Here is a 288,358-nt window from a genome sequence, read left to right as displayed (position 1 = left end):
GGTGGTGGGCCTGGGCATCAAAGTGTCAGCTCCAGCAATACAGATCCCACACCTCTACCAGGGGGACAGTCCTTGGACCTGAACACAGTCCCCTGAAAATCCCTGTGAAATGCAAATGAGTCCGTCCTCCTCCTGGAAATCCTTGTAAAATGCAAATGAACGAAAATCCTTGTGGAATGCAAATGTGTCACCTGGGAGTTGAGGGACGGGCATTAACTCTTACCTGGGCTGGCAGAATCAGAGCTGTTTTCTGATCCAGCGGGATCTGCATTTCTGCATTCCTGGGCGACTCCTCTGTTTGGTTATTTATCCGGCCTTCCCAGGTGTCGGGCACCGTGTGAATAAAACAGACATGAACTCCCTGCTCTCAAAACATGACGTTCTGGCCGAAATCAGTTTGGCTCAGAGGATAGAGCGTCCACCTGCGGACTGAAAGGTCCGAGGTTCAATTACAGTCAAAGGCATGTACCTTGGTTGCAGGCACATCCCCAGTGGGAAGTGTGCAAGTCAGCTGATCGATGATTCTCTCTCATTGATGTTTTGAGCTCTCTGTCCCTCTCTGTTCCTCTCTGTAAAAAATCGTTAAAATATATATTTTAAAAAACCTTGATGTTCTGGTGAGAGGAAAGAGAGAGAAGCAAACCAAGAAATACTTCCATGATGTGTCAGATAGCGAAAAATCAGGCAGAGTGGAGAGATGGGGTGTGGCATGACTGCTATTAATGGGGGCTCTCAGGAAAGAGCTTAAAAAAAAAAAAGAAATATATATATATATATATATATATATATATATATATATATATATATATATATATTATTGATTTTTCACAGAAAGGAAGGGAGAGAGAGAGTTAGAAACACTGATGAGAGAGAAACATTGATCAGCTGCCTCCTGCACACCCCCTCACCGGGGATATGTCCGCAACCAAGGTACATGCCCTTGACCGGAATCTAACCTGGGACCCTTCAGTCCACAGGCCGACGCTCTATCCACTGAGCCAAACCCGTTTCAGCAGGAAAGAGCTTTTTAATCAGTAAGCATTTGAACGAAGACTGAACAAAATCAAACCAGGAAGTCGTCGGTTCAATTCCCAATCAGGACACATGCCCCGGGTTTCAGACTCAATCCTCGGTAGGGGCATGCAGGAGGCAGACGATCAATGATTCTCTCTCTCTAATTGATGTTTCTCTCTCTCTCTCTCCCTCTCCCTTCTCTGAAACCAATTTAAAATGGGGGGAGGGAGTGTGAGGGAGAGAGAGACAGGCAGCCATCTGTGTGAGGGCAGGAGGACAGGGAGTGCCAAGGCCCTGAGGTGGAAGGAGGCCTCTATTCCTGCTCATTGCCTCTATCCCTGCTCACTTCCTCTATACCTGCTCACTCCCTCTATCCCTGCTCACTCCCTCTATCCCTGCTCACTCCCTCTATCCTGCTCACTCCCTCTATCCCTGCTCACTCCCTCTATCCCTGCTCACTCCCTCTATCCCTGCTCACTCCCTCTATCCCTGCTCACTCCCTCTATCCCTGCTCACTCCCTCTATCCCTGCTCACTTCCTCTATCCCTGCTCACTCCCTCTATCCCTGCTCACTCCCTCTATCCCTGCTCACTCCCTCTATCCCTGCTCACTCCCTCTATCCCTGCTCACTTCCTCTATCCCTGCTCACTTCCTCTATCCTGCTCACTCCCTCTATCCCTGCTCACTCCCTCTATCCCTGCTCACCTCCTCTATCCCTGCTCACTTCCTCTATCCCTGCTCACTCCCTCTATCCTGCTCACTCCCTCTATCCCTGCTCACTCCCTCTATCCCTGCTCACTCCCTCTATCCCTGCTCACTCCCTCTATCCCTGCTCACTCCCTCTATCCCTGCTCACTCCCTCTATCCCTGCTCACTCCCTCTATCCCTGCTCACTCCCTCTCCCTGCTCACTCCCTCTATCCCTGCTCACTCCCTCTATCCCTGCTCACTTCCTCTATCCTGCTCACTCCCTCTATCCCTGCTCACTCCCTCTATCCTGCTCACTCCCTCTATCCCTGCTCACTCCCTCTATCCCTGCTCACTCCCTCTATCCCTGCTCACTTCCTCTATCCTGTTCACTCCTCTATCCCTCTCTCTTCCTCTCTATCCCTGCTCACTCCCCTCTATCCCTGCTCACTCTCTCTATCCCTGCTCACTCCCTCTATCCCTGCTCATTTCCTCTATCCCTGCTCACTCCCTCTATCCCTGCTCACTCCCTCTATCCCTGCTCACTTCCTCTATCCCTGCTCACTCCCTCTATCCTGCTCACTCCCTCTATCCCTGCTCACTCCCTCTATCCCTGCTCACTTCCTCTATACCTGCTCACTCCCTCTATCCCTGCTCACTCCCTCTATCCCTGCTCACTTCCTCTATCCCTGTTCACTTCCTCTATCCCTGCTCACTTCCTCTATCCCTGCTCACTCCCTCTATCCTGCTCACTCTCTCTATCCCTGCTCACTCCCTCTATCCCTGCTCATTTCCTCTATCCCTGCTCACTCCCTCTATCCCTGCTCACTCCCTCTATCCCTGCTCACTCCCTCTATCCCTGCTCACTCCCTCTATCCCTGTTCACTCCCTCTATCCCTGCTCACTCCCTCTATCCCTGCTCACTCTCTCTATCCCTGCTCACTCCCTCTATCCCTGCTCATTTCCTCTATCCCTGCTCACTCCCTCTATCCTGCTCACTCCCTCTATCCCTGCTCACTTCCTCTATCCCTGCTCACTCCCTCTATCCTGCTCACTCCCTCTATCCCTGCTCACCTCCTCTATCCCTGCTCACTTCCTCTATCCTTGCTCACTCCCTCTATCCCTGCTCACTTCCTCTATCCCTGCTCACTTCCTCGTAGCTTCTGGAAGCTGAGCCTGCAGCAAGACACTTAGAAAGCTGGCCAGAAGGAGGCTGCCCTGCAGGGGGAGGGGCCGGGAGAAAAGCAATTACAGCCTTTGATAAGGAAAGCGCATTCGGCTTAAACATTCCAGCCCCGTCTCCCTGTGCCTTTCCCACCGGCAGGTTCTGGATCAATAGCAGAAGTGTGTGGGGCCCGAACCTGTGAGCGGCTGGGCTGTGGGTCAGCACCAGGCCTGGGGGGCGGCCAGGACTCTGCTTTCAGCCTCGCTGAGGTCTGTTAGTCCATTTCAGAGACATTTCCTGCTGATGCCAGAGCTCAGGTCTGCAAGTCGGTTAAGAACATGTAATCTAGCCCAGCTGGTGTGGTTCAGGGGTTGAGCGTAGATCTGTGAACCAGGAGGTCACGGTTCGATTCCCGGTCAGGGCACATGCCCGGGTTGTGGGCTTGATCCCCAGTGGGGGTCATGCAGGAGGCAGCTGATCCATGGTTCTCTCTCATCATTAATGTTCCCATCTCTCCCTCCACCTTCTCCTCTGAAATCAATGGGAAAAAAATATATATTTTTTTTAAAAAGTGACCTAGATTTAACAAGTAGTCCTTCCCTCCCTCCTAGGATTTCATTCCTTTTTTTATTTTTTTATTTTTTTTAAATATATTTTATTGATTTTTTACAGAGAGGAAGGGAGAGGGATAGAGAGCCAGAAACATCGATGAGAGAGAAACATTGACCAGCTGCCTCCTGCACACTCCCTACTGGGGATGTGCCCAAAACTAAGGTCCATGCCCTTGACTGGAATCAAACCTGGGACCCTTCAGTCCGCAGGCTGCCGCTCTATCCACTGAGCCAAACCGGTTTCGGCTAGGATTTCATTCTTGAGAGTGTCCAGGTGCTAATGGCTTGCCAGTCACATGGGTTCCCAGGGCCCTGGGTGGGTGGGGACACAGTGACAGCTCTGACCAGGCGCCTCGGTGCCCTGCTGGGAGCGTTCTGTGTGGGGCAGAAGCAGCGCTGATGGGGAAGGGTGTTGTGACATCTGTGAAGAGCTAATGATCATTATTTCGTGTTCTCTGCGGGGAAAGCTACAATAATGAGCTTGACGCGTGTCATTGTCGTGGACGAGTGTTTTCACTGAAGCAAATGCCGTTTGCTACCTGCGTGTGTTCGTTCAGCAAACATTGCGGGTCTGCTGTGTTCCGCTGCTCAGACACAGACACGGGGCGAGTGGGGCGGAGGCCAGACCCCTGCCCTCAGGGGTCTCACCGGTACAGGAGCAAAGACAGAAATACAAACCAAGAACACGATGCTATTGAGTGCAGTAGCCGAGCTTGTAATCTGCAGTGAGCTAGTCCTCTCTGAACAAGTCTCAAAAAAACCTCCTGATTTTAGCCATAGCCGGTTTGGCTCAGTGGATAAAGCGTCGGCCTGCAGACTGAAGGGTCCCAGGTTTGATTCCGGTCAAGGGCACATGCCTAGGTTGTGGGCTCCATCCCCAGTAGGAGCGTGCAGGAGGCAGCTGACCCATGATTCTTTCTCATCATTGATGTTTCTCTCTCTCTCTCTCCACTCCCTTCCTCTCTGAAAACAATAAAAATACATGAAAAAAACAAAAAACAAAACAAAACATGGTTTTATGCCCAGGAGCCTACTGAGGGCCTAGGGCTGGGGAGGGTGTGTGTGTGTGGGGGGGGCGAGGGGGCTGGAAGGGGTCAATGGGAGAAAAAGGACATCTGTAGTACATTCAACAATAAACATTTTAAAAGTGGATTAAATGGAAAGAATCCAGACATTTTGTATAGTGTAGCATGGAGATAAGACAAAAATGGCACAAAAAGGGAAGACTGATGATGGTGTGAGGAAAGAAGAGATAGAGAAGAGGAGGAGGAAAGGGAAATGGAGAGATGAATTAGGAGCTGGAAGGAATGATTGCCAGAGTCCTACAGTTCCGAGGCGTTTGAGCTCCTGCATCTGATCATTTATTCTCTCTGCCTTCTGGAATATTCATTAGCTCATTAACAATGGCTCACGCTTCTGAGTTACATTGGAGATACTGCTAGGACATGAAAACAGACAATGCTTAGCAGCTGGAAATGCAGAACAAGATAGGAGGTTGGAATAAGGAAGGGACTAGGAGATGATAGACATGGAGGGGAAAGTAAAAACTCAAGAGACAATTTCCCTAAAGCAGAGGGGATGGGGAAAAAGCCAGACTATGAACCTCGGATCACGTGCAAAATTGAGAACCAGGAAGAGAAGGAGGAGAGTGGGCGTGGCCGAGAGGTCCCCAGACACCAAAGCAAAATAGATTACAGGAGAGAAGGAGTGGCTGACCTTGTGGACTATTGTAAAGGTCAGGCAGGATAAGGGCTGTGGACACATAAATCTGTCTTGCTCAGATTGACCTTCAATATTTTAATCATGAGATGATCTTTCTAGAGGGCAGTGTGGCCATATGCATCCAGGGTTTGTGAAATGTCTCTGTCCTCTGATTCTGCACTTTTTTTTTTTTAAATATATTTTATTGATTTTTTACAGAGAGGAGGAGAGAGGGATAGAGAGCTAGAAACGTCAATGAGAGAGAAACATCGACCAGCTGCCTCTTGCACACCCCCTACCGGGGATGTGCCCGCAACCAAGGTACATGCCCTTGACCGGAATCGAACCCGGGACCCTTCAGTCCGCAGACCGACGCTCTACCACTGAGCCAAACCGGTTTTGGCTGATTCTGCACTTCTATTTCCAGGCATGTCTCCTTAGCAAATAGTCAAAGCCGCCGGCGTGGCTCAGTGGTTGAGCAGCAACCTATGAACCAGGAGGTCAGGTTCGATTCTCTGTCAGGACACCTACCTGGGTTGCAGGCTGGACCCCCAGTATTTATTATGTTCTTAATTTCAATCGTTATGTGTTTCTGTGTTTCTATTGTAGAATTTCCACTTGATTCTTTTCCTTCATTTCTAATTATCTTCTGAAGCTCAGTATCTTGCCATCTAGTTTGCTGAATACATGGATCAAAATTAGTTTAAAGTCTCTCTGAAAACGCCATGTGTTTTTCCCATAGTTTTCACTTATTTGGTCCAGTCTTATGATATGTATGGTAATTTTAATTTTAATTTTATTTTTAAAAATATATATTTTATTGATTTTTTACAGAGAGGAAGAGAGAGGGATAGAGAGTTAGAAACACCGATGAGAGAGAATCACCGATCAGCTACCTCCTTCACACCCCCTACTGGGGATGTGCCTGCAACCCAGGTACATGCCCTTGACCAGAATCGAACCTGGGACCTTTCAGTCCACAGGCCTACACTCTATCCACTGACTCAAACCAGTTTCAGCTGTATGGTAATTTTTAAATGTTGTCATATTGTGTGTGAACAAGGACACAGATCCTCCTCCTACTTTCTTCTTGAAATAAGTATTGATTTTCTGCTGGAAGGCGGTTGCAGGAAGGCCAGATTACCTGGCTATAATCAGACATTTGGAAGGTAAGATTGGCTCATAATCTATGTGATGATTGGTCTCTTACTGGTGGTTTTCTTCCTAAAACGTAGTTATTCCTGTGTCTCGGCTGAAGGTCTGTGTTGTCTACTGGGACTCCTCCTCCTCAGGGCGAACTCCAGCTTTTATTTCCAGTCCTCTAAGAACACGCGAGACCCAAATGGACTCAGTCCTTCCCGTTGTTCTTAAGCCACTTCCTGATTGGCCTTTTGGCATCATACTCCTCACAACTTAAGAAATGTCCTAGGGCCCTAGCTGGTTTGGCTCAGTGGATAGAGCGTTGGCCTACAGACTAAAGGGTCCCAGGTTTGATTCCAGTCAAGGGCACATGCCCTGGTTTGTGGGCTCAATCCCCAGTGGGGGATGTGCAGCAGGCAGCCGATCCATTATTCTCTCTCATCATTGATGTTTCTTTCCCTCTCCTCCTTTCCCTTCCTCTCTGACATCAGTAAATGTAGGAAGAGACTGAAGACAGTGTGTTGACTCAAAGGTGAGAGCACAGATTCCCAAGAAGTCATAAACGCTCAAAGATATAAAATACTACTGAAAGGCAGGACGAGGAAAGACAGGTGGCCAGTGGATTTGGCAACATCAGACTCCCTGGAGACTTCCCGAAGCACTATTTTAGTTGAATGGTGGCATCAGAAACCAGACTGGAAGGAGTTGAAGAATGAATAGAAAGTAAATAAATAGAGACTTAGGTTTTTGTCAGCTACTTCAAGAAGTTTTGTTGAGAAGATCAGCAGGAAGTAGGGGTTTGATTTGAAAATGATGAATCTGACCGAAACCAGTTTGGCTCAGTGGATAGAGCGTCAGCCTGCAGACTGAAAGGTCCCAGGTTCGATTCCAGTCAAGGGCATGTACCTTGGTTGTGGGCACATCCCCGGTAGGGGGTGTGCAGGAGGCAACTGATCGATGTCTCTCTCTCATTGATGTTTTCTAACTCTCTATCCCTCTCTCTTCCTCTCTATAAAAAATCAATAAAAATATATTTAAAAAAAAAGAAATAAAATGATGAATCTGGAAGCCAAGTATAAAGACTCGGCGATCTCCTGTCCTTGCATGGGAGCTTCTGGAGTACACGGAGCTGTTGGAAGCTTTTTTGTTTGTTTGTTTGTTTGTTTGTTTGTTTGTTTTTGGACAGAATCCAAGAGCCTATGGATTGGGATTCACTTTTTATGTCTCAGAATCTTTATTTTAAAACCACAGGGAGCAAGCGAATGGCAGTAAAAACCAGGGCTTTCATCTTGATTAAACATGGACAAAAGCAAAAACATGTCATTTAAAAGCATGCTGAGTGTGCAGGAAGATTGCTTTATGGCTAAACTATGTAATGTAACAGACAGTGGGGAATTTAATGTGCTAGTGAGCAAGGTTTCCTGGAAGTAATCTATCATTTACATAGAAATGTGTGACTGTCCATGGCCAGGCTCAGGAAGGGAATTGATGAGCATGAAAAGGATGCTTGTCCCATGGCGGTCACAGCCCCCAGAGGGTCATGGTCACCTGTCAGGTCCGTGTGAAGAAATCCCCCTCCTCTGGATAACGCACATGTCAGCACAAATCTCGGCCTCCCCAGGAAACAGTTTCTGATGCTTTTCACACCAGATGCTTATAGAAACTGGTGTTTCCCACAGAATGTTGTCTTTATCTCCTCGGATCCTTTATCAAACTGTATTGAAATCATATGTCTTCATTTCTGACTCTGCGGTGAGGCCAAATATTGATTCTTGTTTCCTATTTTGTCTTTAGCATTGCATGTGGCAGATATTCAAGAAATATTTGTGGATAAAATAAATGTAGGAATAAAAATGTGTGTGTGTGTGTGTGTGTGTGTGTGTGTGCGCGCGCATGCATATCCATATATACTAGTACACACACAGGTATCAAGAACATATAACATTGAGGGAAGAATCAGATGTGTAATTAAAAATGACTGATGGCCCAGCTAGGTGTGGCTCAGTGGTTGAGTGTTGACCTATGAGCCAGGAGGTCATGGTTCGATTCCAGGTCAGGGCACATGCCCGGGTTGCAGACTCAATCCCCAGTAGGGGGCGTGTGGGAGGCAGCTGATCAGTGATTCTCTCTCATTGTTGATGTTTCTATCTCTCTCTCCCTCTTCCTTCTTTTCTGAAATCAATAAAAATATATTTTTTAAAAAAGGAAAATGAGACTTGTGTAATACTTTACACAATAAAAAATTTAAATTAAAACAAAGAAGAAGGACAGATGCTGTGAGTTGAGATGGAGGTGATGCTACGGAAGGCTGGCTGCTCTGAGAAGCTTCCTGAAAGGAACTGGAGGCATTGCTGGGTCTCCAAGGACGAGTGGTGGGACTTTGACAAAGGGTTCATTAACAGTTTCATGTAATCAGATGTGCTTCTGATTACATATAATCACATATATTACTCTAATGATTAGGCAAGACACAGAAAGGCTCCATTTAGGGTGAGAACCGGGCTAAAAGTCAATCTCGGACCTCTGCCCTTGACTGTGCCTGTCGGGTCATCTCTTGGTAGTGTCACCTTTGACTCTGAGATTTCCTCATCTCCCTGATTGCCTGTCACCCACAGGGACAGCACAGATCCTTGAGTTTTCCTGCAAGCATTTGCCAGGCCATCGCATCCACACCCTTCAGCTGCCTGCGTGTTGTGCTAGCTGCAGCTTTTGCCCAAAAGAGGATTTTATTCATCTCACCACCAGTGTGCTCTATTCTCCCCACTCGGTCATTGTATTGCTCCTGGAAAAAGAAAACCAATCTGATAGCATAGAAAAAAGGCTCTAAATACCGCGTAATTACCGCGTATTCTTTCTGCCTCTCCTTATTACTGAACAGAGAGAAAAGGCATCTCGGAAATAAATGATGATGATGATGCCTGTTAATAAATAACAGTCCCAGCGACGTAACTGCTGCCTGGATCCTGTGGGAGAGGCAGAATGCCTCTGCGGATCCTGTGCACACACCAGATGTGCGCCTGGCTCAGCCGCGGGAGGTGGGAAAGGGAAGCTGGCCAGGGACGTGGTTTTGAACGAAAAGCATTTTGTACACGGCCCTGAGTTGAGGCCAGGGGGGTGGGAGATTTAGACTGGACCCTGCCCCTTGCACTGAGAGAAACCCTTCTTTCTTGGAGGAAATGAATCACATGATAAACAAATGAGGGCAGCTTCCTAGACAATGAGTTGCCAGGACGATCATACAAAGTATATTAATTAGCATGCTTTTTTTCTTCTCCGTTCCTATTGGCCAGGCTTAATATAGCAACGTGATTATGGGAGACCATTAATGAGTACATTCTGGCTAGTATTTTAGCAGCAAGTAGAGGGGGGAAATGCAGAGAGGAAGGCCTGACTATGTCCTGTTTGTGTTCCTGACACACAGCCGGGGTCCCAGAATGAGCCCAGAATGGGGAGGGTTTGGGGATGAACTAAAATCAACTCCCATGGCTGGCCAGTGTGGCTCAGTGGTTGAGCACCAGCCTTATGAACCAGGAGGTCATGGTTTGATTCCCACTCAGGGCACGTGCCCAGGTTGTGGGCTCGATGGATCCCCAGTGTGGGGTGTACAGGAGGCAGCCAATCTATGATTCTCTCTCATCATTGGTGTGTCTCTCTGTCTCCTTTTCCTTCCTCTCTGAAATCAATACAAATCTATTTTTTTAATAAACATACAATAAAAATCAGTGCGCACTTTGTGAACCATCAGTCTAGGGGACACCATGCATGGCAAGGGACAGGAGGAGGAGAGAAGCCGGGTCTAGTTCTGGCCTTACCCCAGAGTGGAGTGCCCGGTAGTCCCCTGTACTTAACTTCTCTACAGATTTGTCTATAATTCTCTCCTGGCTTCAGAGAGGTGCAGGGAAGATAATATTCAGCAAAACTTGAGAAGCCAAAGTATAGCACAAGTCAGGTGGAGCCGCTACTGTGATTGCGTCCACTCAGCAGCCAACCATTTAAGGTCTGAAACAAGGTCAGTTGAGGCAAAATCCAGTCGTTGCATGCGAGCCAACACATCTTGGCAATTAGGGTCAGAAGAAGCAACACTTTGCAAAGTGAAAGCTCATTTATTAATGCATTGATTTAAGACAAAATGCGAATAGTTCCTTGCATGTGTGTGGCCTGAGGTAAAGGAATCTGCCCTGCTTTAAAATTTCCACTCATTCAGTAATGCCTTCCTTCTATGGCTCTCGTTTGGTGCTCACCCTTTGTGCACAAGTCTGTTTCATTCGTTTATTTTATTTTTAAAATATATCTTTATTGATTCCAGATAGGAGGGGAGAGGAAGAGAGAGATAGAAACATCAATGATGACAGAGAGTCATTGATTGGCTGCCTCCTCCATGCCCTACCCTGGGGATCAATCCTGTAACCCGGGCATATGCCCTGACCCAGAATCAAACCACGACTTTCTGGTTCATAGGTCGAAGCTCAACCACAGAGCTATGCCAGCTGACTATTCATTTATCTCCTAGTAAACACAGCTGAGAGGACTTCCCACCAGGGAGGAGAGCAGACCTGGGGCATTTGGTGTATGGAGTGGAGAGACGAGTACTATGGCACTTGCTTTGAATTCTCTGACCTTGACCTTGAGCTTGGACTACTACACAGGCCCCTATCAGCTTTCAAGTGGCCCCTTGGTGATTGATGCCAAACAGTGGCAGTCTCCACCCAACTAAGGCATGCGCGACAGATGGATGGTTTCTGGTTGTGAACGGATGCTGTGGTCCAATGGGGATCAGGTACCGACTTGATGATGCTCAGGTGTGCACCTGGAGCCGCCTCTCTCCTGCTGACCTCCCTAGCTCGGCGTTTTTCTCCGAGGCGGACGCTGTCCAGATGGCAGGTTTTAAAGAACCAAGCCCAGCACCTGAGTCAGCCCTGCTTTAGGCTCCAAATGCGTGGGCCTCTCGCAGATGCTGAGGTGAGGAGCTTAGCAGCTGTCGGCGTGGGTCTATCAAGGTCTGACCTGCTGGGATGTGAAGAAGGACAAAAAAGAGGACATGGCTTCCTGTAACTCGAGGGAAACCTTTCTGCTTGCTCAGACTTGGAAGAAGAGTTAGAGGTTATTTTAGGGGGTCTCCCTGAGCCTCGAGAGTCCAAAATAAATAACTGGTCCCGCAGCTGTTATTTTTGGATAAGCTTTCACTCACAGAAGTGCCTCCTCCTCAGATTGGGCTTGGAGAACATCCTAGATTTGCTTTGAAAAGATTGAAATGGCCGATACCGGTTTGGCTCAGTGGATAGAGCGTCGGCCTGCAGACTGAAGGGTCCCAGGTTCAATTCCGGTCAAGGGCATGTACCTTGGTTGTGGGCACAACGAAAGCATTTCAATCTTTTGTGTGTGTGTGTGTGTGTGTGTGTGTATGTGTGTGTATGTGTGTGTATAAAAGATTGAAATGCTTTGGTTACCACAGAAGTGGGAGGCTTAACCCCACTGCCAATTCCAATTCATGAGTCCAATCAATCCCTCAGCGAGGACACTGGCATTGCTCCATGGCCAGTGCTATGATGGGGGAAGCAAAGGGACTGTCTCAAATTCAAAGGAAGGGGCTTTCATCCAAGCTGGGTCTGCCAAAAGGTTTCCCAAAAAATGTATCCTGTGAGCTGGTGCTGGGAGAAAGGAGGCAATGGAAGGAGAGACAGGCGGGGCAGAGGGAGGAGGCCGGGTGCATGCTCAGGGTTAAGTCTTCGATTTGCACAACAAGCCTCCACTCGCCATGTGATGAGGGTACCTAAGACCTTTCCCTCCCTCTTCCCATCGCCTCTGGAGGCTCAGAGCTTGAGGGTTGACAGCATGCAAGGTGTGTAGTGAGTTGGTTTTCAGACATACTTCTGCCAGCGAGAGGAGGGCTCTTTAGTCTTCTGATTCTACTACCTTTTGTAACCTTGAATATGTCTGCATCTTGGACATATTTGTGTTCCAAAGCCATTTGCGTTCCACTCAAGGAAAATCTGGGCTTCCGGGCAACTCAGAAGAAAGCTTTGGGTATTAGATATGCTGAGTTGGGTGGAAGTGTAGAGAAAAGAGTGCTTCATAAGATGTCAGAAGATTAGAATTTAAATCCTGGCCCAGCCAGCCGGTGTAGCTCAGTGGTGAGTACCAACCTATGAACCAGGAGGTCAAGGTTTGATTCCTGGGGACGTGCAGGAGGCAGCTGATTGATGATTCTCTCTCATCATTGATGTTTTCATCTCTCTCTCCCTCTCCTTTCCTCTCTGAAATCAATAAAAAATATATTTAAAAAAAATGTAAATCCTGCCTCTGACAATTGCTACCATTTAATTTTCCCATGGTGCTTGCTATCTACACTAATAAAAGAAAAATATGCAAATTGGCCATACCTTTGTGACACCCACCGACCAATCAGGAGTGAGTATGCAAATAAACCCAACAAAGCTGGCTGGTTAATTTGCATACATAGGCTCTGAGCGTAGACTGAAGGTTCTAGACTGAGTGAAGCCTGAAGGCGACTGAAGACCAAAGAGGCTTGGCTTCTCTGCTGTGGTCGGAGAGAAGACCTGTGTCCCAGGTGTGGGAGGAAAACCGGTGCCAGGAGCAGGGGAAGGAAGACCTATTGCATGAATGTTTGTGCAACGGGCCTCTAGTCATCTAATAAAATGGGCTTAATAATTCCCAGTTTCTCTTTCTGGAGTTGTTGCAATTGTTCCTATTGCTCCTGTCCTTATATGTCTTGTGCTGCATCACGCCAGCGCCCCCAGTGGAGAGGCCACGGTGGCAGATAAAATGTAAAACCAAAGTGGTCTGGTCACACTGCCCAAGAGCTCAGTGGCCTCACGGAAGTCTCTATGGCAATTCTTCCCCTCTTCGTGTGCTTGGGCTCAGCTGCTGTGGGTAAGGCAGGCGAGGCTCCCTCACAAAGGAGACTCTCTCTTTCTCTCTCTCTCTCTCTCTCTCTCTCTCTCTGTCCCTCCTAGTGGCCTTGACCTGAACTTGGGGGGCAGGGGAGCAAATGCTAGTTTCTTGAGAAGATAGAACACAAGGTGATAGACATCAAACTTCCCTGGTAGCAAAGAGAGAAAAGGCGACACAATTTAAACTTTCCCCTTGATTTGTGCCATCATTCTGTGCGGTCAGTAGTTGCTGTATTGTAAGCTGGAAATGCTATATATATATATATATATATATATATATATATATATATATATGTATATTTATCTTTGTTGGGTTAATTTGCATACACACTCCTGATTGGTCGGTGGGTATCACAAAGGTATGGCCAATTTGCCTATTTCTCTTTTATTAGTGTAGATAACTAGCACCATGGGAAAATTAAATGGTAGTAATTGTCAGGGGCAGGTTTTACATTCTTTTTAAAAATATATTTTTATTGATTTTAGAGGGGAAGGGAGAGGGAGAGATGGAAACATCAATGATGAGAGAGAATAAGTCTTTATTGTTCAGATTATTACAGGTATTCCTCTTTTTTCCCCCCGTAGCTCCCCTCCACCTGATTCCTCACCCCACCCCAGATGCTCTTGAGGCTGCTGCGGATCAGTCTCCCTTGGCCTACAGTGTGGGCCGGCCAGCTAAGCTTTCTTTGTTTTTCTATTTTCCTCTTCATTTCCGGGCTCATCCTTTCCTGCCAGAAAGTGAGATGGCACATCTTGCCGTGAGTCTGCGCTTTTTAAGCAGCCGCATTCTCTTCTCATTTGCTTTGGGCCCATGACCCGCGCGAAACCAGGTTTCTGACGCGAATGAAAAACGAACGCGGGAACCACGCGCTCTCAGCTAATAGACTGGAGCGAGGAGCACGCGGAATGAGACTGTCACTCCACAGGCGCACAGGCTTGGAACATTTATCTTCCTGCGAAGCCGCTTCTGAGGAGACGTTGTTTGAGGTCTGATCTCCAGATACGTGGCTGGCTTATTATAATTAGAGTTTTCTAAATTTGACTTAACTACAGCAGAGTTCATCTCAACGCACACACTCGGTTATAATATTGTGTTTGTAGCTCGATTGCAGAGAACGAAGTCTGCTCTAGTTGGTCTAGCCAGAGAGGAGGGCTCTGCAGCCTAAGAGGTTCAGAGCCACTGAAAGGCCTTGGGGACGCCCTAGCTGGTGTGGCTCAGTGGATAGAGCGTTGGCCTTTGGACTCAAGGGTCCCATGTTCGATTCCGGTCAAGGGCATGTACCTTGGTTGGCAGCTAATGGATGTTTCTCTCTCATCACTGTTTCTAACTCTCTATCCCTCTCCCTTCCTCTCTGTAAAAAATTAATAAGATATATATATATATCTTATTATAATAAATATATACATATATACATAGATAGATAGATAGATAGATAGACATATTTTTTTAAAGGCCTTGGGGAGCAGGTTGTCAGCTGAGCTTCCAAGAACTCTCAGCCCCTGGAACTGCTCTTGTGCCCCCCAAAAGGAGAAGCAGTTACTGCCATGGCAGACTTTCTCCAGCACTGATGTCCAGTTGCCATGTTTCCCTCCATTCACTCTCACACAGCAGGTGAGCAGACCTTGTCTCATCCTGCATCCTCGCCCCGAGGGGTCCTGGGAACTGTAGTTCGACCTCCCAAGCACCAACCTCCCAGGCAACAATGCTAGAAAGGACGTGGAGCAGCGTGTGTGGCCTGTCAATTCAGACAATACCTCTTCAAATTGAATAACCTTATCGTACAGTTCCTTTTAAGATAAGATAATAAGGATTATCTATCACAAAAGAACTGCAAAAAAAAAAAAAAAAAAAAAAAAAGAAAAGAAAATACAGAAGCCGTGCTAAAGCTCTTAGGGCTGATAAAATTTTTATTGTTTGGTAAATTTTATATGTGTCTGTATGAGTGTGTGTATAGGGGTGGGTAGGTATATGTGCATATATAGGCAATGTATATTTGAAATATGTGCATGCAATAAATATATAGGGCGCACTAAAGCAGGGAGCAGAGTCATGTGTTACCAAATATGACTGACTATGATGATCTTTTTTAAAAATATTTTTTTATTGATGTCAGAGAAGGAAAAAAAAAAAAGAGAAACATCAATGACGAGAGAGAATCATTGATTGGCCACTTCTTGCACACCCCACACTGGGGATTGAACTAGCAACCCAGGCATGTGCCCCAACCAGGAATCAAACACGTGGCCTCCTAGTCCATAAGTTGACACTCAACCACTGAGCCACCCCAGCCAGGCTGACTTTGATGCTGTTGAGCAGGGATTAGGGTCAGGACTAAAGCCCTTAGAAGGACTAGAGGGAAATAGACACCTCTTGGGCCGTGTGCTCGGTGATAACGATGCAAAGACAAGCATTTGGGTCCATGTCCCTGAAGGAATTCATGGAAGATTAGATACTCATCCTAACCAATAAAAGAGTAATATGCAGATTGACCATCACTCCAACACACAAGATCAAGATAGCTGCCCCCATGTGGTCAAAGATCCTGCCCCCATGTGGACACAAGATGGCCACCACAAGATGGCCAACAGCGGAGGGCAGTTGGGAGGGACCGGGCCTGCAAGGGAGGGCAGTTGTAGGTGATCAGGCAAGCAAGGGAGGGCAGTTGGGAGGCACTGGCTTGCAATGGCGGGCAGTTAGAAGTGATCAACCCTGCTGGGGAGGGCAGTTAGGGGTGACCAGGCCAGCAGAGGAGGGAAGTTGGGGCAAACAAACTGGCAGGGGAGCAGTTAGACATCAATCAGGTTGGCAGGGGAGTGGTTAGGGGGTGATCAGGCTGGCAGGCCGAAGCGGTTAGGAGCTATCAGGAAGGCAGGCAGGCAAGCAATTAGGAGCCAGTAGTCCTAGATTGTGAGAGGGATGTCTCAGATTGGAGCGGGTGCAGACATCCTCTATCCCCAGTGCACAAATTTTGTGCACCAGGCCTCTAGTAAGTAATTATAAGACAACAGGGCAAATTTGATGCTAAAAAACATGCAGCTTCAGATTTTTCATCAAGATGTTCTCGAACTACAGACAAGGAAAGGATGGACATATCGTTTACAATGTGCCTCCGTAAACAATGAAATTATTTGCTATCTGACATTTTACCTTTAAAATTCATGGGAATTTTGTGGCCTATTTTATATGTTCAATTTAAAGTTTTCTATGTGCTTTCAATAACTTGCCATCATCAACAATGCTATTCATCTTTTTGGCTCATGGACAAAAAATATTGTTACATTGAAATTATCATCATAAAATAGGACTAAATTGAGAGGGGCTGATGTCAGATGAGGAAATCCTTTTGCTCTGTCTTGATTTCAGGAAATTTTGAAAATCTAGGCCCACCCAAGATATGTCTATTTTCCCCCCAATATATTTTTATTGCTTTCAGAAAGGGCGAAAGGAGAGAGAAATAGAAACATCCATGATGAGAGAGATCCTTGATCGGCTGCCTCCTGCACGCCCCCCACTGAGGATCGAGCCTGCAACCCGAGCATGTGTCCTTGGCCAGAATCGAACCCGGGACCCTTCAAACTGCAGGCTGACGCTCTGTCCACTGAACCAAACCAGCCAGGGCCAAGATATGTCTATGAATGGCACCTTTTCTTGGGATTTTTAAGAGCATTCTGCCTTTGCGATATATCTTCTAGTCTTATGACTAACAATGAACTCACTCACCTTATTCAGGTTTTCCCTCTTTGTCCTGTGTTTTGCTCCTGGGGAAGCATAGCAATGCAGGCTTCGGTGCATAGACTACTGGCACCTCCCTGCAGCTCAGGCAACAGTCATGCATGTAACAGTGTGCACCACGCAGAGGTGGGCGGGGAGGGGGTGCAGGGGAGCTGTCCGCACCTGTGGGCAGAATATGCACATTATCACTGCAATTAGCCGCGGTTGCTGGAACATGTGGTCCTAATCGAAAGTGGGCCTGCTTTTTGCAGGCTTTGCGGTTGGTTCTCAATCCCCACAGACAATGCGTCTCTTTACTGCCTGTTCCCGGGTCCCAGAGCACCTGCTGCCTAATGTAAGATGTCACTGCCATAGTACCAGCCAGGCTGCGAGCCACGTCCCACTGTATTGCAGCCTGTCTATAAGATGATGATGGAGTGCACGTTGTTCCTTTAGAAAATGCGTCATTGTGATCGCCTCATTGAACACACACAATCGCTTTATAAGCATCATCTTTATGAACATAGGGAACGAAGGAATCAGTAAGGAAGGCAGCTCATTTCTTGTGCTCATCCAAATGCAATATAAACAACCAGCTAGCCTTGCTTTCGAGCCAACTATTGGTATATATCTGGATTGCAACAAAATAGGTCATGTGAACGTACAGGAGTACCTTTCACATCTTATTAAGACCTTTTTAAAGTCTGAAATAGCTTAAGCCAGCTCCAGTTTCACTATTCTGTTCCTTTTTCATTATTATTATTTAAATTGACCCAAAAGGGTTAGAGGCACTGACCTCCCTCTCCAACTCCCCTCTTCCCCCCTCCCAGTAAAAATCCACCTATAACTTTTGACTCCCCAAAAGCTTAACTCCCAAAAACTCAACTACTCATACTGTTGACCAAAAGCCTTACCAGTAATGTAAGCAAATGAGTAACACATATTTTGTGTGATACACACACACACACACACACACACACACACTCTAGAGGCCCAGTGCACGAATTTGTGCACCAGTGGGGTCCCTCTGCCTAGCTGACATTTGGGGCCAATTGAGCCGTCTCATTGATGGGGGCCAGCTGTCCAGAGAGGGAGTGCAGGAGAGCTCCAAGTATGTCTGGCCCTTTCACCCAGTCCTGATCAGCCAGACCCCAGCAACAAGCTAACCTACTGGTCGAAGCATCTGTCCCGTGGAGGCCAGTGCACATCATAAGCAACTGGTCAAGTAAATGGTCAACTGATCAGTTGGACACTTAACATATTACACTTTTATTATATAGGATAGTGTACTTTTACAATAAAGTAAGCTAAAGAAAAAAAATGATATTAAGACAATCATAAGAAGAGGAAATACATTTACAGTGACTATTGGAAACAATCCACAGGCCCTGCCCCCAATGGGGGGGTGGATCAGGGGCTAGGCCACTTGCGGGGAGGGGCCGAAGGAGGTTGAGGATGCTGACTGGGGCTCAGGCCAGTTGGCTGCCACAATGTGCATCATAGCGACCGGTCATTCTCATCATTCCAGTCATTCCAGCATTCCAGTTGCTTGGCTTTTATATATATAGATATTTAATGATTTCAGAGTGGAAGGGAGAGGGAGATAGAAACATCAGTGATGAAAGAGAATCATTAACTGGTTGCCTCCTGCACTCAAGCCCACAATCCGGGCATGTGCTCTGACCAGGAATTGAACCACAACCTCCTGGTTCATAGGTTGACACTGAATCACTGAGCCACACTGGCTGGGCTCTTGAGGGTTTGTTTTTTTTTAAGACTCTTAAAAGTTTTCTAGTGCAAAATAACTCTGGCTGGCTGCCTCGCAGATCATTAAATGTGTCTGGACACTATTCATGGATACAACTTAGACATGAACCAACACCTTACTGCACATGGGCCCCTTGTACTTCCGTGTGTGTGTGTGTATTGTGTGTGTGTGTGTGTGTGTGTGTGTGTGTGAAACAGAGAGTGTGTGTGTGTGTGTGTGTGTGTGTGCGCATCACAGATTGAGCTTATTTAGAACCAAAATCACTTATTGAAGCTTAATTTTTAAGACAGCATCAATTTCCATTTTGATAGGATATTTATTTAGTGTGATTCTTCCCAAAATCAAATACTCAAGCTTACTTTCTAGGATAGCTCACAAAGCAAAAAGTATGTTTATTTAGTGATCCCACAACCCACTCACATATCATTTTAAATAAGATTATTTCACTTGCTGGCAACTGGATCTTCCCTGTGGATGAAGTGATTGAAAAAATTATATTGTAAATTATCTACCAGAGTTCATATTCCCTGCAGGAACTTGAGGAAGGATCATTTTAATGTGGCCTCAGGTGTTGGATTTTGAAATGCAATTAGGCACAGCAGCTGTGGCTGCTGGTACCCAACCATGCTGCAGGTTAAAGAAGAATTGATCCATTCGTGTCTGTACTTGGGATAAACTTGGGTAGCTTAGTGTTCTGGCCTCGGTATTCTATCTGTTCCCGACTTTTTGAACCGAAAGGATTCTCACATAGAGCCTTGATTATGCATTCATGCATTTTAAAAATCCTTTTCTCATTGAATCCGATTTGGCTCAGTGGATAGAGTGTCGGCCTGCAGACTAAAGGGTCCCAGGTTCGATTCCGGGCAAGGGCATGTACTTTGGTTGCGGGCATGTCCCCAGTGAGGGGTGTATGCAGGAGGCAGCTGGTCTATGTTTCTCTCTCATTGATGTTTCAAGCTTTCTATCCCTCTCTCTTCCTCTCTGTAAAAAGTCAATAATATATATATATATATATATATATATATATATATATATATATATATATATATATATATTAATCCTTTTCTTTTATGAGAGCAAACTTGCTTTGTACAATTTATCTCCATCTTCATCTAACACATGGTCTGGAACAAGGTTTACACTCATTTAATATTTGCTAGTAAATACATAAATAACTTAAATGCTAATTTCTGGCAGGTCAAAAAATTTGGCTAACTTGTGCCTATAATGCCTTTTATAAAATTGCCTTTTTTTAAAAAAAAAATATGTTTTGGTTGATTTCAGAGAGAGGGAGAGAGAGTGAGAGAGAAATAGAAACATTAGTGGTGAGAGAGTCACCTATTGGTTGCCTCCTCCATGCCCCCTACTGGGAATCGAGCCTAAAACCTGGGCATGTACCCTGACCTGCTGGTTCATGGGTTAACACGCAACCACTGAGCCATGCTGGCCTGGCTAAAATTACTTTTTGTTCTGCAAGGGAACTATTTTCTATATTCTTGCTAAGATATCGTTACATATTTGGTAGGGTTATTGAATGGCACTGGGCCAACAGCCCTGGTACCTCCATTTTATTTTTTTATTTTTATTTTTAAATATATTTATTTTTAATTTAAATATATTTTATTGATTTTATACAGAGAGGAAGGGAGAGAGAGAGTTAGAAACATCGATGAGAGAGAGTCATCGATCAGCTGCCTCTTGCACACCCCCTACTGGGAATATGCCCGCAACCAAGGTATATGCCCTTGACCGGAATTGAACCCGGGACCTTTCAGTCTGCAGGCTGACGCTCTATCCACTGAGCCAAACCGGTTTTGGCTGGTACCTCCATTTTATAGGTGAGAATGCCAAAGCTCAGGTTTTTCAATGACTTGTCCACATGGCCAAATCAGTGATGGGAAGCTCCAGAATCTGTTTTTCCCTTAGCTTTGGGACACTTAAGACAAATTGTAGGCAATACTGCTTAATCAGTAAACATCTACCAGCTAGGAGTAAATGGAAGAGGAGAACCTAAGGCAATTTAAAAGCTGTCAGGGAAATCAGTGATTGGAAAAAGTAGCCACGGACTGTTCTGGGGAGCAGACTCATTCCTTTATTTTCCATATCCCGCTTTTGCAGAAAATGTTTACACCTGCTAGGGGCAGGGCCTGCGGGGTTTCTGAAAGGGATTTCAGTGATTGACAACAGGTCGGTCTACCTGAGTCCGTTCACCTGTGTGGCTCAAGCACAGCCTGTTCCAAACTTCTGGGCATTTAGGGTCATAGATCTTTGTCTTTCAACAACCTGAAGCAGACCTTCTACTAATGACCTTTTTAGGTGATGGGATTCCTACTAGAAACAGCTCTAAACCAGTTTGGCCATTCCCCACCCCTCAACCCCCAGACCAGCAGATTGGAACCCAAGAAAGCTTTGTGGCACATGAGCTACCGACCTGCCCTGTGAAGAGAGCTCCCACTGCCAAAACCGGTGTTGTTCAGTGGATAGAGCGTCGGCCTGTGGACTGAAAGGTCCCAGGTTCGATTCCGGTCAAGGGCATGTACCTTGGTTGCGGGCACGTCCCCAGTAGGGGGTGTGCAGGAGGCAGCTGATAGATGATTCTCTCTCATCGATGTTTCTAACTCTCTATCCCTCTCTCTTCCTCTTTGTAAAAAATCAATAAAATATGTTTTTAAGAGAGAGAGAGAGAGAGAGAGAGAGAGAGAGAGAGAGAGAGCTCCCACCTTTCTCCACCCCACATACAACTTTTTCCTAATATGCTCCTCTGTGTCCCACTTGGTCAAAGAAGCTTGCTCATTTGCAACCAAAGTCAGTGTTATGGCAAAAACTGGTTTGGCTCAGTGGATAGAGCATCGGCCTGCGGACTGAAAAGTCCCAGGTTTAATTCCGGTCAAGGGCATGTACCTTGGTTGCGGGCACATCCCCAGTAGGGGGTGTGCAAGAGGCAGCTGATAGATGTTTCTGACTCTCTGTCCCTCTCTCTTCCTCTGTAAAAATTCAACAAAATATATATATTTTTAAAAGCCAGTATTAGGTATGTGGCTTAGAAAGAGATTAGAGGTGCAATACCGGGGCTGACACTTAGTTTGGCCATTACACCTTCAAGTGGCTCTGAGCCCCTCTGCAGAAGCAATGACAGTGGGCAACCCTGTGCCCTCCTTTGCCACACAGGGTATGGAACTCCATCGGACATCCATCTGTGACTTAGAGTGCTGTCTGTTCCAACAAGAGGGCCCTCTGACCCCTTATCTGGGGAGCAAGGGCCGTGGAGGTGACTCCATGACTCCAACCAGCAGGATCCAAATTGGCTTGAGATCCAGAAACATCAGGAGCATCACCCTGAAGGAAGTTATCCTTGCTCTTTCTAGAAGGGCAGGACTATCCAGGTGGTCAAAGATTATCAAAGATTATCTAAAGTAATGATTCAATGTGCTTTAAAAGCAACATTTTCTTGGGATCGGGGGGGGGGGGGGGGGGGGTCTTGGAAGCTTCTAGAAAGAGAGAACGTGTTATAAGATACTGCCCACAAGGGCTCTTGCACAGAAAAGCATGAGTTATGGACAAGTAGAATATTTAACAAATATTCTACTTTTAAGATAGAGAATTAGGGATATATATATATATATATATATATATATATATACTAAACAATTACTTATCTACTTATATTAACTGTGTTATCTTTAAAATTTGGAATGCATTGTTTTATTAAATACTAGTATTTCATTGCACGATATTGCATGCAGTAGGCCGCCTGCCTCTTCCATGGGAGACATATGGCTTCCATGGGAGGTGGAAGCAAACTGCTGGCGCCCACTGGAGCTGGGAGGGAGCCACGCCACTTCCTCAGGAGCTAGGAAGGACCCGCGCCGATTCCAAATCCATGGGAGGTGGGAGGTGGGTCTGCCGTCTCCTCTTTGGGCCTGTGCTCAGCTACAGAGGCTGAGGGCCAGCCCCCCTGTCTGTGTCCACTCCAGCTCCAGGGGGCCAGCCCGAGCTGGGGCATGGTGGCTCACCGGCCCCCCTGATCTCTATCTCCATCTCCATTCCAGGCCTCACTTGCACATCCAGCCTCCTTCTATCTGGTTGTGACCCATTATGTAGTCCCAGCCTAATTTGCATATTTTATATATATATATATATATATATATATATATATATATATATATATATGTATTTCCAATTAGGTCTAAGTGTGATTTTATTAAGGATTTAAAAGAAAGTTTTCATTTACAGAAAAATCACATTTAAATGCAATGGGGTAGCTGAAACTGGTTTGGCTCAGTGGATAGAGCGTCGGCCTGCAGACTGAAAGGTCCCAGGTTCGATTCCAGTCAAGGGCATGTACCTTGGTTGTGGGCACATCCCGGTGGGGAGGGTTGCTGAGGGCAGCTGGTCGATGTTTCTGTCTCATTGATGTTTCTAGCTCTCTATCCTTCTCCCTTCCTCTCTGTAATAAATCAATAAAATATATTTTAAAGAAATAAAAAAAATAAATGCAATGGGTTTATTTATTTCCTAAATTATCTATGCTATGGACGATGGACTTTATGGAGTGTGTAACCCTGTCACACAGAGTACATTTTATCCAAATTTTGTCTGCATGGAAAGCAAGGGACAATAGGACTGCTCTTTGTATTCTGACCTTGCAAACACAGATTTGTGAAGTGCAATGAAACTTCCAGAACTGGAATTCCAGACCCAACACGTGCCATGTGTGTCTGACTTCGTAGTAAATTGAAAGTAAATTGAAAAGTATGAAAAAGAACAGTGTTATCCTGTGAAATTTTGAAGCGCAGCTCTCGATAAATATTTCTCAGTTATTTACCAAGTTGAGCATGTCGGTGCAAACATAGTCTGACGTGGTAATGCTTTAAATGGCCCATCGGCTCAGATCCACCCTGCAAAATGCCACTAAATCACGGGCATGTAATTAAAGTTCAAGATGTTACAGGAATCCGGCCAAGATTCATTAACTCCCCAAACCACCTCCGGTGTTCATTTGGTAAGAAAACAATGACAGGCAAAACTCAGGAGACACCCTGAGTGGCTTTGAAATCCCAGGTTGGAAACTGGAGATAGAAAACCCAAGAGTGTTTTTTCCCCCATTTATTTGAATCAATGGCTCTGGTGATAACAGAGACAGGACAGCGCCTGTGTTTATCTGCCTGTGCGCCTGCCAGAATGTCATTTCCAGACCCACAACCTTCTGCTGGATCCGTGGGTTCTCCTGGCATCAGTCAGGATGACTAAGCTTTGTGCTGCGGTAACAAACAGCCTCCAAACATGAGGGATTATTTGTCCCCTGGAATGTGCAGGCAGCTCTGCTTCTTGTCTCCGCATGCGGGAGTAACCCTGTTGGAGCAGCTGTCCCCTCCAATATTTTCTTTAAAGTATATTTTATTGACTTTTCACACAGAGGAAAGAAGAGAGATAAAGAGTTAGAAACATCGATGAGAGAGAAACATCGATCAACTGCCTCCTGCGCGCCCCCTACTGGGGATGTGCCCACAACCAAGGTACATGCCCTTGACCGGAATCCATCCACTGAGCCACACCGGTTTCGGTCGTCCCCTCCAATGTTATTGCTTTGACAAAGGGAGCGGGTTTCAGAGGACCTGATGCTACTCTGAGATGCTCTATTGCAGTGGTCGGCAAACTGAGGCTCTTTGGCCCCTTGAGTGTGGCTCTTCCACAAAATACCACGGCCTGGGCGAGTCTATTTGAAGAAGTGGGTTTGAAGAAGTTTAAGAAATTTGGCTCTCAAAAGAAATTTCAGTCGCTGTCCTGTTGATATTTGGCTCTGGTGACTAATGAGTTTGCGGAAGACTGGTCTATTCTAACAGTAACAGTCCTACTCACACTTGACGCTCATCACAGGCAGTCCCTTGAGAGGGTCTCTCTTCCCAAAGGTAGAATGCAATTTCACCCAAGCAGACACAGCCATCACATACGTGGTTTTCTTATTTTTTAAAATATATTTTTATTGACTTCAGAGAGAAGGAGAGAGAGGGAGAGGGAGAGGGAGAAGGAGAAGGAGAGGGAGAGGGAGAGGGAGAGGGAGAGGGAGAGGGAGAGGGAGAGGGAGAGGGAGAGGGAGAGGAGAGGGAGAGGGAGAGGGAGAGGGAGAGGGAGAGGGAGAGGAGAGGGAGAGGAGAGAGAGGGAGAGGAGAGAGAGAGAGAGAGGGAGAGAGAGAGAGAGAGAGAGAGAGAGAGAGAGAGAGAGAGAGAGAGAGAAATAGCAATGATGAGAGAGAATCATTGATTGGCTGCCTCCTGCACGCCCCATACTGAAAATCGAGCCCGCAACTCAAGTATGTGCCCTGACCAGGAATTGAACCATGACCTCCTGGATCATAGGTCAACACTCAATCACTGAGCCACACTGACCAGGCACATACATGTTTTCAAGAAATAATAACTAGTCCTCAAGTATGAGGACTTGGCCACACCATTTGCCCCAAACAGTCCATCCCCACTTGAGCTGGTAGTTGGCTGGCCATCTGTGTCAGCTAACTGGCTTTACTAGCAATGCAGAGGAGAAAGCGAACTTCTCACTTCCATTCCCTGAAACTGGGGTACATACAGCGTCCTGGCTCCTCTGCTGTTTACATTTGAAGTGATGGCATTTGGGGGCCTGAGAGCTGAGAAAAGGCTTATCTGCTCTTCAAAAGGATTTACATACATTTCAAGAAAGAGAAAAATACCAGGACAAGCTTCCTAAGATAAATGCTCTACGAATAGCAGGCAGGGTTTCCACGTCCTTATTTTTAACTTGTCTTTATCCTTTCGAAATGAAGGAAGATATTTCTGCCAGAAGGCAAGCATACCTGTTGCCTCAATTACTGTTGTCAGTGTCTCTAAGTTTTACTTACTATTGGGGTTTAACTGTAAAAGCATGATTGGAAAAAGTCCAAAGACAATATCATTTACTTTTAGTGAAAACAGACAAAACAATTTGCCCTGATATCACATGTATAAACAGGACCTTGATTTGTAAGCATGTTAGTTGTTCTTTCTGATCATGAACAGCACGTGTGTGTGTGTGTGTGTGTGTGTGTGTGTGAGACAGTATATAAATAACGATCTAAACATTCATTACTGAACCTGTAGTGCCCTGTCACCATCAAGCCAGGATTTTCAAAGCAACTAAAATAGTATTTTGAAGACATCAACTAAATGAGGGGAGGCCTGTGAAGATCGCTCTCATTTTCTTTCATGATTAGATTAATCACAGGTACTAAAATGCTATCTTAATTGAGCTAAAGAAATTTCTGTGATTAAAGTTATCTCAGTGATGATCCAGCTCACTTTTCATATGTAAATCCAACCCTAGGGTGCTCTGGAGATACTAATTGGCCAGGAGATGAATGAATCATTCCTTTGGGTTCAATTCGCTGGGTACTTAACCCCTCCCTCCCACCAAGACAGTGAAGCTTAAGCCCACGGAGCTCCATCAAGTGGAAAATCACGATGTAATAAAGATTGCATTGCCCTATAATGGAGAATTGCTCTCTGTCCCATTATTTATCTTTGCAGATGTAAAAAATGGCTTAGAGGGCACTATGTTTGAGTTCCTTGGGTACAAATGACATGTACGTGGGGCGTAGGAGGATGGGCAGGATTTCTGGTTTCTAAATTTAAGGATTTTATCCAAAACCAGTTTGGCTCAGTGGATAGAGCGTCGGCCTGCGGACTGAAAGGTACCAGGTTCGATTCCAGTCAAGAGCATGTGCCTTGGTTGCAGGCACATCCCCAGTTGGGGGTGTGCAGGAGGCAGCTGATCGATAATTTTTCTCTCATTGATGTTTCTAACTCTCTCTCCCTTTCTCTTCCTCTCTGTAAAAATAAATAAATAAATAAATAAATAAATAAATAAATAAATAAAATATGTTTTTAAAATAAATAAATAAACTCAAGAATTTTAGCAACCTGGGTCCATCCGTCCACAGATCTCATCTATCATTTGGCCAAAAGATTCAAGTCCTCCCATAGGAATGCCTGTCACTGAATGCCATAGGTGCCAGCCATGGTGCCCAGCTCATTTATATTCATTATCTTAAGTAATGAGTGCAGTTTTGCAGATGAGACATTGAGGCTCAGGTGTTAAGTCATGGGCCCTGAGTCACACAGCTTGCAAACAGCAGGGTGAAACTTGAACACAGATCAGCCCAACATCAAAACACAGGCTGGGTCTGGCATCTCTCTTCCACAGCAAGCCATGGCCATGAAAAATCAGCCCATTTGCCAAAACTGGTTTGGCTTAGTGGATAGAGCATCGGCCTGCGGACTGAAAGGTCCCAGGTTCGATTCCGGTCAAGGGCAGGTACTTGGTTGCAGGCACATCCCCAGTAGGGGGTGTGCAGGAGGCAGCTGATCAATGATTCTCTCACATCAATGTTTCTAACTCTCTATTCCTCTCTCTTCCTCTCTGTAAAAAATCAATAAAATATTAATAAATAAAAAAAGAAAAAGAAAAGAAAAATCAGCCCATTTGCATCCCTTCGCTGGGGCCACTTAAGGAAATCTCAAGTCATGAAATATTAGCAACAGCATCAAAGAACCAGCTCCCTGGGGCCAGAGGAGAGCTGTCGATAATTGGAGGTGATTGGGGTGTCTGCCTCCGCTTTCTACGTTTTCTTCAGGCAATTTTGGGGGCCACCTTCTCAGTGGGCAGCATCTCTCAGTCACCCCCACAACTTTCCTGGCTCCCAGTTCACAGCCAGCTTTGGAAATATTAAAGAATTGAGAGTGAGGGCATATTTCACTTTTCTGAACAGACATCTGGATAATGGAATGTTGTAGGGGTTTCTTAAAAAGAAATTATATATATATATATATATATATATATATATATATATATATATATATATATATTTTACTGAAAAGAGACGGATAGAGAGTTAGAAACATCGATGAGAGAGAAACATCGATTCAGCTGTCTCCTGCACACTCCCCACTGGGGATGTGCCTGCAACCAATGTACATGCCCCCACCCCCACCCCTGACTGGAATCGAACCTGGGACCCTTAAGTCTGCAGGCTGACACTCTATCCATTGAGCCAAATCGGTTTCGGCTATTGTAGGAGTTTCTATTGTCGTTGTTAATCCTCAGCCGAGGATATTTTTCCATTGATTTTTAGAGAGAGTGGAAGTGAGAGGGAAAGACAGAGAGAAACATCGATGTCAGAGAAACACATCAATTGGTTGCTCCTTAGCCCTGACCAGGGCCCAAGCCAGGGAGGAGCCTGCCACCAAGGTAGGTGCTCTTGACCAGAATCGAACCCGGGACCCTTTGGTCTGCAGGCTGATGCTCTATCCACTGAGCCTAACTGGCTAGAGCTGTTGTGGATTTTATTTTTTAAGTGACAGTAAAAGCTGATAGGTACATTCTTGTGCTTCACTATGCCCTACTTGGGGCTCTTGATTCTCCCGGTGATTTTCCTGTTATTTTCATCATTATAGGTCTCATGATCAATGACACCTGGCCCCACCTGCACCTAGTCTGATGGTTACTCTGACTGATCTTTATAGGAGACATCATTACCCTAACCCCCATACCCTTCTTCCCCTCCCCTCCATGCCATTTTGACCTCAGTCCTTCTGCTAGCAGATGTAACAATCCTATATAATAAAAGGCTAATATGCAAATCGACCCAATGGCAGAATGGCCGGTCATTTTGACACACACTGACCACCAGGGGGCAGACGCCTAATGCAGGAGTGCCACTAGGTAAAAGCGAGGCTCACAGCTGGTGGTAGGAGCCTCTCCCACCTGTGAGGCAGAGCTAAGGAGCAGCGGGCCTAAGCTGGCAAGCAGACACTCTGACATTCCCTGAGGGGTACCAGACTGTGAGAGGGCACAGGCTGAGCTGAGGGACTTCCTCCCCCCAGTGCATAAATGTGCACCTGGCCTCTAGTAAATTTATATTTCTTTGCCCCTTTTGGCCCTGTATGTTCCTCCTTTGGTGATCCTAGCAAAAACCTGTTAGTTTGTCTAACTTTCCACCAAGTGAGCTTAAAAAGAAATGAAAAAAGAAGGTGCTCCCCTCCCCCTCCCACCCCAGTATTAAGTTAAGCAGACCCAAACTGCCTGGCCGGCATGGCTCAGTGATTGAGTGTCAACCCATGAACCAGTTCCATTCCAGATCAGGGCATATGCCTGGGTTGCAGGCTCCATCCCAGTGTGGGGCCTGCAGGAGGCAGGCAATCGATGTTTCTCTCTCCCTTCCTCTCAGAAATCAATAAAAAATATTTGAAAATATAAATGCATATCTCAGATAAATATGTATTTATTTGAAACCTGTCACATCACTATTCTAGGTCCTGAAACCAAAAACCCAACAGATCCTAGGATCTCTCAGAGGAGATTCATGGCAAAGGTTCTGCGTCTGAGTCGGGCACCTGTAAAATCTAGCTGAGCTTCACAGAGAGTGAAGAAACTCCTCAGAGTCTATGCAGAGTTGTGTGCGAATGTGCGGATTTGTATAATGTCATGTGAGAGAATTTCCTAGGAAGTAGGCTATAGTCTTCATCTTTTTCTAAAATAATTTATGACTTACTAAGTTTAAAAGTCACATTGTATGGATTTTTTTTTTTGGTATGTAAATCTAGAAAATTAATTAAAACAAAGGACAAGGAAGGCCCCCAACTTATTGAGCGGTTGGAGTCATGAACTGAGAGGAAATACTTGGTGTTTGGGATTACAATTTTCATTCTTTAGTCTCAGACACTATTGCTCACAACACCAGAAGGAGTGATGAATAATTAGAGAAACTATAAAGAAAATAGAGTGGCAAGTAAAAAATAAGTGTTTGTAGAAAGTAATAACTTAATCCCAAATTAAAAAAGCACGCGGAATCCCTACGTCATGGTGAAATCTCGGGGACTCCACATAAATATTTGACTCATACCCTCTTCGATCCCTAAAAACAGCCATTAATTGGAAATGAAGCAACAATATTACATCTTAGCTGAGCCAGTTTGCACTAAAAATCTAAAATCCCCTCGCATGACTCATTCTGCATAAAATCGTCTGGCTTTTGCTTGCTGCAAATAATTGATTCTTGGCAACAGAACTTTCAACTCCTTACCATCCAGTCTGTTAAGATGACATTGTGATTTAGCTTAAACAAGCAGAATCCAAGTCAAGGGTGTGTTTGCTTCACCCTGTTGGTTGCACCTGTTATAATGAGATCTTAAAATGTCCAAAAGGATCTGTACCAGAAATGGCAATGAGAATCCCCAGATTCTAATCTGATGATACATATGATGTGGTTTGTGTTCGGGTTGCCAAGGGAGGAACACATGAGGCCCAAGTGGTGAGGGATTATACATTTACTAGAGGCATGACGCATGAAGATTTGTGCGAGAATAGGCCTTCCTTCCCCTGACTGCTGGCCCTGCCTTCACTCAAGAGCCACCTTCCACCTCTCGCCTTGTCCCACCAATTTGCATATTCTCTCCTTATTGGCTGTGAGTGCGGCCATATTTTGTTGTGGAGTTACAGTCAATTTTCATATTTCATCTTTATTAGGTCATCATGAGGAGACCAGATGAGCTGCGCCCCAAAATGGCACCAGCACCCAAAGATGGGGAGTTAGAGGCTTTTAAAGGATCTAGGTGGGCTTTTTTCTGGGCAGAGAATTCTCTGTGCAGGTCTGAATTCTGGGAAGGTCCAGAGGGGAGAGCTACTGGTCTTTGCAAGTGGAATGTGGTCTTAGGAAATGGAGTGTGGTCTTAGCAAATGGAGTGTAGTCTAAGGGAATGTCTGTTGAGAAGTGGCCTAAAGGTCACTTCCCAGGGGAGGGGTTATCAATTAAATTATTTGACCAGACCTAACTGTCTATACAGGAAGAAGGGAGAAACTCGGGGCCAGGAGGAGTCTGTCTTGGGGAGGCATCAAAAAAACTGAATCTTTCTATGAGTCAGTGGCACAGGGTGTAATTTGAGGGGCCATCAAACCACACTTCTTCAGACATTCCGATGTCATAGACACCTATAAAAATGAAAACCTATTTGGGGAGCAACCTATGAAGCAGTTATATTATACCACCGTAGCCTATTTTATTGACGTAAATAACTGAATAAAGAGCTCTAGCGAATTCTGGGAGCCTAGTACCTTGGACAGCGGCTTTATGATCCTGGAGGGCAGAAGTGAACACATTTTCAGCTGAGAAGTGAGTGTAAAAATAACTATAATAATTAGCATGTATTGAATGTATAACATTCCTGCCTCACCCCTCACAACATGTTGGGTACCAGGCATGATGGAGGGCTGACCTCATGTAGACAGGAGATGGAAGCAAATAAAAGCATGAGTTTGGGGAAGAAGGACTCTGAGAAGGATGCATGGAGGGTGGAAGGACAGCAGCAGGAACACTAAGACATGCTGTTCTTTGCTGTTCTTAGTGTCACTGGGATCATTCTGGAAGAGCGAATCAGGCCACCTCCAGGGTCCTCATTCGCCACAGTATGGCTTCATCTTTAAGTGCTTTAGAACTATGACTCTACAACAGTAACTCAACCTTTGCCTCATCTATTGCTTTTCTCAGTGGGAATTGGGATGCGTTTTAACCCCATTCACTGTCGGTAGACTGGGCAGTTGAAAACTATTCAACTTTTTAGCCCTTGCCTTAGCTAAGCCTAATGAAAACGACTTCTGCTCTATTTCAGAATCAATAGGAAATACACTGAGTGGCCAGATGATGATGATCTCTGAACACATAATAATCTGGCTACTCAGTGTATACCCTATGTAATAAAAGGCTAATATGTAAATTGTCCCCTCGACCAAATGATCGACCAGCAGGCAGGCCAGCCAACCACCCATGTCCCCTCTCCCTGGCCAGGCTGGCTGGACCCCACCCATGCATGAATTCATGCACTGGGCTTCTAATACACACACACACACACACACACACACACACACTCATAATAAGTGGCCAGATTATTATGTGTTCAGAGATCATAATAATCTGACCACTCAGTGCATTTCAAATCATTTCATTGAATGTATTTCTTTTTCTCAGTCCACATCAGAGACAGATCTCTGCACCACTCCCACAGGGTAGGGAGTTTCTTTATTAAAAAAAATATATTTTATTATTTTTTACAGAGAGGAAGGGAGAGGGATAGAGAGCTAGAAACATCAATGAGAGAAACATTGGCCAGCTGCCTCCTGCACACCCCCTACCGGGGATGTGCCCATAACCAATATACGTGCCCTTGACCAGAATCGAACCTGGGACCTTTCAGTCCGCAGACCGACGCTCTATCCACTGAGCCAAACTGGTTTCGGCAGTGTAGGGAGTTTCAGAAGGTCTCCAGATGTGCCCAGGCCCATGGCTGTTAGCACTTGGTAATTTCTGCCTCCAACAGGGTGAGCCGGCCTCTGTGGGCCCCCTCGGTGGGCTCCTGGGGAAACGCTGCCTCATTTTCTAAGATCCTACAAAGGACCATAGATGCCCGCTGATACTAGCCATGAACTTTTAAAATATTCAATGCAATATAAATGTCACATTAATAAAATAATGTTAACCTTTACCATTGTATAAGTGACGTAAATTCTGAATCCACCGGACTGGTGGTGAATCCATACATTTTCTCCACTCTTCACCACAGATTCTTTAAGCTCACGTTCTGTGGTGGACATCATTTATATGGTTTGTTTAGAATGTGTATCCTCCCACCCCTCCATACAAACACACACACACACACACACACTTGTCTCTTTCATGCAGCTATTTCCGGCTGTTTCAATGACATTAAATGTCAGGACAGCACAGAGGGACTGGTTGGAAACTCCCGGAAGCAGTGGCCACAACACCACCCCTCAGTACAGCTTTGTTGCCCACAGTTTGTCCTGGTGGAGTGATAGAGGGAGCTTCCCTTCCTTGATTGCCCATGCTCAGTTCAAGGTCTTTTGCATTTCACCTGCATTTGACATCCTTTGACCACAGGATCATAAACCTGTGTGTGCCTTCGGGTTTACAAATCAGGAACTTCTACTCATTACCTTTCCTGCTCATGGTGTTGCTTGACTCACCTCACCCCCAACCTCCTACTCTCAGCTTTTCTAATGTAATTTCTAAAAAAAAAAAAAAAAAAAAAAAAAAAAAGAAAAAAAGGTTTAATTTTATTTTTTCATTTTTTAAATATTTTTATTGATTTCAGAGAAGGGAGAGGAACAGAGAAATAGAAGCATCAATGATGAGAGAGAATCTTTGATCTGTTGCCTCCTGTACACCCCCTACTGGGGATTGAGCTCACAACCTGGGCATGTGCCCTTGACTGGGACCCTTTAGTCTGCAGGCTGACACTCTATCCACTGAGCAAAACCAGCTAGGATGAAAAAAAAAAAATAGGTTTAATTTTAATTATGCAGTAAGATACACAGATAAAAACATCTTACATTCTAATCTATTGCAAGTAGAAGATAGAAAACCCTTGATTCTGAAGACATAATGCAATTGGATGTCTCTTGTTTAGTTCTAGGGGAGGAATCAAATGTGTATTTAAGAATAACCAATTGCCCGGCTGAGTATGGCTCAGTGGTTGAGCATTGACCTGTTAGCCAGGAAGTTGTGGCTCAATTCCCAGTCAGGGCACAAGCCCGAGTTGTGGGCTCGATCCCCAGTGTGGGATCCATGATTCTCTCTCATCATTGATGTTTCTCTCTCTCTCTCCCTCTCCCTTCCTCTCTGAAATCAATAAAAATATAGTCTAAAAAGAAAGAAAAGAAATGGCGATGGAAACCAGAGTGATGATGTGCAATAAAGCAGTAGCATCTCTGAACTGGGAGGCAGAAGAGACCCAGAAACTTTTAAAAACTGTGATTAAAGTAAGATCTTAGCCAGTCAGCCGACCTGCCCACAGGTCTGCCAACAGAAGCTCAAGCACTCCTCGGAAGGGCCTAACGGTTTCTGCCCCCTCAGACATACGGACCCCAGGCCGGGGTCCAGGAGCCAAGGGCAGGCTCCCTGGGGGGCGTTGGGGTGCTGGGCTCCAGCTCCAGGGGGTAAAGGTCACGGACACCCAGTACATGAAAGCTTTCTTTCTCTTGCTGGGACATGAGTAGTAAAGGAATACTCACTCCCTGGAGACATTGTCCATTCCTTGGTGGAGACCAGAGCCCGTGGAAATTTCTTACATCGGGACAAAAATCTACTATTTACTGTACCTTCTAGCCACTAGATCTGATGTTCTCTGCTATGTGGGTGTCAGGCTTTTAAAGAAAAACACGATACCCCTGCTACGCATTTGAAATCACTAATCCTGAAAAGGGAGACAAAGAAACGACTCTAAATTCAGTGAAAAACATTTCTGAGTAAGTCATTCTATCCATTTCTACTCCCGTACAAAAAAAATAGAAGTGGCATAACTACTAGTAAAAGGAATGAGATTACTTAACTTTTCCCTGGGTAAGTGAGTGGCAGGCAGGTCTGACCAGTTTGCATCAGTTCCCCTCTCGATGTTCTAAGTCAGTGTTTTTTTTTACATATGTGTACCCCTTCTATAATTTTTGTAACGCTGAGTACCCCTCCTACTCATGAGAACATAGAATTAGGCGCAGCTAAGCACCGTGCAGTGCATATCCCCACCAAACTCCGGTGCCATGGGTACCCCCACCAAAGTCTTCCCGTACCTCTGGGGGTAAACGTACCGCACTTTGGGAAACACTGTTCTAAGTGAAGTTCAAATTGAATAGAAGTGACCGAGAGCTGTTATGGAATGCTTCTCCAGAGACGGCACGCAAGCCTTGCTGGCCATCGAAGCTGCCAGGTCATCTGCCTACAGACTCCCTGTGCCTCCCATCCTCCCCGTCCCACTCCTCCTTGACGAGGACACTCAGCACCTTGATTTAGAACTCCTTGTGTACGTCCATTCTTCCCCCACAGGATTCTGGCTCCCCAAGAGTGAAAACTGTCTTCTTCAGACTTCTGGTCAACCTCCTGCCTCTGGCCCCCGCGATAAAGCCAGCAGCCGTCCTCAGCACAGTCGCCTCAGACGTGTGAGGCCTGGATTAATTACTATTCCTGGGTCCTCGTATCTAAGCTGCAGAATATGCGTGTGGGTGGGCCCACCTCTCTGTCACGTCAGAGCGACTGCGGTTGAATGACTGAGATACAACATCTGACACGTGAACGAGTTTTTCTAGACAAGTAAAAGGAACTTGAGCGTATAAATATTTTGACATTCCCAGTCGCATTTTCCCCTAAGCGGGGTGAACTAGATTTGTGGAAAGAATGGTGCTTCTTCATGCTCTCCTTTGACGTTTTAGTTCTGTGCCTCTTCAGTTTCCTTCAAACAGAGCTCGCTGATCCTATCCCTCCCTGAGCAGGGAAAGCAGCCTGGCGAGCCAGGCACCTGGATACCCTGATGTTCAGTGTGGCTGATTTTGACCTATTTCCCAGAACTCATGTTTGGCATGTGTATCACTTTCTCTTTGTTTTCTGCAAACATCATATGTGTTCACATATGAAGATGATGCCTCTGACTGTGCACAGCGGAGCTGCAAGTCCATGTTCTCTCAGTGGGGATGGATGTGTGCCTCTTCGTCCGCCTCTTTCATTCCTCTCTCTTTTTCTTATTGATTTTGAGGGGGGGAGAGAGAGGGAGAGAGGGAGAGAGGGAGAGAGGGAGAGGGAGAGGGAGAGGGAGAGAAAGAGAGAGAGAGAGAGAAAGAGAGAGGGAAACATTGACCAGTGGCCTCCCGTATGCACTCCCATCACATATCAAACCTACAACCTAGGCAGCGCCCTGGCCGGAAATTGAACCTACAACCTTTTGGTGTATGGGATGCTGCTGCAACCAGCTGAGCCACCCGGCCAGGACTGTCACTCCTCCCCCTTTGTGGGGAGCGATGGGCATCTGTCAGAAAGCCAGCTTCATGTAAAGCTGTGCTCTGTGGCCTTGGGGTCATGCTGAGGTGTTGACCTCCTCCGGGACACCGGTCACCTGGCTGGTGTGAGGACACCCCCTTGGTCTGATGGGACAAAGACTCAGTCTCCCTGAGGACAGTGCACGCTTCCGTGTCCAGAATCACATTTTGGGGAGCTCACTTTCCTCACTTCTCAAAGCGACAAGCATTCTGTAAGAATTACACGAGAGGGCGGGTCTAGATATGTAAATCCAATAATGCTAGAGCCTAGTTAAGAATGCAAATAAACCTGCTGCGTGGCTTGGAAGGGGGTCGTCTTGCTCCCTCTCCATCAGAGAGATGGCGCCCACCTAGCGCCCAGCTTGATGAATCTAAAAATAAAAATAAAAATAAAAATAAGAATTACACGAGAAGGTGCATTAGGTCACTCCTGGCCATTAAGACGTCTGTTCTATTTGCTTGATCAAACTGATTAGCCTGCGGTGCCCGGGTCCGTAGGGGAAGGCGTGACTGAGTCAGCGACCCACAGGTTGAGAACCGCTAGCAGGGTCGCCTAAGACCATCGGAAAATACAGATATTTACATTATGATTCATAACAGTAGCAAAATTATAGTTATGAAGTAGCAACGAAAATAATTTATGGTTGGGAGTTGGTGACTCAACATGAGGAACTGTATTAAAGGGTTTGCAGCATTAGGAAGGTTGAGAACCACTGCCCTAGATGAATTAGTCTTCAACAGCCAATTTATATACCTTTTATAGCAATGTCCTTATCAGCCCACTCTCTCTGGGGCCCTGGGTAATGTTAAGGGAGCAAAGTCCCACAGGCCTCTGCGATTATGGTTGTAGCAGCACGGAAGGGAGTGGGATCCGGGGCCTGCCATGGGAAGCACAGGGTCTCCGAAGGAATTTTACAGGAGCACTGAGCTTGCTGCACAGTTTTACCCAGAGCCAGTCCTGCCTGCAAACACAGCAGCTGCCCCACCGCCTCGCTTACTAAGTGCAAACATCAGGAAGCTCGCACTGAGAGCTGCGCGCAGTATCGATCTGGCTGGAACCAGCCCAGCTCTGTTCATCAGATGGGCTGTTTGTTAGAGCTGCCTGGGATGTAGGCCTTGGAAACCAAACAAACACTGCCACACACAGACACACGCACACCCTCGCACATACTCGCCACCTGGAAAAGAACCCACTTGAGTCGAGTCTTTACTCTTTAGTGGCTATGCGGTGGATGCGCCGGTTCACTCTGGAGCTGGCCGGATTAAAGCGGTGCCTCTCAGGTTTGCATAGATCATGGAGAGCACCATCTCTTTGTCCATGATGTCATAGTAAGCAGAGTTCTTAGAATTAAAAAAAATATATATATATATATATTATTGATTTCAGAGAGGAAGGGAGAGGGTGAGATAGATAGAAACATCAATGATGAGAGAGAATCATGGATCAGCTGCCTCCTGCACGCCCCCTACTGGGGATCAAGCCTGCAACCCCTGACCGGAAATCGAACTGTGACCTCCTGGGTCATAGGTCGGCTGAGCCACACCAGTGAGGCTTGGAGTAGTAATATGAATGCCATGGGCTGGTAAGAAGGCACGCTGGCTTGGTCTGTGTTTATTTTGCAGCCATTGGAAGAGGAGCAGGAAAAATGCTTTTCTCCCTGTTAGCTAGAAAAGCTGGAGCTGTGCTTTGCGGCAGGACCTGGGCCAAGTCACAAAGTGGTGGGCCGTGGGGGTGGCAGCTGTGGCCGCTTCCCTCCTCTCACCACAAGGCCTGTGTCTGGTGCAAATCTGTGTGTGCAAAGCCAGAGGGGGATCATGGGAGGCAGGGGACGTAGTCACCACATGAAAGCCTAACTTGGCCCTCCACTTAATAGTTAATTCCTGGTTAAGTCTTACTCAATCTAAAATCCTGAAAAAACCTGGAAGTGAAAATGCCTTTTTTTAAAATATATATATTTTATTGATTTTTTAGAAAGGAAGAGAGAGTTAGAAACATCGATGAGAGAGAATCATTGATCAGCTGCCTCTTGCACGCCCCCTACTGGGGATGTGCCCGCAACCAAGGTAAGTGCCCTGGACGGGAATCGAACCTGAGACCCTTCAGTCCGCAGGCTGATACTCTATCCACTGAGCCAAACCGGTTTCGGCAACCTTTTCTATTCTGCCTCCTACAGCTAGGTACCTGAGTCCCTGCGAATAAAATGCCTGTGGAACTACATCAAAGCTAACACAACGTCCTAGGGCTGTATTCATCCCCTATGTCTACTAATTAACCTCTTTCGGTGACACACGATGACATTATCTACGGCTAGAGATTTGGTTTAGAGGCTCAGCTGCCCATTGCTTGGCTGTTTAATAACCAAGCTCCTTTCTCTGAGAGCAGCTTTGGGAGCGTGCAGATCAGTCAGCGACGTCATGGGGAGCCCTTGTGACCGTTATTATTGAACCCCAGGTAGCCACGCTGTGAAGTGGGAACAGTCACGCTGCGAAAGCTCTGGAACAAAACACTGACCAATTAACTTGGAAAGCTGGAACAGGTCTCCGCACACAGAACCCTCCTGGGGGCTGCTACTCTGTAATGTGCTGAGACATAAAACACAGATGTGCAGAGACAAATCAACCACTGTCTTGGTTAGAACTCCAGATGCTGTCTTTATGCACGTGAAGTATTACTGACATTTAAAAATATATATATAGATATTTTATTGATTTTTTTTTTTTTTTTACAGAGAGGAAGGGAGAGAAATACAGAGTTAGAAACATTGATGAGAGAGAAACATGGATCAGCTGCCTCCAGCACACCCCCTACTGGGAATATGCCTGCAACCAAGGTACATGCCCTTGACTGGAATCGAACCTGGGATGTGTCAGTCCACAGGCCAGTGCTCTATCCACTGAGCCAAACCAGTCAGGGCTTCCGGACTTCTATTCGTCTGAAACTCTATGGTGGACCTTGAGATGTGTTTACTGCTCATTTTATTTTCCTCCACAAATGTGTCCGAGCAGTAAGGGGGTGAACTGAGGATAGAAGACCATGGACCTGCCTCCTTCTCTCCATCAGAATGATCATAGCAAGGACATTTGAACTCCCTAAGCTTCAGCCATCTTGTTGTAAAATAAGAGTATAAATTCTGCCAGTGTTATTTGGACTAGAGACACAGCACCCTCTAAATGCTGCCAAGATTGACCCCCCCATGACACCTCCTTGACCCCAAGGTTGACCCCACCCATGATACCTTCTCCTTGACCCCAAGGTTGACCCCACCCATGACACCTTCTCCTTGACCCCAAGGTTGACCCCATTCATCACACCTTCTCCTTGACCCCAAGGTTGATCCCACCCATGACACTTTCTCCTTGATCCCAAGGTTGACCCCATCCATGATGCCTTCTCTTTGACCCCACCTATGACACCTTCTCCTTGACCCCAAGGTTGACCCCACTCATGACACCTTCTCCTTGACCCCAAGGTTGACCCCACTCATGACACCTTCTCCTTGACCCCAAAGTTGACCCCATCCATGATGCCTTCTCCTTGACCCTGCCTTATTACCTTTTAGAGAAGGAGAGACAGTGAAGGGGATTGGCGAGAAGTGGGAGGTGAAGTGAAACTTAAGCAGGTTAAAATCAGCAAGAAAAATGGGAGCAGCAGGTGGCTTTGCTTCTTCTTTGTCCTCTCCCACCCCAGGTCATATTCAGATCTATGAAAAACACAGAACAAAGTGTCAAGGACAGCAGTCATTCTCTCCCCACCGCCAGATGTCCTCCCGAGTACAGTATGAAGTGGAGAGAGAAACCGGGAGAGGTGAGGATGGTGGGAAGGAAGCCCGCTGGAAGCCTTGCAGGTACATCCCTGCAACAGATGCCTAGTTTTAAAATAATCAGCTCCCCTTTGGTAGGGAAGGGCTTCTGGATGAAGGGAGAAAAACAGGTGGAAAAGTGATTTTTAAAACTTCTTGGCTAATTCCATTTAATCCAGTACTTTTAACCTCAAAGTTATCTTTAATGCGTAATCTAAATTGCCCTCCCTCTATCAAAAAATGTTACCACTCTGCTGTCCTCCGTGGAAAAGGGGGCAGGCTTTGAGAGGTTCTTGTCTGTTACCATGGCCTTTAGTAAAAGTATAGGGTTTACATTTAATCAGCCTGGACCTGAGTGACAGGTCTGCCATTAACATCGGCCACTCTCTCTGTGTGTACCCCTGCCCCCTTTTGTATGCCAGTCTTCATCTATCAAATGAGGATGATAATCTTGCCTATTTCATAGTGTGATTATGAGGCATTAAGGAGAGGATCCATTTAAAACACTCAGAGTGGTACCTGGTACGTAGAAAGCACTTAGCAATGTAACTGTTGTCATTAATGTTCTCTTCCTGTGCTCTCACATTCACAGGAGCACCTTGTCTCTGCTTTGTTAGAGGATCCAGATCGTTACCCTCAAAAAAAAAAAAAAGTGTGCTCTTAAACTGTGGGCTTTGGGAGCATTTAAAGCATAATAATATCTATTGGATAACATTTTCTGCTGCATGATTTTGGGCTTAATCTTGTTAAGCCCAAATTTCTTTTTTCTACAACGTGGGGATAATATCTACTCTAGATGTTGGGAAGATTAAGTGAGCTAATGTATGCAAGTTCCCTAGCAAGATACTTAAATAAATTCACCAATCATGGTTCCCTTTTGGCTAAGGGAAGTGATTCCTTTTATGGTCCCTCTAAGAGCAGTGGTTCTCAACCTTTCTAATGCCGCAACCCTTTAATGCCGTTGTTTTATTCAATTTTCATTGCTACTTCATGTATCTGTGTTTTCCGATGGTCTTAGACTCCACAGCAGCGACCCACAGGTTGAGAACCCCGCTAGCAGGGTCGCCTAAGACCATCAGAAAACACAGATATTTACATTATGATTCATAACAGTAGCAAAATTATAGTTATGAAGTAGCAACGAAAATAATTTTATGGTTGGGAGTTGGTGACTCAACATGAGGAACTGTATTAAAGGGTTTGCAGCATTAGAAAGGTTGAGAACCACTGCCCTAGATGAATTAGTCTTCAACAGCCAATTTATATACCTTTTATAGCAATGTCCTTATCAGCTGGGGCTCATGGGGTTGTGAGTAGCATCTGACTTAAGCTGTACTAGTAAAAAGGAACTTGCCTAAAAAAGATGAGTTGGACCAATGAAATACTTGCTTTTGGAAATTTTATTGGAATGAAATATCCAGAGAATTAACTGTGTGCCGTGGAAAAACAAAACCAGGAGAGATAATGAGACAGAGTCTAGACTAGGGGTATCGAACTCAATCAGAGAAGGGGCCAAAATCTAAAATCCAGCCTAAATCGCGGGCCGAATGGTTTACTGAACAGTCATAAACTGTCATAGTGATGCCAGCGCGGTTCGGGCCACATTGCAAGGCCTGGCGGGACGGATTTTGCCCGCGGGCCTTGTGTTTGACACATGTGGTCTAGACCATTAACATTTAAATTATGAATAAGCAAGAATGATGATCAAAAGGAAAGATTTACAGACCAGAAGCCAAGGAGGCCAGCAAGAAGATACTGGAAGAAATAATTGAAAGTATTTGAGTTCCTTTATTAATTAGCTAATATTAACAATGAGCTAATTAGCTGCTGTAATTAGCTAGTTGTTAATGTTAGAAAAGGAGCAAAAGGAAGGCCAGGAGAACCACCGGCCCATTCCCTGCAGATCCTTGCGGGAATGAGTCCAGCAGAGGGGAGACAGACACATACCCAGTGAGGTGGGTGGCATTGGGAAGGTACTTGTGTGTCAGTCAAACCTGGGAACAGAGATCATTGGCCAGATGAGCGAGGCCACAGCAAATGAGCCAACATTTGTGAAGGCATAATTCCCTCATTAAAGAGATTCTCTCTCTATGAGCTCTTGGCTCTGGACTCGTGTAAGGCAGGGAGGATACAGGCAGAGTCTGCTCTGTGTCCCATTGGCCCCGTGAGAGTTTATTTAGTATATTAGAGGCCCAGTGCACGAATTCATGCACCAGTTGGGTCCCTCAGCCTGGCCTGCAGGATGAGGCCAAAACTGGCTCTCCAACATCTCCCTAAAAGTCCTGGATTGCAAGAGGGTGCAGGACAGGCCGAGGGACCCCACCAGTGCATGACCAAGGCTGGGGAGGGACACGGAAGGTTAGCCAGCTGGGGAGGGACTGCAGGAGGGTTCCAGGGAGTGCCCGGCCCATCTTGCTCAGTCCCAACCAGCCAGACCCCAGCAGCAAGCTAACCTACCCATTGGTGCGTCTGTCCCCTGGTGGCCAGTGCATATCATAGCAAGTGGTTGAATGACCTTAGCGTATCATTAGCATATTACACTTTGATTGGTTGAACAGACAACAGGACACTTAGCATATTAGGCTTTTATTATATAGGAAGTGTGCTCTTCCTCATCTACCTGTGAATTGCCTACTTTCCCTTCAAAATCCCAACCCCCTGCCTTCCTCCCCTTACTCCAGAATGGCATGTAACCCTCAACTGCCCAATGCTTCCTAAGCTCTCATATTCTTAGGGGTACCCCCCTCCCCCTCCTTGTACATATGTAATTAAATTTGGTTTTCTTCTATTAATCTATCTTATGTGAATTTGACTATTAGACCAGCCAGAAAAACTTAGAAGGGTAGAAAGACAATTGTTTTCCTCTCCTACAATTTTAGTGAGCCAACTAGGAAGAGGAAATATAATTTCCCCCAAAATGCATATTTTGAGGTGGCGAATTGCTTCCCCCGAGTAGCTATTGAATCTGAATTTGGACCGCACTTGACTGCTACCCGCTGCTATTCCTTCGGTAGCTAATGGGGTAACAAGTGCCTGGGGGGTGATCAAGAAAGAATTAACCTATTAAAGTTAAAAATTTTAATAATGCCACCAGGCACTTGTGTGCTGTTCCCTGACGTAGAAAGAGCTTTCGCGTGCACTCGTTTTACTGTCACGACTCTTGTGAATTAAGCCCCTATTAGCGTGGGGAAACGAGAGTGGAGGTCATAAAAAGCTCACAAACTGTGGATCCAGCATTCAAGCCCGTTTCTTTTCACGTCAGCTCCAATATTTCCTTCCAGTGGGTGACCGTCAACGCCAAATTCCCATGAGTCAGAGTAGACCAAAAGAGGGACGTCATCCGTGCCTGAGTGTTAGAGGCACGTATCAGGGCATGAGTGGGTGGCATTGTGTCAGGGAAGGACCTCATTCTAAGGCAGAATCCAGGACAGAATAGGGCCCAACATCAGAGTGTAAAACATAAACAGTAGGGTTGCTGTCCACATGTTATGTATATTTTATTGATTTCAGAGAGGAAGGGAGAAGGAGATGAGAAAGAATCATGGATCGGCTGCCTCCTGCATGCCCTGCACTGGGGATCGAGCCCAAAAGCCGGGCATGTGCCCTGACCAGGAATCCAATTGTGACCTCCTGCTTCATAGGTCGTCGCTAACCACTCAGCACATTGCCCAGGTGCTATCCACTTTTGTAATCAATGCGCCCTGCGCTGTCCACAGTGGTGTAGGAATGGGGATGACTGAGGAGGGAGAATGCTGATCAGGAAATGTCTGCAGAGCATGAGGCAAGAGAGATTCCCACCGAAAAGCTGGGCCTGTGGGAGAGACTTCGGTCAGTTACACGTGCTTTTTATTGTGGGGGTGGACAGGGTGTTGGGAGAAGCTGTGTCCCATCCCTCGCTATGCTTATGGCCAAAGTAATGATCTGCCTATAGAGAAAGAAGCCACCCGGCTAGCATGGGTTGACCCGTGCAGGGTCCTGGGCCCTTCCCAGGTTCAGGCTCAACAAACGGGATTGCCATCCATGCTGGTGAGGAACCGGGAGGAGCTGGTAATGAGTGCCAGCGTTGAACTTGTAGGGGGGCATTCCAAAGATCTAGGATTAAAGACGGGGGTGGTGGAGATTGAATTGGAGGTACCTCAGTGAGCTCCTTAGGATTTAAAACTACACCTACTGGGTGGCTATTGAGCAGCGTTACCCAGGAAAAGACGAACGAAGGAAATGAGTCCTCAATATTTTTGAGCAAACACACATGAGGAATAGCACCTTATCTTTACATTTATTTTTTTTTCTCTGTTCTCTACTTCCAAAATGAAAATGCTCTCTGCTGACTTTGGGGTTATAGTCTTGTGATATATGAGCTTATTTGCTGGTCCTTTTTGCTCCTTCATAGGCATGCATCTTCCTAATTCTGAGGGGGGTCAAAGCAGGTTCCCGTGTCCATCCATTGATGCTCGGACGGCATCAAGGCCAGAGGCATCAGGAGGAGATGGTACCCTGGGCCACGGAGCAGCGGGCACAGCCCGGCTCAGCGCGCGGGCCCATTGGGCATTGCGGTCACATCCCGGCCGCCGGCTGTGTGGGGCAGAGATTCCGCTCCCCACGTCACTGGGTCCGCAGAATCGTGTTTCCATTTGTCGGGGCTGCCCCTGCGGCATCTGGCAGCTCTCGGTCCATTAGGCATTCTCATCACACCAGCGCTGCTCGCCATTCTCCATGCCTGCCCAGGTCGCCTTCTGCACGTGGTCCGGGGCCGAGGCATGGGCGCTGAGGGGGATGGCTCAGGACAGATGCTCCCAGTCACACACGAGTGTTGGGAGGGGCTGTCATTCCGGATTCCCATTTCCTTGGGAGCTCCTTTTAGGGAGACCTGGAGGGAAAACATGAAAAGCACTTTATGACTCAAGATTCCAGAGGCAGGCAGGAGCACTGAATGTTTTACCCCAAGGGAGAGAGTAAAGGGAATCTTGCAAAATGCCACTGTCTCACATGCAAATGAGGCTCACTCCCTGAGGGAGTGGAAGGTACTGTGCGCTGTGGATATAAGAATTACAAGGCTCTTGCCTTGAGTTAACAACCAGGACCTGCCGTCCTCCACCATCTCTCCCCCATCTCTCCCGTCCTCTTAAGCGTTTGAATTTGCCTCAAGCAGCTCCCCTTGCAAGCAGCTGAGAATCCACATAAAAGCACTTTGGGCAAATGCTCCTCTGACACCTTTTTATCTTCAAAACATTAGGCCCTCCCGGTTTCCTTATGCTGAATGAAGACTTCCTTCCCCACAGAAAACTCGGGGTACCATTTCCTCCCAAAGCCCTGATGCCATCTGAGCACCAATGGATGGACACGGGAAAGCTGTTTGGCCCCTCTCAGAATTAGCAAGGTGCATGCCTATGTATGAATGAGCAAACGACAGGCTAATAGCCGAAACTGGTTTGGCTCAGTGGTAGAGCGTCGATCTGCGGACTGAAAGATCCTGGGTTCAATTCCGATCAAGGGCATGTACCTTGGTTGCGGGCACATCCCCAGTAGGGGGTGTGCAAGAGGCAGCTGATCAATGATTCTCTCTCATCGATGTTTCTAACTCTCTATTCCTCTCTCTTCCTCGCTGTAAAAAATCAATAAAATATATTTTTTTAAAAATAAAGACAGGCAAATAAGCACGGATGTCACAAAACCGGAACCACAGTCAGTAGGTATCATTTTTATTTTTATTTTTTTCCAAAATATATTTTTATTTATTTTTACAGAGAGGAAAGGAGAGGGATAGAAAGTCAGAAACACCGATGAGAGAGAATCATTGATCAGCTGCCTCTTGCACACCTCCCACTGGGGATGTGCCTGCAACCCAGGTACATGCCCTTGACCGGAATCGAACCCGGGACCTTCCAGTCCGCAGGCCGACGCTCTATCCACCAAGCCAAACCAGTTTCAGCAGTATCATTTTCATTTTTTGAAGTAGAGAACAGCGAAATCCCGAACAGGCAGAAGTAAAAGATTAGGTGCTATTTCTCAGGTGTGTTTGCTAAAAAAAAATTAAGAAGTCATTTCCTCTGCCATTAACAGCCTTGTGCATACATTCTTTCTTTCCTGTCTTTCTTTTCGCCAGGGTGACTGGGAAAGATTCCTAGAAATGGGATTACTGGGTTGAAGAATAAATGGATATAATTTTTGCTAGATATTGCCTAATTCCCATACATAAAGAGAGTATGTGTTTAAACATTAAACTCAATAACTCAGTGACTTAACATAAAGATGTTTCTTTGTTGTTGTTCAAGCTTCTGTTTCAAACCAGATTAGGAAGAGCTGTGTAGGGACTCAGGGACTAACTCAGGGACTTCAGACCTTAGTACAGACACCATCTCTGCACTCAACCTTCACCAGGTGGAAGGTTTCATAGAGAACTCTGCCAGGCTCCTGTGCTTTGTCCACAAAGTGACATAGGTCATGTCTACTCATAGTCCTTGGACCAGAACTTGTCACATGAAACTGTTGGACAGCGAAGGGTCAGAATTTAGAGGACCACCACTCATGGCCACGTGAGCAAGCAGTTGTCCCTCCCAGCCATTGGATCTTCGAGGTCACGTGACAAGATTTTGGTGCACAGATGCTCATCAAAGAGTTGTTTCTATAAGAAGGAAGGAGGATGGTAGGAAGGAGAAAGAGGGAAAGAAGGATGGAGGGAGAGAAGAAGGAAGGGAGGAAAGGAGGAAAGAAAAAATAGAGAATACCAGCTAAAACTGGTTTGGCTCAGTGGATTGAATATTGGCCTGTGGACTGAAAGGTCCCGGGTTCGATTCCGGTCAAGGGCATGTACCTTGGTTGCGGGCACATCCCCAGTAGGGTGTGTGCAAGAGGCAACTGATCAATGATTCTCTCTCATCGATGTTTCTAACTCTCTCTCCCTCTCTCTTCCTCTCTGTAAAAAATCAATAAAATATATTAATAATAATAATAATAATAAAAAATAATAAATATATATTAAAAAAATAGAGAGTACCAATATGGAAGAGTTAGATATTGTTCATGGTATACACAAAAGAAATGCTGAGTGATGTAACTCAGGGCATAAACTCTTGCAGATTTATATTCTGTTTCACTCTAGATATGTGTCCTTGGATATATTACTTATGCAAAATTTTGAGTTCTTTGGATATGAAATTAGGATAGTAGCAACTTACCGAGTTTTTAGGAAGGTTAAATTTAATAAAAATATGGCTGGTTCTATAAGGCACATTGTTATTATTTTTTTCAGCTACTAAATTATGCATAAAATAATAATAGTGATCTGAAAATGCTCACATTATGATTCTGGAAGAAACAGAAGCCTCAAAACTCTTTTTTTTTAGTATAATAGATGTTTGTTACTTTAAATCACAATATATACATAGAAAAATCTGGAAGGTACACCACAATGTAGATGATGGTAACCTGCAGTGTGTGCTTTTTGGGGATTTTTGTGTAATAAAATGGAATCTGTCAAGAAAAGAAAGGGATTAGATGTAGATTCTATCACAGCCTGAGCCAAATTGCTTCTACATTATGAAACCCTTTTTCTCTTACAGTTTCATGGTCTTATAGCTCATTGGGGAGACTGAAAATATGTCTTGAGTTGCACTTAGAAAAAAATGTAATGTTTTCTGTTCTAAGAAACTAGCCTTGTATGAAATCAAATACAGTATACATATTAGCCATGCCCAGAGGCCTTTGGCAAGTCTTGTGGATTATTTTGTGGGGTGAGAAGTGTGTATCTGTAGGAAAGAATTGCATCAATTTTTCTATTTTATATATGTATATATTGCAAAATGATCTTTATTTTTAAATATATTTTATTGATTTTTTACAGAGAGGAAGGGAGAGAGATAGAGAGCTAGAAATGTCGATGAGAGAGAAACATCGACCAGCTGCCTCCTGCACACCCCCCACCAGGGATGTGCCCGCAACCAATGTACATGCCCTTGACCGGAATCGAACCTGGGACCTTTCAGTCTGCAGACCGATGCTCTACCACTGAGCCAAACCGGTTTCAGCTGATCTTTATTTTTAATCAATATCTTAAAAGGTGCTTTTTTAAAAAAATATATTTTTATTGATCTCTGAGAGGAAGGGAGAGAGAGATAGAAACATCAATGATGAGAGAGAATCATTGATTGGCTGCCTCCTGCACGCCCCCTACTGGGGATCAAACCTGCAGCCTGGGCATGTGCCCTGACGGAATCAAACTGTGACCTCCTGGTTCATAGGTCGATGTTCAACCACTGAGCCACACTGGCTGGGCCCTCTAAGGGATCTAAAAGAAACACATGTCTGCAGTCTACACAGCACTGTATTTTAATCATCCTTTGATAGCCACGACTAATTAAGAAGTTACCACCCCATGTTCATGCCGTTAAATCTGATTTCATGTTTAACTTTAAATTCTTTCCCTGTAGAATGGAGGGTTCTGAAACTGTATACGTACATTGAGATGTACTTCTCTCTTTATAGAAACATGCTCTAACTGCCCTAGAGGCAACTTAAATATTTCCGTAGAATGAATATGATCTAGTATTTGATATACTTCTACTAACATAACTTGGTTCCCAATAGCTAGAGTATATGTGAGTCAATTGTACACATTTTTCAGAATATGATTTGTTATATAAAATCCTATATAATGAAAGCCTAATAGGCTAAGTGTCCCATCATGGGGTCAGCCATTCAACCAATCAAAGCATAATATGCTAATGATATGCTAAGGCCGTTCAATTGCTCGCTATAATGTGCATTGACCACCAGGGAGCAGGCAGTTGACCAGTTGAATTCGTGCACCAGGCCTCTAATAAGGAATAATAAACTGAAAGTCCCCTTTTTTAAAAGGGGGTAGTTATCCATAGAATTCTATAGATATCTTGATTTGATAACTCTAGCCTTTTTAGTAGCTCACTGTCATCTTTTTTTGTGTATGTTTTCTTCACTGTCTTGAAGCACCTTGATGCATTTCTCTCCTTATTATCACCGTTTTCTAAGAAACTCGTACTTTCAGGCGATCAGAAAAATAATTCATTGATCATGAGAAAGTCAGGCCACGTTTAACAATTTCAAGATTGAAAGGCTTCCCAAGAAAGATCCTTTAGTTCTAGTTTTCAAGTCTGAAATAACATCAGCTTGTATTTTTCGTATTGTGGTATAACCAGTCTCCAGCATGATGGAAAGCTAGCTGTGTAATCTGGGAAGGTTGTCTGATATCTGTGCATCTGAGTTATTCTAATCATTAAAATTGGAGAAGTTGTAAAAAAAAAAAAATTGAAAAAGACCATTAGGATTCTTCCCAGTTCGAAACTTCTCTGGGTCTACCTGCCTTTAAGATCTCATTGATCAGCTCCAAAAGCCAAGGTTTTCAAGTTTGCATAGTGAAACGTGATCTGAACTGACATAGTCCATTTATATTCTAATGATCCCACTTACAGTTAGTCTTTCTATGTTTCTCTGTGGACTCATCATCCACACCCCTTAGGACTGTGATAGCATGTGGTATCCATACCACACCACTTTCCTACCACAGAAGGAATTCAGAATTATACAACATATCTGGCCACAGGATTTAGATAGGGACAAAGACTTGATTCTCACTCTTCTAAATATGAGAAACCTGAGATGCAGAAAAAATTAGTTAACCTATCCACGATCATATAGGTCATAGGACATTGGCCAAGTCGGATTCAAACTCAGGGTGGCTGCTTTTCACTGCCGTGCCATTATTGTTAACTGCCAACAGCCTACTGCGAATACTACTGCTATGATGACAAAAACAGTAATTTTCCAATATATTCTCAGTACTCAATATAAGCTCCACTCATTAAATTTCTGTTTATGTTTTTTGCTTGTGTGCAGGTTTTTGCTTGCTCCTGGAAAAGCAGGCCAGTTCTCAAAGTATACAGTCCCATAGTAGGTGAAGGATATTAAATAAGAAAAAAATAATAATCAATTCACTACCAATTTTGCCCCAGCCAGTGTTGTGTAGTGGTTAGAGTGTTGGCCCTCAGACTGAAGGGTCATGAGTTCAATTCCAAGCAAAGGCACGTACTTCGTTTGCAGGCTCAATCCTAGCCCAGTCAGGGCATGAGCAGGAGGCAGCCAATAGATGTGTCTCTCTCACATTTATGTTTCTCTCTGTGTGTGTCTCCTCCTCCCTTCTACTCTCTCTAAAAATCATTGGGGAAAAAATATCCTCAGGTGAGGATTAATAAATAATAATAATTACCAAGTTCAGTACATGTTATCAAGGAAGTTAGCAGAGTGACTAGTAAGTTAGATTTAGGTGAGCTGGTTTAGTTAAGTCAGATTTCAAATAATGCCAACAATGCACACACTCATCCAGGAGATTTAAAAAAGGAACTCTCGCCAAAACCTGTTTGGCTCAGTGGATAGAGCGTTGGCCTGCGGACTGAAAGGTTTGATTCCAGTCAAGGGCATGTACCTTGGTTGTGGGCACATCCCCAGTGGGGGATGTGCAAGAGGCAGCTGATTGATGTTTCTCTCTCATCGATGTTTCTAACTCTCTACCCCCTCTCTTTCTCTCTGTAAAAAAAATCAATAAAATATATTTATAATAATAATAATAATAATAATAATTAAATAAATAAAAAGGGAACTCTTCAAACTTGCATTTTGAAGCCAGCATCACTTTGATTCTAAAATCCAACAGGAACATTATCTGAATAACAGAGAATGTTCAGCACGATTTTCTTCCTGAATGAAGTGGGGAAAACAGCGAACAGGATTTAGTAATATATAAGAAGCAACACATAAGAGGGATCAGTCCACCTTGGCTGGTGTCGGCCCACGAACTGAGGGGTCTCGGGTTCGATTTCTGGTCAAGGGCACGTACCTGGGTTGCAGGTTCAATCCCTGGTGCTGGAGGCAACCAATTATTATAATCTATCTCTCTCTCTCTCTCTCTCTCTCTCTCTCTCTCTCTCTCTCTCTCCCTCGCTCTCTCTCTCCTCTCCCTCTCCCTCTCCCTCTCTCTCCCTCTCCTCTCTCTCTCTCTCTCTCTCTCTCTCTCTCTCTCTCTATCTCTCTCTCCCCCCTTGTGATTTCATCAAGCCCCAACAGGCAAACCTAGGATAGTCTTCCTAACTTAAAGCCTTTACTTAATCATGTTTACAAAGTCCTTTTGCCGCATAACGCAACATATTCACAGATTTGGGGGATTAGGGCTTAGGCATCTTTGCGAAAGTCATTATCCTGCCTACCCTTGTTCACCTCAGGCTGATGGGGTTGGTACCGTGTGCCACGCATGCTCTTTTGCTTTCTTCCTCACAGCTAATAAAGAGGTGAACCAGGCTTTGAACCCAGGAAGTCCAGGTCTGGAGCCTGCACTCTTAAGACAACTACAATATATCTGATTTTTGTAACCTGTTTGTTTTCTCTCTTTTATATATTTTGAATAGTGTCCCACATCCCTAACTGTTCTTTCTAAATCTGACTAAAACATGATTTGTAATGGCTAGCTATATATTCCATCACATAAATGAGCCATATCCCTTTAACCATTCTCCTAGAATCAGATGTCCTGGTTGTTTCTAGGAATCTAATTACTGAAAAAATGCAATGGTGAAAGGTTTAGGCCCACACTTATTTGCTGAATTAGTGAAGTTCCTTGGGAGCTGGTTTGGTATAAACTAGAAAACGATATTCCACAGACATTTCCTTAGGTTGTAATAGGGATCCCATGAAGTCGGGTTCTCTGGTTAACTTCAGTATAGTCCAGCTAATATCTCAAGTTTCTTTGCATGCCTTGGTCAGCTAATCTGAAAGCATGTAATAAAATATACAACCAAGAATAAGCCAAAACACAATGGAAGAACAATAATAGCAAAGTAATTATTCCGCATGATAGCAACATCCATTAAAAAGTAGGCCAATCTATTATTGTTGTAGGAATAGACAAAATAATGAAATAAAAAAAATCAAAAACAGAGTCACTCTTATATTATCATGATTTATGACAAATGAGGCATGGCAGAGGAGCTAGAGAGAAGAGCCCTCTTAGAATAAATGTGCTGAGGACTCTACTTCACTCCAAAAATCAATTCCCGACCCAGGTGTAAGAAGCAAAACGAAATTTTTGGAGAGTACCATTAGGTAGAAATCTTTAGAATCTCAGGATAAGGTACTTTTTAAGCAAAAGAAAAATACTAAGCATAATGGGGAAAAAAATAATGGAATACATTTAAAAGACAACACTTCTGCTCATCAAAAGTCATCACTAAGGCCAGGCCAGTGGTGATTCAGTTGGTTGAGCATTGTCCCATGCATGGTCCAATTCCTGGTCAGGACACATGTCTGGGTTGCAGGCTGGATCCCAAGTAAGGGGCATGCAGGAAGCAGCCAATCAGTGATTCTCATCATTGATATTTCTTTTTTTTTCTTCTTTTAAAAAAATATATTTTATTGATTTTTTTACAGAGAGGAAGAGAGAGGGATAGAGAATTAGAAACATTGATGAGAGGGAATCATTGATCAGCTGCCTCTTGCACACCACCTACTGGGGATGTGCCTGCAACCAAGGTACATGCCCTTGACCGGAATCGAACCTGGGACTTTCAGACCTCTGGCTGATGCTCTATCCACTGAGCCAAACTGGTTTCGGCCATCATTGATATTTCTATATCTTTTTCCCTCTCCCTTGCTCTCTGAAAGCAATAGAAATTATTATTATATATATTTTTTTTTTTAAAAAGGGGCCAAAGCCGGTTTGGCTCAGTGGATAGAGCATCGGCCAGAGGACTGAAAGGTCCCGGGTTCGATTCTGGTCAGGGTATGTACCTTGGTTGTGGGCACATCCCCAGTAGGGGTGTGCTAGAGGCAGCTGATTGATGTTTCTCTCTCATTGATGTTTCTAACTCTCTGTCCCTCTCTCTTCCTCTCTGTAAAAAATCAAAAGAAGGGGTATAGGGGTAGTCATTTTGGATGGGCAGTGGTGGGGAGAGGGGTGCTTCTGTGGAACAGACCATGGTCCATTTATTGACCTTGGGGCGGGGGAGGGGAGTGCCCAGGTGTTTGTTTTTCATTAAGCTGAATATTTAGTGTTCAGATAATTGCATTTGAAAGATGGTGGTCAATAACAGTCCCTTGCCTCCCAGGATGAGGATGCATAATACATGAAAAGCTCTTTGAAACCTGCCAGGAATAGAATAATCACTGATTGAAAACGAGCAAGTGGTGCTGGCAGTATATAGAAGATGATTTTTAAAGTGGAATCTGTTCAAAGAAATGGTAATCACAGGATAAGAGAGTTAGAAAATAATGAAGCATGCATTTTTATATAATTTACGGCACTTTTCCCTTTCTTCTCAAGTGTGGACCCGGCCCAGGGCTGGGGGCTAGTTAAACCAAAGTGAATAAAACATAGCCCCTGCCTGTGACACCAGAGTCTCGCCAAGAAGATAATTTGATTACTCATCCATTCATCTAACAAACATTTGTTCGGTCTCTGCTAGGTGCCAGGTACCAGACAGAGATTTAAGCAACTTCTTCAAGGAATGTACAGGCAATCCAGTACAGACCTACATAAATAGGCACATCAGAATGCAAACGCTGTACCATTTGTACAGCGTGATGGGGGAGGAAGTAGCTATGACCCACCCACCGGATAAAGGGTGAACAGGAGACTCCAAAGGCACTCTCTACTTTCATGCCACACCCGGACTTACGGGGGGGCTGTTCCTCTATTTTCCGTGTCTATCTCCATCACGGAAAAGGAAACAGGTTCCTGAGTGGAGGAGCTGGAGATTAAGAAATTAAAGAAAAAAAAAGAGACCAAGAGGCAGAAATAGACTCATCAAGCTGGGCGCTAGATGGGCACCATCCTCTCTGATGGAGAGGCAGCGAGCACCCAGGCCACACAGCAGGTTTAGTTTATAGGGTCAAAGGAGCTTATGTGCATTCTTAACTAGGCCCTAGCATCCCTGGATTTACATATCTAGACCCGCCCCTGCTGACTCTGAATAACACACCCGGCCCTCTTGTGGGAGTGTAACCAGGACACGGACTCTGCCAGTGCCTCAGGCTCAGCTGACAATTTAAAAGATGTCCATGTGCCTTCTCAGGCAGCCCTCTACACGAACTACCCTGTTTCCCCGAAAATAAGACAGTGCCTTATATTAATTTTTTCTCCCAAAGTTGCACTAGGTCTTATTTTCAGGGGATGTCTTATCTTTCCATGAGCTGGGTCTTATTTTTTGGAGGATGTCTTATTTTTGGGGAAACACGGTAGTTAAAGAAACTGGACAGCTAAAAACTACACTGTTCAGACTCCCTTGCAGCTAGGATTCTGCATGTAAATCAGGCTCTCGGTTGCATGTGCTCATGAGATGTGCAGAACTGGAGGAGGCCGTCCTCCGTGATTACTGGCCCTTTCTGCTGTTGTCTGACATCAGGAAAGTGGGAGGTTTCCCTGCAGCAGCTCCCAGACTGCACTCCCCTGATGTCAAGCAGTTATGGAGGCAGCCTGGCCGGTGTGGCTCAGTGGTTGGGCATCAACCTATGAACCAGGAGGTCACCAGTTCGATTCCCGGTCAGGGCACAAGCCCATGTTGCAGGATCCATCCCCAGTGGAGGGAATGCAGGAGAAAGTACATCCGTGATTCTTTCTCATCACTGATGCTTCCCTCTCTCCCCATCTCCAACATCAATAAAAATATATTTAAAAAAAAACAACAACAAGGAGTTGTGGAGGCAGCCACAGTTCCAGGATCTGTCCTTGACCCCTGGATTACAGTGAAGTGTCCACCTCCATCTGCCCATTTGGTGAGGAGCAGCTGAGGCAGCAGCAGCTGCTTACTGCCAGCCCAACTCCAGGGATGTCCTATGAGCAGGCAGGCCGGCCATCCACCCATGTCCCCTCCCCCTGGCCAGGCTGGCTGGACCCCACTCATGCAAGAATTAATGCACCAGTGTGTGTATATATATATATATATATATATATATATATATCCTGTTTCTCCGAAAATAAGACAGTGTCTTATATTAATTTTTGCTCCCAAAGATGCACTAGATGTATAATGCTGGACACATGCCATTATACATTATATTTTCAGGGGATGTCTTATTTTTCCATGAAGAAAAATATGGTACACACTTATTTTAAATGAAAATAAAGGAAATTTATTACCTGTATACGGTACGGTAGTGCGGTAGTTGTCAGCACAAACCAGACAAACTATGAATCCTACAGTATCAAGAATTTACTCATTTATTCAGTGACAATCATGTCATCATCTTCTGGAACATCATCATAACAATCCAATTCCTGAATTTCCTGGTGAATTTCTTGTGACTCCATTTCTTTCAGAATCAGTGGACCAAATCTCTCATGTTTAGCCTGGGGGGGGGAGGGTAGGGGAGCGCCTTATTTTGTACAGAGCGCCTTATTTTCGGGGGATGCCTTATATTTCACTCAGAAGGAAACCTGTAAGTAGGTCTTATTTTCGGAGGATGTCTTATTTTCGGGGAAACACGGTATATAGCGGTTGGAGGATGCCTCAGTTATGCATTGACCAGGCTTGATGCAGATAATAGAACAGAGAACTAAGCGGCTCAGAGTGCAACTTCTTCGGCCAGAACTGTGGAATCCAAGTATATACTGATATACTGAGTGGCCAGGTTATCATGCATTCAGAGATCATAATAACCTGGCCACTCAGTGTATAATGCTGGACACATGCCATTATACATTTGTCAAAGCACTTAGAATATCCAGCAGAAAGAGTCAACAGCGGTGTAAGCAGTGACCCTGAGTTAATAATACTGGACCAATATTGGCTCATCAACAATAACTATATTGAACTCATGTAAGTTGTAATAACGGGGCAGAGAGAGGTGAGAGAGGAGGGGGTTTATAAGAAAACCCAGTACTTCCTGTTCAACTGTTTTTTAAACCTAAAACTACTCTAAAAATTCAAGTTGCTTTATTTGAAAGCAACATGCAAGCAAAATGAAACCACTTAGAACGAGAGAAAGGCTGAGGCTTCTCAGGCTGTACAGACACGGCACCAAATAGAAACACATCTTTTGGAAGGAATAAAGAGTTCTGGAATGCATAAACATGTGGGTAAATGGAAAAGCCCATATTTTCCCTCTTCATTTCTCTTCTAATCGCCTCTATTAGTCAATAGGATGTTACCCTCAGGGCTTTCAAGTGTAAGTATGAGAGAAAGACGCAAACTGATTTCTCAAGAACAGTTAATAATTTATATTTTTATAATTAAAAGAAATCTTTCAGCCCAATGAGGCGGGATTTATGGGAATTCGCCTAGAGAACTCTAAAAGAGAGAAGTTGGGTTGTGAAAACAGAGGCTCTGGGTTTGAGTTTGAGTCATTCAGCCTGGCCCATCGGGCAGCTGGCAGCCGTGGGCATGGGGCCACTAGGACCCTCAGCAGGAGAGAAAGCCTAGAAAGGGCAGCAGTCGGCAAACAGGCGCTCTGCAGTGCCCTAGGGATCCACTGCATCAAGGCAACAGGAGAGCATACTGCCCTGGGCAGCTGCAGCCAATGGCAGTGGGAGGGGGAAATGGGGAGACTCTGGTATGGAGCTAGAGATTGCTGGACCTTGTGGGTTTTATTGTGGATGAGATGCATAGGAAAACATTTTTTGTTGTTTTTTTAAAAAATATATATTTTTATTGATTTCAGAGAGAAAGGGAGAGGGAGAGAGAGAAACATCAATGAGGAGAGAGAATCATTGATCGGCCGCCTCCCGCATGCCCCACACTGGGGATCCAACCCAGCAACTTGGGCATGTGCCCTGACCAGGAATCGAACCGTGACCTCCTGGTTCATAGGTTGATGCTCAACCACTGAGCCACGCTGGCCTGGGCCAGGGGAGCATTTTGGACAGAGGGGAGAGTCGGTCTGGCTTACCTTTTACCAGGATCTCCTTGGCTGCTATGTTGAGCATGGAGTGTAGACAGGCAAAGGAGTGTCCGCCCCAAACCCACTCCCAACCAGGGCCTCTGTCCTGGCAATTTCTTGTGCTGGGTGCTCCTCCTCCAGACATCAGCATCTCTAATTCTGCCCCCCCCCTTCTTTTTGAGGAATTGATTGCAAAACCATTTAGGTTTAAAATGAAGATCTACCGCCGAAACCGGTTTGGCTCGGTGGTAGAGCGTCGGTCTGCGGACTGAAAGGTCCCAGGTTCGATTCTGGTCAAGGGCATGTACCTTGGTTGAGGGCACATCCCCAGTAGGGGGTGTGCAAGAGGCAGCTGGTCGATGTTTCTCTCTCATCGACGTTTCTAGCTCTCTATCTCTCTCCCTTCCTCTCTGTAAAAAATCAATAAAAAATATATTTTTTAAAAAATAAATAAATAATAAAATAATAAAATAAAATGAAGATTTACTCTACCCTTCTTTGATTTGGTTTTAGTTGGGAGGGAGCACTTGGAGTGTTTCCTCACATCTTGAAAGCCTAGCAATGTATTTAAAAGCCGCTTGCCCCCAAACACATGTGCACACCTACCGTGTTTCCCCAAAAATAAGACATCCTCCGAAAATAAGACCTACTTACAGGTTTTCTTCTGAGTGAAATATAAGGCATCCCCCCCAAAAAATAAGGCGCTCCCCCCCCCAGGCTAAACATGAGAGATTTGGTCCACTGATTCTGAAAGAAATGGAGTCACAAGAAATTCACCAGGAAATTCAGGAATTGGATTGTTAGGATGATGTTCCAGAAGATGATGACATGATTGTCATTGAATAAATGAGTACATTCTTGATACTGTAGGATTCACAGTTTGTCTGGTTTGTGTTGACAACTACCGTACTACGTACCGTATACAGGTAATAAATTTCCTTTATTTTCATTTAATAATAAATGTGTACCGTATTCTTCTTCATGGAAAAATAAGACATCCCCTGAAAATAAGACCTAGCGCATCTTTGGGAGCCAAAATTAATATAAGACACTGTCTTATTTTTGGGGAAACAGGGTGGCTGTTATTGCCTCAGAAGGAGTTCTCGAGCTTCGTATTTTTCACCTGCTGGAGCGGTGTGTTATTCTAATGAGGTGATAGCTTATCTACAGACCCTAACAAAATGGTCCTTGCTTGAGGAGCTTCTTGTGATTTATTGAGTCCTTGAACCCGTTCATTTAGTTCACAATCATGCATCAAGCGCCTCCTGTGTGTGAGGGTGATTGAGACCCCATGCGTATTGCTCTCCAACAAATATACTGTACATCCTGTGACCGCCACCATTGCTCAGGGTGTTTGGCTCAGAACCCAAAGATAAATCCCTCTAAAGCTAGGCCTGAAGGATTCTAACATTTTATAGAGATAGAGACAGAGACAGAGACAGAGACAGAGATAGAGATAGAGGCAGAAATAGAGATAGAGATAGAGATATAGATAGAGAAATAGAGATAGAGTTAGAGACAGAAATAGAGATAGATAGAGATAGAGATAGAGATAGAGATAGAGATAGAGACAGAGACAGAGATAAGACAGAGATGGAGACAGAGACAGAGATAGAGATAGAGATAGAGATAGAGATAGAGATAGAGACAGAGACAGAGATAGAGATAGAGATAGAGGCAGAAATAGAGATAGAGATAGAGATAGAGATAGAGATAGAGATAGAGATAGAGATAGAGATAGAGATAGAGACATAGAGATAAAGATGAGATTTTTAAAATAGATATATATTTTTATTGACTTCAGAGAAGAAGGGAGAGGGAGAGAGAGATAGAAACATCAATGATGAGAGAGAATCATCATTGGCTGCCTGCTGCACGCCCCACACTGGGAACGGAGCCCGCAATCCAGGCATGTGCCCTGACAGGGAATGAAACCATGACCTCTTGGTTCTTAGTCAACGCTCAACCACTGAGCCACACCAGCTGGGCAGCATTATATATGTTTAAGAATTAAGAAAGTAGCCACACATTGGAAGATTTGATTTTTTTTTTTCTCCTCTCACTGAGAAACCTTGGCAGAGGTGAGAGGAGATGGGCCACTCAGGGCATCATCCACCTCGGGGGCCCCCTGAGGTTTCCCGTCGTTAACGCCGGCCGGTCTCTCTGCGCTCGGGTTCCATTTGCTCACGGTTGGATGTGACTTGCGGTAACATTTACATTCTTCTTGTCAAGCCCCTGAGCTGCCTGATTGAAACCCTGGTCACATTTTGATTAATGCTGGCCCTTATTTATTCTATGTACTCTGGCGGTGGAATTAATTATTTCTGGAGTCCCAGGTGCCAGGCCTGGCATCAGGATTGATGGGCACCCCCGGAGTCACGGGGTGTAGAATATTGCTTTCCCGGGGGCCATTCCTCCAGGGATGTATTTGTCAACAAAGATGGAAAATTCTTCACCAGATTTATATACAAGCGATCCTTGGGTAGTGCAGGAAGTAGCGAGCGCCATCAATCTCGGGAAAACTTTATGCATATCTGTGCCTGGAGACGTTCATTTCCTCACACCTTCCTCTTCACAAATGTTATTGCTCCTCGGCGGGAAATCAGAGTTGTGCTCTCCGACCTCGTAGTGCTGGTGGAGGAGGAGATGGGCTTAGCGGTCGTTTGAATATGGTAAGCGAGGATTCTGTGTGATATGAAGAGAGGTGTATCGGCCTACCATCGTGGCTCAGTGGTTGAGCGTTGACTTATGAACCAGGAGGTCATGGTTCAATTCCTGGTCATGGCACATGCCCAGGTTGTGGGCTCCATCCCCAGTGTAGGGTGTATAGGAGGCAGCCCACCAATGATTCTCACTCATCATTGATGTCCCTATCTCTCTCTCCCTCTCCCTTCGTCTCTGAAATTATATATATATTTTAAGAAGAGAAGTGCACATTTTTATTAGATATAGAAATCAAGGTCACATACTCTGAACATTGCGGAACTAAGACCTTATTATTGCCGAATCCTGGTGACAGGCCCACCCATCGGGCCTTTGATTAGAAGGACTGATGAAGTCAAGAAACTGAAGAAGTATTTCTTCCTCTAAGCCTGTCCTCAGGCAGTGACTCTAAGTGGCGAACTTTAATTCTTGATAAATTGCTCATCATTGCAAAGTCTATGGGTATATTCTCCCACAGTGATGCAGTGAAATTAATGATTGTAAGGGGCATGTCTCTATCCCACCCTCCATTATATATTTCTCAGTCAGCATACAGTCAAAATACTACTTTAAAGGGTATTTGCATTAGTGGTTTTCAGTATTAAAATTGATAGGCCTGGCTGGCCTGGCTCAGTGATTGAGTGTTGACCTATGAACCAGGAGAACCAAGGAAGTTCAATTCCTTGTCAGAACACATGCCTAGGTTGTGGGCTTGATCCCTGGTGTGGAGTGTGCAGGAGACAGCTGATCATTGAGTCTCTCTCATCACTGATGTTTCTATCTCTCTCTCCCTTTCCCTTCCTCTCTGAAATCAATACAAATATATTTTTTAAATTGATAGGTTCAGCCCTGACTGGTTTGGCTCAGTGGCTAGGTCCCAGGTTCGATTCTGGTCAAGGGCATGTACCTTGGTTGCAGGCACATCCCCAGTGGGAGGTGTGCAGGAGGCAGCTGATCAGTGTTTCTCTCTCATCAATGTTTCTAACTCTCTAGTCCTCTCCCTTCCTCTCTGTAAAAAAAATCAATAAGATATATTTTTTTTAAATTTATAAGTTCAATTCTTTATGTTGATAAAAATGTTAGTGTCTTTAAAAATTATTTTTATTTCTTGTTGAATTATTTTTATTTCTTGACTATGGAGCATATTAACATGATTCCAAGGCAGAAGAGGTGTTTGAAAAGGTGTTCTAAGAAAAATCTTTCTTCTGCTGGTACCCACTCCTGACACCACCACCACCACCACCACCACCCCCCCCCCAATGGGTAACTGATTTCACTACTTCCGGGTTATCTTTCTGTGTTTCTAGTCACCTGACTATGCAGAACCAATGGGAGAGGAGCCAGGGTCTCACACAGAGGAGAGAGTAAAGACACTGTGGTAGACCCATACATAGGAATATTGTACAGAGTCCAAATGAGCCTGGGCATCTCACACACATGACAATGAAGGAGGAAGCTAGTTCACAAATCAGTACAACCAAACGCTTGGTTAAAGGTAGTACATAGATGATGCTGAAACCGGTTTGGCTCAGGGAATAGAGCTTCGGTCTGCAGACTGAAAGCTTCCAGGTTTGATTCCAGTCAAGGGCATGTATCTTGGTTGCGGGCACATCCCTAGTAGGGTGTGTGCAAGAGACAGCTGATAGGTGATTCTCTCTCATCGATGTTTCCAACTCTCTCTTCCTCTCTCTTCCTCTCTGTAAAAAATCAATAATATATTTTTAAAAAATCTTTAAAGGTACATAGGTGATGAAATATAGAGGAGAGCAGAGGAATGGTGATCGCAGACATCAGTATTGGTGTCTTGGGGTTCGGCCTGGCTGGGGAATACTGACGACAATGTTCTGTTTGGTCACATGAATAGTGGACAGAAGGGTGTTTATTTCTGATTCTTCACATACACGCATACATGTGATAGAGTCCTCTCTCTACATGACATAGTTGCAGGTTGAAAAGAATGATAGCCCCAATCCAGCATTTTGAGTCACACAATAGATTTGGTTCTTTTGCTAAGAATTACACTTCAAAGCACAGTGTTTCATAGCCTTGTGCACTGTGATTACCTTTCTAAATTATGATGTTTCCCTATTCACTCCCCTGTTCCGCGTGAAACTTACATATCCCGATATGAAAGTGACAAGAAGGGAAATGGCATTCCTTGGGGGTACGCTGGGGAGATAACGAGGCCTGGGTTCCCCGATGCTGGGGAAGGAAGGGACTCATGGGGATGCCAGATAAGGCTGCCAATTTTTCACCGTGACATTTAGGACCTGGCTCGTCTCATTATTTCCACCAGCAGACCCAAGAAGGGGTGGGAAGATAAGAAAAGGGGAGAAAAAATGTCTGCTCCTTGGTTATTTCCATTTCTAGGCCAGCCAGTTCATTTTAATTTTTTTTATTTTTTAAATATATTTTATTGATTTTTTACAGAGAGGAAGGGAGAGAGATAGAGAGTTAGAAACATCGATGAGAGAACGTCATCGATCAGCTGCCTCTTGCACACCCCCTACTGGGGATATGCCCGCAACCAAGGTACATGCCCTTGACCAGAATTGAACCCGGGACCTTTCAGTCCCCAAGCCGATGCTCTATCCACTGAGCCAAACCGGTTTCGGCCAGCCAGTTCATTTTAATAGGAAAGAGACCGAGAGATGTTGCATAGAAGTCAGCAGTCTTTTATTTTTACGGCCCCTGGATGTGGTTGCCCTGCTCAGTCCCTTATCGCTACAGCGTCTCCTGTTCCAGGAGCTCGATTCCCTGCAGGCCTGAGTCAGCTGACGGGCTTCCATGACTCCGTTAGCAGGAAGAGCGAACCTGGGCCCAGGACAATGGGACTTCCATGGGAAGCACTCATCTGGAGTTGGTGACCCTTGACCTTTGGTGGGTCTACTGCTCATGGAACAAGAGTAACCAACGGGATGAGGCACAGAAGACAGCCCAGCATCTAAGGATGATCAGTGCCTGGAGGTGCAGCCGCCACCCACCAGCATCCACTGACTGCCTTGGCGTGGGGGTGGGGCAGCCTTCAGTGGGAGTCCCTGAAGGTTCTCCCCACTGAGGTTCCCTACGGACTTCCTACTACACTGTTGGCCTCTGGACTTGTAGTAGTCCCCTTAGCACTGCAGGAGGCTAACTGGCCACACCCAGTATTGCATAGACCATGTCAGGCACAGGACCAGAGGACTTCCTTTGCCTATGATAGACCTTTGACAAAATTCCTCAGTTTTCATTCTCCTGTGCCCTCCTCTGCTCTTGCAAATGTTCAGAGTCATTTTACTATCCGTGGATGTTGTATGTTGACCTTCCCAACTACCTTGGTCTGAGTAGGTTCTTGTGCACATGGAAGAGGAGAATCAAGATGGAGGAAAGGATTGCATTGGGAGCAGAAAACAGTTTATGTATATAGTAGAGCAGTGTTTCCCAAACTTCTCTCATGATGAGAATCACCTGGTGGAGTTGTTAAACTACAGATTCCTGAATCCCAACTAAGAAGTGCTAAACTTGCCGAAACCGGTTTGGCTCAGTGGTAGAGCGTCGGTCTGCGGACTGAAAGGTCCCAGGTTCGATTCCTGTCAAGGGCATGTACATTGGTTGTGGGCACATCCCTGGTAGGGGGTGTGCAAGAGGCAGCTGGTCGATGTTTCTCTCTCATCAATGTTTCTAGCTCTCTATCCCTCTCCCTTCCTCTCTGTGGAAAATCAATAAAATAAAAAATTAAAAAAATTAAAAAAAAAAAAAAATATATATATATATATATATATATATATATATATATATATATATATATATATATATATAAAAGAAGTGCTAAACTAGAATCTTGGGGAACATATAGATAAAATTGTATACTTAGTGTTCTGTCTTAAAAATATGTTGGGAACATATAGGTAAAATTGTATACTTAACTTAGTGCTCTGTTTTAGTTCACTAGTTAAGTACACAATTTTACCTGTATGTTTCCAAAAATTCCAGTTTAGCACTTCTTAGTTGGGATTCAGGAATCTGTATTTTAACAACTCCACCAGGTGATTCTCATCATGAGAGAAGGTTGGGAAACACTGTAGTAGAGGATGGCGCTCAAAGTGGACTTCGTGCAGCCCTGGCCTCTGTGGCTCCATTGCTTGGAGCATCATCCCATGCACCAGAAGGTGATGGGTTCGATACCTGGTCGAGACACATACCTAGGTTGCAGGTTTGATCCCAGGTTGGGGTGTGTAGTGGAGGCCACCAATTGATGTATCTCCTGCACATCGATGTTTCTCTCTCTCTCTCCTTTCCTCCCTCTCTTTAAAAACAACAACAAAACAAAACAAAAAATGGACTTAATGCAAAAATATCTATTCAACAGCTAAAGAATACGTCCTTCCTCTCTGCCTTCCTCCCTCCCCTCTGTACTGAGAAGTGAGGTTCAGAGCTGCTACAGGAGAACATTTATCTCCTCGCCTTGAAGTAAAGGTCTCTGGCAAAGGGAACATCCCATCAGACTACGGCTGAGTCTTCCTGGAGCCCTAACGCCAGCTGATTCTTGCATCATTTTTTATCCGTGGCGCTGCTCTGCCCTGGTTCTTCTGGAAGGCAGCACATGTCAGACTTATGGCTGTCCTTTCACTCATTACCTAGTCCTCCTTGAGTGGTCACTGGGTTCTCTGAACTGCATCTCCACATCTGCCTCAAAGAAAATAGCAGTCAGTTGGGAGGATTCTCATGGGTATTAAATAACAGGATGGAGGTAAGGACTTCCTTTGCCCAGGATAGACCTTTGACAACTAGCTATTTTGGAGGAGCCAGTATTTGAATCCACCCATTTTTTGTTGTAAGTGCACCATGAAACACCTTTTATAAAGTAGGTAGACCCTAGCTGGTTTGGCTCAGTGGATAGAGCATTGGCCTGAGGACTGAAGGGTCCCAGGTTCGATTCCAGTCAAGGGCACATGACCGGGTTGCGGATTCAATCTCCAATAGGGGGCAAGCAGCAGGTAACCGATCAATGACTCTCTCTCTCTCATCATTGATGTTTCTATCTCTCTCTCCCTCTCCCTTTCTCTATGAAATCAATAAAAATATATTTTTTAAAAAGTAGGTAGAACAAGTTGATGGGTAGCGGAGGGTTAGAAGGTGCTGAGCCAGCACGGTGTTTGGAGTTGGACTACGTATGTCTCAGAGTCTTCACCTACAACAGGCTCAGAGAGGGGATTGGCTAGATTTCCAAAGACTTCCTCCATGGCCAACGGAGGTCAAAGTGCTGCTTCTCAAGTTTGTCCTTCTATCCCTAACCCAGGTGACTCAGTGGCCTTTACTGGTATCAGCAAGGACCTGGCCGACTTCTCCATTCCTCCAGAGAATATTCAGGCAGGAGGCTGAGAAATGTGCATACCCACACAGAGAGGGGCAAGTACTGAGGGGTACAGTCAGGATTTGAACCCAGAGCTCAGCCTGCCCAGTCAGTGTCCTTTACTCTCCACCACAGACACCAGTATTAATAAAAGTAAAAGGTGAGCCCTAGCCAGTTTGGCTCAGTAGATAGAGCATCGGCCTGCAGACTGAAGGGTCCCAGGTTAGATTCTGGTCAAGGGCATGTACCTTGTTTGCGGACACAGCCCCAGTAGGAGGTGTGCAGAAGGCAGCTGAATTGATGTTTCTCTCTCATTGATGTTTCTAACTCTTTATCCCTCTCTCTTCCTCTCTGTTAAAAAAAAAAAAAAAAAATCAATAAAACTGTATTTTTTTTTTTAAGTAAAAGGTGAGATTCTGTCTTTCCAACCATTAGAATAATGCCAGAGCCAAAACAGCCATCTTTAGTTCAAGAACGTTCTAGAGTTGGCAATGTATATGTTAATGTGCATATGTGTATATGTGAATACACATATGTATGTGAGATGAATATAGGTATTTTACATGCATCTATATTAAACCGTTTAGGTATGCGTGCATGTATGTATATATCTACAGAACTGTATACAGAGTGTCAATTAGATAAATTCTATTCATTATTATAATGATTTCAACTTTATATTCCCTTGTCCCTCAAAGAAAATTCTTAAAGACATCATAGTTATGTTTTTAAAGGGGGAAAAACATACTCTAGAAGAATGTTAAAATTTATGGTTTCATTCATTATAAAGAATTATAAACATCTATACTAATAAAAGGGTATTATGCTAATTAGACTGGACGTCCATCTGGACAAAGCCATGTGGGCGGGGCCCAAGCAGAGGAAGTTAGGGGGATCAGGCCGGCAGGCAGGCAGGCTAGCAGTAAGGAGCCAGCGGTTCCAGATTGCAAGGGGGATGTCTGACTGCTGGTTTAGGATGACATCCCGTGAAGGGTCCCAGATTGGAGAGGGTGCAGGCCCCGCTGAGGGACACTCTCCTCCCCCTCCCCCATGCAGGAATTTCATGCACCAGGACTCTAGTATTGCATAAATGTGGAACAAGCAAAATAATGAGTAGCTGAATTTTAGTGCCATAACACAATGACCATTAGCATTTTGCTATTATTCTTCCCAGTGTCCTTCCTTAAGAAATTTTCTCTGCAAGTCTTTTCTTCACACCTCTTGGTTAAAGTATGTTAAGCCAATGAAACAACTCAATAATCTAACTGGCAGGATTAGTCATTTCTTCCTCTCCCAGTAGATTTTAAATTTCTTTAGACAGGTACCAGGTCTTATTCAGCTTTCTATTTCTGATGTTTCTCTCTTTCCCCCAAGGCCTACCATAGTGCCTTGTACCCAGCAAGTATGCCGTGAATTTTGCTGAATCATATTTTTGCTGAAAATTGTAGAAAACCTAAGAGGCCCTGAGAATAAAGATTCAAGTGTCAAACGAAAGATGGGTTTTTAAATTGAAGACCTAATAATAACAGGTCTCGGATGTTCCCAGGAGAACAGCCTGATTCAAATATGCATTCAACACTCGGATTTCCCTGTTCCCCCAGGTGAGTGTTCCAACTTATTGGGTCCATTCACAACTTGGACAGATTCCTGTCATTCAGATCAAGCTGGTCTACAGCAATGGACTTGCACAAGAGGAACATGCAAAGTGGATTTTTCTTTTATATATGTATATATTTTTTAATTGATTTCAGAGACTGGAAGGGAAGGGGAGAGATAGAAACATAAATGATGAGAATCATCCATTAACTGCCTCCCACATGCCCCCTAGTGGGGATAGAGCCTGCAAAGCGGGCCTGTGCCCTGATACGGAATTGAAATGTGACCTCCTGATTCATAGGTCGATGCTCAATCACTCAGCTCGGTGTGAATTTTTATTAACAAACTAGAGGTCCAGTGCACGAAATTTGTGCACAGGTAGGGTCCCTAGCGGCTGCTGGCCAGGGTCTTCCTTTGTTTCGTGCCGCCCCCTGGTGGTCAGTGAACATCATAGTGAGTGATCAAACACCTGGTTGGTCGAACTCCCAAAGGGACATTTTGCATATTAGGCTTTTATATATATAGATGTCCCTGCTCAGTCTCCAAAGAAAGTGCCTGGACTGCTTTTTGCATGAGAAAAAGGATTAACTAAATGAGAACTGCAGCTAATCTTCTGTGAGTCTATCCTGATTGTTCTGGAGTGCACTTTTAGAAAATTGAAAGGTCTTGATTTCACTGGAGTTTTTCCACTGTGACCTCATTGAATGTGCAAAGGAGTTGCAAATGTGGATGAAGTGTGTGTGTGTGACAGACAGTATGTCCCACTTTTGTCTAAAACTTTTTCATTTTAAAATTTTATCCTTGTTTCTGAATGAAAGGGGTTTGTTTGTCTGTGAGTATCAAAGCCCAAAAGACACAAAATGGAGTTTGCAGCAGAGAAAGTAAATGTTTACTTAAGGAAATGGTGCTAAACCTGGAGGCACAGGTGAACTAGTGTCCTAACGCCTGGCTCCTTGATGGTTTCTAGGGATTGGGTCTTGCAGGGGACTAAGGGAAGTTAGGGTCTTGGTCTCTACTGATTGGTTGGTTGGCACTAGGGTAGGTAGTAGTTGATCATTGAATCTGGTCCTGATGTCAGCCATGGAGTCCCTCTGTCTGGTTTCACAAGGCCAGGGTCGATGGCATCCTTTGGCTTTTCTGTGTCTGAAGCTGAAACACTATGGAGGTCTAGATGTTATCTCTAGTTTGACTGACACTCAGTCTCCAAGATCAGTGGACAGGAGGATTTGTTCCTCTGATTATTGGATGCTCAGGACTTCCTTGTCTTGAGGGCTCAATGATTAAGGAGGTATCATGCAAGGGAAAAGGCGGTGGTGCTGGAAGAGGCCAGTGTGAAGCTAAAGGAAAGAAAGGAGAAAGGGGATGTCAAAGAAATGAGGTTTCTGCATAGTTATATAATGATGGTAATGTCAAAATAACATGAAAGGTTGATAGAATCGTGGTATCTTGGGTTCAGTCATCTCATAGGTCCTCCTCTTAGCATTTTGTTGTTGTTGATCCTTACCCAAGAATATTTTCCCACTGATTTCTAGAGAGAATGGAAGGGAGGGGGAGAGAATGAGAGAAATATCAATGTGAGAGAGACATATCAATTGGTTGCCTCCACATGAGCCCCAACAGAGCCAGGGATTGGATCAAGCCTACAACTGAGGTATGTGCCCTGGAGCAGACTCAAACCCGCTGAGCCAAATCAGTTAGTGCTATAGCAGAAGAATTTTATTGAAATCAATGCATACATAGACTTCACCATGTGCTTAAAACATTTATTAAATTAATAACAGGTGGATAAAGATCTCCCCAAAAAGGTAAATCTAAGATTAAATTAGTTCTGATGCCAAAACCGGTTTGGCTCAGTGGATAGAGCGTCGGCTTGCAGACTGAAAGGTCCCAGGATTGATTCCAGTCAAGGGCATGTACCTTGGTAGCTGGCACATCCCCAGTAGGGGGCATGCAAAAGGCAGCTGATCAATGCTTCTCTCTCTCATCAATGTTTCTAACTCTCTATTCCTCTCTCTTCCTCTCTGTAAGAACATCAATAAAATATATTTTTTTAAAAATTAGTTCTGTTTATGAGCACCCACGGAATCCTATGCTAGTGATACTGGGGCCATGAAATAAATGTGACGCAGCCCCTGCCCTCACACACATGCCACTTAGATGCTAAGTATCACACAAGAGTAGACAAATGCAAAAAAAGAGGGGGGAAGGGGGACAGAGAAGCAGATTTTATATAAATGGGGGAGATAAGAGCCATTTTCCTGTCCTTGAATTTCAAGGCTCAGCTTTGCAAAATTGGAAAAAAGAAACTCTTTTGTTCCTGCACATAAAGCAAATCCCCAACTTCCCGCTCCAGTGACTGATGGCGCCTCGGGAGCCGCCTGTGCAGACACTGGCCTGTGCTCCTCTCCAGCAGGATTTACAGGAGGAAGGGCCGCCCCCTGAGCTTCCGACAAAGCGAACCTGCGACGCCCAGCTTTCCTTCGCTGTAACTGCCTCTTGGTTCGATAAACCTCCATCGCGGGTCCCCCCCGTGGCCTCCACGCCATCACCAGCCCTCTAAGGGCTATTTGTTTAGCTCTTGGAAGCCAAATACAACTGTATTTCTTTTGTTTGCCTTTTACAAATAATATTTAGAGCACTGGTGTTCTGCTGGATCTATTTTGGCCGTTCCATCCCAAGATTCTGGTCCTTTGTCTATTATTTCTAAACCAGAGGCCCCGGTGCAGGACATTCGTGCACTGAGCGGGAGCTTCCTTCAGCCGAGCCTGTGCCCTTTAGCAGTCCGGGAGCCCTCAGGGGATGTCTGACTGATGGCTTAGGCCCGCTCCCCACGGGGAGCAGGGAGCAGGCCTACGCTGCAGTCAGACATCCTCAGAGCTTCTGCAGAGACAGGAGAGGCTCCTGTGTAGCCAGCCATGAAGCCAGCTTGTGGCTGAGCAGCACTCCCCCTGTGGGAGCGCACTGACCACCAGGGGGCAGTCCTGATTTCAAGCAAGCAACCTGAAGTCGTCTAAGCCCACAGTCTGCAAACCGCAGCTCGCAAGCCACATGCGGCTCTTTGGCTCCTTGAGTGTGGCTCTTCCACAAAATGCCATGTTTCCCCGAAAATAAGACATCCTTCGAAAATAAGACCTACATACAGGTTTCCTTCTGAGTGAAATATAAGGCATCCCCCCGACAATAAGGCCCCCTAGGCTAAACATGAGAGATTTGGTTCACTGATTCTGAAAGAAATGGAGTCACAAGAAATTCACCAGGAAATTCAGGAACTGGATTGTTATGATGATGTTCCAGAAGATGGTGACATGATTGTGATTGAATAAATGAGTAAATTCTTGGTACTGTAGGATTCAGTTTGTCTGGTTTGTGTTGACAACTACGGTACTGCCATACCGTATAAAGGTAATAAATTTCCTTTATTTTCATTTAACAATCAATGTGTGCCGTATTTGTCTTCATGGAAAAATAAGACATCCCCTGAAAATAAGACCTAGCGCATCTTTGGGAGCAAAAATTAATATAAGACACTGTCTTATTTTCGGGGAAACAGGGTACCATGGCCTGGGCGAGTCTGTTTTGAAGAAGTGGTGTTAGAAGAAGTTCAAGTTTAAAAAATGTGGCTCTCCAAAGAAATGTCAATCGTTGCACTGTTGATATTTGGCTCTTTGGACTCATGAGTTTGCCGACCACTTATCTAAGCCAATAAAATTCTACTGGAAAACTTAGTCCTGCAGCGAGAACTCTCATGTTCCTCATGATTGAGCCCAGGCTTGGCAAGCTATTACCTTCCCCCGAAGATAAATGAGTTCCTTACGGTGATATCATCACAGCGAGCATTGGATTCCTGATGCATCTTTCCTGTCCGAGTATCCAGTGACACAGCCGCTTACAGCCGGCTTCACATGGCCTGCATTCACACGTTTGCCCTGTGCTTTCCTGGAAAGCCATCACTTTAAATGCTCCGCTTAGCTTCTTCTGGTAAATGATGCTCATTTCCTGGGTGTCATTTGGCTTCCCAGAGTTCCTCTGGGAAGAAAGTCCCATAATCTCCCAGGGAGTCCCTTTGGAACATTTGCTGCAGAAGATCCTTGTTGAGTCCCTTACAAAAACTTCACACACACACACACACACACACACACACACACACACATACACACACACCATTTCTCTGGATAGACTGTCCATGGAGTGCAGATTGCTGCACCAGACACAGTCTGCAAAGAGAAGTGAGGAGACCAAGGCCGGCAGAGGCAAATAAAAAGAAATGGTTTCTAAGTAAAGGGAATAAAGACCTTGGAAATTATTCTATCTTCTAAGCTTCAGGACTTGAGGAAAACAACAGAAGCCTTGAGGTTTAAAATCCACGGATTCTTAGATACGTTCTGGTGACACGGAAAAAGAAAAAGGGAGGCATGGGGGAGGGGGGCAGAGGAAGGGGTGAAGGAAAGAAGACAGGGAGAGAGAGAGAGGAGAGAGAGTTCAGAAAGCACAGACAGTTTCAAGTGATATGCTTGTACCAGGCATGCGGTCTTTTTTACTTTTCTTTCTTTCTTTCTTTTTTTATTTTATTTTATTTTTTTTTTTTACCATTAGGCAGCCATCCTAATTCCCTGAATACTTTCCAGGAAGTAGAAACAGAATGCATACATCACTCCCTTTGGTCACCATAATATCATGCACCATCGGGCATGAAATTCTGTGTTCTCTTCTCACCCCTTGTCCCCCACCCACCCACACCCACCCCTTGCCCACCTCCTGCAGGGTGTACCTTTTCTAGGAAACAGGCTCTACAGCTTAACTTGCATTCCCTTGGAGTCGTGATTTCTGCAAGGATTAAAACAGAAACATCACACTGTCCCCCAGTCTTCCCTCTCTGTCTGGGACTGAGCTCTGAGATGAGCCTATTCTCCTCTCTCAGCTCAGGGAGCGCCTACCCTCTGCCCCTGCACCCCGCCCCCTGAGATAAATGAGGTGTCAGGGCATTGGAGCAGTGCCAGCACTTTGTGAAGTTCTCAATGTCTCTGTCGGGCAGTAACGTCGTTACATCCCCTGGTTCCTAATCACATTTTGAGGCAGACCGGAATCGAACCCGGGACCTTTCATTCCGGAGGCCGATGCTCTCTATCCACTGAGCCAAACCGGTTTCGGCAAGTTCATGCATACTTTCAAGGAACATCATTGGAAGTGGATCGTTGAAATAAATAGAGGCAAGGGAAAGAATTCCCAAACTTCCTTTGGCAATGCTTGCCTGTGCCTTAAAGCGCCTCCAGATCCTTGGGGTTTTGCGCAGAGTAGCTAGCTACTCAATAAAAATGACTTCCTAGCCCGGCCAGCGTGGCTCAGGGATTGAGCATCAACCTATGAACCAGGAGGTCACGGTTCTATTCCATGTCAGGACATATGCTTGGGGTACGGGCTTGATCCCCAGAAAGGGAGGTGCAGGAGGCAGCCGGTCAATGATTCTCTCTCATCATTGATGTTTCTATCTCTTTCTCCCTCTTCCTTCCTCTCTGAAATCAATAATATATATATGATTGTCATGAAATTCTGTGTTCTCTTCTCAACCCTTAACCCCCACCCACCCACCCCCTCCCCTGGCCCACCTCCTACAGGGTGTACTTTCTCTAGGGAAAATGATCTACAATAGTAAACTTGCCTTCCCTTCGAATCATGATAAAATATATATATATTAATAAATTCCTAAATAAATGAATACTTGAGTGATAAAGTGTCCCAGATTTATCACCTGGAATCAATCACTTGGATATCCCATAGGTTAGCCTGTCATGGTTGCCCATTCCTCCAGTTACTTTGCCATTTGCTATTTCCCACTGGCCAAGGAAATAAATAGATGGATAAAATACCTATGCATTTGCAACAAGGCTGATGTAACAGAAGGGAGCTCTGCTGAAGAGAGGGAATACTTCCTGCTGATGAATCAGAGAAAAGCCACAATGCTATAGACTGGGTTTCCCCTTTATTGCTCAGGTCTGGAGTCTTTGGGACTCTCGGTTGTGTCAGATTACTGGCAATCAGACATTTTGTGCAGTGGCACACGGTGGAGCTAGTTGCCTCTACATATTCTGCCCAATTATTTATTGTGCCGAGCCGGCACGGCCATGGGTGAACCTGAGGGGGGCGGGGGGGGCGGTGAAGAATTTAGAAAAGACAGACAAAATAATAAAGCTGGGTCTGGGTGGGACGCTGCTCTCTGATGGAGAGACAGTGCCACAGGCTGTAACCTGAGTCTTTATTTTATAGCCAGATTCCACAGGGGAAAGTGAGGGCGTGGTTACAACATTCTCATGGGTTTCGAATCTACTCAATTGCATGCACCTGATCAAGCTTTGTTTATTTGCTGCACCTCCCACAGCCCATAATACTCAGCCACGTGGGACCACGGGTTCAGACCATAAGATCAAGCTTACAACCATAGCCTTTGGCTATAATTGCGCTGGGACTTACACATGGCCTTGCCACGCGAGAATCGTGCCCTCTCATGAGTACCCAGGCTTGAACCTGTCCAAACGCTGTGGCTGTTCTCCACAATTTATTATTATCTTATGAAGCTGCCCAGCTATGCATTGTGAACCCATATGTAAAAGCCATTTTAAAACCCAAAGCACTATTCCAATGTATGGCATTTATTATCCATACTATTTGTAATGATTATAATACCATATGTGTTGTACTTCACTGAGGACTTTTCTAATATACAGAAGAAATTGCCCAATATTTGTACCTTGAAATTGCCTTGACTTTGTACCTGCTTAAGCCAGAAGACTGGGGACAGTGCCTTAGGCGTTCCTAACACACTGATTCCAAGTGAGAATTGCACTGAGTCTCTGCTAAGGCCCAGGGGCATTATCAAAACTGAATGGAGATTATAAAAACACAGGTATCCCGTGGCAATAGTAACAGGTCCTTGGGGTGAAAGCCATTTTCACCCTTACCAGTTAGGAGATGGACACTCTATGGGCATATTTTAAGATTGATGTGTCTGAACAAGGTTAAGGTGTTGATTATACTGCCCTTGTACGGACTGTGAAGCCTTGTGAAAATTGGTTGTCACAGCCAGGGAGAGGACAGACCTTAAGCGCTCTCAAAATGTGTAAGTGAAGGCATGGCCCAGATGGTTGGGGCAAGTCATCAGGTGAAAAGAAACCATAAATATATTTGGGCCCTAACCGGTTTGGCTCAGTGGATAGAGCACCAGCCTGCGTTCTCAAGGGTCCCAGGTTCGATTCCGGTCAAGGGCATGTACCTTGGTTGTGGGCACATCCCTAGCAAGGGATGTGCAGGAGGCAGATGATCGATGTTTTTCTCTCATCAATGTTTCTAACTCTCAGTCCCTCTCCCTTCCTCTCTGTAAAAAATCAGATCTCTCATGACAGGGAGGCTGGGGAGAGTGACCACAGGCTGGGCTCTGTCTCTTCTCACAGATGAGGGGAGCGACAGGGGGAATCTTAAGCAGACTTTCTATAAATCACACACCAATTTATCTCCCCTCAGAAGACTGTAAATGGAAGCAACAATTCTTTGTGATTTCAATTGGCTGATTTCAGTCATACCTTCTGCTAAACCGATTCATGACAAGTGCATGCAACATACTAGACCTACTAAGCCCGTTTGTCCTCCTGCATTTTCTAGGCGGGTTCCCGCCCAGCGGCTGACACCTGCTTTTGTTAACCTGTTTCCTGTCTCTTCCTCCCTTCCCGTCTGAGACCCTGGTCTGGAGATGTGTGTCCTCTTTTCTCCCCTACACACTGAGGGACTCCTTGCCTCACCTTCCTCTGGTTGCTATGGTTTCTCTGCGAGAACTTGAAGCCTCCCCATCCATCACTCGCACGCAGGTGAACACTGATCTCTGAGTGGAGGCAGAGAGTTGCCTCTGGAGAGCCCAGAGGTTTTAGTGGGGCTGTGAGAGTCTCTGTCCCAGCTTGAAGAGGTGCACATACCCAGAGGTAGCCATCGATTTGCATTAACTGTCGATAATTTATTATTTCTTTCCATAAAATTCTACTCAGCCCAGTCGGCGAGACTCAGTGGTTGAACATCGACCTATGAACCAGGAGGTCATGGTTTGATTCCCGGTCAGGGCACATGCCCTGGTTGCAGGCTCAATCCCCCATGTGGATCAAGCAGGAGGCAGCCGATCGGTGATTCTTTTTCATCACTGATGTTTCCCTCTTCTTCTCCCTTGTTCTCTGAAATCTATTAAAAAATATATTTTTAAAAAATTCTGCTCACACAATCATTTGGAATAATCCAAGTACACTAATGGTTTATTATATTAGAAATCTAGTTTATAGATTTAGTAGGAAAATAATTAAGTGGAGGATTTGCTAACAGGACTGAGAGGGAGGAAATTGCATGCACCTGTTACTCTGAGGTTAACTATAACATATTCCTATAGTGTCCATTCCTAATGAAAAGACTGAAGCCTGCAGAGTGTACGTTATCATTCTGAAGCTGGAAATCCTACCAATTTATAACCTAGGTGAGCATCTGATTTAGAAGACGCCTCTTCAGGCAGCCTATTGCACAGTAATACCTTAGCTGCATCAATAAACCAGTATCTCTCTTCTAAAATAGGTCATTTTATTTTCTGTTTAACTCTGTAAAACAACTCAAAGAACCAGCTTCTTGTCTACAATCCACTGGCTTTTTCTTTTCCTTTTTTTAATATATATATTTTACTGATTTCAGAGAGACATGGAGAGGGAGAGAGAGAGAGAAGCATCAATGATGAGAGAGAATCATTGATCAGCTGCCTCTGCAGGCCCCACTGGGGATCAAGCCTGCAATCCAGGCATGTGACCTTGACCGGAATTGAATCTGGAATGTTTTAGTCCGCAGGCCAATGCTCTATCCACTGAGCCAAACTAGCTAAGGGAACTACTGGCTTTTTCCAACCTCTGGGACCTGCCTTCCCAAACTAGGTTATAGACCTCAACTCTGGGAATGTGTATTTTTCAATAGCATCGCATGCCGTCTCATTTGGGAGCTATTGATTTCGCATTTATTTTCTTGACATTTGATCATATGCTATTTGTCGTTCATTAGGAGTTTTCTATTTTGAAGACTATAAATTCATTTATATCTGGGCTTATGATTTCTCAGGACATTGAATCTCTGAGATGCTTAATAAACTTTAAAAACACACTAGAAACTCAATATATGATTGTCAAGTTGAAAGTATGAGTTCCATTTTAGCAAAGCCCAACTTTGTGTTTATTTATTTATTTATTTATTTTTAATCTTCACCCGAGGATATTTTTCCATTAATTTTTAGGTAGAGTGGAAGTGAGAGGGATAGAAAGAGAGAAACACTGATGTGAGAGAAACACATCAATTAGTTGCTTCCTACAAGAACCCTGAACAGGGCCTGGACCGGGGAGGAGCCTGCAACCTAGGTATGTGCCCTTGACCGGAATCGATCCCAGGACCCTTTGGGCTGCAGGCCGACGCCCTATCCACTGAGCCAAAATGTAGGGCCCTATGTTTTCTCTACAGAATCTTAACTCCACTCTGGTGTTTTCTGGGCACATTTCCCCCAGCTCCGTCTCCACCCTCACTCGCTCCCTCTGCACCTCTGATTGTTCTGTTACAACATTCCTCTGTGCCCTTCTCCAACCAGATCGAGCTCAAATAATTGTGAATCTTGCCGAGACTGGCTTGGCTCAGATAGGGGTGTCGAACTCAATCAGAGAAGGGGCCAAAATCTAAAATCCAGCCTAAATCGCTGGCCGAATGGTTTACTGAACAGTCATAAACTGTCATTGTGATGGAAATGCAGCGGAGTGCAGTGATGACAGCGCGGTGCGGGCCACATTGCAAGGCCTGGCGGAACGGATTTGGCCCGCGGGCCTTGTGTTTGACACATGTGAGCATCGGTCTTTGGACTGAAAGGTCCCAGGTTTGATTCCAGTCAAGGGCATGTACCGTGGTTGCGGGCACATCCCCAGTAGGAGATGAGCAGGAGGCAGTTGATCGATGTCTCTCTCTCATCGATGTTTCTAACTCTCTATCCCTCTCTCTTCCTCTCTGTAAAAATCAATAAAATATTTTTTAAAATAAATAATTGTTAATCTTGTTGGGTTCTACTTACACCTAGCACATGTCCATTGCTAAAATGAATGCTTTCAGAAAGCACAGGAGTGGCTGAGCATCATAAAATAGAAATGTTATAAGGAGGAAATGGACAGTACTTAGTGTGCCCTGTCTGTCCTTGTTTATCAGTTTAATAGTTTTTGTAACTTGAAACCAATCTGTCAGGTTGACATGCTGACAGGCAGTCTTGGTTCATGACAGATGAACAGATTAACTAATACTTCATCTATTATTTATACTCTGCCTACCTTTAACAAAGCCATTAGAAAACAAAAAACAAAAAAACCAACAACCAGAAAAAAATAGCCTTGTTAAGAATTAAAACCAGCTGAAACCAGTTTGGCTCAGTGGATAGAGCATCGGCCTGCGGACTGAAGGGTTCTGGGTTCGATTCTGGTCAAGGGCATGTAGCATGGTTGCGGGCACATCCCCAGTAGGGGGCGTGCAAGAGATAGCTGATCAATGATTCTCTCTCATCGATGTTTCTTTCTTTTCTTTTTTTTAAATTATTTTATGTATTTATTTATTTATTTATTTATTTTTAAGTTTTATATATATATATATATTTTATTGATTTTGTACAGAGAGGAAGGGAGAGAGATAGAGAGTTAGAAACATCGATGAGAGAGAGTCATCGATCAGCTGCCTCTTGCACACCCCCTACTGGGGATATGCCCGCAACCAAGGTACATGCCCTTGACCGGAATTGAACCTGGGACCCTTCCGTCTGCAGGCCAACACTCTATCCATTGAGCCAAACCGGTTTTGGCTCATCAGTGTTTCTAACTCTCTATCTCTCTCCCTCTCTGTAAAAAATCAATAAAATATAGATTTTTAAAAAGAATTAAAACCAGGGTAAATAACTAGATCCACCTAATAGGGAATGAGAAGTATATTGTTGGCCCAGAAAACCTAAAACTAATGGAGGCTGAGCATAAAAATCAGCTGAGATTTTTTTGTTGTTGTTTTAGCTCTGAGGTTTTTAAGTTTCATTGTGGGGAGCTGAATATCTTACCTTCAAAAGAGATTGTGTAATGAACAGAGGCAATCAACAGTGAATTAGATAAGCATTGAGATGGAACACATCAGCCTGTATTTGCTTAAGTGATTTACAGCAGAAAAAAAATGTACTCTAATTGTCAGGAATAGTGAATATCGAGTCAGTAAATTAAATTCATCTTTAGCTCAAGGGAACAAATGGGGCATGTCAGTGGTGTCCAAATAGTTTTACGATATTTACTAATTCCATCTTGTTGATCTCAATAACAGCAGCAGGTTTCTAAAAAGACCAAAAAGTTAGCCCTAGCCGGTTTGGCTCAGTGGATAGAGCGTCGGCCTGGGAACTGAAGGGTCCCAGGTTCAATTCCGGTCAAGGGCATGTACCTTGGTTGCAGACACATCCCCAGTAGGGGACATGCAAGAAGCAGCTGATCAATGCTTCTCTCTCATTGATGTTTCTGGCTCTCTCTCCCTCTCTGTAAAAAAATCAATAAAATATATTTTTTTAAAGAATAAAAAAGTTTTAAAAAATGACCACTGCCAGGATGCAATAAAAATATAAGAAACCACATTGTCAACATCCATTCATAATGTGCATCCAAACACAGCCAACGCACCTCTTTCTCACATCACTCACCTTCCTGTCAGATCTCAGTTTTAAGAATCTATGGATGAGTGAGAATTGTCATTATCATCAGATGTTCCCTTTTTACACTGGATACCAGGACAGATTCCTAAAAGATGGTACCAGGCAATTACAGTGGAATTTAGAGTTTGAAGAATTCACAGTTCAAAGGCTTGGGGCATGAAGGCCAAATGAAGTGACAATTTGAGCAATTGTCAGATTGACTTCATCCATCCACACTAGGAATTAAAGTAATTCAGATTCTTTTCCCACTAGAAGCTTTTAGTTCCACTAAATATCCAGTTAATCATTCAACTATCCTCTTTTTTTTTCCCCCCCAGTATAGACACTGGCTAATTTTTTATGACCCAGCCAATAGATGTATTGACATGATGGATCTGTCTCATGCACAACTTTGTGATAAAACCATAGCTACTGGACAGATTCAATTAGGCCCGTGGTCGGCAAACTGCAGTTTGCGAGCCACATGCGGCTCTTTGGCCCCTTGAGTGTGGCTCTTCCACAAAATACCATGGCCTAGGCGAGTCTGTTTTGAAGAAGTGGCGTTAGAGGAAGTTTAAGTTTAAAAAATGTGGCTCTCCAAAGAAATGTCAATCGTTGTCCTGTTGATATTTGGCTCTGCTGACTGATGAGTTTGCCGACCACTGAATTAGGCAAAGCAGCCCAAGTCCCCAATGTTGGTTGATTATCAGCTGAGCTGGCACTAGAAGCAAGGTCTCTAAGGCTCAGAAAGATCCCAGTGCCGTCCATTTGGTTCTTTGCCCGGATAAATTGGGAGCCTCTGTGAGCTGTATAATCTCACTCTGCTGGGCTTCCTGCTGGAGGCTGGTAGACTTGCCCCCACAACCCTGCAGCTTCTCCCCAGGTCCCTGTGGGGGCTCTCAGCTCAGCGGACATGCAAGGCCAGGCGGGTTGTACATTCAGAGTGGAGCCACCCTGAGCTGCAGCCATAACGTTGTCTCTTGGTAGTGTGTCTCTGTGGCAAGTGTCTTCCTAGGTCTTCGTTTCCTCATCTGTAACATGGCGGTGGTTACGTGAACTTGGCAGGGGTGGGGTGAGAAACAAATCCTCTCTAATAAAAGACAAACATGCAAATTGACCGTACCTTCGCTATACCTACTAGCCACGCCCACCGGCCAATCAGGGCAAGTATGCAAATTAACTCAACCAAGATGGCGGTTGATTTGCATATCCAGGCCAGAGCAAAGACTAAAGATAGTGTAGAAAGAATCCAAGCTGTGGAGAAGCAAGCAAGCAAGCAAGCAGGGCAGCGGAGAAGGCATGGAAGCAGGCGGGGTGGGTGAGAAGGGAGAGAAGCTAGCAGGGCAGCGGAGACCACAGCAGGAAGCCCTGTTGCAGGAATCTTCCTGCAAGGGGCCTCTAGTGACATAATAATGCCTTTGATAATGGACCAGCGCAGGAAACAGAATGCAGTGTGCTCTCAAAAAAGGAGTCGTCCGTCTAAAATAAGTTTGTATATAAATTTACTTTGTTAATAATTTAGCATAACAGTTAAAAACCCACATTGTCATTTTATAGCTAATCAATAATAGCCACATGGCTGAAGAGAATCTATATGCAGACTAAAAGACCCTTCTCAGAGAGATTAATGTACTATATTAATGCTTTCGGGAAATGTGTTCAAGCTAGGACCACTTTAGTTCTGTTCTAATGGTATTATTTTATTCAAGTATTCTCCAGAAATAATCTCATGATTAACATGCATTTTTTTTAAAGTAGCCTCCCGGCTGATATGGCTCAGTGGTTGAGCATTGACCTATGCACCAGGAGGTCACTGTTCAGTTCCAGGTCAGGGCACATGCCTGGGTTGCAAGTTCAATCCCCAGTAGGAGGCAGCCAATCAGTGATTCTCTTTCATCATTGATGTTTCTATCTCTCTCTCCCTCTCTGAAATCAATAAAAATATATTTTTTTCTTAAAAAGGAAAAAACAACAATGCTTGGTATTTTCCCAAAGAAGCTGAAAGCTTATCCTAGTCTGCTAATTAGACCGAACAGCCGGACGACCTTCTGGTGGATCTTCCAGACACAGCCCGGCCTGTGAGAGCCAAGCACCTTGCACGAATTTCGTGCACTGGGCCTCTAGTGCCCGCATAAAAGCCCACGTGGGATGTTTATAGCATCTTTATTTATCGTTACCCAAACTTGGAAGCAACCAAGATGCCCCTCAGTTAAGTGAGTGAATAAATAACTGGTACATCCAGACAAGACATTATGCAGAGCTAAAAAGAAGTCTCTGTTCTTTCCTCTGAATTTTGCTGTGAGCCTGAAACGGCTCTTTAAAAAAAAAAAATAGTCTTGAAAAGGAAGTAATGCTGTCAAAGCTGCCAGACACACTTCTTGACAACAAAAGATGACTTCTGGTGTCAGTATTTTAATGGAATCTTATGCAACGTGAGTGTAGTTGAAATGTTTTCTTCATCAGTAACAAACCTTTAATATATTTTAAAATTGATTTCAGAGAGGGAGAGAGAGAGAAACATCAATGATGCAAGAGAATCATTGATCCACTGCCTTCTGCACACCCCCTACTGGGGATCAAGCCTGAAACCACGAGCATGTGCCCTTGACTGGAATAGAACCTGGGATGGGACTTGGGACCCTTCAGTCTTCAGGCTGATGCTCTAGCCACTGAGCCAAACCGGCTAGGGCGGTAATAAACCTTTAATTTAAAAAAGAAAATAACTGATCATATTCAGTAAAAATACACATGACAATAAAGCAAATAAGTACTAAGAAGTATTCATGTGTGATTTTTTTTTTTTAATCTGATGTGGTAAAATATTATTAATTTAGAAACAGTGAACCTAGTTTGTCCACTGAATTCTGTAATGACTAGACAGGCCATTTAACCCCGTGAACTTCTTCTAGTTTCCTGTTTTGAAAAGTTGGAGATGGCCCAACCAGCGTGCCTCAGTGGTTGAGCATCAACCTATGGACCAGGAGGTCATGGTTCACTTCCTGGTCAGGGCACATGCCCAGGTTGTGGGCTCCATCCCCAGTGTGGGGTGTGCAGGAGGCAGCTGGTCAATGATTCTCTCTCATCATTGGTGTTTATATCTCTCTCTCCCTTTCTGAAATCAATAACAATATATATTATATATATATATATATATATATATATATATATATATATTTTTTTTAAATGGAGATGTTGCAATTACTAGAGTGACTTCCCTAGAAAGACATAGTTTTCAAAAAAAAATAATAATAATCTGTTCATCATGAAAGCTGACTAGATACAGACACCATCTGTTTAAGTTTTCCTACAGTGGGACACTTCGTTATTGCTCTGAATTGGCTATCTGTCACTTGTCAAGCTTTGGATATATCGCGGGACCTACAGTATAATCTGACAAAGCCGAATTCAGAGGTATCCTTTTCAGAAAGGCAGACAAGGCTTTCTAAACCAGCATTGTAAAAGAAATGTGCAATTGTGGTCATTTATATTGTGTCTTTATACTTTTAAAGAGCAAAACTCTGCCCTGACCGGTGTAGTTCAGTTGGTTGAACAGAGTCTTGATACCAGAAACAGTGAGCAGTTCTATTCCTAGTCAGGGCCCTGGCCTGGGTTATGGGCTCCATTCCCCAGGGGGGGCCATTCAGGAGGCAGCCGACCCATGTTTCTCTCTCATCGATGTTTCTCTCCCTCTCTTTCTCTGCACTCAATAAAAACATTTTACAAATAAAAACAAAAAAGCAAACTCTGTGAAAGCTAAATTGTAATAGCAAAGAAATAGGAGACAAGACAGTGGAATGTATAGTGTTCACAGCCTTTTTAATCCTGGTTCAAATCCTGGCTTTGGAGTGTGATTTCTGCTTGAGCTTCGGTTTCCTCACCTGGAAAATGGTAAATAACCTTTATTTGCAGAATAACTGTACCGAAACTCAAGAGATTACCCACCGGCATTCAGCTCCCCAGAAAACCAATCTAGAATAACCCAAAATCGTGTGTGATTTGCATTTAGCTGCTTCATCCCCAAATGGACTATTCATAGGATTTCATTTCAGCTACAATTATGACAATACCATCTACTACGGACACTCTATAAAGGCCTGAGGCACCATCCTTGCCCTCCACCGTGGCTGGCTTTCTTTAAAATCTCCAGAACAGCCGAAGCCGGTGTGGCTCAGTGGATAGAGCTTCTGCCTGCAGACTGAAGGGTCCCAGGTTTGATTCTGGTCAAGGGCCCGGCAAGCAGGGAGCCAGGCCCTGCTAGGCCAGGTCGTGCAGGAAAATAGAATGCAGGGCTCCAGACCTGCATCCTGGTGGCCATCATGGGAGGGGAGGGGTTGGGCGGGTGCTAGGCACCCTGTGCTCTCAGGCCCCCTGAGGCGCAATGACTTTAGAAAGGAGGTGGCCTGGCCCGGCTGGGGTGGCTCAGTGGGTTGAGCCTCCCCTGTGCACGGAAGTGTTGCATGTTTTCGATTCCTGCTCAGGGGCATGTGCCCAGGTTGTGGGTTCGATCCCCTGCGGCGCCTATGAGTATCCCCCCCCCCCACCCCCGCACCTCCCCGTGTCCTCAGGTGAGGATTTTTATAAAAGGAAAGGGAATACGTTATTTTTTTTATTCATTAGTTAACATTAAGTTATTTGTTTGTTTTTTTTAATCTACTATCTTTGGAGTCAGCATCTCAAACTTTCCCGAGGAGTCGGCCGGGGTGCGGGGTCGCTGCGGGCTGGGGGAGGGGGTGGGGGGGTAGGACGGAGTGTGTGTGTGGGGGGGGTTCCCCTGGTCTCCGGATCCAGCCCCGCACTGGCTGCCTGAGCGGGAATCGGGGAGTGGGGAGCGGGGAGCGGGGAGCGGGGAGCGGGGAGCGGGGAGCGGGGAGCCGGCGCCCACCTCCCGGGGGCAGACACCCCCACCCACCCCCAGGGCGGCCCGGCCCGGGCGCGCTGGGAGGCAGGGCGTCCGCGCCCCCTTCCAACCCGGCTTCTCCGCCTGCACTTTCGGGCCGTGAGGACCGGGCTGCGGGGAGGGAAAGGGGAGCCTCCGCTCTGGGGACCGCCTGGCCCCGCGCACCCCCATCCCGCGCTGCTGCGCGCCTCCGGGTGGCCAAGCGGGCGGCGGAGGGGGAGCGGGTGGACCGGGGGGTGGACCGGGGGGTGGACTGCGGGGTGGACCGGGGGGTGGGCCGGGGGGTGGACCGGGGGGTGGGCCGGGGGGTGGACCGGGGGGTAGACTGCGGGGTGGACTGCGGGGTGGACCGGGGGGTGGGCCGGGGGGTGGACCGGGGGGGTGGGCCGGGGGGTGGACCGCGGGGTGGACCGGGGGGTGGACTGCGGGGTACCGGGGGGTGGACCGGGGGTGGACCGGGGGGTGGACCGGGGGGTGGACCGCAGCCCGAGCCGCCGGCCGGGGCGCGGCGGAGGGGAGGGGCGGCGGCTCCTGTGCGCCGCCCTGCGGGCCGGGCTGCCCCGCGGCCCCTCCCACCGCCCGCCGCCTCCCGGCCCCCGCCCTGTCCGGCCGGGCTCCGGGCAGCGGGGCAGCAGCTGAGCGCACGCCCGGGACCCGGACCGCGGAGCCCGGGACCCCGCCGCCCCTCCCTCCGCTCTCCCCGCGCCTCTGCCTCCGGGAGCGGGCGCCCGTCCCTCCCTGCCTCCCTCCTGCCCCCTCCCCTCCTCCCCCTCCCTCCTCCTCCCCGGCCTCGCCCGCCCGCGCCCCTCCGCCCGGCGCCGCCCTCCGCCCGCCGTGCGCCCCCCGCGCCCCGCTCCCGCCCCGGCCCGCGCCCGCCCCGCCATGCCGGCATGGAGCTCCGGCAGCACGAGTGGCTCGCGGCCGCCCCCCACGAGGGCTTCGAGCAGCTGCGGCTCAAGAGCCGCCCCCGGGAGCCCGCGCCCGGCCTGGCCCGGGGGGCTGCCAACTTGTACAGCGGCGTCCGGCAGCAGGACTACAGCGCCGGCGTCTGGCTGCGCAGGAAGGACAAGCTGGAGCACGTAAGGCGGGGTGCCCCGCTCCCCGGGCACGCACCCACCCCGGGGGGCGGACACCCCCACCCAATCTCCCACCCATCCCCCAGGGCGTCCGCGCCCCCCTTCCAACCCTGGCTTCTCCCCCCTGCGCTTTCCTGGCTGCGGGGAGGGAATTGGGGAGCCCCCTTTTCGGGGACCCCCTGGCCCTGTGCATCCGCATCCCCCGCAGGCACCCGCGCCTTGGGGCTCATTGCGCTGTGACTTGGGGGGGACGGTGTGTGTGGGGAGGGGGTGCAGAAGTGAAGCAAGTGTGGTCCGAGGAGCCCGGTGGTGGCTTTCAGGGGCGTTTGTGCGGGTTTGGGGGGGACTGCTTAATGGGGCCACCAAGTGGCCAAAAGAATCTGGAAAGTTGTCGCCGCCGCTGGCCACTCGCCCTGGGCCCGCGCCCCTGCAGCTCCTGCAGAGCGGCCTCCAGAGGGGCCAGGGCGACCCCGCTGCACCTGAGCTCAGTCTGCAGAGAGGGACGCCTGGCAGGGAGAAAGGAAGAAGGAACACGCCCCCCTTCCTCCTACCCCCCCCCCCCCAATGGAGGGTAGGAGCAGGAGAGCTCAGGGACCTCCACCTCCATCCTCTCCACCCCAGCAGGGTGCGGGCTCCCTCCCCGCCCAGCCCCTAAGATCCTTCATTCTAGAGGGAGAAAGTCCCTCTCAAGAGGCGTTTGCGGGATCCACAGTGTCAAATGGAATTCCTGAGCATCTCTCTCCGAAAGCCAATGCTGACATGAATCCGTTATCCCAAGAGCGCAGCTGAGGAGAGGCGATGTCCTCTAGTGGAGTCTGTTCATGGAACGTGGAGGTTCCCTTGTACTGGGGTCACTCCACCAGTTATGTTAGATCCCCAGGACTTAAGAGACTCACACATCTACCTGCACTGACCTGAGCCCCCCCCCCATCCCCACCCCCATCCCCATCCCCACCCCCACCCTCACCCTACCCCAAGCTTCCCAGGAGGGGAGCCTGCCAAGGGATGTTCCTCCCACAGGAAGGTCTCTGCCTTCCCCCCCCCCCCCCCCGAGGGTTTGAGGAAGTCCCTGAAAGCTCAGATGGAAAGCTCTAAGTTGGGGACCAGTTTCTGCCTCAGGCGGGTGTAAAGAACCATCCATTCCCTGAACCCCAAAAGGGATGTCTCATCCATCATCCTTAAGACCTGGGAAGGAATGGAAGGAGATCCCTAGGGTGCCAAGTTGTTTGAGAGGCAACGGGTGTCCACTGGGAAATGAGAGCGAGCTCCAGGATCCGCGTAGGGACCGCTGATGGGATCCGTTGGGAGGGGAGGCAGGGGCATCGCAGTGTAAGGGGCACTTGGTGTTATCGGGTGACAGGACCTGGGAGGACGGTGGAGCCTCGGGATGGTGATGCATCTTCATCTCAGTTGCACTCCGAACGTGTGTTCATTTGCAAGCAGGTGCTTTTAGCCGATCTATTTCCTTGCTTCTCCTCCCGAAAATCAATAGCGCCATCTCCGAGGAACATGCCTTCCTGAGTCACGGACGCCGCCTGCGATGTGTTTAAAGGGCTTCTCCCACTCAGGTTTTCAGGGGGGGTGTGAAGTCATCCCCAGGGGGGGTGGGCTGGGGCAGAGTCAGTACCTTCTGGACAAGCAGAGCGAGAGACGAAGGGGAGGTGACGTGGTGGTTGGAAACATTGCAAGGACCCATGCTTTCCTCACTCAGGTGCTCCACAGAGAGCACTGCATTCATTTAAAAAATCAATAGCCTCATTTGTTATGGAAATGAACAGCATGTTTTGTGTGCCTTCTCACATGCATTTTGTGAACCGTATTCTGTTCTTCTCTCTACCTGCTTTCCATTAGAAAGGGGCCTTTGCGTCAGAGGAAGTCTTTGGTGGTATTCTTTGGCCCCTTTGAAACAGCCACAAACTTATTTAAATGAAATAATATTTGTGATAGCGCTATGGGGGGGGGGGGGGAAATGGCATAAAAAAATGTAAAACTCGTGTGAATTCAGTTCCTGGGTGTTTAGAATATATGTCAGCTGTGTGTGCATGATGGTGTTTCAAGTTAGTTAGATGTTGTGAATGTGAAAAGCCACAACAAATGCTACCTGGTATAGTGTGGGCCACACAAAACGTGAACATGTCCTGTTGACTGTATGATAGTCAACGTTCTGAACATACGCGGCACCTTCGGATTTGGGTGTCACGGAGAGTAGGATGAGTGCGTCATATGAAGTTCGAAGGTGATGGTAGTCGAAGCCGGTGTGTCTCAGTGGATAGAGCGTAGGTCTGCGGACTGAAAGGTCCCAGGTTCGATTCCGGTCAAGGGCATGTACATTGGTTGCGGTAGGGGGTGTGCAAAAGGCAGCTGGTCGATGTTTCTCTCTCATCAATGTTTCTAGCTCTCTATCTCTCTCCTGTCCTCTCTGTAAAAAATCAATAAAATATATATATTTTTTTTAAAAAAGGTGATGGTAGTTAAAACAAAACATAACAAAACAAAACACCCTTTGGTCTGTCTAATCCACTGGGTGACCATGGTTTTCATTATGAATAATTATAATGGAGATCATGTACGTGAAAGCAAGCTACTCTTATTTTGCTGTGGTTGTAAGAGTCAGTCGGTGTGGGTATAAATAAATTACGGCACCCGTGGACAGATGTATGTATTCCATCCCTGCTGTAAAGGAATTCCCTGCAGTGAAAGGTGGCAGGGGGTGGGCTCTGTCTGGACTTCGGAGGCACTGCTTAATGGGAAAGTCAGTAGCACAACGTCAGGTGACGGCTAAAGGATATTATTTCCACCCACTTCGCTGGAAACGAGGATACTACCCTGTTTCCCCGAAAATAAGACCGTGTCTTATATTCATTTTTGCTCCCAAAGATGCGCTAGGTCTTATTTTCAGAGGTTGTCTTATTTTTCCATGAAGAAGAATACGGCACACATTGATTGTTTAATGAAAATAAAGGAAATGTATTACCTGTGTACGGAACGGTAGTACGGTAGTTGTCAACACAAACCAGACAGACTGTGAATCCTACAGTATCAAGAATTTACTCATTTATTCAATGACAATCATGTCATCATCTTCTGGAACATCATCATAACAATCCAATTCCTGAATTTCCTGGTGAATTTCTTATGACTCCATTTCTTTCAGAATCAGTGGACCAAATCTCTCATGTTTATCCTCGGGGGGGGGGGCTTATTTTCGGGGGGATGCCTTATATTTCACTCAGAAGGAAACCTGTAAGTAGGTCTTATTTTCTGAGGATGTCTTATTTTCGGGGAAACATGGTAGTAAGTGGTTTCTTTCTCCTTTTCTATCAATAGTTTAAAGGCTGCAGGATGAGAGAGAGGTGACATGAGTTGGTGCAGGGATCGGGATGCTTTCAACCCACCTGGAAATCTGACTCCTGTCATTCATTGGTTGCTAGGTACTTAGAAGGATGAACTAATAAAAGAGTAGCATGCTAATTGACTGTACCTTCACGATGCCCACCAGCCAATCAGGAGTGAGCATGCAAATTAACCCAGAGAAAGATGGAGGGTTAATTTGCATACACAGGGCAGAGAGGCTGGGGGTGGTGTGGGATGCTTGCATTGTCGCCATAGCGATGATGCAGCCTTTCCACACCACCCCAGCTGCTCCAGGCCTCTGGGCAGTGTGGGAAGGCAGAAAAGTGGCTCCATTTGGCTCCTTGTCATTGGACGGAGAGAGTTTCATGGTCAAGGCTGCTACAGGGAGCACGAGGAAGGCAGACTCCACCAAGACCCAGAAGAAAGAGAACGAACAGCCGTGACTAGCTCAGTAGGACACCACCAGCTGTCAAGCATGTAGCAGTGCGTGGCCCATGTGACATCTCCCCGCATGGAATAGGCGTGATTTCATCTCAGGTGTGGCCTGGTGGGCCGGCTGAGCCCTCACACTCCATCCAGGGGGCTTCCACTTGTCTGCATTTTGGTTGTGGATACAGCGTAGGGGTTCTCTGGCCAGCAAAGCCAGCTGCTGGCTGCCTCCTCGCCTGGCCCCAGCGCGCCTGGCTCTTTCCTTGGCCAGTGGCTTTGCTGGCCCCCGGCCTGGCCAGCCTGGGCCTGACTCTCCTCCTTACCCTCTCCTCCTTACCCTCTCCTCCCAGCTCCTTACCTGGCCCCCAGCCCCTGCTCTCCTTCCCAGCTCTGCGCTGGTTGAATTCAGCCTTGCGATGTTTTATTTATCTGCACGGTGACTCAGAAAGCCTGTTTAAGAGGAAAAGAGAAAGCAGAAGAGAGGAAGGTGTCAGGAGGAGAAGCTAGCATCCTAAATGGCCACACTTGCACTGAGCAGCCCTGTATCTTGCTTGGTTTACTAAGTGCCTCTTTTTAACAAAATAAAAATTAATAATAATAATAATAATAATAATAATCCTCTACCTGTGAATCGGCACCTGTTCCGACTGAGTGCGTGTTGCCAGTGAATGGTAAATAAATGCCAAGTGCACACTTGCCTCCTGGGATAAATTATTCACGCGATGAGCAGAGGATAAAAGGATGGGCGCAGACTTGGTCACCGTGGTCCAGGCTGTTGTTATGTAATGCTATTTGTGTCCCACAGAGCAGAGGACGGCATCCTGCAGCGCCATCCGTGCAGCCCCAAATAACCAAGTTCAATCTAAGGGAGGGAGTCTTTAAAACGTTCCAATAAAAACCTACCAAGCAAGCAGACAACCAAAAAAGAGCCTTTCCCGTGTGTATGTGTATTGGCCAGACTGGATCATTGTATATTATTTTTTAAATACATTTTTATTGATTTCAGAGCGGGAGGGAGAGGGAGAGGGAGAGGGAGAGGGAGAGGGAGAGGGAGAGGGAGGGAGGGAGAGAGAGAGAGAGAGAGAGAGAGAGAGAGAGAGAGAGAAGCATCAGTGATGAGAGAGAATCTTGGATTGGCTGCCTCCTGCATGCTTCCACACTGGGGTTTGGAACCTGCCACCCGGGCATGTACCCTGACCAGGAATCGAACCGTGACCTCCTGGTTCATAGGTGGATGATGCTCAAACCACTGAACAGCACTGGCCAGGCAGACCAGATCCTTTTAGCCTGGCAAAACATTTAGCAACATGAACATTTATCAGGATCATTTACCATGAGATTTTAGATAAACGGGACAGACAAAGCCGAGGCCCAGGCCGGACTCTCTGCCTCCCTGGCTCCTGGGTCAGGAATGGAAACCAGAGATGTCTCTTGAGTGCGTCCTAATGGAGCTCCGTGCTGTGGCCATTAGCGCGCTTGTCACCACTGTCGGGAGCAAACTTGTCCCACTAATGGGCCTCTCTCACTGTGGCCTGACATTTCCGTTGGTTTTGAAGGACCTTTGACTTCTCTGAACTCCGCTGGGTGTGGCTTATTGACTTACTTTCACATCAGCCTCCGTCTGTGATGTCATCACGATAGATTTAACTGGAGACGCTCAAGGCTATTGTATTTAAGATTCTTTCTACCCCTCTCTCCTCTGTATAATAGCTACGTACTAACTTCTGGCTAGTTTCTCTACAAAGATGTCACTTCTCTTGACAGACTTCTGTGTCTGTCTCAGGGTAAACCTACGTAACAGTTCTCAGTCTTCCTATTTTAGCTCTAAAGATCAAGAAAAAGATGATGAGCCAAAACCGGTTTGGCTCAGTGGATAGAGCGTCGGCCTGCGGACTGAAAGGTCCCAGGTTCCATTCCGGTCAAGGGCATGTACCTTGGTTGCGGGCACGTCCCCAGTAGGGGGTGTGCAAGAGGCAGCTGATCAATGATTCTCTCTCATCGATGTTTCTAACTCTCTACCCCTCTCTCTTCCTCTCTTCAAAAAATCAATAAAATATATATATTTTTTAAAAATTAAAAAAAGAAAAAATGATGAATCTTTTGAACTTTGGGGACAAGGAAGTGGCTGTAACACATCTTCATAGGGAATTAGCTGATGGGCGGACAGACAGACAGTGGCAGGCCTTGGGGTAAGCTCTCAGCTCAGAAACTTGGCTCCGAGTGTGCGTATTGGGGACACTTAAAGCTTCTGAATTGCCTAGGACAACCTACATGTTGAGGGCAGTTGAAAAGCCAAATTGTGGTTGTTACACACAGACCATTTTACACACACAGACACACACAAAAAGGACATTTCTATTCTTTCAGAAATAGAGGAAAATGAACCCAATTTCTAAACTCACCCGTCAAGCCCGTTAGCAGGGCTAATGAGACAAGAGCATCACCGGAGCTGGACTCGTGCACGTGGGGAAAATCTCACACGTGAGGTTGAGCCACCTGCCCAGGGGTCGTGGGCCTGGCTGGCGTGGCCAGTGAGTGGTGCACGTGGTTCTCTATTTTCTATTCAACTCTCGTGAACACACTGTTCTTGGAATGGAGGCATGCTCGTGCTCCTGCCAATAAGGTATTAAGTCCGAATCGGTGATAACGTGAGGCGTTAAGTTGAGAAGATGGGCCTCATTGAATAAAAAAATAAAAGCACTAACTGGCAAACTCATTATCAGTAGACATTTACTGAGAGTGTCTTTTATGTGGAAGGCACTTTGTTCGGAGAGTGTATATATATATATTTTTTTTTTTCAAAAAAATACCGCAGCCTGGGCGAGTCTGTTTGCTGACCACGGCCATAGGCCAACAGGAAGAGCTGGTGGGTTGAGGACTGGCCCTGAGTCAAGGGTTTCAAGTGGAATCTGAGCAGCAAACGCGTGTTTGGAAGACCAGGGAGCACCGAGTATGGCTGGAAGATGGTGTTTGTTTAAGGCAGGGGTCGGCAAACTCATTCATCCACAGAGCCAAATATCAACACCTCAACAACTGAAATTTCTTTGGAGAGCCATATTTTTTAAACTTATACTTCTTCTAACGCCACTTCTTCAAATACAGACTCGCCCAGGCCGTGGTGGTATTTTGTAGAAGAGCCACACTCAAAGGGGCCACAGAACCGCATGTGGCTCGCGAGCCGCAGTTTGCGGACCACGGGTTTAAGGGGATGCTGGGGGTGCGAGCACAATGGTAGGTCAGGGCGAGACCTCGGAGGATGTAAGGATGTGAATGGCAAGCTGGGGATGTTGGGGTTCACTGTACCAGCAGACAGAGAGATGTTCCCATAGGCACTTCAGTTAGCAAGCTCAGGCTTTGATGCTGGTGGCATGTTGTGTCTGGGAGATCCGGAACTGGGGGGGACCCGTGTCCAGTGTCTTTTAGTGGTAGAGATGGAAAATCACACACACACAAAAAGTATGGCAGGCCGAAACTGGTTTGGCTCAGTGGATAGAGCGTCGGCCTGCAGACTGAAAGGTCTCAGGTTCCATTCCGGTCAAGGGCATGTACCTTGGTTGCGGGCACATCCCCAGTAGGGGGTGTGCAGGAGGCAGCTGGTCGATGATTCTCTCTCATGGATGTTTCTAACTCTCTATCCCTCTCTCTTCCTCTCTGTAAAAAAATCAATAATATATATATATATATATATATATATATATATATATATATATATAATCTTTTAAAGTGTGGCGGAAGAAGAAAAATTGAGGAGGGACAGATGCAAGAAGCACTGTGAAATTAAGAGTTCATGGGACTTGATGCTTTGTTGGCTGCGGGCAGTCCAAGAAAGCTGATCCATTAGCAAACACTTATACCGAGCACCAGGGATGTCCCAGAAATTGTAGTTGGCGTGATGGAGACAGGGATGAGCTGGGAAAATGACAAGCACTCCTTGAGAGTTGGAATCCTGCCCTGTTTATCTTTGTCTTTTGGACCTGAGCCATTGCTACTTGGGTTGGTCCAAAATACCAAAATTATTATGACATTCATTAACAGCATCCCAATCCCTGCTCCACTCAAGGACCTGAGCTTCAGGCTTGATAAGATTCCAGTATAGATGATTGGACCTTTGACCTCAGTTGCTCATGACCTAGTCCCTCAGAACTCAAACGTTTTCACCTTTGAACCGGAACTGGTTAGGTGCCCCCTCCTGGGTGGCCCCATGACACCACGGGCAGGCATCTGTTATAGCCCTTAATGCCCTGTCTTCTTAATTGTCTCATTCATTGTTTATCTTTTACCTTTAGTGGAAAGTTTGAGGACAACAATGCTGTCTTACTCCTAACAATGCACCCTGAGCCAAAACCGGTTTGGCTCAGCGGTAGAGCATCGGTCTTCGGACTGAAAGGTCCCAGGTTTGATCCCGGTCAAGGGCATGGACGTTGGTTGCGGGCACATCCCCGGTGGAGGATGTGCAAGAGGCAGCTGGTCAATGTTTCTTTCTCATCAACGTTTCTAGCTCTCTATCCCTCTCCCTTCCTCTCTGTAAAAAAATCAATAAAATATATTTAAAAAAATGCACCCTGAATGCACTGTGCCCGGTAGACATCCGATATTGATTGACTTGACTATGGAAAGCATGGACAGATGAGCAAATGAGGGAATGAATGAATGAATGAATGAATGAATGAATGAATGAGTGAATGAATGTCTGTGTGGTTGGGGAGGCAGAAATTACACAGGAGTGAAGATCCACTAGAGTAGGGGTGTCGAACTCAATCAGAGAAGGGGCCAAAATCTAAAATCCAGCCTAAATCGTGGGCCAAATGGTTTACTGAACAGTCATAAACTGTCATTGTGATGGAAACGCAGCGGAGTGCAGTGATGACAGCGCGGTGCGGGCCACATTGCAAGGCCTGGCGGGACGGATTTGGCCCGAGGGCCTTGTGTTTGACACATGTGCACTAGAGTATCACACAGGAGGCATTCAAAAGACAGGCCTGCCGAAACCGGTGTGGTTCAGTGGATAGAGCATCAGCCTGCGGACTGAAGGGTCCCAGGTTCAATTCCGGTCAGGGGCATGTACCTTGGTTGTAGGCACATCCCCAGGAGGGGGTGTGCAGGAGACAGCTGATCGATAATTCTCTCTCATGGATGTTTCTAACTCTCTATCCCTCTCTCTTCCTCTCTGTAAAAAAATCAATAATATATATATATATATTTATATATATTTTAAAACAAAAGGCAGGCCCTTGCTCTTATGGCTTGCATATACTATTGTAGTAGCTGCCTTTCTTACTTTCTTAGGGTAATTTTTTTTCTGTGTGAATGCATCACTTAGTTTTATATGACGTTCAGAGGATATGTCACAGGACTGGTTTTGAGGTCCGGAAAGGGAGAGTCTGAGTGGTAAGGAGAGGGACAGGCAGGAAGGCTTACAGATCCCGCGGAACTACTGGGACAGAGGTGTAGTCACTTGAGTTCAGTCGTTTATGTCTTTCCTGTGAATAAATGCCAGAAGGGCAAGGTGTTCTTGTTAAAGGCACAGCGCGAGGTGGAAAACTTGCCAACGGGGACGTCTGGGCTTCTGATCAGAAACTTCATTTGGCGTTTTTAAGATTTGTAGTGACCCGGCATCAAGAGAGTGTCTAGACACTAGCTGTGCTAAAGATCGCTCTTCTCCATAGCTTCATGGTCAGGGGAGAGGCCATGAACTCCAGGGACAGGCCGTTATGTCTGGGAAACGGGGCGTGCAGGAGGCAGCCCATCAGTGACTCTCTCTCTCTCATCATTGATGTTTCTGTCTCTCTCCCTCTCTCTTCCTCTCTGAAATCAATAAAAAAAAAAAAATTTTAAAGATGTAGCCAATAGATGATTTGCTCTCACATCTATGTTTCTCTCTTCCTCTCTCTCTCTAAAAATGAATAAAAATATGGAAAAGAAAGAAATAAATAAACTAGAAAACTCTCATGCTTATTTAGTCCACTGATGATAGGTCCAGCCGTAAGTAAGAGAATGGCCACATCAGGATGTCTCCGACAGTAAAGACTTGGAGATTCTCCCGTGAACAGTTGGGAGGGATAGATACTTCGGCAGCTCACAGCATGGTCAGAAGCCATCCTTGCTGTGGCCAGCCCAGATCCCTGACCCACAGACCCCACGCGTACAAGAAAATGGTGTTGTAAGGCGACTGAGTTTAGGGGTGGGTTGTTTCATGGCTTCAATAGATTCTGGAACATTCCCTAGAAAAGAATAACTCCTCCCTTACATAGTGCATCTTAACTGCCAATTAAGATGCACTATATTAAGCTGAAACTGGTTTGGCTCAGTGGATAGAGCGTCCGTCTGCGGACTGAAAGGTCCCAGGTTCGATTCCAGTCAAGGGCATGTACATTGATTGCGGGCACATCCCCAGTAGGGGGTGTGCAAGAGGCAGCTCGTAGGTGTTTTCTCTCTCATCGATGTTTCTAGCTCTCTGTCCCTCTCCCTTCCTCTCTGTAAAAAAAAAAAAAAAAAAAAAAAAAAAAAAAAAAAAAAAAAAAAAAATCAGTAAAATACATTTTAAAAAAGATGCGATACACCAGGCCAAATAAACAAGCAAGCAAACCAAAGTGTAAAGTAAGAAGAGGTGAAAATCTTAGAAGAGAAAAAGGGAAGCGTGGGTAGAAAAGGCTAAAGATACAGACATATTGATATAGATACAGTCTTTACCTATCGTGATAGTTCTAAATAGTTCTACTGTGTGTGTGTATATATATATATATATATATATATATATATGTATATATATATATATATATATACTGTATATATATACTGTGTATATATACTGTATATATATACTGTATATATATATACTGTATATATGTATATATATACAGTAGAACTATTTAGAACTATCACGATAGGTAAAGACTCAGATACATTATTAGCATAACTCTCTTTAAAATATTGTTATGGGTTTCAGAGAGGGAGGGAGAGGGAGATAGAGAAAGATCAATGGTGAAAGAGAATCATCAGTTGCCTCCTGCACACCCCCTACTGGGGATGGAGCCCACATCCCTAGCATGTGCCCCTGACCAGAATCGAACCCAGGACCCTCCAATCTGCCAGGCCACTAAGCCAAACCAGCCAGGGCTAGCATAACTCTTTAGTATTAGATTTTGCTACCACATTCTTTATATAATACCCAATGTACTTAAATCTTTTGCTACATTTGTTATCCTTTCTACTAATTTGTTCTTCCAGGAAATCTAGTTGTAGCTTATTAGGGCCCGAGAAAAGAAGCATATGTGTCAAAATGTTCCCTTAATTATCTTCTCTGAGATATTAATGGGCAATAAATGCCTGAATATGGCTCATTTCACTAACAAATAGATGCAAATCAAAACTTTTAACTCTTTGGGTGGAAGTAAATTGTAAAAACGCTTTTCTCTAATAATTTGACAACGTACATCCAGAGTTAACGCTGAAATACCTTTCACCCAGAATTGTTTTTTCTTTCATAAATTTATTCTAAAGAGATTGATATATTTGCATAAGTTTTTCTTCAAGGATGTTCATCACAACATTCACTATTTAGTTAAAAAGTAGTTATTGACATTACGATTCTGAGACCAGTTCCATTGTGTGGGGTTTTTTTTCTCTCTCTCTTTTTTTTTTTTAATATTTTTATTGATTTCAGAGAGGAAGGGAGAGGGAGAGAGAGAGAGAAACATCAATGATGAGGGAGAACCCTGGCTGGTTTGGCTCAGTAGATAGAGCATCAGCCTGAGGACTGAAGGATCCTGGGTTCAATTCCAGCCAAGGGCACATGCCCGGGTTTCGGGCTAGCTCCCCAGTAGGGGCATGCAGGAGGCAGCCGATCAATAACTTTCTCTCATCATTGATGTTTCTCTCTCTCTCCCTCTCCTTTCCTTTCTGAAATCAATAATATATATAATTTTTTTTTTTAAATGATGAGAGAGAATCATCAATTGGCTGCCTCCTGCACGCCCCACACTGGGAATCTAGCCCCAGCTTAGGCATGTGCCCTGATCAGGAATGGAACCATGACCTCCTGGTTCATAGACTGATGCTCAAGCAGACTGAATCTCTATCCACTGGGCCACACCGGCTGGGCCATTGTGTGGGTTCTTCCTGCACAACAAGCTGTGCTTTGACAAGAGCTGGTGGTCCACGGATCGCCTCCGTTCTGTGTCTCCAGGTAGACAGTGTCAGGTTCCATAGGATAAGGGCCCAGTGCCACAGTCTGGCTTCCGCTTCTGATGCCCATTGCAAGTCCAGGTTTCCTCTGCTGCTGATGGACTAGCTGTAAGTCCGAGGTTCCCACCCTCCAGGGTTCAGTTAATTTGCTGGAGCGGTTCGCAGAACTCAGATAGACAGACACGTGACTAGCTGGCTCACTGGTTAGTGATAAAATGGTGTCAGTGCACAGGCTGTGTGGGAAGGGTGTGGACCTCCGTCTTCTCCAGGTGTCCCCCTACCCACCCCTCCACGTTCCCCGCACAGAAGCTCTGCAGCCCCTGGGTGTTCTGTGGTTTTTATGGAGCTTCCTTCCACGGGCTCGATGGATGAAGTCACTGGACGTGGGTGGTGGATCCAGCCTCCAGTCCTCTCCTCTCCCCAGAGTGAGGGTGGCCGTGTTGGTGGGACCAAACAGTCCAGCCCTCTAATCAATCACATTGGTGGGGCCCCCTCCCCACCAGCCCCCGTCCTGGAGCGTTTTCCAAAAGCCACCTCCTTAACATAACGAGGGACACCTCTATTGATCTCATCCTAGCTGATGCTAAGGAGTTCAGTGCCAGGCACCGAGAGGAAGACCAAGGGGTATCTATTCCTGATCACAGATCCCAGCAGCACAGCCAGGCCGAGTTCCTGGCCGTGGAGCTACTCCAGGGAAGACAACACAGTCAGTTGTTGTGCTCGGCTCCGATGCTGATGGGGAGATAGGTGATAAACTCACCCACATATACAGGGTGCCCCCAAAATGTATACACACTTGAACAGCTGATAGTGCAATTTTGAAAATGAAATGTATTTTCATAAACAACTGCCCTTATCATTATTCAAAAGGATATGTGCACTGAGTGGCCAGATTATGATCTCTGAACGCTTAATAATCGGGCCACTCAGTGGATAGCCTATAGAATAAAAGGCTAATATGCAAATTGTCCCCTCAACCAGGAGTTCGACCAGCAGGCAGGCTGGCCAACTGCCCATGTCCCCTCCTCATGACCAGGCTGGCTGGACCCCACCCATGCACGAATTCATGCACCAACCTCTATATATGTGTGTGTGTGTGTGTGTGTATGTATATGTGTGTGTATGTGTGTATATATATTATATATATAAATACAATATATAATATATATACACGTGTGTGTATGTGTAAGTGTGTGTGTATATATTATATATATAAATATAATATATATAATATATATAAATACAATATATATATATATAAATAAATATATGTATATAATACACACACACACACACACTGAGTGGCCAGATTATTATGCATTCAGAGATCATTTTTATACATTTTTGTGGGGCTCCCAATATAATACTTCTAAAATTATAAGTGCAATGAAGAATAATAAAGCAGGGAACAGTTGTGGGGAGTGGGAGCTATTTTAATCAGAAGCCTCAGGAGGAGCCTGCTAAGCAGTGTGCATTTTAATAGAAAAAGCAAAAGCAGACTGGCCCAAAGAAGCCTGGGGAGGGATTGGACATGGGTGTTCCCTTGATGGTAGTGATGGTGCACATGTGTTCGCATGTGTCCACAAATCATCACATGGTGCACGTTCAATAATTCCTCAGTTCGGCTGTTAAAAAACAGCCCTTACCTATCTCAAAATAGAGACTACTAAATGAATTCCGGTACATCAGGCAAGGGAGTTCCATACAGCAATTGAGATGATAATGCCATACAATTTTCCTCATTCATTTCACATGAGGAAAGAAGGTAAAAAGCTGTTTGCATTATATTTTATATAACCTGTGTGTTTATAATTATAAACATAGAGGATGATAGCCCTGGTTGGCTCAGTGGATAAAATATCGCGTCGGCCCATGGACTGAAGAGTCCCTAATTTGATTCTAGTCAAAGGCACATACTTTGGATGCAGGCTCCATCCCTGGCCCTGGTCAGGGAGCATGCAGGAGGCAACCAGTCAATGTGTCTCTCTCTGGCATCCATGTTTCTCTCTCTCCCTGTCTCTCCCCATTCTTTCCACCCTCTCTAAAAATTAATGGGAGCTGAAACCGGTTTGGCTCAGTGGATAGAGTGTCAGCTTGCAGACTGAAAGGTCCCAGTTTCCATTCTGGTCAAGGGCATGTACCTTGGTTGGGGGCACATCTCCAGTGGGGAGTGTGCAGGAGGCAGCTGGTCAATGTTTCTCTCTCATCTGTGTTTCTAACTCTCTATCCCTTTCTCTTCCTCTCTGTAAAAAAAAAATCAATAAAATATATTTTTTTGAAAAATCAACGGGAAAATATCTTTGGGTGAGGTTGAACAAGAAAAAAAAGAAGTTGCACTTCCTCTGTCATTAATAGCAATAATGAAGCATTGTAAAAAATAAAAATAAAAATAAAAATAGAGGATTGTATACCATTTAGATAGAATAGTAACAGTGGTCATTCCTAATGAGTGGGATTGGAAATAATTTTCATTCTCTAATTGTGTTTATCTGTTGTTTCCAAAAACTCTGCAGTCAGCGTGCATTGCGTCATAGGAAGAAACTGGGAGAGATATAAAAACCTGTTATTTCAAACCTGCTTCCCTCTGTCCCTGTTACAGTCCTTTGCCATCCACCAGGAAAAGCTCCTGATGGCAGGCATCCTATTTGAGTTATTTCCTGTCTTGTGTCTGGCATAGTGGGTGGCACAGGATTTTTTATTATTTATAAATGAATCTTGAATGAGCAAATTCTATATAATAAGACCCTAATATGCTAAGTGTCCTGTTGGCCGGTCGGCCGTTCAATCAAAGGGTAATATGCTAATGATATTGCTAAGCTGTTCAACTGCTTGCTATGATGTGCACTGACCACCAGGGGGTAGACAGTTGACCAGCCGCTATGATGTGTGCTGATCACCTGAGGGCAGACGCTCCAACTGGTGGGTTAGCTTGCTGCTGGGGTCCAGCTGATTGGGACTGAGCAAGATGGGCTAGACATGCCCTGGTGTCCTCCCACAGTCCCTCCCCCACTGGCTAACCTCCCTCGTCCCTCCCTGGCCCTAGTCGTGCACAGATGGGGGCCCTCAACCCGGTCTATGCCCTCTCACAATCCAGGACCCCTTGAGAGATGTTGGAGAGCCAGTTTCGGTGATATCCCACAGGCCAGGCCGAGGGACCCCATTAGTGCACGAATTTGTGCACCGGGCCTCTAGTAACTACATAAAAGCCTAAACAAAAACATTGGGCATATGGGGACAGAAATAAAAAATAAAAAAAACAATTGCAAATGACAACCTTGGCGATTTTTAAGCTGCCATTTCGCTTAGTCCCTTCATAGGAACAATCTCTTAAAGTCTGATGAAGTGAAAGAAAGTGAAAGTATCCAGAAATGCTTCTTTAAAACAAAAACTGCCCGCAGGAACATAATCAAGTGATGCTGGATAAGGCCGAAGTAGAAGCTATTACCTCCTTGCCTTGGATGACATTAAATAGCAAAAAAAAAAAAAAAAGAGAAAAAGAAAAAAGCCATTTTAGAAAGTTATTGAAAGGGGTTGTCAGTCGGTGCCTACTGAAGTTGAACCGACTCTTTCAAGAGAAATTGTGTGGAGTATTATTTTCCTCAGAGCTGCTTTCCATCTCAGGAGAGCAAACGTCAAGCAAGGGAGGATTTTTTTTTCTTTCCTGGCTTTTTCTTCTTCATGCATTTAAAGGAGAATTAAGGTTATTTTAGTTCTCTGATTTTTTTTTTTTTTTTTTTTTTTTTTTTTTTTTTTTTTTTTTTTTTGCCGCTGCAAAATTTTCTACTTGGAAGGTAACCCAGTGTTCTGAGATATTATTGTGGTCTGAGAAGTGTCCGCGGCTGCACATCAGGACATTAAAGAAATAACTTCTCTTCCTGCAAGGATAATTACAAACACAAAATGGGACATTTGGATGTAAGTTCGGGTAGTAATTTCTTCTTTAATTTACATTATGCCAATACGGTGCCAGGATGAATGGGAGGAGTAAGATGATATCATTAAACGGAAAAGAAGAAAACATGTGGAGGGTTAGGCCGTCCTGTTAACATTTCATCTGAAGTTTATAACAACACTAGGGGCTTGATGCACGAAGATTCGTGCAAAAATGGGCCTTCCTTCCCCTGGCTGCATGCGGCTCCACCTTAGCTTCAACCAGAACCACCATTCCACCTTCCCACACTGCCCAGAGGCCCAGAGCTGCTGGGGCAATGCGGAATGCCTGGTCATCACCATGGTGATGACACAAGCATCCCACCCCACCCCACCCCCAGCCACTTGGTGCCTGTATATGCAAATTAACCGAACATCTTTGTTGGGTTCATTTGCATACTCACTCCTGATTGACTGGTGGGCATCATGGAGGTACGGTCAATTTGCATCTTTCTCTTTTATTAGTGTAGATAGGAAGTTTCCACAGGGGCCTGATTGTCAATGACACAGGTCATACGTGGGTAGTTTCTAGCACTTGAATGATGAAACCTTCGTTGGTTTAAATCATTGTTCTTTATGTCACAAGCATTAACCCCGGGTGAGGTCGTATTTGATTTTAAACTAGTGATTGTTAGGATTGAAAAACCCAGCTAATCACATCCTGCCTCCGGGGCCTCTCCCTTCTTGTTAACATCCTCATTTCTCCCCGTTTTCTCCTTCCCTCCGTTATCCATCCAGCACTACTATGTCTGTAAACTAGAAACGGCACCTCAGTGATGGCCAAGCCCTTTTCCTTCACGTTGTAAAGGGATGCTGCGGCTTTGCTGGGCTTCTGCCTGGGATGGCGCTTAGCGCTCACAGCTTCTCTGCCATCCGTGAGCTGGTTGGGATCCAGCTCTTCCAAACACGTCTTTTCCTGGGCCTAGAAAGAGCATCAGGGGGCCTCCTGCAGGAGGAGGTGGTGTAAGTACAGCCACGCCCTGCCCCCCCAACCCTGCCAGTGTGGCTCAGTGGTTGAGCATTGATCTATGAACCAGGAGGTCATGGTTCAATACCAAGTCAGGGCGTATGCCTGAGTTGTGGGCTCAATTCCCAGTAGGGGGCGTGCAGGAGGCAGCCGATCAATGATTCTCTCTCATCATTGATGTTTCTCTCTCTCTTTCTCTCTCTCCCCCTTTCCCCATCCTCTCTGTAATCAATAAATATATATTTTAAAAAGAAAGAAAGAGCCGAAACTAGTTTGGCTCAGTGGATAGAGCATCAGCCTACGGACTAAAGGGTCCCAGGTTCGATTCCGGTCAGGGGCATGTACCTTGGTTGCGGGCACATCCCCGGTGGGGGGTGTTCAGGAGGCAGCTGGTTGATGTCTCTCTCTCATCGATGTTTCTAGCTCTCTATCTCTCTCCCTTCCTCTCTGTAAAAAATCAATAAAATATATTTCTAAAAAAAGAAAAAGAAAAGAAAGAGGTCTTGTGCCTGTTTCCAGAGATTAGAGACAAAACCGAGGTCGTATACCTTTTCGCTAAGCCTGGGTTTCCGTTGGGGCAAAACAGCTTAACTTGGTCCAGGGACCTGGTCTCTGCTCATCTGTGCTTTCTAAATAAACTGGAATAATGACACTATCTCTTACCATCTCTTAGCGATGTGGCCACTTAGGTGGCAGTGCCAGCTCCCGCTTCCAAGAGGCAGTAGTTGACCAACCGCAGCACATGATTAAGGGGGAGAAAGCTGCCGAAACCGGTGTGGCTCAGTGGATAGAGCGTCGGCCTGCAGACTGAAGGGTCCCAGGTTCGATTCCGGTCAAGGGCATGTACATCGGTTGTGGGCACATCCCCCAAAGGGGGTGTGCAGGAGGCAGCTGGTCAATGTTTCTCTCTAGTCGATGTTTCTAACTCTCTATCCCTCTCCCTTCCTCTCTGTAAAAAATCAATAAAATATATTTTAAAAAGGTAAGGTGGAGAAAGGTGACAGAGAACAGAAGGGTTCACGGGCAACCCAGAAAAGCAGACCCACTGGGTGAGGGGGCACGCCCCCTGGGACTCTCGCTTTCAACCTGAGGAAGACGTGACGCGGAACACAGCTCAGGAGGAGGTAAGGGAAGGAACAAGGAAAGATGGAAAGAAGCCGGGACCGGTTTGGCTCAGTGGATAGAGCGTCGGCCTGCAGACTGAAAGGTCCCGGGTTCGATTCCGGTCAAGGGCATGTACCTTGGTTGCGGGCACATCCCCAGTGGTGGGTGTGCAAGAGGCAGCTGGTCGATGTTTCTCTCTCATCGACATTTCTAACTCTCTGTCCCTCTCAATTCCTCTCTGTGTAAAATCAATAAAATATATTTAAAAAAAAAAAAAAAGAATGCTGACAGGGAAGGCAAAGAAGGGCCATTTGTATTTATTTACCCATAACGGCAACCCAATTAAGCCAATTTATGGGAGCGTTAGCTGATCTGATTTTTTTTTTTTTATTTTTTTAAAGAGTCTGATAAAAGGAAGGTTTGCGACAAGGGAAGTAGACTGTGAGGCACCCCGAGGTGATTGCCTAAAAACCCGTAAAGAAGTAATGGGCGGTGATGGGGCGATGTTCTCTCTCCTTTATTGAGCTTGCACGGATGAGAGATCCAGAAGTGCGTGTGGGACGGTTTATGGTCATCTCTTGAAACATAAAATAAACGTCGGCTGGGGCGGAGGTGGCTCTCAGTGCCGGCCGATTCTGTTATGTAACCCGGGGCAGGGATGTGCGCTGGGTGGCGTGTGGTCGGTGTGCACGGGGGACTGGGTGGTGCCAGGGATGGGGACAGACTCGGGGCCCGGAGAGGGGGTGCCAAAGTGGTGGGGGGCCTTGCCCACAGACCCCGGGTGGACTACCTGTGACCCCTCCCCCTCCCCCCTGGCCACCCTGATTGGAGCAGGCCAGCCAGACCCCACCTGTGCACAAATGCGTGCACCGGGCCTCTAGTGAGATAATCAGGACTAAATAGACACGTAGAGCTTGATATGTTGCTTGCACAGATCACAATGAGAGTGACTAGCAGAGAGATGAGTTGTGCATTTCCGGCCTGTGCTAAGGTGAGTGCCTGAGCTCCAGCGTTCATCACGTGTCGATCATTTCGGATCCATTCTGAAAGCCAGGTTTTCAGAATGCATGTGGAAGTTTACAGCTTCATGGAGACAAAGTCTGATGACGTCGAGGGTGGCAGCGGACCACCAAAGCATGGCCCGCCATCAGTCTCCAAAATAGAGAACAGGCAACTGCAGAATGAGCTGTTCAAAACCCCGCAGGCTCCGGGGAAAGGAGGAGGCAGCAGACAATGGACAGAGGAAGCTGAGAACAAACTCGAACAAGGGGCTCTCTGGAGAACATTCTGGAATAGAGCTCAGTTCACGGGATGATCTCAGTGTCGGAAACACTGAGCTATAACACGCGATTGCTGCCTTTTTATTTTTCTGCTGTTTTCTGCCATGGGGTTTTGTTTTTCTTTAACTATATTTTATTGATTTTTTTTCTTTTTTTTTTTACAGAGAGGAAGAGAGAGGGATAGAGAGTTAGAAACATCAATGAGAGAGAATCATCAACCGGCTGCCTCCTGCACACCCCCTACTGGGGATGTGCCCGCAACCAAGGTACATGCCCTTGACTGGAATCAAACCTGGGACCTTTCAGTCCACAAGCCAATGCTCTATCCACTGAGCCAAACCGGTCTCGGCTGCTATTGGGTTTTGAGCCCAGCGGAGCTAAACTATATCCAATGTGTTTGCCTTCTCAAGGATTGATGATCTTTGGAGTCTTATTTTTCTTAAGCAGGTTAACACGTATCTATGTATATATCTATACCTACGTGTCTCTGTCTGTCTCTATAATATGGAAGCAAGGGAATTCATCGAATTTTCTCATCTAGAATCATGATGAATCACTCCGAGAGGAAAAAAATTTAAAATGTAAAAAAGACCCAGAAAGATGAATGGGTGTGGACTCGTACGGAAATAGAAGGTGCTGCGTGTATAGGCATACTAAACGAAGAATGTGGAAATGAAAAGACGGAGAGAGATAAGGAAGTCGCTAAGAAGAATTAATCATGCAGGACTACTAGAGAGAATTAGGAATGTAATTTAGGTCCGCTCAGCCGGAGGAATCTCTCTCTCGGTCAAGGTCAAGGGGATAAAATGTTTCTGAAAGGAAGAGGCTGCTGTGCCCCGAGGGTAGCTCTGCCAGGGAAGACCCACGCCTTAGAGAACCAGGAGCTCTTGGTGAGTCTGGCTACTCAGTGTGGCATCTCTGGAGCCCTGGAACCTAAGGTGCTTTCCTTCCCAGTAACTGAACCACTTACCAGCACCTCAGGGTGATCCAAGAGCACGTGACCGGTCGAGGAGCACTGTTCCTATGGGGACTCACGAGCATTTTTTATGTGGGAATTTTTAAAAATATATTTTATTGATTTTTTTTTTTTTTTTTTTTTTTTTTTACAGAGAGGAAGGGAGAGAGATAGTCAGAAACATCAATGAGAGAGAAACATCAGTCAACTGCCTCCTGCACACCCCCCCCCCCCACTGGGGATGTGCCCACAACCAAGGTCCATGCCCTTGACCGGAATCGAACCTGAGACCCTTCAGTCCGCAGGTCGACGGTCTATCCACTGAGCCAAACCGGCTTCGGCTAGGTGGGTCATGTTTTGAGGTTATTGACTTCCTCAAGATTAAAGAAGGAGATATGAGCAGTGGGAAAGTTCTCTAGAGTAGATGTGGGTTCCAGGCAAAGGGTCACTGACAGGTTAGCCCCACTATTGGATGGTTTCGAAGTAACGGTAACACCACGAAGAGCTGTTTGATCCAGCCAATGGGAACCTCGACTATAAAAGAAAACATATGTTAGGAAGAAAAAGTGTTAACTTGGGCTGAAACCGGTTTGGCTCAATGGATAGAGCGTCAGCCTGCGAACTGAAGGGTCCCAGGTTTAGTTCTGGTCAAAGGCATGTACCTTGGTTGTAGGCACACCCCCAGTAGGAGGTGTGCAGGAGGCAGCTGATAGATGTTTATCCCTCTCTCTCCCTCTCTGTAAAAACTCAATAATATATATATATATATATATATATATATATATATATATATACATACATATATATATATATATATATATATATATATATATATATATATATATATATTATTAACTTGCAAAACGGAAGAGGGTCAGAGATTGGAAATCCTATATCCAATTTATCATTTTGAGGTTTTTATATTCCAAGCATCGATGGATAGAAAATTTATGTGTACATAGACCATTGCAATGCCAGGAAAAAAAAAAATGGTATTTGGTTTATTTTAGCAAAGCAATGGTCCCTGAAGACCATAAGAGCCACGGGACAGGTTGCTGATTTTTGACTTTCTGGGTTTATTACAACTGAACACATAGGAGCCTTGAGGTCAGAGGTGAACTTCTGGAAAACAGATGGTGTGGCCACACCGGGGAGACCCGGGCCTGACCAGAGCCTGCCTCGGGAGCCACGCTCCTCGCTAAGGGCCATTGTGATTGGTCAGTGGCGGCATCAGCCCACGGATGCCACAGTTGCCACTTCTGGCATGGGGAGCTGCAGAAGGGGCTTGCAGGGTGAGCACAGCCGTTCCAGGGAGTCCTTCGCAATCAAGGTCCCTTCGTGACCAATGCCCCAAAACGCCAGGCTTGAGTGGCACCTTTCTCTGTGTTTCAGCCAAGAATCTGGGGACAAAAAAGCTTCCTCTTCTAAGTGACAACTTCAGTAGTTAGTCTTGAGGAAGCTCCTGTCTGCACATTCCCAGTGCCTTATGGGAATTCTCATGCACCTCTGCAGAAGTTAAACTTTAGTGCACAGTGGACGTGTTTATTTTATTATATATAATATATATTATATATAATATATATTATACATAATATATATTATATTATGTGTATGTGTGTGTATATTATACACACACACACACACACACACACACACACACACATACACTAGAGGCCCTTTGCATGAGATTTGTGCAATAAGCCTGCCTTCCCCTGGCTGCCAGCACTGGTTTTCCTCTGGCACCTGGGACCCAGGCCTTCTCTCTGGCTGCCACCTTCTGTCTTCTTTGCTCTGGCCGGAGTCTTCAATCTTCACTTCAGCCAGAGCACCACTCTTGTAGCCCTCTCCACCCCCTGCCCTTTTCCTCATAGCAGGCCACTCCATGCCTGCATACGTGCTGCCCAGAGGCCTGGAGGGAATGGGGCGGGGGGGGGGGGGGGAGGCGCTGTCATCTTTGATGGGTTAATTTGCATATTGCCTCCTGATTGGCTTGTGGGTGTCGTGAGGTGACGGTCAATTTGCATATTTCTCTTTTATTAGTATACCGGTACATTGACTTCAGAGAGAGGAAGGGAGATGGGGAGAGAGATAGAAACATCAATAATGAGAGTCATTGACCAGCTACCTTCTGCATGCCCCCTCCTGGAGATCAAGCCTGTAACCTAGGCATGTGCCCTGACCAGAATGGAACTGTGACCTTCTGGTTCATAGGTTGACACCCAACCACTGACCCACACTGGCCCAGCCAGCTGGACGTGTTTTGACAAATGTATACACTGTTGTAACCAAGGCTTCAATCAAGACGCATATTTAGTGCACAGCTTGTTAGATTTTCCCTAAATCATGCATGTTTCAATGTTCCTATAACTTGTATTTTTATTTGCAATTGTCAATTTTTCATTGCATTTGTCAATTTGACATTGTTCTAGGGACATAATATAGAACAATGTTTATTGTCAGTTGTGCCTGAAAATACATTTGTCAATTGCTTGTAAAAATATAATTCATTTTTTATGTTGGGCTTATTGCATTTCTTGCCTCATTTCCTGTGCTGTCTGTAGTCCAGTGTCTGAAAATGTTTTTATATATTTTGTTCAGTGTCCTAACCATTAACAATGCAAGGCTAGGCTGGTACAGTAATTCATCAGAGCCAGAAGAGGGAGTTTTATGAGTTCTACTTGAGCAGACTTTATCTTATTCTACACATCCTGCTTTTTATGCCATGTTTTCATTTGAAACCGTCATTAGCATATCTTTGTATCCTTAAAATTTCTTCATAAAAACTTCCATTTGGTAGCTGTTTAGTTTTTATCATATGAATGTTCTATAATTTATTCAAGTAGCCCTTTTATTCTTGGGCTGTGAAGTTGTTTACGCTGGTTTAAATATTGCTACAGCAAGTCTTTTTATGTCATCTGCTTGTATTTCCTTTCTTAAAATATATTTCTTATTGATTTCAGAGGGAAAAGGAGAGGGAGAGATAGAAACATCAATGATGAGAATCATTGATGGGCTGCCTCCTGCACACCCCACACTGGGGATGGAGCCCGCAACCCAGGCCTGTGCCCTGACCGGGAATTGAACTATAACCTTCTGGTTCAGCATTCGCCAACTAGTGGTCCCCAGACCACTGGTGGTCCATGAGGTCCAAAAGGTTGGCCACTGCTGTCCATAGATCGACGCTCAACCACTTGAGCCACACCAGCCAGCAAGAGGAATGTCTTTTCTAATGCTTCTGGATATCAGGACTAGAAACTATCCTTAAAGTTAATGAATCCTGAGATTAGTCTTTCCTTATTCTGAGCTGAAATACAGTAGCAATCGTAGGGGAAAATGACTGGGACTTTTCCCCCCCTACCTACCAGCCTCTCAGATGCTTGGAGACAGCCCTGCCAGGTCTCTCTTTTCCTTACCCCCCACCTCCCACCACCACCACACACACACACACACACACACACACACACGCACACACACACACGCACACCCCCCATAGAGAGTGCCATTCAAAGCAAAATGCCAGTCTGAGTCCCTTCAACAATAAAACTTCATCCTCACACAGGTCTGGAGCTTGGAAGTCCAAGGTCAAGGTGCCGGCGGGGCTGGTTTCTTGGAGGGACGTGCGCGAAGGACCTGTCGCGGGCCTGTGTCCTTGGCTGGCAGACGCTGCCCTCCCCCCTGCCTGTCATGCGTGTCCTCCCTCGGTGCACGCATGCACCTGACCCCTGGTGTTTCCTTCTCTTCCCGCAAGGACCCGCGTCCTGTTGGATCAGGGACACATTCATATCCTCCTTTTAATCTAATCACCTGGCTCCAAATTCAGTTACATCCTGAGATGCCAGGGCTGGGGCTTCCGTGTATGAATTTTGAGGGCACGGTGTTGCTCATTATATATTTGTCGTTTTCTCGCTCTTTGGTTTACTCCACGGAAGAGGCTCCAGTGAGCTGACCTGGGCAGGCTGCCTTGGTGAACAAGGACAGTTCGTCTTGGTTTTAGGTTTTATTTGGAAAGTTGGTGGTAGCATTTGCATTTGCAGTTTTTTAGATCAGGGGTAACAATAAGTCACATGGCGGCGGAAATTGAAAGGAAGGGACACCATGGAAGCCTGTATAGGAAGTCATTTTGCTCCTGGCCGGTGTGGGTCAGTGGTAGAGCATTGACTTATGAGCCTGGAGGTCGTAGTTTGATTCCCAGTCAGGGCACACGCCAGGGTTGTGGCTGGATTCCCAGTGGGGGGCGTGCAGGAATCAATGATTCACTCTCATCTTTGATGTTTCTATCTATCTCTCCCTTCATCTCTGAAATCAATAAATACATATACTTTTTTTTTTTTTTTTAAAGAAGTTGTTTTGGAGAAACTTGATAACATTGAATATGGGGCAGGGATGGGAGCAGTCCACGTTTCTGACTAGAATCCTGGGAGCTTGGTAATACCTCTCAGCTGAGCATAGCAAATAGAAGAGATGACGCTTTGAGTATGATAATTAATTGCATACACACACACACACACACACACACACACACACACATATATATATATATATATATATATATATATATATATATACACACACACACACACACACACACACACATATATATACTTCATTTAACTTTATTGTTGTCAAAAAGAGCCCCAATTTTAGTTGCTTGATGGAATAAAAATTCGATAAAGTTTACTTTACTTTTTGTCAAAAAGAAGTTATAGGTTTAGCCATTGGATGAAATAAAACCTGTTCAATTGTATTCAAGCCAAAGAGACTGCTGCATCTAAGGGACTAAGCCCGTCTCTAATAAGAATGTGAGCTGGAGAGCCTCACATTTGCACTCCAGGATTTCATGGCTGAAAGCAGCACTCCAGGCCCGGCCGGTGTGGCTCAGTGGTTGCGCGTCAACTGTTAACGTAAAAGACCATTCAAACCTGTAAAGAAATTCTGTGAGTTTATTTGAGCCAAACTGTCGACAATTGCCAGGAAGCAGGACCTCAGCAAACTGAGGTGATGCTCCGGAGAACGGCGGGTGACATCTGCGTTTATACATTGCAATCAAAGGAAAGGGATGTAGGTGGGAACATGAAATCCATTGGAGTCAGATTAAGGAGGTGGGATAAAGCAAGGTGGAGGAAACCCCTGGGATTGGATAAAAAGTAAAATGATGGGCACATACTTAGGTGGGTGCAGGGACAATTAACTTGATAACACTGAAGGAATTTGTGTTATCTGTCCTGGAGCCCAGGCACATTAGGTTGTGCCCCAGGGACTCCAGAAAAAGGGAAGTTACAAGTTACCCATATATTTCAAGGGTGTGTTATTATAGATGCAAAAAGACAGATCGGCTCAGTTAAGGTAAAGGTTGACCTTGTCAGTGAAGATACCGGCCTAGGACATAGCTACTCACCATAACTGCTTTTAGTTAAATCAATTTCAGACCATCCTTTGGGATGACTTTAGGTCTCTGAGTTTGCAAGACCGCCCTGCAGGCCTCCCCTGACCCTGACAGGTTAGCATGTGAGCCCTTTCGTCCACACGACCTATGAACCAGGAAGTCACGGTTACATTCCCAGTCAGGGCACACACCTGGGTTGTGGGCTTGGTCCCCAGTGTGGGGCGTGCAGGAGGCAGCCAATCAATGATTCTCTGTCATCATTGAGGTTTCTCTCTCTCTCTCCCTCTCCCTTCCTCTCTGCAATCAATAAAAATGTATTTGGGAAAAAAAAGAAGAAGAAAGAAAGCTGTGCCTCATTCTAATCCCAAAGGCCTTGGGAACACAAGGCAGTGGTACCCAGACCTTGTCCAGCATCTAACCCCAAGGCTGGACACAGCAGGATAACCCAAGGATCCATCTCCAAACCCTCAGGGTCACTTCCCTCCTCTGTCAGCCCATCTTGACTTTGAACCAGGAAGATACATACACAGCCTTGTGGGTGGCTGCAATCCGATGAGTTGGCCTTGCCGAGTCCTTTCGTTTCAAAAAAAAAACATGATCTGTGAAAGCCGTTCAGCAAATGACTTCACCACGTTTCCCCCACTTCAATGACTTAATTAGAGCAAATTGCTTTCAAGTGCAGGCGCAGACTGGGGCGGCTGAGGGTAGGAACATGAAGAAAAATGATCATCTTGGGCTTTTTTTGCTCTAGCCCATTATGCAGCCAACTTGATTGGCTTCGAAGTTCACAAAAGAACGCATTTTCCCTCCTAATTAATGCTGCCACCAACACAGTCACAGCTCATAAAACTCTGTTGCAGAAACCCTGGCTGCCTTTGTTTACTCTGCGTGGGTAGCATTTATGGCATTAGCTGGAGAAGAAGGACTGACCCCAGGCAGTGCCAGCAGGCGTGTGGGGGGGGGGGGATGTGCGTTCAATCCTTTTGTTCAGGAATGAACTCCCTGAGCCCCAGGGTCAAGCACAGGTGTGGGCCTTCGCCTCCTTGTCTTCCTGCTGCTCGGATGGGGTCAGATCCCCAGGAACCTCCTGTGTCTGAGGAAAGTCACTTGTCATGTGCAAAGGGCACAAGAGACCCTAGAATGGCCAGCGTGATTTCTACTGGAATAATCTCTCACATTCTGCATCAGACAAAGGACACGGGCTGGGCCAGAGGTGGTGGGATTTGAGGGCAGAGAAGGGACAGGAAGTGCAGGAGGTAATTACTCCTGGGTGGGTGAGGTGGCAGGAGCCCCCTGGGGGGAGGCCAGCTGTCTGGGGAAAGGGCCTCTGGGTGAGTCTGAGGAGAAGAAGCATCGAGAGTCCCAGCCAGCTGACCAGGGATCCCTGGAGTGAGCTTAGAGTTAGGCAGGGATGGTGCGCAGATGCCCATGTCGCCCTGAGAACCACGGTGGCTTAAAAGGGGATCTGCCCTCCTGTCCATGCCAGGGGCCTCGCCAGACCGCTAACCTCAGACGGGAATGCCTGAGTTGGGCGCCAGCCCGCACCACGGGAGCCAGCAGGCTTGGTCCCTGAGCTCAGCTGGGATTCTTGGACAAGGAAAGAGAAGAGAAAGGCAGACAGAGAGATAGACTTCCTCCTCATAGGGTGCATGAAGCTAGAGGTGAGCTTCCATTTAGGAAAGTAAAAATGATCATCCCCGAGTTTTATCCATAGCTAAACTAGCCAAGCCAGTCATGTCAGTTACCTTTGGGCAAATCAGAACATTGGTTTCTCCTCAGTCCCCATCAAAGATATTAGTACAGTTGACCCTTGTACAATGCAAGGCTTGGGGTGCCGACCCATGTGCAGTTGAAAATGCATGTATGACTTTTGACTCCCCCATAATTTAATAACTACACTAACCTTCCCATCCTCAGGGGATTGGCTCCAAGACCCATGGACACCAAGATCTGCAGACACTTCAGTTCATTATATACAACTAGAGGCCTGACCCATGAAATTTGTGCGTGGGTATGGTCCCTAGGCCTGGCCCATGATCAGGGCCATCATCCCCAGCTGCGCCCCCCCCCCCCCCCCACCGCCACCTACCCTGAGTTTCCCATTGGCTTTGTGGTTCAGTGGTTGAGTATCAACCTATGAACCAACCAGGAGGTCACAGTTCAATTCCTGATTGGGGCACATGCAGGCATGCAGGCGGCAGCCATTCAGTGATTCTCTCTCATCATTGTTGTTTCTGTCTCTTTCTCCCTCTCCCTTCCTCTCTGAAATCAATAAAAAATATATTTAAATAAATAAATAAGGTGCTTGAATTTTACTTCAAGTTCATATCACTTTTACAGTGAAAAAAAAAAAAAAGAATAGCATATCTGTCTGGTCAGCATGTTATGAGCATCCTACCTATGAGCTTGACTGTTTATCGGATAGTGATCTAATTACAGTATTGGGAATACCAGATGTAATTCAGGCATCGCTTGAACACTAGCGTCAAACATCTCGTTAATGGAGAGCTTGTGACAGATGCCAAAAATCAGCAAAGCACGATAAAAACTCAGCCATGTGGGGAGGCGAGCTGTTTTGAAACTCAAAATGCTTTGGCTAAATGAAAAGACCTTATTATGAAAATAACAGATTTTCCTCTCCTCTCTAATTTTGTAACTCTTGGCAGTACAGCTCCGGTTGTGCTGGGAAACGTTTGAAAAGGAAACGAGTGTGACGCATTGAGCTTTATTTTTCCAAAATAGATAGGTTTCCATTTTGTCTGGCAGTTGTAGGATGCTGTGATATCGGGGTATCGCTTAGAAGGGGGGTGGCAGGGGGGTGTGGGGGAGGGGCTTTCTTGAGGGCTGAAGACTGAAGTCACAGACATGGTTACAGCAGCTTTAAAACGGTGAACGAGCCGAAACCGGTTTGGCTCAGTGGATAGAGCATCAGCCTAGTCCCAGGTCTGATTCCAGTCAAGGGTCCCGGGTTCGATTCTGGTCAAGAGCCTGTACCTTGGTTGCAGGCACATCCCCAGTAGGGGGTGTGCAGGAGGCAGCTGATCGATGATTCTCTCTCGTCGATGTTTCTAACTCTTTATCCCTCTCCCTCTCTGTCAAAAATCAATAAAATACATTAAAAATATACATATATATATATATATATATATATATATATATATATATATGTTTTTATTGGTTTCAGAGGGGAAGGGAGAGGGAGAGAAAGAGAGAAATATCGATGATGAGAGAGAATCATTGATTGACTGCCTCCTACACACCCCACACAGAGGATGGGGCCTGCAACCTGGGCATGTATTCTGACCAGAAATCGACCTCCTGGTTCATAGGTCGACGCTCAACCAATGAGCCACGCCAGCTGGACTGGAAGGAAACTCATTTTGAACAATGGATGGATCACTTTCATTTGCCCCAGTGTCCTAACTGGTCAGGGGAAGTCCTGTTATCAACTGCTGAAGGCTGGAGAGCGCCACCCTGATTGTGCTGCAGCTCCCTCTGGTGGCGAAAAGGTGGAGCGAGAACACGATCCCGGATGGTGATGGTGGAGAAGCAATAGTGGATCCAGCCCAGAACAGGAGAGGATGAACTGCAGAGATGGGCTGCAGAGATTTGGGGCGGCTGGTCAGCTGTTCCTATAGCTCCGCACGGCCTACGGGACAGGCGCCATGCCTTCTGCACGCCTGTCGAGACCCTGAGATGAGCCACTACCCTCCCTGAGGGCACCCCCATTTTACTGCTTCCCCCTGAATGTTTTCCTCCCTGCGTCCACTCCTCACGGTTAGAAACCACCTTGCATGCACCGAACCCGGTTTGGTTCAGTGGATAGAGCGTCAGCCTGCGGACTGAAGGGTCCCAGGTTCGATTCCGGTCAAGGGCATGTACCTTGGTTGTGGGCACATCCCCAGCAAGAGGCAGCTGATGGATAACTCTCTCTCTCATCGATGTTTCTAACTCTCTCTCTCTCTCCCTTCCTCTCTGTAAAAAATCAATAAAATATATTCTTTACAAAAAGAAGAACAAGAAACTACCTTGCATGCTTTCATATTCCCACACATAATACAGTTATGGAAATTCATGCAAATATTTCCCTGCTGAAATGTGTCTCCCCTGTGGGCCTGTTTCCATAATAGAAATATTTGGGGATCTTGGGGTGACTTTCGGAAGAGGCGGTTTCTTTGCTCTTGACCTAATTTCTCCTGTGCCAGCGTCATCTTCAGTCCTCGGAGACAGAGACCTTGGAAGGATTGCTAGAAAATGGCCACGCTCCATGCTCTATGGTTCTTTTTTTTTTTCCTTTTAAAATCATGATCCTTTTACTTTATTGATTTTTTTACAGAGAGGAAGGGAGAGGGATAGAGTGCCAGAAACATTGATGAGAGAGAAAACATCGACCAGCTGCCTCCTGCACATCCCCTACTGGGTATGTGCCCGCAACCAAGGTACATGCCCTTGACTGGGATCGAACCCGGGACCTTTCAGCCCGCAGGCCGACGCTGCTTTATTCACTGAGCCAAACTGGTTTCGGCTGCTCTGTGATTCTTAGACTGGGAGGGTTTTGGTGGAGATGAGGTTTGAAATCACCGTCTTGCCGTGTGATTATTCCTAAGGGGTTCGGTCACCACTGGTCCATGTGGAACTCTCTTGAGTCTCGTCACTGGAGCGGCTGCAGTGTGGGGGGTGGGGGCGGGGGAGCAGGGTGAGGCCAACCTCATCCAACACGGAGCAAACATCAGGGCAACGCGGGACGGTGGGACTTGGGGGTTGGCACTGGAGGTGGGAGAAACGGGGAATACACAGCCCCAGCACAGCCCTCTGTTCTCCTGAAAGGTGGACCGGTGTAGTTCTCTGTGGGATAGAGGAGTCTGCTAGTCCTCATTGCCTCTGCACCAACCATGTCAAACTCAAAGGCTGACATGGGCCAAACAAGTGAGGCGTGGGGCCCGCGGGCCACCAGTTTGACGTGGTTGCTCTGTGTAGAGGTCAGTTCCAGCATGTCAGCAGGGCTGAATCCTCTGGGATAGCTGAAACGCACTTCCCTCAAACATGAATAGGACATTTGCCCAAACCTAAAGATTTGTATATATTATCGTTTGCTGCCAGACAGCTCAGAGCATCTTAAATCTGCATGTTATTGCCCCCTGTTGGCCAAATGCCCAAACAGCTGTAGGCTATTCCCCAAACTGACAGGGCTTCTGTACTCCACCCTTTGAAACCTCACCCTTTGAAGTGTATGTCTCCACCTTGCCTCAGGACAGATTGTGTTAATAAATAGCACGGGGTCCTTAGACAAGGGGTAGTCTTCAGCTCCTTTAGCTGAAGATCCTCTGACCCCCAATGCCTTTCAAAATTATCTTTCATCCTTGGATTCCTTCTTGAATCTATGCATCAGCTCCTTTCTCCAGATTGCTGAAACCTTTGTAAGGCTGGGACAAGAACCCCGGAAGCTCTGGACTCTTACCCACAGGGAAGCCGGGGGTTGTGGTAGCAGGAGCTGGGTGTATCATTGGCCACAGGGAGCTTCCAGTTTCTATTGGCTACCTTTTTTGGAATGTGAAATAAGCTTCTTATTCAGGCAGGACCAACATTAAGATACTGAATAGAGTGAAGAGATTGAGGGAGGAAAAAAATCACAGACAGTAATATGGTGATTACCTACCAGAGGGAAGGGGGATGGAAGTAGGTAGAAGAGTGTACAGGGGCATAAATGGTGATGGAAGGAGGCTTGATTTTGGGTGTTGAACACCCAATACAATTTACAGGTGATGAGTTTTAGAATTGTAGATCTGAAACCTATAAAATTTTATTAACCCATGTGATTATGATAGAAAAATAAAATACTAAGTAGATGCAGATTGAACACTGTTTGGAGGGAAGTGATGGTGTCTTGCTGGCCTTCTCGGGTGTGATTTAATATCTTTTAAAGGTGCAATCAAGACTTCCTAAAAAGATAAAGTAGATTTGTTCTATAAGAAAATACTAAACAGAGTGGGTGCTGTTTGTACACGTTTCTAAAAGAATTCCTTTCCTTGCGCGCTTCCAAAGTGGGTAGGGGTCTCCCCTGTGGATCTGAAACCCTTCAGTGCTATGACTGGCTCCTCCAGCTGTAAAGGGTGTGGTGGAGGATGGGCCTGAGGAAAAGACTGGATTTTTGGATTTCTACATTGTTTATGAAAACATACAGACCACTGTTTAATAGAAATTTTCATTTTTTTTCTATGTCTCACTTCCCGGAGATTCCTAGCTTCCTTGCTGATCGTGCCTGGGGCTGGTATCATGCAGGTGGCTGTGAGTTAGTGATTCATTGTGTTCTGGCTAACCTGAGTGTCCACAGAATCAGAATCCTGGTTCGGTCAGTAGACGGATGATTCTTCAGGAATCCTTCTTCCTATTCCCACGTGGTTCCTGCCAAATAGTAACTTCTTGCAGAAAAACTCTACTTTTGCCGAAACCAGTTTGGCTCAGTGGATAGAGCGTCAGCCTGTGGACCAAAAAGTGCCAGGTTCGATTCGGGTCAAGGGCATGTACCTTGGTTGTGGGCACATCCCCAGGAAGGGGTGCGCAAGAGGCAGCTGATCGATGTTTCTCATCAATGTTTCTAACTCTCTATCTCTCTCTCTTCCTCTCTGTAAAAAAATCAATAAATATATATATATATTTTTAAAAAGTCTACTTTTCTTCCAGAAAAAGTGCCAGTTTCCTGTGTGAGCGTCGCTCCCTGCAGAAAGGGCAGAGTGGAAATCTGTTAGGTGTGTGCAGGGCTCTGACACACACGTGGGGGTGAGCACACCGGAGTTGCATGGCCTCTGGCCTTCGGGTTCCTTAGGGACCAGAGGAAAGGGCCCAGAGCAGGGGTCCTCAAACTTTTTAAAGTGGGGGCCAGATCACGGTCCCTCAGAGAGCTGGAGGGCCGGACTATATGAACTACTAATTCCTACTGTAACACCTCGGCTGCGCTCACTGCCCAAAAAACCTGGCGGGCCGGATCAGACTCTTCTGCGGGCCGTATGTGGCCCGCGGGCCGTAGTTTGAAGACGCCTGGCCCAGAGGGTGAGACTGAGGGAGGAGCTGGGGCTCCCTGGTGGGCCCGGCACTTGCACAGGCCTGGAAGGAGCCCGTGATTTGGGGGGAGGGGACCTGCAAGCCCCGTTCTTTGTCACCAAAGCAGAGGTACTAGCAGGGGGGTGTTGGGAGAGCAAACTTAAAGAGGCCCGTTCCCGAGGGGCCTTTACTTCCATGGCGAGTCATCTTCATTCCTCATGCTAGGGTCTGTGGGATGCCATGTGTGAGTTGTATGTACTTATTCACCTAAAATATATTTCTGTTGACTTCAGAGCGGAAGAGGGAGAGAGAGAAACATCCATGATGAGAGAGAAAATCATTGATCGGCTGCCTCCTGCACGCCCCCTACTGGGGGTCAAGCCTGAAACCCGGGCCTGTTGCCCTTGACTGGAATCGAATTCGGGACTCTTCAGACCACAGGCCGATGCTCTATCCACTGAGCCAAACCAGCCAGGGCCATTTGTGAGTTTTATACAGGCACAACATGTCTGCCATTTGGTTAGATGGTAAGACATACCTAAGAGGAGAGAAAGAAAGGGAAAACAAGGGCATCCAAAGACTGCCAGAAGGCAGATGAGTCCATGTGAAATGGTTGGAGTGCCAGCCTTGGAGCAGAGAATTGCTATGGGTTATAGCCATTGGGGGCGCCATATATATATATATATATATAATTTTTATTTCTATTTTTTTTTTTTTTTTTTTTTTTTTTTTACTGAGAGGTAGGGGAACGGATAGAGAATTAGAAACATCAGTGAGAGAGAAACATCGATCAGCTGCCTCCTGCACACACCCTCACTGGGGTTGTGCCCACAACCAAGGTACACACCCTTGACCGGAATCGAACCTGGGACCGTTCAGTCTGCAGTCTCTATCCACCAAGCCAAACAGGTCAGGGCTGGGCTGGGGCGTCTTCTTGATGAACATAGGGCATCGGACCTTAAAGAGCAAGTGGAAGAAAAGGGAGGTGCCTCATTGATTGTCTACAAAGACCAAGGCTGGTAGAAAGCTCATGCCATTTGAGTACAAAGAACTGGCACGGTGTTGGGGACGCTTGAAGCAGTGTGGCCAGGTGCCAGGAATGGAGGGATGGAATCATGAGCCAAGACCCCAAATTAGGCAGTGCCGGCACCTCCCGACTTGAGAGCAGGCAGCTGGCATCCTAGAGTTCTGAGCATCTGGCACCTACTGTGTGCGAGCACTCAGCCGCCTCTTGGCCATGGACCTGGGCTCTGTCGTCTCACCCGGGCACCCAGTTGGCCTGCGGCTCCCACTTTCCTGCCGTGAGAGACCATTGCCTGCGGAGAGGAAAAGCGAGTTGTTTTCTTGGACTCCGTTGATTCACAGCTACTTCTTGATGCGATCAGGCCCGATCAATGCAATGGATTCCTATTTTTGTAAAGAATATATTTCTATTGCCAAAACCGGTTTGGCTCAGTGGATAGAGCGTCGGCCTGCGGACTGAAGGGTCCCGGGTTCGATTCCGGTCAAGGGCATGTAGCATGGTTGCAGGCACGTCTCCAGTAGGGAGTGTGCAAGAGGCAGCTGATCAATGATTCTCTCTCGCCGAAACCGGTTTGGCTCAGTGGTAGAGCGTCGGTCTGCGGACTGAAAGGTCCCGGGTTCAATTCCGGTGAGGGGCATGTACGTTGGTTGCGGGCACATCCCCGGTAGGGGGTGTGCAAGAGGCAGCTGATCAATGATTCTCTCTCATCGACGTTTCTAGCTCTCTCTCCCCCTTCCTCTCTGTAAAAAATCAATAAAACATATTTAAAAAATAAATGATTCTCTCTCATGGACGTTTCTAACTCTATATTTCTCTCCCTTCCTCTCTGTAAAAAATCAATAAAATATATATTTTTTTTAAAAAAAAAAGAATATATTTCTATGGGTTTCAGAGAGGAAGGGAGCGAGCATGTGAAACATCAGTGATGAGAGAGAATCAGGGATCGGCTGCCTGTTGCACGCCCCCTAGTGGAGATCAAGCCCGCAACTTGGGCACGTGCCCTGAGCGGGAATTGAACCGAGACCTCCTGGTTCATAGGCCGACACTCAACCCTTCAGCCATGACAGCCCGACTGAGATGAAGTTTTTAACCAATAAAATGTTGGCAAAGCATCGAAGGAGCAAATTAATGCGAGAGCTTAATGAAGTTTAATCCATAGTTTAACACTACCCAGCTGGATTTACATAGTCTTCGCTGATGGCTTGCTGTCCTTAGATAATGTTGTTCCAGAAGATAAGGCTGCGTGTGCTCTGTGGGCTCCTTGGACGAGCAGAGAACTTCTCTTCCCACGTGTTGAGGGCTGACACCCATGGTTAAGGTCAAAGAGAGGTCCGATGCTGGCTCCCAGGAGCTCTCTGCAGACTCCCGCCAGCCCGGGAGCTGCTGACGCCTGGCAGCCCCGCAGCTCTGCCCTCTGCCTTCCAATCCTTCTAGAAAGAATGCTCTTCCCTGATCAGACCCGCAGCCAAGTCGGGCCGGGTTGGAGGAGTGGCAGTGGGCTCGGTGCCTGGGTCGGCTGGGGTTCTGGCCACCGTGTCATTCAGTCCACGAGCGGCACAGCCCCACACACGGCAGCAGAGGGAGAGGGAGACAGAGGGAGCCGTCTCTGCCTGCAGCAGCCCCTGGCGTTGGCTGAAAAACGCTTCCTGACGGGCCCACCTTCTCCCCAGCGCCATCCGGGGAGACTCGGAGGCTGCAGGCTGCAGGCTCTGCGCTCGGCTTGGCTGGTTTCCAGAGCATCCAGGCCAGCCAGCCAGCCAGCCAGGCACACAGGGACGGAAAAACAACCGGTGGCCGGGCACTCATCGCACCACATGGGACATTCTGCCGCCCAAGGCAGCCGCGGAGCAGGGAGCAGCGCGGAGGGGAGGTCCCGTCGCAATGGTAAGTACCTCTGGTTTCCCACGGACCCTGCGAGGATGCTCAGCAGGGTTAGCAGGTGCCGATGCCACCAAGGGAAGAAACAGCCACCTGCGCTCGGGGGCCCTGGCGGCTTCTCAGGACACAGAGCAGGGACACCCCCGCCCCCCAATTTGAAAAGTCAGCCCAGCCGCTGAGTTTGGAAAAATGACACCTCCATTCTGTGTATGGGGTGCGGCTGCCGTCTTGTTATTGGGGAGGAGTGTCTGCCGGTCCCGGGGTGACCTCGGTCGGTCGAGGCCCGATGGATGCGGGTGTGGTTTCCGGGAGGCTCTGTGGGGGGCGGCTGCCTGCTCTCTGGATCTATTCGTGTGGATTCCAAACCAGAGCAGCTTTCCCTTCGCCATCGGCAGACGCCACCGCTGGGTGGAGGCATCTGCACGTTCAGTGTTACCAGAGCAAATGTCTTCAGTGATGAGTTTGGTTCTTTCCCCTTTTAAAACTGTCGTCAGGCCCGGCCGGTGTGGCTCAGTGGTTTGGGCGCCATCCTATGAACCAGGAGGTCCCGGTTTGATTTCTGATCAGGGCATATGCCAGGGAGCAGCAGGCTCGATTCCCAGTGCGGGGTGAACAGGAGGCAGCAGGTCCGTGACACTCACTCACTCTCTCTCTCTCTCTCTTTCTCTCTCTCTCTCTCCCTCTCCTTTCCTCTCTGAAATCAGTAGAAATTTACATATTTAAAGCCTGTCATTTGCAGGCAGAAGGGACAAAGGCCCGCATGGTGCAGGGCAGTGTTGTGGGTCTTTGCGGGGAGGAGGTTTGCCGGTTTCCCCGTGCAGAGCTAACAAGGTGGGTCTGTGGACACGCGAGGGCCTTGGAGGGGCCGTGAGGACTGGCCGTGGACGTGACCCAGGGCCCAGTTCACTGCTCCACGTGACTTTTCTCCATCCCCTGTGATAATGGGGAAGGGGCGGGAGGAGGAATACCAGGTCTCACCAGTGAAGCCACTGGCTGGTTTCTGTAAGGCGTCAGGGTGCAGGTGATCATATTGCATAATATTTAGGAGAAAACAGAGCCCCTTGCCAGGTGACCCGATGCACACACGCCTCTGACGGCACAGCTGATGAGTGGGAAACTATGGTTCCGTGTATAACCCCGATGCAGGGAGCGTGCCGATGGGGGTGCGGGGTGGGGGGTTTGGGGGGGGGAGTTTATAGAAGTGGGTCTGCCTGCCCAGCCACTCAAGGGCGAAGGGACACGGGAGGAGGCTGGGTGGATGAGAGCGTTTTGGTTCAGTTCCTGGCCTCCTGTCCCCCGGGCATCCATCAGCAGCTGGGAGACCCCGGAAAGCAGCTGCAAAGATGAGGGTCAGGCTCTCCCCACCCCCTCACTGAGCTCTGCTACCATCTCCTTCGCCTTGGGACGCCTCTGGCCTGCGGAGAAGTCACGTTAAAGGCACTTACTACTTCTGCCGAAACCAGTGTGGCTCAGTGGATAGAGTGTCGGCCTGCGGACTGAAGGGTCCCGGGTTCGATTCCGGTCAAGGGCATGTACCTTGGTTGCGGGCACATCTCCGGTGGGGGAGTGTGCAAGAGGCAGCTGGTCGATGACTCTCTCTCATCGATGTTTCTAACTATCTCTCTCCCTTCCTCTCTGTAAAAAATCAATAATATATATATATATATATATATATATATATATATATATATATATGAATTTTTTAAAAGGCGTTTACTTCTCCTGAACCAGCAGGACGGGGGCAGGGACAGGGGGAGGGGAGATCACCTCCAAAGCCTGAGGTTTCGTGGGGCTTTTCGTGCTGGGAGGTGTTTTGCCTCATTTCTCGAGGCATAATCCCTCTTTTCTTCCCTTCAGTAGCCCGAGAACATTCCTTTGAGGATTAGAAAGCGCGGGGCTGAGCTGCCCACGGAGCCCCTGCCAGCCAGGGCACAAGCACAAGGCCACCGACAGTCTTTTTCTGTTCTTTTTTTAAAATTTATTTTTCATTGATTTCAGAGAGGAAGGGAGAGGGAGAGAGACACATCCATGATGAGAAAGACTCATGGATCGGCTGCCTCCTGCATGCCCCCCACTGGGGATCGAGCCCGCAACCTGGGCACGAGTCCTTGACCGGAATCGAACCCGGGACCCTTCAGTCCGCAGGCCGACGCTCTGTCCGCTTTGCACAGCGGTCAGGGAGAAATGCAAGGAGGCGGTCGGGGGCACACAGATAGCGCCGCGTGCTATGAAGGTGTTTAGATTTCCACAGGAGCCAGCTTCCTCTGAGTCTGGGGACGGAGAGGGTGACTACAAAGCAGGGGTGGGGGTGGGGGTGTGACTGCAAGCTGCCTGCTTCCAGGCATCCTCTGGCTCTTTTGACGAATTACTATTTAGAGCACATGTGTCAAACACAAGGCCCGCGGGCCAAATCCATCCCGCCAGGCCTTGCAATGTGGCCCGCACCGCACTGTCATCACTGCACTCCGCTGCGTTTCCATCACAATGACAGTTTATGACTGTTCAGTAAACCATTCGGCCAGCGATTTAGGCTGGATTTTAGATTTTGGCCCCTTCTCTGATTGAGTTCGACACCCCTAATTAGAGGGGGAGAAACGTTACCAGGTTGTACATTCAAACCAACGCTTTGGCCTGCACTAGCTCTTCCTAAGCACAGACGCTAAGGTGGTAACACTTGGGCTGGAAGGACGTCCCGACCAGCTGGCTGTTGCAAAGGGAGCTGTGTCTCATCTTCCCTCTGAGTGGGAACCCGGTCAGACCGCTGGGGGCTGACAAACCAGCCTTGGACTGCAAAGGGGTGGGGGGGGGGGTGCCTCTACAGGTTCAGTTTGCTCTAAGTCCCTCCCATGATGCGAAGGAACCCGGTCTGCTTTCTCATCCTGCAAATGTGGTCCGTTACCTTCCCAGAGCAAAACACCCTGTGTCAAACCCTCTCCTGGGCCTCATGAGAGTCAGCACGCGGGGCCTGCTGGCTGGTACACCGGATGACCAGGGTGACGCGGGCTCTGGCCTATGGTGGCTTTCATTATTTATTCTTTTAACTATTCTTTTAACTATTTTCCGGCGTATAAGACAACTTTTGAACCGAAAAAGGGTCAACCGAAAATCGGGGGCAAAAGACCAAAATTGCACAAAAATTACCTGCAGATCTTGACGGCAAAGTAAGTCTTTTCTTTGAAGTGGGGGGTAGTCTTATACAGCGAATATAGGCCTAAACATATGTTTTAATTGTAAAATTAGGGGGTCGTCTTCATTCTTTTTTTTTTTTTTTTTTAATATTTTATTGATTTTGTACAGAGAGGAAGGGAGAGAGATAGAGAGTTAGAAACATCGATGAGAGAGAGTCATCGATCAGCTGCCTCTTGCACACCCCCTACTGGGGATATGCCCGCAACCAAGGTACATGCCCTTGACCGGAATCGAACCCGGGACCTTTCAGTCCCCAAGCCAACGCTCTGTCCATTGAGCCAAACCGGTCTTGGCAAGGGGGTCGTCTTATAAGCCGGAAAATACGGTACAAGTGTAAAAGGATTGCAGATAATGAGATCCATGCTGCAAGGCCACAAACAGCTTTAAATTGCTCCAAAGCCGAGGAAATGTCTCGATGTTTTCCAGTAATATTTTGTAAATGTGTAGGGCAGTGTTTCCCAAAGTGTGGTACGCGTCCCCCCAGGGGTTCGGGGAAAGTTTGGCGGGGCGGGGTATGCGTTGCACCGGAGTTTGGTGTGGATATGCACTGCACCGTGCTTAGCCGCGCCTAATTCTACATTCTCATGAGTACAAGGTGTACTCGGCGTTACAAAAATTATAGAAGGGGTACACATACCGTATTTTCCGGCGTATAAGACGACTTTTGAAACGAAAAAAAGCCTGCTCAGATTGGCCAGAGTCAGAGAGGCGGTCTATTAAAAAAAGAAATGGTGTTGCCTCGGAAGTGGGGGGTAGTCTTATACAGCGAATATAGGCCTAAACCTATGTTTTAACTGTAAAAAAAAAAAAAAATTAGGGGGTCGTCTTATACACCGGAAAATACGGTATGTCAAAAGTTTGGGAAACACTGGTGTAGGGCATAGGTGCTATGTTTTAATCACGTTATTCATCTTCATCCTTTTCGGCAGATGATGATGTCATTGTTGTTGTTATGATTATCATCATCCTGATGGTACTGAGGTGAGGCTCAGAGACGTTCAGTACTTTCCTAAGGACACACAGCTGGTAAGAGCTAGTGCCCGGGTGGGGGGCCCTGGCTCCTTAACCGGCCTCACCACATAGCCTTCTAAGACTCAGTGAAGGGAAGCCAGCCTCCCATGACGCAGCCTCTACGACTTCCAGTCTTGGACATGTCTCCTCCCTCCTCAAAGCCAGTCTGCTCCCAAGTCAGGTGTGTGCTTCCTTCTGGATGTCACCTGCATTGGTGTCCCTGCCTTTGCTCAGTGCGATGCTGTGATGATCTCTGAATGCATAATAATCTGGCCACTCAGTGTGTATCCTATATAATAAAAGGCTAATAGGCAAATTGTCCCCTCGACCAGGAGTTCGGCCAGCAGGCAGGCCGGCCAACCGCCCATGTCCCCTCCCCCTGGCTGGACTGGATGGACCCCACCCATGCACAAATTCACCCACCGGGCCTCTAATACACACACACACACACTCTGAGTGGCCGGATTATTATGCGTTCAGAGATCATAATAATCTGGCTACTCGGTGTATATTGGTCTTGGTCCTGTGTCTGGCACAGAGCTCCTAAAACCCTTGGGATTTCCCACATGATGAGAGCAAAGTGTCTCTTCTTAACGTTAGTGAGGTGACTTGGAATAAATCACCCAGAATAAAGGGGGAGTGATTGTTTTCATTAGGATGGGTAAAACACTGATCGTCAAGAAAGGGGACCGTGTGATGACAGTTTTAGGGGGTTGAATGTGTCTGTGTCTTTGAGTTTCTCCTTGAAGATGGTGTCAAGGGCATTACAAATCATAAATTGCTCATATCAGCACTATCATAAAGATGCATAGCCTCTCTCATTCATTTCCCCGTGGTCTCCTGTGAAGGAATCCTACTGGATGGGCTGAAAGAAGTGCAACACTAAGCAAATATGAACTCGGTTCAAATGTCCATCCCATTGATCGGCCTCGCGGGTACCGGTGACTCCTGATGGATGCTGGACAGGTTGGCCTGGGTGAGAAGACCCAGGCCTAGGACACTGAGATGATGGATAAAAGGCCATCCATTGAAGTTGTTGCTGATTAAGCATAAGGTTGACTGTAAAATCAATGTGATGGATGGAAGACCAGGAATGAACTAAGAGAAACCAATTAGCTGGGTAACCTGGCAATGAACTAGGTTCAAGATGCATGAAATCTGCTGAAACCTGTTTGGCTCAGTGGATAGAGCGTTGGCCTGTGGACTGAAGGGTCCCAGGTTCGATTCCGGTCAAGGGCATGTACCTTGGTTGCGGGCACATCCCCAGTAGGGTTTGTGCAGGAGGCAGCTGATCGATGTTTCTCTCATCAATGTTTCTCACTTTCTATCTCTCTCCCTTCCTCTCTGTAAAAAAAATCAGTAAAATATATTTTAAAAAATAGTGAAATTAAAATACAGTAAAACACGTATGGAAGTGTCTTAGGGAATGGATAAAAATCTCTGATAGGGGGAAAGTACTCTTGTGTGCGCTTAAGAAATCTCACTTTTACACTAGCTGATTTTAACATTTATTTGTTAAATTTGTTTTTTATTGTTAGGATTACAGATGTCCCCCATTTCTCACCCCCTCCCTCCACCCAGCCCTGCCCACCCTAGGCCTTCACCACCCTATTGCCTATGTCTATGGACTATGCATATATGCTTATCTGTTCTTTAGCTGTACTCTTCCCATCCCCCATCCCCTCCCCTCTGAGATCTGTCCATCTGTCCCATTCATTAATGTCTCTGGATCTATTTTTTAAAAATATATTTTATTGATTTTTAACAGAGAGGAAGAAAGAGGGATAGAGAGTTAGAAACATTGATGGGAGAGAAACATCAATCAGCTGCCTCTTGGACACCTCCTACTGGGGATGTGCCCGCAACCAAAGTACATGCCCTTGACCTGAATCAAACCTGGATCTTTCAGTCCGCAGACTAACGCTCTATCCACTGAGCCAAACTAGTTTCGGCTCTGGATCTATTTTGTTGGCCAGTTTATTTTGTCCATTAGATTCCACCTGTAAATGAGATCATGTGATGGTTGTCTTTCTCTTACTGGCTTAATTCTCATAGCATGATGTTTCTTACGAACACTGTGGCTGATTCATTAGCTCATAGACCGTGTGGCTCATCAGAGTGGGTGTGTTGTCATAGCAACGGCAGGCTATATTTTAATAATATACCTAAGGTTCCCCCAATTTGTGTTCTCTCAGCATGGAGATCCTTTGCAAACCTGTGTTTATTATTTAGGTTTAATTAAATTGAGAGGGAAAAAATACCATTTACCCAGTCTAGGACTTAGAATTGCCTATTAAGTTTGTGTGAAAGTGCATTAGCAAATAATGGATAAATTTTTTTAAGATTCCTGAAATTAAAGACCGCATAAAAATGGATATAATTGACTCTTGGATTATATATGCTTCCTCTCCCTCATCCTCTTCTTCATTTGCTTGAAGTACTGACTTACTTAAATCCAGGGGTTTTCAGTATAATATTTTTACTCAAGTATAACATACAGACTGAAAAATTGCATAAATGATAAGTGGGCAGCTCACATTTTTGCACAATGTACAGTCTTATAATTAACATGCAGCTCAAAGAATAAAACATAACTTTTTAAAAAATATATTTTCTTGATCTTTTTTTTTTTTTTACAGAGAGCAAGGGAGAGGGATAGAGAGTTAGAAACATCAATGAGAGAGAAACATCGATCAGCTGCCTCCTGCACACTCCCCACTGAGGATGTGTCAGCATCCAAGGTACATGTCCTTGACTGGAATCGAACCTGGGACTCCTGCATCTGTAGGCCGATGCTCTATCCACTGAGCAAACCGGTTAGGGCCTTTTGTGCGCTTTGATAGCTTCCGTTTATTATAAGGAAAAAAGAATTGACATTTTTGGGTCATTTTGCTCCTTGCCATCTGCCACAGAAACATTGGCGTGGGGATGAGGCAGGCACAATGTCAAGTTGGCACCATTTAGCATGGGATTATTTTTTAATGCGACACATCCAAAGCCTGTATCTCGTTTTCAGTGGCCACGTTTTCTTGCTAAAAGTCTGCCTTTGGTCTCTTTGGCCTTTTTTTAAACCCCTGTGGCTTTGTTCCTATGGGGTTTCCATTTGGGTTTCCATTGATCAGAATGTCAGATCAGCTGAAACCGGTTTGGTTCAGTGGATAGAGCGTTGGTCTGCGGACTGAAGGGTCCCGGGTTCGATTCCGGTCAAGGGCATGTACCTTGGTTGCGGGCACATCCCCAGTAGGGGGTGTGCAGGAGGCAGCTGGTCGATGTTTCTCTCTCATCGATGTTTCTAGCTCTCTATCCCTCTCCCTTCCTCTCTGTAAACAATCAATAAAATATATTTTTTTTAAAAAAAGAAGAAGAAGAAGGCGGTCGTCTGCAAGCCAGGAAGAGAGCCCTCACTCCTCACTAGGAATCAGAGTTTCCAGCATCTTGATATTGGACTTCCAGCCTCCGGAATTATGAGAAAGCAAATTTTACTTAAGGGACAGATCCTCACGGTGATTTAAAGATGCAGCAGCAGTCACTGCTATTGCATATAAAAAAAGAAACCATGATTTAGGTGCCGATGAGAATGTACTCATGACAAGACGTCAAAGTAACTAGTCAGAAGAACAACAAAAATACTTTATACGGTTTTCCCGGTTGTTCCCGATTCCGGCTGCGCTGTGGATAGCGGTTGGGAGGACATCTCCATTCTCGTTTGCAGAGCCCGCGGGTAAACTTCGGCTGCTGGTTTGCTTTTCCGTGGGCTAGCGCGTTTCCAGAAAGCGTGTGTTCCCGCTCCCGCGGTAAATGCAGGCATCTTCTGCCAAAGCGACGTTACTAAACCGCGTTCGGCAGACGTGGACGTTGGACCAGCCCCAGAGGAAATTCCGTTTGGCTTTGGAGGGTTATTAGAACCTTTTCAAGATCGAGTTTCCCTTTTCGAGTATCACTGATGACATCTTATTTCTCAAAGGATGACTTTGTCATTGCCTTTCACCTCTGGGCTGTCACTTGTTGTTCACAGGGCCCTGGCCTGAGGCCAAGGGGTGAAGGCGCCATGAAATGCCGTCTGGTTGGGTGGGGTCACATCCGTCACAGGGGACGGTCGCTGCCTGCACCCGGGACAGGTTGCCGAGGGCCTTTGCCTGGATGCCTCGCTGTCCATCACAGCAGGTGTGACTGCCAACCCCAACGCAGTAGACCCTTCTGCCGTTCCTTTGTCACTCTCCCAACCTCTCTCCTCCTGTTTGGTCTATGTACATGTCTATTGTCATGGCTTCTTCCCCTGTGATCCTTCCCTCCACTGCTGCTTCTAAAATGAGTGGAGTTAAAATGAGTGCAGTTGTGCCCAGCCTGTGTGGCTCAGTGATCGAGCATTGTCCTTGGACCCAGAAGTTCAAGGTTCCATTCCTGGTCAGGGCACATGCCTGGGTTGCAGACTCGATCGCCAGTAGGGGGCGTGCAGGAGGAAGCCGGGCAGCCAATCAATGATCTTTCTTGTCATATCTCTCTCTCTCTTTCTCTCTCTCTCTCTCTCTCTCTCTCTCTCTCTCTCTCTCTCTCTCTCTCTCTCTCTCCCTCTCTCCCTTCCTCTCTCTGAGATCAGTAAAAACATACTTTAAAAAAAAAATGAGTACAATTGAACTTTGCAAAACTGAAAGTTCATTCCACGATGTTTCACCCGGTGTAGATGACAATTTGAGATTATAAAGCACTGGGAAAACAGAGGTTGGAGGGCTTGGGTGGTAGGGGTAGCTGTTTGGGTTCAGTGTGACATTTAATGAACAGATGGCCTGCAGTTGAAGAGCTGAATAAATGAGCCCGAATTTTAAAGATAATGTGACTTTAAAAAAAAAAAAATGTTTTTATTGATTTTTAGAGAGAGAGGGGACAGGAGAGGGATAGAGATAGAAACCTCAATTGACTGCCTCCTGCAAGCCCCCTCCTAGGAATCAAGCCCACAACCTAGGCAAGTGCCCTAACCAGGAATAGAGCAGGTGACCTTTTGGTTCATGGGTCAACGTTCACTGAGCCATACTACCTAGGCAAAGATAGCGTGACATTTTGCACAGATAGGAGACTTGCTTGGTCAGACCAGTCATTTGAAGGAGTTTGTAAATAGGGCAGACACCCCTATCCCCTTTTCCAACCACAGATCACTGTGACTGTACCTACTAAAATAATGTTTGTTATGCTGAAACCGGTTTGGCTCAGCGGTAGAGCGTCGGTCTGCAGACTGAAAGGTCTCGGGTTTGATTCGGGTCAAGGGCATGTACATTGGTTGCGGGCACATCCCCGGTAGGGGGTGTGCAAGAGGCAGCTGGTCTATGTTTCTCTCTCATCGACATTTCTAGCTCTCTATCTCTCTCCCTTCCTCTCTGTAAAAAATCAATGAAAATATTTAAAAATAAATAAATAAATAATGTTTGTTATGATAAATATTGGGAGAGTGGGTGAGCTCTTTTTCTAGCCAGAGAGTGACTGGGTCCTCCTGGAACAGAACTGTGAGACTGTGATCAGATTCTCAGCCAAGACAGTTGACTGCTAAATCAGAAGTGATTTTGGCTTTTGTCTCTATAACCCACCAGATTGCATTTATTTTTCAACTAGAGGCTCCATGCACAAAGATTCGTGCAAGTATGGGCCTTACTTCCCCTGGCTGTGGGCACTGCCTTTGCTTTGGCTCAGAGCTGCCTTTCCGCCTTCCCATACTCCCTAGAGGCCCAGAGCGACTGAAGCATTGTGTTTATGCAAATTAACCCGCCATCTTTGTTGGATTGATTTGCATACTCACTCCTGATTGGTTGTTGGCCATCACAGAGGTACGGTCAATTTGCATCTAACTCTTTTATTAGTGTAGATACTCACTGTGTCCATCTAAACTAGGTGTTTCTTAGGCAACATTTTTGTGGCACCTCCTCTTCCCTAAAGCCTGTTAGGATTCAGTGTCTGCTTCAATGGAGGCAATCAGGAGGCAGGTCATTGGATGTTTCTGAAAATTTCTAGGACAGCACATCCACCATTCAGCTCTAGAGAAGTTCATGCTCTAGAATGAAAAGGGATTCACTGGTTTCTTTCTGGTTACAGTGACTGTCCTCCCTGGTCCCCATCTTTACAACTGAGATTTTTTTTCTGTTTTAACAAGAGAAGAAAAACTACTGAGAACGTTGAGGAATGCATGTTAATCACATTTACTCCTTTAAATATGGGGAAAGAGCCAGCTGGTATGACTTAGTGGTTGAGCATTGACCCATGAACAAAAAGGTCCCCAGTTGGATTCCGGGTCAGGGCACATGTGTACATTGCGGGTTCGCTCCCCAGTAGGGAATGTACAGGAGGCAGCCTATCAATGGTTTTCTCTCATCATTGATGTTTGTCTCTCTGTCTCTGTCTCCCTTCCTCTCTGAAATCAATAAAAATATATATTTTTTAAAGAAACGGTGGAGCCTTTTACTGGTCTCTCCTGCAGTTGGTGCCCTCACTGTGTAATTTATGGCTGTCGTAATTGACCTGCAACTCCTGCCATGGTTTATGGATCTTAAAGGACTCTGCCTCCACCTGCTAGGCATCGTACACCAGTAATGTTATTAGTTTGTACATCGGGAATTACATTCGCCCCCTCAATTTCCAGCCTTCCCATGCTCCCTGATTACCATATACAGTGCTCTTTGTCACTTTTGAGGGGAACTGCCTCTTGTACATGTTCAGATATTAGAAGAAAAAACTGAGCTTGGATGTTAAAGAATAAAATATACCGGTGTATGGGGAAATTTTCCTCGTGGTGGGCACAGTAAATAAAAATGTAGCCTTCATAGAATAAATCCATATTGTGTAGAAGAGTGCCATAAAATTGTTTCTTTCTCTATCGCCAGTTAAATAGTAAGTTAAGTCTGTAATGCTTCCAATAAATTGGTGTTCTGTAAATTAGGTGACCTTATATTTTGTCTTTTCATATTTCAAATTACTTTCTTTTTTTGATATGTAGATAGTTCTACCTCAACATCTATAATCATTTTCTTTATTACTCTATATTTTTCCATCTTTTTACAATGCACAAGACAGCTTACATTTGTTAAAACAGTTCTTTGTGAACTTCTAATACATATATGCATAACCCTAGGGCACAGACAATTGGGTGGGGGGGGCAAGGCTAGAAGGGGTCAATTGGGGGAGGGGATAGGGGATTTATGTAATACTTCCAACAATAAATATTTTTTTAAAATAAAAACTAAAAACAGCTGCTTATAAAATTTTTGATTCATGCAGGGAAGGTCAACATGGTGAAGATTTGTGCAAAAAAGAAAAGTCTTATTTGTGTGGTTCTGTTTTGTGGTGGGCACTATGAAACTACAAATAATTCTATTTGTTCTCAAGTCTATGTAAATCAAATCCTACGGTTACCCTGTCACAAACACCACCGACTAACCTTGCTCCTGTAATGTATTCCAAACCATTCTCCAAGCATGAATGGGCTTGAAGTCCCTCATTCATTTTCTCAGCAGCATCGATGGCAGGGGACAGGCTCTAAACATGAGAGAAAAACAGAGCTGAGACAGGCTGAAGCCTGTGTCGGAGAATATTCTATTATATGGAAAACAAATATGCCCCCTTTGTCCCCCTTTTAAAATATTTCTTTTAAATCGTTATGTTTTTCAACTCCAGTTGACATTCAATATTATTTTGTATTAATTTTGTGTCCAGTGTCCAGCTTAGTACTTAGATAATCCTATATTTTACAAAGCGTCCCCTCCAATATTTCCAGTACCCACCTGGCACCGTACATAGTTATTACAGTACTAGAGTCCCAATGCACGAAATTCGTGCACTGGGGAGGGTGTCCCTCAGCCCAGCCTGCACCCTCTCCAATCTGGGACCCCTCGGGGGATGGCCAACTGCAGGGTTAGGCCCGATCCACCTGCCGTGCAACATTCCTCTCACAATCCGGGACCACTGGTTCCTAACCGCTCACCTGCCTGCCTGATTGCCCCCTAACTGCTCCCTTGATGGCCTGATTGACACCTATCTGCTCCTCTCCCAGCTTGATTGCCCCCAACTACTCTCCCCTGGTGGCCTGATCACCCCCAAGGCTTTTATTAGTATAGATTATTGACTATATTTCCTGTCTGAGCTTTGCCCGCCTGAGGACATGGTTTTCCTGAGGGCGAAGTCAGGAATGACCTGAGCCGGTCTGACTGAGGGCAGACGGACGGGCGGCAGACCGCAGGTTGAAATGCTAAACCTTTATCTCTCCCTGCGACAGCACCACCGCAGCAGCAGACACATCATCCCTGTCATTTCCAACGTTCCAGTCCTTGAAATTAGCAGTTGCACCAGGTTCATTCTGACCTTGGCATCAAATAGTAGCTGCTTTGCAGGACTTCGCTCGTGGAAATGTTTTTGGAGCATATTCTTTATGTGCCAACAGAGGGAAATGGATATACAGATCAATCCTAAGAAGAGAGTGGATGTTAAAGAGCTCAGGCAGCCCGCCAGTGTGGCTCAGTGGTTGAGCGCCCACCTATGAACCAGGAGGTCATGGTCCCATTCCCAGTCAGGGCACATGCCTGGGTTGTGGGCTCGGTCAATGATTCCCTGTCCTCATTGATGTTTCTCTCTCTCTCCCTCTCCCTTCCTCTCTCTCTCTCTTTCTCTCTCTCTCTCTCTCTCTCTCTCTCTCTCTCTATATATATATATATATATATATATATATACACTCTCTCTATATATATATATATACACTCCATATATATATATATATACTCCATATATATATATACCCTATCATATACTCCATATATATATATACTCCATATATATATATATATATACTCCATATATATATATACTCCATATATATATATATATATATATATATATATATATATATATTTAAGTTGAAGCAGAGAACAAGGAAAGACACAGTTTTTAGGATATCTCGCCTTGTTTCTCTCTGCTGAGTACCAGCACTGTAAGGTTTTGTTGTTGTTCTGTTTCCAGTTGGCCAGAGTCTATCCTTATCTGGGCAGTTACTTTAATAATTTGTACTATTATTCCTAGGAAACTACGTCAGGCTTTTTAACACTCTAGCGAAGGTATAGAACTGCAGGTCGGCAACCTGCGGCTCTCGAGCCACATGCAGCTCTTTGGCCCCTTGAGTGTGGCTCTTCTACAAAACACCACGGCCTGGGCGAGGCTGCATTGAAGAAGTGGCATTAGAGGAAGTTTAAAAGAAATGGGGCTCTCCAAAGAAATGTCAGTCGTCGTCCTGTTGATGTTTGGCTCTGTGGACTGACGAGTTTGCCGACCACTGGTCTAGAGCAGATTTGAGGAGCCTTCTGCAGGGCACCAGGCTTGTGCTGTGGATGAGATTGTATCTCTCTGAGCTCAAAACAGGAGAAGGGCAGCCGACATCCAGGGTCGTGGGGCTCCCATCCATCCACAGAGCTCTGAAGGGGATGCTGATGTATTTTAGGGGCCACTGTTTATCTTCATCTCCCAGGAAACACAACGGACCACGGTAGAGAGAGCGGAACGGATGTCTGCTCTGCAAAGCAGACGGGCTTGCGTCTTATATCATTTTATAGTATTAAAAGGAAGGGCATTAAAAGTCAGAGTGGGGCATATCTATTTCGGTCTGCTGCCTGGGCACCGCTCAGAAACTCTTACGCTGATGTTTGTCCCTCTAAGAGCGCTTGAGGGGATTTTAAATTCTGGCACAGCGAGATGCTCATCGCCCTGTGGGGACTGTGGTAGACATTGTTTTAGATGGCGCATGTTACCACAGCAATGCCATAAATAACGTCTAAACAGGGTGAGCAGACATGGTACAGATGACTGGGTTTATGAAAACTGTTGGCGTAGGTCATTATAAGATGCACATTAAAATGCAAATGCTCACTTGATTAATTAGAAAATTAATGTGCATGCCAGGAGTCGAGAATTTAAAATCAGAGAATAATTATGTTTCCACACTTTAAAAGGTGTTTATTTACTGACACGGATGGGACACTCGTTGCCACTGCAGGTGGCCTGCCGATGGCCAGCTTTCCCCTCTTTCCAGGCTCCTGTTGTTAACCCTCCATCGACTTGAGGATTCACCCAACACCCCAGATTCCCCATGACATTTTAAAAAATATATTTTTTTATTGATTTCTTACAGAGCATAAGGGAGAGGGTTAGAGAGCCAGAAACATCCATGAGAGAGAAACATCGACCAGTTGCCTCCTGCACACCCCCTGCCAGAGATGTGCCCACAACCAAGATATATGCCCTTGACTGGAATCGAACCTGGGACCTTTCAGTCCGCAGGCCAACACTCTATCCACTGAGCCACACCGGTTTCGGCACCCATGACTTTTAATTGTCTTCCCTCCATCCCATCTCAGTCACTCCCAGCCATGATTACATCTTCGATGTTGTTATTAGCAGGACAGTGCTGGATCTACTCAGCTTTCAGCTCATGCGCAACATGACTGTGATTTTATTGTTCCTTCTGTCCACAAGCCTGTGCATCTCTATTTTAATTAGGTCTTTGATCTTTTATATACAAGGGAATGTTACTCAGCCATGAAAAAAAAATAAAGTCTTACCATTTGCAACGATGTGGATGGACCGAGAGGGTATTGTGCTAAGTGAAATAAGCCAGGACAGAGGAAGTCAGATGCCATACGATTTCACTTTTGTGTGGAACTCTATAAAACAAAGTACAGAAACAGATCATAGACACGGAGAATAAACCTGAGGGTTGCCAGATGGAATGGGGGTTGAGGAACTGGGTGAAAAAGACAAAGGGACTGCCCTAGCTCCGTGGTCGGCAAACTGTGGCTCATGAGCCACATGCGGCTCTTTCTCCCCTTGAGTGTGGCTCTTCCACAAAATACCATGGCCTGGGTGAGTCTATTTTGAAGAAGTGGTGTTAGAAGAAGTTTAAGTCTAAAAAACTTGGCTCTCAAAAGAAATTTCAATCGTTGTACTGGTGATATTTGGCTCTGTGGACTAATGAGTTTGCCAACCACTGCCCTAGCTGGTCATAGAGCATCAGCCTGCGGACAGAAGGGTCCTGGGTTTGATTCCAGTCAAGGGCACATGCTGAGCTTGCAGGCCCCATCCCCAGTGGGGGGACATGCAGGAGGCAGCTGATCCATGAGTCTCTTTCATCACTGATGTTTCTATCTCTCCCTCTCCCTTCCTCTCTGAAATCAATAAAAATGTATACTTTAAAAAATAAAATACATAGCAGACAACATGTCTTCTTTAACCGCTTCTGAGGGCAGCCTCCTCTTCAAACCAAAGCATATCCCCAGTAACCATGACTTGGGAACAGCCTGTGTCCTTCCCAGATGATTACATAAAGGCGCGGCACATATATACGATGGGACACTACTCGGCCATAAAAAAAAATGATGACATAAGTAATATTGGATTCTCTAGTCTTGGCGAGATTCTGCCTTCCTCACGATGCCCAAAATGCTAGAGTTAAGAGGAAAGTAGGCCGAAACCAGTTTGGCTCAGTGGTAGAGCGTTGGTCTGCGGACTGAAAGATCCCAGGTTCGATTCCGGTCAAGGGCATGTACTTTGGTTGCGGGCACATCCCCAGTATGGGGTGTGCAAGAGGCAGCTGGTCGATGTTTCTCTCTCATCAACGTTTCTAGCTCTCTATCTCTCTCCCTTCCTCTCTGTAAAAAATCAATAAAATATATTTTTTTTTTTTAAAAAAGAGGAAAGTAGTTAGCGGATTTTGTGTTTATGAAAATTGTCACAGTTTCCATTTAAAGATAAAAATAAACAAAAGGCAGAGACAGAAGCTTTTGTGGCAGTAGAGCAAAGAGAGAACTAAACGGAAAATCAAGAGGGAAAGAAATGCATAAAAAAATAAAACTTGCCCTAGCTGGTTTGACTCAGTGGATCGAGCGTCAGCCTGCAGAGTCCCAGGTTCGATTCCAGTTTGGGGGGCGGGGGTGGTGGTAGTCATAGCAGCAGCAAGAAAATATTATGGAGCCCCTTGGTGTTTCATTTTTAATGTGCGATCATGGATCTTGTAGTGAACTTTTCTTGACAGCTTTAAAAAAAAAAAAAAAAGAAAGAAAGATATCTTAGTTCTAGCTGGTTTGGCTCAGTGGATATAGTGTCGGCTGTGGACTGAAGGTCCAGGTGGATTGCAGTCAAGGGCGTGTAATTTGGTTGCAGCCTCCTGCCAGGCCCAGGCCCTGGTTGGGGCTCATGCAGGAGGCACCTAATCGATGTGTTTCTGCCACATCGATGTTTCTCTCCGTCTTCCCCTCTCCCTTTCACTCTCCCTAAAAATTAATGGAAAAATATCCTTGGGTGAGGATTAATAACAAACCAATCAATCAGTCAGTAAATGGATGACTTTTTAAGGAGAAAAACGATTTTTTAAATAGATATTTTGAGAGGGAGGGAGGGAGGGAGGGAGGGAGGGAGAGAGAGAGAGAGAGAGAGAGAGAGAGAGAGAGAGAGAGAGAGAGAGAGAGAGGAACATCAATGTGAAAGCAGAACATAGATGGACTGCCTCCTTCGTGATGGGTAGACCAGGAACCGAACCAGCAGCCCTCCAGTGCCTGGGACGATGCCGGCCAGCTGAGCCCCACCAGCCAGGGCCTGGCTGCTTTTGACGAGAAGGAAGAAGAGCTAGCTCATCTGGAAGTCTCGAGGCAGCGGTTGAATTATTGAGCAGGCTCTCCCGTACACGGTGTGGGCGTTGGAAGTCTGAGTTGAGGATTGAAGGAGCAGGGAGGGCTGAGGCATCTGCCCCAGAGCAGCCCTTCTCAGGCTGTGAGGGAAGGAACGGTTGCCCAGAGGGTTCTCCTGGCATCCGAGCATCTTCTCACCACCCCCCCTCCTCCTCTCCGCAGTCCCAGCAGAGGTGCATCGTGGTCTTCGCCCTGGTCTGCTGCTTCGCCATCCTCGTGGCCTTGATCTTCTCGGCCGTGGACATCATGGGAGAGGACGAGGACGGGCTCTCGGAAAAGAATTGCCAAAATAAATGTCGGTAAGAGGTAACAAACAAACATTCTCTCTCGGGGGGCGGGGGGGCCGAGAGAGCTGGGGGGGAGGGCCCGGGCAGTAGAGAGAGGTCACCCCCAGCCGCACGTGGTCCCCAGAGTTCTCCTCTGGGTCCGCCGAGACTCTTACTTTTTACAGAGAGGAAGAGAGAGGGATAGAGAGTTAGAAACATCGATGAGAGAAAAACATCGATCAGCTGCCTCCTGCACACCCCCCACTGGGGATATGCCCACACCCAAGGTACATGCCCTTGACCAGAATCCAACCTGGGACCCTTCGATCTGCAGGCCGATGATCTATCCACTGAGCCAAACCAGTTTCGGCTGGTCTGTGTTTCTGAAGACCTCTGCTTAATGAGGGTTCCGTCTGTTCCGTAATGGCCAAAAATGAGGACCCCGAATGGACAGGGGGCAGTGTGCTAATTGTCCCATCAAATGGAAGTTAAAAAAAAAAAAAATACATCATCTCATGCCCGACAGGTGTGGCTCAGTGGTTGAGCATCAACCTATGAACCAGGAGGTCACGGTTCGATTCCTAGTCAAGGGCACAGGTCCGGGTTGTGGTCTCGATCCCCAGCAGGGGGCGTGCAGGAGGCAGCCCATCAGTGATTCTCATCATGGATGCTTCTCTCTCTCCCCTCTCTCTCTTCCTCTCTGAAATCAATAAAAATACACATTTTTTAAAAAACCGAAGTCAACCACAAAATGACAGGTTCCTATGAATTAGCGCTGGTAATGAATTTTAATTATCATTTTCTCCCGTGGGAAGCACCGGTCTGAGTGCCTCTCCTTTCTGGCTTAAAATCAGCCACCCAGTGACGTGCGTGTGAGTTTTTATTCCTGACTTTCCTGCCTCGAGGGTCGAACGTCTGGCACCCACACACACAAAAAAAAATGTCTGGAAAAGGCCATTGGAGTTTGATTTCTTTGTAGTTCATGATATATTAGGATTTAGTTACCAGGCAACATTATATGGAGAAAGAACAAAGGGTACAGGAGAGAAGTCAGTACACGTTATAGATTTATTCCTTCGTGTTCAGAAGGTGTCCCTCAGTATATTCACTTCCCAGACTGGGTCTGGGAGAAAAATGATATTAGGATCACAAAAGCAATAGAACAGTAGCGATGGTCATTCCCTTCTCCCTAGAAGCTCCCAAAGCAATGTGGACAGGGGACCAGTGGCCCTCTCACTTCACCCTACAATGAATACTGCTGGTGCCCTAGCTGGTGTGGCTCAGTGGCTAGAGCGTCAGCCTGTGGAGTGAAGGATCCCGGGTTCGATTCCGGTCAAGGGCACATGCCCAGGTTGCGGGCTCGGTCCCCAGGAGTGGGTTTGCAGGAAGCAGCCAATCGATGATTTTCTCTCCTTATTGATGTTTCTTTCACCCTCCGAAATCAATAAAAATATACTTATAAAAAAAAAGGCCTACCAAGCAATATGTAAAATATGAATCCTCTCCTTTTCTTTTCAGAATCAGAATCCCCCTCCTCCCTTCACAGCTGACTTTATATATATATATATATATATATATATATATATATATATATATATATATATAATCGATTTTTTTACAGAGAAGAAAGAAAAGGGATGGAGAGTTAGAAACATCGATGAGAGAGAAACATCAATCAGCTGCCTCCTGTACACACCCCCTACTGGGGATGTGCCCGCAACCAAGGTACATGCCCTTGACCGGAATCGAACCCGGGACCTTTCAGTCCGCAGGCCGATGCTCTGTCCACTGAGCCACACCGGTTTCGGCACATAGCTGACTTTCTCTTCCTCCCAAGTGCTCTTCACTTCTCCTGAATCACCTTCCTCCTGATTATAGCTGTGGGGTAGACAAGCACCAAGCACCTGAGAAGGGGGGGGTATTTATTCGGAGCTTGCTATCACAAGGCGGTCAGCCACTGTCCCCTGCATCTGGCACAGTCCCAAAGGCAGGCAGGGGAGAGGGAGACCGTTATGGCAGCAAAAAGGGAAGGTTCTGGTGGCCCGATGGGAGGCTATTGGTGGGAGGAAGCAGGAGGCCTGCCCATCACTCGCAGCAGCGTGGCATCCTGGGTGTTTGACCCTGGTTGGTCCCAGGTCGGAAGTGGAGATGGAAATTAGGGAAGCCAGCACTTGCTCAGCAAGCCAGGGCCATCTGGGTGCTCGAAGTCACGGCTCATCCCCCTAGAGCAGTGTTTCCCAAAGTGTGACACGTGTACCCCCAGGGGTACGGGGAGAGTCTGGTGAGGGTACGCGTTGCACCGGAGTTTGGTGGGGATATGCACTGCACCGTGCTTAGCTGCGCCTAATTCTACGTTCTCATGAGTACCAGGGGTACTCAGCGTTACAGAAATTATAGAAGGGGTACACACATGTCAAAAGTTTGGGAAACACTGCCCTAGAGGATGGCGAGGGAAAGCAAAGCCTGACTCGGAGCAGGCTGGCTTTTCTGGGCTGGTGGTTGTCTGTCAGAGGTTGGCTTCCTGGACAAGTTGCTTCCTGGACAAGTTGCTTTACTTTGTGGTCAGAGTCCTGTTTTCTATGCACTAGAGGCCCGGCGCATGAAATTTGTGCAAGGGGCTCGGCCCTCGCAGACCAGGCTTCATCGGGAAGGCCGTCCGGACGGTCGCTCGGCTGTCCGGTCTCATTAGCATATGATGCTTTTATTATGCTGGATGGTCCGGTCCATCGGCACCTGCAGCCTCGCAGTTTCTGGAAGAGCCTCCTGGGCCCCAGGCCCTCCTTCTGTTTTCGTGTTCAGTGTTTTCGTTTTCTTGTTACCCCCTCGCTCCCTCCGGCAGCATCCTCTGTCCTCCCGGGAACTTTGGCTTCAGCCTCCACTGCCAGTTCACAGACTGGCCGACTCCTGGCTCCACCCATCCTCTCTGGGGGCAGCCTGGCCATCGCTCCAGCCCCTCCACAGAGAGCGAGTTCCTCAGTTCTGCAGTCCTAGGACCCTTTTGGCAGGGATGCCCCTGGGAAGAGAGGGGACATGATTTGGGGGTGCACCCCAGGGCGTATGCCTACAAGGGGATAGACCAGGAGAGGACTCGCCCACCTGAAGATGTTCTGCCCAGCCTGCCAGACCCAACACAGCCCTCTGTGCAGAATGCCATCCACCACCCACTCCTTTCCTGGCCCTGATGTCCCGAGATCCACCTCAAGGTGGCGCCAGTGAGCAGGTGCTGCTCAGCTTCCAGTTACCCTCTCCTTGGCCTCTGGCTTTCTGGTTTTTCTTTGTTTGTTTGTTTCTTAATATATTTTTTTTATAGATAAGGAGTTAGAAACATCAATGAGAGAGAATCATCTATCAGGTGCCTCTTGCACACCCCCTACTGGAGATGTGCCCGCAACCAAGGCACATGCCCTTGACCGGAATTGAACCCGGGACCTTTCAGTCCGCAGGCCGACGCTCTATCCACTGAGCCACACCGGTTTCGGCACCTCCGGGCTTTCTGTTCCTGCCTTTCTCCTTAAGGTGTCCTGATCATAGAGTGTGCCGCCCGCCCGCTGAGATCTGATAGCTGTGAAGCTACAGTTACACTCCCTCTGCGTTTGCAGCTCTTCCCACTCACCGGACCCGACAGGACATAAACTCTGTCAGTGGCTTCTCTCTGTTTTGACAGCCTCTCCCCAAGGTTTCTACCTCGGGCTCGCTCTCCGAAATACATTAATTCAGCTTATCTCTGCTACTCCCAAGTCACACCGCCAGCTCAGTCTTTCCCCAACATTTATATCTTTCTATTAATAAAAAAAAAAAAAAAAAAAAAAAAAAAAAACTACCTTCTGCCCGGCCGGTGTGGTTCAGTGGTTGCGCTTCGAGCCAAGGACCAAGAGGCCACTGGTTCATTCCCCCCTGATCAGGGCACATGCCCAGGTTGTGGGCTCGATCTTTAGGGTGGGGTGTGCAGGAGGCAGCTGATTGATGATTCTCTTTCATCCTTGATGTTTCTTTCCCTCTTTCTTCCTCTCCAAAATCAATTTTAAAAATAAAGTAAAATAAAACTGGCAGGTGAGAGTGTACTGGAGCGCAGGATATTTGCATAATCTCAAGATCTATCCGTATAAAGTACTTTTTAGTTACAACAGGGAAGTTGTGCCCATAACCCGTGCATGTGCTCTGACCAGGAATCAAATCAGTGACCTCTTGGTTCAACCACTGAGCCACACCAGTCAGGCCAATAATGTTTAATGGGCAATAATTTCCATGTAAAAACAAGTATCTACTACAGGATTAATACTGTTCGTTGAGATACTGTGTGTTTTCCAGATCAATGTATTATCCCTCCATAAAGGAAATGCACTTTTGGGAAATAATGGGATTATAAGAGAGGAGGGTGAAGTTAATAGATTACTTACAGACTATCCTATGAAAACTAGTTAGAAAAAGAAAGCTGCTGAAGAATTGCTAAAATGAAATAGTATAACTAACGTGATTTTTTTTTTCTAACATTGCATGAATAACTTTTCATAATAATGGGGAATGGAAGACAAAAGCTTAATTTTACATGAAGGAAAACAGAAGTCCTCAAACATTTAAACTCAGATATGTATATTCTTCCGAACTGTATTCTCACATGAAATGACACGTATGAGCGTATCTGCCCATTGAGCCAAGTAAAATTCAAATTTCCTGAATTACAAGACACTTGATTAGCTTAGTACCCTGAAAGTATTGTTTCTATTCCCATAGCTAAAATCTCAAAGGTTATTAGCTTTCTTAATATATTTTTAAAATTGATTTCAGAGAGGAAGGGAGAGAGAGAGAAACATCAGTGATGAGAAAGAATCATTGATCGGCTGCCTCCTGCACACCCCTACTGGGGGTCAAGCCTGCAACCTAGACATGTGCCGGTGACTGGAATTGAACCCAGGACCTTTTAGTCCACAGGCCCGATGCTCTGTCCACTGAGCCAAACCGGCTAGGGCCCAAAGATTCTTTTAAAGATAATATTTTATCTTTAGCGTTTAATGTTCAAAAGGGGGAAATGTGAGCAATCATGACACTTCCTAATGGTCCATAATTACCACTTGAGGAAGCAGCAGAAGCTAATTATCATTAATTCTAATGAAACATATATGATTAATGATGTTGACATTTCCTGTCACCAGGTTTATTCTCTCTCTCTCTTTCTTTTTTTTTTTAAATATATTTTATTGATTTTTTTTTTTCAGAGAGGAAGAGAGAGGGATAGAGAGTGAGAAACATCGATGAGAGAGAATCATTGATCAGCTGCCTCTTGCATACCTTGTACTGGTGATGTGCCCACAACCAAGGCACATGCCCTTGACCGGAATCGAACCCGGGACCTTTCAGTCCGCAGGCTGACGCTCTATCCACTGACCCAAACCGGTTTCGGCAGCCAGGTTTGTTCTCTTTAAAAAAGCTTATTGGAGTGTGGGATATATTTTTCAAAGAGTTCACGGAACCCGGCCGGGCACATGCCCGCTGATGATCACAAATGGTGCTGAGGACAGAGAGCACAGCTGGCCTTTCCCCGGAGAGCCTGTTTCTGCCATGCTGGCCTGAAGGACCTCCCACAGGGACACAGCTGCCCTTTAGCCTGAGGCAAGCGGGACATTGACGGAGGGAGTGAAGAGGGAAAAGTACGTCTAGGTGCCCTGGCTAGCATGGATTAGTAGTTGAGTGTTGACCTATGAATCAGCAGGTCATGGTTAGCTTCCCGGTTAGGGCACATGCCCGGGGTGTGGGCTCCATCCCCAATGTGGGGCGTGCAGGAGGCAGCTGATCAATGATTCTCTCTCTCATCATTGATGTTTCTATCTCTCTCTCCCCTTTCTGAAATCAGTAAAAATATATTTTTTTAAAAGATGCCGCATTACTTGTTTTCTCCACTCTTGCCAACATGGTAGTATACACCGAGTGGCCAGATTATTATTATCTCTGAGTGCATAATAATCTGGCCACTCAGTGTGTGTGTATGTACACACACACACACACACACACACACACACACACACACACATATATATATTCAGAGGCCTGGTGCATGAATTTGTGCATGGATTGGGTACAGGCAGCCTGGCCAGGGGAAGGGGACATGGGCAGTTGGCCAGCCTGCCTACTGGTTGAACTCTTGGTCGAGGGAACAATTTGCATATTAGCCTTTTATCGTATAGAATATACACTGAGTGGCCAGATTATTATGTGTTCATAGATCAGCATAATCTGGCCACTCAGTGTATCGTCAAATCCTTTATCTTTGCCAATCTGATGATGAAAAGGTGGTGTCTTATTGTTTGGTTGTTTTTATCCATTATGTGTCAGGTTGAAACTCTTCCCCCATGTTTCTGAGCTGCGTCTACTCTTCCATCTGTGACTTGCCTGTCCATGTCTTTTATATGGACATGGTTAGGAAACGGGTGGCTCGGGAGAGGACCAAACACCGGAAAGTATCTGAGAGCAATACAATTATCATTATCATAACAGTAACACAATCAGTGCCATCCCGCAGAGCCCGTCTGTCTTATCGGAGAGGTAGCGTGAGATTTTTGAGCCTCTCTTTTCCACTGAATTAGAGATAATCATTGTAGGAGCTATTCACTGGTCACGGTTCCTGTGTTTTGCTTTTATAGAGCACGGAACATTGATTACCCGTGCATCCATAAGGCGAGCTCCCACTGTAATCTCTTTGCATCAATAATAGGGACATCCACGGCGCGGGATGAGCCAAGCTTGTCCCGTGTTGTAAATGAAGTTCTTCATCCTGAGCTCGCTTTGGGGAATGGTGCAGGCTGGGCTCTTTGCTTCCCCAGCTCTGAGGCAGATGCTTTCTTGTCTTGCTAATAGCTGAGGGGAGAGCGGGCCAGCTATTCTGTTTTCATTGGATCATCACATGACCCTGGCATCCAGGTCTTATTAGTGAAGGGACGTGGAACTAGACTTGCAGGTGGGGGTTGGCTGTGACCCATCATCACAAATGACTATGCTTATACATTATTTCATTGTATTGTTACATCTGTCGCTTTCCATATACCTACAATATGCCTACAATAAGGTGCCTGTCGGAAGCCAGTTCCAGCATGTCATATTACCAAGAGTTTCATCAAAAGGCTGATGGAACTTGGGGACTCAACAAGGACTGAGTCACATATGTTATCACCTGTTGGGAATGGCTGAAGGCACTTCCCCCAAACCTGAATAGGTTGACTGTTTGCTGCCGGACAGCTCAGGGCATCTTAATCTACATGTTACTGCCTCCTATTGGCCAATCACCTGAACAGCTGTAGGCTATTCCCCATTCTGACAGTGCTTCTGTATGAAATCCTACTCTTTGAAGTGTATATTTCCACCTTGACTTAGGACAATTTGTGTTAATAAAAAGCAAGGGGTCCTGAGACAAGGAGAACTTGGCTCCTTCAGCTAGGCTCCTCTGACCCCCAGTGCCTTTCAAAATTATCTTTCGTCTCTGGACTCTTATTTAATCTAAGCACAGCCTTTCTCCAGATTACTAAACCCTTCTTAATGTTGGAACAAGAGCCCCAGCAGGCGCCAAATGTTATCTCACTGATTCTTTTTTTAACTTATTTTTGTTTTCTAATCTTTTTTTTTAATTTTATTGTTGACGCTATTAGATGTGTCCCCCTTTCCTCCCATTTGCTCATCTCCACTGGGTCCCAGTCCCCTATCCCCTTCCCTCAGGCCATCAGCACACTGCTGTCTGTGTCCATGGGTTCTGTATGTATGTTCTTTGGTTAATCCCTTTACCTAATCCCTAGTCAACCTCCCCTTCTTTTCCCCGACACCTTTCAGTCTGTCCTGGTATCCATGCCGCTCTTCCTATTTTGCTCATCAGTTTATTTTGGTCACTAGATACAATAAAGCAGACATTTTTATTTTCCAGATGAAATGATAGATTCAAAATTATTTTTTTAAATATATTCTTGTGGTCCTAACCGGTGATGAGAGAGAATCATGGATTGGCTGCCTCCTGCATGCCCCCTACTGGGGTTGGAGCCTACAACCCGGACATGTGCCCTTGACCATAATCTGTCTGGGGACTCTTCAGTCCATAGGCTGATGCTCTAACCACTGAGCCAAACTGGCTAGGGCTCAAAATGATGGCTTTTACTACAAAAAAAAAAAAAAAGCAGCCACTCCAAATGGTTTCTTGTTTAGTTAGTTATTTATAACCAACTACCCAGTTACATCTTTAGTCCTTGATGGGGCTTTTAATATGAGGGAAAGCATGCTTGTCTGGAGTATGGACATTTTGGGATAAAAGAACTCACATTAGGAAAGTTAAAACTCCAAATATGCTGATCTCTGTACACCGGCTTCTACCAATTATGCTGCATGCCGGAGCTCATTACCTTGTATCTTTCAGACAGATGGTTCTTGGCCTCCTATTAAATTTGAAATATGCACATCCGATGAACACTTTCGGGGAGTCAGCATCTTTGAGAGGCCCCGTCTTGTTTTATTATTCTGTTAACTCCATTTAAAGCTATTAACAAATACCGCGAGGTCGTGAGAACATTGCTGTTCAAGTGCTTTAATACAGAGAATTACAGCTCGCTATGTTTCAAGTTTAAAACAATAGACACTGGAGAAGTGTAATTTATTATTTTATAGACTCCCATGGAAACATTACTAAATTAGATGAGTGAGCCCACCGGTTTGACTCAGTGGTTGAGCGTCAAACCATGAACACGGAGGTCACAGTTCGATTCCCAGTCAGGGCACATGCCTGGGTTGCGGGCTCGATCCCCCCAGTGCAGGGTGTGAGGCAGCCGATCAATGATTCTCTCTCTCTCCCTTCTTCTCTGAAATCAATAAACATACATGCACATATAAATTAAATGAGCTATGTAAAGTCAATTTCTTTAAATTTGTATAAAAAATGGAAGGTGATATCTAACAACCAAAAGAGAATATAAGCAAATGCCATTAAAAAAAAAATATGTACAAAATTTCAAGCAGAGGATGGGCTGTACTTTTTTAGTTTTGTCTTTTTTTAAAATATATATTTTATTGATTGTTTACAGAGAGAAAGGGAGAGGGATAGAGAGAGAATCATCGACTAGCTGCCTCCTGCACACCCCCTACCGGGGATGTGCCCGCAACCAATATACATGCCCTTAACTGGAATCGAACGTGGGACTTTTCCGTCCGCAGACCGGCTAGTTTTGTCTTTTCAAGCCAGAAAAGGGATGGGGAAGAATAAACATTAGTCTAACATCAGTGTATGTCAAGAACCGTAAATAGCTGAAACCGGTTTGGCTCAGTGGTAGAGCGTCGGTCTGCGGACGGAAAGGTCCCAGGTTCGATTCCGGTCAAGGGCATGTACATTGGTTGCGGGCACATCGCCGGTAAGGGGTGTGCAAGAGGCAGCTAGTCGATGTTTCTCTCTCATCGACGTTTCTAGCTCTCTATCTCTCTCCCTTCCTCCTCTCTGTAAAATATCAATAAAATATATATATTTTTTTATATATATATATATATATATATATATCTTTATTTTAAAGAATCGTAAATAAACATCTTTTCACATCATGATTAGGCTGAGAGACGTTACATGACTTATTCTAACGCAAACCAAGCAGGATCGCTGCCAAGCTGGGATCCGGTCCTCACCCTAGGATTCCAGCATCACCCCCATCTTTCCAGCCAGGGAAGAACAATTTTGAGCTCCCACACTCCTGTCTTCAGTTTGCAAGTACTTAGCAGAGAGCGTTGTCTCTCAAAAACCAGTAGAAGCCCTTTCCTGCAAACATTTGAAAAACCAGGCCATGGCCCTAGCCAGTGTGGCTCAGTGGATAGAGCGTCAGCCTATGGACTGAAGGGTCCCAGGTTCGATTTCTGTCAAGGGCCCATGCCCGGTTTGTGGGTTTGATCCTCAGTAGGGGAGGTGCAGGAGGCAGCCGATCCATGATTCTCTCTCGTCATTGATGTTTCTATCTCTCTCCCTCTCCCTTCCTCTCTGAAATCAATAAAAAAATATATTTGGGGGAAAAAACAGGTCATGAACAATATGGGTAATTTGATTTCTGGTCAGAAATACGACGTGACTTAAACATCATCAGATCTCTGGCTTATATTTGCCTCTCGAGGATATTTCAAGAGTTCCAGAAAGTTCTGAGAGCTGTAGGATTGACAGGTCAGGGGTGCAGCTCCCTAAAGTGTAGGGTGTGTGTGTGTGTGTGTGTGTGTGTGTGTGTGTGAATTCTGCCAGTTGGTCCCTGTAACTCTGGCTACCCCAAGATACACAAGCCTTGAGCCCAGTGTAAGGTACATTGTAAGACCTGTGCAAGCTACAGCAAGGGTGGGCTCTGTGGAGACCTGAGGCCATGCTTGTCAGCAGGAAAGGATTCAAGTGTATTATTTTTTTTCACAGACTGAACCGTCCTCCTGTTTGGAGTCTGCCCACAGGCCATGACTTGGATCCTTCCTTCCCAATTAGAGCAACTGGGTGTGTAACAGAAGTTCACTCAGAACGTAGGGAAGGTTGGAAAAATGAGAAACTAGAGTATTTTCTTTACACACACACACACACACACACACACACACACACACACAGTGTCTAGATCATCATGATCTCTGAACGCATAATAATCTGGCCACTCAATGTATATCCTATATAATAAAAGGCTAATATGCAAATTGTCCCTCGACCAGGAATTTGACTGGCAAACAGGCCAGCCAACTGCCCATGTCCCCTCCCCCTGGCCAGGCTGGCCCAACCCCACCCATGCATGCATTCATGCACAGAGCCACTCAGTATATATATATATATATATATATATATATATATATATATATATATATATATATACTGATATTTTGGGTTCAGAGATCATAATAATCTGGCCTCTCAGTATGTGTGTGTGTGTGTTTGTGTGTGTGTGTGTGTGTGTGTGTATTTTTTTTTTTTTTTCAGAGAGGAAGGGAAAGGGAGAGATAGAAACATTAACAAATGAGAGAGAATCATTGATCAGCTGTCTCCTGCACACCCCCTACTGGGGATGAGCCTGCAAACATGACATGTACCCTGACCGGGAATCGAACCATGACCTCCTGGTTCATAGGTCATTGCTCAACCACTGAGCCACACCGGCCTGGCTGTTTTCTTGTATCAGGAGCATTTGGGAGGATTTCCTAGACCTGTGTGTTGTTTTCTTGCTTTATGCTCTGTAAATGTCTCATGGCCACTAAGTATGCACTCCACAGATGCACTTTCTTTGTTTTCAGCAAAGAGTCATTTGAGAGTCACTTTTGCTTCGCATGCAAATTAGCTTTTTAACGGAAATGCCTTTGATCATTGTAATGAGAGCATCTTGCTTTCGAGTCACCTGACCCCGCATTATTTGGATTTATCCCGAGTCTTGCTGCCACCATTGGCTCTCATTTGCCTAATGGTCTTGTCGAGGCTGTGGATCGCTTTGTGGAGAGGGCGAGGAGGGGGGCTCAAATTGATCATGCTCCCTTCTGCCTTTGTCCCATTTTCTTTTCCCCCCTCACGCCTCTGGGGAAGATAGAGATTTTAATGCTAAAGTGCCAGGACCCGACTCTGTGGGGAGGTACTCTCTCTCTTTGTCGGAAACATAATGATCTCCCAGTCTCTGCCTCGCGCCCGCTGCGTGTGTCAGCTTCGCTTCTTTATGCCGAGTCCTGCGTGGCCCTCCCGCTCCCTCCTCGCTGCCGTCATCCGCTTCTGGCCAGCTGGGAGGCCTGACCCCGTGTGCAGAGCTGGTGAAGTGTGGCAGTGCTGGGAGAGTGGAAACCTTATAAGAATGCAAATTGCCTTTCCCCACTGTTCCGCTGCGAGCAGAAACACCGTCTTAATGCGCTCTCCTGCTGAGTGAGGGTTTTAGAGCTGACAGGCTCACGTGTGGGATTCTGAGAGGGCCCAGCAGAAGCCACACCTGAGGAATTGGGGAAGAATTCCAGGTCCTGACAGCAATCTGAGTGCCCTTCCTTGCCCAGATCATTCCGGGTGAGGGTCAGGAAGGCGTGTGAACTCCGTGGAGTGCCCTCTGGCACTTTGGTGGCCGGTGTGGGCGTGGGATTCTGTGTGGAAGACCTGCCGTTAGCCATGCACTGCCAGCTTCCTATGGGTAAATTGAGCAAAACGGCTGTCAGGTGCCACCTTTAGGACTGCAAGAGCCCTCACCGGTTTGACTCAGTGGATAGTGTCGGCCTGTGGACTGAAGAGTCCTGGGTTCGATCCCAGTCAATGCCACGTACCTCAGACCTCGGTTGCAGGCTCAGTCCCCAGCCCTGGGCCAGGAGGCAACCCATCAATGTGTCTCTCACATCGATGTTTCTCTCTCTGTCTCTCCCCTTTCCTCCACTCTCTCTAAAAATCAGTGGAAAATATCCTCAGGGGAGGATTAACAAAAAACAAAACTACAAAAGAACACTAAATTAAAGGGATGGTAGTGAGATAACAGGACATAAATCGACCAGCCTCAGCTTTGCAAACCACATTCGTGGTCTTTGCATGTGCAGTTCATGAAGTAAAAGAGCCCCCCCCCATACTAATGATCATACTAATGTCATCAACAGCCAACCAGGGCTTTTTTCTTATCTGTTTTTTTAATTAACGAATAAGGCATTTCTTTTTAGCTTTCTGTTATTCAAAATAATAAGAGATTTTGTTAATTAAAATAACAATAACGGCACCCTGGTCTGGTGGCTCTCTCCCTCTCTCTTCCTCCCTCTCTCCATCCCTCCCCTTTTCTCTCTTTCCCTCCCTCTCTCTCTAAAATAAATACATATATCCTCTGGTGAGGTTTAAAAAAAAAAGTGGCAATCATATTTATTTATTCAACAAGTATTTATTGAGCACTTACTAAACGTCAAGCATAGTTAGGCATTGCTCATTGGGAAGGGGGTGTTGACAGAGAGAGACTGAGATTGATTACTGACCTGGGGGAAGCTATTAGATTCTAGAGGGCTATTCTCAGTCTTTCTATCCCAGCCTCATTTAGGGCTGGTTCACAGACGTCAGGACCAGAGTCAGAGCCGGTCGTGACCAAACGTTGGTCTGTCTACAGCCGTGGTCGGCAAACTGTGGCTCTTGAGCCACATGCAGCTCTTTGTCCCCTTGAGTGTGGCTCTTTCTCAAAATACCATGTGCGGGCACACACGTACAGTGCTATTGAAGGAGTACCCTAATTAAGCTAATAACAATGTACCTATCTATATAATTTAAGTTCAAAAGAAATTCCAATCGTTGTACTGTTGATATTTGGCTCTGTTGATTAAGGAGTTTGCCGACTACTGATCTATGGCATCTTGTCAGGTGCTCAGATTGTACGCTGACTATTCAGGTGTTACTATGAAGGGTTCCTGGAAGTGGAATGTGCTTGTCAGCACCCTCACTCCTGAAGTTTCTGTCCCCTGGGCCCAGCTGTCTCAGCACTCTCTCCCCATCCATTAACCACAATGCTTCCGTTTTCATCGATAGGCATAGGTCTGTGTATACATTTCAAATGTGCTTGGAAATTTGTTCACAAGTTAGACATTGAGCTACACTTCTTATGCTGCTCAACATGAACCCCCAGTTGAAGCATTTTTTTTTAATATCTCTAGCTTGTTTAGCTCAGTGGCTAGAGTGTCAGCCTGCAGACTGAAGGGTTCCTGGGTTCAATTCCTCTCCTAAATCCTCTCCGTGACGAATGTCTTTGGCTAGTATTCATAATGGCACTTGTCCCAGAGACATCTCATGATTGCTCCAGAATAGAGAAAGGAGTTTATTTTGAACAGGGAACATGGCCAAGTTATTTTTTGAAATGAGATTCTTAGCCATGGACCTTTTTTTTTTTAAGTACCTCTGACCTAGTTCATACTATCACCAGAAGCAGAACTAACAGAGAACATGGCTCTTGTCTCATGAGATTGACAAGTGAACAAGACATACAAGTTTTTAAAAGCAAATGAGAGTTCGTTCTGAGATGAGAGAGCCGACTTCCATTGAGGCTCTCTTTATAACTGCTACAATAAGAGAAGTAGAGGGACTTCTATTTTTCCGGAGGGAAAGATTGGACATATTCTTGAATGTGTCCCAATTTTAGGTTCTTATAAAAAAAAAAATAAAGTGTGGATGTTACCTAAATGTTAATAAGAGTAGCATTCTAAGCAGAGATATAACATGTCATGGAATGAGAAATGCTAAATCTGAGAAGAAGCTACTAGTAAAAAGCCATCTTATCCAAGGTCTTCCAATCACAGGAGACCTTGTGTCCAGTCTTTTTTTTTGTCTTTTTTCTTTTTTAATATACTGTATTGATTTTTTTTTTTTACAGAGAGAAAGGGAGAGGGATAGAAAGCTAGAAACATCACCAGCTGCCTCCTGCACACCTCCCCACCGGGGATGTGCCCACAGCCAATGTACATGCCCTTGACCGGAATCGAACCTGGGACCGGACCCCACGGTCCACAGACTGATGCTCTATCCACTGAACCAAACCGGTTTCGGCTATTCTATTAAGTTTTGCGGGAAGAGGAGCAAGAGGTTCTCAATGGCCTCCCCAGGAAGATACTCAGGAGACAGAAGCCCCATATGTGTGTCCATCCTTGTAGAGCACATGTGTCAAACACAAGGCCCACGGGCCAAATCTGTCCCGCCAGGCCTCGCAATGTGGCCCGCACCGCGCTGTCATCACTGCACTCTGCTGCATTTCCATCACAATGACAGTTTATGACTGTTCAGTAAACCATTCGGCCCTCGATTTAGGCTGGATTTTAGATTTTGGCCCCTTCTCTGATTGAGTTTGACACCCCTATTGTAGAGGGAAGAGAAGGAGGCAGATGCCAAAGGCATGTACTGTCAGCTCACAGCGTGTTTAGGGACCACGAGACCAGGCTGGCTCTGCCTGCACTGGAGCCTCCAGGACTTGAGAATATGCTGTTATAATCGGCATTACCGACATGTCCCGGCCACACAGACCCGTTCGCAGCTCCCGCTGAGGGTGACTTTTGGCTGCAAACAATGAATCCCAGAACCAAATGAGCTTTGGCATTTAAGTGTGGACGCTAAAAAGAACCGTTGAGTGTACTGTCACCCGGATTCAAATTTCACGTGGCACTTGCTTTTTACTGTGTGCCTGTATTCTCGGTGACCTTCTCCAGGTAACATAGTCTTCTGTACTCTAAGAATAAAAAAGTAAAATCCAGTAGATTCTGTATTCCTCTCCGACAGGAGCTTGCTCAGAGTATCATGTTGAACAATAGTCAGAGCCTCGGGAATTCCCACCCTTACACTTGATCAGAAAGGACTGGTTGAATTCCAATTAGAGAACCCTGGAGGGAATAAAATCAGGGGAAGGAATTTTAGATACTTAAAAGTGATGAATTGCATTAGAACTTCCCAGTAGTCATAGTTTCAAAACATTAAGATGTTTAGAACTTAATGATTAGCAGTGTGTTTTTAAAAATCATTTTATCATTTTGCCAAAACCAGTTTGGCTCAGTGGATAGAGCATCGGCCTGCGGACTGAAAGGTCCCGGGTTCGATTCCGGTCAAGGGCATGTACCTTGGTTACAGGCACATCCCCAGTAGGGGGTGTGCAGGAGGCAGCTCATCTGTTTCTCTCTCATCGATGTTTCTAACTCTCTAGTCCTCTCCCTTCTCCTTTCTGTAAAAAAATCAATAAAATATATATATTAAATTTTAAAAAATCATTTTACCATTTAAACTGAGAGCACATTGTTTATATTTAACTATAGTGTCACTGTATCAGCAAATTAATCTTTCAATATTTTTTAAATTTTTATTTATTGATTTGAGTGAGAGACAGATTTGTTGTTCCACTTATTTATACATTCATTGGTTGTTTCCTGTATGTGCCCTGATGTGGATCAAACCTGCAACCTTGGCATATAGAGACGATGCTCTAACTGTGCTAACCAGCCCAGGCCAACTTATTTCTGATATTATATCTACCTAATAAAAGAGTAAGATGCAAATTGAACATACCTTTGTGATGTCCACCAGCCAATCAGGAGTGAGTATGCAAATTAACCCAACAAAGATGGCGGGTTAATTTGCCTATGCAGGTGCTGAGAGGCCAGGGGTGGGGTGGGACGCTTGCGTTGTCATCATGGTGACAATGCAGGCGTTTTGCACCACCCCAGCCATTCCGGGCCTATGGGCAGCATGAGAAGGTGGAAAGGCAGCTGCAGGACAGAGCCACTCAGGCAGCCAGAGGAAGGAAGGCCAGTTCATACATCGAGCCTCTAGTATAAAGCTATTTATACATATGCATATTTACAACTTGTGATTTTTTTTTAAGTTTAAATAGTTTTCTGAGTTTCGATACATCTACAACTTAGAATCTTAACTGTTGTAGGGACCTCATGGTTTCATAGGAGAAGTTGTTTTCAAAGAAAAAACTTGAGTAAAAGACAGACTTTGGCCTAGAAGCAAGTTCCGATGACCTAGTTCAGCATTCCTTTTCCTAAAGCCTCATGTCTCCTCCACACATTCTAATTATGTCTTATGAATTTTTAAACTTCCGAGATTAGAGTATGGCAAGATTGAAGTTTTTCATAGACTGGTGGTAATGAGAGCAAATATAAATTAGAAGGTGATTTGGAAGTGAATCAGGAGCCTAAATTTATAGCTCCTGGGATGCTACTTAAATTAAAAAGTTAATTATAATGTGAATATGAAGGAAAAGTTTATTGCTCATTATTTAAAATATTTACATATTTAAAAGGAACTTCATAGAATACTTTAATGTTCATTTTTCTTGCATCTATAATACCTAATGACTCTTATACTTTATAATAGAGTTCATAAGTTTTAAAATATATTGAAATCCATCAGGAGTTCAAGGTGAGAAATTATACCCCTCAGAGCAGTAAACGCTCTTTGAAAGGATGGATAACAGCTGCTGGAGAAAAGAAACGCTAGATTTGGCTAATTAATGTGGTCCTTTCAGGATTAAAAACCCACCAATGACCCAGCGGGTGTTGCTCAGTGGTCACGGGTTTGATTCCCAGTCAGGGCACATGCCTGGATTGCGGGCTCAATCCCTGGGTAGGGGGCATGTAGGGCTGCTGATAGATGATGATGATTCTCTCTCATCATTGATGTTTCTCTGTATGAAATCATAAAAAGATATTTTTTAAAAATCCATTAATGTGGATTATAGACAGTTATTGGTAGAAGTAATAAATATGTTTTATTAGCCCTAGCCGGCTTGGCTCAGTGGATAGAGCATCAGCCTGCAGACTGAAGGGTCCCAGGTTCGATTCTGGCCAAGGGCACGTGCCTCGGTTGCGACTCAATCTGTTGGGATTTTTATGCACCTTTCCTCACATGGACACAATGGACCATTCACTCCATTGCTAGCTCTTCTTCCCTCTCAAGACAGCGGGGGTCAGGGCTGAACAGCCCAAGCTTGTAACCATGACTTGGTCTTTTCCGTGACCAGCCGAACACAGGAGCCATCCGGGAGCCCACTCAGTCACCTCATTAGAACAAAACACTCCTACTACCCAAAGAGATTGTAAGGGTTTCAAAGTCCTGTGTCAGGAATGGGGGTGGGAGCCATATAGAATGTCCTATTTCTCTCCCCCACCCTCCAATATATTTTTATTGACTTCAGAGAGGAAGGCAGAGGGAGAGAGACATAGAAACATCAGTGATGAAAGAGAATCATGGTCCAGCTGCCTCCTGCACGCCCCACCCTGGGGATCGAGCCCACAACCCGGGCATGTGCCCTGATTGGGAGTAGAACCGCGACCTCCTGGTTCACAGGTCAAGCCACACTGTATCGTCCTGTTATTTCACGGTGGATAGGTGGGTTTATTAACGTGCATTTTTCTGAGTTGAGCTGTAGCATTCTTTTGACAGCGATCCGTTACGACCCAGAAGCGGATTCAGCTGCAGGTGCTAAACAGTTAAAACACCGGAGGACTTGGCTTAATATTCTGCGCTCAGACCACATGCGCCGCTAGCACCTGGAGTTTCCTTTTCAGGGACATTTTACATCCCTCGCCAGGAATGAATTAGCCATTGACCGAAACTGCGCCCTCCAAACGGATAACGAGAAAAGAGCAAATGGCAGCTTAGCCCAGGAGCACGTCTCGGCCCCTCGATGGCTCCTCTGAGAGGCTTAATGTGATTTCTCTGTGAAAACTTAATGGGAAAGGCATTTCTTGACGGAGGAGTGGGGGTGGGGGTGTCGGGTGAAGGGTTTTATGGGATGGGATCAGCTTTACGTGAGCTCCCTGTTTTTAGTGTGTACCTTAAAAAAAAAAAGGTTTGTGGGCATAAGTATGTGTGTGTTTTAACAAACTTACATTTCTCTTGGTGTACGATTGGGCTTTTCTGCTTGTTGCATGGTGGGCGAGTTTATTGGGTTTTGGGACGTTTTGAAAATGTTTAAAATATATATAAAATGTTTTAAATATATGTGTGAGATTCAAGATAGAGGAGGAAGGAAGGGGGAGGAATGCATGTAGTTTCTGTTTCATGGCACAAGACTTAACCCTAGCCCTGAGCAATACGTGTGTGTGTGTGTGTGTGTGTGTGTGTGTGTGTGTATTGATTTCAGAGAAGAAGGGAGAGAGAGAAACATCAATGATGAGAGAGAATCATTGTTTGACTGCTGCCTTCACGGCCCATACTGGGGTTCAAGCCTGCAAACCGGCATGTGCCTGACCAGGAATCCAACCGTGACCTCCTGGTTCATAGGTTGACGCTCAACCACCGAGCCACGTGGGGTGGGCCAGCTCGGGATTTTGGATGACCGGATAGAGAAACAGAAGTAGCCTGTGGGCAGCCACTGTGTTTGGTCTTGAACTAACCCTTTCCGGAGGTCCTGACTTCCTGCAGAGGAATCAGTGGAGGAAATGCATGCCTCAATAAGTCATCCCGCATGCTTGAGAGGTCCAACATAGAAAGTAGGTGAGTTAGTGAATGTGTCTGCAGGAAATACCTCAGTTTCAGGAAATAGCAACTGATGACAGTAGTGGCCTCTGGGGCCAGACACTGGAAGACAGAGTGACCAAGAGTGGGGGCCGGGGATCACACTGGGGATCATCATATTGTTTGGCTGGTATTATACATGTAATATATTTTTTTTAAGTATGAAGAGGTTTCCTTGAGTCTTAAATAATAGATGAATGGCCCAGCTGGCATGGCTCAGTGGTTGAGCATCGACTTATAAACCAGGAGGTCATGGTTTGAATCCAGTCAGGGCACATGCCCATTTGTGGGCTCCATCCCCATTGTGGGGCTATGCAGGAGGCAGCCGATCAATGAGTCTCTCCCATCATTGATGTTTCTATCTCTCTTCCTCTACCTTCCTCTCTGAAATCAATAAAAATATATATATTTATTTTTTTTAAAAAGAAGAATAAATTTAAGTCAGCACCATCTTTCCGCCGGGCCCTGGTCTTCTAATCGGTCTCCTGCTGTGACTCTTATCCCCCTGCAACCCTGTCCCCACAAACGTGATTAAAAATTGCCCCACTCTTTTAGCATCTCCACTCAGAAGAAACGGAAAGCGTATTCAGACTGTGAAAAGACACATTTAGAAAACTATTTTCAATCTCTGGAAATGGCGCCAACTGTCCTTGGTGGACTTGAAATATCGCAGCCAAAATTGTCCCCCGGGCTGGGCGGCTACACTCTGCAGCCAACTGGCCCCCGGTAGAGACCTTGATTTAAGACTGTGATGCACAGCCTGGCCGGCGTGGTTCAGTGGTTGAGTGTCAACCTATGAACCAGGTCACTGCTCAATCCCCAGTGTGAGGCTGGCAGGAGGAAGCCAATCAATGATTGTCTCTCATCATTGGTGTTTCTATCTCTCTCTCCCTCTCTGCCAGGGCTCTTGTCCTGGCATTAAGAAGGTTTCAGCGATCTGGAGAAAGGCTGTGCATAGATTAAGTAGGAGTCCAGAGCCAAAAGATAATTTTGAAAGACATTGGGTGGTCAGAGGAGCTTCAGCTAAAGGAGCTAAAGACTCCCCTTGACTCAGGACCCTTCCTTTTTATTAACACAGTTTGTTCCTAAGGCAAGGTGGAGATAATACACTTCAAAGGGTAGCGTACAGAAGCATTGTCCGGTTGGGGAGTAGCCTACAGCTGTTCATATGGTTGGCCAACAGGAGGCAATAACATGTAGACTGAGATGCCCTGAGCTGTCTGGCAGCAAACAGTCATCCTATTCAGGTTTGGGGGAAGTGCCTATTAGCCATTCCAACAGGTAATTCCATATGTGACTCAGCCATTGTTGAGCCCCCAACCTCTTGATAAAACTCTTGTAATTATGACATGCTGGAATTGGCTCCCAGTACCTCTCCCTCTCTGAAATCAAGAAAAATATAGTTTAAAGAAAGAAGAAGAAGCTTCTGTGTTCTCTGAGGAGTCCTTACCCCTGTGCGCTGTCTTTCAAGATTTGAGGGGGTCTCATTGAGGCATAGAGAATTGACCCCAAACAAGCTGCTGGGCTCTGCAATAGCCAACAGGCAGCTTGTCATGTAGCTGGTATCCCGTGGGGTACACATCAGTGTGACATAGCTCATGGTGAGCAAAAAATAATTTGTCAACTAATGAAGTTCGTGAGTGTGGCCCCAGGGTCCGAGAATTGCTGAGATTCAAGATGGGGGAGGAAGGAAAGGGGGGGAGTGCATGTAGTTTCTGGTTCATGGAACAATGATGAGCAAAGCTTGGCTGCCATGTAGGTGCTAGGTAAGATCTCGTATTAAGGTCTTGAATGGCTCTCCTACCCTCATCTTAGTCCTTACTTTGGGAAACAAGGGCTAGAAATAAGGGATAGTGAGTCTTCAGTTGCTAAAAACTCTACTATTCTTTCAATGAAAGAGACAAACTTGAATCCAAAAAGTGTTTGAGTCAAGAACTTATTGCCAAAACCGGTTTGGCTCAGTGGATAGAGCGTTGGCCTGCGGACTGAAGGGTCCCAAGTTCGATTCCAGTCAAGGGCACGTACCTTGGTTGCGGGCACATCCCCAGTAGGGGGTGTACAAGAGGCAGCTGATCAATGTTTCTTTTTCATCGATGTTTCTAACTCTCTATCTCTCTCCTTTCCTCTCTGTAAAAAATCAATAAAATATATTTTAAAATAAAAATTATTTTTAAAATGATGAGAGAGAATCATTGATCGGCTGCCTCCTGCACGCCTCCCCCCCGCCCCACAACCCCTGGCATGTGCCCTGCACCAGAATGGAACCCGGGACCCCTCAGTCCACAGGCCGATGCTCTGCCCACTGAGCCACACCAGCCAGGGCCATGAAACGACGCTGGCTTGCGTCTGTACATCCAGCCTTTCCCCCTTGTTATTAGGCCTCAGAAATGGTGCCACCGCCTCTGGGCGTAATTCTCTCGGAGACGGACTGCTGGCGTCCCTGGGCCTCGGCCAGAGGTGGACGTTAATGAGGTCTGCCCGCCCCTTTCTTTGTCTGAGAAGCAAGCGCAGAGCCAGGGCTGCTGTCCCGTGGCGTGAGCCCTGCCCGGATGCTCATTACCTCTGCCCCCGGAGAGGAGAGGCGCGGGCTGTTGGCTGTTAGAGGAAACGAAATGATAGGTCACAGAGACAAGCCAGTCAAGCCAACGCTGATTTCTAGAAGCTTTCTCTGCGGGGATGTGGGAAGCAGGCGCCGAGTCGCTGCGGGGACCGACGGCCCAGCTTTCCTGGCCACTGGGGAGGAGGCGGGCAGGACCTTGGTTCTGGGCACTCATTACCCAAACCTGAGCCTGCCCCCAGAATCCCTCCTCTATTCTTACTTCCCCTACTAATTCATCATTGAGGCAGCCACTTAGTAAAAAGCAAATAGCCGGAGCCGGTGTGGCTCAGTGGATAGAGCGTCGGCCTGCGGACTGAAAGGTCCCAGGTTCGATTCCGGTCAAGGGCATGTACCTTGGTTGCAGGCACATCCCTGGGAGGGGGTGTGCAGGGGACAGCTGGTCGATGTTTCTCTCTCATCGATGTTTCTAGCTCTCTATCCCTCTCCCTTCCTCTCTGTAAAAAAAAAAACAACAACAATAAAATATATATATATTTTAAAAATAATAAGCGTGATCTTCCTTGGCTCGCGGGCAATTGCTTTTCCCTCCTCTGCTGGTCTTTCCGGCACTTCCTTCTGTCTCCTCCGCCTGCCCCACTTTCTCTACCAGCCAGAAGGAATTAGATGCTTCCTGAACTTGACTTTGAACCGGTTCCCCTCTCTCGAAAAATCTCTCTTGCGGATCCTATCCACTTCTCAGGCTTCAAAAAGGGGAAATTTTTTTATAAGAATGTGTGTGAGACAGAAAGAGAAAGGGACAGAGGATGCTTTCTCCATCGGACGAGCAGTAACCCTTTCTGTGCTGGAGACCCTTTGTCAGCCTGAGGGACCTCATGACTCCCTTCCTTGCAGAATAGTCTTTAAACTAAAAATACATAGAATTGCTGAAACCAGCTTGGCTCAGTGGTAGAGTGTCGGTCTGTGGACTGAAAGGTCCCGGGTTCGATTCTGGTCAAGGGCATGTACCTTGGTTGCAGGCACATCCCCGGAAGGGGTGTGCAAGAGGCAGCAGGTCGATGTTTTTTTTTCTCATCGACGTTTCTAGCTCTCTATCTCTCTCCTTTCCTCTCTGTAAAAAATCAATAAAATATATTTTAAATAAATAAATAAATAAATAAAAATACATAGAATTCCAAAGAAAACCAGACACATAGGAATAAAGTTATCAGGGATCTCAAAGAAACAGAATTGTGCCATCTTCAGCAATCACTTCTGAAATAACAAGATCGGATGACTGGACTCGAACCCAGGACCCTTTGGTTCACAGGATGATGCTCTTCTTAATTGAGCCTAACCGGCTGGGGCTACAAACGTATTTTTAAAAGGAAATATATTATCAGGGGAAGATGCTGGAGCAGGAAGCTCTGAATTCTTTCTTTTTTAAAAAAATATATTTTATTGAGTTTTTAGAGAAGAAGAGAGAGGGACAGAGAGTTAGAAAACATCGATGAGAGAGAAACATCAATCAGCTGCCTCCTGCACATTCCCTACTGGGGATGCGCCCGCAATCAAGGTACATGCCCTTGACCGGAATCGAACCTTGAACCTTTCAGTCCGCAGGCCGATGTTCTATCCACTGAGCCAAACCGGTTTCAGCTGAATTCTTTCTTTCAAGGCTAGTTTGAAACTGGACAGTAGAGACATATAAGATGATTTTACGAAGCACGATTCCTAACTGGGAAAAACAGAGCCCAGACTCTCAGACTCAATAGATTCACAGAGGGGCAGTGCCCAGCCGTCTTAGGTGGGAACTGGAAATTACGAGACACATGTACACTCAGAAAGAGGACGGAGGACTTTGCAGGTGTCTCTGCATGCGTGTGTAATGGTCCGTGGCCTCCCATTTGACGAGCTTTTGTCTGTGTGTTTTTCGAAACCTCTCCTAAGCATCGCGCTGGTGGAAAACATCCCTGAAGGCCTGAACTACTCGGAGGACGCGCCCTTTCACCTCTCGCTCTTCCAGGGCTGGATGAACCTGCTCACCATGGCCCAGAAGTCCGTGGACATCGTGTCTTCCCACTGGGACCTCAACCACAGCCACCCCTCGGCATGCCAGGTGAGCGCGTCCGCGGGCCGAGGGCTGTGGTTACAATGCGTGCACTCTGCCCTCCTCAGTACCCTGCCTCCGCTTCTCAAGGGCAAGTTCATGTTTTTATTTTATTTTTATTTTTTTTATTAAGGTAGTATATGTGTACATATCTTACCATTGCCCCCTCCCCACTCCCATGCATGCCCTCCCTCCCCAGTGTTTTGCGTCCATTGGTTATGCTTCTATGCATGCATACAAGTCCTTCGGTTGATCTCTTATCTCCCCCAGATCTCCCTCCCCACCCCTCCCCGCTGTAATCTGACAGTCTGTTCGGTGCTTTACTGTCTCTGTATCTATCTTTTAGGTCATCAGTTTACAATGTTCCTTATTATCCATAAGTGAGTGAGGTCATGTGGTGTTTCTCTTTCATTGACCGGCGTATTTCACTCAGCATGATGCTCTCCAATTCCATCCAGGTTGCTGCCAATGATAAGAATTCCTTCTTTTTTATGGCAGCATAGTATTCCATTGTGTAGATTTACCATAGTTTTTTGATCCAATCATCTGCTGATGGGCACCTAGGCAGTTTCCAAATCCTAGCTATTGTAGATTGTGCTTTCTTATTCGTGTTCCTCGTTTCTTTGGATATATTCCTAGGAGTGGGATCACTGGGTCAAAAGGAAGTTCCATTTTCAGTTTTTTGAGGAAACTCCATACTGTTCTCCACAGTGGCTGCACCAGTCTGCATTCCCACCAGCGGTGCACGAGGGTTCCTTTTTCTTCGCATCCTCGCCAGCACTTGTCGTTTGTTGATTTGTTGATGAGAGCTAAGTTCATGTTTTTAGTCCACTGCGCCCCGTAGTCCATGGACATCACTGCACGTGTGTGTGTGTGTGTGTGTGTGTGTGTGTGTGTGCGCGCGCGCGCTGTTGTTCATCACATGTTGCTCAGCTCCTGCTCAAATGCCTGGCTTTCAAGGGCAAAATCATGATTCACGTTTGCATGCCAGAGGCTCTCTATGCAGACATGTTGTTTGGGGCAACTTCAGGGGCACCATCGACATCATGGTGCCCGTTGCTGGCACATGCCTAGAGTTCATCTTTGCACAACAGGCGTGTTCACGGATCTAATGTTCACGGATCTAATGCTGAACCTCCTGGGTCAGGCGTGTGGTTGGTTTATCGGTGTCATAACTTGTCTGCGGGACCCAGGGCCAATGTTTTTAAATAGTTCTCTTCAGGCCACCGAGTTCACCATTTCTAAAAAAGAAAGCACTGCCCAAATCGGTTTGGCTCAGTGGATAGAGCATCAGCCTGCGGACTCAAGGGTCCCAGGTTCGATTCTGGTCAAGGCATGTGCTTGGTTGCAAGCCCACCCCAGGTGGGGTGTGCAGGAGGCAGCTGACCAATGTTTCTCTCTCACCGATGTTTCTAACTCTCTATCCCTCTCCCTTCCTCTCTGTAAACAAATCAATAAAATATATTTTTTTAAAAGAAGAAGAAGGCACTGTCCCTGCTGGTTTGGCTCAGTGGACAGAGCGTCGGCCTGCAGACTTAGGGGTCCCAGGTTGGATTCCGGTCAAGGGCACATGCCCAGGTTTCAGTAGGTGGGTGCAGGAGGCAACCCATCAATGAGTCTCTCTCATCATTGATGTTTCTAGTTCTCTCTCCCTTCCTCTCTGAAATCAATAAGAATATATTTTTTAAAAATAAAAAATAAAAAATAAGCCAATAAGAAGGTACTGGCTGAAAGCCTATTTGATTTGGATTTTACCTAATTAGAAGGACTGGGGCATTGATACTTTTTAAAAGAGGATTTGGGGGTTCCAGTGGGCAGGCAGGAGTGAGAATCACCGCCTTAAACCACTCCAGGCTAACAAGCATCGTTTGATTTTTATAGATTTCGAGACAAGGGTCAGGTTGGTCCCCTCCCCCATCCAGTTTGTCAACCTGATTTTGCCTGTTTCAGCTGAATCCCCTTTTTTTTTTCCTGCTCTCCTGTCGGTGATGATGTGAAAGGATGGCGACTTGACCTTGAATAGTACACATATGCCTGCACACTGAGGCCGGCGTCCTATTAATTCCTGCATCTGATCGTCTGGCTCAGGGCCAGGAAGAGAAAGGGGTTGTTTGTGGATTTGAAACAGATTTCCCTTCTTCAGCCTTCTCCTCTCCAGGCTAAATATTATTTCAGGAAAACGGGTGCAGTGTCAGCGTGAAAATTACATAACCTAATGGAAAAAGTGTCGCCCTTTTTTCAAAAAAAAACCAAACAAACATATTTAGCCCCAGCCGGTTTGGCTCAGTGGATAGAGCATGCGCCTGCAGACTAAATGGTCCCGATTCCAGTCAGGGCACAGGTTCCGGTTGTGGGCTTGATCCCCAGTGAAGGACTGTGCAGGAGGCAGCCAATCAGTGATTCTCCCTCATCATTGATGTTTCTATCTCCCTCCCTCTCCCTACCTCTCTGAAATGAATAAAAATAAATTTTAAAAATAAATTAAGAAATAGCATCTCTCTTCAAACTCAACACTCGGCAAATGCTTATCCATTAGCATTCTCCCGTCTGAAACCTGTGACATCCTTTTGGTTTTTTGTTGTTGTTTGTTTGTTTGTTTTTGTTTATTTTTAGTATATTTTATTGATTTTTTACAGAGAGAAAGGGAGAGGGATAGAGAGCCAGAAACATCGATGAGAGAGAAGCATCAATCAGCTGCCTCCTGCATACCCTCCTACTGGGGATGTGCCTGCAACCAAGGTACATGCCCTTGACCGGAATCGAACCCGGAGTCCTTTAGTCCCCAGGCCGATGCTCTGTCCACTGAGCCAAACCAGCCAGGTCTGTGACATCCTTTTGAATGTGCCTTTATTGAACAAGTATGTATGAAGGTGCTGAGCTATTGCTGGGGACACAACACCCAATGAGCATGGTTCCCGCCCCTTTCTGCACAGAGTAGTGGGGGAAGCACGGAAAGCGATTGGTGGGAAGGCATCAGGGGGCGGGGCCTGCAGGTTGGGGACGGGGCCTCTGGCTTGGCCTCTCCACTGAGTTCTCCGCTCCTGTGAACTCTGGTCCTCCCTCAGTGCTGTTCTTTCTGGCTCCATTGCTGCTGCCGTCCCACGCTTCCATCTCCCCATCTGTTGAGCAATCCTAATTATGCTCTTGCCCGATTCCCAGTATATTTCCAGGGGAAATCATCATTCTGCTCTAAGCTCATAAGCGCTATGATTAGCAGGAGTTTAACCTCTTTAACTTTTTTTTAAAAAACCCAATCACATGGACATGAATAAATCATGAAGCCAGACCGTCTTCCCAGTTATTTGGATTAAATAATGAGTTTTGTTTAAAGTTGTTTACTGTCTGCTTGATTGGTTTCCCTCTGGATCTTCGTCTCTGCATTTTCCATTTCCCTACGGTCTAGTTACGATTTTGAAACTTTGTTTTTTAAAAAAGAATAGGTTGAGCCCTCGCTGGTTTGGCTCAGTGGGTAGAGTGTCGGCCTATGGACTGGAGGACCCGGGGTTCGATTCTGGTCGAGGGCATGTACCTCAGCTGCAGCCTCGATCCCTGGCCCTGGAGGCAGCCAATCCATGTGTCTCTCTCACAGCGATGTTTCTCTCCCTATCTCTCCCCCTTCCTTCCACTCTCTCTAAAAATCATTGGGAAAATATCCTGGGTGAGGGTTAACAAAAATAAAAAGAATAGGTTGGATTTGTTCTCTCATTATAACAGTACTAGGGGCCCGTTGCATGAGGAGATTTGTGCAATAGGCCGTCCTTCCCTTGGCTTCCAGCACCGGTTTTCCTCCAACACCCGGGGCCCAGGCCTTCGCTCTGGCCAGTCTGCCTTCTTCGTCTTCGCTGCAGACTCTGGCCAGAGTCTGCCATATTCATCTTCACTACAGACTCCGGAATCTGCAGTTGTGTCTTCATTGCAGACACTGGAGTCTGCTTTCTTGTCTCCACTGCAGACTCCAGTGTCTGCAATCTTGTTTTCTCTGCAGCACTCTGCTCCTGTAGATCCCTTTGCCCCCCACCCTCCCTCTCATAGCAGGTGTCCTGCCCAGCCTGGCCACTCTGCATCTGGAGCAGCTGGGTGGCCGCTATCTTTGGCCTAATTTGCATACTCTTTCTGATTGGCTGTGGGCATAGCAGAGGTACAGTCAATTTACATGTTTGTCTATTATTAGCTAAGATTAGCTTCTTAGTCTAGAAAGTTTGGAAACTACAGAGAAATGGAAGAGAAACAAAATTATCCATCTGACCATCAACAAAAAAATCCTATCTAATGAAGAGGGAATATGCTAATTGATTGTCATGCCATCAAAGATGGTAGTGTCCACAGGCACAAAATAGTGGCACCCAGTCCCCTCAGCCACTCCAGGGCATCAGATGCACAACATGACCAGGCCCGACCCCAGGTGGGTCCAGCCACTCCACACACATTTCTCCGGAGTCTCTTGACCCCTCAGCCCACCAGCCACCCAGGGCCAGCCCAAGGCACAGGCTAAGGGACCCCCCTCCAGTGCATGAATTTTCATGCACCCGGCCTCTAGCATTTTAATAGTTTGACTTTTTTTTTTAATATATTTTATTGAGTTTTTAGAGAGAGGGATAGAAAGCTAGAAACATCGATGAGAGAGAAACATCCATCAGCTGCCTCCTGCACACCCCCTACTGGAGATGTGCCCGCAACCAAGGCACATGCCCTTGACTGGAATCAAACCTGGACCTTTCAGTCCACAGGCCGATGCTCTATCCACTGAGCCAAACCGGTTTCAGCAATAGTTTAACATTTTAAGCAGTAGATCTTCCCCTGTAGTGTGTCTCTTCTCTTCCAGAATCTCTATTTAGCAGGTACACCCAACACAACTCTGCAGCCTATTGCCTGTCACTTGCGTCACTTCCCCCTCCTTGAGGGTGATTTGTGATGTTTAGCATTTGGTTAGAATCCATCCGTGAATGTATTCCTCATAGGGGCTATATAGGTGAATAGTCTCTAAATCTGTAAATACCCGCACTTATTTCTTTCATTCACCCTCGTAAGCGAAATCCTTGCCTGGGCTTCAGTCTTCTCCTCCCGTAATCCGGGTTACCTTAGTGTCACAGCTGGTTGGCTCCATGCCTCTCCAATCCAGTTTCTTTGATGGGTGTTTTGTTTTCAGCCAGAAGTTGGTAAGAATGCCTTTTCCTTGTTGCTGTGGAGTCGTTTTACAGGATATGCTTGGATGTGTCTCTCCACATGCCTTGAGCCTCCATCTTTGATTATGTTTTCAGCGTGTAGATCTTTCCTCAAGTGGGACCATTCTTCTTCTGTCGTTTGCAAACTTAGTCCTGTTGCCTCTTTTTCTCTTCCACTGCACCTGTCAGTCACCTGTTCTCTCTGTGATTTACCCATCACCCTGACCCCCTAACCCCCTCATGTTTCCCTGCAAGCTCCAAAGCTTTAGGGGTTCCATCCAGGGCTTCTCTCATTTCCAAGATTGATGGCAGAAATCTCCATTCTTAAGTGAAATAAGCCAGTCAATGAAAGAAAAACGCCACACGATCTCACTCATTGGTGGATCGTAAAGAACATTATAATCGGATGAACAAAAAAATAGATACAGAGGCAGTAAAGCATCAAACAGATTGTCAAATTATAGCGGGAAGGTTAGGGAGAGGTGGGGAAGATAAGAGATCAACCGAAGGACTTGAATGCATGCATATAAGAATAACCAACAGGCCGAAACTGGTTTGGCTCAGTGGATAGAGCGTTGGTCTGCGGGCTGAAAGGTCCCAGGTTCAATTCCAATCAAGGGCATGTACCTTGGTTGCGGGCACATCCCCAGTGGGGGCTGTGCAGGAGGCAGCTGATCGAGGTTTCTCTCAACAATGTTTCTAACTCTCTGCCCCTCTCCCTTCCTCTCTGTGAAAAATCAATAAAATAAAAAATAAAAATAAATTTTTAATTTTTAAAAAGATGAAGGAAAGAAACCTGGCCGGGTAGCTCATTTGGCTAGAGTGTCGTCCCAATATGCCATGGTTGAGGGTTCAATCCCCGGTCAGGGCACATGCAAGAATCAAACAAAATGCATAAATAAGTGAAACAACAAATCATTTTTTTAAAAAAAAATCACATGTTCATGTTTGTGAAACTGTTCCTTAAAAACCTTGTTTTACTTTGTTTTTATTTTAGTTATTCTTAGGCTGTGTCAGTAATTACAGATTGTGAGGCAGAGCATTGACTGAAGTCAATAAAACTTGTTTTAAACAAGACGGGGAATTCAGGCAGATCCCTGAGGAGTAGGCCTGCCTGATTGCCCCCCCTCGGAGTTAACACTTGAAGGTGCTTACCTATCACTAACTCCCTTAATTCTCACCAGAGCCTTTTAACGTAAATATGAATATCCACCTTTTGCTGAGAGAAGAAGCTGGAGCTCAGTGAGATTAAAGAGACAGTTTGTAAATTGGAAAACCAGCTGGAGTCCAGGTCTCGTTGGACCCAAACACGGCTGTTTAATGTTCTCTGCTGCCTATCCATGTGTCGGTAATGTCAGAAGCTCATCCAAAGTAAAACAAGGGCAGCCCTAGCCTGTTTGGCTCAGTGGATAGAGCATCAGCCTGCAGACTGAAGGGTCCCAGGTTCGATTCCAGTCGAGGGAGTGTACCTTGATTGCAGGCTTGTGCAGGAGGCAACCGATCGATGTGTTTCTATCTTTCCCTCTCTCTTTCATTTGTCTCCAAAAATCAATGAAAAAATATCCTCTGATAAAGATTAAAAAAATAATAATAAGGTTCTAAATTTGCACTATAGCATTGAAATTATTTCTTGCAGTAATTGTTGGATTGCATGATACAATACTCAGAAAATAAATTTTTTTAAAAAAGACTGGACCTGTGTTCCTGTTACTGCTCTACATAATACTCCGCTGGTAGAATTCTCAAGAATACCAATTGCTGAAGTGCTTTTCTTTCAAAATATGAAGGAATGGTTTTAATTTTGAATGCATTGTTTGTGCCTATTTAAAGTAGCGTCCTCTTGGTTTCCTGACTTTTCTTTGTCTCTGATTATTTTTCCCAGGGTCAACGCCTTTTTGAAAAGTTGCTCCAACTGGCTTCGCAAAATATCGAAATCAAGCTAGTGAGTGATGTGACGGCTGATTCAAAGGTATTAGAAGCCTTGAAGTTAAAGGGTAAGGCCAAGGTTGATACGCTACTCTACCACCGGGTGTTCTGCTTCGATACCTTTGTTCTCGTTTAATATATAATTTCTTTATAATGAATGCATTTCACTTCGTGGACTTCCGGTTTCTCCTTTGAAGAATGGTCTGAGCAAAGCCTATAGTTGAAAGAACTAATTACTCAATACTGATGGGACTTGCGTTGTTGCATATTAATTTATGCAAAATAACCTAGAGGTTATTTAATAATTTTAGTAATAATTTTTTTAATATTTTATTGGTTTTTTTACAGAGGGGAAGGGAGAGGGATAGAGAGTTAGAAACATCGATGAGAAAGAAACATCGATCAGCTGCCTCTTGCACACCCCTCACTGGGGATGTGCCCGCAACCGAGGTACATGCCCTTGACCAGAATCGAACCTGGGACCCTTCAGTCCACAGACCAACACTCTATCCATTGAGCCAAACCAGTTAGGGCAAGTAATAATTAGCTAGAAAAGAAGAGTCATTCCCTCTCTGATCACTTCCATGATGTGATTAGGAAAAAAAGAGCCACTTCTGACCAGAACAGACACTGGAATTCTGACTCTCTCTTGCTCCCCATCTGACAGTTGTCCCCCTGCTTCTCAGAATTTAAAAGGGCATAATCAGATGTTTGAGTCTGGGAAACTTCCTGATTCACAACTTTTTATTTCTGTTACTCCTCCCTCGAGGATATTTTTTTCCCCACTGATTTTTAGAGAGAGTGAGAGGGAGGGGGAGAGACAGAGAGCGAGAGAAACATCGATGTGAAAGAGACACATGATTGGTTGCCTCTCACATGCACCCTGTCCAAGGCAGGGGAAGGAGCCTGCAACCCAGGCACATACCCTTAATAAGAATCGAACCCGCAACCGTAACTCTGACCAGTGAGGAAAACCAGCTAGGGCCTGATTCACACTTCTTTATTTTTATTTTTATAATGAACCTTTTTTAAAAATATTTTTTTATTGATTTCAGGGAAGACAGAGACAGAAACATTGATGATGAGAGAGAATCATTGATTAGCTGCCCCCTGCATGCCCCACCCTGGGAATTAAGCCAGAAACCCAAGCATGTGCCCTGATCACGAATTGAACTGTGACTTCCTGGTTCATAGGTCTGGCCTGGCCTGATAGCTCATCCTGGTGCTATTCCGACATGCTGGGCATGTTGCGTGCCATCTCCCCTACATATTATATTATATATTATTCATATTATATTTATATTGCTATAGGCACTATCGCCATACTATTTTTCTATGCATGGGAAAATAATGAAAGGTGATGAGATATGGCTGGGCCTAAAAGGCTTCGCTCTGATAGTATCTTTGGAAAAGTAGAAAACACCTACGTTCGCGGATTGACAATCCACACGGATCAGAAACGCATCATTGCTTTTCCTGTTTAAGAAACATGACGTTGTTTCTATGGAAACTCTGAAAACTCTGTTATCCGACACATTTCTGGAAAGGGGTTCCCTTTGGCTCCCTCTGGATACCTGCATCTGCAGGTACATTTTCTCCTGAAGCTTTTTGGAGGGGTCCTCTGGGTTTGATTCACCGTAGGACGGAATGCAGATGAGACCAAAACCGGTGTGACTCAGTGGATAGAGCATCGGCCTACAGACTGAAAGGTCCCAGGTTCCATTCCGGTCAAGGGCATGTACCTTGGTTGCGAGCACATCCCCAGTAGGGGGTGTGCAAGAGGCAGCTGGTCGATGTTTCTTTCTCATTGATGTTTCTAACTCTCTATCCCTCTCTCTTCCTCTCTGTAAAAAATCAATAAAATATATATATTTTTTTAATGCAGTTGAGTTAGGAAGAGAGGGAGGAGCAGAAGTGTTGCTTGGCTGCACACCTGTCAATCTGCTATTTGCCGTAGCTCGTCCTCAGTCTTGTCAACTCCACCAAAGTGAAAGCTAGGGAATACGCCCAGCCAATGTGGCTCAATGGTTGAGCGTTCACCTATAAACCAGGAGGTCATGGTTCGATTCCCAGTCAGAGCACATGTCAGGATTGTGGGCTCCGTCCCCAGTAGGGGGCGTGCAGAAGGCAGCCAATCAGTGATTCGCTCTCATCATTGATGTTGATCTCTCTCTCCCTCTCCCTTCCTCTCTGAAGTCAATAAAAATACATTTTTTAAAATAAAATTAAAACTAGAGAATATTAGAGCACGTAACAGCCTTTCTTCAGTGCTGCTGAGTATATGGCTACTCTAGATAGGAAATGGCTCTTACTGAATTTATGGTGAAGGCACGGTTTGCGTTTCTGTTGTGAACTATGAATTAAAACTTCATTCAGTCATTGCTTCTCATACACACAAAAGCAGTTTATGCATATGTATATATCAGAGGCCCAGTGCATGAATTTTCCCCTCAGCCTGGCCTACCCGCCTCACATCCGGGAGCCCTCAGGGGCGGGAGGTGACCCGCCAATCAGGGGAAGGTGACGCCCCATCACAACTCTGCTGCTGCCACTGCCGGCAGCGCAAGCTTCGGCTGGCCCTGGTTACCTGAGCCTCAGCCAGCCCTGGGCTGCTGGGCAGCCACCATCCTAGGTTTGTCTGTGCCTCGGGTCAGCCCTGGGTGGCTGGGAGCTGAGGGTACTGGGGGACTCTGGAGGCAGGCTTGCCATGCACCTGCCACCCCAGAGGGGCTGAGGGGACTGGGTGCCACCATCTTGTGGCAGTGGGTGCTGCTATATTTGAGGGCATGGAAGTCAATTAACATATTCCCTCCTTATTGGCTCTGGGCACCATCATCTTTGTGATGGTGTGAGGGTCACTTAGCATATTCCCTCTTTATTAGGTAGGATTACTACACCTTAGGCTCTCTTACTGTATAATCTTTGTTCTTATAAAAAAAAAAATAAGAAAACAAACAATGTTCCTTTATAAAGGAGAAGCAGTAAACCAGACCATCATTTCTCAGAGCTATATCCTAGGTACTGACCACAGACCTAGCTGGCTTTTATTAAGATACATATGTGTATACAGTACCCCCAAAAAATGTATATACACTTAAACAGCTGATGAGAGAGATCACTGATCGCCTGCCTCCTGCATGCCCCACACTGGGGATGTAGCCCCGCAATCCGGGCATGTGTCCTGACCAGGAATGAAACCGTGGCCTCCTGGTTCATAGGTCCACGCTCAACCACTGAGCCATCCTGGCCAGACTGACCGAGGAATTCTTAAAACGTCTACCCAGAGCCCCGTTTTCCCGGCTCCCTCTTTGTGTCTGAATCGTTTGATGCCTGTGTTTTCCGCCTGGGATGGTGCTCTGTGACTTTAAGAAACAGATGCTCTCCTATTGTCTTTTTTTCCATTCCGTTTGGTTTTGAAACTTTACCAGAAAATCTGAAAAGATTCTGACAGGGAGGGCCCTGCGTGATTTGTTGACTGAGTACTGGGAGGCGGCAGGAGACCTGTCATAACAGAGTCACCACGCGGACCATCAAGTGACACCTGTCATGCTGCCACCTGTGCACAGCCATCAGAAAGCTCATCAGTGTCAGAGCTGTGACGAGGGGGACACTGGGTGCTTCAGGACCGAGGGCGGATGGAAACGAGGGTTGCTTTGACATTCAGCAGTAGAGGAGAAAATTCAACTTAGGAACCCTGAACTCTGATTAAGTTCAATTAAAATAAACCTGGCCATGCCAAAACCCGTTTGGCTCAGTGGATAGAGCGTCGGTATGCGGACTGAAGGGTCCCAGGTTCGATTCTGGTCAAGGGCATGTACCTTGGTTGTGGGCACATCCCCAGTGGGGGGTGTGCAGGAGGCAGCTGATCGATGATTCTCTTTCACTAATGTTTCTAACTCTCTATCCATCTCTCTTCCTCTCTGTAAAAAAAATCAATAAAATATATATTTTTAAAATAATAAAATAAAATAAACCCGGCCATTTCAAATACCACGCTGAGGGAGGCCGATTCTAAACCAAACCCTAAAAAGGAATGTCTATTCCTAAATCTGAGAGCAGGGGGCAGGTGCAAATTTGAAAATTAATACAAGCTGCTGCGATTTCCAACTTAGACATTTGATCTGCTTGCTCCAAATAAATGTAATGCAATTTGAGATTTGTGTGTGTGTGTGTGTGTGTGCACGCACGCGCGTGTTGAGGCCTTTTTACTTAGGTTTGTTTTATTGGCTTATAATGTTTCCAAAGTCAAGTTCTACATGCCAGTAGGTGTGGTTTTCTGTGTTCATTTAAGGCAATACTACCAAGTATTTTTAGGAACTTCACCTGAGTAAGCTCTTATCTTCTTCTGGCTTTCATTCCACCCCTTGAGAGGCTGCCGTTGTTGAGAAGCCTGCACATTGCATAACGGTTTCTCTTGTCCCGGTGAAGGGCTGTCCTCCGGAACAGGAGTGTGGGGCCCCTCGGTCAGCAGAGCCCGTCGGGCGGCCTTCTATGGAGTCTGATCTGGAAACGGCCCAGACCAAGGTCAAGGCGCTGCTGCTGTCGCCTATCCTTGCTCCCCATCCCATTCCACGTCCACCCAGCACCTTCTCTGCGTGGAAGCTGCTCTGGCTTGAGGGCGTGAGGCTGGTGCCTTCATTCTACTCTTAGCAGTCAAATTCCTTGCAAGGAGCTTTGTCCCCTACCTTCCTTTTTTTTTTAATATATTTTATTGATTTTACACAGAGAGGAATTGAGAGGGACAGAGAATTAGAAACATCGATGAGAGAGAAACATCGACCAGCTGCCTCTTGCACACCCCCCATTGGGGATGTGCCCGTAACCAAGGTACATGCCCTTGACCGGAATCGAACCCGGGACCTTGCAGTTCGCAGGCGGACACTCTATCCACTGAGCCAAACCGGTCCCGGCATGTCCCCTACCTTTCTTTACAGAACACCGAGTATTGGCAGCGAGGCAGGGCTTTCTGTTGACACATACTTTCATAATTGGCACAGCCCCACCGGTGTGCCCCAGTGGTTAAGTGTCAGCCTACGAACCGGGAGGTCACAGTTTGATTACTGGCCAGGGCACACTCCCTGGGTTGTAGGCTCAATCCCTAGTAGGGGGCGTGCAGGAGACAGCCAATCAATGATTCTCTCTCATCATTGATATTTCTTTTTTTTAAATATATATTTTATTGATTTTTTTTTTTTTTAGAGAGAGAGGAAAGGAGAGAGCTAGAGAGTTAGAAACATCGATGAGAGAGAAATATCAATCAGCTAAACTCTGCACACCCTCCACTGGGGATGTGCCCGCAACCCAGGTACATGCCCTTGACTGGAATCAAACCTGGGATCTCTCAGTCCGCAGGCTGACACTCTATCCACTGAGCCAAACCAGTCAGCGCTCATCATTGATATTTCTATCACTCTCTCCCTCTCTCTTCCTCTCTGAAATCAATTAAAAATACATATATAGTTTTAAGTTTAATGAGAATTAGCACAGTAATTAGCATAGCATTTAGGATCTTGGATTTTGGTCTCAGGTAGATTTGTGCTAAAATTCTGAACTTGGTATTTGCTGTCTTAGGTACCCATGGAAAAGTTACTTTTTCTGAACCTCAATATGTTTTTCAGTAAAATGGGAATAGTAATAGCCTGGAGGGCTCTGAGAATTAAATTGGATAATCTATCAAAAGCATGTGGTTACACTTGGACGTGCTACCTGGCTCTGTAGCCTCCGGCAGCGGAGGAAAAAGCAAGCCCCAGGCGCACCTGATGTCCGATTATGTGAGCTGCAGAGGCCTCTGTCTGCAGAAGGTCCAGATTGGACCAGCGCTGAGCCCAGAAGGATTCCCAGAACTCCATGTCTCTCTCGCTCTCTCTCTCTTTTTTTTTTAATATATATTTTATTGATTTTTACAGAGAGGAAGAAGAGGGATAGGAAGCTAGAAACATCGATGAGAGAGAAATATCGACCAGCTGCCTCTTGCACACCCCCCACTGGGGATGTGCCCGCAGCCAAGGTACATGCCCTTGACCGGAATCAAACCTGGGACCTTTCAGTCTGCAGACCAACGCTCTACCACTGAGCCAAACCGGCTTCGGCCTTTTCAACTCTTTATTATGAAAATATATTTTATTGATTTTTTACAGAGTAAGGGAGAGGGAGAGAGAGTTAGGAACATCAACCAGTTGCCTCCTGCACACCCTCTACTGGGGATGTGCCCGCAGCCAAGGTACATGCCCTTGACCAGAATCGAACTCCGCAGGCTGACGCTCTATCCACTGAGCCAAACAGGTTTCAGCTCCATGTCTCTCTTTTACCGTCCCTTCCACCACACCCTGACCTGGACGGCACTTGTTGGTGGGATGGAATTGAATCTCCTGCCAGTAGAGCTGCCAGGGCTCCTTGGGTATTTCCTGACTTGAATTTCCAAGCGGGACTGGATTCAGGCTGCCCTAAACCCAGCGTGGACTCCTGTGATGCGAGCATCTCTGCCTGAATGAATGCATGTCTCTGCCCTCGGGCTTGAATTAACTCTGTGGTCTTCCCAGCTGGTTCCCTCTGTCCCATGGCTGCGGTGAAGAGCCGGCTCATTTTATCGGCACTTTGGGAGAAACTGGGGATGCCATTCCTTTCTACCCTGTTTCCCCGAAAATAAGACAGTGTCTTATGTTAATTTTTGCTCCCAAAGATGCGCTAGGTCTTATTTTCAGGGGATGTCTGATTTTTCCATGAAGAAGAATACGGTACACATTTATTGTTAAATGAAAATAAAGGAAATGTATTACCTGTATACGGTACGGTAGTACGGTAGTTGTCAACACAAACCAGACAAACTGTGAATCTACAGCATCAAGAATTTACTCATTTATTCAATGACAATCATGTCATCATCTTCTGGAACATCATCATAACAATCCAATTCCTGAATTTCCTGGTGAATTTCTTGTGACTCCATTTCTTTCAGAATCAGTGGACCAAATCTCTCATGTTTAGCCTAAGGAGGGGGGGGGGGGCCTTATTTTGGGGGGAATGCCTTATATTTCACTCAGAAGGAAACCTGTAAGTAGGTCTTATTTTCGGAGGATGTCTTATTTTCGGGGAAACACGGTAGATCTCAGAAGGAAGGTGTCCACACTCCAGGTCCCGTTGGCTGGGACCGGCGTGGCCACAGACTCTCTCCTTACACTCCCTTTTCCCGCCAAGCCCACTCCCGGCTGCAGCCCCATCTGTGCAGTCATGTAGGTCCCAGCAGGTGCCCAGCGTATGGTTCGGTGCGTGCCAGCCCACCGCATGGCTCAGCAAGCTGTCTGCTTGGCAGCCTCGCACGCCTCCCTCCCTCGTTCCTCCTGTCTGGGGAGTCTGTGTAGTGACTGAGATAAAATTGCCCGAGAGCCATTTCTTCATTATGTGTCTGTTGATTCCTTGCGAGGTGAACATTTTTTGTTAGAGGCTGAAGGGGGAGGGGGGGGGAGAGGGGGTGTGAGGCACAGGTGCCCCAGGAATAAAAACCTGTCTGTACCCACCAAGGATAGGATATACACTGAGTGGCCAGATTATGATGATCTCAACGCATAATAATCTGGCCACCCATATATATATATATATATATATATATATATATATATATATATATATATATATATATATATATATATATATTAGAGGCCTGGTGCATGAATTCATGCAGGGATGGGGTCCAGCCAGCCTGGCCAAGGGGAGGGGACGTGGGCATTTGGCTGGCCTACCTGCTGGTCCAACTCCTGACCCAGGGGACAATTTGCATATTAGCCTTTTATTATATAGGATAGACACTGAGTGGCCAGATGATTATGCGTTCAGAGATCATCATGATCTGGCCACTCAGTGTATATTCAGCTGCCAATTTGACAGAAAACCTACTGATTAGGGGTAATATAGGATTTACTAAAAGTCTCTTTATCCAACCATTCGCCACACAAAAAAAATAACGCTACTTTAGGTACATTTGCAATGCAATTGCACTTCATAATAGTCGTAACTCATCATCGGGTGTTGTTCTGTGCACTTAGTCTGCATTCTCTTTTAACCTTCCGACATCCCTAAGCGATAGATGCTGTTATTCTTTCCATTTTCCAGATCAGCTGAGACGGAGGAAGATGAAAGCATGTGCCTGAGGCCCCATGGTTCGCCGGTAATAAAAGCTGTCTGCCGTGCTCATGCTTGGCAGGAGGCCTGGTGCCTACGATTTTGATCGATATTATTGGATCTTTGTAAATTACACATTTCGCAGAGGACTTAGAAAATTGCAAAAACATCCATCCCCTTCAGCTTAGCTCCATTGCCTTCTAAATTAAATGAAACCAAAGAAATTAAATGAAGAAAATTGTAAGGAGTTTGATTGTGGTGTCACTGTGCATAAAATGTAGCTATTTAATAAGATCTGGATTGAAATCTGTCAGAGTGTGGTTGTTTGTTCTCAGCCGAATATGCTGAAGAGTAAGGGCTGACACCCTGCCTGAGTCCTCGATGAAGATGTATTTCGTGATGAAATAAGAGACTCGGATTTCAATTCTAGCTCCAAACCCTGTGCCAGTTGCTCTCTCAGTAATCCATCTAATTCATTCTTTCTTTCTTTTAACAAATATTTATTGTGTTCTTACAATTGATGAGGCACTGGTGGAAATAAGTTGATCTGATTTGGATTTTTAAAATATTTGGTTGTTGTGTGGAGCATGGATCGGAGGGGAATTGAGGCAGGGAAACCAGGTAGTGGGCTGTTGAATTACCCACCAGGCAAGCGATGTTAAGGTAGAAAAATAAATAAACATTTAAAATATATTTTAGCCCAAGCCGGTTTAGCTCAGTGGATAGAACATCGGTCTGTGGACTGACGGGTCCCGAGTTTGATTCCAAGCAAGAGCACATACTTCAGTTGCAGTCTTCTCTCCAGCCTGGGCCCTGGTCAGGGCACATGCAAGAGACAACTAATGTGTTTCTTGATGTGTTTCTCTCACATAGATGTTTCTCTCTGTCTTTCCCTCTCTCTTCCACTCTCTCTAAAACCAATGAAAAAATATCCTCGGGCAAGGATTTTTAAAAACAACAACAACAACAACACATCACAAATAAAATATATTTTGGAAATAGAACTGTCATCTAACCAGTTTGGCTCAGTGGATAGAGTGTCAGCCTGCGGACTGAAGGGTCCCAGGTTCGATTCCGGTCAAGGGCACGTACCTTGGTTGTGGTCACATCCCCAGTGCAGGGTGTGCAGGAGGCAACTGATCGATGTTTCTCTCTCATTGAGGTTTCTAACTCTCTATCCATCTCCCTTCCTCTATGTAAAAAATCAATAAAGTATATTAAAAAAAAAAAATAGAACTGGCAGACGCTGATAATGTATTGCCTGTGTGGATGGGGTTAAAAAAAAAAAGGATAGAAATCAAAATTATTTCCAGGGTTTAAGTCTGAGCAGCTGATTAGAAGTTGCTATCATTTACTGAGACAGAGAGATAATAGGATTAATGGGCTTGGCATTTGGGGGAAATAAGGAGCTTTGTTTTGAGCAAGTAAATTCTGTTGTGTGCTTCTTAAAGATGCAGTGGAGAGATGAATTCAGGTCTGACCTCTCCTCTGAGTCTAAAGCTCAAAGAAGGCTCAAGCCGACAGACGTGATTTTGGGGAATCGTCAGATTGGAGATAGCGTTTCTAGCCACAGAGCTGAATAAGATCCTCTTGGGAGCGCACATGGCTCTAGATTAGGGCCCGCGACCAACCCCAAGGTCTTTTTAACATGGAGAGGCTTCATAGAAGTAGAGACACTGAGAGGAGGGGCAATGAGGTAGGATAAAGGAGAGAAATTTTTCTTTGCTAAAAAAATGAAGTTAGCTCTGGCTGGTTTGGCTCAGTGGATAGAGCGTCGTCGGCCTTCTATCCACTGAGCCAAACTCTTCGGACTGAAGATCCCCTGGTTCTATTCCAATCAAGGGCTCATGCCCCGGTTGCAGGCTTGATTCCCCAACAGAGACTAAAGAGAGCACTTACGTTACTTTCTAGGCCTGAGGTACTGGACGTGTAAGAGATAAAACAGCCTCCCAGTAAGGGGATAGCAAATGAATTAATGGCCTGGGCATCCTGAGAAGGACTTTGATAGAATAACTTGGTTCAGACTAATCCTCCTGGAGAGAACACAGTCACACAAAAGAGAGCTATTTGAATGGATCCAGAGCAATTAAGGCATCAGGTCCTCGTGGGGCCTAGACCTGAGAGAAGGAAAACTCATTAGGATGAGTCCCGTGTTCACTACCAACTTTTCTTTTGAGGGATTTGTCAGTAGCATGCCGGGAAATAGAGGTCAAACGGAAAGCAGAAGCAGGGCTTCTTGAGTAGCACTGGACTGAAGAGGCAGAAATTGGAATTTTTTAATACAAACTCCATCAGAAATCACCAGGCATGCCAAGGCATTGCAACAAACATAATAGTAATTACATTAAATGTGAATTGTCTAAATTCTCCTACCAAAAGACAAGTTATGCCCAGATTGTGGGTTCTATCCCCAGAAGCATGAGTATAGGAGGCAGCCAATCAATGTGTCTCTCATGTTACTGTGCACCTCTCATGTTACTGTGCACCTCTCTCCCTCTCTCTCTCTCTCTCTCTCTCTCTCTCTCTCTCTCTCTCTCTCTCTCTCTCTCTCTCTCTCTCTCTTCCCCTCCCCATCCTTTCCACTCTCCACTCTCTCCAGGAATCAATGGAAAAAATATCCTCGGGGTGAGGATTAAAAAAAAAATGGAATTGTTAAGGTTCTAGTTTTTAGAAAGATGGAAGATTCACAGGTGTCTATATGTATATATGGTGCTTCCTACTTGTAGTTTACATATATCCTCTTGGGCATCTATAAATGTTCGGTCATAAAATGTATTAAAGCTGATAATGATAACTACAAATATAAAAGCTGATAATGATAATGTGCTTTCAACAGGAGACTTTCTGGAAATAAAATTGCAGGTGGGATTTGTTTGATTTTCATGATGATAATCCACAGAGAATGTGGAACTTTATTTATTAATTTTTTTTACTTTTAACCACAAGGTACTAGTGTACTTCTTCTTGTGTCATTTCGATGAATATTTTAACAGGATGCTTATTTTAAATCTTCAAAATTTGGAACATTTAATTGTGCAATTACTGCAACTTGCAAAAAATTTGCATGAGTGTTCAGGCTAGAGCTGAATATTTTTAGTCAAATATTAAATATATACAGGGTGGCCCCAAAAATATACACACTTTGAGTAATTATAAAGGCAATATTTATTAAAATATATTTCATTTTCATTTAACAGCTACGGGGCTTAGTGGTTGAGCATCAACCTATGAACCAGGAGGTCAGGGTTCGATTCCAGGTCATGTGCCCGGGTTCCAGGCTTAATCCCCAGTAGAGGGCATGCAGGAGGCAACTGATTAGTAATTCTCATTATCGATGTTTCTATTTCTCCCTCTCCCTTCCTCTCTGAAAGTGTGTACACATTTTGGGGGGATATCCTCCTATCTAATGAAAGAGTAATATGCAAATTGACCATCACTCCAACCTACAAGATGGCTGCCCCCATGTGTACACAAGATGGCCACCACAGATGGCTGGCAGGGGAGGGCAGTTGTGGGCAATCAGGCCTGCAGGGGATGGCAGTTGTGGGGAACCAGGCCAGCAGGGGAGGACAGTTAGGGGCAATTGGGCCGACTGGGGAGCAGTTAAGGGTCAATCAGGCTGACAGGGGAGAGGTTAGGGGGTGATCAGGCTGGCAGGCAGAAGCGGTTAGGGGCAATCAGACAGGCAGGCTGGCGAGTGGTTGGGAGCCAGCAGTCCTAGATTGTGAGATGGATCCCAGATTGGAGAGGGTGCAAGCTGTGCTGAGGGACACACACACACACACACACACACGAATTTCATGCACTGGGCCTCTAGTGTATGTGTGTGTGTGTGTGTATGTGTATATATATATATATATATATATATATATATATATATATATATATATATATAAATATATAAATATATATATATATTTATAAATATATATAAAGGTTGTGGGGATTCTAGAATTATGTGTGCATAAAATAAAGTACAAAATCATCTGAATAATACCTTAAAAATAACAGTAAAGAAACAGAATGCCCTCCAACACCAGCTTCCATAACAAGTAAGTTAGCCCGGCTGGCATGGCTCAGTGGTTGAGCATCGACCTATGAACCAGGAGGTCACGGTTGGGTTTCCTGTCAAGGCACATGCCTGGGTTGCAGGCTGGATCCCCAGGACGGGGCATGCAGGACGCAGCCCATCGATGATTCTCTCTCCCTGAATTGGGGTCCATGCGCACCTCGAAGATCGGGGTGGTGACCGACTGGTTGCTGGGTCGGGGCCTGCACACGGGGCTGATGTCATCTTCTTGACCTCCTAGGCGCCGAGGTGACCTACATGAACATGTCGGCCTACAACAAGGGCCGGCTGCAGTCCTCCTTCTGGATCGTGGACAAGCAGCACGTGTACATCGGCAGCGCGGGCCTGGACTGGCGGTCTCTGGGACAGGTAACACCCCGAGTCTTCTCAGCCTCAGAACTGCCCCATCCCTAACGCACAGTCACCTCTGCTGTGGTTGAGGGAAATCAACCTACAGCGTTTGTTATTTTTTAAAAATATATATTTTATTAATTTTTTTTACAGAGAGGAAAGGAGAGGGATAGAGAGCCAGAAACATCAATGAGAGAGAAACATCAACCAGCCGCCTCCTGCGCACCCCCCACCGGGGATGTGCCCGAAACCAAGGCACATGCCCTTGACCGGAATTGAACCCTGGGACCCTTCAGTCTGCAGACTGACGCTCTATGCACTGAGCCAAACCGGTTTCGGCTCATTTTTTTTTTTTAAATATAGTTTTATTGATTTCAGAAAGGAGTGGAGAGGGAAAGAGAAAGAGAGAAATTATGAGGATCACTGATCAGCTGCCTTCTGCACGCCCCTTCCTGGAGATCGAACCCGCAACCCAGGCATGTGCCCTGACTGGGAATTAAACCTGTGACCTCCTGGCTCATAGGTCGATGCTCAACCACTGAGCCATGCTGGGCCAGGGTCATTGTGAATTTTAACTGTACTGTTTGATGAGAGTCACCTTTAGTTAATGTGGAATGTTAGGCCTTTCCTTGTCAGAATCACCTTACCAAAAACACAAAAACAAAACAAAAAACAAAATACAAAAAAAAAAACTGTGTTAGGCTTTTGTAACTCAGATGTGTCAGATTCTTTAGAGCAGGCCAGGGTGTATTTCCCATTACCTAAACCTAAATTTCCAGGATCCGATTACGTAATCTACGAAATAGAGGAAAACATCTACATTGTGCAATATCGTATGTTTTAGAATAGGAATTTGTGCTATTCTTTCAATAAGTCTTAAAATGAAGGTGTTATCTTTCTCTCTGCAAATAATCAATTTGAAACTTGGAAGTACACTTGCACGGTCTTGTTATTTTCATGTATGTATTTGTGTCCACGTGATCCATAGTAGACTACATCGCCTTCCTCCCAATGGTCAACCGGTGGCAGGAAGTGCTGGATCATTGGTGCACAGGAAGACATTTATTACCCGGGCATGGGCCCTCACGGGCTACATTTTAGCTCGGCTCTTTAATATTAAGATGGAGGTGACCTTGGGTAGCTTGGACAAGGGCAGTGGGCTTGAGTAAAATGTATGTTGGTGGGTGGGAAACCTTTAAGCTACCACATGGGACATCCCCATATCTACACACAGATTTCTTTTGTAGAAATATTGGTTATGAATTTAATAGCAGGTTGAACTTCACTTGGGTGGGGGAATTGGGAAGAAGTGAGTGGAAGCAATTTTTACATCTTTTTCCCAAAAAAAATACTACTATTTACATGCTAGATGCTGTGTTAATAGCGTTAGATATACTTGTTCATTTGTCAAAGCAGCCTAAGGGTGGATGTTACTTCCACTTCCCAGTGAAGACAGTATTGGAACAGATTCCATCGTTGCTCTCCTCACCTGTAAAATAGTAGCCTGTTCTCCAGGTGGTTTGGTCTGTAATTAATTCAGTTGTGTTTTTGAGGTGGTCATGGGAAGAGGCCAGGACAGCTCCGCCATATTGATTGGAACCTAGAGATGGTCCTTAAATCTTTAAAATATATCTTTATTGATTTCAGAGAGGAAGGGAGAGGGAGAGAGAGATAGAAACATCAATGATGAAAGGGAATCATGGATCAGCTGCCTTCTGCACACCCCCTGCTGGGAGTTGAGCCCACAACCTGAATCCACCCTTGACCTCCTGGTTCATAGGTCAACACTCAACCACTGAGTCACACCAGCCAGGCTGGATCTTAGAATCTTCAGATTGATGCATTAGGTCTGTGGTCGGCAAACTGCAGCTTGCGAGCCACATGCGGCTCTTGGGCCCCTTGAGTGTGGCTCTTCCACAAAATACCACAGCCTGGGCAAGTCTATTTTGAAGAAGTGGAGTTAGAAGAAGTTTAAGTTTAAAAAATGTGGCTCCCAAAAGAAATTTCAATCATTGTGCTGTTGGTATTTGACTCTGTTGACTAATGAATTTGCCGACCACTGGGTAGGTTGGCAGACCTGAATCTTTCATTTTATTCCTGGCAATTTGGGACTCAAGTATGAATCAGCCCTAAGTTGCCATGTTGTCATCTTTTCTGCTGCTAAACCAAACTCAAAAAATTAAAGAAATCTCGTTTCTATTCTGGTAACAATCTTTCCTATTTTTCTCCTGGAAAAGACTCTGTTCTTTGATGGGGATGGAGAGGAGACACATCTGGGGAAGGAGAAGAATTTAAAACTCTTCTGGCCCTAGCCAGTTTAGCTCAGTGAATAGAACATTGGCCTGCAGACTGAAGGGTCAAAGATTCAATTCCAGTTGAAAGCACGTACCTTGGTTGCAGGCTCAATCCCTGTCAGGCGCATGCGGGAGACAACCAATCTAGATGTGTCTCTCACATCGATGTTTCGCGCTCTCTCTCTCTCCGACTCTGTCTCTCCCTCTCCCACTCTCTAAAAATATCAATGGGAAAATGTCTTCAGGTGAGGATTAACAAGAAAAATAAAATAAAATAAAATAAAATAACTCTTCTGCATGAACATTTCACATCCGTTTAGCTCCCCTGTCAACTGCTAACCTACTGGAGACTCCTCTTCCATCAACACCCACCCCTTCTCCTCATCCCCTCCAGGCTTATGCACAAATGCCGTCTGCTTCCTTGTCCACCCCTTCCCTATAGTTTTTCATATTTGGGACAATGTTCTTGCACTTAATCTTTCATCTTGAATTCAATCCCCTTTGGGCTGTGCTGGAAAAACCCCTGATTCTGTGAGATTTTTCTTGCCCCGCCTCGGTGCGACATAAAGCACTGCACCGCAGGAGCCCTGCATTGAAACGGATTTCAATCAGAGCCAAGTTGTTTGTGAAGCTAACAATGGCATGAAGCACAATTACATTTCCCAAGTGTCAAACTCAACCTACAGCATCAGCCTTATATTTTGTGAAGTTTTCCAGTGAAATCAGATTATTGCCTTGGATCTATGGAAAGTGGGAGAAATAATAAAACTAATAAAAATATCAGCCCTCGCCGGCTTGGCTCAGTGGATAGAGCGTCAGCCTGTGGACTCAAGGGTCCCAGGTTTGATTCTGGCCAAGGGTACACGCCTGGGTTGTAGGCACATCCCCTGTAGAAGGTGTGCAGGAGGCAGCCGATCAATGATTCTCTCATCATTGATGTTTCTGTCTCTCTCTCCTTCTCCCTTTCTTTCTGAAGTCAATAAAGAAATATATTTAAATATATATATATATATATATATATATATATATATATATATATATATATATATATATATATATATATATATTGGCTTCAATGTATGGAGATCTATTCTAGGCATTCTTCTAAGCAATTAAAGAGTCTGAACTCATTTAACATTTACAATAATCCTTTCTTGTACGTACCACCAGCTCTTTATTTTACAAAGGCAGAAGCCGAGACACAAGTAAGTAACATACCCAAAGTCAAATGTCAAAGCTAGAATTCATACTCAGGCAATCTAAACTCCAACACCCCGCCCCGCCCCCTTACTTCCCTGCTAATAATTTTTAAAAATAAATTATTTATGAAAAATTGTTTTTTCTTTCATGATGTTGCTTGCTGTGATACCAAGCTGTTCGATTTTCTTTCTCATGTGCTTTTCTTTAAGAAAAATGAACACTAATCTGTAATACTTTCAACAATAAAGATTCATTCAAGAAAAGAAGAGAAAATCTAACACTATTTGTTTAAAAAAAAAAAAAAAAAAAAAAAAAAAACCTTCACATCTTCCTAATTTCAAACCTATTGTGACATCACAGCCATTGAATGACACCCACTTAAATTCTTGATTTCAATCAACCTCTGGGTTGAATTCCCAAGACTAGGAAGTCAGTATTTTGTGCTTCTGCATTCCTGTTCTGCAGGAAGCAGCTGATCGATGTTTCTCTCTCATAGATGTTTCCAACTAAATCTCTATTCCTCTCTCTTCCTCTCTGTAAAAAATCAACAAGATATATTAAAAAAAAAAAAAAAGACTTGAGGAATCTTTGATTCCCTCTTCTTGCCTTTCTTTTTTAAAAAATATATTTATATTGATTTCCAAGAGGAAAAGAGGAGAGAGAGAGAGAGAGAGAGAGAGAGAGAGAGAGAGAGAGAGATCAATTATGAGAGAGAATCATGGATCAGCTGCCTCCTGCTCACCCCTGATTGGGAATCAAGCCCAAAACCCGGGCATGTGCCCTGTCCGGGAATCGAACCGTGACCTCCTGGTGCATAGGTTGATGCTAAACCATGGAACCATACCGGCTGGGCTGTTTTCTTTTATTTTTATTTGTTGATAGATTGATTTCAGAGAGGGAGAGAGAAACATCAATAATGAGAGAGAATCATTGATCAGGTACCTTCTGCTCGCCCCAGCCTGGGGATTGAGCCTGAAACCCGGGCATGCGCTCTTGATAGGAATCAAACCCGGGACCCTTCAGTCCACAGGCCTGTGCTCTATCCACTGAGCCAAACCAGCTAGGGCTTGTTTCATTTTTAATATTGAGGTAAAACTCTATGGGCAAAGCTCATTCAATATATACTTTCACATTTCATTTCCTTCCACAAACATTTATTTCAAATGTTTCACTGGATTTCTTTTGAGAGCTTAGACCTCCCTCAGAAATGCATTTATCTTAACGACTCTATTCAGAGAGATTCCTTTAGGTGAGTTTTACTGCCCCATTCTTCTTCCTCCGTGCCTTTCGTATTTTAATCGGGAGAAATTGGAGTGTATTAACTCGATGCAGTGACGGGCGAGAATGCCCATAAATCATTCTTCCTACTTCAAGCGCTCCGGCTCCCGCATCCATTATAATTAGCTGTCACTTCCGCCCTTTCTTGTGGAAGTCGCCAACATGTAGCTGTCATATTGACCAAAACCTTTCCCGAAGCTCAGTTCCCGCAGCAACGGCGAGGAAAATGAGCTCCGGGGCCTGGTGCCATTGTAACGTGGCCTCCTTCACCCCCACCCACCCCCTGCCCACGCCTCTGTGCTGCGTTAGCTGCAGCTGATGGTGCCCTGCCTGGACCTTAAGAGCCGCCTAAACACACCCTTTTGTTCCTGATTGCGAGATGCTCATTCTATGAGCGATGGGTCTGCATGGCATTCTCAGGGTGCCGTGGGGGAAATGGTGCTTAACGGCAAAGCAAGATTAAACTAAGCCAGCCCTAGCTGGTTTGGCGCAGTGGATAGAACATCGGCCTGTGGCCAAAACCCGTTTGGCTCAGTGGTAGAGCTTCGGTCTGCGGACTGTAAGGTCCCGGGTTCGATTCCGGTCAAGGGCATGTACGTTGATTTCGGGCACATCCCTGGTAGGAGGTGTGTAGGAGGCAGCTGATGGATGATTCTCTCTCATTGATGTTTCTAGCTCTCTATCCTTCTCTCTTCCTCTCTGTAAAAAAAAAAAAAAAAAAAAAAAAAAAAAAAAAGTTGACCCATGGACCAAGAGGTCGCTGGTTCAATTCCCAGTCAGGAGGCAGCTGATTTATATTTCAGTGTTTTTCTCTCATCGATGTTTCTATCTCTCCCTCTGCCTTCCTCTCACTCTAAAAATCAATTTAGCCCTAGCTGGTTTGGCTCAGTGGATAGAGCATCGGCCTTCGGACTGAAGGGTCTCAGATTCTATTCCAGTTAAGAGTACATGCCCGGATTGCGAGCTCCATCCCAGTAAGGGACGTGCAGGAGGCAGCCGATCAACGATTCCCTCTCATCATTGATGGGGTCTCTCTCTCTCTCTCTCTCTCTCTCTCTCTCTCTCTCTTTTTCTCTCTGCTTTCCTCTCTGGAATCAATAAAAATATTTTTTAAATAAATAAGTCAATTTTTTAAAAAGCATTAAAGAGAAACTTGGCTAATCTCTATCAGCCCATCAGTGTAGCTGGTAGTGGGGGAAATAACATGGATTTGGGGTTTCCATGTGTAGACTTTCAAAGAAACAAACAGCTACTCCTTCATCCTTGTGCATTGTTTTCTCTCTGAAACCAACACGGTCAGACGCACATGGCCTTGATGCCTTTGTGTGTGTGTGTGTGTTTTGTTTTTGTTTTGTTTTGTCTCAGATGAAAGAACTCGGTGTCATCTTCTACAACTGCAGCTGCCTGGTCCTGGATTTGCAGAGGATCTTCGCTTTGTACAGCTCCTTGAAGTTCAAGAGCAGAGTGCCCCAGACCTGGTCCAAGAGGCTCTACGGCGTGTACGACAACGAGAAGAAGCTGCAGCTGCAGTTGAACGAAACCAAATCGCAAGCGTTTGTGTCGGTGAGTTGTTGCCTCTGTCTCCCCCTCTACACCCCCGAATCCCTGTCCGGGCCCTTCGTTACGTTGGGATGCTCGAGAGTGGCCTTACGTTGGGCAGTGATGGATTCGGCAGGTCGGTTTCTGTTCCAGTCCTTGAAGAGTTCAAATCTGTCCACTCATGCCCTAGCTGGTTTGGCTCAATGGATAGATCGTCAGCCTGGGGCCTGAGGGGTCCCAAGTTTGATTCCGGCCAAGGGCACATGCCCGGGTTACAGGCTCGATCCCCAGTATGGGGCTTGCAGGAGGCAGCCAATCTATGATTCTCTCTCATTGGTATTTCTCTCTCTCTCTCCCTCTCCCTTCCTTGCTAAAATCAATAAAATATATTTTTTTTTAAATCTGTCCACTCTTATGCTCTGTCATATGCTATCCCTAATGAGGATGACCAGGATAAATGTTAATAATTATTCCCAATTCCAGATACTTTATGTAATCTGATTGGACCCTTACAATCATCCCTTAAGGTAGACCTAGGATTGTGTTACAAATGAGGTTATACTGGCCAGCCAGTGTGGCTCAGTGGTTGAGCGTCTACCTATGAACCAGGAGGTCATGGTTAGATTCCTGGTCAAGGGCATGTACATTGCTTGCAGGCACATTCCCAGAAGGGGGTGTGTAGGAAGCTGCCAATCAATGATTCTCTTTTTCCTCCTCTCCCTTCCTCTCCGAAAGCAATAAAAATATATCTAATACATATATATCTAGTACATATATTTTAAAATATATCTAGCATATATATTTTAAATATATCTAGTACATATATATCTAGTACATATATATCTAGAACATTATATATAATACAAATATATCTAGTATATATATAGTTAGTACTATATATCTAGTACAAATATATATAGTACATATATATTTTATTTATTTATTTATTTTCTTTGTAATTGATTTTTAATGTCCTTAATTTGATTTTTAATTCCTTGAGGCTAGGAATTGTGTGTTATTTTATTTATTTGTTTATTTAATTATTTAATAAATCTTTATTGTTCAGGTTATTACAGTTGTTCCTCTTTTTCCCCCCATAGCTCCCCTCCACCTGGTTCTCATCCTAGTACACATATTTTTATAAATTCCCTCCCAAAACAGACTGAGAGGACATACTTGAGACCAATCCCACCACACTTTGCTGCCTGCATGCCCCAACTCTGATAGGATGGCTAATATATTTGTCTTATCTGCTAAAGAACTGGAAAGTTGGTTTGCAAAAAAAAAAAAAAGAGAGAGAGAGAGAGCTGAAACCAGTTTGGCTCAATGGATAGAGCGTTGGCCTGTGGACTGAAGAATCCTGGGTTTGATTCCGATCAAGGGCATGTACCTTGGTTGGAGGCACATCTCCAGTGGGGGATGTGCAAGAGGCAGCTGATCGATGATTCTCTCTCATCGATATTTCTAACTCTCTATCCCTCTCTCTTTCTCTCAATAAAAAAAATCAATTAAAAAAAATATATATATATGTTGGTGTTTTTTTTTTAAAGAGAGAGGGAAAAACCCAGTTGACGCAAGTTAATGCTCTAAAAGTTTGGTCTCTGCTCCCACAGAATTCCCCCAAACTCTTTTGCCCTAAAAACAGAAGCTTTGACATCGACGCCATCTACAGCGTGATCGACGACGCCAAGCAGTACGTGTACATCGCCGTCATGGACTACCTGCCCATCTCCAGCACAAGCACCAAGAGGTCAGTGAGCGCATGGCCTTGACTTGGAACCTGGTCTCGGGGACCAGGCACCGAGCTGGCGACCCCTGGGGAAGCCCGCCTGCATACCAGGATGTTCTCAGGTCACTCATCATTCCAGCCAGCTGGGCGAGCCCACCGGCATTGGCTCAGTGGTTAATGAGCCAGAAGGTCATGTCACGGTTTGATTCCTGGTCTGGGCCACATGTCGGGGCTACAGGCTCGATGTCCAGTAGGGGGCGTGCAGGAGGCAGCTAAGCAATGATTCTCTCTCCTCTCGTCATTGATGTTTCTTTCTCTCCATCTCCTTTCTTCTTGTTTTTGTTTTTTTAATATATTTTATTGATATTTTGCAGAGAGGAAGGGAGAGGGAAACATCGATGAGAGAGAAACATCCACCAGTTGCCTTCTGCACACTCCCTACTGGGGATGTGCCCACAACCAAGATACATGCCCTTGACCGGAATCGAACCTGGGACCTTTCAGTCCTCAGGCCAACGCTCTATCCACTGAGCCAAATCTGTTAGGGCTCTTCTCTGAAATCAATAAAAACATATTAAAAATAAGAAGAGAAGTTGTTGGGGGATTGAGGACAAATATGTGATACCTTAATCAATAAAATTTTTTTAAAAGTTGATTCTTGGGCCGGGACCGGTTTGGCTCAATGGATAGAGCGTCAGCTTGGGGACTGAAGGGTCCCAGGTTCCATTCCAGTCAAGGGCATGTACCTTGGTTGCGGGCATATCCCCACTAGGGGGTGTGCAAGAGGCAGCTGATCAATGACTCTCTCTCATCGATGTTTCTAACTCTCTATCTCTCTCCCTTCCTCTCTGTATAAAATCAATAAAATATATTTAAAATAAATAAATAAATAAAGAAAGAAAGAAAGAAAGAAAGAAAAGTTGATTCTTGGAGCGTAGGTAGAGTTGGAAGTGCAGTGAGGGTGGCATGGGTGGTGTGTCAGGGTGTCCATGCCCTCTGCCCTCACAGCCTGAGGCCTGGTGCTGGGAGACTGGTTGTAGGCAAGGGCAGGTCTCCATAAAGCATCCTCTCTCTGTGCTCTAGCCCAGGAGGCTTGCTTTCCCCTATCTTCCCAAGGTATCCTACAATCACATATACACTGAGTGGCTAGGTTATTAAGATCTCTAAACGCATCATAATCTGGCCACTCAGTGTCTAACCTATAGAATAAAAGACTAATATGCAAATTGTCCCATCGACCAGGAGTTCGACCAGCAGGCAGGCCGGCCAACCGCCCCCCTGGCCAGGCTGGCTGGACCCCACCCATGCACGAATTCATGCACCGGGCCTCTAATGCACACACACACACACACACACACACACAGAATGGCCAGATTATTATGATCTCTGAACACATAGTAATCTGGACACTCAATGTATATCCTATATAATAAAAGGCTAATATGCAAATTGTCCCCTCGACCAGGAGTTCGACCAGCAGGCAGACCAGCCAACCGCCTGTGTCCCCTCCCTCTGGCCAGGCTGGCCAGACCCCACCCATGCACGAATTCATGCACCGGGCCTCTAATATATTTATACACCCACTGAGTGGCCAGATTATATATTATGCATTCAGAGATCATCATTATATGGCCACTCAGTGTATATCACAGAACAAAGTGATGGTCAGATGAACATCGGTGTTCTCTGAGGCCTAGTAAATCTATTTTCCAAAACCAACTTGCTTGTTCCATTTTGATCCATGTCGGTACTATTTCCGCAGGTCCTACTGGCCAGACTTGGATGGGAAGATAAGAGAAGCGTTGGTTTTGCGAAGCGTCAAAGTTCGACTCCTGATCAGCTTCTGGAAGAAAACTGATCCCCTTACATTTAACTTCATCTCGTCTCTCAAAGCTATCTGCACTGAAATCGCCAACTGCAGTTTGAAAGTTGTAAGTATTCTGTTGCTTCGCTCTTTTTTTTTTTTAATATATTTTTTATTGATTTTTTACAGAGAGGAAGGGAGAGGGATAGAGAGCTAGAAACGTCGATGAGAGAGAAACATCGACCAGCTGCCTCTTGCACACCCCCTACCGGGGATGTGCCCGCAACCAAGGTACATGCCCTTGACCAGAATCGAACCTGGGACCTTTCAGTCCGCAGACAGACGCCCTACCACTGAGCCAAACCGGTTTCGGCTGCTTCGCTCTTAAAGAGAAAGCGTCCCTTCCCTCTGCACATCCATCCGTGAAAGCTGTGAACACACACATCCCCACAAACTCCCAGTAAGAACAGGAATACCAGTCCTCCAGAGAGAGAAAAACACTTTAAAAGGTAGGATAGGGCCCGGCCAGCGTGGCTCAGTGGTTGGGCTTTGAGCTATGAACCAGGAGGTCATGATTGGATTCCCGGTCAGCGCACATGCCCGGTTGCGGGCTCCATCTCAATCGGGGGCATGGAGGAGGCAGTTGAGCAATGATTCCCTCTCATCATTGGTGCTTCTCTCTCTCTCTCTCTCTCTCTCTCTCTCTCTCTCTCTCTCTCTCTCTCTCTCTCTCTCTAAAATCAATAAGAATATATTTAAAGAGAAAAACACACACACACACGGAGAGAAAGATTGGAGGACTTCGTAGGAGGCAAATATGGGTTAGGAGGTGAACAGGCCTTTAGACTTCATTCTTTTTTAAAAAATATGTTTTACTGATTTTTTTTTACAGAGAGGAAGGGAGAGGGATAGAGAGCTAGAAACACTGATGAGAGAGAAACATCGACCAGCTGCCTCCTGCACATCCCCTACTCGGAATGTGCCCGCAACCAAGGTATATGCCCTTGACCGGAATCGAACCTGGGACCTTTCAGTCTGCAGGCTGATGCTCTATCCACTGAGCCACACTGCTTCGATTCTGGTCAAAGGCACATGCCCGGGTTGCAGCCTCAATCCCCAGTAGGGGGGCGTGCAGGAGGCAGCTGATCAACAATTCTCTCTCATCATTGACGTTTCTCTCTTTCTCACTCTCCCTCTCCCTTCCTTGCTGAAATCAATAAAAATAGATTTAAAAACATAAAAATTAAAAAAAAGAGCAAAAGCATTCTCTGTTCACCTGCTCTATTTATTTCTCCGTTTGTGTCTTCCAGAAGTTCTTTGACCTGGAGAGAGAGAACACGTGTGCAGCCAAAGAACAGAGGAACCTCACCTTCCCGAGACTGAATCGCAACAAGTACATGGTCACGGATGGAGCGGCTTACATCGGTAGGTGCCCGGGCTGCGGGGCAGGCCCCTCGGGGAGCCCGGGTCCGAGGTGGCCCAGCGGTGCTCTGCCCCACGGCGAAGAGGCACTGGGGGCACCGGGGAAGGGGGGTGGGGCCTTGCAGGTGAGGAAACATGACAGGGAGTGTGAAGAGCTTTCAGCCTGGCATCTCTGTGGCTGGCTCGCCTACTAAGAGGCCCTAAGAGATGTTTTTTTTTAATATTTTATTGATTTTTTACAGAGAGGAAGAGAGAGGGATAGAGAGTTAGAAACATCGATGAGAAAGAATCATTGATCAGCTGCCTCTTATACACACCCCATCAGGGATGTGCCTGCAACCAAGGTGCATGCCCTTGACCGGAATCGAACCCTGTGTCTTTCAGTCCGCAAGCTGACGCTCTAGCCCACATGCGTCAAACACACGGCCCGCGGGCCAAATCCGTCCCGCCAGGCCTTGCAATGTGGCCCGCACCGCGCTGTCATCACTGCACTCCGCTGCGTTTCCATCACAATGACAGTTTATGACTGTTCAGTAAACCATTCGGCCCTCGATTTAGGCTGGATTTTAGATTTTGGCCCCTTCTCTGATTGAGTTCGACACCCCTACTCTAGCCACTGAGCCAAACCCGTTTCAGCGAGATTTTTTTTATTTTTTCATAAATGATTTGCGGGAGTTTCTTTGGTCGTGGTGGGGTGGTAGGTGAGGTGGTGACTGGCTCATCACCGGGGCGTCCTGGCACCCTGCCCCTTCCCTACACACAGGACCATAGCCAGCGTGCCAACACGCCCCCAGGGCGACAGTCCCACCCTTAGACCATGTATGTGAGCTCTCAGTCTTCTCATCTGTAAAATGGGCCCAACAGGAGCTCCTCCTTCACCGGGTGAAGGTGACATGGGATCTGATGTGCACATCACCCAGCACGGGGGTCACCCCGAGTCACGTGAGTGCTGTCTCCAAAGGCCGTGGAGTTCCAGGTGTGGCCATCCCGCGTCCTGATGGAATGACTCACTGGCGGGTCAAGTGTGTTCTCCTGTCCCACCATGTGTGTCCGGCCAGGGCAGCCCCTTCCGCCGGATCCACGGGGATGGTCAGGTCCAGGCACCGTGGGATTTCGGAACTCAAATCTGGACAATTTGCCTGCAGGGTCTCCTAAAAGTAAGGTGTTGGGTGGACGTGCAGCCGTGACTGGGGCCTCCACCCAGATGTTCTTTTGATGAATTAAAGGAGTGTTTTGGACTCAGACAAACCGGTTTTGAGTTTTACACTGACCCAAGCCTGAACACGGTGGGAAGCCATGCGTCCTCTCTCATTGCCGCCTCCTTTGTAAAACGGGTAACTGTGTCCCCTCCCGCCGTGGAATGAGGAGTGATTGAGGTAAAATAGGAAAGGCTCTTATCTGCATAGATCCTAAGTAAATATTCATTCCTGGCTGTCTCGCTTCTTCCCCCATAATGCATACAGTGTTTTATATATATTTTATTGATTTTTCACAGAGAGGAAGAGAGAGGGATAGAGAGATAGAAACATCGATGAGAGAGAATCATCGATCAGCTGCCTCTTGCACACCCCCTACTGGGGATGTGCCCACAACCAAGGTACATGCCCTTGATCGGAATCGAACCTGGGACATTTCAGTCCACAGACCGACACTCTTTCCACTGAGCTAAACCGGTTTCTGCTGCATACCGCATTTTAAAATAGACTTTTTTTTTTTCCAGAGAAGTTTTATGTCCCAACACAACTGAGCATAAAGTACAGAGACTTCCTATATACCCCACCCCCTGACCCCACACACAGCCTCCCCCAGATTCCCCCACGAGAATGGTGCATGTGTCATTGTTGATAAACCAACATTGACATCATCATCATCATCATCATCATCATCATCATCACCCAAAGCCCATAGGTTACCTTAGGGTTCACTGTTGGTTTAGTACATCCTGTGGGTTTGGACAAATGTATGATGACGTCATTGTGTGATGTCTATGATGTCATTATCATTATAGTATCACACGGTATTTTCTTTTTTTTTAATATATTTTATTGATTTTTTTAGAGAGAGGGATAGAGAGAAACATCGATGAGAGAGAATCATCGACCAGCTGCCTCTTGCACACCCCCCACTGGGTACATGCCCCTGACCGGAATCGAACCTGGGACCTTTCAGTCCACAGGCTGATGCTCTATCCACTGAGCCAAACCGGTTTCGGCTCAACATGGTATTTTCACTAACAATCCTCTCCGCTCCACCTATTCATCCCTCCTTTTCCCCAACTCCTGGCGACCGCGGATATTTGTAGCACCTCCATCGTTTTGTCTTTTCCAAAATATCATGGAGTTGTAGCCAACGCTATGATATTTTCAGATTGGCTGCTTTTGCTCAGTGATGTGGACTTACGTTGCCTTCACTTAACGTTGTTTGATGGCTTGAGATCTCATTTCTCTGTAGTGCCGAATACTATTTATTATATTGTCTGGATGTACCATCGTTTACCCATTCACCTGCTGGAGGGGCATTGTGTGTGCGTTGGTGTTTCGGCATTTAGGACTAACGTGCTCTAAACACCACGTGCAGGCTTCGTACCAAGAGCATGGTTGCTGAATCCTGCGGTCAGAGTGCGTTTAGCTCTGTAAAGACACTGCCGCACTGTCTTCTGAAATGGCTGCACTGTTTCGCCTCCCCACCAGCAATGAATGGGGATTTCTGTGGCTTCACACCCCCGCCTGTGTTTTTGGCGGTGTCCGTGTCTGGATTTTGGCCTCTGTAAGAGGTGTGCCGTGGCATCGAGTTGTTGTCCTCATTTGCGTTTCCCTGGTGACGTGTGAGGTGGAGCATCTCTTCACAGACTTGTTTGACATCTGTCCATCTTCTTTGGTGAGGTGTCTGTGAAGGTCTTTGGCCCATGGTTTCATTGGGTTTTTCGTTTTCTTATTGTTTTTCATTTTCTTATTTTAAGAGTTACTTGCAACGTTGGACAACAATCTGTTATCAGATATGTATTATCTGCAGGTATTTATTTCCAACCTGTGGCTTATCATTTTCTCTTCTTGACAGTGTCTTTCACAGAACTAGTTAATTTTAATTAAGTTCAGTTCAACAGTTATTTCTTTCATGGATCATGTCTTTAGTATTGTATATAAAATCTTTACCCAACCCCAAGTCATCTAGATTTTCTCCTAGGAGTCTTAGAGTTCTGCATTTTACTTCATATATATATATATATTATATATATATACACACACATATATATATGTGTGTGTGTGTATATATATACATATATATATGTGTGTGTGTATATATACATATATATATGTGTGTGTGTATATATACATATATATATATGTGTGTGTGTGTATATATATGTGTGTGTGTGTGTGTGTGTGTGTATATATATATATATATATATATATATATATATATATTATTGAGTTTTTAAAGAGAGGAAGAGAGAGGGATAGAGAGTTAGAAACATCGATGAGAGAGAAACATCAATCGGCTGCCTCTTGCACATCCTCTACCTTTAGTCTGCAGGCTGACACTCTATCCACTGAGCCAAGCCAGTTTTGGCTGCATTTTACATTTTGGTCGATGATCCACTTTGAGTTAATTTTTGTGAAGGGTGGAAGGTCTGTGTCTAGATTTTTTTTTTAATGTTCTTATGGCTTTTGAGAGGAGAAGAGGGAGAGGAATAGAGAGATGGAACATCGATAGCTGCCTCCAACATGCCCCACAGTGGGGATTGAACCCACAACTGGGGCATGTGCCCTGACCGGGAATCGAACCTTTGATCTCTTGGTTCATGGCTCGATGCTCAACCACTGAGCCACACCTGCCAGAATAGATTCATGTTTGCATCTACCTGCCCTGTTGTCCCAGCACCTTTTATTGAAAAGACTGTCTTTGCTCCATCGTATTGTCTTTGCTCCTTTGTCAAGATCAGTTTGTGTGTGCATCTGTTTCTGGGCTCTGTTATTGTAATGCATTTTTAATTGAGTTTATTTTACCCATAGCACTTTAGCAAAACATTGATTCCCTAGAGCAAAGCATAGTTTCAGTATAAAAATATTTCAAGGGCTTCAAGAGGAAAATTCATTGATAATTTAAATAATTACCAGCATGTTCTGGAAAGCTCTTAAGTCATCACCCGGACACCCACTGAGAATTCTGAATTAAGAAAAATCCACACTAGAATGGATTTTTGGAATTTCAGCTCTATTGATTTTCACAAAACTTACAGAACCATCTCCAAACAGTATCATCTCTCTAATGTTTAAGTCTCCAGAGTATGTTTGAGTCAAGCGTGGCAGACTCGTCTGGAGGATGGTTCGGATGATTCGAGGACTGACCAGGGGCAGTGGTTGACTGAAGGCTCACTAGGCCCATCTGCCTTCCCAGTGAGATGATTGGTGCCATCGCCATGGCGATCCTGCAGCTGGCACCACAGTTCTGGCCTCTGGGGCCCACACCTGCATCCGGAAGCTGATTGGCCGTCTCTAAAGAGCTGGGCGAACCCATCCCAACCAACTGAGAGGAAGACTGAAGCTTATGATTTTGAAGTCCAGCCAAGCCAGTCGGAAGATAAAAAAAAAACGCACCGTGATCGCACTAGTGTAGGAATGCCCCTGTGGGCCTGTGAGAATAGCCTACAGCTACATTCCTGAGAAGAACCAATTCTTCTTCTTCTGAGAATCAATAAAGATTCTTTTATATTGAAGGAAAAGGATAAATCTCACAGAATAAGGCTTGAAAATCTCATCCCTTCGCTGTGCTACCCCTAAGCACATGTCTTTTATTTTAACTTTTTAAAAATATATTCGTATTGACTTCAGTTTGCAAGCCGATGCTCTATCCACTGAGCCAAACCAGTTAGGGCCAAAGCACATTTCTACCCTGTTTCCCCGAAAATAAGACAGTGTCTTATATTAATTTTTGCTCCCAAAGATGCGCTAGGTCTTATTTTTCAGGGGATGTCTGATTTTTCCATGAAGACGAATACGGTACACATTTATTGTTAAATGAAAATAAAGGAAATGTATTACCTGTATACGGTACGGTAGTACAGTTGTTGTCAACACAAACCAGACAGACTGTGAATCCTACAGTATCAAGAATTTACTCATTTATTCAATGACAATCATGTCATCATCTTCTGGAACATCATCATAACAATCTAATTCCTGAATTTCCTGGTGAATTTCTTGTGTCTCCAATTTCTTTCAGAATCAGTGGACCAAATCTCTCATGTTTAGCAATAACATTCTGAGACAGAGCCTAGGGGGGCCTTATTCTTGGGAGGGGGGGGGGATGCCTTATATTTCACTCAGAAGGAAACCTGGGTGAAATATATTTTCTTATTTTCAGGGAAACACAGTATGTGTGTTTCCTTAAGAGGGTGTGGTCTACAGGTGTTTGGAGCAGAGATCCCAGCGTGTGCCCTGATGCACCACTGGTGTTGAAGTCCAGGGTGACATGCACAGGTAGCGCCAGGCACGCCTTAGGGTCAGAGGTGACGTGGATGGAAGTTAAATGTGGGCCATGGAGTCAGACCTGGCTTTGAACCACACCCCAAAGGCAGCGGTGGGCAAACTCATTAGTCAACAGAGCTGCAGACCTCGGCTCAAGAGCCGCAGGTGGCTCTCGAGCCACACTTTGCTGACCACTGCCCTAAGGGATGGGGACAAAAATATGATTAGAGTCGCCCAGCTGGCCTGGCTTAGTGGTTGAGCGTCAACCCATGAACCAGGAGGCTGAGGTTTGATTCCCAGTCAGGGCACGTGCCTTAGTTGGGGGCTCAATCCCTAATGTGGGGAGTGCAGGAGGCAGCCGAACAATGATTCTCTCTCATCACTGATATTTCTCTCTCTCTCTCTCTCTTTCTCTCTCTCTCCCTTCCTCTCTCTGACATCAATAAAAATAAATAAAAGGTTGACCATATGTGAGTGACTTAGATGTGATTAGCCCATAATGGGACCCATCCCAGCCTTACCACCCGCTATCGGCTGAATCGTGTCCGCCCAAAATTCATAGATTGAGTCCTAACCCCAGAACCTTAGAACATGACCTGATTTGGAGATGGGGTCTACACAGAAGTAATCAAGTTATAATGAGATCCTCGGAGGTGGGCGGGAGCTAATCCAAGTTGACTGATATCCTTATAAAAAGAGGACAGCTGAAACCGGGTCGGTTCAGTGGGTAAAGTGTCGGCATGCGGACTTAAAGGTCCGGGGTTCGATTCCGGTCAAGGGCATGTATCTTGGTTGCGAGCACATCCGTAGTTGGGGGTGTGCAGGAGGCAGCTGACCGATGATTCTCTCTCATCGATGTTTCTAACTCTCTATCCCTCTCCCTTCCTCTCTGTAAAAAAAAAAAAAAAAAATCAATAAAATATATTTTATGAAAAGGGGACATTTGGCTGTAGCTGGTTTGGCTCAGTGGATAGAGTGCCAGCTTGTGGACTGAAGGGTCCTGGGTTCGATTCCAGCACATGCCCGGGTTGTAGGCTCCATCCTCAGTTAGGGGCATGCAGGAGGCAGCCAATCGATTCTCTCTCATCATTGATGTTTCTCTCTCTCTCCCTTCCTCTCTGACATCAATGAAAATATATTTTTAAAGAAGGGGGGGGGCGGGACATGTGGGCACAGGCGTGCCCGGGGGAGGACCATGCGAAGAGGCAGCGTCCACACGCCCAGCAGAGAGGCCTGGCCTGAGCTCCCCTCACAGCCCTCGAAGGAACCAGCCCGGCCCACACCTGACCTTGGACTTTGGACCTCCATCCAGACTGTGCGACAATACTTCTCTGTCGTTGGAGGTGCTTCGTGACAGCTGCCTTCACTAATGAATACTTTCCAAGCCACATGCTCATAGTGGGAGCTGTCCAGCAGCTGCCTCCGTTCTGGGCTGAGGAGCCGGAACTGGAAACGAAGTCGGACCCAAGAAAGGACTGTTTTGCCTGTTGGGACAGGAACTGGTCCTCTACGTCCGGCCTCGGCTTCTCCTTGAACGTGAAGCTTCGGAGCATTAGAACTAGCATCCCTCATCTGTCCGTAGGGACTAGACGCCGTCTCTCTGAGGAGGCGGTGATTGTTCGCAGGGTTCTTAAGTGGATCCCTGCATATTTTATTTTATTTATTTATTTATTTATTTATTTATTTATTTTTTGCACATGTTAAATGTTGCTGTATGTAGCATGTCTTGTGAATGCCAATAAGAAATAACATTGAGCTGAAACCAGTTTGGCTCAGTGGTAGAGCATCAATCTGCAGAATGAAAGGTCCCAGGTTCGATTCCAGTCAAGGGCATGTACCTGAGTTGCAGGCACATCCCCAGTAGGGGGTGTGCAAGAGGCAGCTGGTCGATGTTTCTCTCTCATCGACATTTCTAGCTCTCTATCTCTCTCCCTTCCTCTCTGTAAAAAAATCAATAAAAATACATTAAAAAAATAAAATAAAATAACATCGACAAAAAAAAAGAGCAGCAGATCCTCTGGTGTGCATTTCAAGTTGAGCAAAGCTGAAGAGAATGCGGAAATCACACACAAATATTGATCTTGTCCTACGTAAGCCTTCTCGGAGTTGTTTTTCTCAGAGCTGTCAACACAGTTTAGGCGTCCTGTCGCCATGCCCGGATGTGTATTTCGTTTTATATATTTTAAAATATATATATGTTGTTTTTTTATTGATTTCATAGCAGAAGAGAGCAGGAGAGAGAAACATCAATGATGAGAGAGAATCATGGATTCTCTCTCTGGGCATGAGCCCTTGACCAGAATCAAACCTAGGACCCTTCAGTTCCCCAGGCCGATCGATGCTTTACCCACTGAGCCACGCCAGTGAGGGCCATGATATGTTTAATAGACTCTGCTGTGCGTGGCACTCTAAGGGGAATATCCCCAACAGGTCTTCACCATTTCTTTTGTACTGTGTTCGTTTGCAGGAAACTTTGACTGGGTAGGGAATGACTTCACCCAGAACGCGGGCACGGGCCTTGTTATCAACCAAGCAGACGTGAGGAATGACACAAGCATCATTAAGCAGCTGAAAGACGTGTTTGAGAGGGACTGGTACTCACCCTACGCTAGGAGCTTACAGCCAACCAAACAGCCGAACTGCTCCAGCCCGTCCAATCTCAGCCCTCCCTCCAGCAAAACTGCCACATAACAGCACGAGTGGGAAGGACCCTGCGAGTGTATAACATGAACAAACACCCTGACGGACCACTGGTGTTTCGTATCCTCTATAATAAAAGGCTAATATGCAAATTGTCCCCTCGACCAAGAGTTCCAAAGGGGAGTTTGACCAGAGGGCGGGGCTGGCCGGCCAAATGCCCCAGTTGACCCCCATACCCCGATCATCAAGGGTGGGGTCAGGGTCCGCCCACCAACCACCCATGGCCCCTCCCGCCGGCTGACCCAGCCTGATAGGCCCCAATCAGGGCGAGCCGACCAGACCCCACCTGTGCACAAATTTGTGCACCAGGGCCTCTAGTTTATATATAAAGGACTGTAGGAGAGAAGAACCATTTGATATGTCTTTTTTTTAGGGGAAAAGCACACTTATTAAAAAATAATCTTTGAATGCCATGTCCTATTTAACCACATCTTAGGGGTGTGTACACTCCCTTCGAGACTTTTGTACTTGTGACTTCTGACGGAGAATGTCATTCCGGCTTGGGAGTTCGTTTTCACGTTTGCATACCAATTTTAAGATTTCTGCTGGCCCACCGGGTCAGTTCTTAGGAAGCTTCGCATGCGGTAAGCTTCTTTGCTATTCTGCGAACCACTGGCTTGGAGGAGAGGGAGGATGTCACCTTGGACAGGAGGTCAAGCCAAGAATCCATCCTCGTCAACCATCTCCAAGACCTGTCCAGTCATTGAGTCATGAACTTCCCATGGCAGCCTTTAGTAACTCTTGGAAAATACTTTTCTTGCCTCTGTGTTCATTTTCTTCTAATACCATAGATTGTGTGTGTGTGTGTGTGTGTGTCATTTTCTCTTCTCATAAAAGGTTCTCATGATCTAGTTTGCCTGGAGTCACCTCAACACTAGTTCTCAAGCAGGATATCTTCTGAAAATGTATGTTTTCCTCAGAATGGGTACAAAATGGACACAGCAGTCTATTTTTTTTTTAATATATATATATATTTTATTTCAAAGAGGAAGGAAGAGGGAGAGAGATTTAGAAACATCCATGATCGGCTGCCTCCTGCACACCCCACCCTGGGGCCAGAGCCCACAACCCAGGCATGTGCCCTTATGGGGAATCGAACCTTGACCTCCTGGTTCATAGGTCTATGCTCAACCACTGAGCCATGCCAGCTGGGCAGAAATAGCAATCTTTCATTTTCACCTTTCAACTGCATTTTTCTCTACCGAGTAGATATTTTACAACCATAGCCAGCAAAAATCTGCATCCTTTCTCTCAAGCTCAGAAAAATTATGTAGCTCCCTGCTAACAGCCAGCAAACGGTGAAGTCTGTATTATGGAGACTGACGTTGTTTTTCGGGTTTTTGTTTGGTCTGTGGTATTAGAAAGGAACCATCTCCGTGGGCCAGTGGACTTGAATTTCTTTAGAATCTTTATGCTGTTAAGAGTATGCCAGCAAACGTTTATAGAGCTATTTACTATGCCTTCTGCTATTTAATATACCTTCTGCTGTTTAATATACCAAATGCTTTTCAGAGAAATGCAATTTAAATACTGTGCTTAACCTATTTTACTAAGAAACAAGAATATTGGATTATTGTTCTATAATGTCATTGTGTGTTGTTTTCTATCTATGCGATGCGGAACCCTGTGTTAACAGAGACTGTTGCTACACTAAAGGGTCATGGCCGCCCCACAACTTAGAGCAGGTGGCCTTGGGACGCCCAGTTTTTTGTTTTTTTAATATATTGTATTAATTTTTTTACAGAGAGGAAGGAAGAGAGATAGAGTTAGAAACATTGCTGAGAGAGAAACATCAATCAGCCGCCTCCTGCACACCCCCCTTTGGGGATGTGCCTGCCACCAAGGTACATGTCCTTGACCGGAATCGAACCTGAGACCCTCGAGTCTGCAGGCCGACGCTCTATCCACTGAGCCAGACTGGTTCGGGCAAGGGATGCCCAGTCTTAATGTCGCTCCTGACTCTGTCCCTGGCCTTGGGTTTCTATTGGTCATGCGGGGATAGTAAACACTCACCTTACCTCGCCAAGATGTGGTTACGGTAGGAAGTATTTATAAACTGGTTTGGGAAATCAAAAGAGCCTCTCTATAAATGCTAAGCTTGATGATGTAGATTTCATTTTCTATAAATGCTAAGCTTGATGATGTAGATTTCATTTTCTTGAAATCATCTTGGTGGGATCCTGAGGGAATCCAGGCCAGGTTTTCCTAGAGAGCCTGCAAGAGAAAACCAATTCACAGTTTCTGATTGCAAATGCCAGGGGGAGTTGGGGGGGGGGGGGGGGGGGGAGGAGACACAGCCACGCAGAACTCCTGCTAGACATGGAGACAGTCATTGTCATGTCATGTCGGGTCACTTTGGCATCAATGACATCAGTGTAACACCTGACACTGTGTGAAGGATTGTCCTTTAGGACTGGCGGGACATGTGTTTTTAGAGCAAAGCAGTACCATCTTAGTTATGTTTTTCTATTAGAGATTTATTTCTATTAATGTCCTATTATTTCTATTAAATTTCTATCGGAGATTTATTTCTCTTTTTTTAATATATGTTTTATTGATTTTTTTTTTTTACAGAGAGGAAGGGAGAGAGATAGAAACATCGACCAGCTGCCTCCGGCACATCCCCAACTGGGGATATGCCCACAACCAAGGTACATGCCCTTGACCAGAATCGAACCTGGGACCCTTCATTCCACAGGCCAACGCTCTATCCACTGAGCCTAACTGGTTTCGGAGAGACTTATTTCTAATATGTCATAAGAGTGATGGGGAAATTCATGCATCTTATCCACTGGGTTTGCTTGGTGTAGAATGACTATTGATGGGCAGCTAGCAGTCACATAACTTCCTTTCTTGTTGTTTCCAAATATTGCTACTGGATATTTAACAGATGGTGGAGAAAGCCATATTTTTTAAAAATTTATCTTTATTTCAGAGAGGAAAGGAGAGAGAAAGTGAGAGAAAGAGAGAGAGAGAGAGAGAGAGAGAGATATCAATGATGAGTCATTGGTTGGATGCCTTTTTTAAAAATATATTTTTATTGATTTTTATTGATTTTTTTACAGAGAGGAAGAGAGAGGGATAGAGAGTTAGAAACATCGATGAGAGAGAATCATTGATCAGCTGCCTCTTGCACACACCCCTACCGGGAATCAAGCCCGCAACCTGAGCATGTGCCCTTGACCTAATTGAACTTGGGACCCTTCAGTCCACAGGCCAATGCTCTATCCACTGAGCCAAACAAGCTAGGAAGAGAGCTGTATTTTTTTAAGGGTGGCATTTTTTTTTTTTAATTTATTGTTTTTGTGGTCGATCCCACTTTGGGTTGATCTCGCCCTCTGAGAAGTGTCTTCTGTTACTGCAGTTACAGTGCCTCACAGCACCTGGGGCTGGCAGGGGCTCATGTCCCACAGGGCTGTGGTTATTCTCAAGTGACTTCAGTTCGTCCTGTTTTCTCTTTGTTTTTAAGAACTTCTATGGAACTAAGTTCTAAGAGAAACTTAAAATATAAATGTTTACTGATTTAAGAGAGGAAAGGCGAGGGGGAAAGAGAGAAACATCAATAATGAGAGAGAATCATTAATCATGGATCAGCTGCCTCTTGCATCACCCCCACGTGCCCTGACCAGGAATCGAACCGTGACCTTCTGGTTCATAGGTCAACACTCAACCAATGAGCCACACCAGCTGGGCTATAAGAATATTACCTAATAATAGCCAAAACCAGTTTGGCTCAGTGGATAGAGTGTCGGCCTGCGGACTGAAGGGTCCCAGGTTCGATTCCGGTCAAAGGCATGTACCTTGATTGCAGGCATATCCCCAATGGGGAGTGTGCAAGAGGCAGCTGATCAATGACTCTCTCTCATCAATGTTTCTCTCTATATATCCCTCTCTCTTCCTCTCTGTAAAAAAATCAATAAAAATATATTTTTTTAAAAAAAGAATATTACCTAATAATAGACGAACATGTAAATTGACAGTACCTACGCTACGCTCATAACCAATCAGAGTGACTATGCAAATTAACCCAAACAAGATGGTGGTTAATTTGCATCCATAGGCACCCAACACCTGTGTCCCAGGAACATCCTGGCACCCAGGTCACTGTGAGGTAAGGCCTGGGCAGGAGCAGACCTTCTGCCATCGATTGCAGAGAACTGGAAGTCTGCTCCTGGACCAGGCCTGGATCATTGTTTCTATCTCTCTCTCCCACTCTTTCCTCTGAAATAAATTTAAAAATATCTACACTAATAAAAGAAAAAGGTGCAAATGGACTGTACCTTCATGATGCCCACCAGCCAAGAGCAGCCAGAATGGAGAGAGGAGCTTAGCAACCCTAATGGTGCCGACTCCGAGCAGTAATGGCAGCTGCTTCAGCAGCTAAAACAAGTGGAGTTCTTGCTTGTTTTTCATTTATCTTTATTGAAAGCATTACAGGTGTCCCCATTTTTTCCCCATTGACCCCTTCTAGCCTGAACACCTCTCCCCTTCCCTGTTCCACCCATACACACACACACACACACACACACACACACACACACACACACACGCCCAGGCCTTCACCATCCTATTGTCTGTGTCCATGGGTTATGCATATATACATATAAGATCTTTGGCTGATGTCTTCCCACCCCACTCCCAAATTCCCTATCTCCCTCTCCCCCCTCCTCACCCCCACCTCTCACCATCCTTCTGAGATTGGACCGTCTATAGTAGAGTTCTTGTTGAGTCACCGTTTCTGCTCCTAGGTCACTGGAGGAAGCTTTACTGGTTCCTGAACAACAAGGCTGGGCTAGGTAGTTACTGGGTTGCTTTCTAATCTTCTCTTACTTTCGTATGTATCAGCACAAATAAACTCACAGTAATTGAGATAACCTGGCTGCACGCCATTCTTGGCAATCCCCAGAGGTGTCACTAACACACTCATGAAAGTCAAAGCTATCCTCATTTCTAAGTAGCTTGGAAGAAAATGAGAAAGTCAAAGAAGCACTGAAGTAAACCATCTTTTAATTAGACATGGACTCACATTGGAAATCTTCCTGGTAAATTACATGGACCCAATCTATAGTAAGTGTTAACAACAAATCATTCGTAACCAAATATTTTTGACTCATAGAGATAAATTAGAAGCATCAAAAATAGAAATCAAAAAGCCATTCAGGCCCAGCCTGTGTGGCTCAGTGGTTGAGGGTCGAGCTATGAACCAGGAGGTCACAGTTTGATTCCCAGTCAGGACACATACACTGGTTGCAGGGGGCTCCATTACCAGTAGGGGGCGTGCAGGAGTTGGCTGATCAATGCTTCTCTCTCATCATTGATGTTTCTATCTCACCCTCTCCCTTCCTCTCTGAAATCAATAAAAAGTTATTTTTTTAAAAAAAGCCATTTAGGAGATGATTGACAGATAGAGATTGTTAGAGCTGGAAAAAATATTAAAACTCTTGAAGTCCAAACCCATCATTTTTCTTCTCTGAGAAAAAATGAGGCACACTAAGTTAAGTAGAAGCAGATGTGTTATAAATTTAGAAATTGTTTGTAAAAAATATTCTGATGATTGACTTAATAAATGCAAGCGGTGCTAATAATATGCTAAATATTGGGGGCAAATGGTTAGTTTACAGGGATTTGTAAAAGATGAAGTAAAAACACCCCTAAGAGCCAAAACTGGTTTGGTTCAGTGGATAGAGCGTCGGCCCACGGACTGAGGGGTCCTAGGTTTGATTTCGGTCAAGGGCATGGACCTCGGTTGTGGGCACATCCCCAGTGGGGGATGTGCAGGAGGCAGGTGATCAATGTTTCTCTCTCATCGATGTTTCTGACTTTCTATCCCTCTCCCTTCCTCTCTGTAAAAAATCAATAAATTATTTTTTTTAAAAAAAACACCCCTAAGAGGTCTGACCAGGGAAGATGGATCTTTATGATGCCAGAGGAAGGGTTGGAGGAGATGGGAGTGGGGAAAGGCACTTTTCGCTGGGCAGCAATTCCCACTGAGTGTAGGTTGGGTTGGGAATATCAGAAGAAGGTCTATAATTACATGTTCGGTTTCACAGACTCTCCTCATCCAAAAATCAAAAGAAGGAAGCCCTTAGCCGGTTTGACTCAGTGGCTAGCCTGCGACTGAAGGGACCTGGGTTCAATTCTAGTCAAGGGCTCATGCTTGGGTTGTAGGCTCCATCCCCTGGGACTGGATAAAAAGTAAAATGACAGACCCATACGTAGGTGGGTACAGGGGCAATTAACATGATAATGAAGGAATTGGAGGCATCTGTCCTGGCGCCCACCACATCTGGTTGCGCCCCAGGGGCTCCAGAAAAAGGGAAGTTGCCAGTTACCCAGACATTGCAAGGGTATGTTATCCTAGATGCAAAAAGACAGATGGCTCAGTTAAGGTACAGGTTGACCTTGTCAGTGAAGATACCGGCCTAGGACATACCTACCCACCATAGTTATTTTGAGTTAAAGTTTCATTTCAGAGCATCATCCTTTGTGGTGACTTTAGGTCTCTGAGTTTGCAAGACCGCCATGCAGGCCTCCCCTGAGCTTGTCAGGTCAGCAATGTGGCCCCTTCCATCCACAAGAGGATTAGCTCCCATCCACTGAGTGACGTGGTACTAGTCTGGTCTCCTCCACTGATGTGGTCATCCTGCAAGTCCTCAGGCCCCAGAATGCAGTAACGAGGAGGCGGAGAGACTCGATGAGTAACAGCCCTTGGCCCTTTGCAGCTGAGAATGCCAGTGTGAGCTTTGATATCTTCATTGCCAAGGCCAGTGCCGTGCCGCTGGGAAAGTCTGGGCCGGAGAGCAAAAGTCTGGGCACACGCTTCGGACCAAAAGCCCCCTCGGTGGTAGCCCTGTTAGCTCGCACCTGGGTAAGTTCCTTCTGTGGCTGAAGTGAAAGGCACCCTGGGATTCCTGCGTCCCCAGCATCTATCATGGGAACATGGGGACATGGACCCAGCCTGGGACGTCAGCTCCTGGTTCGCTGAGAGTGTGGGGTGTTCTGAGGCGAGGTGGGTGGCTCATAAGTCATCACACACCTCCTCGGGCGGTGTGGTGGCCATTACTCATTGCTCCGGGTCCCAGAGCCCTGTGCTGGGTGCTGTTCTTCCTGTCCTGTCATTGTCACACTTAACTCTGTCATTCCTGGGTGCTCCCAGCTACTCCTATGGAATCAGGGTTAGGCGTTTTCTGTGGACTGGTAAGCGTGGTGTGACATCTAGTGGCCAAAGTCACCCATTCCCGGTTCTTCCTGGCGTGATGTAGACACACAGCCCCGGATAAAAGGTGCACGGAAGCCAGAAATCATGGAGCACCTACTGTGTGTGAGCATGAAACGCACCTGTGTGTAAACATGAAACGCACAACTATGTGTAAACATGAAACGCCCCTACTGTGTGTAAGCATGAAACTGAGGGGTGAGGTGGGGGGGATCAGAGATGGAAATGTGCTGCCTCTGCTCTTCTTGGAGTTCGCAGACTCAGTTAAAAGAGGGAAGCCCTAGCTGTTTTTCTCAGTGGATAGAGCATCGGCCTGAGGACCCAAGGGTCCCAAGTTCAAGTCCAGTCAAGGGCATGTACCTTGGTTGCAGGAGCATTCCCAGTAGGAGGTGTGCAGGAGGCAGCTGATTGATGTTTCTCTCTCATCGATGTTTCTAACTCTCTATCCCTCTCCCTTCCTCTTTATAAAAAGTTGTCAGCACAAACCAGACAAACTGTGAATCCTACAGTATCAAGAATTTACTCATTTATTCAATGACAATCATGTCATCATCTTCTGGAACATCATCACAATCCAATTCCTGAATTTCCTGGTGAATTTCTTGTGACTCCATTTCTTTCGGAATCAGTGGACCAAATCTCTCATGTTTAGCAATAGCATTCTGAGACAGAGCCTAGGGGGGGCCTTATTTTTCAGGGAGATGCCTTCTATTTCACTCAGAAGGAAACCTGTAAGTAGGTCTTATTTTCGGAGGATGTTTTATTCTTGGGGAAACACGGTATTTAGATCATGAGATCAGATGGATGACTGGGGAAAGTTTTGGTGATTGTGAATGCTCATATTTCCCAAGACAGTTCTGAAAACCTCAGTGGGGGAGGTGGGGGAAGGGGAAAGAAAATTAAGAAAAAGTAAATTTTTAAAAGAGGGAAGAAACAGCAAGTGTGATTTTCAGATGGAGACCTAAAGGAAAGGCCTGGTGAGGATGAGTGAGAAGCTGTGGCTCCCGCCTGGGAGGGCGGGACTGGGAGTGAGAGGAAAAGACAGCAGAGTCGCCCCTCCCTCTAAGCTTCAGGACTGATTACAACAAAGGAGGGTTTGTGAGTGGATCTGGAAAACCCTGAGGGTCCAGCTTATTTGGAGCCAAAGGCAACGTTAGCCCAGGGCTCAGGCCAAACTTGTGCGCTGCCCTGATTCACCTCTGAGAACTCAGATTAAGAGCCTTCCTCAGAGACATCAGAGATGACCTCTCTTGACCTACCTACGGGGCAGGGCCAACTTTTGGCTAAACGTCTCATCTCCTGATTGTCCTGCATTGACCCTTGGCAGCCCCACGGGGCATTTGATTTTTTAAAAATAATATTTGTTAATTTCAGAGAAAGGGAGAAGAGAGAAAGAGAGGAATATTAATGATGAGAATCATTTTTGTATCCACCACCTGCACTTCCCCTACTGGAGATCAAGTCCTAAACCTGGGCATATGCCCCGATCGGGAATCTAACCATGACCTCCTGGTTCATAGGTCGGTGCTCAACCACTGAGCCACACCAGCCACACCAGCCAGGACACTTATTTTCTCATTAAAAAAATTGAACACCTTCCCTAGAGCAGCGTTTCCCAAAGTGTGGTGCGCGTACCCCCAGGGGCACGGGGAGAGTCTGGTGGGGGTATGCGTTGCACCGGAGTTTGGTGGGGATAGGCACTGCACAGTGCTTAGCGGTGCCTAATTCTACGTTCTCATGAGGACGAGGGGTAACCTGCGTTATGAAAATTATAGAAGGGGTACACATATGTCAAAAGTTTGGGAAACACTGGGATAGAGCATTGGCCTGCAGACTAAAGGGTCCCAGGTTCAATTCCGGTCAAGAGCATGTACTTTGGTTATGGGCGCATCCCCAGTCAGGGGTGTGCAGGAGGCAGCTGATCAATGTTTCTAACTCTCTATCCCCCTCCCTTCCTCTCAGTAAAAAAATCAATAAAATATCTTTTAAAAAAATAATAATAACTTCTCTCCCTCCTAGGAAAAAAAAAAACCAAGTTATTTTTTCCTTTATTTTATTTTCTGTCACCATGAATGCCCCCCATACCCTCTTACAGCTCTCCCTCCCCCACATGCCATCTCCACAGGGTGGTCCGTGTCCATGAATTCTCTTATTTTGCTCAATCCCTCCACCCCCTCTCACCCGACCCCACCAGAGCCGTCTGCCTGTCCTCTGTGGGTCTGCTTCTATGGTCTGTTCTGTCTCTTAGCCTCCTGTCCGGATGCAGTTAACCGGGACGGTACCTTAAGGAGACCCAGTCCAGGCTCCACTTGAAATTGGTCAGCATGAGCTTGAGGGCCTTTGTCCACTGCTCCTCGGTGTGCAGGCGGGTTCGGACGGAGTAGAACTTGCCAGACCCCGGGTCCTCCATCCAGCCCCTCTCGGCGTGGATCCGGTAGGGCATGCAGAGAGCCGGCTCTGACTTCTGGGCCTCCTCCTGGAACTGCTGCATGCAGTCCAGGAAGGCCACCATGGCCTGGTCGAACTTGCTGTCCCAAAGAGAGCTCTTCCCCCCTGTGCAGAACAAGGGCAGCTCCACCGGGTCCTCGGGGGTCAGCGCCCGCAGGTAGGAGTGGTCCCCGCGGGGGACGAGCTGGTACCTCTGGAACCGCAGACCCACTGTGTGCGCCAGGCTTGCGAGCAGCAAGGCCGTGTGCCCCCAGGCTGCGTTGATCTCCCCCCAGCTCACGGGGACTGTGGGCGCGCAGCCCAGCCTATGGCCGTTGATGACGGCGATGGGGCCGTCGCAGCCGATCTCAAACGTTGCCTTGAAGGCGTTGGTCCTGGTCAGCCAGGCCAGCTGGGCCTGAGCATGGCGTAGCCGGTCCTCCAGGCTCCACAGCTCGTCCTGCAGCTCCAGCTGCTGCCACTGCAGCACCCCGAGGTCCCGCGGGTACTGCCTCTCCTGCTGCTCCAGCCTCTCCGTCTCTGCACGGGCCACCTCCAGGGCCACGGCCGCCCCGTCTCGCTTCTTCTCCACCTCCTCCAGCTGCTGGACCAGCCTCGCTTCCTCCAGCTCCAGCACCTCCAGCTCCTGCTGCAGGGTCTCCCCAGAGTCCTCGCCGCACCCACGCCTGGTCTCCAAGCAGCGCTGGTAGGTCCGAGTGTCAGACTCCGAGATGCTGAGCTGGCGGTCCAGCTGCTGCAGGAGGCTGTCGGTGCAGTCCTCGCACAGGGGGTGACCGAGCTCTTCCCCGGACAGGATGTCACAGAGCCCTGTCTCGGCCCTGTGGATGCTGCTGAGGGTCCTCCCGGCGGCCAGCTTGCCCAGCAGGGTGAAGTTGGTGGGACGGTCCCCGGTCAGCTCCCCATCACCAAGGATGTGCCAGGCGGAAGCCTGCAGCTCCTCAAGGTCCATCTCCAGGCTGGAGGCAGAGCCTTCCTCCCGGGTGTCTCCCGGCTCCCCTTGAGCGGAGGGGAAGTACGAAGCTCCAGGGTCTTGGCCAAGGTCAAGGCCCGGGGCCTCCGTGGTCCGCACCAGCTTCAGGGGCCGGCGGCAGCCGTGGCAGATGAAGCGGATGGAGGACATGGTGGTGGAGGTCTTGACTTTCGCTTTGACTTTCCCAACTTTCCCCCCAGCTCCCAGGTTCCTCCTCCATTTATGCTGGGTGAGGGCCTTCAGGGGAGGGAGTTTTAAAATGCATATCTCATCTCTCACTTTCCCTCAAACCTGGCCCTCCTTAGATACCAGCCAGGAGTCCTTCTCCAAGGATTACAGCCAAGAATCTCCCAAAAGCTTATCTGAAGAGTAATCTTTCTACACTTGATTTTAGCCAAAGGGCCCCGAACAGAGTTTAGCTTTAGTTCCTAAAACTAAAATCTGGTTACGGTACTTCCCTCCTGAAAACATTTCATCCTTATTGTACCTTAAGATCTTTTGATCTTTTTTTAAAATATATTTTATTGATTTTTCACAGAGATGAAGGGAGAGGGATAGAGAGCTAGAAATATCGATGAGAGAGAATCATCCATCAGCTGCCTCCTGCACATACCCCCACTGGGGATGTGCCTGCAACCAAGGTACATGCCCTTGACAGGAATCGAACCCGGGCCCTTCAGTCGCTCTATCCACCGGTTTCGGCTGTCTCTCAAGATCTTAATATTTTAACCTGATACCAAGGCCTCTGCCCATATTTCCATTTCTTTCCCCCTTTCTTCTTCTATTTTTTATTTATTTTTTTAAAAGAAATTTTATTCCTTTTGTCAAATACCAAATAAGGGATGCTTTATTTTATTTTATTTTTTAATTGATTTTTCACAGAGATGAAGGGAAAGAGAGAGTTAAAAACATCGATGAGAGCGAATCATCAATCAGATGCCTCCTGCACACCCCCTACTGGGGATGTGCCCGCGCAACCAAGGTACATGCCCTTGACCGGAATCAAACCTGGGACCTTTCAGTCCGCAGACCGACGCTCTATCCACTGAGCCAAACCGGTTTCAGCCACTTCTTCTTTTAAACATATTTTTATTGACTTCAGAAAGGAAGGGAGAGGGGGGAGACAGAAACATCCATGATGAGAGAGAATTGTTGATCGGCTGCAGCCTGCACGCTCCCCACTGGGGATCGAGCCTGCAACCCAGGCGTGTGCCCTGACGGGGAATCTCACCGTGACCTCCTGGTTCCTAGGTGGACAACCACTGAGCCACACCGGCTGGGCCACATTTTTTTTTTTTTTTTTTTTTTTTTGTGAATCTTTTTCTCTTTATTTTTAGAGAGAAACATGGATGTGGTGGAGACACAAGGATTGGTTGCCTCCTGCAGGGGCCCCAACCAGCCTCAGGGATCAGCCTCGGAGGGATCTGCCCTTCAGCGGAAACAAACCAGGGACCCTTCCGTAGAGGGGTCCATGCTCTATCCACTGAACCACACCGGCCAAGGCCGGAAACAGACTTTTTTCTGCTGGCCACCCCTTTCCCCACCCTCCCTACCCCCTCCTGGAAAAAGTTTGTATTGTTTCCACTTGGTTTAATGCACAGGAGAGGGCTCCAGGTGCTTGAAATAATGGGAACCTGTGGCCTGTTTGGCTCAGTGTATGGAAAGTCAGCCTGGGGACTGAAGGATCCTGGGTTCCATTCCCAAACAGGGCACAGGCCTGGGTTGTGGGATCCACTCCCAGTGTGGGTGTGTGCTGGAGGCTGCCGATCAACGATTCTGTCTCATCATGGATGTTTCTCTCTCTCTCTCTCTCTCCCTTCCTCCCTGAAATCAATAGATTATATTATTAAAAAATAAAAAAAGAATAGCTAGTAGTTTGGAGGAGAGGCTCCAGCAAAGTCAGACACTGGGGGGTACAGAGGGGTCCCCCCACCAAGGCCTCGGCTCCCCAGTCTCAGGTTGTGCCTGAGGGAGAGCCTGGGGGTAGGAGCTGGCCCCGCCCCGCCTGGGGCCCTGGGAAGGGGCAGGTGTGGCCCCTCTTCCCCATGAACGGCCCTCCTCCCCGGGGGCGGGGCTGCGGGCAGAGCCAGGGCTGCGGCTCCCAAGGGCCTGGATCAGCCCCTCTCCAGGCCCCGCGCCTTCAGGGCTCCCTGAGGTCCCCCTCCTGCCAGGAGGCCCCCCCACACCTGCCGGGGAGGTGCCCCTCCACCTGCCCGGAAGGCCCCTGGCCTGGGAGGAGGCAGCAGGCTCTGGGTTCCAGTCTCCAGGATGCTCAGCGGCCCTGGGCTGCTTCCCCAGCTCTGGGGGTGCAAACAGAAGCCCCGAGAGAGGTGAGTGTGGGGCGCAGAGGGGGTCTGGCGGGTGGGGGCTCCCCCGGGTGGAACAATGGGGTGACTGTAGGGTCGGGTGGAACAATGGGATGACTGGGGTTGTGACAGGGCGGCAGGAGGGAGTCAGGGGGGAAGAAAGCGGGGTGTGGGCTGGTCTGGAGGCAGGGGTGCAGGGGAGACTGGGGGAGAGCCCGGAGGGGGTCAGGGCTGAGGGAGGGGCACCCCTGGGTCTGTCCCCGAAACCCCTGGGCCCGGGACCAGGTGAGCGGGTCATTGATGCCTGTTAATCTCCCTGAGCTTCACCTGCAGGTGCTTTTATTATTATTATTATTATTGATTAAGGTATTACATATGTGTCCTTATCCTCCCATTGCCCCCTCACCCCACTCCCATACATGCCCTTACCCCCAGTGTCTGTGTCCATTGGTTGTGCTTATCTGCATGCATACAAGTTCTTGGGTTTTTTTTAGTTTGTTTGTTTTGTTTTTAGAGCATCTTAAATTTTTCATCCTTCCTTGGCAGGTTACCTAAGACCCCTTTTGACTCGGAAAACTGTAGAACGTTAGGAACTACCCCCAAGCCAATGCCAGGTGGTGGCCCTTGCCAGTTTCCCATGAGTCCTGCTTTTGGGGGTGTCTGCTCACACTGGCCACAAGCATCAGTGCCCAGGCCGCTGCTCCCCGTATTTCATTGTGAACTCGTCGGCACTCTTCTAGAATGTTCACAGTCCTTAGAGGATTTCTCAGCAAGGTCAGCCCGAAGGGGGTGCTCAGGGAGGGGGCTGGGGGGCATGCACCGGGGCCATGAGGGGCTGAGTCACCAGGTCTGTTTGGTTGCTGGCTGCCAGGTGTCAGCACTGATGACCGGCAGACACACCTGTCCCTGCTCATCCCTATTGGGATGCTAGGTCTTTGTTTTCTATGTGATCTCCGGGGGTTTGAATTTGTAATCGGCTGGAGAGCTGGTTTGGGAGTCTGAAGGCCCCTTACGGTGTGGAGGGTTGTCAGGAACAGGAAGCCTTTGCCAAGTCAGTAAAGCAGCCTCATCAGCCTGGATGTTAGGAAGGTTTTTATTCCATATTTGGGATTTCTTCAAGCTCCTTCATCAGCCTCCTGCGGGCCGCCATCTGGGATCTGCTTTCCCAGCATGCATACAAGTCCTGAGGCTGATCGCTTTTCCCCCTGCCCTCCTCAGCTTTCCCGGTATAATTTGAGAGTCTATTCCATGCTTTACTGCCTCTGTGTCTATCTTTGTTCATCGGGTTATAATGTTCTTTATTTTCCATCAATGAGTGAGATCATGTGATAATTTATCTTTCTCTGACTGGCTTATTTCACTCAGCATCATGCTCCCCAGCTCCATCCATGCTGCTGCAAATGGTAGGAATACCTTCTTTTTCATTACAGTGTACTATTCCATTGTGTAGATCACATGTGTCAAACACAAGGCCCGCGGGCCAAATCCGTCCCGCCAGGCCTTGCAATGTGGCCCGCACCGCGCTGTCATCACTGCACTCCGCTGCGTTTCCATCACAATGACGGTTTATGACTGTTCAGTAAACCATTCGGCCCGCGATTTAGGCTGGATTTTAGATTTTGGCCCCTTCTCTGATTGAGTTCGACACCCCTAGTGTAGATGTACCTCAGTTTTCTGATCCACTCATCTGCTGATGGGCACTTAGGCTGTTTCCAAATCTCAGCTATGGTGAATTGTGCTTCTGTGAACATAGGGCTTTATATGTCCTTTCTGATTGGTGTTTCTGGTTTCTTGGGATATATTCCTAGGAGTGTACATTGAAAACATCAGTATTTTTTTTCCATTTTTTTTTATTAAGGTATTATATGTATACATTGAAAACATCAGTAACTATTTTTTTATAAAGTATTATATGTTTAAATTATATTTTTAAAAAAATAAAAAAAGAATGGCCAGCGGGGATGAGGACAAATATGTAATACCTTAATAAAGAAATTTTAAAAAAATAGTTATTGCCGCAGCAAAAAAAAACAAACAAACAAAAAACGCAATAAAATCTGTTAGAACATTGACGGGGGGGGGGGAAATGAGAGGCTCTGACAAAGCCAGACACTAGGGGGCGCAGTGCCCCCCCCCCCCCAAAAGGCCTCTGGGCCCCACAGGCTCAGGTTGTGCCTGAGAAGGAGCTGGGGGAGAAGGTGGCCCCGCCCAGCCTGGGCCCCTGCGGAGGGGCAGGTGTGGCCCCTCTTCCGCATGAGTTCCGGCTCCTTGTCAGGAGCAGGTGCAAACCCGAGTCTCCGCCTGGGTGAGGGGTCATTGGTGCCTGTTAATCTCCCTGAGCTTCCCTGCAGGCTTTTTTTTTTTTTTTTTAAATATATTTTATTGATTTTTAACAGAGAGGAAGGGAGAGAGATAGAGAGCTAGAAACGTCGATGAGAGAGAAACATTGGCCAGCTGCCTCCTGCACACCCCCTTCTGGGGATGTGCCCGCAACCAAGGTACATGCCCTTGACCGGGAATCGAACCTGGGACCTTCCAGTCCGCAGACCGACGCTCTATCCACTGAGCCAAACCGGTTTCGGCCATATGTCTCCTTTCTTTCCCCATTCACCTTCCCCGGGTCTTCCCTACCCCCCAGTGTCTTGCATCCGTTGGTGGTTCTTGTCTGCATGCACACAAGTCCTTTGGTTGATCTCTTATCTCCCCGCAACCCTCCCCAGCCTTCCCGCTGTCATGTGACAGTCTGTTGGCTGCTTCTCTGCCTCTGTATCCATCTTTGTTCATCAGGTTATAATGTTCTTCATTACCCATAAATGAGAGAGATGATGTGATATTTATGTTTCACTGACTGGCTTATTTCACTTAGCATACTGCTCTCCCGGTCCATCCATGCTGCTGCAAATGATAGGAATTCCTTCTTTTCTAGTGCAGTGTAGTATTCCATTGTATGGACGTACCATGGTTTTCTGATCCACTCATCTGCTGATGGGCACTTAGGCTGGTTCCAAATCTTAGCTATGGTGAATTGTGCTGCTGTGAACATAGGGTGCATATATTTGAAAGATGAGACAGAGGCCGAAAAGCAGGAATACAGGCTTTATCAGAGGAGAAGGACCTGCTGGGCTGACTCGAGTGCAGAAGTGAAAACGCCTTTTGAGGGGAGGATGGGAAGGAATGGGGCTTAGGGTACTCGGCACGCGCTGATTGGTGGCTTACTATATGGTCCATATAAGGTCCTGGTTAGGTGCTCAGGTATGTCCAGGCTGCTGGTGCAGGTTATGTCATACTCTGCCCACCAGTTGGAGGGGGAAGGATCTATCATTCCAGGCTTTTGGTAATGGTAAAATATTGAGAGTCCGGGCAAGGTCAGGGGGGCGTAGCTACTTCCTGCTAAGAGGGGGCATCGTCCGGGGCATCTGCCCAGGGTCTCGAGGGTTCTGGTGACATAAGCGTCTCTAGGTTCTGAATTCAAGGCCAGGTAGATCTCTCCCACCTTTTGGTTGGTGAACGCCTGCATTCTGTTCTGCAAAAAATACTATTGAAATAGAGCATGAGACAGGGGCCAAAGAGCAAAATTAAAAGAATAAATACCAGCTGAAACCGGTTTGGGTGGGTGGATAGAGCATCGGTCTGAGAACTGAAGAGTCCCAGGTTCGATTCCGGTCAAGGGCATGTACCTTGGTTGCGGGCACATCCCCAGTGGGGTGTGCAGGAGACAGCTGATGGATGTTTCTCTATTGTCGATGTTTCTGGCTCTCTATCCATCTCTCTTCCTCTCTGTAAAAAATCAATATATATATATATATATATATATATATATATATGAATAAATACCAGTGGGCCTCATAGTGGGAGGAGCCACGGAGTAAGTGAGCCAGAGATGGCATACTCCCCTTCTAGCTGGTTACGTCCTCTTTGGTTAGTCCTGCCCCGGAGGGATTTATTGTGATCTTTGATAATTCCGGATTCATTTACAAAGTAGCAGCATTCCTCCCCAAGAAAGACACAGGTTGCTGTCAGATCTAAAGCACACCGGTTCTGTAGGGGACACCGCTGCTAGGGAGCATGCCTGCCTCTGAAGGGAATTGCTCATGATGGGGAAATCTTCTGAACATGCAGCAGACAGTTGTGGTAGAAATGATCAGAGGAGGGAATGCCTCCCACTCCTGTCCCCACTGCAGGGAGGGCTCCGTGCCCACTAAGATAAGGTGACCAGACGTCCCACTTTTCAACAAATTTTCCCACGTCCCACAGCATTTTTAAAAAGTCCCGATTTTTGGAAAGAATGCACGACAAGCTAGGGAATGGCGGGAGAACAGGAAGGGAATATATATACGGTTTTCGGCGGCCGTGTGGCTATTTAGCCAGGATATGAGTTTTATGTTATTTCTGTTCATTTTATCATGTTAAACCTTAATCATAACAAATAACGGTTGAGAACTGATCATCGGGAACTGCTTACCAAAGTTCGCATTGTTGACCAGTTGTTAGAATTCACTCAAATGGGAAATATGCCAACGAATAACATAATACTACACATAATTTTTTAAAATTTATTGTATTTGTAAATTGTACTTATGTTGAAGTTTATATACATATATATATATATATATATATATATATATATATATATATATATTACAATACTATGTTTGCGTTCTATGAAAATTTTTTGTTACTCCATATAGACCAAATTTCTAATCAAGACACCCCTCCCCTCCCACCCCCCACCCCTCATCAAAGGGTGTCCAGCTTTACCAATGTTAAAATCTGGTCACGGGGGAACAAGGGCGCCCTCTTGTGGCGGGGCCTGAGAAGCCCAGGAGAAGATTCACATTCTCCCTCTGTTCTGAAAGGAAGATGGGGGGTTAGGAAGACAAAGACAGAGTGCGTGGGGCAGGTCCTGGGGGACGGAGGTGTGGGCTGTAGTCCCAGAGGAGAAAAATGCCCGGTGGGGGGCAGCTAAGGGAGGGGGTACATTCATAGATGGTGCACAGCAGTAGGTGCAGTTGTAGGTGAGGTGGAGGTGTGAGAGGTATTTGTTAAACAGGTAGTGTTTTCCGTGCTGGACGAGGGGTGCAGCAGCACGATTTCCCCAAGAGACTGGCTGGTGAGTCTGGAGAGCGATCCTGTTGAGTTCTTTGGGAGGAAAAAGCTGGTCCTGAGGCTGCCACAGCGTCCCTTGTCTGGTTTTGCTGCTTTTCTGGGCCTGGAGCTGAAAGACAACTGAGACCTAGATGTTGTTGTTATTATTATTATTTTTAAATTTTATTGATTTTTTACAGAGAGGAAGGGAGAGGGATAGAGAGCTAGAAACACCGATGAGAGAAAGAGACAGCGATCAGCTGCCTCTTGCACATCCCCTACCGGGGATGTGCCCGCATCCAAAGTACATGCCCTTGACTGGAATCGAACCTGGGACCTTTCAGTCCGCAGACTGATGCTCTATCCACTGAGCCAAACCGGTTTCGGCTATTATTATTATTTTTTTAACAATTTTTTAAAATATATATTTTTATTGATTTTTAATAGAGAGGAAGGGAGAGGGATAGAGTTAGAAACATCAATGAGAGAGAAACATTGACCAGCTGCCTCCTGCACACCCCCCTCCTGGGGATGTGCCTGCAACAAAGGTACAAGTCCTTGACCGGAATCGAACCTGGGACCTTTCAGTCCACAGGCTGACGTTCTATCCACTGAGCCAAACCGGTTTAGGCTAGATGTTATTTTTAGGGGGGAAAGAGTAGAGGTCTCAGTGGCCTCACTAGTGATTTAAAAGAGGAGAATAGGTTACCCTGGTGATAAGGTTCTTGTTTTCCCAGTTTTGCTCTTGCTGGGCATCCACAGGTTTCTTGTAAGTCCTGAGACAGAGTTTCAAAGCAGGTAGAGCAGTGGTTAAGCTCCCTATGGAAGTTCCAACCCCTGCTGTGATGCCCAGGTTTATGAGGAGAGGGATGATCTGGGCTCCCCTTTTGTGTCAGATCTGATGGGTCAGTGTTTCCCAAAGTGTGACACGCGTACCCCCAGGCGTACGGGGAGAGTCTGGTGGGGGTACGCGTTGCACCGGAGTTTGGTGGGGATATGCACTGCACCGTGTTTAGCTGCGTCTAATTCTGCGTTCTCATGAGGACGAGGGGTACTCAGCGTTACGAAAATTATAGAAAGGGGACGCATATGTCAAACGTTTGGGAAACACTGGGTTATGGGAACAGGTAAAGACTGATCATTGGGGCTGCGTCTACATTGGGTGAGAGAGAAATGAGGGTACAGGTTCCTGTCCCTCGGATGGGGAGGCAGATGTAGGTGTTTTCCCCACAGAGGAAGAGAAATCCCCGATCGCAGAGGCAAGCTGACAGGTGTAAGGAGAAGAGGGGTGGGCTAACGGGTAGGAGATTCCTTTTTCTGGTTCGGCACTCTGAGCTGAGAGGGCAGTCGCCATGGCGCTATCAATAAGGGATGACAGAGGAGTGATTGGGATGGCACTGCAGTGAGAGTGGGAGGGAATGCCAGAGTGAGTGCTCTCCATGGGAAAAGAGAACGGGAAGGGAAGGAGCAGGGGAAGACCAGGATGGAGAAAAGGCAGAGGGAGGAGGGAGCAGGCCCCGCAGTCTGTTCCAGAGCCTCTAGCTGCTTGGGTTTAAAACTGTCCCATTTTTCTTAGAGAGAAAGATCTCAGTTTCTGCCCAAACCGTTTTTGCTCAGTGGATAGAGCGTTGGCCTGCGGACTGAAAGGTCCCAGGTTCGATTCCGGTCAAGGGCATGTACATTGGTTGTGGGCACATCCCCAGTAGAGGGTGTGCAAGAGGCAGCTGGTCGATGTTTTAGCTCTCTCTCTCTTCCTCTCTGTAAAAAATCAATTAAAAAATATTTTTAAAAAGAAAGTGGTGGCTAGGAGCTGGAAGTCCTCCTACTTGGGCCTCAGCGTTGGCCTGATCTTGCTTTTGATTTTGGATTTGGGTCTCCTCATCTCTATTATTAAAGACCTTAAAGGTCAGGCCTGCCGAAACCAGTTTGGCTCAGTGGATAGAGCGTCGGCCTGGGGACTGAAAGGTCCCAGGTTCGATTCTGGTCAAGGGCATGTACCTTGGTTGCGGGCACATCCCGATAGAAGGTGTGCAGGAGGCAGCTGGTCGATGTTTCTAGCTCTCTATCCCTCTCTCTTCCTCTCTGTAAAAAAATCAATAAAATATATTTTTAAAAGATAAATAAAGGTCAGGTTTACGAGGTCCTTTTGAGGGGTTTGTGGACCTGCATCTATTTTTTTTTTTTTTTTTTTTTTTAATTTGAGGCATATGTTGGGGAGTAAAAGTTGCCTTTTGAGGGGAGGAACAGGAAGGGGCGGGGCTTAGGGTGCTGGGCACGGATTGGTGGCTTCGTATAAGGCACAGGATTAGGCACTTAGGGACTTAGGAATCAAGGGCTTAGGGTGTTTGGCAGGTGCTGATGGGTGGGTGAGTGTACAGTCCATATAAGGTGCTGGTTAGGTGCTCAGGAATGTCCAGGCGGCAGGTGCAGGTCACATCATACTTCACCCACCAGTTGGAGGAAGGGAGGGTCTATCAGTATTATATATGTGTCTTTATCCCCCCTCCAATGGCGCCCCTACTCTGCTGAGAGTCTTTATAAAAAACTAGAGGCCTTGTGCATGAAATTCATGCATAGGGGTGGGGGGGAGGTGTTCCTCAGCCCAGCCTGCACCCGCTCCAATCTGGGACCCCTCAAGGGATCCCTCTTTCAGTCCATGACTGCTGGCCCCCAACTGCTCGCCTGCCTGCCTTCCTGATTGCCCCTAACCGCTGCTGCTGCCTGCCAGCCTGATCACCCCCTAACTACTCCCCTGCCAGCCTGACTGCTCCTAACTGCCCTCCCCTGAAGACCTGGTCACCCTTAACTACTCTCCCCTGCAGGCCTGGGTCCCCCTCCCAACTGCCCTTCCCTGCAGGGCTGGTTGCCCCAACTTCCCCTCCTTTGCCGACCTGGTCACCTCTAACTGCTCTCTCCTGCTGGCCTGATTGCCCACAACTGCCCTCCCCCTGCTGGCCATCTTGTGTGTTGGAGTGATGGTCAATCTGCATATTACTCTTTAATTAGATAGGATAGAGGCCTGGTGCAAAGGTGGGGGCCAGCTGGTTTGCCGTACAGGGTGTCCTGGATCGGGATGGGGGTTCCCTTAGGGCACATGTGTCGAACACAAGGCCCGCGGGCCAAATCCGTCCCGCCAGGCCTTGCAATGTGGCCCGCACCGCGCTGTCATCACTGCACTCCGCTGCGTTTCCATCACAATGACAGTTTATGACTGTTCAGTAAACCATTCGGCCCGCGATTTAGGCTGGATTTTAGATTTTGGCCCCTTCTCTGATTGAGTTCGACACCCCTACCTTAGGGTGTGGGCGACCTGGGCAAGGGGCCTGTGGTGGTTTACAGGCTGGCCACACCGCGCGCGCTCACACACACACACACACACACACACACACACACCATGACCAAAGTAGAGGCCCATGCCTATGGAGGCCCTGGTATCTGGGATTTATTTTCTATAATTGAAACTTTGTAACCTTGAGCAAAGACCAGGGCCGGCCAGGATGTGTAGGAAGCTTGGCTTCCTCCATTGCCAGGGAAACCCAAGCCTCCTGCTGGCTCAGTGGCCACAGCCATCTTTGTTGGGTTAATTTGAATGCTCCTGATTGGCTGGTGGGCGTGGCTTGTGAGTTTGGCAGAGGTTCAGTCAATTTCCATATTACTCTTTTATCAGATAGGATGGTTGTTGGATTTTGTCGAATGCTTTTTCTGCGCCTATTGATATAATTTTTGTCTTTCAGTTTACTTATGTGATATATCACATTTATTGATTTACAAATATTGTGCCAGCCTTGCGTCCCTAGAACGAATCCCACTTGGTCATGGTGTATGATTTATTTTATTTTATTTTATTGATTTTTTACAGAGAGGAAGGGAGAGAGATAGAGAGCTAGAAACGTCGTCTATGAGAGAGAAACATTGACCAGCTGCCTCTTGCACATCCCCTACCGCTGATGTGCCCACAACCAATGTACATGCCCTTGACTGAAATCAAACCTGGGACCTTTCAGTCCGCAGACCGATGCTCTACCACTGAGCCAAACTGGTTTCGGCTGATTTTTTTTTTTAATATATATTTTATTGAGTTTTTACAGAGAGGAAGAGAGAGGGATAGACAGAAACGCCGATGAGAGAGAAACATCGATTAGCTGCCTCTGGCACACCCCCCACTGGGGATGTGCCCACAACCAAGGTACATGCCCTCAACCGGAATCAAACCTGGGACCTTTCAGTCTGCAGGCTGATGCTCTATCCACTGAGCCAAACCAGTTTTGGCATGTATGATCTTTTTAATATATCACTGGATCCGATTTTCTAATATTTTGGGTATCATTTTAGCATCTTTCATCAGGGATATAATTCTCTTCCTTTTTAGTTTCTTTGTCTGGTTTTGGAATTAGGATAATGCTGGCCTCATAAAGAGCTTGGAAGTGTTCCTTCCTCACTGGGTTTTTGGAATAATTTGAGGAGGATAGGTGTCAATTCTTGTTTGAATGTTTGTAAAACTCCCCTGTGAAGCTGTCCAGACCAGGGCTTTTGTTTGCTGGGATTTTTTTTTTTAATTTTTTTATCTATATTTATTACTGCTTCTATTTCCTCAGTTGTTATTGGCCTATTCAGGTTTTCTGATTCAGTTTTGGGGGATTGTATTTTTCTAGGAATTTGTCTATTTTATCCACATTATCCAGCGTGTTGGCAGATGGTTGTTCAACGTATTTTCTTCAATCCTTTGTATTTCTGTAGTGTCAGCGATCACTTCTCTGCTTTCATTTCTGATTTTAGTATTTGGGTCCTCTCCCTTTGCTTCTTGATGAGTCTAACAGTACATCAATCTTGTTTACCATTTCAAAGAACCAGTTTTTAGTTTCATTGACATTTTGTATTCTGTGTGTGTGTGTCTGTCTGTCATTTATTTCTGCTCTAATCATTATTCCCTTCTACTTACTCTGGGCTTTTTTATTGTTTTCTTTCAAATTCTTTTAAAAAATATAATTGATTTCAGAGAGGAAGGGAGAGATAATGAGAATCATTGATCATCTGCCTTCTGCATGCCCCCTACTGGGTATTGAGCCCACAACCTAGGCATGCCCTTGACTGGAATCAAATCTGAGACCCTTCAGTCTGCAGGCCCATGCTCTATCCATTGAGCCAAACCAGCTAGATCTCTTTCTACTAATTCTTTAAGTTTTAATGTTAAATATTTTTTTAATGAATTTTTCTTGGCTTCATCTTTCTACCAACAGACCAACATTGGCCCTGTCCTATCAGAGCTATGCAAATTATATTCTCATTTGCATTTATACGGACCAATCATAATCACACAATATGGAAATCTCATTTACATGAAACAGACCAAAATGGGAAACAGGAGCCAAAAAAAAATGCTATTTATTTGTTTATCTATTTATGTATCCATTCATTTATTCATTATACATCATTCATCTATTCCCTTATTCATCATCCATTCATCAATTCATTCACTTGTTCATTTATTCTTTATTTTTTTTATTAAGGTATTATATGTCTATAACTCTTACCATTGCTCTCCTCTCCCATACATGCCCTCCCTCTCTCTAGTTTTGTTTCCATTGTTTGTGCTTATATGCATGCATACAAGTCCTTCGGTTGATCTCTTATCTCCCCCATTTATTCTTTCTTTATGCCTAAATTGTTTTTGATAACAAAGCAAGTTGAGGCTGTTGGTCATGGGTAACCCTGTCCAACCAATCTGCAGTCGTAGGCAGGAGTGGCTAAGTTTGTGTGGTGGGTGGGAAGAAAGACAGTTTCAGAACGCGGCGGTTAACTAAGGCTGGACAATCCAAAGACCCTCTGACCCTCCTCTGCTCCCCCATGGGGAGCAAACGCCTGTCTGTGTGAGAGAAGGTGATGCTGTTGCTCTGGGCCCTCGTGTCCAGAAACTGTCTCTCTCTCTGATCTCCTTTCTCCTGCCCCCCAGCTCTCAGGTTGTTGGGTTGAGGAGTCTCCAGGAGGGAGGACCCTGACCCGGCTCTCAGGTTGTTGGGTTGAGGAGTCTCCAGGAGGGAAGACCCTGACCTGGCTCTCAGGTTGTAGGGTTGAGGAGTCTCCAGGAGGGAGGACTCTGACCTGGCTCTCAGGTTGTAGGGTTGAGGAGTCTCCGGGAGGGAGGACTCTGACTTGCTCTTGGGTTGTAGGGTTGAGGAGTCTCCAGGAGGGAGGATTCTGACCTGCTCTCAGGTTGTTGGTTTGAGGAGTCTCCAGGAGGGAGGACCCTGACCTGGCTCTCTGGTTGTTGGGTTGAGGAGTCTCCAGGAAGGAGGACTCTGACCTGGCTCTCAGGTTGTTGGGTTGAGGAGTCTCCAGGAGGGAGGACTCTGACCTGGCTCTCAGGTTGTAGGGTTGAGGAGTCTCCAGGAGGGAGGACTCTGACCTGCTCTCAGGTTGTTGGTTTGAGGAGTCTCCAGGAGGGAGGACCCTGACCTGGCTCTCTGGTTGTTGGTTTGAGGAGTCTCCAGGAGGGAGGACTCTGACCTGGCTCTCAGGTTGTTGGGTTGAGGAGTCTCCAGGATGGAGGACCCTGACCTGGCTCTCAGGTTGTTGGGTTGAGGAGTCTCCAGGAGGGAGGACCCTGACCTGGCTCTCAGGTTGTAGGGTTGAGGAGTCTCCAGGAGGGAGGACTCTGACCTGGCTCTCGGGTGGTTGGTTTGAGGAGTCTCCAGGAGGGAGGACTCTGACCTGCTCTCGGGTTGTAGGGTTGAGGAGTCTCCAGGAGGGAGGACTCTGACCTGGCTCTCAGGTTGTTGGGTTGAGGAGTCTCCAGGAGGGAGGACTCTGACCTGGCTCTCAGGTTGTAGGGTTGAGGAGTCTCCAGGAGGGAGGACTCTGACCTGCTCTCAGGTTGTTGGTTTGAGGAGTCTCCAGGAGGGAGGACCCTGACCTGGCTCTCTGGTTGTTGGTTTGAGGAGTCTCCAGGAGGGAGGACTCTGACCTGGCTCTCAGGTTGTTGGGTTGAGGAGTCTCCAGGATGGAGGACCCTGACCTGGCTCTCAGGTTGTTGGGTTGAGGAGTCTCCAGGAGGGAGGACCCTGACCTGGCTCTCAGGTTGTAGGGTTGAGGAGTCTCCAGGAGGGAGGACTCTGACCTGGCTCTCTGGTTGTTGGTTTGAGGAGTCTCCAGGAGGGAGGACTCTGACCTGCTCTCGGGTTGTAGGGTTGAGGAGTCTCCAGGAGGGAGGACTCTGACCTGCTCTCAGGTTGTTGGGTTGAGGAGTCTCCAGGAGGGAGGACTCTGACCTGGCTCTCAGGTTGTAGGGTTGAGGAGTCTCCAGGAGGGAGGACTCTGACCTGGCTCTCAGGTTGTTGGGTTGAGGAGTCTCCGGGAGGGAGGACTCTGACCTGGCTCTCAGGTTGTTGGGTTGAGGAGTCTCCAGGAGGGAGGACTCTGGTTTGGGAGATACTGAGAGCAGGACTTTCCATCTGCTTCGTTCGTTGCTCTTTGCAGAAGCCCAGAACAGCGCGGGGTGCAGTGTGCTCAATGTCAGTGTGTGAATGCACCGAGTAGAGATTCAGAGTTCCTGGGATGCGGAGTGGAGGATGCATGGAAAGGAGAGGCTCACCGATGTGGAAAAAGGGGGAAAGCGTGTCAAACTCGCTTTTGGAGGAAGCACTGATGGGCCCAGCATCCTCTAGTCTGAGATCTCCTCCCACAGGCTTTTCTCCATTCCCACCAGAGTCACCTAACCCTCAGCAAGTCCGAGCACAGGAGGTTCCCGGGAGCTCATAAAATATCAAAACTGTCGAAACCAGTTTGGCTCAGTGGATAGAGCAACGGCCTGTGGACTGAAAGGTCCCAGGTTCAATTCCGGTCAAGGGCATGTACCTTGGTTGCAGGGACATCCCCAGTAGGGAGTGTGCAGGAGGCAGCTCATCGATGTTTCTCTCTATCCCTCTTTTCAATAAAAATATACATATTTAAAAAATATATATCAAAACTGCTCCAGAGAAACTGCATTGGTGGAAGCTCAGAGGCAAAAGCTGTCTTTGGGTTTTTGTTTTATTTTCTGATTTGAGAGGGAGGGAGAAACATTGATTTGTTGTTCCACTTATCTGTTATCTCTGGCTTTTAAAAAAAAAAGTATTTTTGATTTCAAAATTGTGAAAATGATATAATCTGGGGGTTTTTCTTACCTGCCACTTGCTGTTTTTATTAAATGTATTTTTTGTCTTACTGTTGGCTGTTTAGGATCAATCATCTTAGGTACAAGTCTACTTTAAAGTTCTAAATCTTGTTAAATTAGAAATTTTCTGAAATTAGTGTTTTCTTCAGAACCTAGTCTCTGTATACTAGATTTCTGTCCATAACTTCAACATTTGTCACTTCCTGATCTTAAGGAACTAGTCTTAATCTACTTGTGGGCCTTTCTGATAGATTTCCATTATCTGTAAAGATGTTATTCTGTTATTCACTTTGTAAGAGATTAATCTAAAAACTATTATTTTTGTTACTTTTTAAAAAATATATATTTTATTGATTTTTTTAGAGAGGAAGAAAGAGGGATAGAAAGTTAGAAACATTGATGAGAGAGAATCATCTATGAGCTGCCTCCTGCACACCCTCTACTCGGGATGTGCCCACAATCCAGGTACATGCCCTTGACCGGAATTGAACCCAGGACCTTTCAGTCTGCAGGCTGACGCTCTATCCACTGAGCCAAACCAGTTTCGGCAGTTTTGATATTTTATTCAATATGTGATTTCTTTTAAAGTAAAAATTTTCAAGCTGAGAAACATAACTTATGGGAGCTTTAGATATCCCACCCCCTTAAAAAATTCTCAAGAACAGGTGTTCTGCTGAGTGTTCTCAGTCAACTGTCCCCTCTACTTCCACCTGACTCTGCAGTCTCTCTCCTGCTCCATCTTGGCTCAGCTCCTACAGTCTCCGTTGGGCACCCTGTCCTAGGAGATTGTGGCAAGCCGGTCCGATGCTCCATTCGGACCAGGTGGCTCCGTCTCCCCATTGCCCGGCCTCTCACCCTCTCGCCGCTGGGAGGGCAGAGCTGTCCCAGATGCCCCAGATGCCCCGTCCGCCAGGCTGCTGTGCGGGTGGGAGGCCATTCCAGAGCTCTGCTCAGGCCCCTAGACGGCTGTCCCTGCCTCTGCTCCTGATGCCAGCGCCCTCCAGTGGCCTTGGTGGGGGTTTGGGACTGGGACTCAGTGAGATCAGTTGCTGAGTTTGCTGTCATGCTCACAGGTGTGACTGGCTCTCTAGTGCAGGGTTTGGAGATGGAGAAACTACTGTGCTGCCGCCTTTTCCTCTGCCCCCCCTCCTCCCCCCCAACTATAAACACTCGCAGGCGCCCTGTCTGCTCCAGCCTCACTCCTGCCCCACTTTGAAGGCGCCTGTGTGATGTCCCCGCTGGCTGAGCTCATCGGAACTCACCCTGTGGCTCTGCCCCTGGAGGAGGGACGTGTAACCCTGTTAACCTGTATGTAGTATGTTTTATTCCTTTTGTCCGTTAGGTGGTATTTTAAATGGGGGAGAAGATACACTTTTGCAGACCATGTTTGATTCGCATTCTTCATCGTTCGATAGCAGGAGACATTCACAGAAAACTCAGATTTTCTTCTGTTCTTTGGATTTTTCTTTTCAGATGATTTTTTATTGTTTCTTACAATGTTATGTTCATGGTTCCATTCTGATCTGTTAGGCAATAGTCCTCTATTAAGTCTCATTTTATTTTTAAAATATATTTTATTGATTTTTTACAGAGAGAAAGGAAGGATAGTTAGAAACATCAATCAGCTGCCTCTTGCACACTTCCTACTGGGGATGTGCCTGCAACCAAGGTACATGCCCTTGACCGGAATTGAACCTGGGACCTTTCAGTCCACAAGCCGATGCTCTATCCACTGAGCCAAACCAGTTAGGGTTTAAGTCTCATTTAAACATTAAAATATTCTGGGTCCCTGTCCTCTATCTTCGATAGCTTAGGTCAGTGGTCGGCAAACTCATTCGTCCACAGAGCCAAATATCAACAGTACAACGATTGAAATTTCTTTTGAGAGCCAATTTTTTTAAACTTCTTCTAACGCCACTTCTTCAAAATAGACTCGTCCAGGCAGTGGCATTTTGTGGAAGAGCCACACTCAAGGGGTCAAAGAGTTTGCCGACCACTGGCTTAGGTAATTCTATAATTTCTTTAGCCCAGCTGGTGTGGCTCAGTGGTTGAGCACTGACCTATGAACTAGGAGGTCACAGTTTGATTGCCGGTCAGGGCACAAGCCCAGGTGGCAGGGTCCATGCCCAGTATGTGGTGTGCAGGAGGCAACTGATCAACAATTCTCTCTCATCATTGATGCTTCTGTCCCTTCCTTTCTCTCTCTAAAGTCAATACAAATGTATTTTAAAAAATTTCTTTACATCATGCCAGATTTCCACTTGCACAGCTGGTTTTGTCCAGGTGTCTGCCTATTTTCTCTGTGGAGTGTGTGTATTAGAGACCAGCGGTCGCCAACCACCGGCTGGCAACTGCTTTATAGACCCTGCAGCTGTAGCATCTGACATCACACCTAGGACACTCATTTTAAATATATGTTGAGTTTCTAGCCTGTACTTCAAAAAAGACATATTTAAAAACAGGCTATTTGGAAGTTTAAGAATATCAGTGATGTCAGTAGTAGTTCCTTCCACTGTCAAATGTGCATCCCAACCAAACCCCTCAGGGGTAGGAAAGCCTGGCCCGCTGTGCAGCCACCTGCACGCCTTCCAACCCCCCTCCCAGCAAATTTATTTCCCACCCAACCCTGAAAGGCAGAGAGGGGCATGTGGAAAACTGCGGAGCTTGGAGGGATACAGCGATTTCCTCCAGGCTAAAATGATTTACAGAAATGCGACTTTCCACTCGCCATTCTATGCTCACAATGCAACAGAAATCCCTAGGAGTCAATTTTTATAAATTCTAGCGGGCCTGCCAAATAACATTAAAAATAATTACCTTCGTTAGCTGCTTATGCAAACGTAAAAAGCTGAACAAAGGAAGCAATCGCAGAGTTCATATACAAAATGTACTCTTATTTAAAAAACGTGGTGGGACTCTGAGAACAGAATTGGTCACCCCTCCCTGCCAGAGGGCGTTCCGGACGGACAGGCTCAGTGGAATATGGCTCTCTGCACACGCGCACATTCCGGCTTGTGGAAGATGTCCTCTTCCGTCTCCGGAGTGAGCTGGATGTTATCCTTGACTGGAGACAGGGGATCTGGCTTCTTACAGGAAGGAAGCTTCTCAGAATCTCTGCAAAACAGAACAGAACGCCATGAACTTGGCGTCTTTAAAGGGCAGAGGCTCCTAGAGGATGCTCTCGGGGACAGAATAAAGGCCAGAGAGAGGACACGGCCCTGTAGTGTGGCTGTGCACATCCAGGTTCTCGGAGGGCCTCCCTCCAATGGCACCTGCTTCAGTGGCCGGAGGCGTGGCTCCCTGGTAAAGACACGCGAGCTGAGGCAGAATGAGTCCAATAGAGTCCAATGAGTCTAATGCCGCGACCCTTTAATTCAGTTCCTCATGTTGTGGTGACCCCCAACCATAACATTGTTTTCGTGGCTACTTCATAGCTAATTCTGCTACTGTTATGAATCATAATTAAATATCAGTGTTTTCCAATTGTCTCAGGCTCTACAGCATCTCTTGTCTCAACCCACAGGTTGAGAACCGCTAGCAGGGTCGCCCAAGGCCATCGGAAAACACAGATATTTACAGTACAACTCATAATAGTAGCAAAATTACAGTTATGAAGTAGCAACGAAAATAAATTTTTAAATATATTTTACTGATTTTTTACAGAGAGGGATAGAGAGCTAGAAACATCGATGAGAGAGAAACATCGACCAGCTACCTCCTGCACGCTCCCCACCGGGGATGTGCCCACAACCAAGGTACATGCCCTTGACCGGAATCAAACCCAGGCTTTCCAGTTCGCAGGCTGACGCTCTATCCAAACCGGTTCCAGTGCAACGAAAATAATTGTATGGCTGGGGGTTACCACAGCATGAGGAACTGTATTAAAAGGATCACGGAATTAGCAAGGTTGAGAACCACTGCAGTAGAGAAACGAGTTCTTTTCTACTTGGCACCTCTTCAAATCTTGCTAAGAACCAATGTGAGGCAGGAACAAATGTTCTAGCCCTAACTCTTACCCCCATTTTTTGTGTTCTCCACCTCCAGGCACAGCTTAGAAGTGACCAGCTGGCGCTGTCAGGCACAAGAGCAAGATGCTCTCAAAGAGCAACACGGGTCTGGTCAGGTCAGTGGGATGCGGGAAGTTCAGTGTCAGGGTTTCATGCTCGGCCTCACAATAACTACTGCTTGTTGACTTTATGTGATGTCAGAAAAGATTTACAATTGCTTAGCTGCGCCTAATTCTATGTTCTCATGAGTATGAGAGGTACTCAGCGTTACGAAAATTATAGAAGGGGTACATATATGTCAAAAGTTTGGGAAACACTGAAGTAGGCAATGAAGACTTGCAAATGTGTAGTTTTTTTTTTTGTTTTTTTTTTGTAATAGAACTATGCTGTTGATTCTAAATACTTAATAAGTTTATAGTTGTGTCTATTTTAATTTCTAAAAGGTTAAATGTTGACACGTGTAACTAATAATTTGGGGCCCTCAACTTTTAAAAGTATAAAGGGTTCCTGAAGACAGGTGTTTGAGAACTCATGCAATATGGTTTAGTCCTAGACTTGACACAATGTAAATTGTAAGTAAGTGCTGGCCAGTGTTTTTACTAAGTGTTCCCATTCACACCGTTTCACCTGGTGACAACACCTCTGTTAGATAAGGCTGAATCCTATGGCACCCGGGTAATCTTTGTTTTTCATTTCTTTTTAGCACATTTGCTTTAAGAATAAGAAAACGAATGAAGAGCGAGCCAAGATGGCCGCACCGGTACATGCCTGTACTCCAGCCTCCCACAGCCATGTCAGAGTGACAACCACAGTAAGAACCATCACGCAGAACTGCCCGAACGCTGGCTGCACAGAAGCCCTGCAGCCGGAGAGGGCACACAGACTGGTAGGAGGGCGACCAGGCTGGTCCCACAGCCACGTGGGCGTTGTGTGTTGTTTCTAATTGGGAGGCAGACCTCTCTGCAGAGGCGCCAGCGAGGAGCAGGGGTCCCAGCCTAGGGTTCCAGAGGTGGGAAGAGAGGTGCATGGTAATACAGGCTGTAAAAAGCAGGGGATGTGGCTCAGTGACGAGACTGCTGGGGTCCCAGCTGTTCCCCTTAAAGGGCCCATGCGCACACTTACAAGGTCCCCCTTCTTCCAAGCTCCAGCGCTGGGGAACTCGGGGGCGGCTGTCTCCCAGACGGGTGTTCACAGTGGTCCCTGTTCCTGTGCTGGGGCCTCCGGTCACAGGGTGACTGGCAGCCATGTCTGAGGCTCAATCAGCACTGTTTGCTCTGCCTTGGGGATTCCCTGAGCCCCCAATCCACCCAAGCTGACTGTAGCTGCTTTTCCAAATGCATGGCCTGTCCTGGCTCAGACTTCACAAAAATCAAACAAATCTCTCAAACAAGCAGCAGCTGGTGTCAAACCTATCAACAAAAGGCCCAAGACCCGCCCCTAGCTGGTTTGGCTCAGTGGATACAAGGTCGGCCTGGGGACTGAAGGGTCCCAGGTTCGATTCAGGTCAAGGGCATGTACCTGGGTTGCCGGCACATACACAGTAGGATGTTTGCGGGAGGCAGCTGATCAATGTTTCTAACTCTCTGTTCCTCTCCCTTCCTCTCTCTACAAAATCAATAGATTTTTTTTTTTTTTTTTTTTTTAAAGGCCCCAGCACCAGCCAGCCTTGTTTCACAGCTGGGCCTGGGCATCTGAGCCCAATGCAAACAGCAGATCTCAGTAGTCCCTGCTGGGTGGCCCCAGGCAGTGGCTCACCCTGCACCTCCCTAGAGGCCCTAGAGCCAGCGCACCCAGCGGACGGCTTCAGACCATAGATTACACACCCACATGCGCCACACTCAGGAGGCAGACTCAGTGAGCACTGAAGCAAGTGCTGCCGCACAGGGGTTCCTGCCCAGCAGCTCTCCACTGCAGCTGCTCCTCACAGCCTGGCCTGGGGTCAACTCCTCCCAGTGACACCAACAGCAATCGAGGCTCCACTACAAGGCTGGGCGCACACGGGCGCCCCAGCTCAGGTGACTGCGGAGGCTGAGCCATAGGACCTGCTACCACTTCTGGGAGACACAGCAACAAACATGGGGAAGCAGCCAAAATCCGGGGGAGGAAGGAGGGCAAGGGAGCAGGAAGCAAAAGGTATCTATTTTTCATATATTAATCTAAAAATCAAAATGAGTAGGAAACCTAGTGAATAAAATATAATCAGAGGCAGAGAAGCATGGAGTGGACTGATGACTCTCAGCGGGAAGGGGGTGGGTGTGGAAGAGATAACCAAAGATCTTACCTTTAAACACGGACAGTGGGGTGGTAATGGTGTGGAGGGGGCAATTGGGGAAAAGGGGGGGGCATCCGCAATACTCTCAATAATAAAAGATTTAAAAAGAAAATAAGTGAGTTATAAATCAATGTTACTCTGCAGTTAATCTTGTAATCTAACAAGCATTGTAGATCTATACAGGGGCAACTCATTGAAATCCATGTTTGCCACATACATTAGAAATCTGGCCAATTCATCTTATAAACTCAGTGATTCCTCCCATTTAAAAATTATTTCTTATTAACGAGAGCGGGAGACACACATCAATCGGTTGCCTCCTGCATGCGCTGCCCAGGGCCCAGCTGGGGAGGAGCCTGCAACCAAGGTATGTGCCCCTGACTGGAATTGAACCCGGGACCCTTCAGTCCGCAGGCTGGTGCTCTATCCACTGAGCCAAACTGGCTGCAGCTAACGCCTCCCATTTTAGATGTGATAACTTAAGGAAACACAGTGCATTATACCCAGAAGCACAATTACCTTCCCAAACCCCATGTCTTAACCTTGTTCTCATTACAATCCTGAGAGAGAAGGAAAGAAAGCCGAGACACTCAGGCCAGAAAGAGTCATGTGATTTGCTTAACAAGAGAGACCCCCCCCAGAGCCGACCGAGAACTGGGTGTTTTTTTTGTGTGTGTGTGTGTTTTATCAGTTTGCCATCTTTTCAGTAAAAGAAGGCACAGAAATTGCAGTTAAATTATAGAGTCAGCTAAAGAAAATAGGTAAGAGAAAAATGATTCATAAGGGAACAGAAAGACTCGGGAGGAAGACTGAAATTAAAGAAACAGGACAACTCACTTTCTAAATCCGAAGTTCTTCCAGAGCTCATTGATCTTGGTCTGCATTCCTGGCCTGTTCTCGGCGTTGTGATGGGCGCTGTGATGCTTCCTCTTCTGGGCTCTCGCTGGCCACCTGCTCAGCCCACTGGCTCTGGCCGGCACCAGAGGCTTGATCTTGGTGGTAGAGAGACTGTCCAGAGAACTAGACTTATACAGCCCAGGGACCTGGAAAATAAATGCCGGTTTTAATACTCTTGTTAAAGCAACTCCTTTAGTTAATGTCAAGCTGTCCTTTTTACCCCAGAACAGAAAAATAACAGGCAATATGTAAAAATGTGCCATTTACAATACTACAAAAATTAATTTTAACCGTTAAATACACGTAGCACCTGGCACTTAAGAATTAAGTGAGCCTCTGCCTTACTCCTTCATCGCTGTCTGAATCCTTTTACAGTCATTTCATACCCCCCCATTATTTGTGGGGATCTGTTTCAAGACCCCCAGTGGCCCTGACCGGTTTGGCTCTGTGGAATGAAAGGTCCCAGGTTCGATTCCGGTCAAGGGCATGTACTTTGATTGTGGGCACATCCCCGGTAGGGAGTGTGCAGGAGGCAGCTGATCTGTGTTTCTCTCTCATCGATGTATCTCCCTATCCCTCTTTCTTCCTCTCTGTAAAAAATCAATCATTAAAAAAAGAACCCAGTGGATGCCTGCAGTTGTGGACAGCACATAACTATAAATGTAATGCTGTTTTTTTCTCTCTCTCTCTCTCACACTCACACACACACACACACACACACACACACACACCTATGATAAAGCTCTACACTTTCCCATTCACACGAAGCCCTGACAATGCCTGCAGCTGTCACTTGTGCGGTTTGAGGTGTGACGATAAACAAGCACAAATTCTTTTCCTTCCTCAAAACAGAACATTCGCCGAAGCCGGTTTGGCTCAGTGGTAGAGCGTCAGCCTGCGAACTGAAAGGTCCCAGGTTCGATTCCGGTCAGGGGCATGTACCTTGGTTGCGGGCACATCCCCTGTAGGGGGTGTGCAAGAAGCAGCTGGCCGATGTTTCTCTCTCATCGACGTTTCTAGCTCTCTCTCTCTCTCTCTCTCTCTCTCTCTCTCTCTCTTCCTCTCTGTTAAAAATCAATAAAATATATTTAAAAACAACAACAACAAAAATAGAACATTCGCTTTTCCCATGGATCTGAGCACCCTCCGCACACAGTGCTCTCTTTCCTATCTGAGCCGGGAACGTTCACCTCTTCACGTCACAGCTTCTCTCGGCGATCTGGATCGCGGGAGTAGCAATTCCATGGCGGCGTCACCACTGCCGCACTTGGGGGACATTACTAAGTAAAACCCAGTCACTGAGCTGACAGGCAGCTGGTCCCACAACACGTGGCTGCTAAGCACCTAACGGGTGGGTGGGGTTACAGAGTGAATATACTGGACAGAGAATTAACACCCCAGCAGGGATGGAGACATGAAATGGAACAAGGCATGCAACTTAACATTTATGAACTATTCATTTCTGTCATTTTCCATTTAATATTTTCAGACTATAGTTGACCACGAGTAACCAAAACAGCAGAAAGCAAAATCATAGATAAGGGGACTCCTGTACACACACACACACACACACACACACACACACACACGGCAGCATAATACACACAACTATCGTGTACTTTGTTTTTCTCACTTAATATCTTTTTTTAAAAATATATTTTATTGATTTTTCACAGAGAGGAATAGAGAGTTAGAAGCATCGATGAGAGAGAATCATCGATCAGCTGCCTCTTGCACACCCCCCACTGGGGATGCGCCCGCAACCAAGGTACATGCCCTTGACCGGAATCGAACCTGGGACCTTTCAGTCTGCAGGCCGACGCTCTATCCACTGAGCCAAACCGGTCCCGGCTCACTTAATATATCTTGATTTTACTTAATAATGCACCTTGGAGATTTTCCCGCTTCACACATAAAACTTGCTTTTGTTTTGAATAGGTTGTCTGGTCCTCCACTGTCTAAATGTGCCACAATTTACTCAAGCAGGTCTCTGCTGACAGGTTCTTTACACCAAAGGGCTGGTTTTTGTTGGGTGAAACACGGGGCCATTGAAGTGGTGTTTTTTGGGATAGCAACAGGGAGATAGAAGTGAGGAGGAGAGAGAACTGATGAAGCCGGCAGACGGCGTACAAAGAAGGGAAAGATTCACAGCTGAAGGGGAAATCCCGGGGGAGGGATGAGAGAGCAAGACACAGGACAAAGAAATGTCGCCACTTGGAAAGGATCAGGTTTAGTTGCTTCCTTCACCCCCTGCTGAAGACGGACTGAGCTGGCATCGATGTTTCTAACTCTCTATCCCTCTCCCTTCCTCTCTGAAAAAATAAATAAATAAATGAAACACATAAAAAGAAAAGGACGGCCCTGGCCGGTTTGGCTCAGGGGATAGAGCGTCGGCCTGCAGACTGAAGGGTCCCAGGTTCCTTTCCAGTCAAGGGCACATGCCCAGGTTGTGGGTTCGGTCCCCAGTGGGGGGCGTGCAGGAGGCAGCCGATCAGTGATTCTCTCTCATCATGAATGTTTCTATCTCTCCTTCTCCCTTCCTCTCTGGAAAAAAAAAAAAAAAAAAAAAAAAAAAAAATCAAAAAAATTTAAAAAAAAAAAAAAAGGACAATTCTAAGATTTTGAAACTAAACGAGAAAAATACGATTTTATTCTGAGATGCACTGCTTAGTGATAAGATGATGAAACTGGACTGAGAGGGAAGATGCATCAGAATTCTCACTGAACCAGGAGTGAGTTAAAACTCCGACAGAGAGAATCTCTGACAGAGAATAACAACAAAAGATGGTTTAACGTCGGACATAACTCCTTTGGGGAAAGTACTTTCTACATTTCTAGTCCTCTCAGTTACTGCCACCAGTTTTGATATCTATTTCCAGACTGCTTACTATAATTATATAAACATACACGTGCGCATGAATATTTTTAGGTATTATAAAGCAAACAAAAACACCAGGTTAATAACATACTTTTTCCTTTTCAAAGGCAGGATATGACTGAAAAGCCTTTCTTATTCAACGATGTTAAAAAAAAAAAAAAAGTCTTATATTTGCTATAGTATGAGATAGAAACCTTTCAGATGGATATGAGGACTTGAAATATTCAAAGTTTTTGTGCTTTAAAAAGTAAATATGTTCATACAGAAAAACATGGAAAACAACAAAGAAATCCCCCTTTATTCCTACCCGCTAAGACCTAAAACCAAGAATGTATTTAACAATTTGTCTTTTATCTCCAATTTTCACCAGTATAACCAATACACAAGTAAATGTTCTTATAGAAACTCTATTTCCTTAGATTCAAGTTCCAGAATGCACTTACCGGGTTAAATCACTTGAACTCTCTCAAATGGCTTTCCAGATATGACAGGGCAATTCAGTGTCTCCTAAATATCTGCTTATACATCTCACTAGACTTTCACAAAAATGACGCATTTCTCAGAACATACCTGCACCGTGAAAAGGCAGGCGACTGTGGGAAAAAGACCCTTATACCACAAGCAAACACAACCGGAACGCCTACAATCAGGCACACACAGGATCCTGGAAGGTTTGTTTGAAAGTAGACATTTTTGTGTAAATAAAATTATAGGCATTTAACATTTTTCATTGTGTTTCTCATTTTCTGACACGTGACATGAAATAAGTGAATGTTTTACCTTGTTTCTCAGAGGTGTGTCTTTTTTTGAAAAGTGAGAGACATGTAGCGTGGGTTTCTGATTACCTTGATTACCAAGTGACTTAAAATTGCAATCAGATTCCTAGATCCCCCAGATCAAAAAATAAAATAAAATAAAATTAGGTTTTCACTATGGAATGTATACATGACAACTAACCAAAATTCAACAAAACATAAAACAAAATGAGAAAATCAGTATAAATGTAACATTTTGTTTTTTTCCCCCCAGAAAAGAAAATGTAAGAAGCTAGGGGCAGAGTAAAAAAAAAAAAAAATGGACCTAACGTGGAGAGAATGAGGTTGACAGTTTCAGTTTAAAATAGGAAGACAGGGAGAAGTTCTTCAGGTGAGTGAGATGTAAATTGTCTACACGGTAATATCTAGAACGAAAAGTTAAAACCGCCAATTATTCTCATCACGTGGGCAAACTTGTCTCCATTATAGGATAATCGCCCTATTTTGTTTTACGTATAAATTTGGAAACAAAGGTTTCGTGGGACTTACCTCTGGGCTGGAATCCTTAGAGGAAAGCCGAGGGAGTGTGGACGCACTTAAGCTGTGAGGGGATAACTCTGCACTCCCCTGAGACCGTGAGGACCAGCTCAGTTCATGTACGGGATGCGCTTCATCTCCTGACTCCTCACTCTTGACCTGAGACGCATCGGACACCCTCCTCTCGGGCAGGGAGCTGGGGGAGTCCCCATTTCTCCGGAACTGCTGTAATGCTGTCCTCGGAGAGGGGCTGGGAGTCCTTGAAAAACCTCCAAGACTTCCAGACCAGCTGAAACAGCTTCTCAGCGTCCCCAGAGGGGGTGGGGAGATGGTCCTTGTGAATCCGGTGGTCTTAAAGGACTGAGGCTCTTCACCAGCGACCACAGCTCCGCCCTCTGGAGTCTGATCACGTGGGCTGGGTGCTACATTGCTCTCTACACAATCTGAATCATTTAGTTCAACCAGCTTTTCGCTCTCTAGACAATCTGACTCATTTAGATCAACCAGCTTCTTGGTCTCTAGACAATCTGATCGATTCAGATCAGCCACTTTATCTAGACAACCTGTCTCTTTTGGATCAACCAGTTTCTTGCTCTCTAAACAATCTGATTGATTCAGATCAACCACTTTATCATCTAGACAGTCTGACTCATTGAGATCAACCAGCTTTTCGCTCTCTAGACAATCTGATTGATTCAGATCAACCAGCTCCTTGCTCTCATGACAATCTGATTCATTGAGATCAACCACTTTATCATTTAGACAATCTGATTCATTGAGATTGTTCTCTTTATCTGTGTCAGCAGTTTCATCTGGAGGTTGGGGGCTTGCTTTCTTTGATACACAGTCCATAGAATCCAGAGAATTGCAAAAAAACCTAACAGGAAAAACAACGCATAAGTATTTTAAATAAGCATGAGTATTTTAAATAAGATTCAGAATATGGCAAAGTTTCTTTTTATTTTATTTTATTTTGATTTTGTACAGAGAGGAAGGGAGAGAGATAGAGAGTTAGAAACATCGATGAGAGAGAGTCATCGATCAGCTGCCTCTTGCACACCCCCAACTGGGGATATGCCTGCAACCAAGGTACATGCCCTTGACCGGAATCGAACCCGGGACCTTTCAGTCCCCAAGCCGACGCTCTATCCATTGAGCCAAACCGGTTTCGGCCAAAGTTTCTTTTTAAAATAAAATCTCATAAATAATTTTATGCACACCTCTATCACTGCACTTACCACATGGGCTGAGAAGATTTTGTTTATGGACTTATTTTTCCAACTATACTAGAAGCTCCTCAAGAATAAAGTCTACGCCTCTCACTTTTGTAACTCAACACCTAGTATCGTATCAAGTTCTCAATTATTAGAGCTCTTTTAAAAAAAATAATCATAATAAAAAAATATATATATATATATTATTGATTTCAGAGAGAGAGGGAGAGGGAGAGATAGAGATAGAAACATTGATGATGAGAGAGAATCATTGATTGGCTGCCTCCTGCATGGATCGAGCCCACAACCTGGGCACGTGCTCTGACCAGGAATTGAACCGGTGACCTCTTGGTTCCTGGGTTGACGCTCAACCACTGAGCTACACCCGGCTGGGCCCTTAGAGCTCTTATATTCATCAGTATTTAAATATACTTCTAGTAATACTTGGAAAATGTACTTAGTTTTTAAAGAAACAAAGTAGAGACTACCTCCAAAAACAGTTTTTCTAATACAAAAAGCAGCAGAAGTTCAAGGGAAAGCTGTGCATTCAGGTCTGAACGCAGGCAATAAAAACTGTCATCGTTGCCGAAATTGGTGTGGCTCAGTGGATAGAGCATCCGCCAGTGGACTGAAAGGTCCCAGGTTCGATTCCCGTCAGGGGCATGTACCTTGGTTGCGGGCACATCCCCAGTCGGAGCTGTGCAAGAGGCAGCTGATCGATGTTTCTCTCTCACCAATGTTTCTAACTCTCTATCCCTCTCCCTTCTGTAAAAAAATCAATATATTAAAACAAATAAAAAATTTGTCATTATTAAGTCAGGTCTTACACCTTCCCCAGCTAGACTCGATGTTGTACCTAACACCGTCGAAGCACAGGTCAATGCAGCACAGAACACAACAGACACAAAGCATCCAGAGATGGAGCCATACCTGCTCCTGGTCCCAGGAACCACGACGGCACCACTTTCTTGGTTTTTCCTCTGCAAAAGTGCAGCAAATTTATTCCTTGTCGTAGGCGGCGTGCTTACGGTTTTTTTAATAGTAGTGCCATCCACTGGGTCAACCAGCGGCATTTTGGAAGAGTTCGATGATGTACTGCCTTCGCAGCCATATTCCTTGGTCTTCTTTGCAAACGACAGAGAATACTGACTCAACAGATCATCTTCTGACAGCTCCTCTAAATAAAAATGGAGTGCCCGTGAATAAATGTTTGCCCACATGCAGTTAAAGATTCGGCTTTAGTTTCCTTTGTTTTAAGGATAATTTTTTTTTTTTTTTTTAACTATGCACCAGAGAAGAAAATCCAAGGATAACTTAATTTTTTTTTTCTTGGCTGTGTTTTACAATTTCATAAGTTAGAATGCTTTAATGTCAATTATTTGTACAATTTTATGTAAAATTACCCAAACCAAAAATTCAGGACACAATCAATTTTGTAAGGCTATATACTAATTATACCAAGGGCTTAATTTTGAATGTTAAAAAAAAAAAAAATGATTTTAAGGGATATACAAATCCTGGGTAGCGAAAATTATAAAGCACTGCTGAAGACTTAAATAAATGGATCTGAAAATTCGATGTCAATTCCCCTCCCCCAAATTGATCTATAGATTAAACTAATTCCCAGTAAACATCACAGCAAGCTTTTTAAAAAACAACAGTCTTAGCCGGTTTGGCTCAGTGGGTAGAGCATCAGCCTGTAGACTGAAGGATCCCGGGTTCAATTCCAGTCAAGGGCACATGCCCGGGTTGTGGGCTCGATTCCCAGTAGGGGGCTTGCAGGAGGCAGCCAATCAATGGTTCTTTCTCATCATTGATGTTTCCATCTCTCCTTTTCCCTTCCTCTCTGAAATCAATAAAAAACACACACACACAAAAAAAAAACCCCACCACCACAACAAAGTTGATTCTAAGATTTAAATGAAAATGTGCACAACACAGAGTTAGCCAAAACAACTTTTCAAAGAAGTAAGGGACTATACCACTTGACTTTGAAATTGACTGTGAAGTTATAGTGATCAAGACAGTGTGTCTGGCATGAAGTTAGGGAGATCAATGCTTCATAACACTTCAGACACACACACACACACACACACACACACACACGCCAACTGATGGCCACCAAGTGTGCCCAGGAATTCAATAGAAAAGGGTCATCTTTTTAACAAATGGCCCTGGGACGACTGAACTGGCAAAAAACACAACCTGACCCGTTACCTCATATCACATAAGAAAAAATCAGTTAAAAATGGATCACAGGCCTAAAAATGAGTTAAAACTATAAAACTTCTAAAAGAAACAGGAGAAAATCTTAGTGACCTTGGGTTGGAAAAGATGGATTTCTTAAACATGACCAGTGCTGACTAGCATTTCACAGAGACGAAACACATACCGCTTCTCGGCCGCTTCACCGCGGACAGCTTCCGGGGCAGATTCAGGCCTCTGGTGCTGATCACCTGCTCCCTGCCTGCAGTGCTTGGATTCTCCTTCAGTCTCGTAGGGCCCGGAACCGCATCCCGCTCAAGTCTAGGGCAGTAATTCCTGTGCCAAATGCTATCAACGCTAGATGGTTTCTGAGACGTTTTGTCATCCCAACTACGACTTCTTGACAGGGCAGGCTAAAACAGTAAAAGCAAAAAGATTACTTGAAAAACATAGTACATTATTTCCCTCTGTATCAACACAAATTATAAACAAATAATCATCCATAAAAAGAGCTTTTTGATGAATTATCTGTCCTCTAAGGACAATTCCTACACTTTCGGTTACATGTTCCTTGTATTCTTAGGTTTGTTTTCTTTTCTAAGTGACCTTATTAGCTCATCCTAAGAAAAAAGTAGCCCTAGCTGGTTTGGCTAAGTCCTTTTGCTTCTCTGAGCTGTCGTGCTGGTTAAGAAGTGTCTTCTGTCTTAGTTCCCAGTCCAATCCAGGCCTTTTTACCCTTGCTCATTCTCATTAATCAGTCATTTACTAAGCATTTATTAAGCATATAAAATATGGTTAGGAAAGCTAATGGTCTGGAGTACAAAGAAAATATAATCCTTCCTTGTAAGGAGTTGGCAATGAAAGCTCATAAAACCCTGCCTTTATGAAGGTTACATTATTTTGGGGAGAATCAGAAAATAAACCAGACATAAATTACATACAGTAAGTACAAAAGAGAGAGAGAGAGAGAAAGAGAGAGAAAGAGAGAGAGAGAGAGAGAGAGAGAGAGAGAGAGAGAGAGAGAGAGAGAAATGTTACTAGGGAAAGCTGATGAAGATGAAGAGTTTGTGTTTGGCTGTGGATAGATTTCAGGTTACCGGAACTCATTTAAGTAGAGATTGTGTGGCTGGTACACAGACTGGAGACTGGGTTAGAATAAAGATGAATGAAGAGAACAGAGTCTGAGTGAAAACATGAACAGAGAAGAGAGAATGGCGGGAGACTGGACCAAGAGCGATAGATAGAATAGGGAAAAAGTAGAAGAAAACAGGGAAGGGCTACAGAACAGAGCGGAGGTGTTTATTAAACGTTTGCTAAATTGTGCATCAGTGGAAACCAACTTATACTTGCAAGGGTAGCGTTTCTAGATTTGGATCTTTAACAACATGACAGGGCGAACAGGGTGAGAGGAGGAGAAAGGCACTGAATGCTTGGTATATTCAAATGCAAAGTTCTAATCTAAAGGTCTTTAATGTAAGGAAATTACCCGCTGTACCTACGTTCTAGGAGACACAATTTCTTTAACTGTTTCTGACCTATACTCTGCACAGGAGATCTGGGGGAGATAATAGATCAACCGAAGGACTTGTATGCATGCATATAAGTACAACCAATGGACATAAAACTCTGCGAAAGGAGGGTGTGTATGGGAGGAAGGGGGGCCCAAAAAAAAATCAATAAAATATATTTAAAAATATATTAAAATAAATAAATAAAAATAATAAAATAAAATATGTTCACTACACTGAATGTGCGTTTAGAAAGAAGCCATTAAGAGACTTACCGTGGCAGCGTCTGGACTGTAGTCATCAATCTGTTCGAAAGTATTTATATCTTTATTTCCAAGTGCTATCTGAAGAGCTATGGAGTCATCAATATACCTAGGTTGGTAAGATTAAGGACAAATGTTTTTATTAACAATGGAACAAAACCCACTGTATTAAGAAGACAAGTGCGCCGAAACCGGTTTATCTCAGTGGATAGAGCGTCGGCCTGTGGACTGAAAGGTCCCGGGTTCGATTCCGGTCAAGGGCATGGACCTTGGTTGCGGGCACATCCCCAGTAGGGAGTGTGCAAGAGGCAGCTGATCGATGATTCTCTTTCATCATCGATGTTTCTGACTCTCTATCCCTCTCTCTTCCTCTCTGTGAAAAATCAATAAAATATATTAAAAAAAAAAAAAAAAAAAAAAAGAAGAAGAAAAGTGGGCCCGGCCAGCATAGCCCAGTGGTTGAACGTCGACCTGTGAACCAGGAGGTCAGGGCATAGGCCCGGGTTGTGGGGCTGAGTCCCAGTGGGGGGTGTGCAGGAGGCAGCCAATCAATGATTCCCTCTCATCACTGATATTTCTCTCTCTCTCTCTCTCTCCCTTCCTCTTTGAAATCAATAAAAATATAAATTAAAAACAGAAAAGTGTATTCCATTGTTATAGAAAAATATAAATTAAAAAGAAAAGTATATTCCACTGTCACAGGAAATCCTCAGTTTTATAACGTCAATGGATGCTCCTTCCTTCCATCCACACTCGGCATTACCGAAACCACAAGCACATTTACTCATCTGCTTGTCACCGCAGGAGCTGGCTGTCTCCCGAAGCAAAGCCAGAGGCATCGCCTACTCCCTCTCAAGAAGATGGAGAGGGGCCTGGCCGCCTGCCGAGTGGCCCAGGCTGGGCACTGCCCGCCCGAGGGAGTGGCAGCGGCTGTGGGAAGGGCTCCCTCAGCGGGAGTCCTCGCACGCCCACAACGCCGCTCCTAACACGCCCAGCTTGCTTGCCACAAGCGTTTCTCTTAAGTGTCCCCTTTGTTGTTGTTTTTTAAAAATCTATTCGGCTTCATTGGAGGATTCATAGATCAGCCAGCATTCCTAATGCTGTAGAAAGAAGTTTTAAGCCCAAACCGGTGTGGCTCAGTGGATAGAGCGTCAGCCTGTGAACTGAAGGGTCCTAGGTTCGATTCCGGTCAAGGGCATGTACCTTGGTTGCGGGCACATCCCCAGTAGGGGGTGTGCAGGAGGCAGCTGATGGATGTTTCTCTCTATCGATGTTTCTATCTCTCTCCCTTCCTCTCTGTAAAAAAATCAATAAAATATCTTTTTTAAAAAAGAATAAGTTTTACGTGTCACCTCTGGAATATGTCCCTATTAAGTCCCACTAAGTAATTAACAAGCTACAGCAAACGGGCCTCAGATTTATAAACAAAAAGTTGCTCTAAATTTTCACCAGCAGGCTAATCAAAATGAACAAAACCCAGATTTCATTACAGAAAAGAAAGCAAGAAGGAGTTTGCAAGCTTTATACTGGCTGCCTCGCCTGGAATGCCACCACGGACACAGGGAGGGGCTGGAACCCCACCACGTGGTTCAGAGAGGATACCGCCCAGCGTAGCTCAGCGCCACGGGGTCAACGTCGTCTCCGTAGTCATTCAGAGGGACCAGCTTCCTTCGGACGGGATCAAACACGAGCTGGTACAGGAAGGTGTTGTTGGCCCGAATGAAGCCTTTGATGTAGTCTTCTGGCACTGTGATATTCATCTTGAGGTAATGCCCAATTTTCTTGATAACCTAGCAATGGATGCAAAAATATTTACGCGTTATCCGCAAGTAAAGAATACAGAATGTATAAACCCCAAGACCCGTCTGCTTACATGAGGGGAGAAACAGGAAAACCAATAGTTTTTATCTACATTAAAAACCTCTACCAGCAAACACAACCATGTAAAGATCACTTAAAATGTTGAGTTTCTATAACAGTATTTTCTTTGCCATTTTCTATTATTAATCCAAGTAATGAGAAATTCAGTTACACATAAAGTTTACATTCCTAAGTACATATTCTTCACACTCAAAGTCCCTTTTATTCAGAAGGAAAAAACCCAAAACATATATAACTCAAGAATTAGAAACCCCCAAGTATTCTTAGAGAAATTAGCGTCCTAACTCCTACGAACTAACAGTCATGGATGATTAAAGCTTGAAGTGTTTTTAAACATTTTTTTTTAATGTATTTTATTGATTTTTCAGAGAGAGGAAGAGAGAGGGATAGAGTTAGAAACATCGATGAGAATCATCGATCAGCGGCCTCTTGCACACCCCCCACTGGGGATGTGCCCGCAACCAAGGTATATGCCCTTGACCGGAATCGAACCCGGGACCTTTCAGTCAGCAGGCAGATGCTCTATCTACTGAGCCAAACCGATCCCGGCTCTAAACATTTTCTATCAGATCACAGAGGGAGAAGGGAAGACCTGGAGAACTGAAGGGATCCCGTAGTGACATGAGGATCGGGGCCTGACCCTCCCTTCCCAGCTCTCCCACCGTCTCCCACTCCCGACACACTGATGCTGCACCAGCCCAAGCCCTGAGGAAGCACACTGCCCCCTGGAGACAAAAGGGGAGCTCTGCTCTGCAATCCTAGGGCTTTGGAGAACTACCCAGCGGGGAGAAAACAAGCTCTTTAGTGCACAATGCTTTCTTCAGGGTCAAGACAGCGGAGGAGCCCTGGCTGGCGTGGCTCAGTGGATAGAGCGTCAACCTGCAGACGGAAGGGTCCCAGGTTCGATTCCAGCCAAGGGCACATGCCTGGGTTGCAGGCTTGATCCTCAGTAGGGGGCGAGCAGGAGGCAGCTGATCAATGATTCTCTCTCATCATTGATGTTTCTGTCTCTTTATCCCTCTCCCTCCTTTCCTCTCTCTCTCTCTCTCTCTCTCTCTCTCTCTCTCTCTCTCTCTATATATATATATATATATATATATATATATATATACACACACACACATACATACATACATAGAGAGAGAGAGAGAGTATAAAGGGATCCTGAGACCAAAAGACTAAGAACCACTACTATTGAGTAATAGGACAGATAAAAAGATGGTACGTCTTAACATTATTCCTACTCTATAATACTTCAAATAGCCCTTAAGACTCTTTATATTACTCCTCATTTAAAAAACCACTACTAGTTTGTGAACTGCTGAAAATATGGTTCATTATAAGTTGCCAAAAGCAAATTTCTAGTGTGGTAGTCATTTTATTTCAGTGACACATTACTGGCTATTTTATTTCAGTGACACAGTACTGGCAGTGACATATTACTGGCTATAATATTTCAAATCCACATTCACAGTGTTTTATCTATCATTTAGGAAAGGCTTCAAAAGTCGAAGATGACACTTGGTAAGTCAGTCTTACCTTTACAATATCGGGGTTATTGGCTAGCCTCAGCACTTTGCAGGCCTTTGCTAACCCGATCCCGCGCAGCGAAGGGAGATAGTCACAGCCCGAGAGAATGCACATATACCGAAACTTCTCCTCCGTGAACACATCCCCAAGCTGTCGGCACATGCCCAGCCGAGCCTGGTCAATTTCTAGTCCATTTCCGAACTGGTCCATTTTTAAAATCACCTGTAAGAGGAAAGGAAATTGTTAATATCTATAAATATTATCGGGTTTTTTCCTAAAAACCCCTAGAAGGGCCATGTTTATTTTTTATTATACAATTCACTGCAAAATTTCTAAAAAATCTTTTTTGTTCTTCATCATAGCAATGAGAGCCGAGATAGGTTGGCCAGTTAACTACTGTCACATCTATAAACAAATCAAGGTGAAGTACGGGCTACTCTGACACAAGGAACACCCTTTCTTTTTTTTAACTTTTTAAAAAATATTTTATTGATTTTTTTTACAGAGAGGAAGAGAGAGGGACAGAGAGTTAGAAACGTCGATGACAGAGATCATCGATCAGCTGCCTCTTGCACACCCTCTACTGAGAATGAGCCTGCACCAAGGCACATGCCCTTGACCGGAATCGAACCTGGGACCCTTCAGTCCGCAGGCTGACGCTCTATCCACTGAGCCAAACCGGTTTCAGCAGGAATCCGTTTCTACTGACATTACAGGTTGTCATGGTGACCAAATAGCAATTCAAATAGAAAGCACTTCCCCTTTACCTGCCACTGTTACTTTTTAAAAAGTAAACCGTTTTCTTATTTTTAAAGTAATACATGTTCATCATAGAACACTTGGAAAACAGGAATTCAGGAGGAATGAAATAGAAGTTGCTCTAAATCTCTTATCTATCGCTGTTACCCAGCATTATCCTTTTGACATAGATCCTTCCAGTCATCTATGTCTAGATGATATGAATAACAAAAATGAGATCATCCTTTATTTCTGCATCTTAATTTTCCTAAATATATCATAAAAATTTCCATTTAAGAGTTTATACCCAATCCCATTATAAAAAAAACTTTATTTAGAAAAAAAAGATGGTGGCTGGTAGGACAGAGGTGAGGGAGAGGACTTGAGTGGTGAGGGTGTGAAAGGAGTGTGTGTGTGGCTGTGTGTGGGGTGTGCGTGAGGAGGGAGGGAAAGTTAAATCTCACAGGAACAGCAGGGGCTGGCAGACAGCTCTCCTTGACAAGGAGAGACTACCACCATTGCGGGCACTGCCCGGACGGCAGGACTCCATGCCATCTTGAAGGAGAGAACGGCCTTTTTCAGGAACTCATCAACACCACCAACCAGACAGGCCTCGGAACTGCCCGGCAACCCAGCAGCCACTCCAGCCATGATCCTGCCACCCTCCCCCCTCCCCCCGGCTGCAGACCCGCGGACCTGGGGCCTCCACCTCCAGAGGTGCACTGCTCGGCAGCAGTGAGTGCAACCTCCCCGCTCCAGTGGCAGAACTCCAGATTCACGCGGATCCAGCCCAGCCCCGCAGGCAGCCAGGGCACCCCACTCCTCAGGCAGCGGTTGGGAGCCTCTGAGAGCCCCCGAGGGTGTGATTCTGCACAGACAATTTCCCAGTAGAAATTCTGAATTCCCTCTTCCTAGATACCTACCCACATTCACCCCAGCGGCTCAACTGCGGTGCCAGGACCCCTCGGAGTGCAAGCGCACCTCCACCGAGGCGAAGCTCCATCAGGCAGGCACCCCGAGCCCATCTACCCACAGGGCGCGCCACTGTGAGCTCTCCCTGGGTGCGATCTTGAACAAGCGGGGCCCACTCCCCACCCCCAGCAGTAGAAGTTTTGAATTCACTCATCCTGGATCCCAGCCCACAGGCGCCTCAATTGCGCGGCTACACTGCCAGGGCCCTTCAGTGCGCCTCGCTGGCGAACGTACTGAGGGTAAACGTACCGCGGGTGCTCCTGTGAGCCGCCGCTGGGAGTAAGACCCCATCCATCACACGTGCAACAGCAAAAGCTGGGTCTGCCCGCCCCACGACTGCAGAACTCCGGGCACCACAGTCGTGCCTTTCCAGAGAGCAGGCCCCCCGAGTCCCATCAGACGGATCCTGGGTGCCACTGTGAGTCTCTGCTGGGCATGTGTGATTTCAAGTAAGGGTGCAAGCAAAAAATTGGGACACTCCCCTCCAAGGCGGCTGACTTCTAGACCACATGTGTCAAACACAAGGCCCGCGGGCCAAATCCGTCCCGCCAGGCCTTGCAATGTGGCCCGCACCGCGCTGTCATCACTGCACTCCGCTGCGTTTCCATCACAATGACAGTTTATGACTGTTCAGTAAACCATTCGGCCCGCGATTTAGGCTGGATTTTAGATTTTGGCCCCTTCTCTGATTGAGTTCGACACCCCTAAAGACACTGCTGTTGTGCCTCTCAAGCTCACAGGCCTACACCAGGAGAACCCAAATAGCTCCAGTAGGGAGCTACACTAGATTAACAAGCCCAGGAGAACTGAGAGATCACACCTGTAACACCATCCCCAAAAGAACCTGGGTAGCAAAGCAATTGGATCTACAATTAAAACATTACAAGAAAACATGGAAAGACAAAAAAGCAATTACCAAAGGAAAGAAAAAGAGGAACACCAGAAAGGGAGTTAAGTGAATTTGCCAAAACCGGTGTGGCTCAGTGGTAGAGCGAACGTCTGCGGACTGAAGAGTCTCTGGTTCGATTCCGGTCAAGGGCATGTACCTTGGTTGTGGGCACATCCCCGGTAGGGGGTGTGCGGGAGGCAGCTGGTGGATGTTTCTCTCTCATCGACGTTTCTAGCTCTCTATCTCTCTCCCTTCCTCTCTGTAAAAAATCAATTAAAAAAAATATATATATGTGTGTGTATATATATATATACATATATATATACATGTATACATATGTATATGTATATATATATATAAAGTGAATTTGAGGCTAGCAGCTTATCAGGGATCTCCTATTAGAATATCAACTGATTTCTCAACAAAAACACACGAGGCCAGAAGGGAATGTAATGAAATATACAAAGTGATGCAAAGCAAGGGACTGAATCCAAGAATATTATACCCAGCAAGGCTATGATTAAAAATTGAAGGTGGAATCAGGAGCTTCACAGACAAAAAAGGCCTAAGAGAGTTTATCCCTACCAAGCCAGCAATGTAAGAAATGCTAAAGGGACTGCTGTAAAAAGAAGAAAGAGAAAGGCAAGAAGAAACATAAACACTAAGGAAAAATATGACAACAAACATGTACTTGTCAATAATAACATTAAACATAAATGGATTAAATGCACCAATCAAAAGACATAGGGTAGCTGAATGGATAAGAAAACATGATCCACATATTTGCTGTCTACAAGAGACCCACCTCAGAGCAAAGGATTCACACAGACTGACAGCAAAGGAATGGAAAAACATTTTTCAGGCAAATGGAAATAAGAAAAAAGCTGAGGTTGTGATACTTATATCTGATAAAATAGACCTCAAATTAAAGGCCCTAATAAGAGATAAGGAAGGCCACTACATAATAGTAAAGGGAACAATTCAACAAGAAGTTATAACTCTGGTAAACATATATGCACCCAATGCAGGAGCACCCAAATACATAAAAAATCTCCTGGAGCTGAAACCGGTTTATCTCAGTGGATAGAGCATCAGCTTGCGGACTGAAGGGTCCCAGGTTTGATTCCGGTCAAGGGCATGTACCTTGGTTGTGGGCACATCCCCAAAAATCAATAAAATATATATTTTAAAAATCTCCTGAAAGATATCAAAGGAGAGATTGACAAAAATACCCATCATAGTAGGAGACTTTAATACACCACTGACATCAATGGATAAATCCTAGAGTCTAGACCAGTGTCTCAAACTTCTCTCATGATGAGAATCACCTGGTGGAGTTGACTTGGGAACCTTTCTTATTTTTTGCCCTAACCATTTTCCTTTGGCTTGTTTTAATACCATGTGTGTTTTTCATGGATGTCTTGCTGTTAGCATTACAAATGAAAGTTAATTTTCTAAAGTAAAAATTTTCTAGATCTAATTTACTTACAGGATATTTTTCCTTACATGATATTCTTCTACTATCCCCCCCTTTTATATAGGTAAAACTGTATGTCCCCAAAAATTCTAGTTTAGCACTTCTTAGTTGGGATTCAGGAATCTGTATTTTAACATCTCCACCAGGTGATTCTCATCATGAGAGAAGTTTGGGAAACACTGGTCTAGACAAAAAAAAAAAAAAGCAAAGAAACAGCAATTCTAAATGACACACTAAATCAGATGTCATTTACGTTCTTCTCAGGTGCACACGAGACATTTTCAAAAACAGACCACATATTAGGTCAAAAGCAAAGTCTCCCCAAATTCAAAAACATTGAAAAACCTATCAAGTATTTTCTCAGACCACAAGGGCATAATATTAGAAATAAACTACAATTAAAAACATTCCAGCCGAAGCCGGACTGAAAGGTCCCAGGTTCGATTCCGGTCAAAGGCATGTACATGGGTTGCGGGCACATCCCCAGTAGGGGGTGTGCAAGAGGCAGTTGGTCGATGTTTCTCTCTCATCGACGTTTCTAGCTCTCTATCTCTCTTCCTTCCTCTCTGTAAAAAATCAATAAAATATATTTTAAAAAATAAATAAAAAATAAAAAAATGAAAACATTCCAAAAAATATGCAAATTAACTGTAATTCTTTGCTTTAGACCGCTGTTTTGACATATGTGTACCGCACTTTGGGAAATGCCGCAGTGCGTTTAGACTGTTTCCATACCTTTTTACAGCCGAAAGCCAGGAGGTCCGAGTCCTCGGTGACGATGGCCTGCACGATGCCGGCTTTGTTCAGATAGGCCAGCTGCGCGTCTGCTTCGTACGGCGCCACGAGGCAGTCCACTCCCTGGGCCCGAGCCGCCTGGGGGAGAGGAGCAGTTGACATGAGAACGGCGTCTGGAAAGACCTAATAAACTCCCCGTTCCAAATCCATTCATCACCAGCTTCAACATGCACATGTGCTAGGACTATTTTCAAAAACCCTGTTCTTGCCCTAGCCAGTTTAGCTCAGTGGATAGAGCGTCAGCTTGCAAACTGAAGGGTCCCAGATTCAATTCCAGTCAAGGGCATGTGCCCGGGTTTTGGGCTCAACCCCCAGTAGGGGGCGTGCAGGAGGCAGCAGATCCATGATTCTCTCTCACCGTTGATGTTTCCCTCTCCCTCTTTCTTCCACTCTGAAATCAATAAAAATATTTCTTTAAAAAGAATGACTATGGCCCTGACTGGTTTGGCTCAGTGGATAGAGCGTCGGCCTGCGGACTGGGTTCGATTCCGGTCAAGGGCATGTACCTTGGTTGCAGGCACATCCCCAGTGGGGGGTGTGCAGGAGGCAGCTGATGGATGTTTCTCTCTCATCAATGTTTCTAACTCTCCAGCCCTCTCGATTCCTCTCGGATTACTTCGTGTTTGTCTTACTTTAATGACTTTGTGGGCCATCGCGTGTGTGATGTTGACGCAGCGGGTGAAACAGTCTCTGGCCTCCGAGACCTTTCCCTCTCGAAGAAGCTGCTTTCCCTTAAGGAGGTTGGCTTGTCGTCGTCTGCGAGGAACAAGAAAATTCAGAGCTGATCAAGAAACTGTGAAAACTCGAACGCAAGAAAATTCCCTAGAATAAAAAAAAGTTTGGCTCATTTGAAAGCGCACACCTGGCCCTTGAGAATATTCACCCACAGGCCCTGGGCTTCTAAGCCAAAGCACAAGTGCTCTCTATGCACACTCACAGGGCAGCTCAGTGGGCTCAGCACAGCAAAGCTGTCAGAAGAAAATGAACTAAGACACTTAAGAAAATGGGAATGAAGGCCTTTACACCATCAAAACCTCCCAAATATAAAGGACGGAACTTTATATCAACATACAAGGAACTTGAAGGAACGCTGTTTTTGTGAAACCGATTAGAGAACAAATTTCAGGGAAAAAAAACAAACAAAATAACATGGAGACACTGACATAAGGACTAGTGATAACCACATAGTAAATTGTAGAATCAAAACTACGGAAGGATTTGCCCTTCAGGCGTCTTCAAACTACGGCCCTCGGGCCACATGCGGCCCGCAGAGGAGTCTGATCCGGCCCGCCAGGTTTTTTGGGCAGTGAGCGCAGCCTAAGTGTTACAGTAGGAATTAGTAGTTCATATAGTCCGGCCCTTCAGCTCTCTGAGGGACCGTGATCTGGCCCCCACTTTAAAAAGTTTAAGGACCCCTGCGCCTAACCGGTTCGCCTTAGTACAGTATTTCCCAAACTTTTGACATGTGTGTGCCCCTTCTATAATTTTCGTAACGCTGAGTACTCCTCGTCCTCATGAGAACGTAGAATTAGGCGCCGCTAAGCACGGTGCAGTGCATACCCCCACCAGACTCTTCCCGTACCCCTGGGGGTACGCGTACCGCACTTTGGGAAACACTGATCCTACATCATCACAAGAAGGGTGGGCCTGTGGCCTAAGGGGTCCCGGCTTCCATTCCCAGTCAGGGCTCATGCCTGGGTTGCTGGCTTAGTCCCCAACTAAGTGGGGGGCCTGCAGGAGGCAGCTGATCCATGATTTTCTCTCTCAACATTGATGTTTCTCTCTCTCTCTCTCTCTCTCCCTCTCTCCCTCCCTCCCTCTCTCCCTCCCTCCCTCCCTCTCTCTCTCTCTCTCTCTCTCTCTCTCTCTCTCTCTCTCCCTCCCTCCCTCCCTCCCTCCCTCCCTCCTTTCCTCCCTCTCCCTCATCTCTGAAATCAATATATATTTAAAAAAAAAAAAGGGGTGAGTAGAATATATTTTGAGGGAGTAGAGACAGATCACATTTACATAACTTTTATTATAGGTTATTACGCTTGTTGTATTTTATTAAGTTATTGTTGTTAATCACTTCCTGCGCCTAACTTACAAATTAAACTTTGCCAGATGTCTGTATGTATAGGATAACACAGTATGTGTAACAGGGCTTGGTATAACAAATAGGGTTTCAGGCACCCACTGGGGGTCTTGGCATGTATGCCCACTGAATAAGGGGGGACAACTGTAATTATCAGATGCTCTAACTTTATCATCCCCTGTGCCCTTAAAACAAGGATTCTCAGACTGGAAGGAAAAAGATACTGATGAAGTACAGAAGTAAAAACCTGTGCCCTGAATTTGAATTGCAAGTATCAGTCTGAACTAATGAGGTTTTTTCCATCAAGTAAATATACACATACATGCTCAGGGTTGTGGGCTTGATCCCCAGTAGAGGGTGTGCAGGAGGCAGCCTATTGATGCTTTGCTCTCACATCAATGTTTCTCTCTCTCTCTCTCTCAAAATTAGTAAAACAAAATTTTTTAAATGGATAAATAGAAGGAGGCTTGACTTAGGGTGGTGAATACACAACACAGCATACAGATGATGTATTATAGAACTGTACCCCTGAAACCCAAATAATTGTATTAACCAATGCCACCCCAATAAATCCAATTTTTAAAAATAGACACAACTAATAATTAAGAAACTCACTATCACGGTGAAATTTCAACATTCTTTTTCAGTAACTGCTGGATTAAGAAGACACACATAAAAAAAAAACACACACACACAAAAGAACCAGTAATGATATGGAAGACATGAATCCTACAATCAATAAGCCTGATTTACTCGACAGAAAAGCTTCCCACTCAATAACTAGAGAATGCACATTCCTTTCTAGCACACAGAAACTTCAGGACATTTGTTCATGTACTGGGCTATAAAAGAGCCTCAATAAATTACGTACAATATTTAACAAAAAACTAGTATTGGGTCCAGGGGGGGGATGATGCTGCCTCGGGGCATAGCTGGGGCGGCCTCGCTGCCCTGTCTCCATGGAAACCGAGTCTAGAGGTGAAGTGACCCGCCCACGGTCACCTGGGAGTGAGGAAGCCGACAAGACTGGGGTGCCTCCTCCCACCGCCCCAGGGCGAGATTCCCAGGGAGCTGGGGGGGCTAGGCCTTCCCATTCCCTGGACACTCAAAGGCTAATCTGCGTTCTTAGGGGCCAGGCTGACACCCCCTGGGCCTGGCCGGGCTCCTGGAGGCAGCAGCACAGGTACTACCTGGATCCCATCTGGAAAGGCCGAAGCGGATTCTGGAAGGGCCATGGGAGGAGGGCTCCCACGAGGCACCAGGCAACCTAAGTCCGCCCTGGGCGGCCGGGGCACCTCCGAGGCCCCTTACCAGCCCCCGCATCTGAGCTGCAGCCACAACCGCGTGCGGGCGGACGGGCAGTGGGCTCTGCAGGTGCTCCTGGCGGACCAGAACCCCAAAGCCTTCCCTGGGATGGAGACCCAGCTCCCCACGAGGAGCAGAGGCCAAGCGGGCCTGGCCGACACGCTCACCCCTGGGGGAGCCCCATCTCCGGCCCAGGCAGCACAGGCCGCCTCTCTCCGGGGGCCCTGCGTCGGGCTTGCATCAGGTGGGAAGCAGAAGGGCTATTTATTGTCAGCACCTGAAAACAAATAAGCTCTCTGCTGCTGAGAAAAAACACACAAAAAACAACCACCAAACTAGCGTTGTTAGCCCAGCCAAAGTGGCTCAGGGGTTGAGCGCTGATCCAGGAACCAGGAGGTCACAGTTTGATTCCCAGTCAGGGCACAGGCCCAGGTTGCAGATCCCCAATGAGGGGTGTACAGGAGGGATGGATGAGTCTCTCTCATCACTGATGTTTCTCTCTCTCTCCCTCCCTCTCTGAAATCAATTAAAAATATTAATTGCTATTTCTATCTCTCTCCCTCCTTCTCTGAAATCAATTAAAAAACCAAACAACTAGTATTCTACAAACCACAGCATCAGACCTCAATGCAATCAAGTCAGAGAGGAAACAGAGGCTTCACTTACTCTCGTCTGGCCTTCTCCACTTCCTTTTTAGAAGGCAGAGTACACCCATCAAACACAAGAATAGGCTTGATCCCATGAGACAGCAACATGTTTACAAATTTCATGCAAAAGCCTACGTACCTACGAAAGCAAGAGGCACGTTAGTGTTTTGCATCTTGTAATACTTTTTAAAACCTGATAAAATGAATTACAAAAGAGATTTGTATTTTTTTTTTAAAGAAAATGATTTTATAGGAAATGAACATTACTCTTTACATCTCCCATCATTTCATTAAAATAAGGGGATCTCTTATCTCAAAATATAAATAAAGGTATAATCTTAAAAAGCAATCATTTAGATAAACTATATTCATCTGAAGGAAAGGCTCATTACGTTGTCCTTTTTCCTTTTAACTGGAAACTACTGGCAATGAACCTTCGAATCTTCGTGGGTAAGAAGCAATGAAAAACCTGTGTTCTTCAAGTCCAGTTGCAACTGCTTAAATGTAAGGGTGGGAAAGAAACCGCTTTAAAACATGATCACAGCCGAAACCGGTTTGGCTCAGCGGATAGAGCGTCAGCCTGCGGACTGAAAGGTCCCAGGTTCGATTCCAGTCAAGGGCATGTACCTTGGTTGAGGGCACATCCCCAGTGGGGGGTGTGCAAGAGGCAGCTGATCGATGATTTTCATCAATGTTTCTAACTCTCTATTCCTCTCTCTTCCTCTCTGTAAAACATAAATAAAAATATATTTAAAAACAAAACAAAAACCATGATCACAGCGTGGGAGTGGCAGATGTGCCAGGCTCCTTCAGCTCCCTCACACACTGTCACAAGCTGCTTGTATGGGGTCCTAAGAGCCCCAAACATTCACCAGGTGATCATGACTCCCCTCTTCCTTCCAAGAAACCAACAGGATTCACACATTTCACCTGTTGTCTGTTGTGCTTAAGTACTAGTAAGATCCGTGAGCCTTTCCTCTAGAAGTTATATATTGCAAAAAAGAAAACAAATAATGAGTGCCCAAACCCCTGTGGAAAACCCGTCCAGCAATTGTGCTTGTTTTTCTAATGTGTCTTGTTTAAAAAATAAAGAGGACAGCAGTCCTGCCCACAATGAGGTCGCAGAGTTTATAATTGACATCAACCTGGCCACTAGTTCTGGGCTTTTCAGGACACTGTTTATCTCAGACAGAAGGTAAGAGGAGACGATTTTGGGGGTTTTGCCCATCAGTGTGCTGATGATCTGGCTTAATCCAAATAAACGAGGTCTCCGACACAGAAGGAAGTCATTCCCGATTTGGCAATGTTCTAAAGCACACTTCTGGCCAAAACCGGTTTGGCTCAGTGGATAGAGCATCGGCCTGCGGACTGAAAGGTCCCGGGTTCGATTCCAGTCAAGGGCATGTACCTTGGTTGTGGGCACATCCCCGGTGGGGGGTGTGCAGGAGGTAGCTGGTCGATGTTTCTCTCTCATCTATGTTTCTAGCTCTCTATCCCTCTCCCTTCCTATGAAAAAAAACAATAAAATATATTATAAATAAAAATAAAACCCACTTCTGGATAAACCTGGCGCTGCATGAAAAATAAGGCATTTTCTTTCTTTTCTTTTTTTAAAGAAAATGTTTTCATAGGAAATGAACATTAATTGACATCTCCCATCATCTCATTAAAAGGGGGGGGGGGGGAGTCCTTTTAACTCAAAATGGAAAATAAGGCATTATACGTCTCACTCTTGATTTGACAACGAGCTAACACGAGGTCCAGACTTACTTATCTGTCGGCTCCCCTTTGGCTAGCTTTTCGGCACAGGCAATGGCGCCTTTGTGAAGCCAGCAGTACGTATCCACGGCCACCGCCTGCCCCTTGTACTTCCTCACGTGGACCGGCTCAGAGGCGTCTTTGATAAACTGCAGCAATCCTTGAATCCCCATCCTGCCAGGCTACCTGCGGTATAGGAAGGGAGAAGGGGAATACAGCAATGTTTAAAAGCAAATAGACAGTTACCCGAAAGTTCTAGGAGAAAAAAAAAAGGGGGTCTAGAAGCGAATAAGGACCCGTTGCTATTCAGATATTTGAGAATCATTGTTTTGCAAGTATTTTAACAAGGTTCCTCCCTGTCAAACAATTTTCTTCCATAGTCTAGAATTTTCTTCTTAAAAAAAAAAAATATATATATATATATATTATATATATATAAAAAATATATTTTATTGATTTTTTACAGAGAGGAGAGAGGGACTGAGAGCTAGAAACATCGATGAGAGAGAATCATCGACTAGCTGCCTCTTGCACCCCCCCCACTGGGGATGTGCCCACAACCAAGGCACATGCCCTTGACCAGAATCGAACCCAGGACCCTCCAGTCTGCAGGCCGACGCTGTATCCACTGAGCCAAACAGGTTTCAGCCATAGTGTAGAATTTTCCTTCCAAAGGGCTTTCCCAATTGGAATCATGATGTGTGCTCCAAGCCCTTAACACAGTACCAGACACAGAGGTGTTATGTTCAAGAGGCAGGAGTCTCTCTTCTCTAAAAATGCGCTGCTGCCCGGTCGGCGTGGCTCAGTGGTTGAGCGTGGACCTAGGAACCAGGTGGTCACAGTTCGATTCCTGGTTAGGGCTCATGTCTGGGTTGCAGGCTCCATCCTTAGTGGGGAAAGGGTGAGGGGAGAGGGTGTGCAGGAGGCAGCCAATCAATGACTCTTTCTCATCACTGATGCTTCGTGCTCTCTTTCCCCCTCTCTAAAATCAATAAAAATATATTTAAAAACAACAACAACAACAACAACAATAAGAGTAGTGGAGGCAGCCACAGCGCCAGGATCTGCCCTTGAGTCCTGAATTAGAGTTAAGTGCCCACCTCCATCTGCCCATTTGGTGAGGAGCAGCTGAAGCAGCTGATTCACGATTCTCTCTCATCACTGATGTTCCCCTCTCTCTTCTCCCTTCCTCTGAAACCAATACAAACATTTAAAGAAGAAAAAAAAAAAAAAAAAAAAAGGCATGGCTAAAACCTGTAACGTTGTTCTTGCTACGGCATCACACTCCCTCTCCGCAGGCATTATACCTTAAGAGGCAACGTGCAAATGAGCAGAAGAGCAGAAACTCAAGACGGCTTGTAGGAAGGTAGGTATTTCAACTAAAAAGCGTAATAAACGCATCAGGACAAACGCTTTAACTTCCCACCCTCCCACCCAGGCTGCAACTCGAGTGGAAACCATACAGAAACTGCGGAACCGCCCCGGTTCCTTCCAGAAGCAGCCGCCCTCCAGGCTCCCCAGGATGATTGGAGGCAGCCATGGGCGCTGAGCAGGTGCTTGGCATTCCAGAACATGAGTCTCTCCTGGCAAACACTGCGTTTGGGAGGAAGGAAGGGAGGGCAGCAGGCACAGGATCCCAAGGCAGCCTTACCCTGCAGACCCTGTACGGAAGCTCTGGTCCAGCCAGTCCCCAAATTCCAGCCGCTCGCAGATGCTCAGTTGCAATCAGGGCGGGTCATGTGGGTGCTGGTGGCACTCAAGCCCCAGGTCCAGAATCACCAGGAATCTTCCTCTTCCTCACCAAGAGCTTCCTCCTTGCACTGTAGACATTTCGTGAACCGTGGTTTCTTCCAAACTAAGTCCATACCCTCCTCGAATGCATGTTTCCTCCGCAGCCCGAGGTGGGGAGGGCCTGCGAGCCATAGGCCACCAGTCAGCTCACAGTGACCCCCACCCTGGGGCGCCCGGGGAACCAGCAGCACCAGCGCCTCTTGGCTCCTAGGTCGCCCAGAGGTGCCCGGGCGAGGCCCGCATGCCCATTCCAGAGGACAGGATTTGCTTGGCCTGCGAAAAGGAAAAATGTACTTGTCAACATTTAGCCAATGGACACAGACACCTGGGGGGGAGGGGGGGGAGGTGGAGGGCAAAATTGGGGGAGTGCAGGGGAGAGGGGAGAGGAGGGGGGGCAATGTTGGAATAAGGACACATGTAGCCGAAGCCGGTTTGGCTCAGTGGATAGGATAGAGCCTCGGCCTGCAGACTGAAGGGTCCCAGGTTCGATTCCGGTCAAGGGCATGGACCTTGGTTGCGGGCACATCCCCAGGAGGGGGTGTGCAGGAGGCAGCTGATCCATGTTTCTCTCTCATCCATGTTTCTAGCTCTCTAGCTGTCTCCCTTCCTCTCTGTGAAAATTCAATAAAATATATATATATTTTTTAAAAGGACACAGACCGTCCCGCTTCTGGCGGGACAGTCCCGCTTTTAACAATTTCGCGTCTCGCGGGACAAAAATTGTTGAAAATCGGGACTGTGCCGCCCAAAGCGGGACGGCCTGGTCACATTAATGTGTTTATTGCCTTATCAATAAAGGGAAAAAAATAAAGTTGGGAGCTCGCATGCGAAAACGGGCCTGCGGGCTTTTGCAGAAAGACTGTGGGGTTGGGGTGCGACCCCCGGTGCCCGGGCCCGGCAGCAGGGAACGGCTTGAAGGCCACCGGGATGGTTCGTTCGGTGCACGAACCGCAGCCCCCGCCCAGCCAAGCACGTCCCCCCGGGACTCAGCATCCTCTGGGGCCACGAACCGCATCAGACGGCGACCCCCTGGCGCTCCCCGCGCTCCCCGGGGCCTGGCTGGCTGCAGGGTCGGGGGACCACGCAGAACCCACCTAACGCCTCTGCAGAGCCCGCTCCGCTCGCTTCTCGGGCGGCCGTGAAGGGGCTCCGGACCCCGGCCCCGGCCCCGGCGCCGCCGACTCCGTGGGTCCCGGCACTGGAGGGGGCGCCGCGACACGCACCGCGCCCGGCCGTCGCTCCGCTGCTCCGAGGCGCCTTTCAATTTGCGCGGGAAGGCCCGGGGCCCGCCTAGCGGAAGTGACGCCACGCATTTCCGCGACGCCGGAAGCGACCGTGGTAAGCAGCCCCGAGATCCCGGAAGTGAAGCTTGTTGAAGAAGGCGGGAAGAGTTGAGCTGATTGGCCAACGTGGGAATGACGCTAGGGAGTTGAGAACTTCCCCCCCCTCGCGCGCGAGGGCTGCTGGGAGTTGTAGTTCTCTCCCTACTGCAGCCTAGTTCGGAGCTGCTGAAGTTCAAAGCGCCCTCGCGTGTCTTGGTTGTTTTTAAAGCCTAAAAAAGGGCTCCAGGGAAACAGGAGGTGCAGCTTGAGTTTTGGTAGATTTTAGGAAGGGACAGAGGTGGCGCTTGGCAAACAATTTAAGGAGGGACAAAGGTTCTCTCCTTACTAGCCAGGACCCTAAGCCCTCTTCATTCTCAACTAGGCTGCAACCTTGGACTACATAGATCTGAAACCCCACAAACATAGCTTTGTTTCTTTAAATTATATATATGTGTGTGTGTGTGTGTGTGTGTGTGTGTATATATATATAATCAATTATATGTTGTATATATATATAATTGATTGCAGAAAGAAAGGGAAAGGGAGAAACATGAAACATCAATGATGAGAGAGAATTGTTGATCAGCTGCCTCCTGCACGCTCCACAATGGGGATGGAGCTTTGGATACGAAGAAGTGAACAATTTCTTGTATGTTTTTGCCTTATTTGCATTTATGTAGTACAGTCACTCTTTATGTCTTTTGCCCGTTTTTTTCTCCTAAGTTGTACAAGTTTCCCTTCCTCTGTTTTATCTTTTTTGATGTTGGACCTCAGCTGTGGAGGGTTGAGTAATTGATACTCCTCATGGACATAATCAGCATTGCTCCCTTTTATCCTGATTCGTAATCCCACTTTTTCTGCCTCCTCCCCCCACCCCCACATGTATGTAAGCAAGCTTCCTAGTGTGTTCAGGGAATATCCTTTCATCTTTGTGAGTTGTTGTAAAATGCATATTATTGTAAGCATGTATTTTAAATTTACAAAAATCAAATGGTATTGCATATTACATTTAATGATCCCCAGTAGGGGACGTGCAGGAGGCAGCCAATCAACGATTCTCTCTCATCACTGATGTTTCTAACTCTCTCCATTCCTCTCTGACATCAATAAAAATATATTTTTAAAAAATCCACCGCTGTTGTTCTCTACTATGTACCCAGGACTTTACTTCTAACTGCTGCAGAGTACTCCCCGAAGGGTGCTCCCACCACGTATCCCCCAGGTGCTTAACCAGTGAGGTCCTCCTGATGCCTCTTGGGTTCCTCTTCGTTGCGCCACTGTACACAGCGCTGCCATAAGCATCCTCCTCACCCCCCATTCCAGCCTGTGAGAATTTTTTGGAGCGCGCACACACACACACACACACACACACACACACACACACACAGAGGGAAATTGCTGGGTCATACCTAATTTTTAAAAAAACAAACACAAAACATTTCTTAAGTCGATTTCAGAGATGAAGGGAGAGGGAGAGAAAGAGAGAAATATCAATGATGAGAGAGAATCACTGATTGGCTGCCTCCTGCACGCCCCCTACTGGGGATCGAGCCTTTAACCCTGAACCCTGCCTGGGAATCTAACCATGACCTTCTGGTTCATAGTTCAAAGATCAACCACTGAACCATGCCTGTGTCCTACCTAATTTGACTAACCTTCCAATTGCTCTTTAGATAGGAATTCCAGTATAAACTCCTACCAGAGTGGAGAAGAGTTCCTAAACTATGTTTTTTCCTACACATCCCAGTCACTCTGACAGGTAACAGTGGTCAGTATTGTTTCCATTTGCATTTCTCTGATTGCTAACGACTGTGAGTACTGCTTTGTAGGTTTCCTCTTGTATATATAATTTTTTTTTGTTTGTTTCTTGGTGTGTTTTTTTCCTTGTAAGTTTTCAAATCTCTTGTACACATTGCTCTATTTTTATGCCCTGTTTGTGAGAAGTGTTTTCTCTAGTCTATTTACTTTTACTTGTGCTTATGTTTTATACATTTTTAAGTTTTACATTTATTAGGTAGTCAGTTATCCTAATATTTTTTTATTGATTTTTTACAGAGAGGAAAAGAGAGGGATAGAGAGTTAAACATTGATGAGAGAGAATCATCTATCAGCTGCCTCTTGCACACCCCCTACTGGGGATGTGCCCGCAACCAAGGTACATGCCCTTGACTGAAATCGAACCCGGGACCTTTTAGTCGGCAGGCCGACGCTCTATCCACTGAGCTAAACCGGTCTCGGCAGTTATCCTAATATTATTATCAGATTTCATCAAAAACATCTGTGATATCTGGCAAAATAAATGGTGTCTCTCTTTGCTTTCTTCTGCATTAGTAATCTCACTGCTTTCCCCAAATAGATTATTCCAGGAATGTCAGCCAGTCATTCAAAAACTGTGTTGTCTCTTTTGATCCACTAGAGGGCAACACTTGCTTGAAAGAAACCCAGGTCCCTTCCTATTATATAACTCATGCCCTTTTCTCTCTGAAAAAGAGGAAACTGGCTGAAATGAGCCTTAACAAATTAAATGACTGGAAATTACATAGAGGAGTTTGGACAGAATGAAGAGCTATTTTTAAAAATATTACAACTTATATAATAAGAATGGAAGGTGGTTTTTAAGTGAAAAAAAAAATGAAAAAGACAAACCAGGTACATTTATTTTATTTGACTTAGGAACCAGTTTTAGTTTACAATAAAAACAAAGATGGGCCGAAACCAGTTTGGCTCAGTGGATAGAGCGTCAGCCTGCGGACTGAAAGGTCCTGGGTTCGATTCTGGTCAAGGGCATGTACCTTGGTTGAGGGCACATCCCCAGTAGGGGGTGTGCAAGAGGCAGCTGATAGATGATTCTCTCTCATCGATGTTTCTAACTTTCTATCCCTCTCTCTTCCTCTCTGTAAAAAATCTATAAAATATATTAAAAAACAAACAAACACACACAAAAAAACCCAAAGATAGTCCCCCCCCCCATCAATTGGTGGAGACCACAACCCTGAAAGGACACACCTGGAAAGCTGCAGAATGTTCGATTGAGACCTTCCTCTGGGTTCCCTTAAAGCCCTTAGGAGGGAGGACCCAGTACCTTTCCCTCCCAGGAGCCAGTCTCCCCCCTTCCCCCCCCCCCCCAGCCTCCCCAATCCCCTCTCTTTTCCAATAGCTTTCTCTCTCCCATGCTCCAAGGGCCCTCTCTTTACATCTATGCCCTGTTTCCCAGGTCCATTTCTTCTAGGAATCTAGCTCTGTAATTTACCCAATAAATGTTCTCTTGCAAAAAACAAACAAACAAAAAACTAGGAGGTTGACTGGCACATTTTTTCTTTTAATAACAATTCTTTTGTATGCCACGGCATGACACAAAAGTAACCTATCTCTTTTAGTTTTTATTTCTATAGTTGAGAGTATTACAGATGTCCCCCCCACTGCCCTCCTCCACCCGGATCCCACCCGCACCCTGCCCTAGGCCTTCCCCGCCATTGTCTGTGTGCACGGGCAATGCCGAGATGCACGTAAATTCTTTGGTTAATCTTTCCAGCTTCCTCCTACGCCCTCCTCCTTGAGATTCCTCAGTCTATTACGGTTCCATGCCCCTGGTTCCATGTGATTCATCAGTTTATTTTGTTCATTCCATTCCTTGCTCATATAGGTTGCTGTTTAGATTTGATTGCTGATAGATACGTACTTATTGCCATTTTATTGTTTATATTTCTGATCTTTTTTGTCTCAACGCATACTGCTGGGTAATAATTCGGGCTATGAGTTCAGCTGAACAGTGGGGAAAGGTGGAAAGAGCTAATAACGGGGGCCATATCATTTTACTTATGCTATTGATTTTCTTTTGTTTCCTTTGTCATGTTGCCTATGGTAACACAAGAAACACTGGCAGTTTCTTAACTGCATTTCAATGGGTGGGAGAAGCTGCTCGGCCTTCAGAGCTGAGGCTGCCTGAGCTCCACGGCCGGAAGCTTCACCAGGAGCCAGCTGGTCTGAGGATACAGGGAGGGTGAGAGTGTCTGCTGGGCCCTGGCTTTCACATCCTGAAATAAAGCTCGGCTCCCAGTTCAGCCCTCACCATCTCCGTGCAGCTCAGCCGCGGCAGCCAGCTCTCGCCTCTCTCTCATTTGGGGATGACTGGGAAGAAGAAAGGCGACAGGTTGATCTGCGGGACAAAATTCCTCTTCAGGCTTCTCCTCCGCGGTGACTGTGAAATAAAGGGCTGTCCATTAGTAACTAGCCTTGTAAGACACACATAACTTTCTACAGTCAAGTTGCACCACTAATTTTTTTTTTTTTAAATCTATTTTTATTGATTTCAGACCGGAAGAGAGAGTGAGAGAAACATCAATGAGGAGAGAGAATCATGGATCAAATGCCTCCTGCACGCCCCCTACTGGGGAATCGAGCTCACAATACGGACATGTGCCCTGACTGGTAATTGAACTGTGACTTCCTGGTTCGTAGGTCAATGCTCAACTATTGGGATACACGGCCTGGCCGCACCACTAATTTTTGCAGAGAAAGAAAGTCTATTTATTTACTGAACTATCCTGGGTGCCTCCAGGGCAAAATGTTTAAAAACAGACGGGATGCTACCGAAGGGTGAAAAGGGCATGAATGGAAGAGCAGACACTTTAGAAATACTTGTCTGGGCAGTTATTCATTCTGTCACTCAACTGCCCAAACTGTAAAGGATTGGTTTAAACGGAACAAAGCAGAGAAGCTTGCTAAGGATGAGATACAGCATAGAGACACTGTATAATAATATATCATCAGAGGCCAGTGACTTACAGGAAAAAGAAATCAAGTGATGATCCCACAAATGAGAAAGGAAAGTTTGTTTTGGTTGGAATTGGATATGTTTGGAAGTCATACACACATATAAAATGTTGAACTCATTTGGTTAAAAAAATCACATCAAGAAGTGTCAGAGCCGAAACCGGTTTGGCTCAGTGGATAGAGCGTTGGCCTGCAGACTGAAGGGTCCCAGGTTCATTCCGGTGAAGGGTGTGTATGTACCTTGGTTGTGGGCACATCCCCAGTAGGGAGTGTGCAGGAGGCAGCTGATTGATGATTCTCTCTCATCGATGTTTCTCTCTATCCCTCTCTCTTCCTCTCTGTAAAAAATCAATAAAATATATATATTTTTTAAAAAAGAAGTGTCTGATATTATCAATTATGTTCAGCCAATATTTAAAGCAAACATCGACTTGATTGTATGGTCTATGATGGGGAGGAAGAGAGAGAGAAGATAGAGGGAAGAGAAGATGTATAGAGTTCCAAGGTAAATAAAAAGACAAGGGAGCCCCCAAGGTCAAAATTTAACTACCTGCAGCCTGGGCTTGGATACTCATGGGTCAGATGACTGCTCCTCCTTCCCCCTCTAAGATCAAGTGGGAGACTTCGTTCCCCAGATCAATTTGCTAAACAGCGGAGGCAACTTCCTACGCTTCACTGATCTTTCTTTCTTTAGTTTTCTACATATTGAATACCAGGTGAGGCAAAGCAATGCAAATATGGGACATAAAATATACCAATTATAAAACTCTAAACACTCTTTTGATTTACCTGTTTTGGATTATTTATACCATTGTGTTTTATCCATTACTTAACAAGTTAAAAGGAACTGATATAGCCCTAGCCGGTTTGGCTCAGTGGATAGAGCGTTGGCCTGCAGACAGAAGAGTCCCAGGTTCTATTCTGGTCAAGTGCACATGCCCAGTTGCATGCTTGATCCGCAGTAGGGGGCATGCAGAAGGCAGCCAATCAACGATTCTCTCTCATCATTGATGCTTCTATCTCTCTCTCCCTCTCCCTTCCTCTCTGGAATCAATAAAAATATATTTTTTAACTTTCGTTAAAAAAAAGAGCATATAATTTTTATAACAAAAACTCTCCTACTGCCAAAAATTCTTACTCAAATAATTGGTAGAATTGTTGATAACAAGAATCATTCATATTTTCTTCATTAAGGGCATAGGCTAAAAAATTATGGTCAAGTTTTCTATATTAAACTAGAGGCCCAGTGAGTGGATTTGTGCACTGTTGGGTCGCCCAGCCTGGCCTGAGACCTCTCACAATCTGGGACCCCCTTGAGGTTATGTCGAAGAACCAGTTTTGGCCTGATCCCTGCAGTCCAGGCCAAGGGACCCCACCAGTGCATGAATCCACGCACAGGGCCTGTAGCATGCATATAAGATCTTTGGTTAATTTCTTCCCTCTGAGATTCATCAGTCTGTTCCATGTTTCCCTGCCTGTGGTTTCCGCTCCTGCATTGAGTGTCTGCCCCCTGGTGGCCAGTGCTCGTCACAGCTACCAGCCTGTGGGCCAATAGCTTAGGCTTTTATATATATAGATAAAGCAGCTTTTTGTTGGTTGGTTGTGTTTGTTCCCTGTTGTTCATTTAGGTGCAGACGATCCCAATTCAAGCAGAAATGGGATGTACCGTGGATTCCAAGTGCTGACTTACTTTTTCATGTTGAACATGACCTGTCTTCTTCTTTCCTGGAATGCCGTCAGAAGACTCCTTTATGACCTCTGAGCCAATGAGCGGAAGGAATTTCAGACTAGTAGGGCTTGGTACCTGCGAGCCACAAGCAAAGAGTAAGACATACTCAAGTGATTACTTCCTCATGTGAATTCAGGGTGGGGAGAGGGGGGAGGGGGCAGGAAAGGGAATGAGATGCTCCAACTGCTTTAAAATATACTCCCCGTCCTAGCTGCCCACAATGAATTATTTTATTTTAATTTTCATTAATCCTCACCCTCAGATATTTTCCCATTGATTTTTAGAGAGACTGGAAGGGAAGGGGGAGAGACAGAACAAGAGAAAGAGAGAGAGAAATGCTGATGTGAGAGACACACACTGATTGGTTGCCTTCCACACATGTCCTAACCAGGGTCAGGGATCAAGCCTGAGGTGGAGGTACATGCTCGAGTGAAGAAAAAACCCAGGGCCCTTCAGTCCGAAGGCTGACGCTCTATCCACTGAGACAAACCGGCGAGGGCCCCGCTATTAATTCTTAATAGTTCACCCTCAGCATCAACCTGCAGCTTCAGAGTTTGATACTCATCACCATGAAGGCGTTTTGGGCAAGGAGGGGGTAACATTTTAAGAAATAATAAGTTAGAATTAAATTGAAATATTTTATCTTCACGTTATTACTCTTGGTTAATCGATTGGTTCTTTCATTTGACAGAGGTGATCTAGAATGGAGACCTGAAGGAGGAGGGGGATTTGGAAGGAAACAAGGGGCGGGTGGATTCTGGGAAGGGGGCCAGCACAGGCAAAGTCACCGAGGAGGAAGGCACGCTGATGCTTAGGGAGAAGTGCACTGTCTGGCTCAGCTGGAGGAGAGGGGTCATGGGAGGAGGTGGTGGAAATGAGGGCACATGGGTCAGGTGGGGGCCAGAGCGTGAAAGGTGGGGATGCCGGGCTGAAAGGTAATGAAGAGCTAGGATCAAGTTCCAAGCCGTTCCCCATGGTGTTGTTCCACGAGGAAGGCAGATCAAAGCCACTGACTGACACACAGACCGAGGGCCTCTTGGGGTCGGACACGGCCTGGTAAAGGAGACATCCGTCAGCCTGGCGATGTGAACTTTCTCCAACCTGGCTCGGGAGCCCGGGGCCCGGAATGAGATGTGAGATTCCCTACTGTCCCGCCACCGCTCCAGTCCTGGGAAGTCAACTCACCCTGTATATAGGCAGAGACCCAAAAACAATCCCCGCCTCCTTGTTTTCAGACATGAAGCCTTCCAAGGGGTGTTTGAGAATCTGTAAAACGGAGGAGCGGATGTTTAATGAAAAGGGCACGTTCCCATAAGCGGCAACATTCCTGGGTTCAACTTCTGACTCTGCCACTAGACAAGTCTTTCCCCCCAACAACTGTATTTAATGAAGATACTAACTGTTATTTACAGAAGATATATATATAATTTCTACACATAAAATGCAGCTTAATTGTGAAAACAGGAAGAAATGTACCCAAAAATTACGTACTAAATAAATAAAAAGTAATTATTTGGCACAATACCTATCATGTAGCAAATAAATAACTATACCATCGACTGAATGAACTATATACAATCTACTTGAAAGTGCAAAACAACTGCTGAAAATTAACATATCTGTAATAACATTTAAGTCCAGAAAATATGTATTTTTTTTTAAATCAGTAACAATAATTAGCCAACAGTAAAAAAAATTTTAATGCCCAGGAAAATATTTTCATTTTGAAAATTTTTGTGTGCATATTGTGCTCTTCTGAAATGGTATTGTTATTTTTTTTTAATCTAATCACTGGCAATTTTAAGAACCTTGGAGTTTCTTAGTGGAATTTTTATTATGTAATCCTGATTTGAGAGTTTAAAAAAGTTATATTGTAAACATAAATATTATTCTATATATTCAGAACTTAGGCAAGTATTTGCCATTTTCCTAAAATTTTACTTTTTCTTGATTTCAGAGAGAGAAAGAGGGAGAGAGAGACAGAAACATCAATGATGAGAAAGAATCGTTGATTGGCTGACTCCTGCATGCCCCCTACTGGGGATCAAGCCCGCAACCTGGGCATGTGCCCTGAACAGCAATCACACCAGGACCTCCTGGTTCACAGGCTGATGCTCAACCACTGAGCCACACTGGCTGGGCCAGGTCTGACTTCTGACTTATAGAACAGTCACATGATTCATGTGTGTTGTTTAAACCATTTCGTTTGTAGTCATCTGTCAAAGCAGCAGGAGCAAATTAATACACTGTACCAATGTCAATTCAGGAAAACTACAGTATTCTTGTTGGATGTTTAAGAATTACCTTGGGCCGAAACTGGTTTGGCTCAGTGGATAGAGCGTCGGCCTGTGGACTGAAAGGTCTCGGTTCAATTTTGGTCAAGGTCATGTACCTTGGTTGCAGGCACATCCCCAGTAGGGGATGTGCAAGAGGCAGCTGACTGATGATTCTCCCTCATCAATGTTTCTAACTCTATTCCTCTCTCTTCCTCTATGAAGAAAATCAATAATAATAATGATAATAATAATAATAATAATATATATATATATATTATTATATATATATATTTAATTTTTAAAGAATTACCTTGGGAGAAGAAAGAGACTTGAAAAACTTAAAGTCATGCTCTATTTTAAAGGGCTTGGAAGGTGTCCGCTTGAAAAGCAAAGCCATGGAGCTCAGTCTCTGCCATCTGCATGTGAGGAAATAAGAAAAGCTGTTACTCACCTGTCCACACCTTTTCCCTCGAAGTCCCACACCCTCCGGCTCCCTGGCACCGGCTCTCACGATGCCACCTCTGTACTTAAGTCTCATTCCCGTTGGCTTCCCAGATTTCTCTCTCCAGGCAAACGAAAGGGATTTCTACTGGACCTGAGCACTCCGTACTGTTAAATCCATTACGTAGCCATTGGGAAAAACACTGCATGGTAGGGACGAGGAAACCTTGGGTACCAAACCAATGCTGGATATTTGGGTGACTCAGGGAAGGTTCTGTTTAGTTAATACTTACTCATGCATATGTTTAAAAAGCCATAACTAAGCATTGAAAACATCCTATATAATAAAAGACTAATATGCAAATATGCAAATAGACTGAATGGTGGAATGACTGGTTGCTATGACTTGCACTGACCACCAGGGGGCAGACGCTCAACACAGGAGGTTAGTGAGCTCCCATAGGGGGAGCTGCTCAGCCAGAAGCCGGGCTCATGGCTGGGGAGCACAGTGCTAAGGACTCCTCTGCGGACATCCCCTGAGGGGATGTAAGAGGGCACAGGCCGGGCTGAGGGACCCTCCGCCAATGCACAAATGTCGTGCACTGGGCCTCATTTAAAAAATAATACCCCACAGGCATCTTGGACGTCAACCTGTCCAAAACCAGACTCAGTATCTTTTCTCCCAGTTTTATTTTGTGTTGGTTTCAGACTTATAGCTTAGTGGTTAGACAATCATATACACTGTGTTTTTCTCCAGACCTGCTTTTCCTCTTGTATATTCTGTCACAACGATGTCAGTGAAGTTGAAAATCTTTATGTTGGCCCATAACAAAAGCTCTTTTTGCTTTAGTCTTTACGTGCCCCATGTGGTTGAGCTTCGACCTATGAATCAGAAGGTCCTACGATTCCTGGTCAGGCCATATGCCTGGTTTGTGGGCTCGGTCTCCAGTGTGGTGGCCAATCAACCCTCATCTTTGATGTTTCTCTCTCTCTCTCTCTCTCTCTCTCTCCCTTCCTCTCTGAAATCTATAGACTTTTCTTGCTTTATCTTCTACCTTGTCTTCTCTACTTGCTCCCTGAACTTGAATGACTGGCTATAATAGTGTTTCATCATTTTGTGCCTTTGCTTAGGCGATTGCCTCTTTGGTCTTTTTTTATTTGGATAAATCCTCTTTGTCCCTCTGTGATTATCTTAGGAACTGATATTCTTAGCAGTTCTATTATCCTGAATTATAAATCTTTGTGCATCCTCCCACTGGATTGAGAAATTATTAAAAAGTTTTGAGTTTTTCACCTTTGGATTTTTCATGTCCCACACAGTGTTATGGTATAATAATCCTATCCAAAGAGTAATATGCAAACTGACCATCACTCCAACACACAAGATGGCTGCCCCCACATAATCAAAGATGGCTGCCCTGATGTGGACACAAGACGGCCAGCAGGGAAGTTGGGAGGGACCAGGCCTGGAAGGGAGGGCAGTTAGGGGCAATCAGGCTGGCAGGGGAGCAGTTAGGCATGAATCAGTCTGGCAGGGGAGTGGTTAGGGGGTGATCAGGCTGGCAGGCAGATGTGGTTAGGAGCAATCAGGAAGGGAGGCAGGTGAACAGTTGGGAGCCAGCAGTCCTGGATTGTGAGAGGGATTGTCTGACGACCTGTTTAAGCCTGATCCTACTGGGATATCCTACTGGGATTGGGCCTAAATGGGCAGTCGGACATCCCTCGAGGGGTCCCAGATTGGAGAGGGTGCAGGTTGGGCTGAGGAACCCCCCCCCCCCCGTGCACAAATTTCGTGCACAGGGCCTCTAGTAGTTTAATAATTATAACAATAACAATAATCATTATTATCATTTCTAAAACAGCAATAATCACGCCTTGGATAAAACTCATTGGCTACGATTCTGCCACTGCACAAAGCTGATAATAGCTTAATTCTTGTCTGCTTTCTAAAGGAAATCCAATGGCCTTACCTTTGCCGGTCAAATACCAGAGGGTAGTCATATTTTTGTTTACTTTCTGTGAACTTGCTCTCTTCTTTTATTTCTATGGGGTACTCACTAACATCACAAGGCAAAATGAAATCGGTTGTCTGCGCTAGGTCAAAGGGCCTTCGCTGTCCAAAATACCCACAGTAATGGCCATTGAGGGCATGCCAGAGCCTAAGGAAAGGCAAAGGATAGGGAGGAAAACGTCACTGGAATCCAGTGGAAGTTATTTTGTTAACAACAAGGTTTTCATTATGGATTTTAAACTTGAGTCCAGAACTCTTCTCATTAAATATATGGATCTGATCATAACATAGACATTTTTATTAGCTAGAGTTCTAATCTACAACAACCTCTGAAAATGTCAGTTTGAATTTGTACCTATGATATCATAAGCAAGAAAATAAGGAACAGATTTTTCTCCAAGTAACACTGCTCGATTAAGCTAATCAGAGCTCACACTGACTTTGTTCTTCTTTCTCAGGATTGTTTTGGCTAATTGGGGTCTTTTATGGTATGATACTACAGATTTAGGATGTTTTGCCCTAAAAATGTCTTTGGTATTTTGATTGGGATTGCCTCGAATCTGCAGATTGCTTTCGGCAATAGGAATATTTTAATAATGTGAATTGTTCCAATCCATGAACACAAACGTCTTTCCATTTCTGTGTGTCTTTAATTTCAACAGTGTCTTATAGTTTTCAGTGTATAGCCCTTTCCTCTACTTTGTACGTTTATTTCTAGGCATTTTATTCTTTTCATTGTGATCGTAAGTGGGATTGCCTTTTTTTAATTTTTTTTTTCAGATAGTACATTGTTAGTATTTAGAAACACAACAGTGTCTGGGTATTGATTTTGTATCCTCTAGCTTCATTATATTCATTTATCATTTATTATTTCTAACAGTTTTGTGATTTTTTTTTTTCTGTAGTTTTAGGCTCTTCTCCATATAAACAATATGTGATATGCAAACACTGATAGTTTTACTTCATTTGTTAATCGTGTTTCACATGGATTGATTTTCTCACATTGAACCATCCGTGCATTCCTGGGATGGGTCCCACTTGACTGTGGTGTAAGATCCTTACAATGTATTACTGGGTTTGATTTGCTAATATATACTTTTGAGGATTTTTTCATCTATGTTCATCAGCGATGTCAGCCTGTCACTTTAATTTGTTGCCAGGGTCATATTGGCCTTGCACAATGAGTTAAGAAGCCTACTCCTTCTGGAAGAGTTTTAAAGGAAGCAGGTATTAAATCTACTTGGAATGTCTGGTACAATTTACCAGGGAAGCCATCTGGTCCTAGTGTTTTGCTTTTTTTGGGAGGTTTTGAGTACTGTTTTAATTTCTTCACTGTCAGTCTATTTCAAGTTTCCTAATTCTTCATGATTCGATCAAAGAAAGTTTTATTATTCTAAAAATTTGTCCACTTCTAGGTTGTCTGATTTGGTAGCATGTAGCCATTCGTAATGCTCTTTTATAATCCTTTGGGTTTCTGTGGTAACAGTTGTAAAATCTTTTATTTATTTTAAACTCGCTGATATACTTTGGAGCCTAGATACCTCTTACCTAAATTTATTCTCTTAAGAGGACAATTCATCACCATAATTTTAAAACATTTTGATATGTGACAATTTGTCTCAATAAATGTCACGACATTGCTATTAATAGATATATATTTGTGTTTTTAGCATTTTATGTATGCATATATAGCATTACCTAGGCAATTAAAAATAAGTAGGCCTTGTATATCATGGTGACTATAGTTAATGATACTATATTGTATATTTGAAAGTTGCTGAGAGACTAGATCTTCAAAATCCTCATCACAAGAAACACATTTTAATAACTATTTGTGGTAATGAATGTTAGGTAAACTTGATGTTAACTAGACTTATTGTGGTGATCATTTTACAATATATGTACAAATAGTGAATCATTATGCTGTATATTATTTTACAATATATACAAATATTGAATCATTTACTAATGTTATATGTAAATTATACCATAATAAAAAATAAAAAAAAGGCCCAACTGGCATGGCTCAGTGGTTGAGTGTTGACCTATGAACCAGGAGGTCATGGTTCGATTCCTCATCAGGGCACACGCCTGGGATGTGGGCTTGACCCCCAGTGTGGAGCATGCAGGAGGCAGCCGATCAATGATTCTCTCTCATCACTGATGTCTCTCTCTCTCTCTCTCTCTCTCTCTCTCTCTCTCTCTCTCTCTCTCTCTCTCTCCCTCCCTCCCTCCCTCCCCTCCCTCCCTCTTCCTTCCTCTCAGAAATAACAACAACAAACAGCATGGCAGTCCATACCTTACTGAGCCATCCACAGAGGCAGTCAGCACCACTTGCTTGTCTTCTACGTAGATCGCTTGAACAATTTCTAAAGAATGAGCACGCCAGGCAAGCAGCTGCTTGAATTTCTAGATGGCAACGGTAAAGCATATACCTTGGCATAAGTATATGCTGATCAAAATTCAATCTTGAGAAAACTATCAATCATTGAAGAGGCCGGCTTAGGAGGGAATGGTGTGGGCATATGTGGAAGGTGATGGCGCCCATGCCCCAGTGAGTGCATCTTTTCCTTGTTAAAATCTCAAAAATTCAATGTGTAGCCTGGCCAGTGTTGCTCAGTGGTTAAGAATCGACTTATAAACCAGGAGGTCACGGTTCGATTCCTAGTCAGGGCACATGCCCAGATTGTGGGGTTGGTTGCCACTGGGGGAACATGCAGGAGGCAGCCATTTGCTGTGTCTCTCTCATTGATGTTTCTCTCTCTCTCTCGTCCTTCTTCTCAGAAATAAAAAATATATATATTTAAAAAATTCAATTTTTAGATGTTTGCTCATCTATACAGATCCCTGGAACAGAAAGTACCTTGCATCTTTAGCAATTTATCATTTAATTGAGGATTAGCAATTCCTTTAGTTGAAAATTACTAAATGACTTGATGGAAGAACAGAACAGCCTTAGGATAAAGGCTGTGGGGGAGCTGAAACCGGTTTGGCTCAATGGATAGAGCGTCGGCTTGGAGACTGAAGGGTCGCAGGTTCGATTCCGGTCAAGGGCATGTACCTTGGTTGCGGGCATATCCCCAGTAGGGGGTGTGCAAGAGGCAGCTGATCGATGACTCTCTCTCATCGATGTTTCTAACTCTCTATCTCTCTCCCTTCCTCTCTGTAAAAAATCAATAAAAATATATTTTAAAAAAAAGGGTGTGGGGGAAGTCAGAGAGAATATGATCAGAAACAGGAGCAAGCAGAGTGGAAAAGTGGAGACTAAAGGAGACAGTGACAAAAAGACTTTTCCTATTTTAAAATTTTATCCAGGCATGTTTTGTTCTTGTTGTTATTGTTGTTGTTGGTGGTGGTGGTGTGTGTGTGTGGGGTGGGGGGGCTATTTATAATAACCCTATATCACAGGAATGAAAAGTAACGGGCCCAGCTCATTCTCTTTCAAAGACATCCTGGTGCTTGATGGGTAAGTTCCTTCAGGAGGTGGCTTATTCTCAATTCTCACAGCTCCTACACAGGCCCCTGAAGACATTGCTTAATCATGTGAACTAATGTCAACTGCAGAGACTGCTCTGCAGTCACATTTCAGTCGAGTGTCTGTAAAGATATAAAAGATATAAGAACTGACTGTGGAGGGCTAAATGATGTATAAACTCTTTTAAGCTCTGGGTTTCTCCATAGATTGTCACAAATAAATAAACAAAAACATGAAGTAGAGCCCTAGCTGGTTTGCCTCAATGGATAAAGCATCAGCCTGTGGACTGAAGGATCCCAGGTTTGACTCTGGTCAAGGGCACATGCCCGGGTTGAGGGCTCGGACTGTGCAGGAGGCAGCTGATCCATAATTCTTTCTCATCATCGATGTTTTCATCTCTTTCTCCCTCTTCCTTCCTCTCTAAAATCAATAAGAATATATTTAAAAAACCCACACAAAACAAAACACGAAGTAGGTGCAAAGTGACCAGTGGCTGGCTGGCTTGCTCGCTCGCTCACTCGCTCACGCACTCACTCACCCCTTCTTTTCCCGATAGACCAGTGTTCTTTGTCACGTGGCTTATTTCCTAGTGTATATATGATGTGAGGGTAGGAAGTCTTGGCTTGCAGATATTTTGTGACGTCTAGCACAGAGAGATGTTCAATCCATATGCACTGATTCACAAGTTAGACAAAGACCAAGTTCTTACCTTTTCATCATGAGGTGGATCCAGGAAGGAACCAACACTGCAAAGGATAACGTGTCCTTCTGCATAAAACGTAAACATCGCAGTATGTCATCCAGTATTCTGTTGTCTAAGTCAGCACTGCCTACACTGCCACGGTCTTTGGACTCAGGCATTTATAATCCTATATAATAAAAGACTAATATGCAAACTGACCAAAACGGTGGAATGGCAGGTTGCTATGATGCGCACTGACCACCAAGGTGGGGGTGGGGGGGCAGAGGCTCAATGTAGGAGCTGTCCCCTGGTGGTCAGCGGTGCTAAGCCAGAAGCCGGGGTCGTGGCTGGTGAGTGCTGTGGTGGTGGATCCTGTCCTGCCTCCATGTCAGTCAGACACCCCTCGAGGGTATCCTGGACTGTGAGGGGGCACAGGCAGGGCTAAGGGGGGGCCAGCCCCCCTCCCAGTGCACGAATCGTGTGCACTGGGCATCTAGTAGTAAATAAGGTATAATCTGAGGAACCAGATATGAAAGAAGAAATTTTATATCAATTTTTATACGTGGCCATTCTTTTCTGTTTCTGGCTTAATAAGTCAAAATGAGGTTGCCTTATACACGCAAAGTCAAAGTTCTTCCAGACATCAGGGTAGATGAAAGAGAGATGGGAACAAAATAAGGCCTCCTAGTGAGAACAAATATTCCTTTCCTCTCTGTTCTTGCCACCCCTCCCTTTAATAATGAAGACTAATGCAACACAACGCTTGTAGGATTAAAAATGAAAACTTTAGCCGAAACCGGTTTGGCTCGGTGGACAGAGCGTCAGCCTGTGGACTGAAAGTCCCAGGTTCGATTCCGGTCAAGGGCATGTACCTTGGTTGCGGGCACATCCCCAGTAGGGGGCGTGCAAGAGGCAGCTGATTGATGATTCTCTCTCATCAATGTTTCTAACTCTCTATCCCTCTCTCTTCCTCTCTGTGAAAAATCAATAAAATATATTTTTTTTAAATGAAAACTTTACCTTCTCCCCAGTATGTAAGGTAAGGGTAGTCCTATACACAACTTAAAAGATGGAAGAAACAGAACGTCCTGCTGTAGGGAATTAGGAATGAACTAGGTGTCCACCTCCATTTGATTGTTCTATTCATTCAGCAAGCTATCCTTAGCACTCTTAACACCTCCTCTCATTTTTGAGCATCGCTCTATTCTTTTATATGAACGCAGGCCGCATATTTTCCTTTTTTTTTTTTTTTATATATATGTCGCAGGTGAAGATAGCTGTGGCCAACTACGTGAAGGCAATGACTTACCTACGTTGCTGGTCAGGAGTATTCTGGAGCAGGAATCGGTGTGCAGCGATGTCAGGGAAATGGCAGAATGCTTTGTAAAAGGCAGCAAATCTTTCAGCAGTCGTCCCTGCAGAAAGTGCAATCACAAGTTCTGTAACATATTCGTATGGGAGTTGAGTTTCTCTATAAGTAATCTATCTAAGAAATTAATCTTTACTACCGAGACACGATTCTATGTGTAGTAAAAGTAATTTGAAACTATCCATAGGGAACTAACTCATTTTTCTTTTCTTTTTTTAAGTTAAATTTTTTTTTCTTTATTAAGGTATTACATATGTATCCTTATCCCCACATCACCCCCTGACCCCCAGGAACTCATTTTATTTTTTTAATATATTTTATTGATTTTTTTTTTTGAGAGGAAGGGAGAGAGTGAGTTAGAAACATCAATGAGAGAGAAACATTTATCAGCTGCCTCCTGCACACCCCCTACTGGGGATGTGTCTGCAACCAAGGTACATGCCCTTGACCAGAATTGAACCTGGGACCCTTCTATCCACTGAGCCAAACTGGTTACGGCAGGAACTCATTTTCTTGACAGTAAATATTCATAATGGTGTAGACAACTAATCATGATTGGCATCTGGACTCTGATTATTACAGATCATTTATACGTGTGGGGGTTGATTTTTGTACTTCTCCTGACTCCTTTCATGCAATTCTGCAGATCTCTTTTCTAGTTATATATTATTTTAACTAGATACAGGTTTACGTGCATCTAACACATTACATGTGTTTTATTTAATGACAACTATTTTTTAATCCTCTCTTGATATTTTTCCATTGGTTTTTTTTTTTAAGGAAGTGGAAGAGAGAGGGAAAGACAGAGAGAAACATCCATGTGAGAGAAACACATGGATTGGTTGCCTTCTGCACTAGCTCTGACCAGGGCCCTGGCTGGGGCGGAGCCTGCAACCAAGGTATGTGCTATTTATTTATTATTTTTAAAATTTCTTTATTGATTAAGGTATCACATATTTGTCCTCAACCCCCCATCCACCCCTACTCAGGCCCCCACCCCCTTATTGTCCTTGACCACTGGTTAGGCTCATATGTGTGCACACAAGTCCTTTGGTTGATCTCTCCCTTTTATCCCCACCCTCCCTGAGGTCCGACAGTCTGACCGAGGGCTCCTTATCCCTGGGTCTGTTCTTGTTCGTCTGTCTATGTTGTTCACCATTTCCCTTAGATGAGTGAGGTCATGTCCTAGGTATGTGCTCTTGACTGGTATGGAACCCAGGACCCTGCAGTCCACAGGCTGACGCTCTATCCACTGAGCCACACCGGCAAGGCACTTTCTCACCCTTTTCTATGCCAGGTCAACAGTGGGCCTAATCACCTCTACACTCCATAAGCGCAGGTGGCCGTCCTCGTGAGCGGTGACCAGGACAGGAGGCTGAGTCTCAGCAACACTGGTGCTTCCTCCGACGTGCTTTTTGTCTGCTGGCTGTTGCTCTCCCTCCGTGTCCGCTTGCTCACCTACTTGGAAGATAAATGAGCTGCCATGGTGCTGGCAACACTTGGGATTCAACATCTTCTGGGTAGGAAATACTTACAACACCACATTATTTTCCCTAGAATTTTTTTTTTTTTTTTTTTTTTTTTAACCCAAGAGAGTTTAGCAAGTGGACTCCCGTATCACTGGAAAAACGGAAGAGCTTGCTTTTGGTCCTGCTGCAAAGCCTCTTCACTGTACATAACCGCGAAAACCACGTAAACATCCAGCTCAAGCCTTACACATACAGAATGGCTTATGCATCTAGTGTCAGTTTTAGAGGATTAAGAGGCGCAGTAATATTTTGGATTAAAAATATATATATTTTTATCCATTTCAGAAAGGAAGGGAAAGGGGGAGAAATATAATAGAAACATCAATGATGAGAGAGAATCATTGATTGGATGCCTCCTGCATGCCTCCCACTGGGGATCGAACCCACAACCCCGGCATATGACCTTGACAGGAGTCAAACCCAGGACCCTTCAGTCCACAGGCCAACGTTCTATCCACTGAGCCACACCGACCAGGGCACAAAGCAATCATTTTAGAATAAGGGAGCGAGGTGACTTCATACTGACCTTTGCCCTCACCGTCATGTATGCTCTGCTTGCTTCCCTGGATTAGGGAAGAAAAAGAAGATACTTCAAAATCATTGTAAGGAAATGAGATATATTGGATCAGTAGACTCTTCAGATAGCTAATATATTGCTAAGCGGTAAAGTTATTTTTGGACTAATTCTTTGAAATATGTATTGCAGGGATTTTAATGTTCCTCAATTGGGTATCTGTGACGCAACTTTCTGCGAGTGGCTCAGAGACAGCATAATAGTGAGAGTAACTAAACACCTAATGTGTGCCTAATGTGTTCCTGGTGTACATTATTTTGAATTTTACTAACAACCATGCAGGTGGGTGTATCACTCCCTTTTCATGGATGAAGAAATGGAAACTCAGAGGTTAAGGGCCATTTCAGCGGCTAATCAGATAAACAGAACACCTGGATTCAAGTTCAAGTCTATCTGACTCCTAATATTCTTTCCACCATGCTAGTGGTTTTTAATTATTTTTTTTTGCAGTGAAAACTCCCCTTTAAAGGTCTGGCCACTGCCGCTCCCGACCTGGTTGCTCTGGGCTTGGCTGCTGCTGCTCCGGGCCTGGCCACACCCAACCCGGCTGCTCTGGGCCCGGCTGCTTCGGGCCTGGCCGCTCCAGACCTGGCTGCTGCTGCTCCGGGCCTGACTGCACCCGACCCGGCTGCTTTGGGCCTGTCTGCTCCAGGCCCGGCCACTCCGGGCCTGGCCGCTCCCAGCCTGGCAGCTGCTGTCAAGGCCCTTCTTTTGCTTTTGTAACTTGTTTCCTGAGTCCATTTCTTCTGTGGCTCATTTCTCCCTCTGTAACTTTCTAAATAAACTTTTTCTTATAATTTGAAAAAAAGAAAAAAAAAAAAAGAAAACTCCCCTTTAAACAAAATCCAAACTAGAAGTGTTACGTGTAAACACATTGAAAGCCATGCATTACATTGTGCTGTCTCGTCCACCTGTGAAATGTATGAATGTGTTTAGCAAAACCATCTAAGATTATTTTTTAAATGTAAAAGTAGCATCTGTGATTTATCTTATTCATGATTACATATTGACTAGAGGCCCGATGCATGAAATTTGTGCCAGGGGCTCGGCCCTCACAGCCCCAGCGTTGTCTGGAAGGACGTCTGAAAGGTCGTTCCGCTGTCTGGTCTAATTAGCATATTATGCTTTTATTATTATAGATTATTGGAAGTTATGAAAGCCTTCAGAAATAGGAAAAAACAGCTGAAACCGGTTTGGCTCAGTGGATAGAGCATGGGTCTGCGGACTATAAGGGTCCCAGGTTCGATTCCGATCAAGGGCATGTACATTGGCTGCGGGCACATCCTCGGTGGGGGGTGTGCAGGAGGCAGCTGATCGATGTCTCTCTCTCATCGATGTTTCTAGCTCTCTATCCCTCTCCCTTCCTCTCTGTAAAAAAATCAATAAAAAATATATTTAAAAAAAAGAAATAAGAAAAAATAGATGAAATCAGTTTAGACACTGCTTTTAAGAAAAACAAAAAAAAATGTTTTATATACAGATGCACAGAACATTTTTTCCTCTTCTTTTCTTAAGAATTTAAAAAACATTTTTTTAGAGGGTGGGGAGAGGGAGAGAGAGAAACACAGATGTGAGAGCGCAACGTTCACTGACTGCCTCCTGACCCTCAGCCTGCATGTACCCTAACTGGGAATCAAACCAGCAACCTTTCGGTGCGCGGGACGACTCCCAACCAACTGAGCCACCCCAGCCAGGGCCCTTTTACCTTCTATCGAATGAATGGCACAAATGCAACCACCCTGACTGTTGAACCAATATTGGGTGGAAAAGTAAGACACACTCTCCCTGTTTCTTGCTTACCTTGCTGCTCTGAGGACCCCTACTAGAGTCACACTGGGAAGAAGAGCACACGGAATCCTGACTTGACATCCTGCAAGAACAGGGAGGAAGCCCAGAGAGGAAGCGTTAAGATTCTTTCATGCTCACGGGTGCTCCTCTCTACTTTGATTTCAGTTCATTCCTCCTTCCATCCTCTGTAGATACTGAGCCCCTTACATAGAAAACAAAGCACCGCTGACATCGATTTGGCTCAGTGGATAGAGCGTTGGCCCTCGGATTGAAAGGTCCCAGGTTCGATTCCTGCCAAGGGCATGTACCTTGGTTGCGGGCACATCCCCAGAAGGGGGTGTGCAGGAGGTAGCTGATCGATGATTCTCTCACATCGACGTTTCTAACTCTCTATCCCTCTCTCTTCCTCTCTGTAAAAAAATCAATAAAATATAAAAAAAGGAAAAAGAAAACAAAGCACACCCCATATCTTTTGTCACAAATGCTCATCTGCCTGGTGCTGGTGGAGACAGCTGGGGAGCCTCAGGAATGAAGGCTCATTGCTGTGTGGTCTGGGAAGGAAACAGCTGCCCTGTCCCAGGTCTAAGGCTGGATGCAGTCCCAGGGCTTCTGACACCGCCTCTAGTGGTGGGAGTGGGTAGCGGTGGGGCTGGGGCCCTGAGTAGCCTGGCTAACTTCTGCTCTCCAGTGTCCGGTTCTGCGACACTGCTAGAATGAGCTGAACAGCACCTCGGGGTCTGGTGCAAGCATATCCACAACAACTCCTCAAAGTATTATCAGAATAAGGAATTTCAAGCCCACGGGATATATTCTGGCTCACCTCTGGGTGACTCAAAACTAGCAAAGAAACATTTAAATATATATATACATATATATATATTTTTTTTTTAAAATTGATTTCAGAGAGGAAGGGAGAGAGAGAAACATCAATGATGAGAATCACTGATCGGCTGCTTCCTGCACGCCCCCTACTGAGCATGCGTCCTGATAGATAGGGAATCAAACTGTGATCTCCTGGTTCATAGATCAATGCTCAACCACTGAGCCACACTGGTCAGGCTAGCATAGAAACTTTTGACTTCTCTCCCAGAGATGTGTTTACCATGGCCTATGGATGGAAAACCAGATCTCACAAGCAACTATAAAGAGAAAAATACCTTCTCTTCAATATTTAAATAATGATCTCCTGCTCTCCCAGAAATGGATGATGTTAGCTCAGTTTTGGCGGAGGCCATATGAGACCTGTTGCTCTTGCAAGTCCCATCTGCGTCACATCTGTGCTTACAGAGTTTGATTTTGGCTTACAAGCGTGGTCAAGTGAGTGCTTCTCCTCTTTGCTGCTGTCGTGAAGGGTGCTGTGGGTCTGACCGAGTGAAGGAAATTACATTCCCACATCAAATTGAATCCTCGGGACCATCTACTTCAAAAGACAGTGACAGGGAAGAAAGCTGAAACCAGGCAGTCTACCCAATGTGCCTTCCCTCAAGTGTTCCTTTCTAAAGGCTGGAATGGGGAGAACTCTTTTCTGTCACCCACGTAAGACTCAGAAAGGAATTCTCTACTAGTCAGTACCAAGTTACCTGGCACATTCAAGGGAACGGAAGAGGAATATGATGTCATTAATTCTATAGCGTTTGGGATCCAAATCAGGATTCACAATGAAGCAATCTTCAGGTTTGTATCTGGAAAGAAATATGTGTACATGATAAACATTAAAGAATTAGGTAACTTACATGACTTATATTACAAATCCCACACAGAGCTAATCAACTCCTAAAATGTTGATATCGAACATGAAGAGAAAATGTAGAGGTATAGAGTTTGAACATACCTTTTTAAAAAAATTTTATTTATTTTTCACAGAGAGGAAGGGAGAGGGATAGAGAGAAACAAACATTGATGAGAGAGAAACATTAATTAGCTGCCTCCTGCACATCCCCTACTGGGGAATGTGCCTGCAACCAAGATACATGCCCTTGACTGGAATCGAACCTGGGACCTTTCAGTCTGCAGACTGACGCTATCCACTGAGCCAAACCGGATTTGGCTAGAGTTTAAATTTAGTGTGTATTTTAAGTATTTGTTGAGGTTACTATTATAATTTGGATGAGATAACACATGCAAGCATGTACTAGAGTGAGAATAGTAAAAGTCAAAGCACTTGAGAACACAAATACTTAAGGCTCATCTTATTTATATTACGAAAGGCATGGTGCACGAGATTCGTGCACTGGGGGGTGGGGTCCTCTCAGCCTGCCTGCACCCTCTCGCAGTTTGGGGAAGCCCTCAGAGGATGTCTGACTGCAGAGAGCCTGGCTTCTGGCTGAGCAGAGCTCCCCTTGTGCGCTGACCACCAAGGGGCATCTCCTGCATTGAGTGTCTGTCCCCTGGTGGTCAGTGCACATCATAGTGACTAGTTGTCCGGTCGATTTGCATATTAGCCTTTTATTATATACTAGAGGCCTGGTGCATGAGAATTCATGCACACGTGGGGTCCATCAGCCCAGCCTGCGTCTTCTCACAATCTAGGGCCTTTGGGGGATACCCACCTGCTGGCTTAGGCCTGCTACCCGAGAACAGATGATCTAAAATAAATAATCATATCCTTGGGTAAGGATTTTAAAAAGGTAACGGTCACATGAAAATTCACTGCTGGCAGGGCTGAGAGACCGGGGACTTCAGCACTTGCCACCCCCCAGATGGGCTGAGGGGACTGGGTGCTGCCATCTTGTGGCTGTGGATGCCACCATCTTGTGAGGGCAAGATGGTCAATTAGCATATTGCTTCTTTATTATATAGGAGGATTCTGGGATTTAGACACTTAGAACATAGTTTCCTCATAATCATGACTCCAAGAATGCCTCCCTTGATAGCAACTACTACTTTTATTTATTGCTTTTGTTGATTTGTTTTAGCATTGAATGTTACTTTGACTCTTCTGCAGTACAACTTATATTGTTTAAGAAAAAGATGCAACTTACAATTCTTTGACAGTGGATGTCACAAAATTCCACAAGATGATCATACCATTTAAGGTCCCAATGGCTATCAAATTAAATCCTTCTACTTGCAATATATCAATGCAGTTCACTTCTGTACTGACCCCAGGACTCTATAAAGAAGGAAGGAAACCGACTCATTGACTGTCATGAACACGGTATAGAACCACGATACACGTGCTGTATGTACCCTTTACTATCTCATCACTAACTTAAAATGTTTTTATTATGATTTTTCAGAGAATGTGCTGGAGTAGAACTGGTATACGATATTCTATTTGTTTCCGGGGTGCAACATGGTGATTCAACATGTCTATGCCTTACAATGTGATCACCATTGTCATGAAAACCATCTGTCATGCAAAGTTCTTACGAGGTAATGGACTATATTCCCTTGACTCGTGGGAACATAGATGACACATCTCCATGACGCGTGTGATAGCTGAAATTAAGTGATAGCGCTCTGAAGTTCATGGCGTTGTTTTCTCTGCTCTTGTGTGTGTCTGTCATGTTCCATGATAAAAGGGAAAAAGGCCAAGAAATGAAACTTACATGAACATGCTGCGGCTGGGTTTTCTCGGCTACCAATATAACATGTGGGAAGGGAAGGGGCGCGCTCCTGTCTTTAGTGAACGTTTTCAGGCGCACGGTGTGATTGCCATCTCGTAGGAAAGGCATGACGTCAGGCAGCTCCCATACCACAGCGAGACAAATGTCGTTTTCTTTACCCTTGAATAGAAATCCAGTGAGGACATGAGAAACTCCATGAACTGTTTTATTTGGAGCTGATGTAAGGATGTAGAGAAAAAATAGAATAAACCAGGATGTCTCTGCCACCCAGTTCTGTAAAGTCTTCAGTTCTATCTATCCCTCCCTAATAGAATTCCTCTTTTTTCTTCCATTTCCAGAAGTAACTAGTAACTTGAATATGGTGTTAGTTATGAAAGTTTTTAAATTTATACATAAACACATACTTACATAAATATAACCCATTACATGGCTCCAAGACCACACCCAATCTACCATGTTTCCCCGAAAATAAGACATCCTCCGAAAATAAGACCTAGTGCAACTTTGGGAGAAAAATTTAATATAAGACACTGTCTTATTTTCGGGGAAACAGGGTAGTACAGTAATGGCTTGTGAAAAGACCGGGCGGTTTGCACAAGCACTTTTCTGAGGTTGAGGAGGATAAAATCAAGAATATAAGTGCCAAAGAGACATTACATTTCAAGCTCTTGAGGACTGATTTGAAGACATTCAACCTTATGGGGAGTCTGCCTCAGCCCAAAATGCATTAGCAATGGCCTCTGAGTGGCCGGCAGTGACTACAGAAGCAGCGTTTGCTGTCTGTGTCATGCAGTTTGTGTAATGCAGCCGAGTCTGGGAGGATAGAGGTCTGGTGCATCTCTCCTTCACTCCACTACCGGCTCCAACTCCAGGAATGCACTACATTCCTGTCCCATTCATTTACTATTGTACACCTTACAGGAGGCGTCTTCTAGATCGTTATGGAAAGAGCATATTGTATCACTGTTTTTCCAGCAGCAGGCCATCAATCATCTTAATCAGTGCTGGATTTCTTTTTAAGTTGTGTTTTGGGTTGTGTGTGTGTGTTTTAAAAGGTTTTTATTGATTTTTGAGAGGAAGGGAGATGGAGATAGAAACATCAATAATGAGAGAGAATCATTGATTGGCTGCCTCCTGTATACCCCACACTGGGGAACTAGTCCACAACCCAGGCATGTGCCCTGACTGTAAAATGAACCAGTGACCTCCTGGTTCATAGGTTGACAACCATTGGGCCATACTGGCTGAACTAAGCAGCTCTTTTTGGCTCCTTGTTGTTGTTTTTTTGTTTTGTTTTTCTAATATTTTTTTATTGGTTTCAGAGAGGAAGGGAGAGGGAGAGTTAGAAGCATCAATGATGTGAGAGGAACATCACTGACCAGCTGCCTCCTGTATGGCCCCTATTGGGGATGGAGCCTGCAACTGAGGTATGTGCCCTTAACCGGGAATCGAACCCGGGACCCTTGTGTCTGCAGGCCAATGCTCCATTCACTGAGCCAATCCAGCCAGGGCCTTTCTGGCTTTTTGCTTGGACCTGGGGAAGCTTACTTAGCAACCTCCTAGGAAGGTGGGCGGGGAAATGTCACCCTCGGCTGGCTGGCAAGAGAGTTCAGTGGGGATGGTGCCCAGACCCAGCTGCTTTTCCCCAGGAGAGCAGAGGGAACAGGTGTCAGCAGCGGATGGCAAACCTGCATAATCTTGATCTTCCCGCTGTGCTCCAGGGCGAGGAGCAGGTGCTGGTGCTTCTCCTGCACCTTCAGGAAGACCAGGCGCTTCACCCAGTGCTCCTCCTCCTTCCAGTCCTTGCCCTCCGGCAGCACCTTCATCTCCTGCCCGCTGCCGAAGTCCCAGATCTTAACGGTCCCTGCGCAGAGGGAGACGCGGTGGGTGAGAAGGAACTGGCGGAGAGCTCCGCTCTTGTCTCGCAGAACATGGATCTCCTTGAAAGCTTTCTGCTCACAATTTATTCTATGTCTATTTCCTACTGAACGTGAGTCTCCCCGGCCCTGCTGTGCACAAAATTCGTTTCTGTGGGCCTTGACTTGCCACAGGCTGACAAACACGAAACAGGATTAGGCAATGTCTTGAAATTGCGACCGTTTTCTCTGAGCTCTCCTGGCTGAGCTTTCTGACTTTTTAAAAATATATATTTTATTGATTTTTTACAGAGAGGAAGATAGAGAGTTAGAAACATCGATGAGAAACATCCATCAGCTGCCTCCTGCACACTCCCCACTGGGGATGTGCCCGAAACCAAGGTACATGCCCTTGACCGGAATCGAACCTGGGACCCTTCAGTCTGCAGGCCAAAGCTCTATCCACTGAGCCAAACCGGTTTCAGCTGAGCTTTCTATCTTAAATGGAACGTTTCTGCCTTTATTCTCCCAAGACTTTCCAGTTTGCTAAATACCCCCGATATCAATCCATTTTTATACCTAATATCATGCCAGTTATTATTATTATTTAAAATATTTTTATTGATTTCAGAGAGGAAGAGAAAGGGAGAGAGAGAGAGAGAGAAACATCAATGATGAGAGAGAATCATTGACTGGCTGCCTCCTGCACACCCCTTACTGGGGATGAAGCCTGCAAACCTGGCATATGCCCCGACAGGGAATCGAACCATGGCCTCCTGGTTCATAGATCCACGCTCAACCACTGAGCCACGCCTCCTAGGCAGGGCACAATTGTTATTAACAGAAAGATCATCATTGCAACAGTAAAGATTGCAGGGTCACCTCAGGGTTAGATATAATGGGCTGCCCCTCACATATCAGTTTTTTAACTGTCCATACTTAAAAAAACACACACACACACACACCTCCATATTGTATAACTAATGAAATAAAATATTATGCTTGCGTGAAAATAGCGCCATCTCGGTCATATTGAATTGCTTAATGCTTATGTCTGATAAACGCTGTGTCCATTGCTCAGAATTTCTATTATGACTAATTTCACATTGTGCAGGGCTGCTAAGAGGAGGGGACTGCTTTCTTAGGAATTGCCCCACGAGAGAGCAGCTGCATTCATTCAATCACACCGCATCCACCCAGCAGGGGCAATTTTATTGCATGGGCGTTGCTATCTGCTCACACTTTTAAAAAGCAAACTCTCAGCCCAGCTGGCATGGCTGGGGATTGAGCGTCGCCCTATTGAGCAGGAGGTCACAGTTTGATTCCCAGTCAGGGCACAGGCCTGGGGTTCAGGCTCAATCCCAGGTAGGGGGTGTGCAGGAGGCAGCAATCGATGTTTCTCATTGTTGATGTTTCTATCTCTCCCTCTTTCTTCCTCTCTGTAATCAATAAAAATACATTTTTAAAAATAAAATAAAAAGCAGACCTTTACATCCATCAATGGGCATTCCTGCCAGGACATACGTCCCCAGAATAAATGTACTGTGTGCAGTGCAGGCGGTTGGTCTAAATCAGTGGTCCGCAAACTTATTAATCAATAGAGCCAAATATCAACAGTACGACGACTGAAACTTCTTTTGAGAGCCACATTTTTTAAACTTAAAACTTCTTCTAACACCACTTCTTCAAAATAGACTCGCCCAGGCCATGGTGTTTTGTGGAAGAGCCACACTCAAGGGGCGAAAGAATCGCATGTGGCTCATGAGCCGCGGTTTGCTGACCACTGATCTAAATAAAGCAGTTCTTTCTTGGGAGTTTACAACACAATGAGGTGAGAGGGAATCAGGCTGTAGCTCCAGCTCCTGGAAGTTCCATGTCCTGCTCCCCAACATGAAGGACATCAAACAAAACAGCACCACCCAGCCAGCATGGCTCGGTAGTGGAGCATAGGACCTATGAACCAGGAGGTCATGGTTCGATTCCTGGTCAGGGTACATGCCAGGGTTGTGAGCTCCATCCCAGTGTGGGATGTGCAGGAGGCAGTTAATCAGTGATTCTCCCTCATCATTAATGTTTCTATCTCTCTCTCCCTCTCCCTTCCTCTCTGGAATCAATAAAAATATTAAACACACACACACCACACACACACACACAATAAAATAGCACAGCCTGAGCCTCCACTGTATACATGGCACTCACCCCCAAGGAGCTCACACAGACAGACAAGTTCAAAGGAGAATTCTAGGTGTTCTATGAGAAAGCTGGCTGGCTATTGTGTCTGGCCCCCAAATCTACCCTCATTAAAGATATTCTCAACAACCACTGACCCTAATATGTATATCACAGCAGGTGGTCCTCCAAAGTAGGACCGAATGAGTCAGTGCAACACAGATACGTCGACCAAAGATGGAGGAAGAGTGTATGTGGGGAAGACTTTTGCAGACTGTAAAGCAGCTGTCTGAATGTAATGGAAAGTACTGGTTACGGTGGACATCAGTCTCAGGACAAGAATGCCCATCAGAGAAGAGTCATCACTCTCCAGTCAGGCGCTGTGATCTCGCTGTCATGGTTACGTGGTCCAGCCTGGCTCATGCCCTCCCTGAGACTCATGCATTTCTAGAGCAAACTCTCAGAGCACTAACGCAGAAAGGCCGCGTTCTGATCTGAGTCTGACCATTATACGCTCCGGTGGCAAAAAGATATCCACTGTCATCGATGGCTGCAGAAGTCAGCTCGGTATTGAAGCCATGAGGGTCTAGAATCTGGTATATTTGGAGGCCAGTCTCCAGTTCCCACACCTGTAGGTAAGAACAAGAAAATCAAATGCCTTTCAGCTCTTACCAAAAACTTTACAATATTCAAGACAGCCTCAAAATTGGTGCTCTGGCCAGTTTGGGTCAGTGGTTAGCAGGTTGGCCCCGTGGACCGAAGGGTCTCGGGTTTGATTCCCAGTCAAGGACACATACTAGTAACTGGGTTACAGGTCTCAATCCTTGCCCCGATCGTAGTGCGTGTGGGAGGCAACCAATGAATGTTTCTCTCAAATCCCTCTCTGTCTCTCTCTCCTCTCTCCCTGCCTCCCTTCCACTCTCTCTAAAAACCAAGGGGAAAAATATCCTCGGATGAGCATTTAAAAAAAAAAATAGTGGCTGAGATGGGCAGGGACTGTCCAGGAAGCCCCGGCTGTGCAGGAAGTAGTCCTTGGCTATTGTAAGCATTGATTCTCTGGGATTGAGCCCGAAACCTGGGCACGTGCCCTCTGTGGGAATGGAGCCATGACCTCCTGGCTCATAGGTCAATGCTCAACCATTGAGCCACACAAGCCAGCGGGCAAAATTCCTATTCTGATAGTAACAACTAGCTTTATTTATTTAATGGAGCCTGTCACTTAATACCAAGCAGTCTGAGCTGGCTTAAAAGGCTTGTTTTTCATG

At 45.9% G+C, this 288,358-nt stretch overlaps 4 protein-coding genes, 1 long non-coding RNA gene, 1 other non-coding gene and 1 pseudogene across 10 annotated transcripts in view; 2 read left to right on the top strand and 5 right to left on the bottom strand.

The window, feature by feature from the left end:
- Positions 1-83,357: 83,357 nt before the first annotated feature.
- On the top strand, positions 83,358-200,547 carry PLD5 (phospholipase D family member 5). 3 transcript variants are annotated; one of them, XM_036453598.2, is made up of 10 exons: positions 83,358-83,627; positions 136,214-136,350; positions 159,747-159,915; positions 166,951-167,062; positions 179,420-179,547; positions 185,667-185,864; positions 187,454-187,590; positions 189,332-189,500; positions 190,684-190,798; positions 198,731-200,547. In XM_036453598.2, the coding sequence occupies exons 1-10, from the start codon at positions 83,439-83,441 to the stop codon at positions 198,952-198,954; spliced, it is 1,578 nt and encodes a 525-aa protein (XP_036309491.1). In that variant the 5' UTR covers positions 83,358-83,438; the 3' UTR covers positions 198,955-200,547. The 3 variants fall into 3 exon arrangements, with proteins under 3 accessions (XP_036309491.1, XP_036309493.1, XP_036309494.1); XM_036453600.2 differs by lacking the exon at positions 83,358-83,627 and having other exon boundaries at positions 136,232-136,357; XM_036453601.2 differs by lacking the exons at positions 83,358-83,627; positions 136,214-136,350 and having other exon boundaries at positions 159,892-159,915; positions 166,951-167,037.
- A 7,784-nt stretch (positions 200,548-208,331) lies between these two features.
- Positions 208,332-209,747, bottom strand: BECN2 (beclin 2). Its single transcript, XM_036453378.2, has one exon. It carries the CDS (start codon positions 209,745-209,747, stop codon positions 208,446-208,448), a length of 1,302 nt encoding a protein of 433 aa, XP_036309271.1. The 3' UTR covers positions 208,332-208,445.
- A 2,838-nt stretch (positions 209,748-212,585) lies between these two features.
- On the bottom strand, positions 212,586-213,053 carry LOC118727598 (annotated as a pseudogene).
- A 4,845-nt stretch (positions 213,054-217,898) lies between these two features.
- LOC123653006 lies at positions 217,899-230,029 on the top strand. Its single transcript, XR_006742624.1, has 3 exons — positions 217,899-218,039; positions 229,402-229,465; positions 230,016-230,029. It is a non-coding gene; the product is annotated as an uncharacterized LOC123653006 (long non-coding RNA).
- EXO1 (exonuclease 1) lies at positions 227,148-258,813 on the bottom strand. 3 transcript variants are annotated; one of them, XM_045587125.1, is made up of 16 exons: positions 258,625-258,813; positions 257,391-257,803; positions 255,752-255,925; positions 254,001-254,120; positions 250,588-250,711; positions 249,896-250,033; positions 245,094-245,306; positions 243,276-243,463; positions 241,686-241,782; positions 240,090-240,315; positions 238,628-238,874; positions 237,066-237,360; positions 236,496-236,948; positions 235,972-236,073; positions 232,254-232,459; positions 227,148-228,251 (listed from the first exon to the last, which is right to left on the bottom strand). In XM_045587125.1, exons 3-16 carry the CDS (start codon positions 255,910-255,912, stop codon positions 228,110-228,112), a joined length of 2,712 nt encoding a protein of 903 aa, XP_045443081.1. In that variant the 5' UTR covers positions 255,913-255,925; positions 257,391-257,803; positions 258,625-258,813; the 3' UTR covers positions 227,148-228,109. The 3 variants fall into 3 exon arrangements, with proteins under 3 accessions (XP_045443081.1, XP_045443079.1, XP_045443080.1); XM_045587123.1 differs by having other exon boundaries at positions 227,149-228,251; positions 236,496-237,360; XM_045587124.1 differs by lacking the exon at positions 235,972-236,073 and having other exon boundaries at positions 227,149-228,251; positions 236,496-237,360.
- Positions 258,814-262,962: 4,149 nt separating this feature from the next.
- The window catches only part of WDR64 (WD repeat domain 64), a 41,464-nt gene continuing 16,068 nt past the window's right edge, over positions 262,963-288,358 (bottom strand). The window contains exons 13-28 of the mRNA XM_036453444.2: positions 287,599-287,722; positions 284,757-284,932; positions 283,051-283,227; positions 282,481-282,611; positions 281,080-281,181; positions 279,512-279,581; positions 277,664-277,700; positions 276,927-277,066; positions 275,549-275,654; positions 274,267-274,325; positions 272,382-272,491; positions 270,042-270,230; positions 267,941-268,046; positions 266,540-266,620; positions 265,316-265,429; positions 262,963-263,050 (exon numbers count right to left, since the gene is read on the bottom strand). Of these exons, the coding sequence (XP_036309337.1) occupies positions 262,967-263,050; positions 265,316-265,429; positions 266,540-266,620; positions 267,941-268,046; positions 270,042-270,230; positions 272,382-272,491; positions 274,267-274,325; positions 275,549-275,654; positions 276,927-277,066; positions 277,664-277,700; positions 279,512-279,581; positions 281,080-281,181; positions 282,481-282,611; positions 283,051-283,227; positions 284,757-284,932; positions 287,599-287,722 (1,806 nt within the window). The 3' untranslated portion in view covers positions 262,963-262,966. The remainder of the gene's footprint in view (positions 263,051-265,315; positions 265,430-266,539; positions 266,621-267,940; positions 268,047-270,041; positions 270,231-272,381; positions 272,492-274,266; positions 274,326-275,548; positions 275,655-276,926; positions 277,067-277,663; positions 277,701-279,511; positions 279,582-281,079; positions 281,182-282,480; positions 282,612-283,050; positions 283,228-284,756; positions 284,933-287,598; positions 287,723-288,358) is intronic.
- On the bottom strand, positions 269,855-269,990 carry LOC118727742. Its single transcript, XR_004990650.1, has one exon. It is a non-coding gene; the product is annotated as a U4 spliceosomal RNA (small nuclear RNA).

Source organism: Pipistrellus kuhlii, unplaced genomic scaffold, assembly GCF_014108245.1.
Source record: "Pipistrellus kuhlii isolate mPipKuh1 unplaced genomic scaffold, mPipKuh1.p scaffold_m20_p_25, whole genome shotgun sequence".
NCBI lineage: Eukaryota > Metazoa > Chordata > Mammalia > Chiroptera > Vespertilionidae > Pipistrellus > Pipistrellus kuhlii.
This window is presented reverse-complemented; position numbering and strand designations above follow the sequence as displayed.

What these genes read in the sequence shown, in the direction of transcription:
- PLD5 (XM_036453598.2), top strand. Translation starts at nt 83,439, where the DNA reads ATGGAGCTCCGGCAGCACGAGTGGCTCGCGGCCGCCCCCCACGAGGGC. An exon ending in ACTGGCGGTCTCTGGGACAG is followed by an intron (nt 179,548 to 185,666) that starts GTAACACCCCGA and finishes GTTTTGTCTCAG; the next exon opens with ATGAAAGAACTCGGTGTCAT. An exon ending in TCCAGCACAAGCACCAAGAG is followed by an intron (nt 187,591 to 189,331) that starts GTCAGTGAGCGC and finishes CTATTTCCGCAG; the next exon opens with GTCCTACTGGCCAGACTTGG.
- BECN2 (XM_036453378.2), bottom strand. Translation starts at nt 209,747, where the DNA reads ATGTCCTCCATCCGCTTCATCTGCCACGGCTGCCGCCGGCCCCTGAAG.
- EXO1 (XM_045587123.1), bottom strand. Translation starts at nt 255,912, where the DNA reads ATGGGGATTCAAGGATTGCTGCAGTTTATCAAAGACGCCTCTGAGCCG. An exon ending in GTGGAGAAGGCCAGACGAGA is followed by an intron (nt 250,712 to 254,000) that starts GTAAGTGAAGCC and finishes TGTTCCTCGCAG; the next exon opens with ACGACGACAAGCCAACCTCC. An exon ending in GTTCCTGGGACCAGGAGCAG is followed by an intron (nt 237,361 to 238,627) that starts GTATGGCTCCAT and finishes TTTTCCTGTTAG; the next exon opens with GTTTTTTTGCAATTCTCTGG.